Source organism: Rattus norvegicus, chromosome 16, assembly GCF_021556685.1.
Source record: "Rattus norvegicus strain SHRSP/BbbUtx chromosome 16, alternate assembly SHRSP_T2T, whole genome shotgun sequence".
Taxonomy (NCBI): domain Eukaryota; kingdom Metazoa; phylum Chordata; class Mammalia; order Rodentia; family Muridae; genus Rattus; species Rattus norvegicus.
In genome coordinates, this window is record NC_141549.1 from 6888872 (window position 1) to 7168934 (window position 280063).

At 42.9% G+C, this 280063-nt stretch overlaps 3 protein-coding genes, 1 long non-coding RNA gene and 1 pseudogene across 51 annotated transcripts; 1 reads left to right on the plus strand and 4 right to left on the minus strand.

Moving 5' to 3' along the window:
• Positions 1-18951: 18951 nt before the first annotated feature.
• Positions 18952-55238, minus strand: Hacl1 (2-hydroxyacyl-CoA lyase 1). Its single transcript, NM_053493.1, is given in 17 exon segments — positions 18952-19142; positions 20916-21102; positions 25464-25571; positions 26744-26902; positions 27727-27881; positions 30025-30126; positions 30888-30971; positions 32164-32269; positions 33918-34053; positions 37380-37492; positions 40613-40707; positions 41565-41642; positions 45232-45304; positions 48552-48632; positions 50139-50179; positions 54790-54894; positions 55051-55238. Coding segments are annotated over 17 exon segments (1746 nt in total). The 5' UTR covers positions 55141-55238; the 3' UTR covers positions 18952-19109.
• A 104-nt stretch (positions 55239-55342) lies between these two features.
• Positions 55343-86389, plus strand: Btd (biotinidase). 31 transcript variants are annotated; one of them, XM_087588176.1, is made up of 8 exons: positions 55343-55410; positions 56114-56191; positions 57740-57841; positions 76637-76678; positions 79298-79659; positions 79975-80233; positions 83903-84052; positions 84920-86389. In XM_087588176.1, exons 6-8 carry the CDS (start codon positions 79991-79993, stop codon positions 86090-86092), a joined length of 1566 nt encoding a protein of 521 aa, XP_087444302.1. In that variant the 5' UTR covers positions 55343-55410; positions 56114-56191; positions 57740-57841; positions 76637-76678; positions 79298-79659; positions 79975-79990; the 3' UTR covers positions 86093-86389.
• Positions 86390-105456: 19067 nt separating this feature from the next.
• On the minus strand, positions 105457-110299 carry LOC148000366 (uncharacterized). Its single transcript, XR_015640189.1, has 2 exons — positions 109972-110299; positions 105457-106036 (listed from the first exon to the last, which is right to left on the minus strand). It is a non-coding gene; the product is annotated as an uncharacterized LOC148000366 (long non-coding RNA).
• A 190-nt stretch (positions 110300-110489) lies between these two features.
• Ankrd28 (ankyrin repeat domain 28) lies at positions 110490-242633 on the minus strand. Of its 18 annotated transcripts, none has more exons than XR_015639400.1 (30): positions 242288-242444; positions 228734-228860; positions 190409-190492; positions 175949-176027; positions 166268-166338; positions 160974-161174; positions 159335-159422; positions 157718-157860; positions 155830-156042; positions 150232-150310; positions 148453-148567; positions 147171-147253; positions 145267-145330; positions 142400-142468; positions 140332-140472; positions 136863-136974; positions 135303-135329; positions 132970-133044; positions 128402-128603; positions 125519-125606; positions 125064-125181; positions 124764-124983; positions 123387-123474; positions 123207-123290; positions 122486-122631; positions 121666-121748; positions 121238-121320; positions 119516-119607; positions 113586-114036; positions 110490-111472 (listed from the first exon to the last, which is right to left on the minus strand). XR_015639400.1 is itself a non-coding variant. In XM_087588185.1 (29 exons), exons 2-29 carry the CDS (start codon positions 228734-228736, stop codon positions 113750-113752), a joined length of 3138 nt encoding a protein of 1045 aa, XP_087444311.1. In that variant the 5' UTR covers positions 228737-228860; positions 242288-242451; the 3' UTR covers positions 110490-113749.
• Mrpl37-ps1 (mitochondrial ribosomal protein L37, pseudogene 1) lies at positions 137564-138993 on the minus strand (annotated as a pseudogene).
• Positions 242634-280063: the final 37430 nt, after the last annotated feature.

Here is a 280063-nt window from a genome sequence, read left to right on the forward strand (position 1 = left end):
TACAGGGCAAGGTTTCTCCTCAGTGACAATATATATCCACTTCCACAATTTGGAGCAAGAGAGGCAGATGCCCTTTTTAAAACTCTGGAATGATGAAGAAATCTATTTAATTACACAGATTGTGTAATAACATGTTTCCTCGCATATAGAATTATTCAATGTAACAGATATTTTTAAAGCACCACTTTGTGGGGTTCTATTTCCAGAACCCACAGTGGGGAGGTGGGGTGGTGGCTCACAACTGTTTCTAACGCCAGCTCTGGGGGTTCTGATGTCACCCACTCCCCCCCCCCCCCCCCCCCCCGCAGGCACCTATCTGCACACCAAGGCAAAGCAAAACAAAGACAAGCCCTCCCCCCACGTATCCTCAGGGAATATTCTAAGTTAGAGGCGGGAACAAGCATAAGGATGACCCAGGAAAGTGAGAGAGAGGTCACAGGCTTCCTTCTGTAACCCGTTCTTTAGTAATGCATTTGACAGTGCTCTCTAAAGGGCTAGGTCTAGAAGCTGGGACTCGGCACGCCCAGAGCATGCAGAAATCCTTGTCCTTGCAGCTCGAAGGATAAGAGGGTCTCAGAGCAGAAACAGGCCAGCAACATTCAGAGTAATGCAGAAGAGTGGAGAGAGGCATCAGGGTGGGCCGCCGATGCGGAAGCATCACAGAGACTGTGGAAATGTACCACGGATCTGGGGGGAAAGCCGTGGGCTTTCGAAAGCCATGTGCCACTGCTTCACCATAGTGATGGTGCCTTGTCCCCTGCTGCTCCAACCACCATGCCTGCCTTGTCCCCTGCCGCTCCGGCCAAGATGCCTGCCTGCTGCCAGGCTCTCCCTTTGCCACAGTGATGGTGACTTATCCCCTGGAACAGTAAACCACAGTGAAGCCTTCCTTCTGCACGCTGCCTTGATCATGGTGTTCAGTCACAGCTACAGAAAGTCACTGCCATGGCAGGCGTACGGCCATCTTTATGTTGCAGCAGAAGAAATGGAAGCCAACAGCACCGCCACCTTCCTAAGACTTCAGAGCTACAGAACAAAACTGGCCAGGCGCCTGAAACCTGTGCTCCTTACGCCACACTACTATGTCCCAAAGCCAGACACCATGGGTAAACGGGAGGCAGATAAGGGGTGCAGGCCCTGCTCCCGGGGCAGGCAGGGCTTCTAGCCAGCAGGAGTGCCTCTTAGCTAGAAATCCCAGAGGGGAACTGTGAACTAAGATCAGAAGGTGAATGGCAGGCAGATTTTGGTGGCTTACCATATTGGAAGGTCGCCTCTAAGTTTAAGGAGCTGGACGATGGGGACTCATTTTATTTGACTCTGAAAGTCAGTGCTCACTCCTGCCAGGAGCTGCCAGCAGGGACTTTAGTTTTCTACAGTCTGACCGCCAGTTCAGAGCCCCTGCTGGTCTGCCACATACAGAGCCTCGAACCTCACCATCCCCACTCCATCATGTTCAAATCCTCCTTGTTCCCAACCTAACCGCCCCTGACCCCAGCAGGGCCTTTGCCAAGAGGGGTGTGGTCTTGCTTGGTTCACCATGGTTTCAGCAGCTAGCACTTGGCTTGAATCCTGGCTCTGCCAGGAATAAGCAAGTGTGTCTGGGTTCAGAGAAGCTCATGTTCCTTTCCGAGGTTCTAATGATGTATCCAAGAACTGGCATGGAGCCCCTCGGATGGGAATCATTGGATCCCAGCACCCAGACATGCCTGCTGCAGCTCAGCTCTTTGTAGGCCCCTGGTTGAGCTGTGAGGACAGACTGTGGCTTATGATAGAAACCAGGCAGCTCTCCATGTGATGAGATGGGGGACACAGGCTGGACTGGAGCCTGGGGGATGCTCCGGGGATGAGCAGGCAGCTGTCAGAGCCGGGACCTGGGTGAGCAGCAGTTCTCCGTTTGAGTGGCAGTCTCTTGGTTGATTGGCAGTTTCCAAGGCGATGTCTGCCCATACGCAAAGTGGCTCTGATCCATCAAGAGGATGGATCTATTTATTTTTGCTGAAAGAATTGGTATGGATTTTGATGGGGCAGCCCAAGGTAGACATTTGAGGAGAAAGGTCTCTTCACCGGAGGCATGGATTTGGAATACTGTACTAAAATGCCTTAACCAATACTTGCCGTGTTGCACAAGCTGTTTAAAACATTCAGAAACAGAGATGTGTGTGCATACACACATGCATGTGCATGTGCATGTGTGTGTGTGAGGGGGGCTGCCAAGTTGTTTAATGGCTCTAGTTGATGCCTTCAAACTGGTAGTCTGTTAGTCTGTCTGGGTTGTAACAGCACAATAATACCACAGGCAGCTTGACAAGAACCAGTCTCTCTTGCAGGTCTGGAGGCCAGAAGCTGAAGACCAAGGCGAAGGCAGATTCAGTTCATTTCCTGGGTCTTGGTGCTGTGTTCCCAATGAGTAGAAAGAGCTAGGGGTCTCCTTGGGGCTCTTTTATAAACACGCTCACCCCATTTGTAATGGCTTAATCGTCACAGCCAATCGTCAGGCCGAGGTCCTATCTCTGCACACTGTCACCTCAGGTGCCAGTTTCGTATCTGAATTTATAGGGGACATAAATCTTCAGTCTGTAGCAGTAGGTAGATATGTGTTCTCTCCCTCTGAATAGACTGCTAACTTGTTGAGCAGAAAGCCCAACGGCAGGAAAAAGCACCAAGCTGTGCGTAGGAGGACTCTCACCAGACTTATAGCAAACACTTCAGAAGAACCCTTTCAAAACAGAATACAATGCCATCTCTAATGACTAAAACTAAAACAGAACAAATAAAGCAAAACAAAAACCCACTAGGAATACTCCCAGTGCAGGTGGGAGGAGCAGGCCGAAGGAGGACCTCTGAGGCCAGGAGGGGAGAGAGGGAGGAGTTGGCCTGCACAGCAGAAACAAGGGAGCTGCTGACTCCTGAGTATTGTCCCCTGGTCTCCACTTGCTCCTTACCCCACCACACGAAACTTTTAAAATGTTAATCATTAGAAATAAAAGTATAAGCCAGGTGGTGGTGGTGGTATATGCTTTTACTCCCCGCACTCAGGAGGCAAACAGATGTCTGTGAGTTCAAAGCCAGCCTGGTCTAGAGAGAAAAGTGGAGGGTGGTTCTAGGACAGCCAGGGCTACAAGGAGAAACCCTGACTAGAAAGAAGAAAGAAAGAAAGGAAGGAAGGAAGGAAGGAAGGAAGGAAGAAAGGAAGAAAGAGTAAAAGTATAGGCCATTGGTCAGCATAGGTCAGGCATGGTATCACATGACTTTAATCCCAGCACTCAAGAGGCAGAGGCAGGCAGATTTCTGAGTTTGAAGCCAGCCTGGTTTACAGAGTTCCAGGGCAACCAGAGCTACACAGAGAAACCCTGTCTCAAAAACCAAACAAAAAAGAAAATAAAAGTATAATAACTATCATAACGGATGCACACACACACACACACACACACACACACACACACACATGCACATGCACACACACATGCACACAAATATACACATACACATGCACAGGTACACACACAGACACACATGTGCATGCACACACATACATGCACACACATGCACAGGTACACACACAGACACGTGCATGCACACACATACATGCACACACATGCACAGGTACACACACAGACACACATGTGCATGTGCATGCACACACACACACACACACACACACACACACACACACACTCACACCTTACCAAATGAGTCAGTGCTCCAGAATAGAAAGTGAAGGGAATATGCAGGATAACTAAACCGTAAGGTAGAAGAAAGGAGTAACAACAAGGCACAACTGCACAAGGCTGGGTGTGATAGTGCACACTCTTAGAACCAGCACTTGAGAGACAGAGGCAAGCGAATCTCTGTGAGCTCAAGGGCAGTCTAACTTACACTGTGAGTTCCAAGCGAGCTAGGACTGCATACTGAGACCCTAACTAAAAAAACAAACAAACAAAAGTTTTAAGAATTAAAGTAAAGGAAACACTGAAATGGAAAGAAATGTGCCTGACGTCCTTCTGCTAAAACCGACAAACACACACGAAAGCAAACCATAGGTCCAGACACTTGATGAACATAGATGCAAAACTCCCCAATAAAACACCAGCAAGCTGAACGGAATAATAGCACATCAACGAGATCTGCATCGAGGCCAGCTAGGATTCATCCCTGGGTCACATGGATGCTCCAACAGAAACACACATGAATGTGATGTGTGAGGAGGGTGGAGGGGGAAAACACGCAACCGTTTCAATAAACACAGAAAAAGCATTTGATAGACTTCAGCATCCCTTCACGACATGAAGAACAATAACTTAGCAGATCAAGTTAGGAGGAAAATCACTCTCTCTCTCTCTCTCTCTCTCTCTCTCTCTCTCTCTCTCTCTCTCACACACACACACACACACACACACACACACACACACACACACACACACACACGGCCAATATCAGACTGAACACGGAGACTGAACAAGGGGTTTGGGGGGCACTGAAAACACTTCCTCTAAGATGTGGAGCATGGCAAGCCTATCCACTCTCACCACTCTTATTTAATAAAGTATTGGGAGTTTTAACAAGAGCAATTAATCAGGAGAAACACATGGCGGCCAATTGGAAAGGAAGAACTATAATTATCCACGTTCGCAGACGACATGATTCTATCCACAGAAGGAACAAGTACTCAATCAAAACTGTTGGGTTTATAGACATACTTAGATATTTAGCAAAGCTGGAGGGTATAAAGGCAGCATGTAAAAAAACAGTAAGGTTATGCACAAATAATCAGCCTCATAAGGAGAAATTAGGAACACGATTTCATTCACGATAGCCATATAAAAATTTTATGAACAAACTTACTGAGGAAATAAAAGATCTCTACAATAAAAGTTGTGAAATCCTGATGAAAGGAAGTGTAGTTCCAGAAGAAATGGAACAATGTGTTCTAGTTCATAAGCCGGAAAAATCAGTGCTATCAAAGTAACCATATTATAAGAAAAATCTACAGTTTCAATGCAATTGTATGAAATTCCAACAACTTCTTTTTCACAGAGATACAAAGCAATTCCTAGTTAATTTGGAACCTTAAAAAACAAACAAACAAACAAAAATCTGGAATGGCCCAAGCAATTCTGAACAGGGCCGAAATAAAGGGAAGGGGAAGGGGAGGGCAGAAAGGACTGGAGGCAGAGAGCACTAAGTGAGGTCCTAGTTTAATCCCCAGCCCTGTCAGAAAATCAAACGAACAAGCAAGAAAACATGGTCTTGGGAACCTGGAAGCATCACAATATCTAATTTCAAAACATAACACAAAGCTATAGTTAGTAAGACAGCATGGTACTAGCATAAGAACAGACCCACAGGACAAAGGGACAGACTAGAGAACCAGAAACTAATCCTCACTCACACAGCTGGCTTGTTTTGTTTTGTTTTGTTTTTTCCCAAAAGCACAAAAAACATCTATCTGAGAAAAGACAGTCACGGCACTAAATGGTGCTGGCAAAACTGGATCTGTATATGCAGACGTTAAAACTAGATCTCTTCCTCTAGTGACAGGACACAGAAATCAACCCCAAATGCATCACAGGCCTAAATCTTAAACCTGAGATTGAACTTACTATAAGAAAACATAAGGGGCACACTCATAGGTATGTCCACTCTGAGACCTGCGGTCTGCATGCCCCCTAAGGTCAATGCAGCCTGACAGAAAATCATACGTTCTTAAGACATTTCGAGATTTCTATGCATTTTGTTTTTGTAATTCGATTGGGCCAGTCTTCAATATGAACTCACTGGAGGACAATGTCATGTTACAATGTCAAAAGGTCACACAAGGCCGGCTGTAGGCAATGATAATTTAGGTGGGACCGGAGGTAATGGGATTATGTCGAACTATATTATATACAAGAAACTCCTGCACAGGAAAGGAGATAATCAACAGAGCCGAGAGACAACTTACAAAACCAGAGAGTATATTTGTAAATTATTCATCTTATAAGGGATGATGCCAGAATTCCTAAAGCACTCAAAAGATGACGAAGAACTGGGTTCTTCTCACAAGAGGGCGCATGCAAATGTCCAGCAGGTACATAAAGACGACGCCCAATTTCACTAACTGTCAGAGGTGCTCTATTCAGCCCTCTGAGCTGCCCCATCTTCATGAGATCAGCTGTGCCTATCCGCTATAGTCCACCGCAAATGGGCCTGGCGACTCCCTTAATACTCTGGTCACTTCTCCCGGCCATTGTGTCAGTTCTACACAAGGTCCTGGGACTTGGGGCGGGGCTAGGGTGTGTATATTGGGGGAGACTCGATAGAGGGGCTCTGTGAGGACATGGAGATGCTGGGTGAAGACTTTGCACTGCAGCTGTTTTGGGGTCCCCATGCCCCCATCAGTATCTCTTCATCCATGTGCTGTAAGTGAATCCAAGGAATTGGTTCTCTATTAAGAACGGTGGTGGGAATCTTACTTTGCATTTTTTTTTAGGATCTTAGGGAAAGGGGTAGACTTTGTTCACCTATCTAGGGAAGGAATTTTAGCCACAGATAACATCTCTCCCACCTAGAATGGCCATGACTGGGTCCTGGGGAGATAGCTTAGTTGAGAAGACGCTTGTAGCAGAAGCAGAATCCAAATTCAATCTCTAATACTCACATAAACAGCCAGGCACTCCCAGCAGTCATGGCACTGCAGAGAGGGACAGGATCCCCAGCTTACTGGTCTGGCTGATCAGCCTACACTCTAAACAACCAGCCCCAGGTCCCAGTGAGAGACCTTTCCCAAAAAACAGAGTGTTAGGCAGGGGAACGGCTCAGTAAGTCAAAGACCCTTTGCAATCATGAACACGTGAGTGGGATCCCCCCAAACCCACGTTAAAAAAACGGGCAGTGCAGCCCATAACAGCAGTGCTGGCCTGCAACTCCTCTGTGGGGGCGGTGGAGGATGGGCGATCTCTGGGAGTTTGCTTCACTCAGTCTAGTCAAAGGACAAACCCCAAGTTCAGGGAAGAGCCCCTGTGTCAAAAGCTATGATGGACGGCCACAGAGGAAAACACCCAAAGTCAACTTCTGATCCCCACATGTATGCATTCACACACACACATGCACACAAGTGTACATGCCACATATACACAGGACTGCTATCATAAAAACGATGGAAAACTAGCACAAGTAATAGTAAGGAATGAAAGATAAAAGTGCAGCCTTCTAGCCGGGCATGGTGGCACATGCCTTAAATCCTAGCTCTCGGAAGGCAGAGGCAAGAGGATCTCTGGGAGTTCAAGGCCTGGTCTACAAAGCAAGTTTCAGAATAGCCAGGGCTATGCAGAAAAACCCCATCTTGAAAAGCCAATATATATATATGTGTGTGTGTGTGTGTGTGTGTGTGTGTGTGTGTGTCTGTGTCTGTGTGTCTGTGTGTGTGTATGTATATATGAAATGCATATAAATACATATATGCATATCTATATGTGCAGAACATATTTGAGTGCTACAAAAAAATGATGCCCCCATTATGGCACCACAATGCTCAATTATGACATCACAATTCTATTATGCCATCACAAATGTGAATTGTGCTGAGTAGATGTTCCATTATGCCACCACCACATTAAATTATGACACCACAACTTGCCATGGTACTGCCACAATGTTGCAGTGTTATCAAAGGGCTCTACTTAACCATTACAAGGTAGCACTGTGATGTCACAATGTACCCTATGTGATCTTGCCCTGCTGTGTTGACACAATGGACATCACAATGCCCTCATTAGGACAAGCTTCACATTGTGATGGCCGCGTGGTGCATTGGGAAGTGATAATGGAACATTCTTGTCCATAGCCAATGGGGCACTGTGCTGTCACAACAGAGTACTCATTGAATATTACACATTACAACGTCTCAATGATGATGTCACGTCATGATGTCACAATGAAGCATTGGGTAGTCATGATACGACACTGTCCTATCAGAAGGCTGCATCACAGCATCATTGTGGGGCATTGTGCTCCGTGAAGACATCCGTCAGCTCTGGAGTGACACAAGGGAATGTTCTGACAGCAGAGAAGAGAGCATCGTGAGCACTGGGAGGTGTTACCACAACTCACCTTCTACGGTGAACTCTGACATCACACTTTAATATAGCAATGGCACAGTGGTGCACTGAATCATCACAATTTATATCTGTAATGCCACAGAATAGTGTGATGTCATAATCGAGCGTTTTAAAGTCACAGTGGGAGACTGTGGAGCATTCTAGTGTCACAGTGGGGCAGACAGAGTGGAGAATTCTGATGCTACATTCACACTGGGACAGAAAAATAGTGCAGCAGGATCCTGATGGCAGGGTGGTATAAACACTGCCTTATCCCCCACGAACTCATTCTCAGAGGAGGAGGAAACAGGGAGAGGAAAGAAGCAAGTCTCTTAAGTTTTTATTGCTGTGACAAAAATACTTGAGAAAAAGATTAAGAAGGAAAAGTCTGTTTGATTCATGATTTCAGGTTTCAACCCTTAGTTGGCAGGATCCTTGCCTTGTGTGGGAGAGGACAAAGAAGAAAGGAAAGGGGAGGGGACAGGGAGGAGAAAAGAGGTGGGGAGAGAAAGAACAGAGAGAGGGAGGGAGGAAGAGAGGGAGGGAGAGAGAGAAGGGAGAGAGGGAAGGAGGAAGAGAGGGAGGGAGGGAGGGAGGGAGAGAGAGAGAGAGAGAGAGAGAGAGAGAGAGAGAGAGAGAGCGCATTGGGAATTATGTGAGTCTTTTGAAACTGTCCTTAGTAATGCACTTCCTCCAGCAAAGCCGCACCTCCTAATCCTTCCCCAGTAGTTCCACTTGGGGCCAAGTACTCAAATACATGAGTCAGTGTGGGCCATTCCCATCCACATCACTACAGCACCCTTTTGGCCTCCCAAATAGCAGTCATACACATAGTACACACATGGTACGTGAAGGCCAAACTTCCACATACATAAAATAAATTGAAAAGAAATGGAAATCACCCATGCTTTCTTCAAGACCATTGTCCCCCGTGATTAGAAGAGGAAGTTTTGAAACTATCTTTCACCTGTTCTTAAACTGCCGGCACACTGGAAACTTAACAAGGGTGGGGACTTGAACCAATATGGCTGTGTGGGTCCCACCTGACAGGTTCCAATATGCTCGATCAAGATTATCTGAGGACCCTTGCTTGGTTTCAGTGCTAATGCGGGCTGCGGGCTCCATTCCTCACACATGAACAGACACAGCCCCACACCAGCAAAGGGCTTGCCAAACATCCATTCATTCATTGACTGCAGCCAATTTTCTCTGATGTGCCCTAATAGGAGGGAACGATCGAATGGAATAGCAACCAACAAATAATTTAAAACTAATTTCTACTTGGTTTGGGAATGTAGCACGTGACTTCCTGGCTGCCGACTGGCCTGGCTAATTCAGTTTGGTTCAGATGAATGGGCCTTAACTGAGCTAACAATGCAGCTCAGCCTTGTGCTGAGGTGTGGAAGGAAGACTGCCAAGTGCAATGTGCCCTCCCCAGACTGTCAGACACGGTCACTGTGCGATTGCAGGGACTGTGCTTACCAAAGGACTCCACAAGGAGACAAAGTGAAACTTCTGACCCGTTACTTTGTGGGTTGGGGCTCACCAAGTGAACAGAGGTGGGAGTGTGCTCTGTTTGCTGCTAACCATTTTTGTGAGCAGTAAGTACACCACACGACTCTAAATACGGCTTTTCTATTATCCTCCCCAGAGAGAAGAGAAAGTGAGGCTCCCAGAGGCTGAAACCTACTAAAGCAGAAGTAATATGCACGCAGGCTCATCATGCACAAAGCCTTTCCCCTGAGGAACTATCTGTCTAAAATGGCAGGCAGATCAGGTCAGACCCATTCTGTCCTGCAGAATGAACTCTGCCCCCAAACCCCAGGTTTTCATCTTGATCTAAAGGCAAGGAGACCTCAAGCATACGCTGGGGGCAGCCTAGAGACCCCTTCCAGGATGAACAACTGCAACGAGAGTCCCAGATGCTGCTCTGAAATCTGCCAGGTCTGTTTGTACTAAGACCGCATCTTCCAGGTATTGTGCTATTCCCCACAATGAATCCAGCAAGGACTGGAAGGTGGCCCTGTTCCTGAGAGACATGGGACCTCTCTGGGAGAAGCTTGGCTTCATTTTCCTTGGCTTCCTCAAGCATGGACTCCTCCTCTGAGCCTTCCCCCTGAGGTCCCATTTCCATCATCACCTGAAAGCTCAGCCAGCTTTTTCAAAAGTTCCCCAGGTGTTTCCCTAGAGGACCTGGCACTAGTCACTAGTTTCCCAAGAGGACCCTGGCAAAGTCAATGAATTATTGGCCTCTCAAGAGGACCCGGGCTAAGTCAATGCATTATCATTGGCCTCTCAAGAGGACCCTGGCAAAGTCAATGCATTATCATTGGCCTCTCAAGAGGACCCTGGCAAAGTCCATGCATTATCATTGGCCTCTCAAGAGGACCCTGGCTAAGTCAATGCATTATCATTGGCCTCTCAAGAGGACCCTGGCTAAGTCAATGCATTATCATTGGCCTCTCAAGAGGACCCTGGCTAAGTCAATGCATTATCATTGGCCTCTCAAGAGGACCCGGGCTAAGTCAATGCATTATCATTGGCCTCTCAAGAGGACCCTGGCTAAGTCAATGCATTATCATTGACCTCTCAAGAGGACCCTGGCTAAGTCAATGCATTATCATTGGCCTCTCAAGAGGACCCTGGCTAAGTCAATGCATTATCATTGGCCTCTCAAGAGGACCCTGGCTAAGTCAATGCATTATCATTGGCCTCTCAAGAGGACCCTGGCTAAGTCAATGCATTATCATTGGCCTCTCAAGAGGACCCTGGCTAAGTCAATGCATTATCATTGGCCTCTCAAGAGGACCCTGGCAAAGTCAATGCATTATCATTGGCCTCTCAAGAGGACCCTGGCTAAGTCAATGCATTATCATTGGCCTCTCAAGAGGACCCTGGCTAAGTCAATGCATTATCATTGACCTCTCAAGAGGACCCGGGCTAAGTCAATGCATTATCATTGGCCTCTCAAGAGGACCCTGGCTAAGTCAATGCATTATCATTGGCCTCTCAAGAGGACCCGGGCTAAGTCAATGCATTATCATTGGCCTCTCAAGAGGACCCGGGCTAAGTCAATGCATTATCATTGGCCTCTCAAGAGGACCCTGGCTAAGTCAATGCATTATCATTGACCTCTCAAGAGGACCCTGGCAAAGCCAATGCATTATCATTGGCCTCTCAAAAGGACCCGGGCTAAGTCAATGCATTATCATTGGTCTCTCAGGGGAACGTGCATTACTTTACTTGTGCCTCCTATGGAGGAAGGGGAAGTAAAACTGTCATCCTGGCAAACTCACCAAAGGAAGCTGGCCAAGATTTTTAAAGGCTCAAACCACAAAATGAAACACAAGCAAGCAAGCACCCAGAGCTGTTCCGTGTTTGCCTGTATCGCTGGCCTCAAGGCCTGGTAGGAAGGCAGTGTAGGTAACAAGCAACTGACTGGCAATGGTGGAATTCACTCCCAATGTCCTTCTGTACCTTTGGGGGAGACACTTGATAGCTAGCTTTCCCAATGCTGTAATAAAATTCCTGAGAAAAATCAACAAAAGTAACATTGTCTCAGCAGATGGTTCTGAGGGCTCAGTTTATCTCGGTAGGCCCCACTGTTTGGGGATCTGTGGCAAAGTAGGGCATTTGTTAGGGAGTACATAATAGGGCAAAGCTGATGGGGTTGGGGACTAGGAAGCAAAACTAGAGGAAGGGTCAGGGCTTAATACACCCTTCAAGAACAAACATTCCCACGGCATCACTTCCTCCAATTAGGCCCCACTCTTTAAAGGTTCCTCCACCTTATGGGCTCTCAGATCTATACTGTAACGGTATGAAAACTCTGCAGCCTCAGGAAGTGATCACTGGAGGCTTCTCGGTATCTCTCGCTCCTGAAGGAGGGACACAGGTAGGAGCTGTGCTGACTCTCTAGAAGCGTACACCGACTTCTCGAGTACAAGCCAGGGTGAGAAAGGAAACGTGTCCAGAGAATCCCCTCAGGGCTGAGGCTGTATGTCATGCATAAAGCCCTGGCTTCCATTCCCAGCAATAGGTAAATGGGGCGCAGTGGCGTGTGCTGTAACCCCAGCTCTTAGAAGGTGAAGGAGGTAGGATCAGAAGTTCACAGGCATCGGATGTGTGTCCAGGAACAAAGCTAACAAAAGTTCTGGAATTCTGTAATGTCAGCATCATAAAACCTTAAAAGTCTTGCTGAAGGACAAACAACGAGAAGCAAATAAAACAACGACTTCAGGAAATTGGAAGATTGCTCTCTAATAGAAGGCGGGGCAGTGGTGGTGCGTGCCTTTGATCTCGGCACTTGGAGACAGAGGCAGGTGGATCTCTGAGTTCAAAGACAGCCTGGTTTACACAGAGAAACCCTGTCTTAAGAAACCCAAAACAAAGACAAACAAAAACCAAGCAAAACCTAAACAACAACAAAACACAAAACAAACAAAAAAGCGAAGTAACAAATAAATAAGATGCCAAACTTCACACATGTCCGTTCCCTTACTTGACCACGCAGGGATATTGTACTCAAACTACATCCTTTCCCTCCTGTAATTTGGATGCACTGACCTCCAGGGCTTGCCCCTCCCGGGATGCTCTGCTCCCAGTAAAGGCAAACTTCATCTGCAGTGGCCGTCTGCTCACTTTTCCTGTGTAAACCAAGCCCAGGCAGAGGATTTCCCCAGGTTTCCTCTTTGTGGCCCTCGTTTATCTGTTCTCCATTCTGGATCCTCCTCGAACTTTGTCAGGACCACTTGGAGATAATCGGGGGCAGCCCCGCACTACCCAAGACCTGTCCCAGAACGGGTTTACCCAGCGTCACCTTTTCCTTCTGTCAAACACTAATTCAGTAATGCTCTCTGCTTGAGGTCTGAGCGTTGTCTCACGTATCTCTGTGGCATGTGGTACATCTCCTAGTCTCCCCTCGCCTCTTCTCTCACACATTACATCCTGACCACAGTTTCCCCTTCCTTCTCTTTTCCTAGCCCCCACTTCTCCCCCCTAACCACTCCCCTATTTTCTTTCAAGAAAAGGGCAGGCCTCCGAAGGTTATCACCCAGCCGTGACTATCAAGCTGCAGTAAGACTAGGCAACTGCCCTCATATTAAGGCTGGACAAGGCAACCCAGGAGGAGGAAAAGGGTTCCAAAAACAGGCAAAAGAAATCAGAGTCAGTCTCTGCTCTGTTAGCACCCCCACGAGAACACAGGCTACACAAGGACCGAGGTCAGACCCATAAAGGCTTCTTGACTGTCAGTTCATGAAAGAAAAAAAAAAAACTGAGTACAAAGAATCACAAAACAAAAATAAAAAAGCAAAAACCTGTGTGAAAGAGGAACAGAGGGTGGCAGGGTGAGGGAATGGGAGGGGCCAACGGAGAGTGTGGATACAGGAATGGTGTAACAGCTTTTTTTTTTTTTAAATGAATGTCGTAAGGATAAAATCCAGACTTTAGCCCTTAAGTGTGAAAGCAACATTTATTGTCACAATTGAACTTAAAATCTGAACTCTATTTTGCCAAGGTAGAAACCTAAACTTCAATTAATTTGGGGCCTCACCTGCCCCAGCCTCTGCCCCTAGCATTGTGGGGTTTATTCAATATCCAGGCATTAGGACAGGTTTTTGGTTCTTTGACGATAGGTGATCCATCACCTCTGTACTTATTAAAAAATCAGCTGTGGGGGTTGGGGATTTGGCTCAGTGGTAGAGCGCTTGCCTAGCAACCGCAAGGCCCTGGGTTCGGTCCCCAGCTCCGAAGGGGAAAAAAAAAATCAGCTGTGGCTTCAGGTGATGTAAGTCTCCTGAGTCTCTTCCTTCAGGGGACAGTGATACTCTGTTGCTGTTTGCCTGATGTAACCTTAGTCACCATGGGGCTGATCAAACGGATGGGGGAGGTGACCTGGGCCACACAGGTGCTCACAAACAGGGAGAGATGGGAGTTAACTTCCCGTGTGCGGCTCAGAGATGCTACAGTGTAGCCTGGGCACTAGAGAGCAGGCAGCTGTGCAGAAGTCCTGTGGGATAGGATGGGTGTTGGTACACAGCTCTCACAGCAAAAGTAGCAGGAGCTAAGCTGCAGCTGGGGTGAAACCACACTGAGCTTCCTGACTCTCCCTTGACCATGAGGGGGGAGGCCGCCATCAGGAACACTTGGGGGCCAAGAGAACAAGCCTCAGGAGAAAAACCCCACTCGGGTGGAGACTAACCACACCACAGAGCCGGCTCCAGCGACAGCAGGAAGAAATGATGGATCTTGGATCTGTGGCTATTTCCATGCTATGGGCCAAACGTGCAAGCTTCCCTTCACACTGGAGACAGTGCAATTTCTAGGTGTGCCTTTCCTTGCTCCTTAACTGGAGGGGTTAGTGCTGAATTTGCAGTGGATTTGTTGACTAGCGATCCCTTTTTTCTGGACAAAAGGTCACGAGGAGGAGGGAAGATGGAAGATTGTCCAGTGTAATCTTCAAGCAGGGGCAGTGGTGCCTGTCAGAGCTGGATCCATGTCAAGCAGGGGCAGTGGTGCCTGTCAGAGCTGGATCCATGGTGGTCTTCACTGTTCCTTCTACAGGTAGAGCGTGGCGGGCCATCAGTTGCTCGCTTCCACATGACTCAGTTTTAGCTTAGTGACAGCAATCACCAAACAGACAACCCCCAGTGGTTCACCCTTCCTCAGCATGCGCTCCACTCCCTACTTCGGGCAGGGAGGGCAGGTTTCCTTCCTGCCATATTTCCAACTAGAATGTTTTCAGGCGTCTTCATACACTCCCATGGTGCTCTAGTGCAGTCGAAGTTTGCATTTATCTCACGACTTCTTCATAGCGATGCAGTGCTGCCCCACTGCCTCTCTTAAAAACTACCGAGCACTTGGGGGGTGGAGGCAGGAGGATTATAAGTTTGAAGCCAGCCTGAAGTACATACTGAGTTCCAGGCTCAGCCAATGGCAGGGTCTTGCCAAAGGAGAGGTGGGTAGGGATGGCAGGCTAAGTTACTTTTACTTTGATTTCTTTTCCTTTGGCGTTCCGAGGGTTATCATTTTCTTGTACTGAACTTGAGACTTTTCCCTAAGGGGGGGGGCAAATCTATTGACCTCACACAATGTCCAAGATCTGGTTTTTACTATGAGTTGTCATACAACTCTTACTTAGTGAAACCCTGCAGACACGGTGACCCACTTTCCTGAAAATATCTACTGTACATGGAAGGAAGAACCACTTACTTCAAAAAGAAGCCACTACGCTTCATCCTGAATCACTGCTAGATTACAGCTGTGCTCCTTGCTGAGGGAACGCCTTTCCAAAGGACAGTGCATTCTCTGTGCCAGGCAAAACATTAGGGCTTTGGGTAGCTTTTGGGCTCCCCAAATAGCCCCATGAGCACAGCGGGAGAGGAACTGATCCACAAGACCACATCTGAGTCATCACCAGGACTGTGTAAGCAGACGCTACTGGGCCATCAGAGGAGAATGTCTGAGACTTTGTTTTTCGGACAGGGTCACTACATTAGCTCTGGTTGGCCTGTAATCCGAGGCTTTGAAACTCAGAGCTCTGCCTACCTCTGCTTCCCTGAGTGCTGAGACTGAAGAGGCGTGCTACCATGCTGAACGTTATTTATGATTGTTGATTATCAACAAACCGACTCATATTAAAGGAGCTTTGTTTTTGAGACAAAGGATCTTACTATATAGCTCAGGCCAACCTCGAATTTAAGATTCTAACGGTCTATCCTCCTGCGTCCTGGGATTACAGGTACATACAACTAGAGAGAATTTCTCAAAATTTTGCCCTTCTGAGAAGTAACTCGATGATAGAATAAAACAAAGTAACACAACTAAGTACAAGGTTGGTTTTTTTTGTTTGTTTGTTTGTTTTGTTTTTTTTCTTTTTCTTTTTTTCGGAGCTGGGGACCGAACCCAGGGCCTTGTGCTTGCTAGGCAAGCGGTGTACCACTGAGCTAAATCCCCAACCCCAAGGTTGTTTTACAAAATAAACCAGGAGTGGGTGAGCAGGTGTGTTCTTGGATTAGTGCAGACTGACCTCTGCTGGCCAGACTGTTAATTAGCCAACTTTTTTTCTTCTAAGGATAACACAGAAAAGGGGATATATTTACTCCTAATTATATCTAGCTGAGTTATACAGTTAAACGAAAACATACTAAGCACATACTAAGCCCTCCACATAACCTGTGTCAAGACTTTTTATCACATTTGGCTGTCAGGCAGGTGCCCACTGAGGTTACGTGGGCTACCCAAGCCAAACGCTCCTCTGTGATTCTGCCTATGCACTTTGGGCTCGCTACATCTAAAACTACATCAACCTGCTTGGATCAGGGCCCTGTCAGGGCCATACACTGCTTAGTGCAAAACTCTGGGTTCTCATCTAAACCTAGCTATTTCCCACACTGAGGTGGAATCTGGTACTAAGTTAGCCAATGCAGGCAAACCTAGTGTAATACATAGAACCTGAATTTTGATAGAAAGTCTTGTGCTCTGATTCATGAAAAACTCTGAAAATAACAGTATATCCACTTTTAATATTTTAGTTCTATTCATTATCACCACCACCACCATCATCATCATCATTTTGATTCAAGCCCTGCATTTATCTATGCGTACAGTGTGTACACCTGGTTCCCTGGAGGCCAGCAGAGGGCAGTGGGTCCCGTGAAACTGAGCATAGACAGTTGTGAGCTCGATGTGGGTGCGGGCACCGAACCTAGGAACTCTGTAAGAGTAGCTGACTCAGAGCCATCTCTCCAGCCTCCTATTCTAATATTTTAAAATATAGTTCTGATTTTTAAAAAATGTTTACTTTTAGCGAGAGAAATAGCTCTGTGGTAGACTCTTTGCTTAGCATGTATGAAGTCTTAGAGATTCAATTCCCAGCAACTGCAAAAACACTTTCAACATTTTCTTTTTGTTATTGGGCATTTATTGATTGATTGGTTGATAGATAGATTGATTTATCTATCTTTGTTTTTTGTTTGTTTGTTTTGTTTGTTTCTTTGTTTTTTTCCGAGACCGGGTTCTTCTGTGTAGCTCTGGATATCCTAGAACTTGCTCTGTAGACCAGGCTGACCTTGAACTCACAAAGATCTGGCTGTCTCTACATCCTGAGTGCTAGGATTAAAGTCATGTGTCACCACTGCCCAGCTCACTTTTTAACATTTTCTAGAAGACAAAAATGATATAAAAATACTTCCATCACTAGATTAAACCTGTGAAACCCATGTTAAAAGCCTTTAATTCCAAGCTCCATTGTCATTTCCCCATAGTTGTGTAAACCCAGTTTGCATGCACGGCCTAATGCCACGATTCTGTCTTTAAAAAGCTATTATCTGTGTGTGAGTGCATGCATGTATGTGGGTACGTGTGTGCTACAGCCAATGTGTAGAGGTCAGAGGTCAGCTTTGTAGACTCCCCTCTACATTTATGTAGGCTTTAGAGATCAAACTCTGCAAGGCAAGTGAGTTTATGCTCTGACCTATTTGCCTGATTTCTTTCTGCTCGATTATCATTTATTTATTTATCCTCGGTGGCACTGAGGATACTGAGCTCAGGCTTGGTGTGTTCGAGGCTAGCAAGCTACTTGAGCCAATCTCCAGCCTGGCGATTTGGAGGCTGTCTCTCCTTAAGCAGCTGAGGCTCATCTTGAGCTCTCAGGGTGACTCAGGCTGGTAAGAGAGATTTTTTAGCTCCCTTATAATCGTAAGGCAACACTATCATTGTGCAGTCTGTCAATGACCAAAACGTCCTTGCGTGGCACATGACAGTGTACCGTGGATAATTTTGTGGGCGTCTGTGTAGCACGCATGCACAAGGTAGCTAAGCTCCGGTCGTTGGTTTGGAGGTTGGGTGACTTGTCTGGATCAGAAAGTCCTTCCCAGGGAAAACATTCAACTCCTCAACTACAGGGCAAGCTCCACGACAACTGAGATTAGAACCAAGTCACCAGAGCTAAAATACAAAACAGCAGGAGCCCACACTGCAGCAGAGAGAGCTCAGGAGCTCCGAACGCTACACCATTTTCATAGCTTCCATGGCTTTCTCCAGAAAATGACTTTAAAGGATACAGCTTTAACTTGGGAAATTAACTTGGATTTACATAAAAGGAAACCGGTGTGTAACTTGGCAGTCAGACACTTACGATGCTGTCATTTGGTTATTTATGTGATGGGATACTGTTGGTCAGTCTCTATCTCTTGACAAAATACTAGAGAAAATCAACTGGAAAGGGAGAAATATTTATTTTGGTTCGCAGCTTTGTAGGCCTTAGGCTTTATTTTCCTTTAACTTGTGTGTATGTGAACTCCCATGTGGGTATATGGATGAGAGTGTAGGTGCCAAAGGAAGCTGACGGCATTGACTCCCCCTGGAGTCCCTGCACTTGCAATTAGAGGCAGTGGTGAACCAGTGCTGCTAAGACCAAACACATCTTCTGCTAGAGTAGTTTGTGCTCTAACCGAGGAGTCATCTTTTCAGCCCTTGCTCAGCTGTGAACGTTCCAGTCCATGGTCACCCTTTTGCTTTTGGGGCTGGGGTCCATCATAACAGGGAAGTCATGAGAGGGCTGGCTCACCTCATGGTATATGGCTTGAGGAGGGCATCATGCTTGGTCCTAGTGCCCAGTGACCCCACTCCCCCATCCATCAGTGCCAGGAGCTGTTGACCAAGCCTTTAGCATAGAAGCCTTTGCAACTATTTAAGATCCAAAAATCAGGGGCTGGAGAGATGGCTCAGTGTTTATGAGCACTGGCTGCTCTTTCAGAGGACCCAGGTTCAATTCCCACTGTCTGTAACTCCAGTTCCAGGGGACCTGACACCTTCGCACACCCATACAAGCAAGCAGAATATCAACGTACGTTTTTTAAAAAATCCAAAGTCATAACAAATAATGACAGCTTTAATCAATTTCTTTACTATAAAAGACAATTTAAAGTGTATTTTTAAATACAATGTTAGCATTGTGGTAATTTTGCTATGAAAAGGTAATTCTACCTTGTAGGAAAGAGAAAATGCCTCAAAAAACGCCAAGTAGTTTATTCATATGTTGGAACGGGTGAGCCAGTGAAAATCCTAGAGGGAAAAAGAGACAGCATTCAGAAATGGCTGTATTATACTATGTCCTCACTGTAATCCCTGTGAGACCTAGAAGAACTATACAACTGTGGTAAAGAAAGGTTTGTGCTTGGTTTAGTCAAAAAGAGCTGAAAATTAATTAGTGAGACCAGTTCACTAACGCTGCCCACCCCTCTGGGCCCAGACACAGGTTACTATAGAGACTTAGACATCCCTGCAGAAAGCGGGAAGCAGCCAGCCATTGTGAGTCGATGGCAAATGGTGAGAGATACTCAATAAAAAAAAATAACAACTTGAAAGTGAAATCATGTCAGAACCCCACCGGAGTGAAGATAAAAATGTTAAAGGATTGGATATAAGGATAACCATACAGAACTACAAATGGGGTGATAATTTATACTTTTCCGAAATATGCAAGTGATGCCCACAGGAACTGACTGTGCATCAGACGTTGAAGCAACCTTTAAAGGACTGTAAGGATCCCTGCCAATGCCACCGCCTGCTCCTCCTAACCCACTCCATGTCCATCTGCATGACCAGCAGGTCCTGTTCTCAGCGTCTTTCCCCAGCTCTAATGTAAGTTCTGAGGACTCCCATGTCTACGTTTACACAAACGGACTTTCAGAAGTCTATGTACCTGACGGTTTCCAAACTCGTTGCTTTATTATTTTATTGATGGTTCATAAGAACCGTGAGGGGGACTGGAAAGTGGCTTCATGGACAAAGTGCTTGCTGTATGGACTGGAGTTCAGACCCCTGGCACCACAGCAGTGCGTGTGGCTTCAGAGCTTGGGAGGGGAAGCTGAGACCCCTCTGGGGTAACTTAGTCGTAGCAGTGAGCTCTGGGTTTAGGAAAAGACCCTGGCCCCGGGAAATAAGAAAGCAAAACACAATCAAGGAAGACATCTGAGGTCAGCTTCTGGCTTACGTAGTCATCGCACATGTGTGCACACACATACGTGAACATGTGCACATAGACCACATACATACACACATGCTGGGGCAGGGAAAGGAGAGGGGAGAGGGAACGAATGATTGAGTAGATTTCTGCTCTGAAGAGAGGCTGATAGGCAGAGTGGACTCATGGGGGACAGGTATTCGAGACAGAGCAAGCAGGTGGAAGGTCCACTGTACACAGATTAAGAAAGGAAATCAGCTTACCCTGAGATGGAAGGGTGACATCACCGGCACACCTTGACGACTAGCTCACTATTGTAGCTACTGCATCGATACCCATTAGAGGTCACAGGGACTAAGTTGACTGCAATTGCACAGACCCACCGGCTGCACACACCACTGGCTGAAGACTCGTCCACACTGTGCTCACTGCATTTTTTGTTTCCCTTCAGCTCCTCCAACTAGCCAGCTGCCTCTTGATTCAGAGCCCCAGCCCTCTTTCCATCTCCTCTCTGCTAATCATCACTGCTCGCAGTTCAAGCACCAATGAGATTTCCTAGAACAGTGTATTTCTTCATTCACACTTGCTGAACATCAACCCCGTCCTCCTGGTCCTGTGCTCTGTCACATAGCATGGAGTTTGAGGTAGCCTACTGTCCACTACTGAATGGTAAGCTCTGTGGGATGAGGACAGCTTGGACTCGCTCACCTGTTACTCTAAACAACACACACAGAAACAGCTCAACAAATAAGCAAACAAAGCTGCCAAACTCAGAAACAAGCTCAGCCGGCCTGGCCTGTGTGAGCACGCCTTTCAGGAAGGAGCCCCAGAGAACATACATTTCCTCCCTTCTGCCTAGCAACTGGACCTACCTGGGCCTTCCGAGTACTTTGTGGTTCAATCATGATGTTGATAAGACACGGTTTACTTGTGTCTTTCAGAGCCTGCCTCAGCGAGTCTTGGAGCTCTTCTGGCGTTTGTACAAAATACCCTTTGCCTCCAAATGCAGTCATGACCTGCTCGTAGTGTGAGTTTGGAAGCAGACACATTGGAGGGATTCTGAAAAGCAAGTTGTAAGGCAGCAAAATTAAAATCTTGAAGCTTCTAGAAACAAAGAATTTCCCAAGATTGTCTGCAAAAACCTTAAGTGGACCCACAGGACATACTTTTCTTCCAGAACAGCAGTGTGTGTAACAGCAGTGTGTGTAACAGCAGTGTGTAACAGCAGTGTGTGACAGCAGTGTGTGACAGCAGTGTGTGACAGCAGTGTGTGACAGCAGTGTATGACAGCAGTGTGTGACAGCAGTGTGTGACAGTGTAACAGCAGTGTATGACAGCAGTGTGTAAGTGTATGACAGCAGTGTGTGACAGCAGTGTATACAGCAGTGTGTGACAGCAGTGTGTGTGACAGCAATGTGTAACAGTGTATGACAGTAGTGTATGACAGTAGTGTATGACAGCAGTGTGTGACGGCAGTGTGTGACAGTGTATGACAGCAGTGTGTGACAGCAGTGTGTGACAGCAGTGTGTGACGGCAGTGTGTAACAGTGTATGACAGTAGTGTATGACAGCAATGTGTGACAGCAGTGTGTAACAGCAGTGCGTGACAGCAGTGTGTGACAGCAGTGTATGACAGCAGTGCGTTACAGCAGTGTGTGACAGCAGTGTGTGACAGCAGTGTTTGACAGCAGTGTGTGACAGCAGTACGGAACACACATGTCCTTGTCCTTGTCCTTCCTCTGCTCCACCTCAGGATTTTCAGGCACCTTTGAGTTAGCTGAACTGCAGGCCTTTTATTACTAAAAGAAGCTGCAGCCCTGTCTGCCGGTGATGATATCTTTCACAGCTAATGCGCCATGAGCCGACAGTTCGCAGATGGCTAGTAAAGGCGGGCACCGCCATGCTGGCCTTTTTTTTTTCCTGATAGATTTTTAAAAATGTAGTTCTTCTTCCCTGTAGGGCAAAACCAACCAACCAAACCAATCGAACCAAACCCAACCAAACAGTAAGTTGGCCACTGGACTGTATGCAGCCTTAAAGACGATATCCCACAGCCCTAGGATAGCACTTTAAACAGCCGTCTGCACGGTAACGGAGTCTTGGCTTTGCACAGGCTTTGGGTCTTGCTGACACTCACTTTAGTGTCCACGAGATCCAGACAGATTCGGCGTTTCTCAAAGGGGTACTAAGTCTGCGGGCTGTGGTATGTGTGGTCACGTAAGTCGTCAGGGTGCTGACTGGCAATGTTACAGAGCAATCTGGCCCATCTTCCCTCCTTCCTTCCTTCCTTCCTTCTTTCTTTTTTAAAAAGATTTTTATGCATTATTATATGCATATGAGTACACTGTCACTGTCCTCAGACACACCAGAAGAGGGCACCAGGTCCCATTACAGATGGTTGTGAGCCACAATGTAGTTGCTGGGAATTGAACTCAGGACCTCTGGAAGAGCAGTCAGTGCTCTTAACCCCTGAGCCATCTCTCCAGCCCCTCACCCATGTTTCTTGTTCTCTGGTACAGCTGGCTCTTCACCTACAGACCCAGCTGAGGGCATCGTATGGAAATAACACCATCAGAGCTGAGGTGGTCGGTACACAAAACTGAACCCCGATTGTCCTTGCTTGCTTTGGGACAGGGCCTTGCTATGTAGCAGACTGAACTGGAACTTACTACATAGCTCAGGTTGGTAACCTCGACTCTGAATCTTCCCGTCTCAGCCTCCCAGGTTTCCCCCATATTTCTATTGAATCTGTGTGTGTGTGTGTATGTGTGTGTGTGTGTGTGTGTGTGTGTGTGTGTGTGTGTGATGGGGTCTTGATATATTTTGGACTCATCGGCTTGAGTGGTCCTCTTGTCTCAGCCTCCAGAAAGAGTAGGAGGACTACATGTGTTTGTCACTCCACTGCGGTTCCCTGTATATTTATGTTTATATAGCAACATCTCAGAGAACTTCCTATCATGACAGATGACTTACAGTATGCTGGCCACACATTACCTGTTACTAGGAGCACTTGAGATTTAACTAAACCAAGAAATTGGATTTTTAAAAAATGTTTTATTTATGTATTGATTGATTGATTAAGATGGGTTTTTTTTGGGTAGCCCTGACTGTCCCAGAACTCACTCTGTAGACCAGGCTGGCTGGTCTCAAACTCAGAGATCTCCCTGCCTCTGCCTCTGCCTCTGCCTCTTGAGTACTGGGATTAAAGGTGTGTGCCAACTTTTTTGGCAACAAAAGATTTATTTTTATTTTATGTGGTGTTATACTGGCAAGTCGTTTGGGTACCACACGTGTGCAGTGCCCAAGGAAGCCAGAAGAGGGCGTCAGCCACAGAGCCATCAACTATCAACAACCTCTCAGCTATTAAGATGAGAGAAACTGAATTTTTTTTTCTTTTAAAATAAGAAACAGGGTTTTATGTAATTCAAACTGGCCTACACTTGCTGTAGTGATTTGAATATGCTTGGCCAGGGAGTGGCACTACTAGGAAGTGTGTTCTTGTTGGAGTAGATGTGGCCTGCTTGGAGGAAGTGTGTCCACTGTAGGGGCGGGCTTTGAAAGCCTCCTCCTAGCTGCATGAGGATGCCAGTGTCTTCCTGGTTACCATTCAGATCAAGATGTTGAACTCTCGGCTCCTCCTGCACCATGCCTGCCTGGATGCTGCCATGCTCCTGCCTCGATGATAATGAACTGAACCTCTGAACCTGTAAGCCAGCCCCAATTAAATGTTGTTCCTTAGAAGAGTTGCCTTGGTCATGGTGTCTGTTCACAGCAGTGAAACCATAACTAAGACATGTGCTATGTAGCTAAGGATGACCTTGAACTTTTGATCTTCTTGCCTCTAATAAGAAGATTACACGTGTGCCACAGCATATCCAAGATAAGAAATACTGGGAGTCAAACTCAGGGTGTTGTGCACATCCTCAGTCTAGAAACTGAACTTTTCACTTTCAACTAAATGTAAGTAGTAACATGGGATTAGGAGCTACTCCACCTGTCAGCACAGTCTATATAATCAACTATAACGAAGGCAAAGAAAAGGCATGCTGTGGTGGTCTGAATGAAAATGGCCGCCAGAGGCTCCCATGTTTGAATGCTTGGTCCTCAGTAAGTGGAACTGTTTGGGAAGGATTAGGAGGTGTGGCCTTGCTGGAGGAGGTGTGGCCTTGTTGGAGGAGGTGGGGCCTCATTGGAGGAGGTGTGGCCTTGTTGGAGGAGGGCTATTACTGGGAGCAGGCTTTGAGGTTTCAAAAGATGCCATTCCCAGTGTGCTCTGTGTCTCCTCCCTGTGGTTCACAGTGTGAGCTCTCAGGGCTGCTCCATGCTTCGTTTTGTCCACCATCAGAAACTAAGCTGTAGCCTGATTAAACTTCTTTTTCCCTAAGTTGCCTTGGTTGTGGTATTTTATCACAGCAATGAAGTAACTAATATGAATGGCCATGTGAAAACAACTGTGGAACATAAATGAAAACACCAGTGCTCTTCTTCATCCTCGGCTGTCTCGGAAACTTTTATCTGTGTACCCATGGCCAGTTCTAACAGTCTTATGTTTGACTCTGCCATCAGATAATGAAGGTTTAGCTTTGTGGTGAAGAAAGGAAGATCTTTAAGTTATAAGTAACAGGCCAGCACTGTGATGGCTAAGCTTGGCTGTCACCTTGACTACATCTGAAATCAACTAACACCCAGGCATCTGGGCACACCTGTGAGAGACTTCTCTGATTGGATCATTTCTGGTGGGATCATCTCAGTCTGGGCACCCCTGTCGGACGTGGGAGAAGGGAGCTCTCTGTCTGCTTGTCCTCACTCTTGCTCGAAAGTCCATCAGCTTCTGCTGCTGAAGCAGTCCTTCAGTGGCATGAGAGGCTGCTTCATCAGGATTCCAACACAGACTAAAGACCTGCCGTGTGGACTGAACAACTAGTGGGTTCTTCTGCTGGGAGACAGCCATTATTGGACTAGCCAGACATGCTACCACCTTTAAAGCACACTGATAAACTCCCTTGTAACATATGCTGGTTCTTATATACACTCATGATTTCTGTTCCTTGAGAGAACCTTGACTAATAGAGCATCAACCGTCCTCCCTAGTGTGGTGTCAGTAACAGAACTACTGTTACCTAAGTGAAGGCATCACAGAGCTCGCTCTGAGTCTTTGCTGGTTCCCTGATTGTAAACGATCAACAGTCATGGGTAGTTGTATAAAAAGGAACCATGAAGAGATGGCTTCTGCCCTTTAAAGGCCTGAAGAACTAACCAAGTGTACGATACTGAGGTGCATTGCAACACAGCACACTGTTAAAAGACAAACTAAACACAGACATAATACAGTTATGGACATAATACAGTTATAGACATAATACAGTTATAGACATAATACAGTTATAGACATAATATAGTAACTATTTCGAGTTACTCACGTTGTAGCAGTTCCTTGAAAATTTAACATTTTCCCCCAGGTGTCAGCATCAAAACCTTGGTAAATTCCATTATTGTTCACTACCAAGATTATGATTGGCAAGTTGTACCTAAAGTGAAAATAAACTATGAAGATATCATTCTTTCTAAAGCAATTTCTTTTCTTAAAACTGAAATTTTTAGCGCAAGACCCTGGGTTCGGTCCCCAGCTCCGAAAAAAAGAACCAAAAAAAAAAAAAAAAAACTGAAATTTTTACTTAAAAGTGGACGTTCTCTGTAAGAAATTTTCAATATCAGAGAGGAAAAACAAGCATTTATTATCCAAATTAAAAAATACCAAACCACTGATAGAAACATCACCATAGCGGACTGTGTTCAAGACTTGGGGCTGGTGATCTACTTAGCTGTGAACCCTGGGTAAATCACTGAACTTTTCCAGCTGGTTACAAGAAAAAACGCCTCCCCCACTCCTCTGAGGCCTATTTCTAAGTGGTTCCTCAGAATGCTGAAAAGTCTCTGTCTATGACTGTGCCTCGATGACAGCCAGCCCATGCTGCATGCCGTGAGAGATGCCCAGACAACTACTTCCCAATCCGCATCTCTGATCAAAAGCAGCCCAGCATGATCAGAGCAGAGAAAGAGCATCCAACAATGTCTTCAACAGGACAGCAAAGATAAAAACCTAAAAAGCTCAAAAGAATGGGCTTTGTTGTCTAAACATATGTAACTTCTGAGGGCGTGGAGTCTTGATAAAACTAAGGAAACCAATGTGGTAACTGTGCTCTGTGCTTGGAGGGGTTGTCATTCTCTAGAAAGCTAAATTCTCTCCGTACGTCATCCTTTTGGCATATGTCAATTGGTTGTCAATACAGACCTCTGACAGGCTACACCTTATGGGGTCATGTAGTCCAGGCTGGCCTTGAACTTGCCATGCAGCTGAGGATAACCCTGAACTCCAGATCCTTCTGTCTCTACTGCTACCTGGGGACTACACAGTGCATTGCCAAACCTGGCTTTCTTGATCTTGACAATTTTATATATCAAAGCTCTGAAAGTCCCAGAATGTGATTCACAGAACCCTACTGAAACCTAAGCAGAATGGTTTTATTACAGCTCAAATACAGCTGGGTGAGGGGCTGACAGAGCCCTCAGCTGATATGGTGGGAGCTTCTCCACGAAACACTGGACGGTGCTGTGCAGGACCCCTGCTTGTGAAGCAAGCGAGTCTTGTAAGATTTGTAGTTATGAGCATGAAATGCTATGATTTACAGCCCTGCTTTACCTGCAGATGGTTTCCACTTCCATGCCGGAAAATCCAAAGGCACTGTCTCCTTCCACACAGATGACCCGCTGCCCAGGGCTTCTCTCCTTAGCCACCACAGCAGCTGCAATGGCAAATCCCAAACCAACTCCCATTGTTCCAAAGGAACCGGCATCCAGCCTGAGGTAAGAGCAGAGCTCAAGTTAAACCCTATACAAGCATGCAGTGCAGTGTTAGCACAGACCTTTCGCTCTACGCGTATGTAGCTTGTGGGGAAAGTGAATAGACAGTTTCCTTCTATATAAACTTTTAGGACATAAGGGACTAATTTGTCAAGGAGAAGCAGCATGAAAGGAAGCAGCCACTCACACTTGCTTGGATGACGGTAAATCTACTCTTAGAGCACTGAGTATACAAATTATCACACGATACCAAGGACTAACATGCACGAAACTATGAAACTATTAAATCTCACTTCAGAACATACTTATGAGCAGGGCAGTGGTGGCACACGCCTTTAGCCCCACACTCGGGAGGCAGGGGCAGGTGGATCTCTGTGTTTGAGGACAGCCTGGTCTACAGAACCAGTTCTAGGACAGCCAGGGCTACACAGAGAAACTTTGTCTGGAAAAACAACAACAAAAGAAACCCACGTATGTGGGGCTGGAGAGGGCTCCAAGGTGAGCAGCACTTGATGCTTTGACAAACGACCTGAGATTTATTCCCAGGACCTTCATGGAGGCTTACAACAGCCTGTAACTCCAGATCCAGAGGATCCAAGAGCCCCTTTCTTACCTCTAAGGGCACCAGGCAGACATGTTGTACACATACAAACACAGGCAAGCCACACACATAAAATGAAAAAGATCTGAAGAAAAATTTAAAGTACATTTTTGAAATGCGTTCCTATGCACTAGGCACGCCCAGCTTTCAAATATTTTTCATAATCAGCTTCACTGGGGTCTCAAATCAGACATGTTGTCCTCTCTTTCCTGGAGTCTCACCGGTGACGAGGAAGGTAGTTCTGAAGCACAGTCCGTCCAATGTCCATGGTGTTTGCTCCCTCGCTCACTATGAAACAGTTCCTGGGCAACTGTTCTTGAACATGGTAGAACACTGTGTAATAATTCATAGGGAGGGATTTTTTGGAAGCTAATTCCTAAAATAGCAGAGGTGAGTATTCAATAAATTATATTGGGACACCATGAAAATAACCAACGACAATAAACTATTATCATAGTTATTTTAGAACAGTTTAATACCACCAATAAGCTACGAGATTCCAAGATGGCCGCACAGCAGCTACTCTGAACGGTGAACAATCCAGACCCATGCTAACAACGATGTGCCCTACAGTCCCAGTTGGGACAAGCTGGGGAACCTCTCGTGTCCTGGAGAGTTGATGCACCTCACCCTATCAAACACCCGGAGAAGCCACACAGTAAAGATGGCTGAGTGACAGTGGGTTCAACAAAACAGAACAATCTTACAGGTCACTCTTCGCAAAACATTGTCTTAGGTAGTTTTTAGAATATTTCTATCTGAACTATGGCCCTACGTTTAAAACCAAGATGCTAGGATTGCAGAAGATGATCTGGGAGCCTGGCTCTTCTCTCACACGCTGTAAAGGAGTTCTGTTACATCTGCTTTTAGAAGTCCCAGAGTGAAAGACACATAGCAAGGTAGATGTCTGCAGACAGCCGCAGCCTGCCAGCACTGGGAGGAGCCACTGTGCTTTATTAGTACCAGTCCTGACTGGTCCCGGCAATCCAGCCTTGCCTGTGCTAAGCCCTCTGCTGGAGATTATATACCCAAGATGCACAGAGACTGCACACCCATACAGAGACAGAGGGGCAAACCCTGAGGGGATCCCGGGGCATTTATGATAACCGAGAAACAGAACTGAGCTTGCGTCCTGGCAGTAGAAATGGCCACAGTAGAGTTAGGCACATAAATTCTGCTGTGTTTGACTGAAAATACTAACTTATTCTATGATATATTAGGGAACAAAAATGCCTAACTCAAATATCAAATTTTCAAATGTATCACTCCATCAGGAGGAAATCCTAGGTCAGGCTGAAGAGGTGGGTCACTGGTCAGGGACGCTTGTTGCTCTTCCGGAGGACCCAGGTTGGGTTCTCTGTACACACACGGTGATTCACACCTACTCATAACTCTGCCCTCTGAGGGTACTAGGCACACATGGTGTACATACACACAAGTACTCACGCATCCCACCTGCCAAAATAAAATAAGTGACTTAAAAAGAAGAAACCCTAGGTGTAGACTGAAGACTTCACCCAGCTGAACCAAGACACATAGAAATACACAACACTAAAATTTAAGAAGGCAGCACCCCCTGACAAGGAAGGAGTCTCTGACCAGGAAACACCAAGCCCTGTGGAGGTGACTGACTCATGTGGTGCTAGCTAGTAGGGCTCAGGGTGACTTCAAAGCTCATCTCTAAACCCTTCACTAGGAGGCAAAGCTCTGAGGCCAGAGGGAAAGCCACAAGAGTTTCCAGCAGTGACATAAAAGTTAAATGGCAGCGTGTGTGTGTGTGTGTGTGTGTGTGTGTGTGTGTGTGTGTGTGTGTGCGCGCGCGCGCACGCGCGCGCGCACGCACGCCCATGTGTGGGGGGCAGAATTATACACTGATGAAATTTTCCATTTTGAAGAAGGAACTAGCTATCACACTCACATGCCTTGAAGGAAAGATATCTTAAGGGTAGATGGCCATCTCCTAACATGCTCTGGGATATAACTGATATCCTGCACCAAAATCATACTGACAACTTTCCAAGGTCAGACTGCTTTTCTTCTACCGGTTCCCATGGCACTCCCAAGTCGTGACTCTTCGGATGCTCAACCATGCAAGGAACTCGAGGCTTTCAAGGTAAAGTACACACTAACATGTACACGTACACAAGGGCATGTGCAGATTTTTTTTTCTTATTTACAGTTAAAAACTGACCTTTAGATTCAAAACAGGTTTTCTCTGTGTAGCCCTGGCTTTCCTAGAAACTCACTTTGTAGACCAGGCTAGCCTCAAACTCAGAGACCTGCCTGTCTCTGCCTCCAAATGCTGGGATTAAAGGTGTGCACCCTATGCCTGGCTTCATTACCATTTTTATCAGCTCTCACCACACTACTGGTTTGTGGACCTTGTGAGTACTGTGCCCCGGCTTTTTGATCCCCAAGCTTCCAGAGTAGTGCTTCCTACAACTGTCTACAACCTTAGGGAAGGACAAAGGAACCCATCAGCCTGGCAGGACCTTGAATTTCAGCGTGCCCCGAGTTACCTTGGATACGGCTTCATTGTTCTTCCTTTTCTCCCTCAGAGTCTCCCACCATTTGCTGTCTGTGGGGTACTGCCATGGATTTTTAACAAACTGTTCTAAAAGCTAAAAGAAAAAATAAAAAAAAAAACAACTTTTCTTTCCTTTTTGAAAATAAACTTGAGTCGCCGGAACACAGAACTCCTCCTAAAGAAGGCTCGCCACCCACTGCTCTACCCTTCCCATGCTCACACGCCTGCTTCTCTGCCTGCAGAGAGCGCCTGACCACAGGTCAGTGGGCAGTGAGCCCCATGACACAGACCAAGGGCTGCAAATCACCCAGTGGTTGCACACGTGACAGGAACAGTGCTTGCTTCTCAACGCTGAGCGCTCCACATGACAACTGTACAAAATCAAGTGACAAAGGTGACCCTGTCTGACCTCCTGCTGCAATGAAATGTATAAATTATACAAATAGGAAGTCTGCCAAGTCACTGATTACAGCCTGAAGGGTAAAAAAAGATCTCTTTATTACCTGAAAATATACTAAGATTTTTCCCACTGTGAAACAGTCAAATTTAATTCCTTTAAAAGCTATCGTGTAATTTTTTTTTTCAGAAAGCTAAATTCTACTTAACTGAATTCTGGTTTGAACGACCTTAAATTTTTATATGTTAAGTTAGCGTTCTAAAATGCTAATGTCCTCAAATATGAACGACATACAGCGAGCTGAATTTACCAAGTTCAAAGTGACACTTGGTTTTCCACTATAAATTTAGTTTAAAATTGATGCCACTAGACATCAAGAGAATCAAAAGGAGCATTATCAGAATTGACTGCTTTAGGGACCCATCCACAGAAACTAAAACCCAGGGAAAGGCTCTTACCTGTTTAGAAACAGCATTTACATCTCCTAGCAAAGTCACCGAAGGCCTTACATTATTCCCCAGTTCTTCTGCACAGATATCAATCTACAAAAGGAGGAAAACCCAAACAACAGCCATGTTCGGTCATTTTTGTTTTGAAGAAACGTTCAAAGGCAAACCTATTTTATTTTATGTGTATGTGTTTTGTCTGCATGTATGTCTGTGTATCCCTTGTGTGCCTGGTATCCAAAGAGGGCATCAAAGACTGGAGTTACAGATCATGGTGAGCTGCCATGTGAGGGCTGGGAATTGAACCTGGGTCCTCTGGAAGAGCAGCCAGCTCTCTGTGCTTGCTCTTAAAACCCTTTGAAAGGCTGATATGATGCCTCAGTGGGTAGAAGGACCTTCCATCAAACCTGATGACCAACCATAGGTTGTCCTCTGGCCTCAGCTTGTGCTAGGACATGCAAATACACATACACATATACATGTGCACATGCACACATACATGCACACATACACATATACATATACACATACATATACACATGTACATATACATGTACACATGCACACATATATATACACATGCACACATGCATGTACACATGCACACATACACACACTAAAGAAATGTAATAAGAAGAAATTAATAAAAATAATAAGCAACAGTATTACTAAGAGCTTTAGGAGGACTAGAGAGACTGCCTAGAAGTTAAGAGCCGCAGCTGCTCTTCGTGAGGACCTGGGTTTGACCCCCAGCTCCTTCTCAGAGGCTCACAGTCACTGCTAACTCTAGATCCAGGATCTGACGCCATCATCTGGCCTCAGGGCACAGGAGTACAGGCAGTCACAGGAGAGGAGAGAGTACTTTCCAGGGATTCAGTTTAATGGCAGGTGAAAGCAGTCATTTAGAGATTTCAAAAGGCTGACAGTTTTGGCCTCTGAAAGGCATAGTCACCCCTAACAAGCCTGAGGGTGTCTCTTCAACCGCCATCCCACTTAAGCCTCTCTTTCCCTATCTTTAAATACAATGGAACTGTGAAGAGGCAAATTATCCTTTTCAAACTACTCAAAACTTGACTTTGAAAGCTTTTCTGGTTAGAATTAGCACAAGATACCATGTAGGCTTGAAAGGGCAGCTTAACTCTGGTACCTGCAATTATGTTAGATAATTTGTAAAAATCTATTTTTGTCAGAAGAGAAAAGGTTCTTTACAAAAGCAGAGAAGAAAGCAGAGCTCACAGCGGCTGAGAGGGAGAACAAAGAGCCCATCTGAAGGCCCTGCTCTGAGTACCTGAATAAACTTCACGTCTGCCTGGTACCTTGGCGGCAGTCCAAAATGTAATATCCAGTTGAGTCTCGCACCAAATAACACAATCACATCAGCAAACTGCAAAGCCCTATTTAAAAAGAAAGGAACCTGGTTTAACAAGAGCGTACTAGTGACACTTTTTACTTGAGTTGTTCTAAACTTCTTAAAATATTTAAAAGTCTAAATAACTTGGAGCTTCTAGAGTAAATCTGATCTTTCAGACTAAAGTAAGTTTTGGGAAACTGGGAAGATGGCTCAGTGGACAAAATGCTTGCTGTGCAGGCATGAGAAGCCGAGTTCAGATCTGTGGCATGCACACAGGAGCTGACCACTGTGCTACACATCTGTGTTGAGCACCGGGGGTAGGACAGGTGAATCCTGGGAACAGGTGTCTCGTCAAACAGGCAACTGCAGGTCCAGTAAGAGAGACGCTGCCTCAAAACTAAGGAGCACATGAAGGAGAAAGAAAGCGAAGATCAGCTTTGACATCCACATGTGCACGTGTGTGCATCACCCCAACACACACCCCATCTCACCTATGCATACACACAGGCACATGATGTGCTGCCAGTTTGTGTTGTTTTGAAGATAGGGTATTGCTTATTTAACTAACCCTGGCCTCTAACATGATCCTCCTCCCTGTCCCCCCAAATGCTGGGGTGACAGGTGTGTACCACTATGCCTGGATATGTTTTCTAGGAGCAGGTATTTATAAACATCACTCATATTCCAGAATTATCCATCCACCCAAGACATGGTCTCACATAGCCCAGACTGGCTTCCGATTCTTGATGTAGGAGGATGACTTTGAACTTATGGTTTTCTTATTCCTATGACCTCATGATAGGATTAGAGACAAGTACGTCCATGCCTGATTCAGGAGTGCAAGACTTCACACCTGCTAGGTAAGCGCTCTCCTAAGAGAGCTACACCCTCACCCTAGAATTGCTTTCTAAAACCCACCACGGATTTCCTAATGCACACATAATGGAGACCGGGCTGTGTGGTCACAAATTCTCAGTAACTTGCTCATCTAAATTCTGCTCCGTTGCTTTGTGAAAATTCCAAGGAGTCTGCAGGTGGCACTGTATGTACAGATACACACTAGGTGCCAGAAGGCAGGAACTGTGCTAGTGTGATTCCAAGTGGAGAAGTTTCACAAATATAGAAAAAGACAGAAATTGAGTAAGAGTCCAAACTCCCAAGTGAAGCCTGGAGGCACACCCATCAAGTCTCCCAGTACTGTGCCCGGAGCCCTTCCATTTCTTCTGGTGAAGCCAAACTCATATTCATTCTGGGCTCTGTTCCCCACATCCTGTTCACCCCTTAGCCCCTCCCTCCCTTTCCTCTCATATTCCTTCTCACGAAGTTACTCGAAGCCCTCCAGAGATCTTCCTTCCCAACTTATTCCTTCTCCCCTCCCTAGGGTTTCACTGTGCTGGCCACTAATCCTCCACATTTAGCTAAGAGAACTCTTGAAAGTAGCCAGAGGTAATGAGAGACTATGTTCAGGAGAAACGTGATACAAATAACTAAAGGGTTTCTTCTAAAACCACAGGGGCCAGGAGAAAATAAATAGTGTCTTTAAAAAATGGAAATGTCCAGAAAACAGGTCTGTTTAAAATGACATGAGCTTTTTAGAACTCTCTCAATTTATCAAGGTCGCAAAAAAAAAAAAATTAATCCAGTGTAAAATCTGCCAAGCCATCATACCTAAAACCCGAAACGCCACGCACCTGGATCTGGCCGCACCCACACAGTTTGGGTGGTTGTCAGGGACGACACCCTTCCCCATGGGAGTAGGTAAAAATGGCAGATTGCACAGCTCCACCAGCTTCCGGATGCTGTCCTCTGCATGGGAATAAGCAGCGCCTAGAATACATGCAGATTATGGGATGTCACGCTCTGCGCTCAGAACCTCAAACGTGTCACAGGATGTGCTTTCAGATCCCAAAGCCCCCTTCTGCGCAGAGCACCAGCTTGAAAGCGAAGTGGACCGTGGCAGAACCAAGAACTATATCTACGTCCTGCTGCTGTCGCCTCCCTGCTCCCCGCTCTGGGCCTACTAAGTTACTACCCACAATTCCTGGGACAGAGGTGGGTAGGGAAGACCTCTGCCCTGAAAAGCAAAGACTGGAAACATTGCTCTACAAGTAAACCTCTTCTGCAGTCTGCTGTGCAGGGTGTGTGTGTGTGTGTGTGTGTGTGTGTGTGTGTGTGTATGTGGTGTGTGTGTGTGTGTGTGTGGTGTGTGGTATGTGTGTGTGTGTGTGGTGTGTGGTATGTGTGTGTGTGGTGTGTGGTGTGTGGTGTGTGTAGTGTGTGTGTATGGTGTGTGCGTGCGTGTGTGTGTGTGTGGTGTGTGCGTGTGTGCGTGTGTGTGCATGTGTGTGGTGTGTGTGTGTGTGGTGTGTGGTGTGTGTGTAGTGTGTGTGTATGGTGTGTGTGTGTGTGTGTGTGTGTGTGTGTGTGTGTGTGCATGTACTGTGTAGGATGTGGCTATAACAGGCTAGCCTAAGCAGTCTCATACCTGCTTTTACAACTATACGTTGCAGAATAAACCAAGCCCTCAATGACCCTGAAAACAACGACTGTTTAGACATAGAGAATAATTTCATTTCTGAAGTCATCGTGACCACTACTGTCTTTAGTTACTTAATTTTTTATTCTTTAGAGCTAATAGCACATGATGACCCGTTTCTCTATGGAATCCTAGTAAGAAGTACAGCGTACGTCCAGTTTCACTTCACACTCTGCACTAAGAGGCCATCTTAAGATTCTTTATTATGGATATGTGATGAAAAATTGTCTTTATTTCAGCCAGTAAATCTTCCTCTTTCTTTTGTTTTGTTTTGTTTTTGTTTTTGTTTTTTTTTTTTGGTTATTTTGTTTGTTTGTTTCTCTGTGCAGCCCTGGCTGTCCTAGAACTCGCTCTGTAGACCAGGCTGGCCTTGAACAGAGATCCGCCTGCCTCTGCCTCCCGAGTGCTAGGAAAGGTGGGCAGCACCACTGCCCGGCTGCAGACAATGTCCTTGCTCCCTCTCTTGTTTTCGTGTCTTTATTTATTCAGCCCTTTCCTCCTTCACGGCCTTTGCTGCCCTTGTCATTTGGAAAACTACTAATTTTCCATCGTCCAGCTATGGCGTCCTATCTCCTCTTGCACATCACCTACAGAACCTCCCTTCCTGAACTGTCTTGCTTCCCTGTACGCAGCGCACTCTAACAGGAGCTGTGAGGACGAGGAGACGGCTCAGTTAGTAAGGTGCCCATGGTGCCTGCTTGAGGCTGAGTGTAAATGCAGGGCACACTTCTGTAACACTAGCACCGAGGGGAGGGGACAGGTGGATCCCAGGAGATCTCACCGGCCATGTTGTCTAGCCAAAAGGGGGAGTTCCGGATTCAGTAAAAAATATCAGAGGAAAACACCTGAAGTCAGCTTTCGGTATCCACATACGTACATACATAAAAATGTTCACACGCATACACCATACGCAAGAAATACAAAGAATTTAAAAGTGTACTCCTTTAATCCTAGCAGTCAGGAGCAGAGGCAGACAGAGCTCTGTGAGTTCAAAGCCCACCTGGTCTACACAGTGAGTTCCAGGACAGCCAGGACTGTCTCCAGCAAAACAAAACAAAATAATAAAACAAAACAGTAATAATAAAAACAATTAAGAGTTTACTAGCCCAGCATGGTGGTGCACACCTTTAATCCCAATACTCAAGAGGCAGAGGCAGGTGGATCTCTGTGATTTTGATGCCAGTGTGGTCTATATGGTCAGCTCTAGGTCAGTGAAGACCATATTGAGACCGACCCTGCCTCACACAACCAACAACCAGAGTACTGGCCTCCTATACCTGTTATGAGGTGCAGTTCCCTTTGGATGGAAATTACGATTTCACTGTATCCTTCATGAACTCTGCCACATTGTAACCACTCGTCAGTGAATGCTCATCCAAGGAGGAATGAAGACTCAGCCCACCGAGTGCTTTCCACCCTCATTACTATTAATCACATCCTAGTTAGGTGGGCGCCATCCTTCACACGTCAGGTGATGAGGCTCCAAAGTGATTATTTGCCAGTCAAAAAATCAATGCATCACACAAAGCAGTGAGCGCAGCACTGAGGTTCCCTTCGTTGCCTCCAGTGGGCTAGAACCCAGGATTTAAAACCAAACGTCCTAGCCCCAAGCTGGGTCCTGAGCACCACCCCGGGCTACAGCCTCAGCACCACCACCTTCCGTAAAACTCTCCTAAGCAGCTGAAACGGGTGAGCTTGCTCTCGGGCAATCCTAATGGTTCTAGGGGGGCAAGCAGGAACAGCAGCTATATTCCAGCCAGCCATGAGTCTGGGGTATATGTGAGCCTGAGGCAAACCTAGGCTACATAGGAGATCCCGTATCAGAAAAAGAACACAAAGGAAAGGAAAAACAACAATAATAAATATAAATATGTGTTGTATGACACCTAAGGGGTCAGCGATTGGAACACAGGACCAAAAGCCCTCCAGACATCCAAACCTTTTAATTTAATTTTCCTCTGGGACACCACCTTGAACCCTAACTATGGAAAAATCATCACATAAGATTGTTTATCACAGCCGGCAAACACACGTTTGACAGCAAGTGTCAATGTGTATGCTTCAATGTTAAAATTGGCTTTAGGAAATAATTTAAAGAAATATATTTCTTCCAGGGGCGGTGGTGGTGTTTATACAGATCTTTAATCTGGAAACAAAGGTAGATGAATCCCCGTGAGTTCGAGGCCAGCCTGGTCTACAGAGGGAGTTCCAGGAGAGCCAGGGCTACACAGAGAAAACCTGTCTCAAAAAACCAACCAAACAAACATACTGTAAACAGCTTATAAAAACACAAAGCTGCCTATATAGCATGATCGTAGTGTAAAATAAAGTACTAAGGCCAAGGCTGGGTCCCCAGATGGAGCGATCTCTTTTTTTCCTAAAAGTTTTATATATTTTCCAAAATCTTTTGTAATGGAAAAAATACATTTACTTCTAAGTCAAGAAGTGAAACTTTTCTTGTAGTGAGGTCTCTGGGCCACGGAGGCTAAGTTCTATGATTTGAAATCGGATGAAAAGACCACTTATCCCGATTACGAGCAGAGGGCACGTAACAGAGAGCAAGGAAGACAGTTTACAGTCAGCCTTCCCTCAGCCTGGGAGGTAGAGCTCTGACTACCTTTCCCGATGATGAGCAGGGGCTGCTTGGCGCTCCTAAGAACAGAGGCTGCCGCACGCACAGCAGAGGTTTCTGCCAGGCTAAGTGGAGGTGGCATGCAGCATTCCTTGTACCTGGAAAGAAAAATGGTGTCATAATCATTAAAAGAGGCTGTGGGGCTGGGAGATGGCTTAGCAAGCAAAGGCACTTGCCACCATGCCTGGTGGCCTGGGGACCTGAGTTCAACCACTGGGCTGGTGAAAGGAGAGCATGGAAAGCGAATGAACACACACACACACATGCACACGCACGCACACACACACATACACACATGCACGTATGCACATGCACACACACACGCACACACACGCACACACACACACACACAGGGACACACACATGCACATGCACGCACACACACACACAGACACACACACGGACAGGCACACACACACACAGGGACACACACATGCACACGCACACGTACATGCACATGCGCACACATAGGCACATGCACACATACACATGCGCACACATACACATGCGCACACACATGCACACACACATAAATGCTTTTGGCTGAGTTGTGGCTCACACCTCTAATCTCAGAACGCAGGAGGCAGAGGCAGTGGGTCTCAGTAAGTTTGAGGCCAGCCTGGTCTATATAGTGAGTTCTAAGACAATCAGAGCTTAAAAAAAATGTTTGGGGGGCTGGATAGGTGGCTCATAAACATCCATAATGGAATCTGATGCCCTTTTCTGGAGTGCGGTCATGCATGCAGAAATAGCACTCATACACATAAAATAAATACGTCTTTAAAAATAAAGAGGCTAGGGCTGGAGAGATGGCTCAGTGGTTAAGAGCACTGACTGCTCTTCCAGAGGTCCTGAGTTCAAATCCCAGCAACCACATGGTGGCTTGCAACCATCTGTAATGGGATCCGATGGCCTCTTCCGGTATGCATGAAGAGATCAACAGTGTATATGTGACATAAATAAATAATTTTAAAAAATTAAAAAAAAAGAAAGGCCAATTTTAAATTTTCTGACTGTGAAAATTTCAAATTTTTAAGGTAGAAAACAAATTAATACATTCTATGTACTGGGCCATGCACGGTGATGCACACCTTTAATTCCAGCACTCAGGAGGCACAGGAAGGCAAATCCTGTGAGTTTGAGGCCAACCTGGTCTATACAGACAGTCTGAGATACACAGACCCTACCTAAAAAAAAATGGCATAAACTCGGTAAAATTATGCAATGAGAGTATCATTTTACCACATCTGTATCACTCACACACACACATGCGCACAGAGCTCTCTCCCCCTTGAATCTTGAAATTCACAGCAGGAATCCGACCTTTTATTTTTAAAAGCTTGCAAATGCAACTCTAAACGATAAGGACCCACTTTTATACAACTATAAAGTCCTTATGACACATTAAGAGTTGTTCCTTAATATCAGGTAATAGCCAGCCAAATGGACAACTGGCAGAAAGTCTGGGCCAGGGCACCCCAGCAGGAATGTAGACGAGTGGTAGCTAGCATAGAAATGAGTTACTAGGTAAAGCTAGCTGCCATTTATTCTAGCAACTTTCAGAACACAAGGTGAGGTATTACTATTATCTCCTTCTCCGGGTTCCAGATGGCACATGGCAGAGACGGCCTGTACCAGTGCTCTGTCGCTGAGGTCCCTGCTGTCACCACTCACCATTCCTGACTCCACTCACAAGTAAAATAAATTTGCACCACTAAAATAAAGTTAGTCAGGCATCACAACAGGCCTTACCAAGGACATTGAAACTCCAGAGGATCTCTGTATTGAAGTATCTGTGAAGGACAGCTGCTCGCAGTGACATACCATTCATTGTCACACAGAAAAATGGGAGGTTACAGATTTCTAACTTCCCTAAGGCTCACGGCCCCTCATAATCAGGATTATTGTGATGGCCATATTCAGGTAAGTACTCAACACTCTTGTGTTCTCAAAGACGGAAATTACGCCAGGATACTGGATATCCTGACCACGGTCTGTAGCCATTAGAGAGCCATTTCCATAACAGCAAGGCCCACAAGAGTCGATTTAAGAAATACTTTTAGGGGTTGGGGATTTAGCTCAGTGGTAGAGCGCTTGCCTAGCAAACGTAAGGCCCTGGGTTCAGTCCCCAGCTCCGAAAAAAGGAAAAAAGGAAAAAAAAAAAAAGAAAAAGAAAAAAAAAAGAAATACTTTTAAAACAATGAGACACCACTGGGTGCAGTGGCCCACGCCTTTAATCCTAGCACTTGGGAGGCAGAGGCACAAGGATCTCTGAGTTTGAGGCTAGCCTGGTCTACATGGCAAGTTCCAGGACAGTCAAGACTGCAGTGAGACACCTTCTCAAACACACACACACACACACACACACACACACACACACACACACACACACACACACCTGCAGCAGTGCACGCCTGCAATCCCAGTACTTGGGAAGTGAAGAGAGGATTGAGTCTGAAACCAGCCCAGACTATATAATAGATCCAGTCTCAAACCTCTAAATACGAAGTTCACCATGCTGATTAAGAGCACTGTGGCTCTTCCAGGACCTGATTTGTCTTCCCAGCACCCACACGGCTTACAACTGCCTGTAATTTCAGCTCCAGGATCTGACGTTTTCTCTGACCTCCACAGGCACCCACACAAGCAGCATACAGCCACATGGACACACACACATGTACACATAAACAGAATAGAATGACCATTTTAAAAAAAGAATTATTTCTATACTTCTGGATCTTTCTAAAAATATTATGAGAAAAAGTGTATTTTATTCCTAAGACTAAAGAAATATCACTTAGGGGATTGATGGACCCCAGTAGCATCTTTATCAAAATGATTGATAGCGAGTGTGAGTTTTTTATACTTCTTTTACTCAGTGTCTAAGAAATACAAGGACAAGCCATAGAAACATGCCTCAGAACATCTTTTTTGGGATTAGCAGGCAGACACCTTTTCTGCTGAGCTTTTCAACAGAGGCTCCTGGGCAAATAACTCCAAGTGATGGACTCCAGGAATTAGATGTAGTAATGAATCCACAAACAGTTACCAGGTAAGACTATTTTAATGAAGCCTTTTGGCTGGGATTCAGTTTAGTTACAAAATCATCAAAAAATATTGAGACACTTGGAGATTAACTGATGAACTGCCAGCTAATTCTTTTTAAAGAGCTAAGTATCATAGCACAAACCTTAGGAGGAACTGTGACTGAGTCTTACTTTATAGAAGTCGCGCTCTCCTGGAGGGTCACAAGGTCTGCAGGAACATCAATGTAACACGCTCCCGGGCGACCGTAGATACTGCTCCTCACTGCCTGTGCTTGTCACAAACAAAAGACTTTGAATGGCTCAATTATCACATCTTCTTGAAATTAATTTAAATGGATAAAATGAACACTAATTTTTCTTGAGGTATTCATAGTTGGAGAAAAAAGTTATAATTAAAATGAAAACGTCCTTCATTGACTATATTTTGAAGGATATTTTCATCTTACAGATGATAAAGCATTCCTGTAGGGCTCTGAAATGCATATTCTATCACACTTGAAGAATACCCATGAGGCCCTGCTTGGTTTACGTGGGAACACGAACTTTACCCCACTTCTTAACCTTAATCACTTGGTGGAGATTTTAGACCATGACAGTATGTGTCAAATCAACTGGTTTTGAAATAGCTCAAACTTAATTTCACGCAAAGCCCTTGCTAGCTAACACTAATTCACAGCATGCTATTTAATTAACTAAAAGAGAAAGATGTGCTTACATGCGGTAATCCCAATATCTTTGCAAATGCTGACACAATCACTACCCAGGACCTTGTTGTTCGTCCATCTTTACTGTGCTTTAACTAAAACGATAATTTATGAAGCTAACATACAGGAGAAATGTTTTTCTAAAAATAACTTACTTTACCTCTGTTTCAATAATTAAATGTAATGGCAGTGAACATCAGAATGAAAATAGCTTTTTAACAATGTTATTTTCATATCTGGGTATGTTCTCGTCTTTCCACTAAGAGCAGCAACAGCAGTGCTGGAGGTGTGGCTCTGTAGAGCCGCACGTGCTCTGTGTAGCTGTAGCGTAGACGTGCTCAGCGTACACGTGCTCAGCATAGACGCGAGCCTGCGTCCGTCCCGTCCCGTGCGGGAAGAGCCTTTCAGTAAGACCGTACCTTTTCAATAACAAAAGGAATGTGCTGAATGCTGCTTGGCCGGGCAGAGAACTTGGAATATAATCTGCAAGCTTCAACCTATATAGGAAATGAAAATTATTTAAAGTTAGCTCACCATATTATTGTTCTCATAAAGGAAGACAAAATGTTTAAGTCATTATATATATTTAGAGGTGAGAGAAAACGAAATGTGGTTTTTGTTTTTATTTTTTTGAGATTACCTAAAAAAAAATAAAAACAAAAACAACAAAACAAAACCAGAACCATTCAAATCACAATCCAATGTCTTCCTCAGGATAATTCTGGAAACAATTCAAAACAACACACTGTATTCAACTCTCAGGCTGGCAAAAATGAAGATAGCACACCCCATGTATCACATCACAGGAGCACAGGCAGTCACTGACTGCTAAGGGAGCACACGGAAGGCTCGCCCACGAGGCCCCGCTGCAAACATGCAAATCTGTCTGTTGCCTTGCTGTGGGGAACACGGGAGTTGCAGGCTCTCCGACTCGGTGCCTCCGCGCGGCAATGGTCTCTGAAGCGCGTGGAGACACTTTCCCTCCATACTTTCAGTATGGAATCTACCGAAAGGGCGGCAGCCTCAGTCCCCCAGGCTTGAGAGAGCCAAGGTCATCCTTCGGGTGTCAGACACTATGATCATGTCTTTCAGCTTTAAGAACTTACAATAAGCCTAAGATATTTGAATTTTAAATCAAACTGTTTTAATTTTTAGTTTAATCCAGTAGACATTATTCCTTTTGGGAAGCTATACTTTAACAGCCGACATTAATTCTCTGTTCTTTGCTTCTTATCAACGTGATTTTTGTAGTAACTTACTCTCAGTTCCTCAGCTCCATGTCTGCCTGCATGGCACCGGCTTCCCACCACGATGATAAGGGACTGAACCTCTGAAACTGTAAGCCAGCCTCAATTAAAGCTTTCCTTCGTAAGAGTTGTCGTAGTCATGGTGTCTCCTCACAGCAATGACACCCTGACTAAGACTCAATGTATGTGGAGTGAGGAGGTAAGAGACAACACATGGGCTGAGTCTCCTTCCACCACGTGGGTTCTGGGCTCTGGGCTTGAGGGCACCTACCCTACCCATTATGCTATCCTCCCTGACCTACATTTTCTTTCTTTCTTTCTTTCTTCCTCTTTCTTTTTTCTTTCTCTCTTTCTTTCTCTTTCTTTCTTCCTTCCTTCCTTTTCTCTTTCTTCCTTCCTTTCTCTTTCTTTCTTTCTTCCTTTTTCTTCCTTCCTTTCTCTTTCTTCCTTCCTTTCTTTCTTTTCTTTCTTTCTTTCCTTCTTTCTCTCCCTTCCTTCCTTTCTTTTTTTTTTGTCATTTTGAGACAGGGTCTTGCCAACATAAGATAGTATCAAATGTATGATCTCCCTGCCTTGGCCTCCTAACTGTTGGGAATATTGCTGTGTGCCAACACACCCAAATCTATTTCCAATTATCAATTCTACTTTTCTGGATGTATGGGCATCACTTAAATACCGTTGCTGTTACTTGATAATAAAGCAATAAACCTTTGTTTCCCAACAGTATAAAGGCGTAATTTTCCATTAACTTATATAAAAAGTGTATTTCCTATCATATAGAACTCTGTATGAGACCTTGGGTGTGGGAGTGGGAAGGCACATGCACAGCTTCACTGCACTCTTATGTCCCTTTCCAATCTGCATTCTGTGACTATTTTTTTAGATTTATTGAATTCTGTGTGCATGAGTGCTTTGCTCGAATATAGATATGCGTATCACGTATGTGTCTAGTGCCTGTGGAGATCAGAAGAGAAGGTCAGATCCCCTGGAACTGGAGTCACAAATGGTTGTGTGTCAATGTGTGGGTCCTGGGAACCAGCCCAGGTCTTCTGCAAGCACGAGTGCTCTTAACTGCTGAGCCGTATCATTAGCCCCCCTGCGAATTATTTTTGGAGCTGCAACATTTTGTTGGTGAATTTATTTTTTAACTTTTGAAATGCTTTTCTTTTCTCCTAAAATAAGAATAAATGTATACCAGATGTGATAATTTTGAAAAGATTTTTCTTTTAACTATTTCTGTAAAGTCCGAGGGATGCACCATTTTTATTCGTATATCTTTCTATGTCAAGGAATGGATTTCAGTTTACAAACCAGGACGATTTTGGAGGCACTGGAGAGAGGCCCAGCAGGTGATGGCATGCACTGCTCTTCCAGGGGGCCTGAGTTTGGTTTCCAGCACCCACATCGGGTAGCACCCACATCTGTAACTGCAGCCTCAGAGGTCTGACACCTTTGGTCTCCGCATTTACGGTAACAGACCCACATGAAGATAAACACAGACGCATAATTAAAAATAATAAAAGAGGGGGTTGGGGATTTAGCTCAGCGGTAGAGCGCTTGCCTAGCAAGCACAAGGCCCTGGGTTCGGTCCCCAGCTCCGAAAAAAAAGAAAAAAGAAAAAAAAATAATAAAAGAGATCTCCTTTAAGGGCTGGAGAAATGGCTCAGTGGTTAAAAGCACTCGCTGCTCTTCCAGAGAAACTGAACTAGATTCCCACCGCCCATATGGCAGACCACAACCACCCATAACTCCAGTGCTAGGGGATCTGACGCCGTCTTCTGGACTTCACAAGCACCACACACGCAGGGCACAGATGTGCATGTGGCGAAGCACCCATATAAATAAAATTCAAACCATGTCAATTTTGGTATATTTCTTTAGACTTTTTTTTTAATTCAAATGTGTATTTGAGAGTGGTACCCACAGGAGCCAGAAGGGTGCATCAGATTCCCCGAGAGCTGGAGTTGCAGATGGATGAGAGGTGCCGGGAGCTGTGCTCTCATCTCTGCAAGAGCAGTGTGAGCTCTCACTCGCTGACCCACCTCTCCAGCCCCTAAGCTCTTTCTTTGCGCAACCTGATACGGTCTTATTCAGAAAACTACCTCACCCACTTGCAATTTTCCTTCTTTGTCTTTATTTTACAGATTAAAGTTTTTTTTATCATATTTGTTTAGCTCTGTAGTCTATGAGGTGTATGTGGTACGTGGAGGTCAGAGACCAGCTTGTGAGAGTCAGTCTCTCTCCTCCTACCGTGTGTGTTCTAGGGATAGAACACTGGTGTTCAGGCTTGGAGGAAGGAGCCTTCACCCACAGAACCATCTTGCCTGCAATACAGATTTGTACGTACGTATGTATGTATGTATGTATGTATGTATGTATGTATGTATGTACGCATGTATGCATGCATGCATGCATGTATTTTATAGATTTTTTTTAAGTTGAGTCTGTGCTGGCTGGTTTTTGTCAAGCTGACACAAGCTAGAGTCATTTGAGATGACTCCTCCATCAGACTGCCTCTAGGCAAGTCTCTAGGGTGTTTCCGTGATTAATAACGGTTATAGGTGGGCCAGCATACAGGAGGGCAATGCCACCCTGGGGTGGGCAGTCCTGAGCTGTAGAAGACAGGCTGGGGAGCACTGAGCAGCAAGTCAGCAAGCAGCGTTCCTCCCTGGCCTGTGCCTCAGGTCCTTCCTGACCTCTGGTCGATAAAAACAAACCCTTTCCTCCCCCAGCTGCTTTGGTCAGTGTGTTTCATCGCAGCGACAGAAACCCCAACTAAGATAGTGTTTTGCTTTAGTGGGACTTAAGGGTGGCTTGGACGTCAGCGGCAGGTGGATACCTGAGGAAACTCCTGGAAGGCTCCCATTGCTTCTTGATTCCTTTCAGAAGAACCACCAATCACAATCAAGGGCCTGAAACAGTAACGTTTTAGAAATGTTATTACACCTGAGAATATATGGGGGCTAGAGAGATGGCTCAGCAGTTGAGAGCACTGATTGTTCTTCCAGAAGACCCAAGTTCAAGTCCCAGCGCCCACATGGCAGCTCACAACTGTCCGTAACTCCAAGATCTGGCACCCTCACACAGACACAGGGGCAGAACACCAATGCACGTAGGAAATAAAATAAAGAGAATATATAAAGCATCCAGCAGTATCCAGTGCACAACAAAAAATAATTGCAAGTGACTAAGACAGAGAACAGACAGAAAACTTCCCTGAAAAGCTGGAGGCTAAAGCAATTCAAGAAGCAAACTGATATGAGAAAGACTGTCCTCAAATTCAGAAAAAATGGAAAACGAACGATAAGGCAGAGATTCTCAGCCTGTGTTTGCGACCACTTTGGCGAACCTCTATCTCCAAAAATATTTACATTACAATTCATATCAGTAGCAAAATTACAGTTATGAAGTAGCAACAAAATTAATTTCATGGCTGGGGATCACCATAGCACGAGGAACTGTATTGAGGGCCGCGGTATTAGAAGGTGGGAACCGCCGACATATTTGCTTTTTCTTACCTCGGCCTCTAGGCTTTCGGGCTGAGGGACAGGAAATGAATTTTATATCTTTACTACTCCTGAGATGGGGAAAAGACATTTTCTATTTCCCTAAGTGAGTCTATTTGAAAAGGGAAAGATGAGTGAGAGTTCTATTCTATGTCTTAATGCTTTTTTAAAAAAGCATAGCTAAAACTTAAAGTTATTTAAAAAAAAAAAACCCAAAACCCTAAGGTAGATTTAAAAAAAAAAAAAGGCAAGGAAAGAAGACAGAACAAGGAGCTGGAAGGAGCACAGGCCTCGTGGATGAGGACACTTGTTGCCAAGCCTGATGAAGTGCGTGTCAGCCTGGCGCCCAGAACCAACCTCTGTGGGTTATCCTCTGACCTCCACATGTCAGGTCCCGTCTGTGCACACATCACACAGAGAGACAGAGAGAGAGGGAGAGAAAGAGGGAGAGAGGGAGAGAAGCAGGGAGGGAGGGAGGAAGGGGAAACAAGAAAGAAACTGTGCAAAGAATGAAAACGACACCCTTCACATTACAAAGAGACGTTCTGAGTGGATTAGAACATTGTGGTGGCTTGGCCCATAGACTCAGGTCTTGGCCACAGGGAGCAGCACTATTAGGGGGTGTGCCTTGTTGAAGGAAGTGTGTCACTATGGTGAGGACTTTGAGGTCTCAGATGCTCAAGCTATACCCAGGATGATACATAGTCTCCTTCTGCCGCTTGCAGATCAAGATGTAGAACTAAGTCTCAGTTTCTTCATCCATGTCTAACTGGATGCTGCCATGCTCCCACCATGATGATAATGGACTGAACCTCTGAAACTGTAAAGCAGCCCCAGTTAAATGTTTTCCCTATAAGAATTGCCATGGTCATGGTGTCTCTTCACAGCAATAAAATCCTAACCATGACAAACATAATCCCCTTCATCCTGATATTACTGGTAAAGTAGCTGAGAAAAGGTCAAAGGTAAGGCTGGAGAATCAGCATTAAATAGCATATAAAGCAAATTTTAATATAAGAATATATAAATGTCTTACTAACCAGGCAGAACAAGTTAAAGAATAAACATGTCTATATACTGAGCTGGGGTGAAAAACAAGAAAAAACAACAAAAACCAAACAAACTAACAACAGCAACAGCTCTTGGTTAGATATGGTGGTACTGACTGAGGCAGGAGGATCACAAAGTCAAGGCCTGCTTGGGCTAAGGGATTTCAAGCCCACCTTGGCCAACTTAATGAGATTCTGTCTCATACACACAAAAGCTTAGATGAGCATAGTGTCACATGCCTTTAGTCCCAACACTCGGGACACAGGCAGGCAGATCTCTTTAAGAATTCCAGACTTGCTTGGCTTGGTAATGCCTTGAATCCCAGTACAAGGGAGGCAGAGGCGGGTGGATCTCAAGGCTAGCCTGTCTACAAAGCAAGTTCCAGGACAACAGCAAGGGATACACAGAGAAACCATGTCTAGAAAAAAGAGGAGGGAGAAGAGGAAGAGGAGGAAGAAAGGGGGAGGAGGAAGGAGAGGAAGAAGAGGAGGAAGAAGAGGAGGAGAAGAGGAAGAGGAGGAAGAGGAGGAGGAAGAAGAGGAAAAAGAAGGGGAAGAAGAAGGGGAGGAAGAAGAAGGGGGAAGAAGAAGGGGAGGAAGAAGAAGGGGGAAGAGGAAGGGGAGGAGGAAGGGGAAGAGAAAAAAGGAAGAGGAAGGGGGAAAAGAGGAGGAGGAGGAAGGGGAGGAAGAAGAAGAGGAAGAAGGGGAGGAGGAAGGGGAGGACTAAGAAGGGGAAGAGGAAGGGGAGGAGGAAAAAGAGGAAGAGGAAGGGGGAAAAGAGGAGGAGGAGGAAGGGGAGGAAGAGGAAGAGTAGAAGTAGAAGTTGTGGCAGTAATTCCAGGGTAGCCTGATCTATATAACATAATGAGGCTCATTATGAGGTTAATTATTGATTCAATAATTAACCAATTTAAAAAGTATTTCTTCATTCAGAACCACATGCACTCTGCATGCTCACATGCACAAATACACTGAGTGAGAAACTCTTTAATTATGTCTCTCTCAGTAAAGGAGTTAAGAGTGTTTCTTCTTCCTCACAATGCAAATATTTAAAGAGCACACTGTGTTCTGCTATCCATTAACACTCGTCATGTCAGTTACTTTCTTATGTGTCGTAGAAGCATCCATAATCCACTCTTTCACTCTTCCTAGCAAGTTTCTTTTTTTTTTTTAAGATTTATTTATTTTAGTTATCTGCGTACACTGTAGCTGACTTCAGACACACCAGAAGAGGGCACCAGATCCCATTACAGATGGTTGTGAGCCACCATGTGGTTGCTGGGATTTGAACTCAGGACCTCTGGAAGAGCAGTCAGTGCTCTTAACCGCTGAGCCATCTCTCCAGCCCGCAAGTTTCTACAGTTCAGGGTAAGTTTGTTAACTACTGTCCTCACGCAGCACACTGAACCGCATGCTTTGCACCCCTCCGTCCCTTCTTCCTGAAGGCCAGACCACTTCCCAGTTAAGTACTCTCCTCTCTATGTCTAAGCCCTGCAAGGATTGGTTTTTCTCTCCCCAACTCTTCCCACCCTAGATCAGTTCTACTTGGTTAAATTATGCAAAGACACATTAAAAAGTGTCTTCAGCAAGAATGACTTAATTACCAACAGTTCATGTTTGCATTCGCCATGCCGCCCAAGGCGTGGATGAGGCCGGGACCAGAAACAACGAGGCATACTCCTGGCCTGGAAGTAAAGCAGAGTTCATCAACAGCAGATCAAACTTAATGGCTGGAGGGAAAAAAAAAAAAAGAGGGTAGATGCCAGCAATCCCAGCTCGAACAGACCAGCTACCTATTCAAAGGATGTCAGGGTTTCCATGAAACCTCTTGGTGGTCAAAGGAAAGACATGCAATTCTTTACTATAATTGCTGAACTATTATTAGAATATCATAATTAAAAAAGAGGAGCATCGAGTGTAAGATAGAGTGCACACTATTACTTCCCCATTGTATTGTACTAACCTCTTCACAGTTTGCCCTAATTATATTTGGGTTAGCACAAGTTGACTGATTATAGAGGCGGATTTTGACAGCCACATATATTTTCTGTGATTTTTTTTCATTTCCTAACAAATACATATAATATACCAAATCTTTGTGAGAAAAGTGATCCTAAATACATGGTTTCCTCCAAATCTTTCTGAATGCTTTCTCTGGACATAACTTCCTGAGCTTAAAGCACTCGGTAATAAAGTGTCTCTAGGTCATTCAGTCTACCATTTTTCAGTTCCAATGTAATAATCTTTTAGTCTTGAATAACATTAACACAATTCTCAGCAGAGATCAAACACCCAGAACGGAACCACTCAATAGAAAGTGCACAGTAGCCGCCATAGTCCCTATGCTGTTTGCTATGACAGGGACTCCATGCAGTCACTGAACACTTACTGTGGCCAGTGCAGCGAGGAGCTCTGGTTACAATGTTCCTTATTTTGAATTAAAAGTGAAGAATCACCGGTTGCTAATGCTGCAATACTAGTCAGTTTAATTCTGAAGTTTTCAAGATAAAATTTTCAAAATTAACTTTTAGCTTGCTAAAATAATTATCGGTCCAGAATCACGTAAGGCATAGATGACTGTAATTTAAATGTTTTCCCAGGGCCAGCAAAAAAAATTAAAATATTGTTTACGAGTAAATAAAGCAACAGAAGTAATCCAGAGACTGTTTTAGAGGACCGAGTTCTCCTCGGGCTCAAGTTCAGAAGGTTCCCATTAAAAAGGAAGGTCTGGGAAATCTTGTTTGATTATATAGTACTTAATTACTATCTTCAGTTTTAGAAATAAAAATGCTTAAATCAGTGGCAAGAAAGGGTAATACAAATGTTATCAGAGGCCCGAATTCCACCCAAAAACTATGTGAATGTAGAAAAAAAGTAGAATATATGAAAAAAATCTTAACAGTTGTGGAAGTATAGAATTTTAGTTTTTCTTCCTTATATATTTTCTAAAATGGTTATTTTTAAAAAGAATTAATTTTTAATAGAAAATGAGGGGTAATTGGTTAACACGAGTAGACTGGACTGTGCTCTGGCAACCTCGCTTTGGAACCAAGCCTTCTGTATACAGTTCTCACTTCTTAGTAACACTATCTTCTATAATCTTCCCAAGACGACTAAGCTATCAGTTGAAATATATATCTCACTATATACCCCACTTGCTCAATGATGCGAACGAAGCAGCCTTTATTTACCTGCCCGTTAGGTATCCAACCGCAGAGGCAGCGTAACAAGCCTACAAAAAAGGACAGCAGGACTTAATGACACATACGGGACTCGTGGCATAAATATGAGGAATCTATTACTAAGAGACAAGTGGCGCTGGCATGGTGTCACACACCTTTGGTCCCAGCATTCACTCGGGAGGCAGAGGCAGGCGGATCTCTGAGTCTGAGGCCAGCCTGGTCTACAGAGTGAGTTCTAGGACAGCCAGAGCTACACAGAGAAACCCTGCTTTGGGAGGGGAGGTGGGGGGATGGGAAGGAAGAATTAAAACACTGCTCATATTTATGAGATGTGATAGTCATAAACTTCTAGGACCGGCTTAAGTGTCTAGGGGATCTAAATTTTAGTTTTTCAAGGAATTGTCATTACTACTATTCATACTTTCATTACTATTAATAATATCAACTTACAACTGCTTAAGTACCTTGGGGATCGATAGGAATTGATTTCTTATTGATCATGTCTGTCTTCTCACTCTTCTTTGAAGGGTTAATTTCTTTGTTTTAGAGCCTGGTCTCATTACTTAGGCTGGCCTTGAATTAGCCATGTAGCCCACGGTGATTCACATGTCTGAGCCTTCCAGGTCCTGTCATCTTTAGTTTTTTTGTTTTTCTTTTCTTTTTTTTTTTTCTTTTCTTTTTCTCGGAGCTGGGGACCGAACCCAGGCCTTGCGCTTGCTAGGCAAGCACTCTACCACTGAGCTAAATCCCCAACCCCCATCTTTAGTTTTTATGCTTTTCTGTATTGTTTCCTAGCGTCCGCTCATATATTCGTTATGAGTTTGATTTGCTTTTCTCTTCCTGGTGCCTTGGAAAAAGAGCTGACGGCATTGGCTTTAAATCTTTACTAACGGAGTCACTTCAGCTATTTCGCCTAAAAGCTATTTTACCTTATGAATTATATTTGATGTGCATTTCACTATCATGGATTAGAAATATTCTCCATTTTCCACTGTGATTCTCCCAGCCCACTAGGGAGAATTTTGCACATTAGGGTCTATAACGATGTCCCATTCTCATTCTTCACACTGGTAATCTGTTTCCTCTCTCATCCCTCATCACTTTGGCTTGAAGTCTGCACATACCTATATGGGCTGGTGAGTGCTGCTCCGTTTTATGTGTGGTTTTTCTGCTATCCCTGGTTCTGAGTTTGCTTCCACATGGTCAGGTTACGCATCATTTACTGTATGTCTTCAAATTCTTAGCAAGCAAGCTGGTGACGTTCTCTTTACGGCTGACATGGCTATTTTTGTTTGTTCTGTTTTGAGACAAGCTCTCACTCCATAGCCCAGGCTGCCCTTGACTGCATCAGAAGCCTCTTAAGCTTCGTGAGCTCTGGGATACATCTGGCAGTCACCATGCCTGGCCATTTTTCCCTGAACTGTGTCCCTCCAGTTAACTTAGTGTTAACTTAACACTAAGTTAAACGAAATACAAGCTGCCCAGGAAAAACATTGAGTGCGTTTTTAAATTATTCTTTGTCTAGAACATTATAGTGTTTACTTGTGTTATCTTAAAATAAGAGTAAATTGCATAAAATGTTTGCTAAAATTAATATACTTGTTTATACGTTGGGAATGAGTGTCCACTTATAGCACAGTAAAATACAAAACATATACAGAAAAAACACTTCTCTGGCATATGCCAAACGTTGAGAAAGAACAGATGGCTGTTGTTAGTTTGGTTTTGTCGTTGTTTGTGACAGGGTCTCTCTGTGTAGCCCTGGCTGTCCTAAAACTTGTTTAGTTGGTAGACCAGGATGGCCTTCAACTCAGAGATCCACCTGCCTCTGCCTCCTGTGTGCTGGGATTACCACTACCGAGGGCAGCAAACTTTATTACCATTAAAAGAAAACAAAACTTTCCTACCAAACTACACCCCTTCACAGTACACACAGTTCTCAAGATATGTCTGGAGTCAAAGTGTTCTGATTCACAGCCTAGCTCTCCTACGTTCTACTGTGCAATTTTGACAAATTACTCTGCACACTGGCTTCCTCAGCTATCAAATGAATAAAATTCAGAGCTCTCCACGGAGAACAAGGTCAGGATGGTCAGACATGTAAAATGCTTAGAATATAGCTAACTTCCTGGCAATCTCCTATCTTCTTGACTACTCTAAGGACCTGATAATAATCAATATCCAAGCACACCTTTCTCTTTAGCGCAAACCTGCTATTCTGAGCACTTTCAAATATTCCCTTGAAAACCCCACCATCACACCTGCCATCTTCCCTTCTAAACAGTCCTCCTCTCTCTATTCTAAACCTCAGTCAGTAGCCTTACCGTCTTGTCAGAAAAGCCCCTAACCTAGGGATCACCTCTAGCAGAGCTAGTCTTGTCCTTCGTAATAGGTAGTACCTATTTCAAGACAGCTCTTAGGTCGTCCTCTGTGGGATGCTTTCTCAGAAGGCTACGCTTGTTTGTGTGTTTATTCAAGTCTGCTGTTGTTGTACTAGGGAAACCCAGAGCACTTGGACGTGTTAGCAAAGTACCCTCCCACTGAAATCTTCTGTTTCGGCTAAGCAGCTATGGGACTGCAGTTGTGAACTGTGGATTTCCGATAACTGTCCTGAGGCCTCACTACTCACCATCACAGCCTGCCGTGCCTTTAACTTATACCAATGCAGCATGGACAGGCCATCACCTCTATGAGCGATCTTCGCTGTCTCAGTGAGGACAGCCAGTCACTCTCTGTGAGACCACTATCCCCTTTATGTATCCCTCTTGTGTAAATTGTTCTACACTGTCTTTTTGTGTCTTACCCTCATTTTCCCAACTTGGAGTTGGAAAATAAACCTTATTTCTTCCACTGCTTATATATCAAGCATAGACACTTAGTGCACGTCTAATGCATGAAGAAGAAACACAGTCTAGAAAAATAGCAAACTACAGATCAGCATCTCTACTTTCTCATGCAGGGAAAAGAATAGAAGGTTGGCTCCAAATAAGGAAACTGCACGTGTACAGCTCAGTGGCCGAGTGCTTGCTTAGTGCACACACGGTCCAGGGTTCAGCGCTGGGGGGGGGGGGGAATAAAAGTGTAAACAACACTAATTAATACCTACCAGTCTTCTGATTAAAAACACAGGCTGGAGAGATGGCTCAGCGGTTAAGAGCACCCGACTGCTCTTCCAGAGGTCATGAGTTCAATTCCCAGCAACCACATGGTGGCTCACAACCATCTGTAAAGAGATCTGATGCCCTCTTCTGGTGTATCTGAAGATAGCTACAGTGTACTTATATATAATAAATGATTAAATCTTTAAAAAAAAAAAACACTCCCTGTAAATTTCAGACCTTGTTGATACATGCCTTCTGATGTAGTGAACACCTATATTACATAAAGACCTCAGTCAGTGCTGCGGGGTTTGAAAACAGATGAACCGTACCCACTGGAACTCACATCTGACGGCAGAGAAAAGGCGGCAAGGGGGGCCAAGAGCATAGATCAAGACAGCAGTGACGGCAGTGGAAGGGACGGCAGTGTGTGTGTGTGTGTGTATGTATGTATATATGAATGTGTGTATGTATATGTGAATCATGTGTGTGCCCATGGAGGCCAAAAGAAACCATTAGATACTTTGGAACCAGAGTTATGGGAGGTTGTGAGCCACCATGTGGATGCCAGAAATAAAATCTTGGTCTCTGAAAATGCAACAAATACGGTTAACTGCTGCGCTATTTCTTCAGCCTCAATTCTTGATCTCTTAAATTATTTGTGTGTGTGTGTGTGTGTGTGTGTGTGTGTGTGTGTGTGTGTGTGAGAGAGAGAGAGAGAGAGAGAGAGAGAGAGAGAAGAGGGAGGAAGGAGGAGGAGGGGGAGGGGAGGGGAAGGGGGAGGGAGGAAAGTGAGGACAATTTAAGTCAGCCTGAGTGTATGTGTGTAGGTCCAAGACAACATGAACCAGTAATCTCCTTCATTTTTCCATTTAGGTCCTGGAGATGATATTCAGGCTGTCAGTGCTTTGAAGCACTTCATCTGCCTTCGTCTGCAGCAGATACTTGATATTTCTGCCAGTGTTGCTGAGAGAGGCTGAGCTGCCAGAGAAAATCACTGCAAGTGGGATTCATAAAATGCCTCCTTTGCTTTTCCCTCTTCCAGGTACGCCCCCAAAAGCGGGGATAGGGGTGGGGTGGGGGCAGAACGCTGAGGGAAAGCACCTGACCAGGTTAGAGAGCCCTGGGTTCCAATGACGGCACTGTCATCTGTAATATCTTCCACTTTATGTAGCATGAGCCCTGGCTTTCGATCATTAATGCCACATCTCTCTGACATCTATCATGTATGGGAACCACACCAGATACTGGCAGTACACCTACCTAATGATGAAGCAACATGGTTTCTCTGCTCGAACTCGAGGTCTATAGTGAAGTGAGGCCACCCCGTTCGATTCTGATATTTGGACGTGGCTGAGTACACTACAGTAGAACATTATAAGCACAGCTCCAAACTCAGGAATGCCTGAGTTCAAATGACACTACCAGACGACTCACGTTGGTCAAGTTTGACTTAGTCGCTCTGCTTAGTCGAGAAGGATTAACAGTGGTACATGCAATGCTTCAGAAGCGATGGGACGCTGTGTGCACCGAATAGCATCGGTACCTGTGTCAACACTCACCGCTTGCTCATTCCTCATCCCAATGTACTTGATGCCCAGTTCCTGGGCAGCAAGGGCGATTTCGGTCACGGGGATGCCTACGACACCGAACATGTACTCCACATCCTGGGGATAGGATGGAAAAGGGCCGGTTGTCAGGTGGTCCTTGGGAGGTCCCAAGAAAAGACCAACAGGACCCCCGCCTCCTTGCCCTCCGTCTCTATGACACTAGGTCCCGGCCTGCTTCAGCAGAGCATTTCACACCCGAGGGATCCATCGTACTTGCGTTTTTAGGGCCTGGGCGATGACTTTAGCACCAGACACCTGCTCCTCGCTTCTGTCGCTACCCTCTGCCGAGTTACTTTCTGACATCTTCCACCTAAAGCTACTTCAAAGCACTCTTCGCGGCTTAGAGATTCACTAGCCGAAGAGTTGGTCGCACGTTTGCTGTTGGTGACACCCGCTTCTGACGGACAGGAGGGCAGCCCAACGGATTTAAGCAAGCAGGAGAAGGGGCGGGACGAGAAGTCCGTCCTTGGTGAGGCGATCATGCGAGCACGCCCATTCTCCAGTCAGTCTTTTCCGGACTCGGCCATCAGCGGGAGGCGGGACGAGCCGGAGACCGCGTCCTCTACCGAGCAGGTAAGAAACCCAACCTCTGAGGCTGTCCTCCACTAGGGTAGCTACACAGCTCAGTCCCGCGGAGAAGGCACTTGCGCGCCTGGAGGATGAAAGCAAACAGAGACCAAGCGAGGAGGGGGCGTGGTCCCAGCGCGCGTTCCCGCCCCCGCCGGAGCTTCCAGCTGATTGGGAGCAAGCTGCGCAAAGGCTGCTGGGACGCGGGTTATCTTGGAGCGTGTAAAGTTGGGGAAAACTGGCATTTGAGTACTGTTGTCATACTCTTGTCTTCTGGTTTCACAACTTTGTGGTTTTGCACCGCACACCATGAGCACCTTATTGAAATCTGTGAGCCGAGGTGTGTCCTTAATCACAGATGACACCGAAATTGCTTGTCAAGAGATAATCTTATTAACACTGCAGCTGCTCCTGTCCTCTGCCTGGTTTATACTTATTTGTTCCAGTTCGGTATCACTAAGATCGTTAGAGCCATTAGTTAATAATTAATGCATGATTGCTTAAATTTTATCGAAGTAATAGTGTTGGTTGTTTTTCTACTTACTGGTTCAAAGCTAAGCCTGCTTGACCCTGGTATCGCACACTGTGTAGACAATAGTCAATTCATGGTACCTTACATGGATTCTTTTCTCAGAAGAATTACTGGCAGAACACTGTATGAAGTACAGAATGAATTCTGATGGGAATAAATCATTTGTTTTCTTTTAAGGATCAGTCTTCAACTGGCCAATTTTGCCATTTGGCAAAGAGAAAAATCACTGGGCAAGTTACTGCCTTGCAGTTCAAGGTACGGCATGCCATGCTTCTCCTGCCTGTTACAGATTCAGCAGAAATGTTGTGACTCCTTCTTCCAAGGCCAAAAGTCACTGCTGTTCCAATATAAGGATCCCAGCCAGCAGCTGTAATTTATACAACGTACCCTGTGTGGACTTTGAGCATGTTAATTATACATACTCTCTTATTTTTGTTGGCAGTATGCTTGGAAGTTTCTCTGTTGGATATTTTGGTGAAATTTGGCATCATAGAGCCAGATGTGGTGGCTCGCACATTTAATCCCAGCACTTGGAAGGCTGAGGCATATGGGTTTCTGTGGGTATGAGGCCAGCCTGGTCTACCTAGTGAGTTGAGTTGTTTCAGGATAGTCAGGGCTATGTAGAGAGACCCTGCCTCAAAAAGAAAGAAAGAGAGAAGGAAGGAAGGAAAGAAAGAAAGGAAGAAAGAAAGAGAGAAAGGAAGGAAAGAAAAGAAAGAAAGAAAGAATTTTATTATTCAAAGAAAGACTAAATCTTAGAAAAAATACTAGTGATTGAACCTAGGACTTTGTACTTATTAGTCAAGTACTCTACCCTGAACTACATCTCAGGCCCTAAATTTTAACTTTCTTAAAAAATAAAACACAGAGGTTAGAGAGATGACTCAGTGTTTAAGAGCAGCGGCTGCTCTTCCAGAGAACCTGAGTTCAATTTCCAGCGACCACATGGTGGCTCACGACCACCTGTAATTGCAGTTGTTCCAACAGAGCCGATGCCCTCTTCTGGCCTGTGAGGGCACCGGGCACACACATATTATGCAGACATACATGCAGGCAAAATAGCCACACACATGTAATAAAGTAATACTAATAATAAAGGTAGCATTAGTGACCTGTTCTCCACCCAGCAAACCCAGGCTTCAGAGTTTAGATAGTGATTGCTTTAGGAATCCAGCTTTGGGATGATGAGGAGTGGCTTGACAGCTTTCTTCCTTCCGAGGGGTGAAGATAATCTCTAGGGAGCCAGGTGATTTAGAAAGAGTTGTAGGCAGGGTGTGGTGAGGCAGGCCTATGGTACCTGTACTCAGGAGGCCAAGACGGGATCTCACGTTTAAAGCCAGCCTGGGCAACAGAGTGAGACCCTGTCTCAAAAATAAATGAGTTTTTTAAGAGTTATATATAATATGTATAGAGAAGATTCAAAAGAAGGCAGCTTCTATAGGCAGTGACTCCATGGGTCCCCAAATTTTGATTTTTATCTCAGTCAGTTCACAAAAACACTAGGAATCCTTGTGCTCGTGTTTAAACATAACCTGGCTGGACCTGTGAAGAGCAATCCGTTCTTTACCAAAATGAAGCGCTTGGTCATCAAAGGAAGGATTAGGGTCATTTGTTCTCCTGACTTCATTTTGTTGTCATGGCAAATGCTATGAGTAAACGCATGTCCGGGGAGGGCAAAATTTATTTTTTTCTTACACTGCCATGACACAGACCATCTTTGAGAGACAGTTGTCAGGGTAGGAACTCAAGGCAGGAACCACAGAGGAACCTACTTGCTGACTCCCTCTCTCTGGCTTCTCCCAGACCCATGCTTAACTAGATTTCTCATGCAGCCCAGGCCCTCCAGCACTGGTTAATAGTCATCTTCATTCGTCCCTCGAAGACGTGCCCACAGACCAGCCCAACGTGAGTTACTTGATGGGGACTCATTTCTCAGGTGATTTTAGGCTGTGTCAAGTAGAATGGCTAAAAGTGAAATTGGCTGACAATTAATAGAAAATGGAAGCTGAATACTTCTGTTATGTTGGTTGAGCCAGCATCTTGTGCAAGCCAGTGTTACTCTACCACAGGGTTACTCTAGTATTATAGTGTACTCTACCACTATAGTATTATAGGATTACGAAGTCTGCTTTACTAACCCTGGCCAATGCTAATTTTCTTTCTTATCTATACCACTATAGCAGTCGCCTAGTAGCTTAGTGTAGTAGCCTGCTTTTCTGTGTTAAGATGAGGTTTCACAAAGCTGTCCTCCGGGTGGGCCTTTCCATGTTCTCCGAGTAACTGAGATTACAGCACTGTGCCACCTGCAATCAAAAAGCCAGGAGTAAAAAATAAAAACAAAACTTATATAAAGCACTGTTTTTCAAAACAGCGCTTAAGGGGTTGGGGATTTAGCTCAGTGGTAGAGCGCTTGCCTAGCAAGCGCAAGGCCCTGGGTTCGGTCCCCAGCTCTGAAAAAAAGAACCAAAAAAAAAAAAAAAACCAGCGCTTAACACCATATTGCCAGAAATGTGCTAAAGGAAACATGTCGACAGAAATAATGTAAGAAAATGGCTGGTTGGGTAAAACTGGTTAAGTTGACTTTGTTTACTTCTCCTGAATTTTATGAACTGTTCAGTAGCAAAGCTTAGAGATAGGCTTGAAGCAAAAAAAAAAAAAAAAAAAGAGTAAACAATAAAAAACAAGTTTACGCTATGAAGTTCTCAGGGACAGGTTAGTAATAACTCAGTGGTGAAGGTTGAAAGGCTCTGAGCCTCTTTTCCTAGTGCCCTCTGACCTAGAGAACACTGGATTCCTGCCCGAAGCCTGAACTTTGCTTAGCAGTGTAACGCACCCATGACCTGGCACTGAGGCCATAAGCAATGTGGGAAGAAAATAGGGAGAATCCGCTTTTCCTGCTTTATCTATTTTTTTCTTTTTAAGGTAAAATTGAGAGAGTTTGAACACTAGCAGTAACCACCACAGTGATTTTCTTTCTCATATATAAAACGGTGACAATTCTAAGTGTGGTTCGAAGGGGTGGGATGGCTCGGCAACACAGTGTTTCTCCTTGGAATAAACCTGCAAAGCTCCCAGGGTGTGGGGTTGGACTGGGGACAGTTCGTAATGAAAGACTTAAGTCCAAAAACTTGTTTCTTCACAGTAGTCTTTGAGCTCCTCCTTGGGGCTTATCCACAACTTGCTGATTTCTTAGAGTTAATATTTATGATATCTTTCAGATGCATGGAAGGATCAGGAGTTACTCCATACCCATAAACCAGCCACTAGTCCATAAATACACAAATGCCCCCTCCCTGACTGCATCTCCATTCCAATCCCATAGAGGAAGCCATTCCTTTGAATTTAATGTTTCTCATACCTGCATTATCCACTTTGTATAGGGTCTTAATCTATTTCTGTTGTTGTAAGAGAGTGCATGAGAATAGGAATTAATTTTTCGCTCTGTAGTGCTGGGAAGGCAGTTGCTCTACTTCTAAATTAGATCCCTCTCCTTTCCCCTCCTTTTTATTTTGAGACAGGGTCTGTGAGTTTCCCAGGCAGGCCTTGAACTGATGATCTTTTGGCTTTACCTTCCCAAGCAGTGGGGATTATGAAGTCTGCTTTACCAGCCATGGCCAATGCAAAGTAATTTACAAAGATGCTTCTTTTTGCCCACTTGTCTAGCAGCTCAGAAGTCTAAGAGTCCATTGCTAGCATCCGTTTTTGGTGAGGACCTCATTGCCCACTTGTCTAGCAGCTCAGAAGTCTAAGAGCCCATTGCTAGCATCTGTTTTTGGTGAGGACCTCAGAGCAGAGAGGCCAGCAGATATATGAAGAAGAGAAACAGCAGGCCAAACTAGAGATGGCTAATTCCTCCCTACAGCAAAAGTATTCATGAAGATGGGTGGTTCAGACGTCTCCCAGGAGACCCACCTTCCAGCATGGCTGTGTTGAGGGTTCCAACACATGATCTAAGGGAACATGTTCAAACAGGAGCAGACGGTTAGGTTACTTACTTTTCGGGGTATGAATAATATGCTCTGAACGTATGTTTGTCACCTATGTGAGAGTTCCTGTGTATAATACGGGAATGGAGCAGTTTTATCAGAGGTTGTCAAATTGTTCTCCAAAGCCATAAGAACGTCATGTCATCATTATGTGAGAACTTCCATTTTCTCTATTGGTTGGAAATGTAGTGTTTTCGTTTGTTTTTGTTTTTGTCACTATCCTAGTTGGGCTCATTCATGGGTCTCTGGTCATTTGCTTGTCACCTAGATTACTCTTACACTGGCAGTTGACAAACAAGTTTGCCATCCTGGGCATTTGGCATACCTGCCACTGAAACAGGTATCTCTCACTATCTAGACACCTCGTTTCTTCATGTGTAAACTGGACCAAGACCCATTGTGTAAGCCTTTGTTCGTTTGGTCGTGTCCCATGAGTTACATGGCTGGACTTAGACCAGACTCTGGGTTCATTACGTTATGAGCAAATAGGGAACTAAGCGATTGCTTGTATAATAGTCCTTTTGTGATGATAGTTGTTCAAGCACCGTTTGCAACAGCTCCTTTATCTTAGTCCTTTAGATACATTTTATCCCTTTAGATCATGCCAAGTTTCATATGTGTATTACTTTTCTGTTGCTATAAGATACTGTAACAAAAAGTGACTTCAAAAAAGAAGAGCATTTACAGTGCCAGAGGAATAGAGGCCAACGTGGCAGGGTAGCAGGACCAGGAAGCTGGCTGATGGCTGATCACATTTCGAACAGCATGGGAAGGGGGATGAGGGGAGAAAAAGAGAGGGTGGGTTACCATATGCAGGAAATGGAGTGAGGCCATTAGCCCTTAAAGCCACCCCCAGTGACATATTCCTTTTGGAAAGACTCCACCTCCTAAAGGTACCATAACCTCCTCAAATAGTACCATCAACAGGGGTCAAGTGTACAAATACATGAGCCTGTGAGGTACATTTCTAATTAAAATCATATATATATACACACATATATATAGTCTATTTCCACATATATATTCTATGTATAATATATATATTACACCAAATAAAACTTTCTATTATTTTCCTCATCTAATACTTATATCATATAGTTGTATTTGTCTGTTTTGACAATGTGTTCATAGTTTTGTTTTGTTAAGACAAGATTTCTCTATGTAGCTGAGGTGGGCCTGGACCTTACAATCCTCCTGGCTTAGCTTCCCAGGTGCTGGGATTGCAGATCTGAGCGTCCATGCCTGGCTTCTGCTGTGTGTGTGTGTGTGTGTGTGTGTGTGTGTGTGTGTGTGTGTGTGCGCGCGCGCGCGCGCGCATGCGTGTTATGCACATATTTGTGTGGACTATGCAGTTGTGTGTTGAGGTAGATGTTGAATGTCTTTCTCCATTGCTCTTCACCTTGTTTTTTGACATGTGGACTCTCCTGAACCCGCAGCTCATCGATTCAGCTAGTTTGGGTGCAGCCTCCCTTTCCCGCAGTGTTAGATTACCCCCCTCCCCCCCTTCACCGCTTCAGCCCACAGCCACTGGAGATCTGAGCTCGGGTCCTCGTGAGTGCATGGCAGGCACTTGACAGACCGTCTTCTCTATTAGTTTTAAGAAAATAGAGAGGAAGAAGAACCTATAGACGAGGCACGTAAAACATCTCATATTTTTTCAAAACATTAAATTTCAAACACCAAAATTAATGTATAGTGGGTAACAGCTGTTTTTAAAAATGCAGAAGCGGTTCTTTTAAAAGTCAGGGTTGGGGCTGGAGAGATGGCTCAGCGGTTAAGAGCACTGACTGCTCTTCCTGAGATCCTGAGTTCCATTCCCAGCAACCACATGGTGGCTCACAACCATCTGTAATGGGGTCTGATGCCCTTGTCTGGTGAGCAGCAGTGTACTCAAGTACATAAATAAATCTTAAAAAAAAGAAAAAGAAAAAAGAAAAAAGCCAGGCTTACAATTGTGTGAGCATTTATGGGGAAGGTTTGTCAGATTTAACAAAGGAAGGTTTGTCAGATTTAACAAAGGAAAATCAAAGCCTGAAGTTCCGCTTTTGATTAGCAGTGGGTTCGTTCAGTATAAAGGTGCTCTTAACATCTGTTATGTGAGACTCGGTTCTAACTGGGCTTCCTGTATCTGGCAAAACAATGATTTTACTCAAAGATGGCCCAGCAGTTTACCTTGGCCAGCCTTCCGTGTAACTGTAGAGGTTGCCAGGCAGGGAGCTGGGAGTACCATCCTGCGTCTGTACCACGTGGTACCTAGAGTTCCCACCACAAGGTAATCCTGCACACGTGTCAAGGGCAGCAATGTGGAGAGAGAAGGATCTTGGTGGAATCCCTCATGAGAAGAAAGCCCTAGTGTATCCTGGGATGCCCCCGGTAGCATCCGTTTGCTCAATTGCTTCATAGAATCCCTCTTGGAACCTTCTGGTCCTATTCTGAGATTGGAAGATGAGGCTTTGGTTGTAGGACAGGGGATGATGGGACCGTGACAGGCTGCGGGTAGTGCTTGTTTCCTAACTGTCGTTTCTTTGGTCCTTGCCTCATCTTAGTTTTTTTCTGAATTTTACGTGCCGCGTGTGTGTGTGTGTGTGTGTGTGTGTGTGTGTGTGTGTGTGTGTGTGTGTGCGCGCGCGCGCGAGGGGGGCTTGTTTTGGATGTGAGAAGGACCTTACTGTGTGGGTATAGCCCAGGCTCTGGAACTCAGTACCTAGCAGCCCATGCTGACCTGGAACTCCCCGCAATTGTACTGCCTCAGCCTTCCAATTGCTGGAGATTTTCTAGGAGATTCCTCATTTTAGCTAAAATTCTTCATTATTTTCCCTTTTCTGTATGTATTATTTCCTCTTTATTATTGCTTATTTTTAAATTTCTCCATTTTCTCCATAATCAGGCTAGCTGATAATGTTCAGTTTCCTTTCCCTCACTCTCGGGACCTCTGGCTGGTTTCCTCAGGCCTGCATTGCCAAGTTTTCAACATTCGCATGCTGCTCTATAAACAGAGTCCTTGTGTTTAATTTATACCTGACGCTCCTGCTGTAGTTTTTGCATCCACTTCCTGCTCTGCAGAACTTAAGCTGCAGTACACTTTTTTTTTAAAGAAGAAAGTCTGATCAAACCGATGAGACTAATACTCCCAAGTTCTTACATCTCCAAACCCATTACCAGCCAAATCTTAGCATCCTATAACAGTTCTAAGTCCTATTTTCTGTTTTAGAAATGATTCTGTGGACTTTTGCTAACATTGATGTTACTGTGATAAAGTGTGAGAACAGTCTGACTTTTTGCCCTTAAAAATGCCTTTTGCAGGGCTGGAGAGATGGCTCCATGGTTACGAGCACTCGCTGCTCTTCCAGAGGACCTGGGTTTTCTTCTTAGCACCCACATGGTGGCTTATGACCATCCGTAACTCCAGTCCCAGGGGGATCTGACGCCATCTTCTGGTCTCCTAGGACACTGCACACATGTGGTGCATTTGTGCAAACAAAATACCCATACCTATGCAATTAAATCAATCTTTGTAAGAAATTGTCTCTAGCTAAGTCTAGTGTTGCAAGCCTACAATCCTAGCCCGGAGGTGTATGAGTTTGAGGCTAGCCTTGGCTACATAGAGACGCCATGTCTCACAAACCAAAGCAAACAAAAATGCCTTTGATCTTTTAATTTAGCCCCCAAATGTTCTTTATCTTTGGTAGAAAGACCTTTCCTAGGCATCGTCTTCCTTTCTTGAGTTTTGCCATCTTGTTTTGGTCACTTGAATCTGCTTGTGTTCCTGGAGAACGTTCTTCAGTTATATCCTTAAATATTTTTCTCTGATCTGTTATGCAGTATTTATGGTATTAAAAATTGTCTTTGCACTCACTATACAGATTAAAATAAGACCCATTTATCCTCTGAATGTTTATGTGGGTTGGAGTGTGAGCAGGGCTTTGGACCTGTTTCGTCTCTTGCTTTCCAGGCTGTGGATGAGGTGTCAGCCCGAGTTCCAAACTCTACCATTGGAAAAACAACTTTCCTTACAGCCTTAGGATTCACGGTGACTTGCTTACTTAAGGACATCTGGAATGTGTCACTTTAAAAGCATCTGCCTTCTCTTAAAGGCCTTTCCACTTGGTGCATCTGGGACGGTCTCTTTGGATGAGCAGAATTGACTGGCATGGGACTTCAATTGAATGGTGAAGTCCCTTAAAGTTTCATTCATTGTTGGCTAGAAGCAAAACGTCACGTCTGTGTGCACCCAAAGGAAAAGAGGCTTGCTTATACAGTGCGGTCCCTGGTATGGTATCCACCACACATGATTATACAGGGAGGCCCCGATGGCGTGCCCACCACACAGCCCCTTTGTTTTCCTGGATCTCCTGCCACACTTTCATTGGAGCTTACCCAGTTGTCGTCCTTACAGATCATTTTTCCTTCTTAGGTCTTTATTCCCTTTCATGGTGCTCATGTTTCTAATTCTTGAACATTTCTATTGTTTACTTTATTTACAATATCATCTAGTTCCTTTGACTTTTCTATATTTGTCTTAATGGGTGGGGTTGGGGGAGACAACACAGTTCATTTTCGAAGGCCAGAGGTAGACATTAGGGGTATCAGGTATCTACCTCTATTACTACCCATAATCTCTTGCTGAGCCCGGAACTTGCAGATTCAGCTAGACTGGCTGGCCAGGAAGCACCTGGAATCGGCCCCTCTCCACCCATCAGTACTGGGGTACTCGTCTCCACCCGTCAGTACTGGGGTATGATGCACAGCAACATACGCTTAGGTGGGTGCTGGGATCTGAACTTGGGTCCTCACGCTTGCCACAGCCACTTTACCTACCATGCTGTTTCTCTGGCCTTATTTTTTCCCTACTTTTAAAATTAGGCTACATTTCTGTTCTGTTCTCCTTTCTCTCTGTTTCCCCTCCCTTCCCTTTTCTTCTTCAGTCTCTTTTTTCCCTTCCTCTTCCTCTTCCCTTTAATGTTTTAGTCTCTTGTCTATTTTGTGCTGTTGTTTTTTAAAATATAAAACAAGAAATTGTTACTTTATATTCATTCATTGTTACTTTGTCTTCATTCATTGTTACTTTGTCTTCATTCATTGTTACTTTGTCTTCATTCATTGTTACTTTGTCTTCATTCATGGCAACATTAGTTACACTTCTTACTGTGCTTAGGGAATTTTCTGATGAGTAATCTTATATTTCTTTTCTTACTGTGTTTTTCAAAGCATCTTTGGACTTTTGTTTACTCCTTTCAGAGTGAGTTCCTGCTGTGCTGCTTGGGTTTGTTGGCAGAGTTTTCGTGGGAGATAAACAAGGCTCTGTTGATAATTACCTTCTCTGAGCACTTTGAAGATAATCTCACTTCTTTCTCTGATATTGAGAAGTTCACTATGGTTCCGATCACTGTAAAAAAAAAATCACTGTATCATTTTTTTCAAATTAAAAGATGCTGTGGGGTGGGGACAGCCCATGCCAGGCACATGTGTGGATATTCTGAGACCAGCCCCTGAGATTGGTCCTCTCCTTCCGCCTTTAATTGGGTTTTGTGAAGTGAACTTTGGGTTGCCACAGCTTCCCACCCCCACCCCCGTTGAGCCATGAGGATGACCCCAAGTAACAAAAGATCATTGTATTCCCATGAGAGCCTCTGTGTTTCCTTCTTAAAATCCTCAGAGATCCACAGTCTCACAATACTGCGGTAGCCCTAGTGTTCTTCTTCCTTATGCTGACTTTATTATTTTGCATTTCATTATCGAACTTGAGGCTATTATGCCCGTGTTTATCACTTTCTGTATTTACTGCTTCTCAGGAATAGTGTGGGATGCCGAATAGACTGACCCTGTCTCCTACCCTCATTCTTTGTTCCTGTCATTTCTGGGATATATATATATATAATATATATATATATAAATCTATATTAAATATATATTATAATATATATTAAAATATATATTTTTAATTGAAAGATTTACTTTTTAAATATTATTTTATGTGTTTTGCCTGAATATGTGTACCTCATGCATGCAGTACCCAAGGAGGTCAGAAGAGGGCATCAGATCCCCTGGAACTGGAGTTACAGAGTTAGCAGCCGTGTGGGTGCAAGTGGTCTTGACCCCTGCGTGCCTCTGCAGCCCCTTGTGCTGTCTTAAGCATTATTTGTTGGCTGCTCTAATTCTCGTGTTTTAGGGACCTCTCCATCTGACTTTACTTGCCAGAATCTTAGTCCTTGGTGCACTCTAGAGCCCACTGGGTGCTGCTTTGGTTGAAATTAATGAACTAGACCATCTTCACTTCCATTACGGTCATCTGAATTCACTGGTCCCATTTTGCTGGATGTTTTTCTTAGCTCATGAGTAATAATTTCTTTGAGTGTTTTATAATTTTGTGTTGACTCTAGTCGCATGGCTGTCCTGAATTGCCTGGGTCAAGAGTTCCTATAGAGGGAATGTGGACTGGCTTTTCCCTGCCTCTCAGGACCATGGACATCTTCAGCACTTGGTACTCCTTTATCCTGTTACCTGGGTCGTGTATACTGTAAAAATTTGAATTCCAAACTCAGTGTAAACAATAGCCTTGGTCGTAATGTCTCTCGAGTGTGGTGCCCATAGCCAAACTTTGCATGGCACATGGGCAGGCTGCTGAGAGACCCAGAGACCAAAGACAATACTCAGACACAAGGTTCATTGAAACTTATTAACACGGAGAGTCCAGTGATGATTGGCTGGAGGGTAAAGGCCCAGTGCTGGCAGACTGGAAGTCACGAGTGCACACATGCTCTCTATAGTGCTTCCTCACACTGTTTATGCTGCAAAAGGGGCTGAGGGTTTGCCGACTAAGCATTGGTCTGTCTTGTTAGATGTCCTTGTTTCCTGTGTGGTCAGAATCCCAAGGCCGAGCTGCCTTTAGAGGGTGTCTAGGGAAAGGGGTCTCCCTGGTTCTCACAGGTGACAGCCATGGTCTGTGGTTCCCAGCATACCTGTCCGTGTTCTTACCAAAAGCATTCTGGCCCTGGTCCCCCCTCGTTATCCATGTTCAGGTTAGAAATGGATTCCTTCTGAGGGACCAGCTTGGAAGATGCTCTCCCTTTCTTTTGGGGTGGTGGGGTGGGACGCTGATGGTGTTTATTTTTCTTTTTTTTTTAAAGATTTATTTATTATATATGAGTACACTGTAGCTGTCTTCAGATACACCAGAGGAGGGCATCGGATCTCTTTACAGATGAGAGCCACCATGTGGTTGCTGGGAATTGAACTCAGGACCTCTGGAAGAGTAGTCGGGTGCTCTTAACCACTGACCCATCTCTCCAACCTGTGTTTATTTTTCTAATCAGAGTCCAACATGAGGTAAAAAAGAGTTTGCAGGTCCAGGCAGATACTTTTCCAGACAGGCAGGTGTTTGTGTTTTCCTTCTTTGCAGGGAAGGAATAATTCCTCACGTCTTCTTAGCCAGGTGCCCAGATCTCACTGCAACCCTAAGATTCTTTTCTGAGACTGTCTCTGACTATCAGACTTCTTAGATACCAAGACTGGGGAATGTCGGTCTTATGTCACCATTCTGGTTTCTAATTTCTAACTTACTTTATATTTCAAAGGCTTTATTTAAGAGAAATTTCTAGGGGCTGGGGATTTAGCTCAGTGGTAGAGCGCTTACCTAGGAAGCGCAAGGCCCTGGGTTCGGTCCCCAGCTCCGAAAAAAAAGAACCAAAAAAAAAAAAAGAGAGAAATTTCTAGGCTCATAGCAAAATGGAACAGAAAAACAGTCGTCCTGCGTCCACTGTCCTGATTCGTCATTAGGGGCCAGCATCCGGGGCCAAAGTGTGTGCACTGGGTTCAGCTGATGAGCCCGCATAGGCCTGCCATCCTCCGGAGCCTGCAGTTTACAGTAGGATGTACTCGATCTGTTGTATCCGCAGACCGTCTTTGGTAATGGATGCTGTGGTTGTGGGCATTCCTGACAGGAAGGAAAGGCTATGGAAGTCCAGTGGTCTAGCAGACCTGAGCCCAGAGCTCAGTTCACTTGGCCTCAGGTACACACAGCAGTAAGAAAGGCTGCTCCCGAGACCAGACAGTTGTCCAGTGTGAGATCTTGGCTGCCAATCTCTGCTGTAATCCAGAGGTAACAGGGCTGACTCGTTACCACAAGGTGGGGCCACCGACTGCTACATGGGCTCCCTGCTGTCCAAAGGCAACTGTCGGGCATTCAACTCTCCTTGTCCGGCTGTGTCGTACTTACTTTTCTATTGCTGTGATTAAACATACATACACACACACACACACACACACACACACACACACACACACACACACAATACCAAAGCAACTTATAGAAAAGTTATTTTGGCTCTCAGTTTTAAAGAGTCCATAGGGAGTCAGACATCTGGAGCAGGAAGCTGAGCCGTCCAATCTTCAACCACAAAGACAAAGCGGGGGAGGCAAACAGGAAGCAGTAGGCGATGATGAACTCTCCAAGGTCCACTCCTTAAATGACAGATTTCCTTCATCAAGGTCGCACCCCCTCTCTGAACAGCGACAGGAAGGGAATGTGCAAATACACAATCTGAGTTCTTGGCGGTGGCTTTGAGCACCACTCAGTTCCTCTCCAGATCGTTCGTTTGTTTGTTTGTTTGTTTGTTTGTTTTGAGACAGTCTTGCTGTAAGCCTGTGTTTGCCTTACCCTGGCAATCCTCCCTTTCTTGGCTTCTTAAGACCTTTTATTTGAAGTTGCTTTAGCCAGATAAGGGTGAAAGACGCTCTCAGCCACGTCTGCCCTACTGAGCATGGATCAAAGGGAGTCTTCATTTCTGTTAAAGTAGGGGTTTTGTTTGTTTCCATCTCATCACTTTTTAAATATGTTCTTAGAATTTCCCTCATTTGCTTATATATCCGTCTCTTGTCCTCAGTGTCTATTTTCCCTCAGTAGAGCCCTAAACCTGGTTGTCACAGTTATTATAACGCCATTCTGGTCTTCGCTGTCTCTTTGAGCTTCGGTTTGACTTTTTAGTGTCCCTGTAATTTGTTGTCGCTGTTGCTGCTGAGAGATGACAGTGTGTTCTGGTAAAGCAAGCAGGTGCTGTAACCAGGCAGTTAGTAAAGAGGTGGCATTACGGGGAGCCCTCCAGGGATATCGCTCAGACGCTCTGTCGACAGCCGGCTGGGACTACACTCAGGTGTTTGGGACCCAACTGCAGGGGCAAGTGTTTGGAACACTGGGTTTTTAAAGGCAGAGATATCTGATATCTCTGTCAGCAGTTGCAGGGGGAGGTTTTGTCCCAGCAAACAGTTTATCAGAAGATAGGCTGTATGAGTAGCTGCCGAGGACGTCTCCACAGGCAGTTTAAAGGAAGCTAGCATATATCTGGAACATCTTGACCAAGGGTTCCTAGAATAGGGTTGGGTAATTTCCCACAGGGCTTACCATCAAGAAGATCAAATTCTAGCCCAGTCTAAACTGCCCACAGCAAGAACACAAGGCAGAAGAGTTTCTGCACTGTCTTGCCCTGTCACAGTACCAAGAGAGGTGCCCTAGAGTTGACAGTTACACCACGCGTTGTCTGTATCCTTGTGCCTTTGACCTTGAACTGGGGGCTTCATCCATGCATAGGGCTCTCCCACCAGATGAGGTGGGATGGCCAGAAGGAGCTAATGTGAAGAAGCATGAGGAAGCTGGAGAGGGCTGAAGTTAGCATGTCTCTTCCCCCAAATCAGTTAGGCTCAGATAAAACCTCCGAGGTTAAGCTCTGATAAGGCGATTTCTTACCAGGGTGGGCCTGCTGAAGAGCAGAACCTCTGGCTACTTTCCCCCCTGACCCTGGCGGGAGAGGCAGGGGGTTCTCTAATCTTTGTGAAAATCAGTAGAACTCCTAGAGGCAAACTCACACTGGCCCCTGGTCTGATGTCTCAACCTCACCATTCTGAGCCTCCTGCAGGCCTCAATTACAGGTTAGGCTCCCTGCCAGGTTCTGGGGGCCAAGGAGGTTTCTGCTCCTCAGTATCTTCAGGCAGTGGTCGGCTCCAGGGGTTCAGTTCTCTGCCGTAGCTGAAGAAACCCTGAGCCCCAGTTTGTCCGGCTCATGTTAGGCCAAAGTCACAGTATCTGTGCTTTCTGTGGCCCAAACTAGAACCTTGAACTCTATGCTATTTTTTTTAAATAGTTTTGATTTATTAGAAAAATAGTGTAACGTTGAAGAGAACATTTATTATTTATTATTATTATTATTATTATTATTATTATTATTATTATTATTATTATTTGGTTCTTTTTTTCGGAGCTGGGGACCGAACCCAGGGCCTTGCGCTTCCTAGGCAAGCGCTCTACCACTGAGCTAAATCCCCAACCCCACATTTTTTATTATTTATTTATTTATTTATTGGTTCTTTTTTTCGGAGCTGGGGACCGAACCCAGGGCCTTGCGCTTCCTAGGCAAGCGCTCTACCACTGAGCTAAATCCCCAACCCCACATTTTTTATTTTTATTTTTATTTATTTATTTATTTATTTATTTATTAGTTCTTTTTTTCGGAGCTGGGGACCGAACCCAGGGCCTTGCGCTTCCTAGGTAAGCGCTCTACCACTGAGCTAAATCCCCAGCCCCCACATTTTTTATTTTTAAAGATAGGTTCTCTCTATGTAGACCAGGCTGGCTTCAAAATCATGGTGCCCACCTGCCTCTGCCTCCCCAGTGCTGGGATTAAAAGTATGAACCGGGGTTGGGGATTTAGCTCAGTGGTAAAGCGCTTGCTTAGGAAGCGCAAGGCCCTGGGTTCGGTCCCCAGCTCCGAAAAAAAGAACCAAAAAAAAAAAAAAAAAAAGTATGAACCAATGTGCTCAGCTAAGGAAGTGTTTTAAGTAATCCTGGCACAGGAAGCAGAGGCAGGAGGATCACTGTAAGTTCAAAACCAGCCTCCTCAGTATATCTAGAGGCTGTTTCAAGACAAAACGAAACATTGTAAATCACCATAAAATAACCCGCGTGCTCCCACCCTTCCCAGTCTTTGTCAACAGCGTACACAGCTATCCCCGTTAGTGTATACACTAAGCACATTTCATTGTCAAGGTCTTCTTAGTTCCGCTTGAAACGTCTGCATCCTGTTCTGTACGGCTGACGTGGGTTTTTCCATGACTTTATTCCTACTGTGTTTCGTTCTGCTCGTCACGTTCCTCTGTTAGACACGATCTCCATCCAGTGCTACGAAATATAAAGCGGCGAGGGTACCCGGTGGGCCCATGCCGAGGTGTGCCCTGAGTAACGGCACCGTGCAACTGATGTGCTTTAAAGGGGGGTTATTGGTGGAAGGGGAACGGAGTAAAGACCTGGGAAAGGGTAGAGGCAGACAAATGGACATGTAGACGACAGACAGACAGACAGACAGACAGACAGACAGACAGACAGACAGAGGCAGAGCCATTGGGGGCAGAGAAGGACAGAAACGGGGAAAGAGAGACCCGCCAGGCACACCGGGGAACAGACACACAGAGAGAGCACTGGAGTGGCAGTGCTGCGTAATGGCGTAATGGCGTAATGGCGTAATGACGTAAGTCCTTTCGGAGCCTAGGGGAGTCACCTGTAGGCCGACATCCAGATCAGCCATGTCAGTGCATTGAATACTGAGCACTCCATCAGAGCTTGGCCTTCACCTCACAGGTGAAGGAACGAACGCTTAGTTGTAGGGCCTTATCGTATTACAAGGATCCGGGCTGGTTTTAAACTCCCGTCTATCGAAACTTGAAAGCGCGTTTTATTCATGCCCACAGATGTTTTCGCTCCAGCACCTCAGACTTCATTTGAATGACTTCCTAAGATCAAGTCCCAGAGCAAACTGTGACTCACAATACGAATTCTCAGACTTGTTCATGCCCCTAAGATAGCACCATTAGCTCTTGACTTGCTTGCCTTAGTTTTTTTTCTAGACTTAAAATTTGAGAAGGTGCCCGTTTGAATTTCTGTTGTATAGGTGAGTTCAAAGGCTTTTGAAGCGTTTATGATTCACTTTCTTGTTAAGATCTGTCTTCCATCATTGTCTGTTTAAATGTTGCCTTTTTAAAAATGCTTTTGGTTTTTCAAGACAGGGTCTCTCTACATAGCCCTAGCTGTCTTTGAACTCACTCTGTAGACCAGGCTAGCCCTGGAACTGGAAGAGATCCAGCCGCCTCCGCCTTGCTGTCGAGGTTAAAGGTGTGAGCTTTAAGTGCTGGCTGGATGTCTATATTTTGCATATAGATTGTTTTCATCATTTTAACTGCTTCAACTCTTAGACGTTTGTTCCAAATTTCTGATGCCGAATTCTAATTTATGATCTACTAATTCCGAGTTAGGAGTGGTTTGTTTGTACGGGTCACCAGGTGTTTGAGCTCATTTCCAAATCGTTCTTTAGTCATCCCTGGTTTGCTTATTTAGTCGACCTTTCCTCCCCTTTTTTGAGCACAGCATAAAAAGGCTGCGTGGGCGTTTTCAAAGGCAGATGTGGGTGAAACCCTGCCGGTGGCTTAAGTCCCTTTCTAGCTAAAGGGTAATCGCTCTCCAACCCAGGAAGGAACTACAATGCCTTCCTCAGCTTTGAAGTTGATGCTAAGATGTGTGGAGCCTATAGCTTTCCTGGGAGAGACCAAAACCCCCCTTCCCAGTGTATCCCCAGCGCCCACGGCATGCCCCAGGTCTGCAGGACCTGGTCCTTCAAACTTGGTAAAGCAGCAGGATTTAGGAGGTTCAGCCACATGCCTGTCCTGCCAAGACTCTGGGATGCACAAGACAGTGGAAGCTACCCACATAATTCCCCACTTGACCACATCAGCCAGACAGAAAGCCTGGTGCCTCTCAGGCTGGGGTGCAGGTACCACACGTTCTCACGGCTCTTTACTGCTGATCAGATACATAGGCCTGGGCAGGGGGCTGCCATTTTCATCACGCTCTGCCCTCTGACTGAACACCACCAGCTTCTCTCATGGTGGAGTGCCTATGTCCCACACAGTGCTGTGTCACAGGCCTCCTCCTACTCCTGATCTAGGAACTGACCGCATCAAGACCGTGAGTTTGTCTGGCCTCTCTTCCTGAACCTAGTGACCTTTTCCAATATGTCCCCCCTCAGCTTTTCAATGGAGAAGGGTTTGCATGTGGCCCATAGGCCTCTCGCTTTGGCCTTCTTGTTTCAGTCTCTTCCACACTCCCTGCCATCGCTCTGGTAGTGTTTCTTAGACTGTCCTATGACGGACATCATGTGGATGTGAGAGTTGGGATTCTCTGGTATTATTATCACCTACTGCCTGCTTCTGGTCTTCACTCCTCACTCTTGAGATCACAGGCAGGAGCCCGGGAGCACTGGCGAAGGCGTTTGGTTCTACCTGACAGATCCATTGTTCACCTAGAGATTGGTGCCCACCGTGCATTTAACAGGAAAGGTCGGCTTTCCTGTTGTCTGTCTTCTGAGTTCATCTTCCCAGACAAGGCTGACCGGTGGATCTAAGCCTGTTGTGTTGCAGCCTTCTGGTCTTTTAGAGGGTGGTTCTTATGACTTTAATTTTAATGAGTTCAACAGGGTAATGGAGGGGAAATTTCCACACACACTCCCAAAACGATTCCCTATTGACGCCTATTAAGGCTCACTTCAAATAATTTTTTTCTTTGGAGCTGGGGACCGAACCCAGGACCTTGTGCTTGCTAGGCAAGCGCTCTACCACTGAGCTAAATCCCCAACCCCCAAATAATTTTATTTAAAATGAATTCGCGCAACATGTTGCCCAGATTGGTCTTGAATGAGGTTCTCCTCTTGCCCCAGCCTCCTGAATGGCTGGGATTATATAACACTATTCCTGGCGTTTGGTGGATTCAGTGATGGGTCTTGGGAGCTTCGAGCATTACAGAAGAGTAGCTATCTGGGGGTGCCGCACTGTGGACTCTCCTGACCGCTTGGCCACAGTCAGCTTTGGACTTCCTTCCTCGTGCTTTCTGTGAACTCCAATGTACTCGAGAAAAACATTATGCTGGGTAGAATAAGGCTGGGTGACTTCTCGGGGAATTCGATGTGCTCTGCTGGCCTACTTTGTGTGTTTTTAATCAGGGACTCTGGAGTGAACACGGTAGCGTTGTTTATCTGAGGGTGTTCCGGGCCTGGCTAAGGTGAGCACCATGTCTGTTAACCGACTGGCTTTGTTCTGTGTCTGTGCCTGCTAAGACACCCTGACCCAAAGTGACTTCTGGCAGGAATGAGTGTATCGGGCTTACAGTTCCAGGCCACAGTTCAGTATAGCCGACAGGTAAGGCAGGAGTATCACACCCACAATCTAGAGCTGAGAGGGAAGTGCTCGGATCCTCACTAGCTTGAATGCTACTGGCTTTCTCCTGTCTTAGACTATCAATGACCTAGAACTGCCTAGAACAGAGCGCACAACGGGCTGGAGCTTCCCCCATTCATTAGCAGCACACATCCTCTTAGGCCAGCCTTCCCGGGAGATGCTAGGTGTGTCCCAGCACACCGGCCAAATGTTGCCAAATGTTGCGAGATATTAGAAGTGGAAAGGGAAGGGAAGGAATAAAAAACAAAAGCCATTGCTATTGCCTCAAACGCCCATTGGTGTTATTCTCAGTTTGTCCACCAGGTGGCAGTCACACCTGCAAAATCAGCCAGCTGGGTTTTTTGTTTGTTTGTTGTTTGTTGTTTTCCCATACAATGGTACAAAGACCGTCCTCACCTTAAATCCTGTGACACAGCAGGAAGATACTTACAGTAGTGAACCTGGACCTAGAGTCCTGCACATGGTGCCCAATCCTGTACCATGAAGCTGCACCCTTAGTCCAGGAGGTTTTATTCTACTTAAATTGTGAAGGTATTCCCCATTTGAGAGAGAGAAAGACAACATTTAGGTTAACGTATCACGACTGTTGGATTTCTCTTTTGGCTTAAGACAAGTTTTTCTAGTTGGTAAAGCAGAACTTAGCCCCTGCCCAAGCACAGTGCAGAGATGTTTCTGCCTATCATCGGAAAAGTGAAGCCACAGTTTACCGGCGTACCTCGGAGGACTGGACAATGTTACTTATTGTTCCTTGTGGGTTCAGCCGAAAATTCCCATCAACACTGATTGTCCTGCTGTGTTTTCCTACACATGACCTTTTCAGCTTCCAGGCTGTCATCCAGATAACGCAACAATGGCTGCCTCACAATAGAAAGGCAAGAATCCGGTCATTGTCCAGCCCACGGGGCTGGCTATCTCTGCCATCCCAGTCTGAGGCTGGGGTCCTAGAGGATCCCTGGACTGTGGTGGTTTTCAGTGTACACTGTCCTGAAGAATTTGGATTTAACGCCATCAGCAACAGGACAAGTGAACCCGCCACTTAGAGTGGGGGCCAGTGGGGGAAAGGCAGTTTCCTTCCTCCATGTCTATAATGTCTATGTACGTGGGCTGTCACCAGGAGGTGGGGCCCAGATAGAGGGTAGATCTTCCAGCTTCAAATAATCTGACTAAGAGAATCCCTCGAAGGAAGGAGTGTCTAGCAGCTTGGATTTTAGTTGATTCCAGATGTAGTCAAGTTGACAACCAAGATTAGTCATAACTAGTCCACCACTTGTCAACTTGACACACAGTGACATCTCTTTATGTCGTGATTCATTTCCAAATGAAAACAGTAACCAGGTCATAATTCTGCCTAACCCTTCTGATGGGGTGTGGGTGGAGGACTTCAGGCCATTGACTAGACTCTGCTTGTCTTCCTGTAATCCCACCAGCCACCATTTCCCACCTGCCTCCTGTGCTCCAGCCACCACTGCTCCCCTGGCCATTTCTGGAATGGAGAGGCATGCTCCTGCCTCAGTCCCTCTGCATGGATGCTCCTCCTCCTGACTTCCTGTGCCATCACACACCCACCTCTGCACACCCACGTCTCTGTCAGCATCACCTTCCTCACACTGATGAAAATGGTACCCATTTCCTCACACTGAAAATGGTTCCCACTCTCAGGGCTGGCTTCTCCTTTGCTCCTGCTGCTGTCTGCCATGCTGCTTGCTCTGCACCCAGCCTCCCGTACACTGGGATGAGCTCCAAGAGACCCTGTTTGCTCGCTGCAGCCTTTCTGACATGTGCCTGGGCCTGGCTCAGTCGGCTAGAATATGGATGTCTGACTTGAGTATCTTCCTAGAAGTGCAGTGCCTCGGAGCCAGGCCCTGTCTCAGAGCAGAGCACACCCACAGAAGGCAGATACCTTGTTTCTACAGCTGGTATTGGCCCAGGTCTCTCTTCAGTCTCTCGTGTTCCTTCAGTAAAAGGACTGTTACCACCATGTTGGGCTTAGGGTCAAGGTCCTGACCTTTTTGGGTTTCCAAGAACTCCTTGACCCCAGAGCCCCTTGTTCCAGGGACCCTTGTGTCCCTGTACACATGGTTATGAGCCAGCGCCTAGAAACTCTCACCTACACATATCTGAACATGCTGATCCCTCCTGTCCTCCCTCCCTCCTTCTCTCCCTCCCTTACCTCCTCACTCCCTCACCCCCTCACTCCCTTACCCGCTCCCTCCCTTCCTCCCTTCCTCCCTTCTTCCCTCCCTCACACATGCTGGGCTCCAGCCTCTGTGTAGGATGACCTTAAATTTCCTTTGTTTTTGTTGTTATTGTTGTTTTGTGTGTGTGTGTGTGTGTGGTGTATATAGATGCATGTGCCCATATGTGTGTCTTGGTGGCCAGAGGTTAGCATCTGGAGTCTTCTTCTACCATTCTACTCTCTTCTTTTTTTTTTTTTTTTTGGAAACAGACTCTTACTGGACCTTGGGTCAGTGGTGAGACTGATTGACTGGTAAGTCCTCAAGATCCACCTGTCTCTACCCCACAAAGTCCTGGCTTTTCTGTGGATGCCAGGGGTCAGAATTTAGATCTAGCTTACTTACCAAGCCATCTCCCCAGCCCCATGACCTTGAGCTAATGATTCTCCTGCTTCTATTCCTCGGGTGTTGGGATTATAGCCATGTACTACCAGGCCTGGTGTGTGTGTGTGTGTGTGTGTGTGTGTGTGTGTGTGTATGTGTGTGTATGTGTATGTGTTTGTGTGTGTATGTGTATGTATGTGTGTATGTGTATGTGTGTGTGAGTATGTGTGTGTGTATGTGTGTGTATGTGTGTGTATGTGTTTGTGTGTGTATGTGTATGTATGTGTGTGTATGTGTGTGTTTGTGTGTGTATGTGTATGTGTGTGTGTGAGTGTGTGTGTATGTGTGTGTATGTGTATGTGTATGTGTGTGTATGTGTTTGTGTGTGTATGTGTGTGTGTGAGTGTGTGTGTGTGAGTATGTGTGTGTATGTATATGCATGTGTATGTGTGTGTGAGTGTGTGTATGTGTATGCGTATGCGAGTGTATGTGTTTGTGTGTATGTGTGTGTGAGTGTGTGTGTATGTGTGTGTGTATGTGTGTGAGTGTGTGTGTGTGTGTGTGTGTGTGTGTGTGTGTGTGGTTTTGGGGGGGGGTGCTGGTTAAAGCCAGGGCTCTGTGTCAGGCTAACACTCTTGTCAGCTGAGCTACATTCCTAGTCCCCAGGCCTGTCGCTTTAAGATGGAGACCCTCTGCTGCTGCTGAGCCCTTCAGTGTCCTTGTTAGGTTGGTCCCAGACTGTCTGTGAGACGCCAAGTGCGGAGGGAAAGCCGGCCTCACAGCCTTAGTGAAAATGTCTCCTGCTTCACCGCTGTTTGGGAAGGGCGAATTCCTGAAGCTATTTTTGTTACAGTTACTCATTCTCTCCTTCCCCATTAAGCCCGAATCTTTCAAGCATGGATATGTGGTTAAATGTGCATAGTGTCTAATTATTGATGTGCACATGCGTGCGTGCACACACACACACACACACACACTCACGTACACGAATGATTGCCACTTAGATCTTTCTTACTGGATTCTTCCCACAAATCATACAGACTTTATTTTCTGAAAATAGAAAGGAATGCGGCCTCTTGCTGGCTCTGCTGTGCCTTGTTTTGCTGGATTGCATGTTCTTAGAGCTAGGTGATTTGTATCCTAGGGCAGGGCTCAGCCTCAGTGGTAGAGCCCTAGGCTGGCCTATGTGAGACCCTGAGTCTTGTCCCACCCCTGGTGCACATGCAGAGACCCATGAATGGTCTTCCTAGCCCAGGAGTCCTGCCTTGCTCCTACCAACGCCTGCCCCACGTGTCTCTACCTCAGCTCCTCAAGAGGCCACCAACCTTGGACTTTAAAAGTGTTGTCACTAGGACTGTGACGTTACCCAGACTACCTCCCATTAGCATCCTTTCAAAGTGGGATGCAAAGTCGTTTGTTTTGTTTTGTTGGGGGTTTTTTTGTTGTTTTTTTTTTTTTTTTTGGTTTTTTTTTTTTTTTTTTGAGTCGCTTAAAATTATTCCTTGGTGTCTTTAGAGACAAAGTTCCAATAAGAAAGCTTATCAATTATACTTTTGTTAACATTCCAAAACTCATGACTGCTTGCTCAAAGGCCCCTTGTTCTTACCACGGAACATTGCTTACAGGGTCCAGATGAGTGGCAGCAAGCCCTGGTCTTTGTATGGGTACATTTATCCCCGAGGGAGACAAGAAGCAGTGTGCGATGAGGGGTGGGAGGGAGAAGGCTCCTCCCGAGGAGCGTTTGCTGTTGAAGGGTTCTGAATGAGGATCTCTAGGTCTATTCTGTTGCTGAAATAATTACGGGTTGATTCTGGAACTTTTTTAGCTAAATACACAGAACTCCCAGTAGCCTGTGGAGTTTGTTTGGGAATTGCAAACATAGGCGTCTTGGGTTGAAGTTTGGACAGATGTTATTTTGGGCCAGGGCGGCGCTATTTTCTCCTTAAAGAACAGCAATGGGGGGCTGGAGAGATGGCTCAGCGGTTAAGAGCACTGACTGCTCTTCCAGAGGTCCTGAGTTCAAATCCCAGCAACCACATGGTGGCTCACAACCATCTGTAATGAGATCTGATGGCCTCTTCTGGTGTGTCTGAGGACAGCTACAGTGTACCTATATACATAAAATAAATAAATTAAAAAAAAAAAAAAAGAACAGCAATGGGATTCCTTGGTTTATCAGTTACCTTGGTATTGAACCGAGATTCCTGGGCGCTTGTCAGCCCGTCTGTCTCCACGGGGCAGCTGCCTGGCTGCGGTCCACTGCCTGATCAATTTCTGTGCCAGGGGAGGGGCTTTAGTCAGGAGGCCCGGGTGGCTTTCAGATCCTAGCCCTGCAGGCATGGTGGTGCATAGATGTGACCTCAGTCAGTAACACACACAGTTGTTTGTCGTAAATGTTTCTATTTCTCGGGTGGAAGGAGAGGGGATACAGAAATATAACTTACTTGTGTCTGGGGATGGAGGGGGATACAGAAATGTAACTTACTTGTGTCTACTTTCTCATGCTAAGTAGAGTCTACTCACTACGAAAATTCCGATTTATTTTCTAGAAAATCCCATGTTACCACTATGAGAAGGATTTTCTTTCCAAAGCGGTACGTCCTTAAGCAAGTGATTCGGAGTAGCAGACAAAGCAGAAAACAGTGAAAGCCGTGTGCGGGACTCTGACAGGGAGACTTCTTTATGGCTGCCCTGTGGGTGACACAGCAGATGCTAGAATTCCAAACCGCCCCAAATAAAAACTGAAGAATATCGGCTAGGAAGCTGCCCTGCGTTCGGGAGCCTCAGGACCATCGCGGCTGTCCTAGAGGGCTGACCTGCAATGCTATGTATGTAAGAAGACTCGAGCAAAGCATCATCAAATATATCGCAGAATTGTGTCCAAATTTCAGCCCAGTTCCTGCGGCGCAGGGTAGGTGCCTGACTAGCAAGGCAGTGACGCACTGCAGGCTTCCTGCATGCCGCGTTAGAACACTGAGGCAAACACCGAGTCTGTTTTGGAAATGTTCTGAAGCCAGTCTATTAACACAGCGAGCCGTTTGAAACGCAGCGCTACGTGTTTGGAGAGAAACACACGGGCTTTTATTAGGGACATGAAACAAACTCTTTGAGCCCCAGCATCGCTGCGGGCGAGTGTAATTGCCAGGATTAATAAATCACAGCTGCGAAAGGCTGTCCTTGGCAACCTTCCTTATTCAGCTCTTCTCTCTTTGCCGGTTCATTTCAGATTTACGGTCTGCATTATGTCTGGAGCCCGCACTGCGCATGCGCTCGTCTTCCTCCTCGGCTGTTCTGCGCTTGCGTTGGGCGTCTGCTCAGCCTCCCTGGAGCACGGCGAGGCTGAGTACTACGTGGCTGCCGTGTACGAACACCGATCGGTCCTGAGCCCAAACCCCCTGGAGCTCAGCAGCCGCCAGCAGGCCCTGGAGCTCATGAAGCAGAACCTCGACGTCTATGAACAGCAAGTGATGGCTGCAGCCCAGAAGGCAAGAGCAGCTTTCTGGTCCTGAGCCGGGCTCAGGGCTCGCAGAGCCAGCAGCTCTGAGTGAGGAAAAAAACCCCAGGCTCCCAAGATCCTCCTGAGAAATCGGGTCAGCTTGCAGATGGCTGGCTGACATCTTGCTACTCAAAAGTTAGTCGGTGGACCAGCCATACGTGGCAGCTGGTTAAATCAGGCCCCGCCCCTGGCCCCCAGAGCCGGAACTGGCATGTGAAGCAAGGTGTCCCCGCGGAGTGTTTGGTCCATGTTGGAGAAGCAGTCAGTGCCTAGTTCACTGATTCATGTGCCTTTTCCTGGGTATCAACAGCAAATTATAAACAAGAGCTGGGGTGCGGGGCTGGGGCTGTAGCCAACTGATCCAGAATGGATGCAGTGGGTATTTTCAAAGCCCATCCCTGGGGGGGTTGTGTGTGGGGGGTTCCGATATTCAGAAAGACAAACAAACAACCTTGAAAGCCCTTGAGCACAGGGAACTCCATGTACTGAAAAGGCATTCAAAGCTTATGGGAACTTGAGAGAGCCCACAAAACAAAGGCTGTCTGTCTGCACATGTCTGTCTGCACTTCATCCAGATGGGGAGCCCTTAGTCCAGACAGAATAGGACCCCAGGCCCACACCTTCCTAAGAGCTTCCTGCTCGACTGTCTTTCCTCTTCTGCCAGCCAGGAAGGGTGGGGTGGAGTATAGGCTCCCCTGGGACAGGGCAGGAAGTGCTGCTCTCATAAGAAGCTGTGGGGTTGGGAAGCCTGGGACCAAGGGAGTCTGGGCTTCCTCCCTGTGGGCGGGGCCCCACTAAGCCTGCTGCTTGCAGAAGGCCTACTGGGCTGAATGGCCAGCGAGCCAAACTTCTCAGCTGCTGGCATAGACCTGGCCATGCCAGTCGGTCCCATTACCCCCACCCCCTCAACGCATGACCTGAAACCACACAGCTACCTCGTCTTGGTGCGTTTTTAAAATCCTGAGTTAGTCATTGTGTATGGTCCAGCACTCCTGATGGATGGCGCTCCTCTCTTGGAACACCTTCAGTTTTCCCAGGTCCACGTGTTTCATTGTGTAACTGTGGGAAGGTTTCTTCTCTTTTCTTTTCTTTTCTTTTCTTTTCTTTTCATAGTTCTGACCTTGAGCTCAGAAAAGTAGCTGAGTTCCCTCTTTTGGGCACCGGGTGAAAGCGTCGTTGCCCCCCTCTCCCCCCCCCCCCCAAAAAAGCCTCAGCTTCCAGGCCTCTTCAGGCTCTCCAGGCTTCCTGCTTAGAACTGTGGTCCACAATTCCGATGCTGTGTGACCAGGGTGGGGGGCAAGCTTCTCTCAGCTTCTCTTATTTCAGATGTCCTTCCCAGGACACTTCTGACAGTGACATCACACCACATTTCCAAGGCACTTATGACTCCTGTTCCTTTACACACAGAGCCACGTGCTGTCCTTCTGCACTTGGGCAGTCAGTCAGCAGACAACCTGCGCAAGCCTTCTCACCTGAGCCTGATGGGCTATTCAGGGATCTTCGCTGGCAGCATTCATACATTTGATACTTGTCCCATTTATGTCCCTGCTGAAGTCTGCGTAAAATAAATCCCAGCTGCACCTTCGGGTCCCCTACCAGCACTGACCCAGACAAGGGCAGGTCCTGTGGTGCCGGTGTCAGTGGCACAGTGCCACCTCAGAACCCTCAGCGTCACCTCTTCTGGCTTCTCCATCTGTCCACCGTGACTCACCGAGTCCCCTGCTTAGAGCTTGCATAGACGCTTCCGTGAGTCATGCCAGCTGCTCACAGGGGTGCTTCTGTGCTGTCAGGTGCCTCAGCACCTCGGCTGTGTCTGTGGGCACAGGGTCTCATATCAGACTCACCTAGGGCAGGAGCTCTTCACACACCAAATGAGGTACTGTTCCCATGGCACTGAGGGGAGATGAATCAGACGGCCCCTTCCCAGGGTTGGTGGCCTTCGTTCTTCAGGAGTTTCTGATCTCCTGCCAGGCCACGGCTGAGGTAATAGAGTGCAGTGTGTGGATGTAAGTGAAGAGGCTCCATCAGATGCCCTTCAAGGCTTTTACCTTCCCGAATAGAGGGAAAGCTCTCTCCAAATATAATTTTCAAGAAGTCAAAGGTGTGACTCAGGCAAATACAGAATGAACATTTTTATTTAACGCGTTAGACAGTGGTGGGAATTCGAGGGATTGAACCGTTGCCTGTCGGCCCAGCATTGGCTTTGGGGGAATTCGATGCTAGGCACAGATGTAGCTTTCAGTGTGAAGACCTTTGTTTTGGATTTGGTTTTGAAACACAATGTCATCTGTTAGCTAGCCGGGCTTTGAGCTCAGGGCCCTCCGCCTCCGCCTCCCACAGTGCTCTTCTAAGTAACAATCCAACAGAGGCCCATTCTGTACACAGTCAGGTCGCCCAACTGAAGGGAGCCTGCTAATCAGGAAGGGCTAACCTGCTGCATCTTTTTTTATCACAGAGGTTGGATTCACTTGATCAGTAGAGGAGGAACGGTGGTGTCTTACATACGGGGTGGCCATGACAGATGGTATCTCTGATCGTTCTCTATAGGAAAGACACACGCCACACAACACATCATCTCGCGTGTACCCAGATACACAGAGGGAAAAGAACAAGCAAAATGCTAACAAAAGCACCTTTGTATTAGGCGGTGTGAGCGCGCGCATGCGTGCACGCAAAGGGGGCAGGGTGGAGAGTTTGGAGCTTGATAACCAGAAGGGGGAAACCCTAAATAATGTCGCGTTGCACTGAGGGAGTAGGCGTTATTGCCCGATGCCTGCGCCCTCTGCATTGGGTCAATGTTCTAGGCTTGGCATTTTAATTCCCAGAACTGGAGAGCCCCAGCAGAGTGGGGTGCAAAGGGAGAGCTGAGGGCAGTCCTGTTTGCCTCTCTCTCCCTAGGTTGCTGTAGATGGCGCAGGGAGCCCAGTGTGGGGAGAAACCTATAGCACAGCCAGAGCCCCTAAAGGGACGACTCCCTTAGTTCAGCACACTTGGTACTCATCCATGGCCCCCAGAGTCACTACTGGGACTGCTCAGCGGAATCCTCTCTAAACAAAAAGTGCAGCCAGGACTCACCCACATTCCAGTCAGCCGTTTTATGGATGGGGCCCACATCGGTGTTTCCCCCTGAAGTTTCCCAACTGACTTAGATGTGGGGGAGCGGATGAAATCCGCTGGACTGAAGACGTCCCATCTGTGAATAGGCCCAGTGTTTTACGTGCTTCACAATTGGCTCAGCTTCCACTGTAAACCAGAGAGAGAGAGAGAGAGAGAGAGAGAGAGAGAGAGAGAGAGAGAGGGAGGGAGGGAGGGAGGGAGGGAGGGAGGGAGGGAGAGAGAGAGAGAGAGAGAGAGAGAGAGAGAGAGAGAGAGAGAGAGAGAGAGAACTGTTCACTCAGTGAGCCCTGTGGGCGGGCCTTCAGCAATGCAGCCCATTCCTCCATTCAAGCACGCGTGCTCATGGGTCTTCCTAGAGGACACGGAAACGTGGGGCCATTGTCCTGCACTTGGGCAGTCAGCTGATGACCTGAGAACAAGCCTTTCTATCTGAGCTGAGTCAAGCCACCATCTTTAAAGCCCTGGTCAGTCAGCTTGCTGATGTTTGGCCGTGAAGGACACGTGCTCCCCTCACCTCATGCCACCCTCTTTTTGCTTCCAGGGTGCGCACATTATAGTGTTCCCAGAAGACGGTATCCACGGATTCAACTTCACAAGAACATCCGTTTACCCATTCTTGGACTTGATGCCATCTCCCAGGCTGGTCAGTTGGAACCCGTGTCTGGAGCCCTTTCGCTTCAATGACACGGAGGTAGGTGAGGAGTCCAGCAGACTGAGCGGAAACCAGGTCCGTGGCCCAGAGCCACCGCGCGTGCTGCCTGAGGTTTGAAGGAGGCTCTGGGAGCCAAACCACCAAACCCAAACTCCCCAGGCCCCGTGCTGATAAGGGACATTACGCAGATCTTTCATTGATGAGTTACACAGGAGCCACACTAATCGAAATATAGTAAACAAGTCGTTAAAAAAAAAAAAAGTTCACACTGCCTGGCTTCATCCCACGCCAGAGCCTTCCAGCAATGCTGTGCTGTGTCTTTTCTTTCCTTTTCTTTTTCTTTTCTTTCCTTTCCTTTTCTTCTTCTTCTTTTTTTAACCTAACCCTTGCCAGCATCCTGTCTTATAGGAGATATGCTACCTTCTTTTTAACTCTCACTATTTCAAGTTTTCCCGTAAAACCCTTGGCAACGGAATTTTCCAAATTACACACAGTATATTTTTAAATGCTAAATTTAGAGATTAAAGGTGTTCATCGTGCATTCTATATCTCCAGCACTAGTTTATGAGCCTGTTTTTCTACCCTTGGGTCAACACAAGGTGGACCCCTCCCTGGAGCCTCGGCGGTTCTGACAGAGGTGACAAACATCTCACTCTGATTTCCGTCCAGTCGTCACTCTTGAGTCTAAGCAGGGGTCCCGGTGCTTCTTATATTTGTCCTGTGAGCCACCTGTGCAGATAGATCCTTTGTATGTTCTCGAAGCTTTTCCTCACTGACTTGTGACAGCTGCTTATATATTATAGACACAGTGCGGGGCTTTTTTTTTTTATCGAAAATTTTTATCAAAAATGCTCCCCACAAAAGGCAGGATTTAAACTCATCTCTTGTATGCATTGCCCACCCCAGGTCCTCCAGCGCCTGAGTTGCATGGCCATCAAGGGAAAGATGTTCTTGGTGGCCAATCTTGGGACAAAACAGCCTTGCCTCGGCAGCGACCCTGGGTGCCCGCAGGACGGGAGATACCAGTTTAACACAAACGTCGCGTTCAGTGACAACGGAACCCTCGTCGGCCGCTACCGTAAGCACAACCTGTACTTTGAGGAAGCCTTCGATAGCCCTGCTGACGTGGACCTCACCACCTTTGATACGCCGTTCGCGGGCAAGTTCGGTATGTTCACTTGCTTTGATATCCTGTTCTTTGACCCCGCGGTCCGGCTCCTCAGAGACTTTGAGGTAAAGCACATTGCGTACCCCACAGCCTGGATGAACCAGCTGCCGCTCTTGGCAGCCATTGAAATCCAGAAAGCATTCGCCACCGCCTTCGGCGTCACCGTTCTGGCAGCTAACATCCACCACCCGACTCTGGGGATGACGGGCAGTGGCATACACACCCCTCTGAAGTCCTTTTGGTACCATAACATGGACGACCCCGAAGGTCACCTTATAATTGCCCGGGTAGCCACAAACCCACAGGGCCTCGTTGGGACAGAGAATACAACTAGTGAAATGGATCCGTCCCATAGGAAGTTCTTAAAAGTCTTGTCTGGGGATCCGTACTGTGAGAAGGATGCCCAGGAAGTGCGCTGCGACGAGGCTGCCAAGTGGAACCTGAACGCACCACCTACCTTCCACTCGGAGATGATGTATGACAATTTCACCCTGGTCCCCGTCTGGGGAAAGGAAGGCCACCTCCAGGTGTGCTCCAACAGTCTCTGTTGCCACTTACTTTTCGAGAGGCCCGCCCTGTCCAAAGAGCTATATGCCCTGGGTGTCTTTGACGGACTCCACACAGTGCACGGTACCTACTACGTTCAAGCCTGTGCCCTGGTCAAGTGCGGGGGCCCTGGCTTTGAAACCTGCGGGCAGGAGATCTCGGAGGCCGAGGGCTTGTTTGACTTTCATCTGTGGGGGAACTTCAGCACCTTGTATGTCTTCCCTTTATTTCTCACCTCGGGGATGACCCTAGACACCCCTGACCAGCTCGGGTGGGAGAGCGACCACTATTTCTTGAGGAAGAGGGGACTGTCCTCCGGCCTGGTGACGGCAGCTCTCTATGGGCGGTTGTATGAGAGGAATTAGGAAAACTGTGGTCAGCAGGTTGGGCTCTGCAGGCTGGCCTTGCCTTCCCACGGCCCACAGATCCCAAACACTGGGAAAACCGCCCCGCCCCTGTGGCACTGGATCCCACCCTGGGGAACTGTAAGAAGATGGGAGAGGCAGTTCCTCCTTCCTTTCTACATAATGACTGAGATATTTTCTGGTATTTTCTATTCACATTATTCTTTTTCAAGCCACACCCTCTTACCACTACTACACAATTGGTTTTAAAGACTAAGCCAAAAAAAAAAAAATAAACATCAGCTGCCATTCTACAAACCCACGGGATACTAGATGGTTTTCCTTTGTCTTGTTTTGCATATTTCATTGCTAAGCTAGAGACGCCTTGTGGATGTTCCCCCAAGCCCTAACACATTCCGTGCTAAGAAATGCATTCTCAAAGCAAAGCCGCATAAAGGCTGCTGAGGTGATTGTCCCTATTCTGGCCAGCAGGAACTCTATCCAGAGGAGGTGGCAATGCCAGAGCCACTAGCAGTGTCAGAAATGTAGTCCTAGGAACAGCTTTTCAAAATAGAAGAGAGGCCTTTCTCACAGCTGCCTTGCTGTCAGTAGATGGGCGTGTGGGCGGGCCCGGGAATAGCTGGAAGAGTGCCTCGGTGGGGAAGGCAGGAGGGACTGGAAAACTTGAGTAAAAGAATGTTTCTGTCTGAGGCGGCTCATCTAGGGATTCCAGACTCTTTAATACATTGGCTGAGCTTTGCTCAACTGTGTGGGATACAGTGACACTGGTTTAGTTAAATGTGTAACAAATTGGTCTCCTCTGCCCAGAGTGGCCAGGTTCCCTATAAGCTAAGGGAGCTGCCTGGTCAGCCTGCCGAGGTCACACACTTTACTTAGCCCAGCAGCAGCCTTCTCCAAGGCCCCACCGGTGCACACAGCAGGGGCTGCCACAGTCACAGTTCCCCACTAGAAACTGACAGACAAGGTCAGAACAGTGAAGGCATTTATAGGCCACTGATGTCTAATTTGTGTCCAACGTTCAGAGCCATTTTAGAAAGGTATTACTTCTGGGTAGAGTAATTGTTTCCCTAATATTTTTATATTTTTTTTATAAAGCGTAGAAATGGATAGCCCTCTGATATTTGCCTTGTAATGTTGTTGCTGTTTAATGCTTCAAAAAATGTGTGTGTGTGCATGCGTGCGTGTGCGTGTGTGTGTGTGCGTGTGTGTGTGTGTGCGCGTGCGTGCGTGCATGCCTGTGTGTGTGTGTGTGTGTGTGTGTGTGTGTGTGTGTGTGTGTGTGTACTTGTACCATGGAGTGTATTAGTGAGAATGAGGTAGAGGCAGGCAGATGTCTATTCAGGACAGCCAGGGATACATAGTGAGTTCCAGTTCTAAAACAACAACAACAAAATTACCAAACTGAGATGAAAACTGAACTCTTCCCAACTCTGGCAGGGAAGGCCCTGTTCTGGTCCTTGGCAGGGCAACTAAGCGTGTACCCTGGATTCCAGTGGACTGCTCTTATGAATACGGCCTAGGCAATGGGTTTACACCTTCAGATGCTGTCTCACCCCTGGGGCAAGCACAGGCATCATGCCAAAGCACAAGACTTTGGTGGCGCCGGCCCGGGTTGACTCACTGCTTGCAGAGGTTTGGGATGAGTCAAGTCTTGAGGAAATGAACAGCTCAATCCCTTAGGAAGTCCTGGGAGTCCTTCGCCCTAGGAAGTCCCCCGGGAATGGTGCAGGACCTCTCCCACCAGATGACAGTCCCCGCCTGCCCTCCCAGTGCAGACTTTGCCAGCAGGCGGGAGCTGGCAGGCTAGATGTGGCTCCAGATGTGGCTGTCCCCAGTCCATGCTGCTTCCCTGCCCCCAAACCTGGAGAGAGAGAGAGAGAGAGAGAGAGAGAGAGAGAGAGAGAGAGAGAGACTCTTAAAAATGCATATCACGGGGTTGGGGATTTAGCTCAGTGGTAGAGCCACTGGGTTCGGTCCCCAGCTCTGAAAAAAAGAAAAAAAAATGCATATCACTACTTCATGCCAAGATGACACAAACCTGCATGAAAAGCAGGTATAGGAAGCAGCGTCCTGAGTGCAGAATGGCTACATCCAGTCCTCCCAGTAAGTGACATCTCATACCTGTCGGATCTTCATTTGTCCCTGCTGACTAGCGCCCAGACCACTAAGGACAATGCAGAAGGAATCACTCATGTAGACAGAAGGGCCACAGCTATGATGGGGGGTGAACAAGAGGACTCTTACGGTGAAGGGAAGTTGCCAGATGGCAGAACAAAGGGTGGGAGAATGCAGGAAACCAAGCACTTCAGGGGAAATACACCGATGACTAATGGCTGCACTATGCCTTTGTTAACTATGGTCCTGGAGTTCAGGAAGTAAATGGCAATTCTGACCACAGCACGGGGGCAGGAAGCCAAGTGTATTTTTGGTGGAAACAGACTTGGGGGAAGTGGCTTAGTGTGTGAGGGTTCTTCTGTAGGTACAGCCGTGCCCAGCTGTGGTTTTCCTCACAAAGGAAGTTGGGGCACAATAAGATATCTTCACACGGAGTTTTACAGCTGTGCCCCCAAAGAAGGCAAGAAACAAAAACAAACAAACCAACAAAGAACCAACAACAGTCTTCTTGAAGACTACACCCACGCCACAGGGACAGACATGTTGGCTGCTGCCAGCAAAGAACACCCACCTGGTGACCCCTTCCTTCATGGGTGAAAGGGCATGAACAGTGTTGGCTAACTCTGTCTATCGTAACAAGTCACAAAGTCAATAGCTTTCCAATAAACGCCAAATGGACTTTATGGTCACCGTAAGAAGTCTTAACTCAGCTGCCAAAGTATTAGTAAGGGCAGGAGTTTGCTGGAGGCACTGGGGAGCCACCCCTTGGCTGCGGCACACGGGCCAGGGCAGGAACAAGACCTAAGACTAGTCAGCCAGATGGCCAGCTGTCATGAGAGGTGACCTGGTGCAAAAATTCCACGTATTGGGACAGCAGAGAGCCACCCCTCTAGTTCCCACTGAGGTTTAGAATGAATGGCCTTAGGACAAACACGGGTTTTCAACATCCAACATTCACGGTCTATATATGGCAAAATAAAGTCACAGCAGTTAAAAATGTACAAAGGGGCTGGGTTTATACCATGCACCTGAGATCCTAGCCCTTAGGACGCTGAGGCAGGAGAATTGAAAGACTATGGCCTTCCTTCCTGGGTCAAGTGAGCTCTTGCCTCAAAGGAAAAAAAAATATATATATGTATGTATGTATATATACGTATATATATACGTATACACACACACACACACACACACACACACACACACACACACACACACATACACCAAAACCCATAAACCAGTGAAAAAGCGTGTTTGAACTCAGTGCTAGGAGCACAGTGTAACACACCAAGGACTGCTTCTGGGCTCCGCCTTCAGCCTTCTCTTCCAGGCCAAAATCTGCTGCCTAGACTTGACAAACCACCCAAGCAGGTTACAGGTCATTATCTGTCACAAGGATGCCTATCTGCTGTCCTGGGGTCCTGATGTGTCACCTCAATTTTCACTAAGCTACAAGCAAGAACATGGCTTCCCTCATATGTAAGATAGCATGAGTGTCCACACGGGTACACTGCCTCTAAGGCTCACACTCTGTAGGGATGATGAGAAGCCCAGGCCTTTACAGTATCCTGATAGTCACTGAAAGATGACGCCTATAAACATTGTCGTTTGAAGATCAGCTGCAATGGGGGAGCCTCTAATTCTTTAAAAATTGTTGCCTGCAGTAAAAGATATTTTGCAACTCAAAACACACAGTGAGAATGAGGAGTCCGTCCATGTGAGAGGCTGTGTTAGACTGTGGTGTGAGCCTCGTGGGAAAGACCATTTCCTCAGAGACTGCTTATTGCCTCAGTTCACATAAATATTGGGTTTAAATTCGCGTGCACGCTCACACACACGCACACACACACGTGCACATGCACACACACGTGCACATGCACACACACGTGCACACGCATACACACACACACACACACACACACACACACACACACACACACACACGCACAGACATGCATTCCCCAAAACAAACTGCTGACCGGTCAGGGCATGGTGCTGCAAGCCTTTAATCTTCACACTTAAGAGGCAAAGTAGATCTCTGAATTCCAGGCCAGCCTGGTATACACACATAGTGAGATCATGACTCAAACAAAACAAAAACCAGACCAACCAAAAAAACAAACAAAACAAAACAAAACAAAAACAAACAACCCCCCCAAACAAATCAAAACAACCCTTGGTGACGGTTAGTGCATTCCCACAAATGTCTAAGCCACCATTTCTGATCGTCACGTCTATTATTCCAGAACTTTGCCGGTCCTGATCAAGGAAGTCTGTGCTCCTTGCTTTAGCTCCGGAAAGGACGCTGTGGCTGCTTCAAAACCAGGTTATGCACAACACCACCACCTTCTGTCTCTGGAGGCTTCCTCCTGAGAACCCAAACATTTCTGTGAGAGAGAAAATGTAGGTCACGTGTGCGGGGCCACAGGGTGAGAGAATGGGGTCCCCAGACTCAGTCCTGGTTGTCTTACAGCCCCAGCAAAGACTCTGCTGCCCCCTGAGAAACAGACTCCATAACCCTAGAGGAATTATGGCAGATAAAGGCTAGAGGCAAGCCATCTCCACGCTCAAGCCCGGGCTGCAGACTTGGCAGCAAAACTAAGTGGCGGTTGTTGTTTGGAACCACTACGCTTTAGAACGGCCTGCTGTGCAGCCATCAGTCATAGCTGGCATCGGGGAGCCACGTGGTTTGGGCTACTTGACAGTCTTAAAAAAAAAATAAAGTATGAAAGCTCAGCAAGGAGACATTAGCCGCTACTGTCTGTGTGCCCTGTGGGCTGCGAAGGATTGTGGATCTCTGCACAACGGTGACGGTGTTGAGCTGGGGGTGGCGTGGCCGTTTGAAATGGCTCCCTTGGCTGCTCCTGAGTTTCAGAAGCCCTGTCTCCTAAGTCGCCCATACCTCAGGAGCAGCTAGTGGGCTCACGGGGGGGGGGGGGCAGAGTGGGATAAAAAGGGGGGAGGGGGAGGAGAAGGGGAGGGGAATGGAGGGGAGGGGGAGGGAGAGGGAGAAGGAGAAGGAGAGGGTCTTTTTGAGTTACTCTTTCTAACTTTAGTAGCCTCTATTTGTAGTCCTGTGCCAGGCTGGCTTTGAACTCCGGAGTGGGTAATCGAGGAACGCACCAGGGAGATTTGCGTAGAGGTTAATTGGCTACTGTAGCAGGTTGGGATAGGGTTCTGGATAGGGAGGTGGGGATCAGAACAGGAGAGATCAGGTTTGGGGAGGATGAAGGGAGAGAATGCTTTGAACTTCCGGCTTCCACCCGCTGGGACATGGGATCACCTGCTTCACTGTTAGATCACAGCCTGCCTTGCTGCCCTTGCTCCACCCCTTTCCCGGTTTGCAGCTCCATGGTTAGTCTTTGGTCCCATCAAGCGCCTGCCTCTGTCCTCTCAGATGTCTGGCAGCCTAGGTAGGATGCCATGGAATGAAAATGCCCAGCCTCCTGAAGAGCTAAAGTTCTGGGGATTTGGAGGGAAGGCTCTTTCCTCTATGTTCCTTCAGGGCCCCATTGTGCTGTCCATGGTATGATGGCATGATATGTCTCTCCTACTGCTCTGCCACTCCAAGCCCCTATGACCTCAAAGGTCTCTCCACGAAACTGCAGTTTTCCTCTGACGCTGTTAACAGCCACCACATTTATCCTACAATTAGTTAACAACAACAACAACAACAAGCCGGCATTTATTTGGGTGGGGATATGGGCAGGACACACGTACCATTGCGAACTGTGGAGGTCAGAGGACTACCTGCAGGAGTTGATTCTCCCTTTCTACCGTGCAAGTTCTGGGGATTGAACTCAGGTTGTCAGACTTGGAGGCAAACCCCCTCTGAGTCATCTCAGTAGTCCAAGGGTTTTTTTGTTTGTTTACTTGTTTTATGTACAGACCTCAGTTTCGCCTCCCTCCTCTCCTCCCAGTTCCTCTCCACAACCCCATCTACTCCTCCTCTGTTTCTCTTCAACTCCCGCAAGAACACCAAGCTACGTGACTGTTACATCTGGTGCAGGGCCTACACCCGTCCCATGCAGGCTCCCTGCTTGACAGTTCAGCCCTTGTGAGTGCCTATGGGCTCAGTCTAGTTGATTCTGCAGGTTTTCCTATGTCCATCACCCCTATGGCTCCTACAATCCTTCTACCTTTTCTTCTGAAGGGTTCTCCAAGCTCTGCCTAACGTCTGGCTGTGGGTGTCTGCATCGGTTTCCACCAGCTGCTGCCAGCCTCTGATGACAGTCGATCTAGATGCCAACTGGGAGTACAGCAAAATGTCACTGGGAATCATTTCGTTGACTTTTTTTTTTTTTTTTTTTTTTTGCCAGCTGTGTTTGGGTTTTTCTTAGGTCCTTGGGCTGTCCGGCTGCTGATTGCTGACCCTCTAGGCAATGTTAGGGATGGGCTCCTACTCGTGGCGTGGGTCTTAAGCTGGACCAGTCGCTGATTGGCCACTCCTACAGTTTCTGTCCCACCTTCACCCCAGCACATCTTGTGGGCAGGACAAAGTCTATATTGAAGGTTCTGTGGCTGGGTGGGGAACACATACATTTCTACGCACAGGCACGTGTTGAAGCGTGTACTTAGACATCAGCATCTTTTAAACAACTAGACACTGGCCTTCAGAGCAAACTGTTTAGACAGCCTGAGTTCACAGCCGTGCCGGTTCCAATTATAGGGTACGCTGCTGTAACCTTGTAGGCAGGGGGAATTGTGGGTCTAAGGTTTTGTGGCTGGGTTGGTGTACCAGTCCTTCTACTGGAACTCTTGCCAGGAGATGGCTGGTTCAGGCTCTGTATCCCTTGTTGCTAGGAGTCCCTTATAGATTGCTGATAGTTCCCATTGCACAACAGATGGCCCCCCTGCCCCCACACACTCCAGTCAACTCTCCCAGCTGTCTCTCCCTCTGTCCTCCCCAAACTTGATCCCTCCTATTCTGATCCCCACTTCCCTATCTAGAACCCAACCCCCAACCTGTGGCAGTGGCCAATTAACCTCTATGCAAATCAGCTGAAGCAGCAGCCGTGGTGCGTTCCTTGCTACCCACCCCCGTGTTCTGGGTTCCCGAATGAAAAGACACACTCGCGCGCGCGCGCGCGCACACACACACACACACACAAACACGCACGCACACACAGCACAGCACAACAGCACACAGCCCTATATTTTAGAATGCCTTAAACAACTCAATGGCTGGACCACTCACAAGCCTACATGTGGCTAACACTCCCCTCTGATATTCCTGACTTATTAGTTACTAAAATCTATCTTCCATTTTCACTGCCCTAGACCCAGTTAGGAGCCCCCTGGGGCCGCTCTTCCCCAGATCTTACTTGGTTGCTGTGCTCTCTCTGCTGCACCTCTCAGGCCTGGACTTCACTCCTTTCCGGGCATGGGGAGTCTAAAACCTTTCTCAGTCCCCTTGCCTGTCAATCCTAAAGTCCCACCTCTGTTTCCCTGCCTAGCTATTGGCTGAGAGCAACTTTATTTACCAATCAAAGCCAACTGGGGACAGGGACCCTCAGTGTCTTACATGTGGATTCTTGTGCAGTTTTGGGACCCCAATTAACATAATACAAGCATTAGATCAAATCTACGACACCAACCACCCTTGAAATCTATTCTAGTTTTTCTTTACAGTGAGATTCATGCATCCCCCTTGAACCCTCCTTCTTCCTTAGCTTCTTTGGGTCTGTGAATTGTAGCATGTCTCTCCTTTATGGCTCATATCATAGTATATACTTGTAAGTATATACTATGTCTGTCTTTTGGGTCTGGGTTGCCTCACTCAAGATGATTTTTTTTTCTAGTTCCACCCATTTGTCTGCGAATTTCATGATGTTGTAAGACTCCATTGAGTAAACGTAACATATTTTCTTTATCCATTCTTTGACTGAGGGACAGTTAGTTAGTTTCCAGTTCTTGGCTATTACAAAGAAGTTGGGATGAACATAGTTGAGCAAGGGTCTTTGAGGATGGCTATCCTGCAGGTCCAGATGAGTCCTGCTAGAGATCAATTCTTACGTTTTTAAGAAACTGCCAAATTGATTTCCAAAGTGGTTATACGAGTTTGCACTCCCACCAGCGATGCAGGAGGGCTCTGCTGGCTTAACGTCCTCACCAGCACGAACGTCACCTGAGGTTTCTTACCTTAGCCATTCTGAAAGGCGTAAGGTGGAATCTCAGTTGTTTGGATTTGCATTTCTCCGATGGGTAAGGATGTTGAACATTTCTTCAAGTGCTTCGTGGCCGTTAGATGTTCCTCTGTTGAGAATTCTCTGTTTGGATCTGTATCCCATTTTTAAATTGGGTTATTTGGTTTGTTGATGTCTAATTCCTTGAGTTCTTTATATATTCTGTATATGAGCCCTCTGTCAGATGTGGGGTTGGTTAAGATCTTTTTCCACTCTGTAGGTTGCTGTTCTGTCCTCTGGACAGCAGCCTTTGACTTACAGAAGCTTTTCAGTTTCATGAGGTCCCACTGATTAGTTATTGATGTCAGTGCCTTTGATGTTAGTTTTGTTCAGGAAGTCGTCACCTGTGCCAATACCGCAAGGCTATTCCCATTTTCTCTCCTATCGGGTTCAGCGGATCCATTTGTTATGTTGAGGTCTTTGATTTACTTGGACTTGAGTTTTGTGCAGTGAGGTGACATGGATCTATTTGCATTCTTCTAAATGCCGACATCCGGCTAGACCAGCACTGTTTGTTGAAGATGCTTTCTTTTTTTTCCATTGTACAATTTTTCTTTGTCAAAAATTAAGTGTCCATAGGTGTGTGGATTGACTTCTGGATCTTCGATTTGATCACATTGCCTGTTTTATGCCAATACCATGCAGCTTCTATTACTCTTGCTCTGTAGCACAGTTTGAAATCAGGGTGATACCTCCAGAAGTTCTTTGATCGTACAGGATCGTTTTAGCTACCCTAGGATTTTGGTTTTTCTACATGAAGTTGAATATTGTTCTTCCAAGGTCTGTAAAGAATCTGCATTGGAATTTTAATGGGAGATTGCTTTTGGTAAAATGACTGTTTTTACTATGTTAATCCTACTGATCCAGGAGCATAGGAGATCTTTCCATCTTCTGAGATCTTCTCCAATTTCTTTCTCCAAATCATGAAGTTCTTGTCATACATGCCTTTGGCTTGCGTGATTAGTTACACCAAGATATTTTATCTGTGGCTGTTGTGAGTGTGTCTTTTCCCTGACTTCTTTCTCAGCCCGTTTATCATTTGTATGAAAGAGGGCTACTGACTTTTAAAAGTTAATTTTGTATTCAGTCACTTTACTAAAGGTGTTTATTAGCTGTAGGAGTTTCCTGGTAGAACTTTTGGGGTCGCTTATGTGTACTATCATATCTGCAAATGGCAATATTTGACTTTCCAACTTGTATCCCTTGATCTCCTTAGTCATCTTATTGCTCCACCTAAAATTTCAAGTACTGTATTGAATAGTTCTGGAGAGAGTGGACAACCTTGTCTTGTCCCTGATTTTAGCAGAATTGCTTTTTTTTTTTTTTTTTGGTTCTTTTTTCCGGAGCTGGGGACCGAACCCAGGGCCTTAGCAGAATTGCTTTAAGGGTCTCTCTACTTTTTTTTTTTTTTTGGTTCTTTTTTTCGGAGCTGGGGACCGAACCCAGGGCCTTGCGCTTCCTAGGCAAGCGCTCTACCACTGAGCTAAATCCCCAAGCCCAGGGTATCTCTACTTTGATGTTGGTTACCAGCTTACTGTAGATTGCCATGATTATGTTTAGGTATGTCCCTTGTGTCCCTGATCTCTCCAAGACTTTTATTATCAAGGATGTTGGATTTTGTCAAAGACTTTTTCAGCATCTAAGCAGATGAAAACGTGGGTTTCTTTCTTTCAGTTTGTTTATATGATGGATTACATTGACTGGTTTTCCTATGTTGAACCATACCTGCATCAGATGAACCTTACTTGATCATGATGGATGATCTTTTTAATGTGTTGTTGGAGTTGACTCATGAGTATTTTATTGAATATTTCTGCATTAAGGTTCATGAGGGAAAATGGTCTGCATTTCTTTTTCTTTGTTGAGTCTTTGTGTGGTTGAGGTATCATGGTGACAGTGACCTCATAAAATGAATTTGGCAATGTTCCTTCTGTTTCTATTTTGTGGAATAATTTGAGGAGTATTGTATTAACTCTTCATTAAAAGTCTGGTAGAATTCTGAATAAAACCAATTGGCACTGAGCTTTTTGGTGGTGGGGGACTTTAATGATTAATTCTCTTTTTTTCTTAGAGGTTACAGGTCTTGTTTATCTGATCTTGATATAACTTTAGTAAGTGGTACCTATTGAGAAAATTGTCCATTTCTTTTAGATTTTCCAGTTTTGTGAAATACAGGTCTTTGAAGTGAGTCCTCATTGTTGTTATGTCTCCCTTCTCATTTCTGATTTTGTTAATTTGGATATCCTCTCTTTGCCTTTTAGACTGACTAAGGGTTTGTCTATTTTGTTGATTTTTTTTTCAAAGAACCAACTCTTTGGTTGCTACTTTGTATTGTTTTTTGTTTCAATCTTAATTTCAGCCCTGAGTTTGTTCATTTCTTGTTGTCTACGCATTGTGGGTGTGTTTGCTTCTTTTTGTTTTAGAGCTTTCAGGTGTGCCGTTGAGTTGTAGTATGAGATCTTTTTAATTTCTTTACGAAGGTTTTAGAGCTATGAACTTTCCTCTTAGCACTGCTTTCATTGTACACATAGTTTTGGGTATGTTGTACCTTCATTTTCGCTGATGTCTAGAAAGTCTTTAATTTCTTCATTTGACCAAGTGATCGTTTAGTAGAGAGTTGTTCAGTTTACAGAAGACTTTCTGTTGTTGAAGTTCAGATTTACTTCATGGCGGTCTGATAAGATACATGGGATTATTTCAATTTCTTGTATCCACTGAGACTTGCTCTGTGACCGACTATATGGTCGATTTTGGAGAAAGTTCCATGAGATGCTGAGGATGAAATGTTCTGTAGATAATCTGGTAGGTCTATTTGAGTCATAACTTTTTTTTTTTTGGTTCTTTTTTTTTCGGAGCTGGGGATTGAACCCAGGGCCTTGCGCTTCTAGGCAAGCACTCTACCACTGAGCTAAATCCCCAACCCCGAGTCATAACTTCTGTTCCATTATTTCTTTGTTTAGTTTCTGTCTCGATGATTTGTCCATTGGTTGAAGTCTCCCACTATTAATGTGTGGGGTTCGACATGTAATTTTTTTTTTTTTGGTTCTTTTTTTCGGAGCTGGGGACCGAACCCAGGGCCTTGCGCTTCCTAGGTAAGCGCTCTACCACTGAGCTAAATCCCCAGCCCCTCGACATGTAATTTAAGCTTTAGTAATGTTTCTTTTACAAATGTGGATTCTCTTGCATTTGGGGCATAGATGTTCAGAATTAAGACATCATCTTGGTGGATTTTTTTTTCCTTTGATGAGTACGAAGTGTCCTTCCTCATTTCTTTTGTTTAATTTTGGTTAAAAGTATATTTTGTTAGATATTAGAATGGTCCACTTTTTTGGGAAATCCTTTTCCTTTACTCTGACATAATGTCTACCTTTGATGTTGAGATGTGTTTATTGCATGCAGTAAAAGGATGGATCTTATTTTTTCATTCTGTTAGTCTATGTCTTTTTATTGGAGAATTGAATCCATTGATATGAGAGTTATTAATGCCCCATGATAGTTAATTCCTGTCATTTTGTTGTTGTTGGTTTTGTGTGAGTTTCCTCTTTTTTTGCTTTTTCTGGTATGACATTAGTTATTTCTTGTGTTATCTTGGGTATAGTTAAACTTCTTGAGTTGGAGTTTTCCTTCTAATATTTTCCATAAGGCTGGATTTGTGGATAGATAGTTTAAATTTGGTTTTGTCATGGAATATATTGTTTTCCTTCATCTATGATGATTGAGTTTTGCTGGGTATAGTAGTCTGGGCTTGCATCTGTGGTTTCTTAGAGTCTGCAAGACATTTGTTAAGAAGTTGGGTGTAAGTCAATAGGTCTGCCTTTATATATTACTTGGCCTTTCCTCCTTGTAGCTTTTAATATTCTTTCTTTGTTTTGTATATTTAGTGCTTTGATTATTATGTGGAGGGGGAGGGGTGACTTTTTTTCTGATCCAATTTATTTGGAGTTCTGTAGACTTCTTGTACATTTATAGGCATCTCTTTCTTTAGATTAGGAAAATTTTCTTCTATGATTTTGTTGAAAATATTTTCTGGGCCTTTGACCTAGGAATTGTCATCATCATCATCGTCGTCGTCTCCTCCTCCTCCTCCTCCTCCTCCTCCTCCTCCTCCTCCTCCTCCTCCTCCTCCTCCTCCTCCTCCTCCATCTCCTTCTGTTCATATATTTCTTAGGTTTGGTCGTTTCATAGGGTCCCAGATTTTCTAGATGTTTCGTGTTAGGAACTTTTTAGATCTTTTTTTTTTGATTGAAGTATCAGTTTCTTCTCCTGTATCTTCTATGCCTGAGATTTTCTTTCCCATCTCTTGTGTTCTGTTGGTGAGGATTGTGTCTGTAGTTCCTGTTCCCTTCCCTAGATTTTCCATCTCCAGGATTCCCTCAATTTATGTTTTCTTTCTTGCTTCTATTTCCATTTTCAGATTTTGAACAGTTTTATTCATTTCCTTCATTTTTTAATTGTATTTTTCTGTATTTCTTAAAGGAATTTATTAATTTTCTCTTTAAGGGCCTCTACCATCTTCATAAGATTGGATTTAAGGTCATTCTCTTGTGCTTAGCTGTGTTGGAATACCCAGGACTTGCTGTATTAAGGATAGCTGAATTTTGGAGTTACCACATTGCCCTGAATATTGTTAATTGTGTTCTTTTGCTGGCCTCTAGTCATCTGGGTTTGGGGTTATTATAGGTTTAGGTTCTGATTTCTGAGTTTATCCTTGTTAAATGGATGTTTTCCCCCTTGGTTTCTGTTTCCTCTCTGGTTTTCTGGCTTGAGTGGTCTGGGGTTCTGGTGACCAGTGAATTTTCAGATCTAGTAGGGTATCTCTGATGGAGTTTTTGTATTCTGTGTGACCTCTTGGTTTTGGGTGCCAATGTTGCCTCTGGAGTTCCAAGTATTTGTGTGGCTTCTGGAATTCTGGGTACTTGCTTTGTCCCTGGAGTTCCTGGTATGACATGGCCTTCAGTAAAGCAGAAGTGTTCTGCCAGAGTTGAGAGTCTAAATATGGGGGGTCAGGGCAAAGGGTGCTCTTGGGGAATGTTGGATTGGACTTTAAGTAATATTAGCAGGCAATGGGCTGTATCTTACCTGGGGTTCCCTAGTACAGTGTGCCCTCTGATAAAGCAGAAATCTGCCTGAGTTGTGGACTGGAATATGGAGCCCAGGGGAGAGGGTGAATTTTGAGGCTGTTGGGTAAGCTTTAAGGAGTGTTAGGGGGTGATGAAGCCCAAGTTTTAAAAAGCACCATTGGATACATGAAAACAAAGCAATAAAACCACATCCATAGATAATAGAAAAGCATATGTTTTCAGTACAAAATCAATGCATCTTTAAAGAACAGTTGCAACCCAGAATTTCCCACAACCATTAAAAGAACAAAGAGGGTTGTGTCCTCTGAACCCTGATGTGCCTTTCACGGGAACTGGAGCAAACAAGGCTGAACCAGGCCAAGGGTTTGACGTATACATGAGGCAAATGGCTGAACTGTAAACAAAGACACACTTGTATGAGAACCAATACTTTGGCATCATAAATGAGCTCAAAAATGTAAGAACAAATAGTTGCAGTTAACATACAATGTGACTACTACATTCTACAAGCACCGAACATTCTATCTCAGATCTTTCCAAGGAAGGGGCAATGTATGTGGAACATGTAAAATGGACATATGTAAATACAGACTCATCCCTGAAAGGTTAATTCTATGAAAAACTAAGAAATTAAATGACACACCAGATTTAAGAGAACTGTTTGGGGAGTTAAGAGGAAGTCTGGTTTCTTAAAAATTTGCTATATGACCTTGGGTACACACACGTCTGTACCTCTCTGGGCCTACAGCTCCTTTCTGTGGGGTGGGGGAGACTAAGCCAGTGCCCTCAGACCCTCCCATTCTTTGGTACAGTAAATAGGAGGAAACAGCATCTGTAGGACTGGCTCTGATTATAGAAAACCCTGTCGACAAGGACCTAATCTGGCACCTGGACCCTGTGCCCCAGGCTGAAGGCTGCCTACTCTTTCAGCTCATCTGTTTAGGAAGCTTAGATTTTTACAGCTGGTAGTACCACTTACTGATAATTGAAGGAGCTATTTGGAGCCATCGATGCTCAAAACAACTATTGCCTTTTGTGCCTTAAGTTGGGCTGTTTAGCTATACAGGATCCTCTTAAGCTAAGGGTAGAAGCTGCTTCAAAGGCAGGTCCTCCACAGTTGCATGCCTGGTAGAGGGGTTGGGAAACAAAGATCCAAGGGGCTCTCCCCTCTTTGCTGCTCTGTGTACCATACTGTGCCAAATGGATCTTAGGAAAGCTGGGACTTCTAACTGATCTTCATGGGTAACAGAGTCAGGGAGAAGGAGCCTCCTTCAGTTTCTTTTTTAACAAAAAGGACTTTGTGTGAGTGTGTGTGTGTGTGTGTGTGCGCGCGCGCGCAAATACAGTGCACATATGGAGGCCAGAGGACAACTGATGGGAGCTGCTTCTCTTTTAGACTCCCAGGCTGTCAAACTGGGTGGAAAGCATTTTATTGGAGGAGCCAAGTCATTGCCTGTGTATCCATGCCTTTTGTTTTGTCTTTTTATTTCAGTACTAGGAGTGGGAGCCAAGGCCTTGTATATGCTGGCATTTATTTTCATATTATTCGTGTGGATGAGTAAGCCAAATGTGTGCCCCAGCAAACACATGGCAGTCAGAGGACAAGTTTGGGGGAGCAAGTTCTCTCCTTCCACCGTGGGACCTGGAGATCAAACTCAGGCTGCCTATCACACGAGCGCCTTTACTGGTGGAGTCACCTTGCTGACCCTGTTGTTTTGTTTTGAGGGGAGAGACAGGGTTTCATATAGCCTGAGCTGGCCTCAAATTCCCTATTCGAATTCTTTAAGGTTGGGCCAGAAATAGACACAGCTGCCTCGGGTGGGCAGTTGTTACTCCAGTGCCCCCTCCCCCCCAGAGGGAATAGAGCACATGTGCCAGTCGGCAGCTGCTAAAGGCATCTGTGGCCACCTTAAGCCTGTCTCAATGGTGGCTTCTACACCATTGGCAGGTTTATTTACAGTTTACTAGTATGCCAGTTGTAGTAGCTAATTTAATGCTTTCACTCTAGATGATGTTTTAATTTAGGTGTGTGTGTGTGTGTGTGTGTGTGTGTGTGTGTACATGTCCACTCAGGTGCCCAGAGGCCAGAAAAGGTCATAAACTTGGAGCTGCATAAAAAGGCCAGCTCCTGGAGTGGAGTTATAAACAGTTTTTACCCACTTAATATGAGTGTTGGAAGCCAGACTCAGGTTCTCTGAGAAAGCAAGTACTCTTACCACTGAGCCCTCTCTCCAGCCCAAGACGGATACTTTTGCTGACTTATTTCACAGAAGAGAAAAATCAGGTAAGAGGCTAACAACGCCCCTGAGGACCCCTTCCCCCAAGGTTGTATATGAGCGAGATTTTGAAATTGGGTGATCTATGCATGAGAAATTAACGAATTGGCTAAGAAATGTCTTCTCGTAAATCACACGGTTTAAGGATAGCAAAGACAAGGCCTGTCTGAGCACTCTGCAGGAGAGAGGAGTCTCTCCCCGTGTCAGGCAATGTCCTGACCCATAGGTGTCCTACATAGATGGGATGGTCTCAGAGGCTGGTCCTGCCTGGGGGTGAGTGAAGGGCTTCTTGAAGGCATCCCCAGAGCAGTCTGGCAGTTTCTCTGGGCAGGAAGCTTACGGACAAGGTGGAAGTCCCCAAGCAGCCAAAGCACACCAGGAATCGAGGACATAACCTGTGTGGCAACGCAGACGAAGGGAGCAATCCTCAGTGGACAGAAGGGTCACTGTGCTCAAGACAACAACAGTGCGTCGGCCCAGGATGTGTGCCAGCCCAGGATGTGTGCCAGCCCTTTCAAGAGCTTTTCTCTGGTTAATGAAGGAGTTGTTTTGCCTATACCTCTTACCTGAATGATGCCACACTGCCCCACACAGAGAAACAGTATTGCTTGGGAATGAAAGTGCCTGGCATCAAAAAAAAAAAAAAAAAAAAAAAAAGTTGCCAGGCCATGAGGCCCAGCTTCTCAGTACAGCACCTAGTGTTTTCTTGCCATGCTTTGGTGAGCCCCCCCACTCATTTTCTAGATATCTGGATCACATCTTTGGGGTCACAGCTACTCTAGATGAGCTGTACCTGCCTTAGAAGGCGGTACTGCAGGCAAGACAGGGCTTAGAAACCTCGGCTGTTGCAGCTCTCCTCAGTAACTTGACAAGGTGCTAGTGATTAGGGCAATGCAGGATTTGGGACTGGCCTGTACGTGGGGGCCTGTGATGTGACCCATCTCCAGTCAGCCTTGAGGAGCCCTCCTGGGCGGCTCTGTAGTGCTCCGTTAGGCTAGGTCTTCACCAGCAGCTGCCGAGAACCCAGAGGATACTAAAGCAGAGCCATTCTGGGAAGGAGGGCACTCTGGGCCCCAGGGCTCCTGGGTAATTTTTCAGACATCTGTCACCCACAAGGAATGGATAACTGATGTCTCTGAGAGTAGACTTGAAGCTACCCCTGGCTCCACGGTCCCTAATGTCCTTCTGCAAAGGCGTCTCCTTTGTTCAGACTCTTGCATAGCAAATGTGCATTTTGTTCCATAGCGGACCCAGACTGAGTCGGTAGATTTTAGATGACTTTCAAGTGACCCTATTCCTGGAAAAACACAGTCTTCTTTAGGAGACAGAATGTCATAGCAGCAGAGTTTTTGGCAAGTAGCCTTTCAGGAGTGCTCCCCGACACCAGACCATGTCGCATGTCCTCTGCATGTGTCCCTCCTACTGACCTTCCCCAATCCCTTCTCAACAAAAACAAGAAGCCCCAAGCAACAGCAGTCGGGGAGACAAACGAATAGGAAAGACGTTTTCATTTTACAAACAAAACCGAAAACACGTGAAGTTCAGAGAAGTTGAATGACTAGTCTTAAAGTCACATAGCCACCAAGTCGCTGAGTTCAGATTCTAGGCTGACCATTATCTCATTTAATCCTTCCCATAAAACCCCAGGGTGGAGAAGATGGCTAACCTTTACTCAGTGCGTGCCACACACCAGCCCTTTTCTATGAGCTATCACTCAATTCCTGCCACATCTGCAGCTGGGACAGCAGCACTGCTTCACAACGCTGTACCTCATGACTCTGCACACCACTGTCATTGCTTCGCAGCCAAGAAACAGAGGCAAGAAGTGGAGAGATGGCCCAGTCTGGAGGCGACACTGTCACAGCCATGGGGAAAGCCAATCTGCTTCAGCCCCCTCCACAGATGTCTGCTTTAAGCTCTGCCACTCACGGCGGGATTCTGGTTCAGGAATCCCACCTTCCTCTTGCCTGAACCCCAGGCCATACTTTTCATGACTTGAGACACACGTAAAACACAATTGCCCATGTATCTAGTATTTCAGTAGAACACTGACACTCCATCAAGCACCATATATATTTCTGTATAATGTGCTTTGTCAAAGAGTGCCTAAATGTCTCTATTATCCATGTTGACATGGAAATATGTGATAAATGTTTAAAGGATTTGCATTGGAAAATACAGAATCAATTTAGTGCTTCGTGATCTTATAGCAGTAAGATTGGGCATTTCTCTTCATAGTATCAGAGTGACTTTGCTGCCCCAAGCTTCCTGTGCTGTTTCTCCAACCCAGCTCCTGCAATCCTTGCTCCTGCTCTCTCTAGAGATGCCTCTTCCCACAAAAGTGCCAGACAGAGTATGCAGCCTGTCTGGCACTCCACTTGGTAACCTGCATTTGTGTGCTGTATGTGTATGTATGTAAGTGTGTGTGTGTGCACATATACATGTGTTATGTGTGTGAAGGCACCTGCCATTGACATTAGGAGCATTCAATTTCTCCCCACTTAATTGTTTTGTGACAGTCTCCAGTGAGCTCACCCTTGGGCTAGACTGGACATCCAGTAAGTTCCAAGAGTCCTCCTGTATCTGCTTTCCCAGCTTTGAAATCTGGGAAATGTGCCTGGCCTTGTACATGGGTCCTTGGGATCAGTACTCAGGTCCTTATGTTGTGTGGCACTTTACTGTAGCATGTGGGTTCTGCTACACCACTTTGAGCTCCAGGGGAGTCGCAGGCATGCACCTGTCCAGGAGCTACCTCAGACCCTCAGATAGAAAACACACACACACACACACACACGCACACACGCACACACACACACACACACACACACACGCACGCACACGCTCCAGTTAATCTTGAAATGCCAACTGGGCACTCTAAGTCTCCCCCTGCTATCCCAGGCCCAGTTGGGGAAGAGGCCAGAGGCCACTTACCTGAGAATTACCTGACTGGTTGGGTTCATCTCCTCCACTTCTTCTTCCCTTTCTTCTCTCTCAGTCTTCCGATTTGCCTCCTCTCCCTAGACTGTGGGAACCTGCAAGTCCCATCTCTTTCTTTCCCACAAAGCATTGGCTGCTGGCATCTTTATTGATAGATAAAAGACCAATTGGGGGCAAGGACCTTCAGTGTCAGTGAACACTGATGAAAGCATCAGAACCAGCTCCTTGTAACAGAGCAATCACCCCAATTCCATGACAGGCCATTCCTTTCAGCTCTGAATAACACTGGATGTACTAGTATACTTGGCCTTCCTGCTGAAGGCCATTTTGGCAGCTTTGAAGTTTGGGCAAGTATGTATGCTATAAACATTCATGGGTAGGCCTTTGTGTGGTCATACATTTTTTAGCCCCGTTGGGTAGATAGCAAAGAGCACAGTTGCTGAATCGTGTAATATATGAGTATGCCTTAGTTTTTTGAGACAGGGTCTCTCTATGTAGCCTTGAAGCTTGCTTGCTATGTAGTTCAGGGCTGCTCTTGAACTCAGATATACACTTACCTCTGCTTCCCTATATGCTGGGGGGTTAAAGGTATGTGCCACCATGCCCAATAATGTTATAGTTTTGTAAGAAACAGCCAAAGTGCTTTTCAAATAGGCTAAGACAGACATTTTGAGCTCCCACTAGAAATGGATCCCCCCCTCCCCCAGCATCGTTCTGTGGTGTCAGTGCACAATGACTCTTAGGGCAGCATCCAGGCTGAGAATATCAAACAATGGCTTCAATTTAGCTGTAATTATTTTAAGAAAGGACAAATCCAATTAATATTTTAAAGAAAAAATTGAAATTTAGATTTTTTTAAGTAATAAAACCCCATGATGAATCACACTTTTGTCAAGCCTGACAGCACAGCAGCGGGGAATCCAGATGGCTTTCCTTGTTTTTCAGGAGCCTTGGGAGGAGGATTAATGGCAGGTATTGCAGTTGAGGACATTCAGGTTTACAGTATCTTGTTGCCTCCATCTTCAAGTCGGATTCCTTCTCCAAGGTCAAGATCTCCTCCTCTGACTCATTACTATCTTTTCCTGAACTGTCTTTTTTACTCTGTCCAGAAATAAACATTGTTCTTAGATCCCGAACGAGGTGTCAATAAAGGAGTCCGTTCATGAGGGGAGCAGAGGGCTCCTGAGTGGACCAGCAGCAAGCACGCTGTATCACCTGCCGATGTCTGCTTATGCATACGCCAAAAGACGAGTGTAGAGAGAGGCGTGTCCTTCCCTCCACTTCTTCTGTCGCCTGTGTTTCATGTCTACAGTTCCTTGGTCTAGAAAACCAAGGGCTGGCTTACTGTACCTGCTGGGGAGAAACAATCAGTTGACTAGTTCAAACCTTAACTTCCTTTTTCTTAACTATATGTTTAATGACACCAAAGGAAAACCTTTTGTCCACAGATTGACCCCGTCCTATGCTGGTGGGGTTGCTGCTTAACAAGGGGAAGCCTGCTGATGGGAATGTCCACCTACAGCAGCAGGTGACTCACAGGATCAGCTGTTGGCTGGTGGGGGCTTAGGTGAACTCAACTCCAGCTATGCTCTTTATCCCAGTCTATTCAAAAAATAGGGAGCTTACCTCTTCCAGGTATCTGTCTGGGAGCCAGAATGCCAGTAACCAGTTTTAGCATCCACGTGGTGGGTGATCCAAGGCAGGTAGCTGATTGGGGAGGGGGTCAGTGTTTAAACCTGTTGATGGGGTGGGGTGAGTCCAGATACCTACAGGGGCTGCTGCCAATGGCAGCCATTGAAGAGAGAAGTTTCCTCTCAATTTACTGGGGCTGGCACTCCCTGTGGCCAGAGGAAAAACTACGAACTCTTAACTCCCTGGGGCTGATGAGAAAGGGAAAGCAAGAACACACACACAGACACAGACACTCCCCCCCACAGAGACACACACACAGAGACACAGACACACACACAGACAGACACCACCCCACACACACTCCCCCCCACAGACACACACACACACAGAGACACACACACAGACACACACACACAGACACACACCACCCCCCATACACTCCCCCCCAGACACACACACAGACACACACACACACAGACACACACACACACACTTGGTGGGTGGAGCAAGCTCCAACACACACCCATACAAGCTTTCTATACACATAAACAGTTGGTGGATGGATGGGACAATATTCCAACCTCCATTCACACAAACCTTACACATATGAACACATACACATAGTTGATGGTCGGAAGGAACACGCCAACCCCCATACTTTATTTTTTTTCCACAGCTTATATATCTCAGCAAAATCTTTTAAACAGTATAAAATTACAATGTGATTATCTTTTAGTTTTCTTCTGGTGAATGATTATGAAAAACAATGTATTCTCCAGTAGCTTTACAAGTAATAACATTACGTAGTACAGGTAAAGAAAAATTCCCCAAAACCCATGTATATTCGTAACTAAGAAACCTGTTATAGTCGAACAACGTATGACAGCGAGTAAGGTAGTTTTTCTTCCTCAGCCAGTTCCTCTTACCGGCAGGCAGCCATACGCAGTTACAAAGAAAGGAGTAATTATTTTATTACTTATCTTTAAAAGTAATCTTCTAAGAATTTTAAAATCATAAATCTAAGCTTTTATAATCAGTCCTATCTCCCTTAAATCCTCAGAATGCACATCTACTTGTCAGCAAGTCTAATAAATCAGGAAGCGGAGGGCAGACATGGGTGTAAGGAATCACTCAGTCATCACTCAGCCCAGCCTCAGAGTCACACCGGCCAGCGCTGCCGCTCTTCTTGTCCCCTGACCATAAAGGTCCTAGCTTAACTAATAAGGGGCTGGGGATTTAGCTAAGGGGCTGGGGATTTAGCTAAGGGGCTGGGGATTTAGCTCAGTGGTAGAGCGCTTACCTAGGAAGCGCAAAGCCCTGGGTTCGGTCCCCAGCTCAAAAAAAAAAAAAAAAACAAAAAACAAAAAAACAAAAAACTAATGAGAGTGTGCCTTGACTTCAGTCTGCTTTCTAAGATTTTTTACATCAGAGCCAGTAGTAATAAGAACATCTCTACATAGCCTCACTAACAATCTTATTTTTCTGAATGTTTTCTGAGGTGGCGGTCAGTCCTGATCTAAGCTCTTTCCTAGAGTAGTGACTGAGCAACGCCTGCAGGAGATCAGAATTATTAGTGTGAGTGCTGGAGACACTGCCCAGGGAGGGGCTGGAAGCCCCCTTCAAGTTTCATATGCTTCTTAGTCTAAGAGGGATGTGAGGGCAGCAACAGAGCAAAACGCACTAGCATGAAGTCCTCAAGATACACAGTCCTCTGAATCGGGCCACACCCATGCCCACCGATGTGGCTGTGGTAACCCGAAGGCTGCATCCCATGAGTTCTAAAGCCGTTTGTCATTCTTCCTGCTAGGCCCTCGGCATGGGCTGGGTGTGGGGGTGCTCCCCTTTCTCAAAGAAGGGGGAGGGGGGCTATGATCCAGATGTAAAGTGAATAAATAAGTTAATGGAAAAAACCTGAAACTCATTTTAAGTTTAAAATAGAAATATTTTAAGCTTAAATCACTATGCAAATTTTGTTTCAAGATCTAATAAGGACAGCAGACAGGAGCAGAATTAGGAACCCTCTGGGGAAGTAAAACTTTTTGCCTTGGTAAAAACAAAACCAAAATAAAAACAGCTGACAGAAATACAGCCCATCCTCTACAATTAATATGTTAGAAGGCATTTTCTTTCTTAGAACAGAACAATAAAACAACCAAAGCAACCAGGATCCAGAATGCGACAGTGCAGTAACCAGAAGCCAATGACGGTCAACCCAAAGAACAAGGACAGTGGACGGCTGCCGTCAGACAACACTTTACGCCTTCCTCTGGAAGAGCAGTCAGTGCTCTTAACCACTGAGCCATCTCTCCAGCCCTCTTTTCTGATTTTTTAAAGCCAACGACTATCCAAACGTTCTCACCTCCCTTTAATCTAACATCTCTTTGGAGGGGCCAAGCAGAGATACGAGAGACTAGTTCTTTGGGAGGCTGTGGTGGGCAGAGGTAAATGATTCCTCCGCACTTCTCCAAGCCTCTCCGACCTGCAGATCCTACCCACATTAGAAGGGAGTCGAGAACTGGACATGAAGGTGGCACACACTTGTGCAGCACCCACAAGGTGGAGGCAGGGGATTACATGTTTGATGTCCTGTCTCAAAGGAAACAAGAGGGTACAGGGATGAAATGAAGGCTTCCGGGTACAACCAACTGGCTGGCACACCATCGCAGAACTAGGTAAACTGGAAATGGCTCCTAAACCACTCTCCCCTACCCTAGAGGCTGGGTTTGCCAGCCACTTGCTAAGCCCGAAGGAGCAGATGTGATGCTTAGGGGACAAATCCTGTCGTGTGCTCAGAATTCCTTGCAGGCTTATGAAAACTTTCCATGTAACTTACTGCATTTCAACCTGGGCTCAAGGGCAAACAAGATAAACAGGTGAAGACCGGCTCCCAAGAGGTGGCAAAGCCCTGTGAAGGCCCAGGCTTGAAGCAGCCTTTCCAACAAGCCTCTGTGAGCCTTCCTACAAAGGCACGAGGGCTATTTTAAGCAAGTGAGATGCAGGGTGCTTAAGATGGCAACAGTGAGCAGATGGCAGGCTCTCTGGCTCTACTCTGTCACAGGGTGAGTGACCCCCTCCCCCCTTTTGCTTCTCTACACCCAGAACTCGGCTCCATTGCAAGCAGCAGGTGCTCGGTGCCAGTTGTGACCAGATTCCTGTTTATTCTAAAGATAGTGAGCTGTGAGAATCAAACTGAAGGGAGTTCAACAGTTTTGAAGTCAAGATAAACCCAGAAGGTCAGCACACGTTGGAGATCATTATGGAGGAGGAGGGCTGCCTGCAGCTGAAGGCAGGTTTTGAGCATCAAGACTGTGGGCAGTAGTTACTTTGTCTTCTTCCACATGTTAAGTGCTACTAGTAGTTCCTAATAGGATAGCCATGGGGAGTAAGAGAGAACATATTTCAAGCATTTACATCTTATTGTTACATGCAGAGATGATTTCAATGATTACTAAAACCCCATTATCTGTTGCCCCAACCAGCTATTCCTATTTCTGTTTCAATGCCGTCGCCTAAGCTCTGTAGAGCTTGCCACACTCATTTCACACTTGGGACTGCCCTGTGCTGAAGCGCACCATGTGCCCACACTGCCCTCTTCCACGCACTTCCAGACCACTAGCTCAGCTCTTGAACCTAGGAAATCACTTAGCCCTCCTTACCTGCTTCAGTCAGACTTGTCCCTCAGTGTCCAGATTCTGTGCAGCCTCCTCCATGCAGCTCGCTGTCTCCTCTCTCCCAGGGGTCCTGTTCCTGCCTCCCTCAGCAGTTTATCTCAGTCACACTTTATCATTTTCTGCTTATAGCATCTCAGGATCGACCAAACTGTCAGCTGCTACAGGATACCACCACCATTCTGCCCGCTCATACCCCAAGCACATAGCAGGCAAGGAATACATTCTTGGTGAGTTAATACATTTGAAAGATCCATTTTGGTAAGTTCAAAAGTCTGATGTAACGTCACTAAGAAGTCAATGAGTTCTCAAGGACAAAAACCGCAGCTGGGCATGGGGCCCAGACCTGTAATCGCAGCGCCTGACGCAGAGAAGCATCAATCGGCATTCCTCCTAGGCTGTAGAGACTCACAAACAACCTGCAAAAAACTTGTCTGAAAATCTGCCGTAACTTAACACATTTTAAAGGGAAAACTCCTTTAGATGTAGAAAAAGAAAGACACTTGTTTTTTTTTTTTTTGCATTAAAAATTTTTATTTCATTTAAAAGATCCAATATAGGAAGCCAAATTTACCCCAAATTTACAGCTACATTTAGAGATCTCTGACTAAATGGCACTGTTCGAGGTCACCTGTCACCGTTAGCTTCCCCAAAGTTATTTCTGAGCAAAAGCTGGTATTACTGTAATACACCTCTCAGATGTCACTTTTCACGCAGAAGTTAAAGGCTGACAGGCTTTCCCCTGGTGGGCAAGGATGAAACACAACAGAACCGGGTCCAGTGCTCTGTGCACACTAGGTGTGTGTAACTATAAAGTAACAGGTGACGCTGTGCTTGGCTCCTGTATTTATTCCAAACACTGGTGTTGGTCAACCCTTTCCGGGATAGCACTTCAGAATTCCCCTCTTCCAGTGCACACCACTGTCTCAAGCCAGAGACAAACTACCACAAGGCAAAGGAACAGCTTTTCTAGTTGGCTGGTAACAGCACAAACCACCTCCTGAAGGCTTTCAGTTTTGGCATCATTTATTTAAAGTGATGCAGGATCTTGGTCTCTACATACGAGGATAAATTAAAAGACGAGTCTGTTACTTTATAGCTACATCTTTGATTTCAATAGATGTGGAGACAATGTGTCTAATGTCCATCTGGAAATCACTTCAGCAAAGAAGTCAACAGCCTGTGAAAGAGAAGACATGGCAGAGGGTGGAAGAGTCACCCTTCCAACATTCTCTTGGAGGACAGAGCTGGGCCCAAGGACAGAAGTTACCGGGAGGGAGGCTTCAACTCCATTAAGGAGACCTTCCTAACAGAGCTGCTCAACAATGAATGGACTGCTCGTGAGGTAGTCACTGAAGTGTTCAAGGTGGAAAGACAACCTTGGAGAAGGGACTCCTGCATTTGTTAAGAGGTTAGACTGGATGAACCTCAGGTCTCTTTCAATTCTGAGATTCTAGAAAATTCCCTCAGGGAATTCAGAAGAGAATTCCTAAAAGGAAAGAGAAAGCACACATAGGGTACACTTTTAGAATCCTCTTGAGTTTTCTTTTTTAAAAGGTACAATAGAAAATGTAGTCTATGGTCTTTTAAAATGCATATTTACACCCTTCTCCCACTATTAATTAGGAAGGGTTCATTATGACTTCTTTATATTATAAAGAAAAGATGGAGATTATATTTATAATTTTGTAAATATTTTAGAAAAATGCTTAAAATCTAGTAGTCAATGCCCTAGAAACTTTATAGATTTTTAAGTAATATGCACAGATACAAATACATTATTCATTAAATACAACTCACGTCTGTGTTTTATTATACTCTAAAATATACAGGAATCTTGATGTACTGAAAGAGTGCAAGTAAATACAGTATTCAAGCAGTCACTATTTCTATGTACATGCTCAGTAATTCTTCAAAAACCCACAAAATTATCAAATAGATCAAAATACTGTTCTGTGTTTTCACACTTTATATTCAGAAAAACCAGCTGATAATTTACAATGTCGTAAAGTTCCAGTTCACAATACAAAAAGGATAAGATGAAATCGGGTGTCATTCTGTTGCAATGTACGGAACTTCACCAGCTCTATCAAGACCCCTCCCCCAGTGTGAAGTCATTGTTCCTGGGAAAGTGACAGGTACAGTAAAAGAACCCAGAAAAGTCATTTAAAGTCAGCCTAATGTCAGCTTCTTCTCTATTACCTGAAAGGCAGTCTTCAATTTGGCAGGCAAGCTCTCTGACAGAAAGAAGCTGCAATCTTGCTATCTAGATCTGAGTAGAACGTAAAGCCTGTTGTTGTATTTTAAATATTGCCCAATAGAGAAATGCCTTCCAAATGACCTGATTCTGCTTATGTTACGAATCATCATCAAAAGCAAACGCCAGTGCTTCTGAAAATGAAACCGAATGGTTTGATGTTGATTTTTATAAAGAAAACATCTGAAGCTGGGCATTGGTGGCGCACGCCTTTAATCCCAGCACTTGGGAGGCAGAGGCAGGTGAATCTCTGTGAGATCAAGGGTAGCCTGGTCTACAGAGTGAGTTCCAGGACAGCCAGGGCTACACAGAGACACCCTGTCTTAAAACAATAAACAACAAACAACAACAAAAGAAAGGATGTATTTGAGAACCTTCCAGTACTATATTAGATCATGAGAGGAAGCAGACATATTTTTACAGTATTTTCTTTTACATAAAACATTTAAAATCCCAGTTTGTATAGAATTCAAAACCAGCTTTCAAAAATGTTTCATAACAAGAGTTTTAAAATTTTTTTTAATTTTGATTCTTGCTTTGCAAAGTTGAAAGATTAAAATAAACGACAACAGCTCCAGCCAAAAGGTGGAGGCCCCAAGTAACTGACGTGATACAGATGTGCCATGCACAGAGAGGCTCAGACAGTTCTCTCCCAAGGACTGCTGGGTTACAAGAGGTGAAACAGCCTGCTTTTAATTTCATTAAAAAATTTCCTCCATGGAATTCCTTAAACAAAAATAATTCAATTTAAAACTAAACCACTCAAATGTGGGCACAGACCTGAACTCCTCTGCATCTGTCTCCAGTACTCTCAACCACGCTGCATCCAGTCAGCTGGTTTTGAAGTCTATAAAAACTGAAATTTAAAAACTTTCATATAAAAAAAATGTAAAAATACACCCACTTCCTTTCATGGTTCAATACAGTATTGGGAGACTTTGAGATGTTTTCTTTATAAAAATCAACATCAAACCAAGTCTGGCTTCACTTTCAGAAGCACTGAAGTTTGCTTTCTCATTTCATCTATTTCTGATTCCACAAAATGGAGTTCTAATAAAAAAATCTGTACGTTATTTGGTCCTTGGCAATTTGGTGAATACATAATGCCTAGTACACCAAACTTTTATTGCATTTAAATTTCGCTGTAATTTTATGGGTAAAATTTAATCTAGTGTTTTATCTTTCTTTACAGCAGTGTTGCCCGTGTAAGCAGGTCAGGGAGCAGTGTCCCAATTTCTGGCACTGCAAAGCCAATTAAAGGATCCCACAAAGCAATCGCCATCACTGTGTTTTCCACTGGTCAAGTCATTATTAAGATTCTAGAAGTTCCTTTTGCAAAACTTGCCTTTAAGACTCTTCTTGCTAATGTCATCATGTTTCTTCTATTCGTTCACTGCGTGATCTTTCTTCAGGTTGGATTCGTGTATGATAAGAAAAGTGCTTTTTTCCTGAAAAAGCCCGGTTTGGAGTTTCAGTGTCAGAACTTCCCTAGAGCTGCAGCTTGGCCATTCAGTAGGTCTCAGAGTCAGAGTCGTTGAGCTCGTCCACATCGGTGTACAAGTACTCCTGTTCCCCACCAATGTTGTTGAAACTGCAGTAGGAGCTGGGTTCATTCCTCATGATAGGCAAGGCTTCAAAGCTAACTGTTTTTGAGGTGTTGGTATAACGGTTAATGGCATTGAATGTCAGGGATGTCAATGGGCTATTTGATGAGACAGGCATCATGGTGGCCAAAATGAGAGCCAGGCAGTCAGCCACATCCTTATTGGGAGCACAGGCCAAAGCTGGGGTGTAGCCTAGAATTGAATTTAAAATTTAAAAGTTAACATCCTAAGATCTGCAATCTTCACACACAGATTTATGGCTTACATCAGATTGTGTAGATAAAGTCACAACTGTCAGTAAACAGAGAGAGAGATACAATCCTAAGAATGTGAGGCAGGAGGAGAGCTTTCACACTGAAGTAACAGAAGAGGGAGGTAAAGCCTCACAGTGGGTGCTTCCTCCAACTGACCCATCTCCAGCCCAACTCAGGAGACACAGCGCACTTAGAGCGAGAGTGAAGGGAAGAGCTCAGGAGACACAGAGCACTTAGAGTGAGAGTGAAGGGAAGAAAAGAACAACAAACAACAACCAATAACCCCCATCAGCCAACTTTCAGTGAGTCAAGGCTTTCTGTAATTCCTATCTGTATAAATTATCTGTATAAATTCTGTAATTCCTATCTGTATAAATTATCTGTATAAATTCTGTAATTCCTATCTGTATAAATTATCTGTATAAATTCTGTAATTCCTATCTGTATAAATTATCTGTATAAATTCTGTAATTCCTATCTGTATAAATTATCTGTATAAATTCTGTAATTCCTATCTGTATAAATCAACTCTTACGTGTAAACATGGAAGGATACGAATTAAACCTTAAGGAGATGATCACTACCTACCAACTGAATTCCAGAAGTCAAATTGTAGTGTGCTTGTCAGTCACCCTCGGATGAAGACGATGGCAGGAGCGGGTGGGTGTGGGTGTGGGGATGGCTCAGTGGGTAAAATACCTTGTAAACCTGAGAACAAGTGCAGTCCTGGATCCAAGTAAGTAAGCCAGGCACAGTGGTATGCACTCAAAATCCCTAGGACCCCCTGGGAGATACATCTACACAAGAGAACGGTGAACTAAACAGAACGTTAAAAAGCACCAGCACCCCAGACAAGCATTTCTTTTTACCTTAGCAGAAAAATCTCCTCAAATATAAAGAGCCCCGACCCCAGCATCAACGGGAAAGCCATGGAGACAGCATGTAGTAGCTGGGTTGGCACAGAGCTAACCTTGTAGCTGGGATGGGATGGTGAACACTTGCTTTCCTCTGGACTTTCCTTGTTTTAAGCCAGGTGGAGCCAAAAGGTGTTGGTGTCACAGATGCCTTGACTTTTAGACTAGCTTCGCTTAGTGTTGCCCTGCGCTCTACTACTGTGCTCAGGCTGCAGCGGTCGCAAACATACGTACTTCAAAGGACATAGTTTGTTTTAAAACAGGATGATTTATCGCAAACCAAATACTGATAGAGCCACCAGCCAGACCGACACAGAAGGAGAATATTACCAGTCTACCACAAACACTACACGTCTTTTTCTGTGCCACAGTGTGGTTAAGCACTATCCTGACCTTTTCTTTCTGTGTTAACAATTTCATTGTTGCCTAGTTTTTTGAACCAATAAATGGAAGCATATAGTAGACATATTTTAAAATTTGACTTTTTTTGATTAATTAGGCAAGGCCTAATAGTGTCATGGGTAACTACAGTCGGATAATTTCCACTGCTGTATAGTATTTCAATATATGATCATATCACAGTACATACATGTAATTACTGGGCTTTTGGTTTTTACCTCTTCCGCATTTTCATCGTCATGATGGATGCATTACTACCTTTGTGGTTTATTAAAGGAACACCTAGCTAAGTGTCTGGACGGACCAGCGACAGAGACTCACGGCCGAGCGTGACACCTGAGTCACCTTGTCAGAATGCCTGAGCGAGGGCTCCACTCTCACTCTCCCAAAGGCTCTGCTGAAGATGTGAAGGCAGCAGCGGCTGCTGCTCTCACTCTAGCAAGCGGAAGCCAAGTCCTTAGAGGGGCAGACCACCCTCTCCATTGGCAATGCACCTCTCAGCAGGGCTTCACTGTGAGCAGGAGCCTCTTCTACCTGAGCCGCGTGGTTACAGAAGTTCCTGAGGACACTCCACGGGTACGTGACATGCTCTTCCTTCTTTAGAAAACACATCTCAATACCACGAGCCCCATTTCTGGGAGTGGACAAAGGGACTGCATCTTGTCCTTTTTGTTTGTTTTCCAAGACAGGACTTCTCTGTGTGGCCCTGGTTGTCCTGGAACTAGCTCTGTAGTTCCAGGCTGGCCTTAAACTTAAGAGATCCTCCTGCCTCTGCCTCTCAAGTGCGGGGATTAAAGGAGTGAGCCGGCACCATGTGGCTTATGTTGTCTTTATTTACTCTTCAGAACATAACTAATCATCAAACCATTATTATTAGAGTAACTTGTAATTATCACTATATACAATCATAAAGTGAAATGGGCATTCATTTGACGTGTGAACTACATAATACCTCAAAGGGTAACAGAGGCTAACTGGGTTACCACTGGAGACCTTTAGTAACAGGTTTGGTACCCTTTCCATTTCTTCTCTCTCTCTCTCTCTCTCTCTCTCTCTCTCTCTCTCTCTCTCTCTCTGTGTTGTGTGTGTGTGTGTGTGTGTGTGTGTGTGTGTCCTGGAACTTTCTAGGTGCACCAGGCGGTCCTCGAATCCAGAGATTCCCCTGCCTCTGCCTCCTGAGTTCGGAGATGAAAGGGTGGGCCATCACACCTGGCCTCTTTAATTTCTTAAAAAGACAATATAAACTCTTAGAAATAGTCAACAATGACCCACATATCAGTAGCTATCATAATGTGCAAAATGTGGTCAAATATTAATGTTTGTATTTCTGCATTTAAATCTATGCAAGTAGTTACATTTCTAGAAATATCTAGATTTTGCTTTGGGCTTCAAAGCCTTACATTTAATTGCTTAGTTTCATTCGGCTTTGCTATGTCCCCAAATGAGTTTCACTCTTTCCAATGGCTCAATGACACTGTAAAGTGTCGTCCATAAAAGGCTCCAAAGCTTCAGTGGATATGACTTCACCTTCAAATACTCGTCTCTCCTTCCCCAAGTCCCAAAGAGCCTATGATTACAGCCTCTAGAAAACACATCCACGGTTCTCATTCCAATATCTCTCTACTTTCGTGCTGGCGGCCACCTGCCCCTCCGAGTATCACTTCCCATCTGGTCTGGTTGCCCCCCTTTCTGAGGAACTGCCACCTTCCTAATGCCAAGACAGACTGCTCTCATGTCTGCACTCATCCCAAGTTCTGCCTTTCTCAATAGGCTTCCTCAACAGGAAAGAGCCAACAGGGTTCTCTGCAAACAAATACAGAAACCTGCAACTGGACAATGTGTAGAGAGGCTTTGGGGCACTTAATACCAAGTGGAATGGCTTCATCAGACCTCTCCCCATACGGCTCTCTATGGGAGAGGAGGGAAAGCGCTCCTCTCTTAAACAGAGAGACGAGGTGGATGACCCCAAGGCCCCCATCCCTTAGCAAAGAAGCTATCTGTAACTTATAGCCACCGGAGTGTCAGAGTACATCCACCACACACCAGGGCAGGCTCCACGTCCACGAGTAGTTGGTCAACCACTATTATTTTTGTATTTAAAAAAAATTTTTTTTATATTTTGTAGGACTTTATGTCCCATTTTGCTTTAGACATTTTTTATCTTATTGGTTATTTTGTGTGTTTGTGTTTTCTATTGAGAGAGAGAGAGAGAGAGAGAGAGAGAACATAAAATTGGGTGGGTAGGAAGGTAAGACCTGGGAAGAACTGGGAGCAATGGTCAAAATATATTATGTGGAAAAAATTGTCAATTAAAAAAAAGGTTTCCTCTCTATTTGCTGTTTTGAAATGTCTCATCTGATCTTTAGGGAAGGGTCAAGACTCATTAATGTGCCTGTATACGGAGTAGCCTATGTCATACTTATTCTGCACAGGCACCTCAGAACTTAACACGTCCTGGCATAATTACACAGACACTGGACCCTGAACTCTTCTAACAGACACAATCAGTGAACACAGATAACAAAGATGATCCTTTGCTCTTACGGAGTGTATACTCATTCTCATGGAGGAGACACACTTCAACATGGAAAAAAGCACATTATATTTACTAAGTTACATAGTTTTACTCAAAACAAGAGAACGCTGATCAGGTTGACTGGGACTAAGAAATCTGTGACACAAATAGGTTAGTGGTTAAGCTTTCGAGAGGATGGAATTTGAGTTATGATTTGAAACAGGTGAAGGATTTAATCAAAGAACACCTGCAGATCAGAGTGCTCCAGGCAGAAGACAGAGCTGAAACAAGGATTATGATGTCTGTACTGATTCCATGGCAGAGGAGCTGGAAGGGAAAAGCAGGACAGAAAGGACAGGGATAGGAAACAGGCTTGGGAAGGAGTGGGATACTCTGCAGTTTACTGTGAGAACTATAAATACACAGATGGGAGAAACATTTCTCATGTGTTTTAAGAACTACCTGTGAGGGCAGGAAGCCTAGAAGAGGACAGACAGTGGACTTACTTTAAAGGGAGAATCAGAAGCATAGCTGGTGGGCTGCACACTGGGCATGAGACACTGAGGACAATCCCTTAAGCTATGAAGAAGGGGACTGTTGACAACTGAAAACAGGAGGGCTGTTGGAAGGGTAAGTCTGCAGGGGGGAAGGAAAAAGGGCTGACAGTTCTATTAGACATCTATATGGTATTATAATTAAGCAGCTAGACAGACATGAATGCAGACACTGGGGAAGATCATTCCTAAATAAAAGGTTGGCAAGTCTCAGCAAGGAGTTTTCACAATCAAGGGTAGACAGACAAGAAAAGCAGCAAGGACTAGAGACTTTAGGACTCTCCAACATTTGTGTGGAGTCCCTAAAAGCCAAGTGAAGAAAGTTTAGCAAGAGGAAAGGAGCACTCACATGCTCAAACTGGCCTGCCAAGTGAAACACGATCTGACCTGACACCGTAGAGAACCGTCAGGAACCCTGACGAGAAGTTTCACAGTGTGGTGGGGACAGAGGCCTGCCTGCCTACAGAAAGCCAGTTCCTGAGTAGTCCTGCTGCAGTGGAAGACAGAGCAGCAGCTGGTAGAGGTTGTGAGATCAGTGATTTTTAAGGTGGCAGATCTTTATGTTGAGGGGAGGGAGGCTTGGGGGTGCAGTTCAGTGGAAGAGTGCTCACAGTACTTGATTCCAACATCACAAACACACAAAGTGACATTAATAGGGAGTGATGGCTAAAGTGATAATCTCTAACAGGAAAACAGTGACAGAATTGAATTTAACAGTAGAAGGACTGGCTTTGTCTACAAATAAGACACATTAGCAGGCTTTGGTAAATATCTGTTAAAAGAACAAACGCTTGAAGAATAGTGGTGAGCAAATAGGAAATATCAAGCTTGATCTAAAATAAGATATGCGAATTCAGAGCTCACCTATCAAACATACGTTTTTTGTTTCTCTTGCTCTTATTTCTCTACTGCATAGAACTCCTCAATATTAATTTCAACACTCGTCTTTGCACAATAATAAAACCCACTAAACGTCATTTTACTTCAAAGATGCACCAAGAAGCTGGCCAAGGGCCGGCCATGGAGCCTGCTTACCGTTCTCATCGACGGCAAGCACACTTGCCCCTTTCCCCAGGAGCTCCTGGACCACCATTGTTAGCCCATTTCGGGCAGCAACATGCAGAGGTCTGTGGGGAAAATTGTACATTGATGTGTAGTGAACGCATAGACACACACCTGGCCGTCAACAAACACTTGGCCAAGTCGTGAAGACCTAGAGATACAAACCTGAGCTTCCCCCAGCTCTCAGTCAGTGAAGACAGGAGGGAGAACAGCACCTCCACAGAAAGCACAGCCTTGGTCATCAGTAGTAGTTTCCTGACCTCATCAAATCCATTGTACCTTCTAAGACTCCATATTCAAAGAGTTAACCAAATCAACTACATTCTTTTTTTAAATTATATACATAAAATTTCTTGTGTTTTTGAGGTTACATCATTTCCCCTTCCCTTTCCTTCCTCTAGACCCCTCCTATATATTCTTCTTTACTTTCTTCCAAATTTGCAGTCTCTCTCTTTTTTTTCATTTATTGCTCTGCCATGTCTACATGTGTATACAAGTAAACTCCTATGTACTACCTGCTGGGCTGGTATGTTACTTGCATCTATTGTATGGTCTTAAGGGCTGACTGATGTACTCTTCCCTAGAGAAGAGCATTCATACTCTGGGTATTCCTTAGGCACTAGTGGTGGTTTTTTGGAAGGGGTTGAGCCTCCTGGCTTTCCCTGGTCCACTTTGGCACAGCTGTCTTTGTCCTTGTTGAGGTCACGTTGAGGCAGTCATTGTGGCAAGATTTTATAGGTGCAACTTCTGACCTTACTACACGGCACACTCTTACAAAATATTCCCTGGCTCTGTGGCTCTCACCATCTGTCCGCCCCCTTTTCCACAATGCTCCCGAATCCCAGGTGCAGGAGTATTTTATACATGTGTCCATCGGACTGGATGAGCAACAGTCTCAATTTACTGTTTTAAGAAATGAAGCTAATGAATACACTATAAGACTATAAACTTTTATTCTGCAGTATCGCAAATTCAAATAGTCTTTAAAAGACGTTTACTGGCCCAGGGACTAACATTTGAACCTTTGAGGGATTTGACTAAACCTAGAATGTTAACTATTCCAATCTTCTTTTTAAAACCAATGGGAGACATGGGTTTAAAATCTCAGTCCAACTCGAGTCTTACTGCTTATACTCAAAAGGCTGATTCTTTCTGAAACCTTTTTAAGCTTATAACACACACACACATACACACACACACACACAATCTCACACAAACACACACACACACTCTCACAGAGACAGAGTTTCTTATCCTCATACAGCTAGTATGAAACAGCACTTTTCAGCTGATTTTGATAATACACAGAATAGCACCACCTTCCCTTAGAGAATTATATGAGCAGACTGAGAAAAAAATCAATATTAAATGTTGTAATTTTAAATTGTAACAATGTTGCAAAGCTAAAAAATATTTTAAATATTAGAGCTTTTAGCTATATGATTTCAGAAATGAGTTCTGACAATTATAAAAATTATTCTTGGGGTTGGGGATTTAGCTCAGTGGTAAAGCGCTTGCCTAGGAAGCGCAAGGCCCTGGGTTCGGTCCCCAGCTCTGAAAAAAAGAACCAAAAAAAAAAAAAAAAATTATTCTTTAAATGGTTTATAACTGATCTATTTGTCAGTTTTAAAAGTGAATTTACCTTTTTCTAAAATTGTAGAGATCACTAGATTTAGTCAGACACCCAGTACTCACGTTTGCAAGGCTGCGTTGGTGGCATTGATGAGGTTTCTATCTGTTATCTTTTCCAGAATTAACAAGGCACTAGTTTCATGACCCTAAAATTGTGGAAAATAGCTCTTAAAAAAAAATCACACAATTAAAAATAAACATATAAACCCAACCATCTCTAATATTTATACAATATTACACATATACACAATTTTTCTAGGCTAATGTCAAGTATTTACTCACAGGTATTAGAAATGGAAATAAGAAGACAAGTCAATATGAAGTGCTAAGCTTGAATTTGAAAACCTAGTGAGCCAACACTCCCCTCCCTGTAAGGTCACCCCTACCTAAGTAATCATTAGGTTTGCTTCCTGCTTGTGTTTGTTTTGGTGAACTGGAAAAAGGCCAACCAACAGTAACCATGAGAGCCCACCCTTAATTGATGCGCGTACCTTGCCACAAGCCAGGTGGAGGGCGGTGTTTTTGCTCTTGTCCTGCAATGTCAGATCTGCACTGGCACTGCTAACCAGCATCTCTGGAGGAGAGAGCGCATCAGTTCAGAGGCTTACCAACGTTCCCTAGACTACCAGAGACTCACTGTAGGACCATGGAGACACGGAGCAGAACACATCCCTCCCACAGATACTTAACTGCATATAAACCCTATAATGCATATCACTGTATAACTATAGGGAACTTGTATACAATAATCAACACTTTGGAGTATTAATACACTTCATTGTTTTATATGCTCTAGATTTATAGGAACTTATTCAACCCTCACATGATTTTTTTCAAGGAGATGCTGTCATTTTTCTTTTTTTGCAAGTCAAAGAACTGAGGCAGGAGGCTACCTAATTAGATCTAGGACTCCTACTCATGCAATCTGATTCCACAGCCAATGTTATTAAATCTTGAGGTTAAAGCTAAAGAAAGCTTTTCAGGCAGCAAAGGCAGTGCTCCAACGTGAACGTGTGGGATGGTGAGAAGCACCGGAAATCTAAGTCACACACAGCGGACAGAGTACACAGAATTCTTACGCCGCAGCCCCCTCTCCCTTCTTTAATTCTTGGGCTGTGCTTTACTACTTAGTCGGCCGTGGCCTTCTACTTCTAATCTTCTCACAGGTACTTGGGCAGCTGAGTTTATAGCAGCAAACTAAGCTTGGCTCGAAACAATGTTTCCTTTCTTATAGAGACACAATGTAACCAAGGCTGACGCTCAAACCAGAGGCAGTTTACTGCCTTGGCCGTCTCTAACCAGTTTCTTTACCAACTGTATTGGTTTGTCCGTTTTCTGCAGCCATCATGAGAGGGGTTTTTCCCGTAGAGTCTGCAGAATTGACCTGAGCGTTCTGGCTGAGCAGCAGCTGTAAACACTCCACATGGTCTGTGAAGGCGGCAGCATGGAGAGGAGTCCTGGGACACAGTAAAATAGAGGACAGAAGCTAAATGGCACACATACTGGAAACAAATATTCCTTAATTTACAACAAACAGTTTTCATTACAAAGGCATTGCTAAGAAACAAGCTCGATGGAACTGATTTCTATTTCATATATGTACTCTACAGAATCTAAAAATCTTCAACTATCAATTGTCTAAAATAAGGATGACCTGCATAAGATTGCTAATACCGTATCACTGAAGAAAACCTAAAAGAAATGCTTACCCCCCAAACTATTACTTATTACCATTGTTGCACTGACTTTTCAGTCTGTAATCCAATTTAGAAAACTGTTAACTTTTAAGCAATTTTCTCTGGTTTAAAATCATAAATTTCTTCAAACAGGAGAGTAACCTTTATATTTTGAAATAAAGTGATAAAAATTAAAATTCTCTAATAATGTAAAAATTTTAAGATGATAACTTACATCTGTAAAATCATGTTTTCAATTAGTTGTGCGTTCTCTACAAGCTCTCAAAAGAACGTTGACAGCTACTGTATTTCCTCTTATTGCAAGTAATACTGGATGATACTAATTGGAATCCTACCTTCCCTTTGAGTCTGGGGCATTCACAATGCTAGCTCCTAGAGTATCAATAAGCATTTCAGCAGCTCCTTCATTGTCATTGATCCTGGACAAGAGAACAAGGTCATCAGTCTCACTGTAACGATGTTTCTTAAAATGAACAATGTTTCTTGAAAATGTGATTCACTATGGCTTTACTTACACGGCACAATGCAGTGGACTAAAAGCATTTCCATCTATTTTCTGGAAAACATCTTGTTCTAGAAGTAGTTCCACACATGTCTCATGACCTAATAGGTACATAAGAACTAGATATTAAAATACAATACATATTTGCAACAATCTCAAATACATAAAAGTACCTAGAAGGAAAAAGTTTAAGTCCCTGCTTGAACCTATCTCCATTCCTTAGCCCATAACTAATATAACTAATGATCTCAAAAGCTCGAGAAAATTTCTAGGCATATACACCTGGCCGTACACTTATTTTTCTTTTTATTTTTTACAGCTCAAATAGTTTATTTTTGCAACTTTCCTTTTCAATTAATAAATGGTATGTACCTTTAGGACAATTTCCTAAAACACTAGGTATTATTAAAAAAAGGGCAAATATACTGACTTCTGAGAGAAGTATGCAGAGAGTCTTTAAAAAAAAAGCAACCTTAAAAACATAAAACAAAAACCCAACAAAATAATGAATCCCAAGCAAAACTTGAGATTCTCTTAGCCTGGGAGCTGGTTCTCTCCTTTCCTACGGATTCCCAGGAAGCAAATCTAGGTTGGCAGGCTTGGTGGCAAGCACCTTTACTAGGTGAGCCATTTTGTGGGTCCCTCCAAACGCTATTCTTGTGACGATTTCTAAACTTCTCAGTTCCTGTTAACAGTGTACACATTACCAATAGCTGTAGCTCACAAACCCTGACTGAGACAAGGGGCGCCACCGTCATCTGAGTTGGCAAGGACTACTCTACTACTCTCTCCAGGAATCAGCACCGGGCGGAACCAAGCCGACAATCTCACTACTTCTCTTATACTTCAGAGAGTTCTTTCTGAGGGTGCTTAAGAGTCAAAAAGCTGGATAATTTTTGAAAGGAATAAATGAAAATCAAAATACTCAAAATTATATAAGCATATGACTATATAAACTGAAATTCTAAACTTTAAGCTTAGTAAGTATATAGTTAATTCTTTGAGGCCAGCCTTGTCTACAAAGAGAAACCCTGCCTTAAAAAATCAAACCAAACAAACAAACAAACAAACAAAAAAAAGATTTTCATAAAATCACATCAGTGGATACTTTCTCAGTATATTAGACTCATAAAATGTTAATTCACACTATAAAAACAAACTGAACTTTAGTGGCAATGTATGGCAATTCCTTTGACACAGAGACAATCTGGCTACTGTACTATAATTATTAGCTATCCACCCAATGAGTTGAAAGAAAAAAACTGTAAAGGCTTATCTCAAACACTTCTGAAAATGAATGACTTCTCTTTAGCAAGGTAAAGGACCTTTTTTCCTTTACTTAGTACCTAGCAGGCAGTTACTCAATACAGGTGTTTATCTGATACTTAACCATTGTAGCAAGCCCAGTGAAGTGCTGTATACCCATGATTGTCTACTATGGCTGGATTCGCATCCACGGATGTTGCTGACTGCAAAAGGGCTCCTAGAACTCCAATGTGTCCACAGGCTGCCGACAAGTGTATGGGTGTCCGACCCCTGCTGTCCCGGAGTAAGCACTTAGCACCATGTTGAAGTAACGCGTCTACACACTCTTCATGGCCTGTCACTGCCTGCAAAAATAATTTGGCTGTATTAACTACACTGTGTGGGGGGAGGGCACATAATGTATTTACGTTTAATTTTGGCTCACCCCTCTGTGCAATGCAGTCCTTCCCCACTTATCTTTGGCATCTACATTTGCTCCTTTATTCAGTAGTGAGTATACACAGTCCGTGTGCCCGTTGAGAACCGACAGCATAAGAGGTGTCCTGAACAATTACAGAATTAGGCTTAGTGTTATCACTTATAAAACAGCAGTGGTGTGATGGCTTTATTTTTCATATATGTACTTTTGTGACATAACTTTGTGTATTTAAATGAAAACCTGTTTGACATTTTCAGTTACAAACTTTGATATATTTACTAAAATAGGGCCCAAAGTATTAGAATATTTGTTATTTTAACATCAATTTAAGAGCAAATATAGTGGCACATGACTGTAATCTCAGCATCAAAGAGGGTGAGGCAATGAGATTATGGAATGGAGGCCTGGATTATATATTCAAACGCTGTCTCAAAAAAAATTTACAAACTATTGAAACTTACTGTCCATTCCCATCTTGAATATCTACTGCATTCTGTGGTTCTGCGTTTCCTATTAATAACCGTAAGCATTCTGAATGACCATTTGTTGCTGTAAAGTTAAAAAAATAATTTTAATAAATACAATATAACAAAGGTAGAGCAAGCATATCTTTCAGAATATAATTTTAGGACAGTTTCACTGAATCCATTAAGCACCAGGACAGCACTTGTGCAAAGTAGTTTTATACTATATTTGCTCTTAAGGGAGCTGTTTCTGTTCACAGCAAGTAAAACACATACTCCACACCTATCCCTTCATCATCCTCTCTGCTGACAGATTCCTCATTTTATTTACAAGAGTGACCTGTCTCCAGCCAAGGGGTGCAATCAAGCCAACTACATCAGACCAGTCACAGACAAGCCAGTCCTATCAGATTTCCTTTCTAGTGATTAGCTGCAAGGTGAGTACAAGGTCTGGAGCCAACCACTAAGATACTGAGAAGGCAGATAATTTTAATTCTGATAATGAAAGCCCTCTTTCTAAAATCCTAGTAGTGGCCCTGTAAAGCAGCAGCAGCAGCGATCCTGTGACACAAAAGCAAACAGTCGTAAGGCCTCTGACGGCACGCAGAGGGAAGGCAGTGTGGAGCGCCCATGGTGGGACTGTGCCACTCTCTGGGGTGGGATCGACTCCAGCAGGACACACTTCGTTAGGTGATTTTTAGCTGAAAAGAATTCCAAATGGCACATACATACTAGATGACATATTTTATAAAGAATGCTTTCGGACACCTTAAAGGTTAACTGGCAGGCAGAACCACCCCTCCACGTCGAAGGAAGCATTGACGGTATGTTATATTTCCTGCAAAAATCACGTCCTGCCACACACAACAAACTTAAGTAGGGAAATATGCAAGTGACAACATGATTCAGAAAGGAAGGCTGTCTTTATGATTCCTAAGCCCCTCCCACAAAAAAGTAATGAGAAAACTAGGTGCCCAATTGTCTAGAGTACTTTTTTTTTTTTTTTTTTTTTGAGACAGAGACTCATGGAGCTTGGCAAACCTCAAACTCACTGTTTATCGAAGAGCGACGGGTGAACTTCTCATCTTTCTGCCTCTACCTCCTAAGTGCTGAAATCATAACTGAATACAACCACACCTTCTTTATGTGGTACTGGAGACAGAACTGCTGACCTTTCTGCCTGTCACTATAAGCATATACTACCACTCCCTCTTTTATGTGTACCAGGGCTTCATACATGCTAGGTAAGCACTCTACCAGCTGGGCTGAAGCCTGAGCCTTACTGCTGTACCTTCTCATAGTCACGAAACTCAAGTCCGCTATAGAAACTTATCCCTCAAAACCACCCTCACCCAGTCTGTATGCTGCACCCTGGCAACAGCTCTTAGCTTAGTAATAAACTTGGGGACAGATCAAAGAGTTTTATAAACACACACACACACACACACACACACACACACACACACACACACACACACACACAAAGGGTGGGGGCAACAAATTCTGTTTAAAGCTTTATTAATTAGTTCTGTAAATATCTCTGGTTACAATATAATTTTGTAGATGAAGATTTATATGGCTCAGCTCTTATTCAGAATAGAAAATGATTTATTTATACCACTTGGTAGTTTTAAGAAACATACTTATTATGAGAGTTTAAATTACATTAAAACATTTGTTTCTAACCTTTGTCTATCCAATAATTTTTAAAGCTTCTCTAGGAGCAGCAGTATGTTCTATATTTCTATAGTCTTCTAAAATGTATACATTCCAAACAGTAGGAGTAGAACTTAATACATTTGAGTGATTTCTTAAAAGATCGCTCCGTAAACACAAAGTGAACTGAATCAGATTACATAAAGATAGGAACTAAGAAAAATACCATACTACTATTTTTCTTTTATTCTCTCTTTTCCTTTTTTCTTTCCTTTCTTTCTGTTTTTTCAAGACAGAAAGCACTGTTTAGTCCTGGCTGTCCTGGAACTTGTTCTGTAGACCAGGCTAGCCTCTAACTCAAGAGGTCCTGCCTCTGCTTCCTGAGTGCTGAGATTAAAGGCATGAGGCACTACCACTTGGCTTGACTACTATCTTTCAATTGTACCAGTCTTTGACTTGTAGTAATCCTGTAAAGAGTTGGGAAATATGTGTCTTCTATTTCTTTTTTTTTTTTTTTTGGTTCTTTTTTTCGGAGCTGGGGACCGAACCCAGGGCCTGCCTTGCGCTTCCTAGGTAAGCGCTCTACCACTGAGCTAAATCCCCAGCCCCTGTCTTCTATTTCTATACTGCTGGTACTAGTCATTTCTGATTGTTTCCCTCCCCCTTGACAGTCTTTTCTCACACACTAGTAACTTGGTTACAGATTCCTGCATTTTTCATACATTGCCACCATTATAAAATGACAACTGGGGTAGTTCTTGCAGAAGTTAACATTCTGTAAACTTTTAAGCATTTACTGCCGTGTACTAGACTAGTGAAACAAGCAAAAACCTCTATTAGGGCTTAGTGGCCAAGAGTATGTGGTACTCTTGCAGAGGACCTGGGTTTGGTCCCTAACACCGACATAATGGCTCACCCATAACTCCAGCTCTGGGGGATCGGACACCTTCGAGTTTTTGTCAACACAAGGCACATATGTGGCACACATATATATTCATACAGGTAAAACATTCATACAAATGAAACTCAAATAAGTTAAAAATAAAAAGATTTATTTTTAAAACATTAATGGTTGCTATTTAGAGTACAAGTTAATCTAAAATTCCTTCAGAATACAATCATTTGACTACTTTACTTAACATAAGTAGGAAACATAATTACCAGGAGCAGGACAAAAGTATATTAAGATCATAAGTAGCAAATCAAGTATAATATTTGGCATACCTGCTGCATGGATAGGTGTTCTCTTCAAAACGTAATCTTTTACGAGGATTGAAGCTCCCTGATTAATGAGTACATCCACACATTCAACATGGCCCTTAAATGCTGCAAGATCTAAGGGTGTTCTGCCACTACTATTCCTTACATCGAGATCTAACAAAGACTGTACCAACACTTCCAGGGCTTGATGGTGACCATGATAAGCCTAGAAATAAAAGTATGGAAGTTAGACCAACTCCCTCAGTAGATCCCTCTCCCCTCATCTGCCCCCAGTTCTGGGAATGGGAACTAAGGACTTGTGTGTGCTAGGTAAGGAAGGAAGGAAGAAAGGAAGGAAGGGAGAGAGGGAGGGAGGGAAGGAGGGAGGGAGGGAGGGAGGAAGGAAAGAAGGAAAGAAGGAAGGAAGGAAGGAAGGAAGCAAGTTTTACCAGAGTTACATGCCCAATACCCCAGTGCACTGGGAAATGTAAAGTAAGCAAACTTACTTTTATATTCTTACGCCTGACATAATATAAAGTTCTACAGTTCAAAGCCAGAAAATTTAAACTATAGATTTTTATTTTGTAATAGTCATCAGTACTCTCCCATGTTAAGGAATACACACTCTATAAAAAAAAACAAAACACAAACAACAGGTGGTAACAATGCCTGAATGGTGGCAGACATCCTAACATGGGCATGACATGGAGTCACTGCAGCTCTGGCTGTTAAGGTAGGACTAGAGCTCATGCTTTTCCTCAGCATAGTCACGGGGACACTGCGTCCTTGAAAGAACTTAGTAGACTTAAATCACAGGACAGAAGAGTAATTTGAGATAAGCCAGAGCTCAAGTCTTGACTTCTCATATCCTCCTAAAGCAACTCCTTCTATTCCATAATGTGCCAGAGCTCAAACATAAGCATATCTTCCAGCACAGAAGTATTACATTGAGATGAGACCTGGTAGAATATTTGTCAGGTACTGTGTTAACTGTGAAAAACAGTGAGACTTAAAGAAAAAAAAATGGAGCTCCCTTCATTACACAGCCTAAAGAAACTTTGCAGACGATTCATTTTAAAAGTCAAGATGTTAATGACGCATACATTATTTATGGTGGACAGGATACTGTATAGGGAACAAAGTGATAAGCCTCAAATGATAAAAAAGCAGTATTTCTTGTGCAAAATATCCAAAAGGTAGGCTGGCAAAATGGTTCTGTGAGTAATGGCACTTGGTGAACAAGCCTAGTGACCTAAGTTCAATTTCCAGAACTCATGCAAAGGTAGGACAGAATCAAATCATTTATGAGATGGATGAAATGGGGTACAGAGGGTTCAGGATCTCTACCCTGAAGAAGGAACGAAAAAGTTAGAGAGTATAAACACAGAAAACCCAGTCCTACTGAGGTCTATGTAGACGTTTAATGATCCAAAAGGTTAACCATTTCAACGATTAAAGTGAGTGTAGACAACAGAATGCATTCTAGACTCACACACGATTTTGCTTGGCAATATAAAGTGAGAGAACTGATGCTACTCTAAGAATGAGCTCTGAGGAATCACTGGATGAAGAAGACCAATTTAAGTGAAAAGGAGAGAAAATGCTAATGCTTTGTGATAGGGCTCTTCTCATCAGCAGCTCCTCTACAGGACCAAAGGAAAAGCCTGCATGTCTAGTACCAACAAATTTAGGAAGAAATAACACTTTCCTAAAACCCATTCCAGTGTTCCACTTTATCAGATTGAAAAGGTGAGTTGAAAAGAATAATAAAAGAAAGTAAACTATTCCAACTAATTTCTGAAAGTTTCTTAGGATGAGATACTGTGGTGGTTTGAACTGGTATGGCCTTCTTGGAGGAAGTGCGTCACGGAGGAGGCGGGCTTTGAGGTCTCCTGTGCTCAGGTTCTAACCAGTGTGGAACAGTGTCCTTCTGCTGCCTACAGATCTAGATGCAGAGCTCTCAGCTCCTTCTCCACCACTGTGTCTGCCTGACACTGCCATGCTTCCTGCCATGATGATAATGGACTACCCCTCTGAACCTGTAAGCCAGCCCCAGTGAAATGTTTCCCTTTATAAGAGTTGCCTTGGTCATGGTGTTTCTTCACAGCAGTGGAAATCCTAAGTAAGACAGATATAAAATGCAAAATTTGCAATATAATCACATTTCATTTAACTTAATCACTAAATTGCAAAACTGTGCCCATTTCAATATAGAAAGCCTAAAGCCAAGAGATGGAGCATTCTAAGTGTCCACTGATAAGCTGACTGAATCCAAAAGGCAGTAACTGTGTAGTCAGTCAAATTTATGGTAGCCGCCAGAAGGAGGGGAAATACACAGCTATTGTCTTAATAAATTTAGAGTTTCAATTTTTAAGACATAAAAGTTCTAGAGTTGTAACACAACTGAACAGTACTCTAAGAGATGCTTAAGAAGTTCATTTAATGGGGAACACAGGGCTGTAATGGCAGATTATGGGAGTTTCAGATAAGGCTCACTTGTGAGTAATGAAGAGAGGGAGGAAGAACTTGTCAAACTGGAGAACACAAAAGTAACATCAGTAAGTTAGGAAGATAGTCAGTCCTGTGACAGACTGCAAGACTGACAGAAACCACTGACGCCACTTGTTGACTCTCTACCAAAGAGTAAACCTAGCCCCTAGCCAAGTGCCAAGAAATGACTGACAGTGACGATGCAAGAGATGCCAAGTTGTCTACTGGGAAAGCTCCCTTCTTCTCAGCAGTAGGAAGAGCTACTTCTCCATACTGACTCACGTTTTCAGACCTGGTAGAGGGGACAGGGAAGAAGAAAGCTTTAGAACACTGCATGGCTAGGGCTTCTGTCACGGTGACTCGAGCTAGAGTTATCGAGGGCTGAGCTTCAACTGAGAAAGTGCCAGAGTAAGATCTTGCCATAGGCAAGTCTGCAGGGCATTTTCTTAGTGATGTGTGAGGGCCAGCCCACTGTGAGTGGGTCCACCCCTGGGCTGATGGTCCTGGGTTCTAAGAAAGCAGGTCAAACAAGTCAAAGGTGAAAGCTGGTAAGAAGCACTCCTCTGTGGCCTGTGCATTAGCTCCTGCCTCCAGATATTTGCTGTTTGAATTTCTGCCCTGATGGCCCTCAATAATAAACCATAATCTGGAAGTATAGGGAAATAACACTTTCCTCTCTGCAGTGGTTTAAATGATAATGTCCTCCACAGACACATATTTAAATGTGTGGTCCTCAGTTGGTGAACTATTTAGGAAGGATTAGGAGGCGTGGCCTTGTGGGAGGACTAAGGTTATTGGGGATGAGCTTTGAAGTTTCAAAAGCTCACACCAGGCCCAGTCCTGCTTTCTCTGCTTTCATATTAGCACATGAGCTCTTAGTTACTACTTCAGTGCCACGTCTGCCTGCTTGTCACCATGCTCCCTGCCACGGGGTCATGGACTTACCCTCTGAAACTATAAACAACTGTAAACAAGTCCCCAGTTAAATACTCTCTTCTATTAAAGTGCCTTGGTTATGGTGTCTCTTCTCAGCAATAGTAACAACAGTTAAGACATTCTCCTAGTAGCTTCTGGTCACGTTGCCTTACCATTGCTACACAAACTTTTTTTTTCTTTTTTTTCCCGGAGCTGGGGACCGAACCCAGGGCCTACAGAGCTAAATCCCCAACCCACTACAGAAACCTACAGAGACCTTACTGGTAATTTAGATAACTAAGGTGGGGGAGGGGAGCAAGAGGCAGAAAGATTCAGTATGTCAGTGTTCGATTGTATGCAAGAAGAAAATTAAGATAAAAAGTTATAGAACATGTGAAAAAGAAACAAATGGATTACCGAACTTGTGGTGATCCTGTTAAATGAAGTTCTGTACTTAGTACCAGGGTCATATAAATATCTGGTCATGTATCCTGCTCTTCTGATATTAAAGTCCTCCAACCAAATTTGTTTTAAAAATAAATTTTTAGTATAGAGGAGCTAAAATGGGTTTTACTTAGTTTTTCCTAATCTCTGTGTCTCGGTGACTGGCACTCAGGAGGAATCTGAAGATGGATGGGAAATTAGAGTATGCACTCAAATCCCACCACAGTGAGAGTGAAGTAGCATTGACTCCACAATTAGCCAGCACTCATGGCCACATGCAAGCCAACAACTGCTGAAATGTACAGAAACTGGGTGGTGGTTATTATTTGCTTAACAAATTACTGTCCTCCTAGGGGGCCAGCGCATTTTAAATTCATGTCAAAATCACATTTTCTCACTTAAAAGCAGGGCTTGAGGGAGCCAAGAAGCACTGCTCCCTCAAGGAGCAGTGTGCAAGGGAAGCATGAAGCAGATAACCAAGAGTGCACTCAACACGCTCTGAAAAGCTCTGATTCTGTAGTAATTACTATACCAACCAGATGTCTAGAGCATGAGTGAGTCAACACAACAGGTCCTGGAGATCTGTAATGAGCTACCCTACCATCGAGCTGGTTAAGAAGGCAGTACTTGGGGTTGGGGATTTAGCTCAGTGGTAGAGCGCTTGCCTAGGAAGCGCAAGGCCCTGGGTTCGGTCCCCAGCTCCGGAAAAAAAAAAAAAAAAAAAAAAAGAAGGCAGTACTTACAGCTAAATGTAAAGGGCTTATTGTCGCTCTGTTATCTGAATCACTCAACATGTCTGTTCCCGAGGTTTCCATTAACTGAAAAAAGAAGAGACACAAAAAGTTAGAAAGAGAGACATTTAAACATGTTAGGAATGATAATTTTAAATATTTCATAGTGGCTACTTCCCCCATTCCTCACTCCAATCCACTGTAGAGTACCACATTAAGTAAGCCCACAGACAGGAGAACTAGTACAGTAAGATGTGGTTTGTAAATGCGTGGCCCAGGGAGTGGGCATGACTAGGAGGTATGGCCTTGCTGGAATAGGTGTGTCACTATGGGCGTGGGCTTTAAGACCCTCATCCTAGCTGGCTGAAAGTCAGACTTCTGCTAACAGCCTTCAGATAAAAACGTAGAACTCTAAGCTCTGCCTGCATGGACACTGCTATGCTCCCACATTGATGTTAATGGACTGAACCTCTGAACCTGTAAGCCAGCCTCAACTAAATGTTATCCTTTATAAAACTTGCCTAGGTCATGGTGTCTGTTCACAGCCATAAAACCCTCAGTAAGACAGAAGTTGGTACCAGGGACTGGGATATTGCTGTGATAGGCCTGATGATGATGTTCTTTGGAAGAATGTGGATTTTGAGACTTCGGATTTGGAAAGCAGTAGAATGCATTAAGTGGGGCTTAGTGGGCTATCCTAGTAGGAATATGGAATATGTTGCTGAGGGTTATTTGAATTGTGGAAGCCTGGCTCTAGAGGTTCCAGAGAATTTCAATATATGGCCAACAGACTGGTTTTGTGATTTTTGGTGAAGAATGTGGCTGCTTTTTGCCCTTGTCTAAAGAGTCTACTTAAGGCTAAGGTAGAGATTTATATTAATTGCACTGACAGGAAGTCTCAGAAAGGCCCAGCATAGACTTTGTTCTCTGGTTAAGTCTCATGAAGAGCATTTTGAACACGTGTAGCAAGCTGAGAAAGGAAGAATATAAAGGGGCACCAGGAAGTGAACTGGAGCTGAATCCTGTGTTCATAGATATTAAATTGAATTAAGAGAGTGGTGACCTTGAAGCAAAATCCCACCTAGTTAAATTTAGGTCCAGGCGCAGAAGCACCCAAGGCTAAGGTAGATATTTATATTAATTGAGAGGCCATGGAAGGTCATTGGTAAAGATGCAGCCCCGGTTGCAGTTGACAGCCCAGGATTGAAGGATTGAAGGGGGGTCATGCAAAGGAGTTGAGTCTGGGCACCATGAAGAGAACCTATGAGAGGCTACTGGTGAAGCCTAGTTATAATGGGAGCCCCAGTACCATGGGATGATCACCAAGAACAGCAGCAGCAATGGAGTGGCTCAATCTGAACTTAGAGTGCTACAGAAGGCAGAGCTGGAGACGCCAACCCATCTGGAGGAATCCAGAAGATCATGTGTGGATCCCAGATACTGAAACAAGACGCTGTAACACTGAAGTTGCCTTGCAGACCCCAAGATGTTAAAGATGTTAAAGATGTCAGAGCCGTAGGCTATCTGCTGAGAAAAGTTGCTAACAGGGAGGGGAACCAGGAGAAAGAAGTGTGTTGTAGTCAATGAAGATGAGAAAGGAGTTGGAGATCTGAAGACTGCTTTGCCATCAGACATGGAGATAAAGAGTTTGCAGGTTGCCCAGCTGGTTTCCTGCCTTGCGTTGGGGATTACAGTTGAGTGACTGGATGGATCTCAGAAGAGACTTTGGACTGCTAACACTGTTGAGTTTGCAATAGACTATGGTGGCTTTGAGAGTTGGACTAAATGTATTTTTTATTATACTATGGATAGATAGGACCCCATAGACTCATATGTTTGAACAAGCCTAAGGGGTCCAGGGAGTGGAACTATTCGGAGGTGTGGTCTTGTTGGAGTAGGTGTGTCACTGTTGGTGTGGTCTTGAAGACCCTCATCCTAGTTGCCTGGAAGTCAGTCTTCTGCTAACAACCTTCAGATAAAGATATAGAACATTCAGTTCCTCCTGCACCATGTCTGCCTGGACGCTGCTATGCTCCCACCTTGATGATAATAGACTGAACCTCTGAACCTGTAAGCCAGCCCCAATTAAATGTTGTCCTTATAAGAGTTGCCTTGGTCATGGTGCCTGTTCACAGCAGTAAATCTCTAAGATAGAAGAGCTTTATTAACTAGGTGCCTGGGGAAATATTCTTCCATCAGGTAAACGCCTTCCCTTACTGAACACACATTCTTGTCATTGTCTTGGTTTCAGTGTCTAACTTCCATTCTATTGAGAACAAAGAAATACACTATTTTGAATGGCAATAGCCTATTTTGAATGTTGGGGTGAATCGATCGATACTTACAACATCTAAAGGGGTTTCACTTGCAATCTGAAATAAAAGTTAGAAATGACATTTTACAAAGTTATATATAAGTATATTTGACATGTTTATTGATACAATGCTTTATTTGTTTTAAACTCATGCTTGCTTTGCCTCCAGAAAAGATGTCTTTCACACAGGTATCAGACACTACAGTAGACAACACATCTACATACACAGCCTAAGATTCTATTCTAAAGAACCATAGTAACCAGTGAAACATGGGCTATTTTTATAATAGCACATTAAATGCTATATTAAATATGTTGACCAACTTACATACCTTCCTTGAATTTTATTTTCTATTGAAAGGCAGAGATGTCTATTATATGTCTGTAAAGGAATCTTTAACCTGAAAGATCTGTCCCCCAGTTTATTTTAACTCATTCCTTCCCTTCAGGTTGGCACAGTAGGGTGTGGGATGGTGTGTCGATTCCAGGACAAGACCACAGTTGAAATTCAAGCTTAGACGCAGACACAGACTATCCTTTATTAGGAAGAACTGGGAAATTGAAGGTCCTTGCAGAGTTCTCTAAAACATGGGAAAAATCTAACTCTTCTAGAGGCTTTTATTTTTATTTTTAAAGTAAGATAAAGTTATATCTTTAAAAGAAATATGGAAAACATGTATTTAAAAGGATAGAAGTTGGGCTGGAGAGATGGGTCAGTGGTTAAGAGTACTGACTGCTCTTCCAGAGGTCCTGAGTTCAATTCCCAGCACCCACATGGTGGCTCACAACCATCTGTAATGGGATCTGATCCCCTCTTCTGGTGTGTCTGAAGACAGCTACAGTGTACTTATAGATAATAAATAAAAATTAAAAAAAGTAAAAAAGGGATAGAAGTCAAGGCAGTAGACGTGGTTGTGGACTAGTCGGAGGCTCTGAAGCTGGTAGGTAGTCCATGGCGGTTGGTAGTGTGCCTGCATGAACGGAATCCCCAGCACCACATAAACTAGCTGTGATGGTGCATGCTTGAATCCAGGAAGTGGAGGAACAAAAGTTCAAGGTCATCCTCGGTTATATAGCTGGCTGGAGACCACCCTGGTTATGTGTGACTGTCTCAAGCAACAGCACAGCATTTTAGGGGCCTTCTTCACAGACTTATCTGCTTTGTTCTTGTTGTTCACGGTTTGCTTGTTTGAGGTGGTGTCACTATGCTGTCCTGGACTCAAGCCAGCGTCCTTCCTTAGCCTCACAATTAGGACTGCAAGAGTACACTGCTGTGCCTAACTTCCCCTCAAGAGGTTCAATTCTGCATCATTTAGACGGCGTTTCCCTGTAGCACAGGCCGGTCTACCACTTACAATACTCCTACTTTGGCTTCTCCAGGCTAAGGTCACAGGTGTGTGCCACCACACAGGGTTCAGTGACTTAATTTTTTTTTCTTAAAAAAGAGAAGAGTTTGAAGCAACCATGAATTTAAGAAGTAAATGGAGACTGATAATGTTAAAGAACAAAAACGAATCTTTTCTAGATTATGTAGTGTCCTTTTAGTTATTAAACAATCATACTAGTCCTGTCACGAGCATCAGGACCTTACCAGTTGAAGACACAGACGGTGACCATATGCAGCTGAGTAATGAACTGCATTGTAGCCTTGCTTGTCCCGGATCCCAGGATTTGCATCGTTTCTTAGTAAGTATTCCAGGCACCTACACACAACAACAGAAAAATGAAGAGTCTAGAATTTACATTTAAATATTTTATTATAAAAAACACTGCAGCAATAAAAAAAAATCATATACCCAAATTAACCAGATCCAAAGACTATAAAACTCAATAGACTTTTCTATACGCTCAGAATAAGCATTCGGAATGGAAGCCGTGGAGCTTTACACTAGACTTTATAGCTTTAGCATCAACGTACTTTTATATAGTTATCCACCTACGTTCACTTGGGACCCCGTGTGCGTATGTGTGTGTGTGTGTGTGCGTGTGTGTGCGTGCGTGCGTGTGTGTGTGTGTGCGTGTGCGTGCGTGTATTTGGGACGAGGTCTCTCCATACAGTCCTGGCTGTCCTGGACCTCTATGCAGACCAGGCCAGTTTGAACTTAAGAGGTCCTTCTGCCTTCGCCTCCCACCATGCCTAGCCTTTCCATCTACGTCTTAAGCCTACCTACATTTTAAATACTGGGAATTATTCTCTTGTTATTAATATTTTATACCCATGATTATATAACTATTATATTCAAGCTTTTTTTGCAATACTAAGACTTTATTTCCATAGAGACCACTAGGCCAAGAGAGTGGAAGGCTCGCCCAGGCTCCAGCACCACCGTCCCAGGACATGAGGCAAGCCTCCCACTCTGAGGCATCAGGCCCCAGAAGGTTCTTGGTTCATACAGCACCATGCAAGTACCGAGCTAAGAACTTCTTGAAGGTCTCTGGCTGGAAATCTACAGGCCCAACAGGTTCCATCAGCACCTTTATTTTGATGACTGGGCGACACCAGAAGTGCTGATAAGGGAGCTGGTCTGAGTCTGTCCACACCAAATTCTTGACGCCCTCACTAGATGCCAGGTCTGTGGTGTTCAACTCCAACACCAGACACGGAAGACACGGACATCGGTGCCCACGCTCTGCATGACTATGGGCTGCTCCAAGACTCTGGCTGTGTCCCCACAGAGGAGCCTGGCCTGAGCCAGGGCATTTGTGAAAGCAGACAGGCGCATCTTAGCCCTTAGCTGTTCTGGAAGAAAGCGCTGTGGCCATAAATTGGCCTTTTCCAGGATATACAAGGTGTGGGGATGGGGATAAGGATAGCCCTCCCAGAATCCTGCGTCATCCTTCACTTCCTAAACACGGCACTCTTGAAGATCGAGGGTCGGAGATGTGGGATGGAAGGTTTCCAGAACATGACTTCTGGTAGCTTCAACCTCCTCTCTGGAGGCAATGGGGGCAGGGGATCCTTGGCACTCAGCATGGTACTACTCGGACCTGGGACCTGAAGGAGAAGAGACTCGATTCCAGGTGGTGGCTAAGGAGCAGTTTTGGGCAGAGGTCTGCCTGGCTAGAGAAGGGTGCTTGACAATCTGGGACTTACACAGCTGTAGGAGGCTGTCCACAATGAGCGGGCAGTAAGACTCTCTCTTGGGGATGTCCTCAGTGGAGTGCCAGAGCCGGGCATGAGAAATGATATCCAGAACACGTTGTTCTTGGTTCTCGATGTGATTGGTTGGATTATCAACAAGACTAAGCACTTTCTTGGGGAGACCCTCTATTAACTTAGTCTTAGTAAGCCAGAGACTTAGAGGGTGCTTCATACGCGTCGGCAACGCTGGTGGAAGATGTAGCGGGGTTGCTCCTTGTACAGAGGCTGCTCGTGGGTGGGGCCGCACGGTGGAACCGTGGGTCATTCCAGCCTCGCTCCCACAGCGGGAAGATCGGCTTCGCCAGCCACGGGACGAAGTGCTTCTTGTCCTCGTAGGAAATGGGCTCCAGACCAGGGACCTCTTACACCCTGTCCAGGGGCCGAGGCTCGGGCTTCCACTCATACGCTTCGCGTTTCGGGGCCCCGTAGCCCTGGAGGCAGAGCTTCGCAGAGACATCGAGTGCCCGCAGAGTGGCCCAGAGGCCAAGGCCATATCGACTCAGGTCTCCACGATACCTCAAGCCTTAATAGCTTTGTTGTTGTTGTAGTTGTTGTTGTTGTTGTTGTAGTTGTTGTTGTAGTTGTAGTTGTTGTTTGTTTTGTTAATTTGTCAGGCTTTTAACAATGAAAGGGCCATTTATATAACTATTTAGGAAGAAGTCTAAATGATGACCACTAGTCTTATACAATAGGGATATTATATATGTCAGGTACACTCACATGTCAGGTAAGTCTGTTTATGATAATTACGACTGGGCTGGAGAGATGGCTCAGTGGTTAAAAGCACTGACTGCTCTTCCAGAGGTCCTGAGTTCAAATCCCAGCAACCACATGGTGGCTCACAACCATCTGTAATGGGATCTGATGTCCCCTTCTGGTGTGTCTGAAGACAGCTACAGTGTACTCATATACAAAATAAATAAGTAAATGATAATTACGACCATTTTCTTAACTTGGTCTAAATCTCTAAAGTCTTAATTTTGTTTCAAAGTACAGGCTAAATTAATGTATAAACATTCTATGTAATAATAATACTAATAATGCTTTTGTCTTTGATAAATCAAGGTACAAGGTTTCTAATAATAAAATTCATAAATGCTTTATCAACCTGATATTATCCAAACTACAACTGGTATACTGTCTTATAAGCCGCTAAGCCATACACAACAGACTTGTAAATTGCTGTTGTTTAACATTATACAGAAGCATGGTTTCTGATAATCTAACAGTACTGTATTGAGACTAAATTGGACTTGAGTGTGTGTGTGTGTGTGTGTGTACGCGCGCATGTGTATGTGGTGTTATTCACTTATTCAGATAGTAAGGCTCAATATATATGGGTTATAGTTTTTGTTTTTGAGACAGGGTCTCTGTGTAGCCCTGGCTGTCCTGGAACTCCCTCTGTAGACCAGGCTGGCCTCAAACGCAGAGACAGGCCTGGTTCTGTCTCTCAAGTACGAGGCTGAAAGGCAAGACCATTACTACCTAGCAGCATAGTTCCTGATACCTTAGTTCTGTAGTTAAAAACATTTTATTTTTAATTGTGTGTATCTGTGTATAGGCACACACATTGTGATGCTAATCCTATTTTTCCCCTCTCTCTACAGAGTGAGTTCCAGCACAGGTAGGGCTACATAGAGAAACCCTGAGATGAAAAACCACAAACCATAAACCAAATAAACAAATACTATTTTGCAGAAAGAATGAGAAAAGACTACCAGATTTTTCAAGTAAGGACCAAATACTTGGAAGGCACCAACAGCTAGAATTTAGTAATAACTATTTAATGCCTTCATTTTATAAACTGTGGGTTCAGGGATGATGATAAAAATACATAAAGGAAACACACACTTGCAGTCCCCATACAAAGATGCCAGTTTACAGGGACAGCAACGCTCTCCTGCCCACATGGACTTACTTGCCGTCTGTGTCTGACGTAGCTGCATAGTGCAAGGGTGTGCAGCCTCTTTCATCGAGGTCGTTCACACTCGCTCCTGACCCCACAAGAGCAAACAGGCACTGGTAATTGCAATTGGCAGCAGCATAGTGAAGTGGAGATCTTTTGTGACCAAATTAACACAAGAAAGATAAAAGTCAGGAAAACACATTTGTAAACAGATCACAGCTAACCCTTATGCCACTCACTCAGTTACTACACTACACTCCCAAATCAATTACAACTGCCATATTCTGCTTAGAAATGTAAGAACCTTTCATTTTAATAAAGCCTGTCTTATATGAGCAGAATTGCCCACAGTCCATGTCTTGAGTGGTAACAGCAGGAGCTGGAAGAGCTGTCATCACACAGGCCTCACAGTAATGCTAGTTTCTGGAGCAAGGACTTAGGCTGTCTTACAGACTGATTTCCTACTCAGAAGAACTAATGTACTGGTTTAATCTCTGAAAACTGAATAGTCACAGCTAATTTCTCTGTGATTACTAAAATTACATAGAATGTTATTAAACATGAGTAACTATTTTAGGGTAATAAAAAAAGGTGATTCTATGATCTCATTAAATGAAAAACAAAAATTATAGTAAGTTTAACTCAGAGCTCCTTACAATGTATTTTCCCCCTCTAATACATTGACTTAGGAACATGGTAGCAAAATATTATTTTGCCTTATTGGATAATGGAGTTTTTATTTGTCTGAGAGAGGGTCTCATGCACTATGCATTCCTGGCTGGCCTAGAACTTACACACATCTTCCTCCCGAATGCAGGAACGGCTATGCTGCCACAGCTGTTACAGAGATTTTTAAAAATGCAGCTAACCCTAGAAATAAAAAGCTTTTAAGCCCATAATAAGAATATCTAGGTTATTTGCTGCATGGAATGTACAAATAATTACAAATAAAAAGAAAATTAGCTGTGAAATTTCACTTTTGTAGGTCGTTCATTCCTTTTATTAGTACATTTGAACTCAGTCTATCCCTCAGTATAGCCACACATCTCCTGACTTTTGCCCTCCCCAGGACAGAGTCATGCATACACAGTTTTTACCAGCTGACACACAGTGCTTAGACTGTCATTTACATCTTTCTTTGCTGAATGGTTTTAATGTATTTTGTATGTCTATTCCCACTCTAAGTAGGTACAGCTAATAGAAGCTTCAACTGCTATTACTATAAATGCTACTAACAGTAAGGCCAGACAGTGAGATTTTTGTCCTTTTATAGCTGCCTCCTGCAGATTGTATTCAGTGGGGTACATGGATGTGAATAAGAAGAGAAGGAGGAAAATATCACATATATATTTGTAACCTATTTTTTCCCTTTAGTGGGAAGGATTTCTCATTCAAAACGAAAGACTTGGAATAGCTCTAGGTACTCTTGAATTTTTTGACGCTACATTGGTACAATGACATTTTAAATCTCCATGCCATAGTTGTGGGAAATGGACAATTATTATCATCAAGAAGATCAGGGATGGCGCTAGAGAGAAGGCTCAGCAGTTAGGAGCACTGGCTGCTCTTGCAGAGGACCAGGCTTGAAAGCTCAGCACCCGCATGATGAGCTCATAATGGTCTGGAACTCCAGGTCCAAGGAATATGGTATCCTCTTTTGGGCCCATGAGTACTGTGCACATGTGGTTCACAGGCATACAAGTAGGCAGAATACCTATACAGATAAAACAAATCCTTAAATTATAATGTAAGAGAACAGAGGGAGCCTAGGACTGTAAGGAGAACCCAACAAAAAGATGGGTTGAGACTGGTGTTAGAACCCACTGACTTCAGCTGTCTGGTGCACATGTATGTGCTCTTTTTCTGTTCCATTCAGCAGTGCTAGGGAGCAAACCCAACCTGTGCATTTGAGGAAGATAAGGCCATACCAGGCCCTCCTTCAGACTCTTAAGTAATCGTGATCACAACTCAAAAGATGCTGTGTAACACGCAGTTAAATTTCACAAGTCAGTTAAAGGTCAAGCAAGTCATTGAATGAGCAAATTCAACCTCGCTCTACAGGAGCTAAATCACAGATTACCTTCCAAATTTATCCTTTTTGTTGAAGTCTGCACCAGTATTCAGCAGAAGGTTTAGGCACTCCAAATTTCTAGTCAGAGGGAAAGAAAAAAAGAGTTTGAAAGTATAATTGTCAGTGATTTTTATGATAAAAATGGTAGGCTTAAAGAAGTATAAATGCATACTTTAAAATGAGGATCACCTCACATTATATTTAGCATTTAAAAAGTGATATGCTGGCACAAAAGAAATAAATGAATGAATGATGTTACCGTAGAAAAGGAAGATCACATTTTTAATCCTGCTTGTATTCTAATGCTAATTCCCTACCCCCCACCAAACTGGTTGCCCCAGAGAAAAAGAGAGTCCACACACAGATGTAGCTAAGTGACCTTGCACCGCCCAGTTAACTGTGATTGGTAACTAAAGATGTCAACTGCCAATAGCTGGGCAGAGAAGACATAAGTAAGTGGGGTTCAGGCTTGCAAGGCTTGCAGGAGGGAGGAGGATGAGGAAGAGGAAGATCGTTCAGGAGGGAGCAGGAAGAAGCTGCCACAGGTTAGGAGTAAAGACACTTTCATTACTCCATGTGGGTTGGCCAACTGGCGCTAAGAGCAGCCCAGCTGGAGTGCAGTAAAGAGTCAGTAACAACTCCGTGTTATTGACAAGAAGGCAGAGTCTAACAGCACGGAGGCAGGCAGCTGCCCAGCTACCGTGCTGTTCAGGGATTGCTGCTGTGTTTTTATCTGGGAATTCCTAACTGAAGGCAGGGTAGAAGCTCTGGACTCAGGATTTAAGTAATTTTCTACCAATATTTATACTTAAATGTCTTAAATTTAAGGGGTTTTAAAACAATAAATTAAAAACAAAACAAAACCAAGTAACAGAAAGTCCTATACCTTTAAAACACATAATAACAGCAAGTCAGTTTCCCCCACTGTCTCCTATACTATCATTATTTATTCAGACTGAACCTCAGTTAAAATTATAAGACATTCTTATATGCTTATTATAGATTTTTATAAACCAACATCAACTTTGTATATTATAATGAAAAGGATGCCTGTTGACGTCTCCTGTAGGCAAGTTACATTCAAATTAGGTTTTACTGAAATGTCCTCTGGTGACCTTAGAAGAATAAAGAAGGGATTCATACATGTTCAATTCATCACTGTAACTTTGACGTGGTGGCATTCTTAATTCAGCACAACTGTTCTTTGAAATCATAGGAAATATTAAGGAATTATTCCTAGAAATAACGTGCTCACAAAACGTCCCTTTTGATGATTCACAAATTAAATGGCTTAACACAAATCTGGACTATCAGAAGCATTAGGTAACAGACACCTCCAGACAGCAGACGTTTGGTCACTGAGTAGAACTGACTGACCAGCTTGCCCAGAGTTGTTCTTATAACTGAAGTGCAGACAAGGAGGATGCTACCTGTTTGTAATTCCAGCACTCCAGAGGCAGGGGTGGGAAGACCGAGTGTTACAGAAGTCTTAGCTACAAAGCAAGACTCTGCCTCGAAAATCTATGGTGATGGTTTTGGGGGAGTGAGGTAACCCAATCACAGAAAGACACACATGGTATGCACTCACTGATAAGTGGATATTAGCCTAAAAGCTCGAATTACCCAAGATATAATCCACAGACCACATGAAGCTCAAGAAGAAGGACGACTAAAGTGCAGATGCTTCAGTCCTCCTTAAAAGGGGGAATAAAATATTCATAGGAGGAGATATAGAGACAAAGTTTGGAGCAGAGCCTGAAGGAATGGCCATTCAGAGCCTGCCCCACCTGGGGATCCAGCCTATAGATATATATACAGTCACCAAACCCAGACAATATTGATGAAGTCAAGAAGTGCATGCTGACAGGAGCCTGATACAGCTGTTTCCTGAGAGGCTCAGCCAGAGAACGACAAATACAGAGTGGAATGCTAGCAGCAAACCATTGAACTGAGAATGGGGTCCCCGTTGGAGAAGTTAGAAAGAATGAAGGAGTTGAAAGGGTTTGCAACCCTATAAGAACAATACCAACCAACCAAAGCTCCCAGGGACTAAACCACTACCCAAGGACTGACCCATGGCTCCAGCTGCATATGTAACAGATGGCCTTGTTGGGCACCAATGTGAGAAGCCCTTGGTCCTGCCAAGGATGGACCCCCCCAGTGTAGGGGAATGTCAGGGTGGGGAGGCGGGAAGGGGGAGGGCTGGGGGAACACCCTCACAGAAGAAGGGGGAGGGGGGGATGGGATAGGGAGCTTATGGACAGGAAACCGGGAAAGGGAATAACATTTTAAATGTAAATAAAAAAAAAATCCAATTAAAAAAAAAAAGTAGAAACAAACAAAAAGAAACCTCCAAGATAAATCAGTGCATTAAATAATATCATATTTCATCTTGTCAAAAAATGTTCTAATCACAACATTTCTTCTTCTGAGCAAAGATATAACTGCATCATAAATATTTATTTTTCTCTCTGATGATATTATAGTATTATTCTGAATAGTCATATTTTTAATATTCTCATAATTGCATGAACATTTTTGTCTAGGAATTACTTTCTCATATAAAAAGTAACAATTCCTTTTGTAGGTTTGTTCTTTCCTGCTTAATACTTATGACTTAGTTGAAAGAAGACACAAAAAAACCAAAATGAAACAAACAAAAACAATTTTTGCTACCTTGGACTGTCTTTTGTTACTATCCAGCCATGGTTCAGTTAATAAGAAAGAAGAGAACCTCCACGACTGCACTCGCTCCTTTCTTTCCCCAGCCCCGGCTGAGCCCAGGCAATCTTGAGATATTAAATGCATACTCTAACAATGGCTTCCATAATTTCCCCCTGCACCTTTAAAAAGAAATGAAAATACTATTAACATACCCTCCAGCTGCCGCTGCATGTAGACAGGTTCTGCCAAAATCATCTGGGGTATCTATGTCAAATCCTGTAAAAATGAGTATATTTTTTTTCTCTTATATAATACTATAGATGTACTACTTTGCATTAAGATATCAAGAAATGTTAAATATCACATTACTCTTTTCAACCCTAAGCAAGTATCTATTCTTAACATACAAAATAAATAAAGAAAACATACTAGTAAACACCACAAAAAACAAACAAAAACTAAACAAACAAAACTCCTGTAGTGCCTGTTTGCAGGGCTATGGCAGGAGTGATGGCTCACAGCTCAAACCTACCCCTCACCCCTCACCCCTCACATCATCCCAGTCTCATCATCCCAGCTACACAGAAGGTTACGGTGGAGGATCCTTTGAGTCTTGGTATAAACCCTGGCATAGGCAGGCAGGCAAACAAAACAATTCTACTTTCTAAAAGGCCACAGGGTGCACTGGGAATAATAGCCAACAAGAAAAAGAAATGAAGTACTGATAACAGACATAAATACAACCCTTCAAGAACATACAGTGAGGGGTTGGGGATTTAGCTCAGCGGTAGAGCGCTTGCCTAGCGAGCGCAAGGCCCTGGGTTTGGTCCCCAGCTCCAAAAAAAAAAAAAAAAAAAAAAAAACCACCAAAAACAAACAAACAAACAAACAAACAAGAACATACAGTGAAAAAGACCAGCCATGAAAGATTTCATTAGGTGAGTCTATAAAAACTGTATTATCAGGTGGCTAATACACCACACTATGCTAATGGGTGTTTCTTGTATAGGGATTAAAGATACTCCACAGTGGATGTTATTTTGGTTATAATGCACATGAACATATTATAAATACTGAACTGTGCACATCAGATCAGTACACATATACGTGTATAGTATAAGATGTCTCAGTAGCACCTTAGCCGGGTCTGACAGTAAACACCTGCCATCTGCGCACCTGGAGGCAGAATCAGAGCTGCAAGTTCAAGGTCAGCTTTGGCTTGACAGACTCTCACTCATCCCCCCCTTTCTAAAAAGAGGCTGTTTACTTTGTTCAATGTGGCTATTATGAACACTTTTAGTATTCTCTTTCATGCAAGTGGGGACCAACAGCTTTAATGAATACCTGTTGATACTCAAATAAAACACAACAATCAATTTATACACGTAAAATATCTCACACACATGAACACAGCTTCCCCTAAACCTCAGAAGAGTGTCTCACTCTATTAAGATTTTTACTGAACCTCATTACTTTTTTTCAGTAAACATGAACGCTAATATTTAACTTTCCTATAAACTGAGAAATAGAAAATAATTTAAAATTAATTAAATCTTTTATAGTCAGTAATTCAATGCACTTAATAAGGATCATAGTTTGCAGTAACGCTAACAAAAATCCACACCAACTAGTTATAACATTTAAAACTAAGTAGTGGTAATGAATTAATAATTTGATGAGCCTGTAAGATAGTCATAATTCATAGTATGACTTTTTTCTTTTCTTTTCTTTTTTTTTCCCCCGGACCTGGGGACCGAACCCAGGGCCTTGCGCTTGAAGCGCTCTACCACTGAGCTAAATCCCCAGCCCTCATAGTATGACTTTTAATGCTCAAAATGAAGACCTAAAGGAATGAGACAGGTAGGCCAGGTGTCTGGCTTCTAGGACCAGCTGACTAGGACAAGGAGGGAAGACTGCATCACTGGGTAAAAGCTGCACCATCTATGAACACTCCATACCCCATGAACCAATCAACAAAGGGAATCAATAAAGCATTGCTCAGAGCTGATGAGGTAACTTTCAACGGAAGGGAGGGAGGGAGGGAGACTAGCAGGGGGAGGGCGGGCTGAGCACATCAAGCACGCACATAAAACTGGTCGGTTAAGGTTCCACTTACCTGAAGAAAGGAGTTTCCTGCAGCAATCTGAAAAACCACTTAAGGCTGCCAAATGGAGTGGGAACATTCCATGAATACCACGCCTTAAATGAATAGAAGAGACTTCATTACAACACATGCAAAACATAGTAATTTAAAGAGACAACATAGACATCACTTAAGTAAAAGAGAACTGGCAGTGCAGAAACTTAATACTTTAGAGAAAATCTGTCCGGTCACTGAAGAGCAGTAGTTCATCGGCCAGCGACACTTGCCGAGCCGTCTCTCTGCCCGCAGCGCCAGCATCACTGCAGGCTGCTGCATGCTGTGCATCTGTGCTGCAGCGCTGAGGGCCAGCAGCACCTTAGAGCACGGCATCGACATCGCTTTTCCAACCAAAATGTCTCTAGGTACGTGCTCAGGGAACAAAACTTCTGCCCCATCTCACCCCACCATTTAAAACTATTTCTGTAAGGTAATATGCTCAAGACCACTCATCTCAGTCATCCTGTAGTGTAACTTATCTGTAAATAAGGAGAACATTGTATGGATCCTTATATAGTAAAATTAAATCCCGTAACTAGAGCTATCTACGGAAATGTGAAAAATCTTAAGCCTCTATATACATTGCTGAATGAACAATAATATATACTTTGAACCACAAAGACCATGCATATAGCAGCATATCACTTATGAATATATAAAAAGCTTACAATTGCTCATGAATACATATAACGTGATATACAGGACTTGAAAACACCAATTTGAGAGTATGATCTTGACTTTTGCAGACTATATACAAAATAATTCATGCTTTAAAATTTGTAGGGCAACTTCAATATATAAGACAATTAAGAGTAAAGTTTCTTATTAATTAAAGAAGCTGGGTTCGGGGGGTGGGGTGGGGACCACTTTTAGCAGCAACTGGGAATTCCTGGGCTCTGCGCGTTAGTCTGAGCCCACTGTCTACAGCTGGGCCAAGAACAAAGCTTTTGGGTGTATACAATTTTTAGAATTTCTAGTTTGAAAACAAAGGGATAAAAGTTAAATTTCTTATCAAAATTTTGTGGGAGGAAAAAGAAACAGAAATGTAAAAACATGCCACACTGTCTAATCAAATAAAATTATACATAAAACATTTAAAGATCTATCAAGTGTCAAAAGCAAAAGGTAAACGAAAACCGACCGACCGACCGACCGACCGACTCTACAATGCTGAAGACGCCCTTCACACTTCCTCTCTGGCTCCCTGCTCTGCCTTCCCCAGAGCACAGCCACCAGCACGCCTGGGCGCACTACTTACTTTGCAGTGTCAGCACCACTTGTGATAAGAGTGTTGATCAGCAGTTCATGGCCATACCGGGCTGCTATGTGCAAAGGGGTGTTTCCATTCTTATCTTCACAGTCAATCACAGCTCCTGCAACAACGGACACAACCCAGTCAGACCTAGACTATACACACGGACTGGCCAAAACCGTTACACGCAATGGAATACAAAATGGTGCTTAAGCATGAAGAAAGGGACACATTCTGACTAACTTCATCCACAACATATTTACTGGAGTTACCAACTATATAGTTAAACATTTTGTTAACTGAGTATAGGATTTAAACGTATGTGAAATTAACAGAAGGGCTCTAGGGTGTAAGGCGTCATGCAGACAGCTGCTTACAGTTCTTTACACATCTTTGGATCGTGAGCTTTCCCCCCTGGCAGAATTCTAGCAATAGAAAGCTAACAAAGAGGTTCGTGAGGAGATGGCTCAGTTGGCATGCCTGCCAGGAAACATGAGGAACAGAGCTCATGTAAAGCTGGGTATGGTAGTGCCCATCTGAGAGTCAAATGCTCATAGGATGAGGTGGGACTGAGAATCCCTGGAAGCCCGTGGGCCTGACAATCTGGAGCTAACACCGTAAGTCTTTTTAGAACCAGGGAGAAGATATAAGGACTAACACCTGAAGTTGTCCTCTGATCCCCACATGCACCACAGACAGCACTTGTATACTTTTCTTTCTCTCTCTCATGCACACACAGCATACCTACATATAAAAGAATGCTTGTTAAATGCCAACAAGAGGCTGGAGCGCTGGCTCGTTGGTTAAGAGTACAGGATATTCTTTCAGAAGACCTGGGTTCAATTCCCAGCACCTACACTGCAGTTTACAACTCTGTGTAACTTGAGTCCCAGGGAATCTGACACTCTCTTCTGGTCATTTTTGGCACCATATGCACGTGGTGCACAGATGGACATTCAGGCAAATATTCACGTATATAAAATAAAAACCAAAAAAGAACAACAAAACATCCTAAGGACTATTAACAGTCCTTTGGAATGTGGTCTGAAAAACAGATTCACATTAGCAGCCATACAATGATTTAAAAGTGTAGTTTGGGGGCTGGGGATTTAGCTCAGTGGTAGAGCGCTTACCTAGGAAGCGCAAGGCCCTGGGTTCGGTCCCCAGCTCCGAAAAAAAGAACCAAAAAAAAAAAAAAAAAAAAAAAAGTGTAGTTTGTCTAGTACTAATTCAAACATGAGAGAATACGGTGCAGAAAAAAACTGAACACCTAAGAAGAGTTCAAAAAGCATTCACACGGGGGAAGTGAAGTGTAGCAGAGCTCATGCTAACATACACTGCATGTGGGAAGGAAGTTCCCAATTAGCAAGACTGAGGAAAGAAAAGGCTGACACTAAATATGCATAGAATTTGTAGTTGGGTACGGTGGTACATGTGGTAAGAGGCCTGTGAATTCAAGGCCAGGGAGCTTCCTTGTAAGCTATACAGGGAGATTCCTCCCTCCTATTCCCTCAAAAGAGAAAGAAATGAAATTAATAATTCAGAATGGAAATATCTGAATGGCATATATTCATAGTCTTTTATCCTGTGCTGATTTTCCAGAAATTTGAAACAAAATCTTAACTGTATACACACTGCTATGGCAATTCCACAGTGACATTCACTCTGTGGGTTAAAAAAAAAACAAAAAACAAAACCAATCAACTAAACAAACAAACAAATAACAACAAAAAACCCCCAAACTACAGTGAAGAAATAAAAGAAACAAACAGAAATACTTTTTACCACTCTGGATGATGGTTTGCGATCTGGAGAATCTGCCGTGGAGGGCAGTCATATGTAGGGGGGTCTTCCCATCTTTACTCTGAAATAACGCAACAAAGAAAAACTGTTCGATGACTATGCTAGACCCAGAATATGCATTCCTTAGTTGAACTTTAGGTATTTTCTTATATAAATTTATAAATATTACACAAGAAGCAAGTCTTATGAAGATAAACCAGCCATAGACTGGCTTCGTATTTTTTTAGTGTGTATATCAAATAAAAAACATGGAAAACTCCCCATGTTTACTACTTATGCAGTCCTGTGTGGAACTGTAAAGTAGAACTTTAAGATTTTTATCCTACAGGTGGGACAATAACAACGTAGGCTATTAAGTGGTTCACCCGAGGGCACTATAACCCCAGTGCTACAGTCACACAAGATGTGCTTCCCAAGTGTCACCTTCTACCTTGTATCTCCCACCTTAGGTCACTTTAAGTTATTTTAAATAATACATCTTAATTTGTTTGCAATTATTTGTATCAACATTGTTAGCTATTTTCTTGAATTATATAAGGTAATCAGTCTGGCTGGCTGTACTTTTCTATAATTCAGAAGCAATTTCAAATGCAAAATAATGCTAGAGTGATGTGATATTATTATTTTCCTTCTAGTTAAATGATGGTTGGTTTTTTTTTTTAATCTCTAAAATCTGGTGAGTCAACTACACAAGGAGAAACCGCTTTGCATCTCTAACCCTTCAGCACTCTGCACATGCACGGTGATAAACGTTCTAAGTCTGTACTAACCCTGTAAAGCTTTTCATGGTACAGAGACATGAATGGTTACCAAGGTATTTGATTCTATAATTGTCCTAGCTTGTTTTGGGACACAGTCACCTTAGACTCACTACTCTGAGCTTGTGATCCTCCCAGCTGGGCCTCCCGAGTGCTGACATCAAAGGCTGCACTGCCTTGCCCAGCTTACTTCTTTAGGGATTTCTAGGCTCTGAAGGCACTGGAGGAAAAGGAGAGTCATATATGCACGTGGACTCAGAAGCAGGGCATGGGTGTGGACGAGCTGCCTAACAATTTTGAGCCTTTACTTCTTCAAACTGAAAATGAGGATATTACAGGTCTGTTGCAGTCTAAATATTACCACCTTTGTAAACCACTTATATAACATACCTATACTTGTTATTTTATTTTGTATTCTACTTCTTTAACCAAGAGGAAAAAAAGCACAAAGATATTTAACAAAAGCATTCTAGTCTCACGTTTTCAAAAATGTTCAGTATGATTTTAATTCAGTGTTAATTTTATTAACAGGCATTTTTGTAGACAAAAAACAAAGCAAATAAAAATATAAACAGGATTCATAATATAGTGAAATTTGATAGATAAGACTTCAGTTAACATTTTTAGGTATAATAAACACATTTTATGTATAATTTCAAAATAGTTCATATATGACGGTCATTTAATACTCACAACCCTCAGGTAGATACTATTATTTTCAGGCCAGAGAGGTGGTCTAGTAGCTCATTGCTAAACCTGATGACTTATGTTTGGTCCCTGGGCAAACACTAGGAGGAGAACCTAATCCTCTGATACACACGCATGCACTGCACACTCTGAGTGGATAAATACAATAAAGCATATACACAATTAGACTATTCTATTTTATAAGCGAGGAAACACAGAGCCCGAGATTAAAGTCTGCTTTGTCTTCTAGCTAATGAGATGGACCTCTATAGGCTCACAGAGAAAATGAAGATATATTCATTTCCTGCATAATGATTACAGAAGGTGTACATACAAAGTAATATACGAAGGAAGAAGACTACCAGTTGAAAGATATGCCTTAACACTAGGGAAGTACATTTATTTCTCTTTAGAGAAAAATAATTGTCTTTAACTATCTAAAATCAAATAAGAGTCAAGATAGAAGTTACTTTTTACATCTATGTATGTATTATTTATTTCTTACACATACGCTAATGTCATGGTGCACAAGTGGAGGCCACAAGACAACCTGCACGAGTTACCTCTTCTTCTATTATGTGGGCTCCAGAGATAAAGTTAGGTCGTAAGGCGTGGTGGTACCTGATGTGCTGAGCCATCTTGCCAGCAAGTAAAAGGCAGGTCACCTACATTCTAATAATTGTTCTCAAACCAGCAACAGCGACACGACTCACATTTACAGCAGCTCTGTGCTTGAACCTCAGTGTGACAGACTTTGTCTGGTTAAAACATTCATTCTTTTATTTATTATCCATCCATCCATCCATCCATCCATCCATCCATCCATCCATCCATCCATCCATCCATCCACCCACCCACCCACCCACCCACCCACCAATCTTCCTTCTTGAGACAGGGTCTCAAAATCTAGTGTGGCTGTCCTGGAACTCACTCTTGGTCTCAAAACTCTCAGAGATCCACCTGCCTCTGCCTTCCAAGTGCTACCACAGCATAAAAAATTCCTTCTGTTGTCTGAGACAGGGTAGGGTTTCTTTGTGGAGCCCTGGTGGTCCTGGAGCTTATTCTGTAGACCAAGCTGGCCCCAAAAGATGCAGAGATCTGACTGCTTCTTCTGCCTCCTGAGTGCTGGAATTAAAGGAGTGTAACACCTTTTTGGGGGGTTAGGGGGTTAGTTTTAAAAGAACTGCTGCACAGAAATGAAGGAACTGAGGTTAGAAGGTTCCAGAAAAGTAGCAAGAACTTTGTGTAGACAAAAGTTTTACCGAATGGGAGAGATTAAAAGATTTTCATAAACATTTTACAAAGTGGGAATTAAATGATCTGAATCTCTTTGCATAAAACTTTTGCAAGATCAGGGAGGTTATGGAATATTGGCCACTGGCCACTGGCCACTGGCATTGCGGCTAAGTAGACTAACAGACAGGTGTGGAAGAAAAATCTGCTCTTAAGAACAGAAGAGTTGGTCTTGTTCACCATCTCAGCACTCAGGAAGATGAACAGAAAGACCAATGAGTCTGAGGCCAGCTAGGGTATTCAGTAAGAAGCTGTCTCAAAATAAAGACAGTCAGGCACTGAGGCTATACTCACCTATAAATAATCCTAGCACGTAGGATGCAGAGGAAGGCCAACCTCAGCATATAGCAATTTAAAAAGCCGGTCTGGGCGACATGAGAGTCTGTCTCCAAAAACAGTGAGGGAAACACTCTCAGTCAGGACTACTATTACTGTGATGATGCACCAAGATGAAAACAACTTGGGGAGGAAAGGGTTTATTTGGCTTACACTTCCATATCGCTGTCCACCACTGAAGGACGTCAGGACAAGCTCTCCAATGGGCAGGGGCCTGGAGGCAGGAGCTGATTCGAGGCCATGGCGGGTGCTACTGACTGGCTCGTTCTCTACAGCCTGCTCAGCCTGCTCTCTTGGAGAACCAGGGGTCACCAGCCAGGGATGAAACTATCCATCAATAATAAATAAAATAAAAGCCTGCTGTATGTTTAAACCCAGCACCAGGGAGGTAGAGGCTGGTGGATCTGAGAGTCTGAGGCTAGCTCGGTCTATAAAATGACTTCCAGGGCAGTCAGAGCTACACAGAGAAACCCTGTCTTAAAAAACAAGAACAAAACAAAACAAAGCAAAAAGAAAAAGAAAGAAAGAAATCAAGAAAATAAATGACTTAACTTGCAGCTGGATCTTATGGAGGCATTTTCCCCAGTGAGGTTCCTTTCTTTCAGATAACTCTAGTGTGTAAGGTAAAAGACTGGCCAGCACAGAGAGAGGGAGTGGGCACTGAGCCTTCGTGTTGGTTGAAAACCTAGAGCTATCAATATTTTTTGTACAATTTCAGAGGTACATGGCATTTCAGAAATCATCAACTCAAGACACATGCTTCAATGGAATTTAGCTCCAATATAGCTCAGACCCCTGGACTGAAAGGGCTATCACAAACCGTGGCAAGTTTTATGGTCTCTAATGTAGGCTGCTGCCTTCAAATCTGCTCAGTCACTAAGACATTCCTTTTGCCAACTAATGAAATGTCCTCATGTGATGTACAAAAGCCAGTACTGAATTTTATAAACCATTAAGGACATTATGTCCACTATTTTGACCATTTTATAAGTTCAACCTCTTAGAGAATAAATTCTCAATTTAAATTTCCTAAGACAAACAGAAACAATCAGAGACACGGACATGAACCAAGTGACTTATTATTAAGTTGCATAAAATATCCATGCCTAAATGTTAGTGTATAAATTGTTATCTTTAAAATCTAATCTTTATCCTTTAAATACAGCAGCATATAGCTGAAAAGTAATGGAGTAAGCCTTCATTATTTCCATGAAACATAGGGAATAGGTTAATTATAGATATACATACATACATACATAATACATACATACATATATACACACAGTATGCTTTGCTTCTAATTGAGACATGGTATTGCAATATACTTTAGGGTAGCCTCAAAAATCCTCCTCCTCCTGCCTTAGCTTCCAAGTGTTAGGGTTACAAGTGTATGCAAAACTGCTTATCTATAAATGTCTATTTCTGTATGTGCTTGTGTGAATGTGAATGTGAATGTGCATACACCGTGGCCAGAGAACACTGGGTATTGTTCCTCAGAAACAAGCAAACAGTGAAAATACCTTTTAACAATGAAAAATGACTATGTACTATAAAATAATAATGCCTGAAATCTTGGTTACTTGTGTTTCTCACAGATTTACAGTGAAAATAAATTTATTTTGACTCCTGAATTTTAACGTATTTCTAAAATGCTTACGTTACTCCTGAAAGCAATTATGAAAAGCCAAGTGACTAATCTTTATGTGTAAAAGACACCGATGTTTCTATTCTAACACCACGAAAAAATCTTGTAACAGAAATTTCAGAAAAGAACAATTTCAAAAAGTCTCACAGCATGAATATCCACAGACATACCATCTGGATTCTGCACTAAAACTTTACTCCATGTTTTCTATCACATTATCAATATAATTATTTGATGCTTTAGAGGTAGTCACAAGTGTTATCACTGTGTGACAATCAGGATCTATCACTATTCAATATCTAGAGTCTCCTTCCTAAAACAGCGTTTACAGATAATGAAGGGCACTGATCTTAAAAGCACCCCTGGTGGGTTTTCACGAGTGAATATCTACAGTACACAAACCCTTGCCAAAGTACAAAGCAGCCCCGTTACCCTGTAAGGTCTCCTCATGCCCCTTGCCCAGGTGACCTTCCCTTCCTTCTCATGGGCAACAACTGATCTGTTATTTCCCCCAACTATAAATTCTGGAACTCCAAATAAACAGAATTCCATCTGTTCTAGAATCTTACATAGAGGGGAAATGTATAAAATTCTTTCTCTGATTCAACATAATATTTTAAAAATGTATCCATGGGAGGGATGTATACTGGGAGTTGACAGTACAGACAGGGTCTCACTGTGTAGCTCTGCCTGCCTCTGCCTCCAGTGTGCTGGGGTTAAAGGCGTGTAGCACCACAGCTGGCCTCATCTATGTTCCTAAGTTTACTAGTCGAGCCTTTATAATTCTGGAGGGTACGGTATGAATGCTGTTCTACATACGTTAACTACATATGTAAAGCATGCATTCTAACTGCTTCATACCTTCATATTGACGTCGGCCCCATTGCCAACCAGAAGTTCTAAACACAGCGCTCCATGCGTTGATGCAGCAGCAAAGTGCAGAGGAGTGAACCCTCTCTCATTCTTCTGATTCACATTAGCACCGCAGTCTATGAGCTCATTTACAACAACATCCTGTCCGTTGTAACAGGCCACGTGAAGAGGTGTGTTTCCATAGGCATTTGGTTCATTCATCTATGGGAAATATGAGTGTGAAGGAATTCACATTATTAGTTCCAGACAGAGGGATGGGCACAGGATGAGGCTTTATAATGCTAAGGTTGTGGTTGTTATTTTTACAGTAACAGACCCAACAACAAGCAGTCTGGTTTAAATGGGCTACACACATGTAGACAATGTGCTTCACACGTACAATGTTAAACTGCTCCACGAGAGCTATTTAAAGAAAATAAAAAACAATATATTTTCAAAAGTCTTTGAGCTAAGAGAGAATTCACTATACATAAGTGGAGGCAAGAATACCTTGTTCATCTACTTCAGAGATCCTTTAAGGCCATTATACTAATTGGTTGAAAGAGAACAATAAGAACTGCTAACAAAATGAATCTTGTAGCCTTCTTGTAGGACTTCTCTGGGTCCCACTCAACAATATGTTTGGGTGTTTTGCAACTTCTTCTAATGCCCACATTTTCAGTGTCCTCCTTGTTTTTGATAAAGTGTCTCTCACGGCCCTGTCATGTCTTGTCTAACTAGCGTCACATACTTTTAACAGCTTTTGCAATTAAGACTTAATTGTCTCTCCTTCTTTGTTCTCTCCTTTCTCCTTATCTACTCCTTTGAAAAACCAGTAAGTTTGATCCACATGTTCCTACAAGCAGGGACGGTGGCATACACTCATTACCCAAGCACTTGCAAATTGAAATAGCAGGATTTCAAATTTGAGGCCAACTTGGGCTATACAGTCCCCAAAACCAAAGGAGTAACTCTACGACAAGTGGGAGTAAAGGACATATTTTTTAAAGAATAATACATAAAACCTTGATGGATTTTTATTCAGGGATCAAATATATACCAAGAGATTACCATCCCTTCTTAGCCAAAAAGAATGTTAGTACTATATAGTGTTTATAGTACATACATATTTATTATAATACATTTTGTTGTCTTCCTCTCTTGCTTTTGCCAGTATCCCATAATGCTATAGTCGTTTAAAATAATGTTAGACTTACTGGCTCAGAAAACTGATAATGACACAGCTAACTTGTCAACACCCTGAGAATTGAAAGAAACAGAGCTCCAGGAACTGAAAAGAAAAACTTTAGGCAAATCACTCATCTTTGGAATGGGTTTTAACTCTTTACAGAGTGTGTCTAATTATCTATCATGCTGGCTAGTTTTATGTCACCTTGATGCAATCTAGAGTCATCTTCAAGGAGGCAACTTCAACTGAGAAACGGCCTCTATAACTGGGCTGTAGACAAACCTACAGTTCACTGTCTTAATCAGTGACTCACGTACAGGGCCCAGTCCATTGTGAGCGATGCCAACCCTGGGATCTAGAGAAAGTGAGATGGGCAAGCCATGAGGAGAAGCCAGTGAGCAGCACTCCTCCATGGCTTCTGCATCAGCTCCTGCCTCCAAGATCCTGTCCTGACCTCCCTCCTTTGATGATGAAGAGTGCTGTAGAAGCTTAAGCCAAATAAACTCTTTTCTCCCAAACTGCTTTGGTCATGGTGTTTCATCCCAGGAGAGTAGTCCTCACTGAGACACAGACACTGATCTCAGTGTGCCAGCTAGTGACGTGGAGATGAAGAGAGATCTCACTGTCACCTTCCAGACCTAGGTCCTGAAAACAGAGTAACAGAGACACACAACACACTAGTTTACACTGCTCAGCCTGTATACCTACATCAACTCCAAGATCTAGAAGGTACTTGACTACACTGATCATCCCACTAGAGGCTGCTGCATGAAGAGGTGTGTAAGACTTCTTATCCTTACACGTCACTTCAGCTCCATGAGATACAAGTAATTTCACTACTTCAATGTGACCTGAAAATACATAAAAAAACAAAGAAACCCATCAGCACACAGAAATAATTAAATATATCCTGAATACCTTTTAAGAAATATAAAATAGCACATTAATTTTCTAATGCATGATGACTAATAATTCATGCTGTAATTCAAGACAATTGAAAAACATCTAAGAATTCAGAATATCTTTGAAAAATATTGGTAGAGAAAATAACTAAAAACCATACAATTTACTTCTAGTTTTAACCTTGACTAGATTTTGTTCCTCTATCTTTCTTTCTCTTCTACCCTGTGATGATGTCTTCTGTCAGGTCAGGTCATGACACAGCCGGAGGGAAGGCACTGACCAGAGGATAATCTCCACTTGGACTTCCAAAGCTCCAAAATTTTAAAAATAAATTCTACTCAGGATAAATTACCTAACCTTGGATATTCTGTTATAGCAACAAAAGATAAACCAAGAATGTACTGCTATCTTCAAAACAAAGAATTCCTTTTTAATCATAACCAATTGTACCAAGGACAACCAGGCCACGGTGGAGTCCACACACTTGACTATTTCAGAAGCTCAACTTCAAACAATATTATTCTGGCCTTCATTTCATGAAAATAGTCTGTTAGGTCAAACCTAACTCCTTCAAAGTGAAAGGCCAACTATACTCCACTTTCTGTGCACACCTTTTTAACACAAAATGTGTTGTTTAAAATCACATACATAGTTTCTAAACTGTCCCAATGAATAACCTACAATAGCTACTCAGAAAAGTCTTCAAAGACTTAAGGATATAAAACTCCAAAGCGAGGGACTTTAGAATCAAACAGAACTCCTTCAGGCTAACTTCAGGTAAACTTCAATTAACAGAAAAATGTTCCTTATATAAGAAGAGGCACATATTTTTGGCACTAAACATCACATCAGGTTTTGGCCCTGAAAGTAGAGTATGTGACTAAAATGGTAGGTACCCTTAGGGATGGGAGTGTGCACTTATAATCCCAGTGCTGCGGAGCTGGAAACAAGCAGGTTTCTGGGGCTCTCTGGCTAGTCTGTCTAAGTATATACATGTGTATATGTGAGCACACGAATCCCCCCCACCCCCCGGTCTATCAGCTCATAGTATGATTTAGGCGTTTTTTTTGCAGTGACAGAGATTGAACTCAAGGCCTTGTCCATGCAAAGCAAACACAGTATCACTTCAGCTTTACAACACATCTTCACAACTTATACCTTAATAATCCAGTAAAAGGATGGATATGAGAATGAGCTTTGAGTAAATACCTGCCATAAGATAAACATCCCAGGCCACCAACTGTCACGTCTCTTCTAAGTTTTCTTAAGCTAAACCTAGATCTGCTGTGGCACATCTCTGCCTGTTCTGCTTGGGTAGCAATGTCAGACACTGTACAACTCAGTGATATTAAAAATGCAAAACCTCAAAGTGCATTATTTCCCCTAAATATACTGTCAAAAGTAAATTTTAAAAGTACGTACCCATATATGCTGCCCAATGGATCGCACGCCTATCTTTTTTGTCAAAAGCATTAATATTGGCACCTCTGGACAAGAGTAGCTTGACCATCTGGAATAAAAGTGAATAGTTTCACTGAGATTGAGAATTAGAACTATTCATAAACACGCCTTGTGATTATTTAACTTGATTTTTTCACACTGAATTGCTTTAGTTGAAGATAGTTATGATAACATATTATAATATATAGTATGGTAACATGGGAGGGTTGGTTCGCTGTGTTACTGAAATCAGGCTGCAGTCTTTTCTAAGATGCCACTTTGCAACTACTCAGTATTTTAAGAACATCTAAGCAGGTACAGATCTTGAAATTCTAAAGTTTGAATAATTAAATAGAAGTTGTATTGTTATTTACACCTAAAGTGTTATTAGAATGTAACTGTCTCATACCAGTAATGTCTGAAATTTAATTTAATCATCCATGGCAGATCTATCACATTTAAAACAAACTATTACAAAGTCTACTTAGCTCATAATGAATTAATACTAACATTGTATTTATAATTGTTTCTCTACTTTGTGTGCTACAGTTGATGCAAGGATTTAGAGCACTGCAGTGTGAAAACAATTAGGTCACTAGGCTTCCAGCTGCACAATCCTGAGACTGCCATTTGAAAACTGTGATTTTGTGTCTTCAAAATGAAGGACTAGGATCTGGGTACACTGTTGTTTCCACTGCTTAGAGCAGGCCAAGGTTTAAGAGTTTGGAACATAACAACGATACAAGAAGAAAAAAAAGAAAAGGCAGGCGGGGGTGGGGGGAGGGGCTGGATGAAGGTTCTTCTAAGTCTGGTTCAACTGGGCTTGCCAATGCCTGATGAAAGACAACTGCACGTTTTGTGTGTCATGAAAACTTGTGTGTGTGTGTGTGTGTGTGTGTGTGTGTGTGTGTGTGTGTGTGCGCGCGTGCACACGCACGTGCATGTGGGGGCCAGATATTGGTCCTTCCACCTTACTTTGAGATAGAGTCTCTCACCTGGAATGCACCACTTTGGCTAGGAAGGTTAATCAACAGCTTGGAGAGCTCTGGCTGTCTCAGCCCCCTATGCTGGGATTACAGGTGCACACCAGCACCTCTGGCTTTCTACATGGGTGCTGGAGATCTGAACTCAGGTCCTTGTGCTTGCACAGAAAGTACTTCAAGGGCTCAGTCATCTCCCCAGCATTGGGATGGCTAATTTTCTTAATCTGCTTTCTTTGATAGTTGTCACTAAGAAATTATCTTAAAAGAAAGCAGAGTTGCCAAACATTGCCTTTCTGTGCTATTATTCTTCCTTCTGAAAGAACAAGGAAACTGCTGTCACTCTGTGCTCTCTTGACAATGACAGACTATCTCTATGTTATCCTACAGCTAGCTGACAGTCTGCTCATTCTAGGTCATTATGGAATTCTAGTGTATGCGTGTGTAGTACATACAAAATAAATCTTTTAATTTGGGACCCCTTACATCACTGAAAAAGAAAAAAGCTAGGAAGCTTGCTAAGGGCAGTATCAGGAGCATTTTTTGCTTTTCCTGTGAAATGAATGAATTAAAGGAAGGCAAACTCATTACTAATTAGAGGCTAGAAGACAGACAATCAGTCTGTAATTGGAGGCACCTACCTCACCATGCCCACTGAAAGCGGCATGGTGTAATGCGGTTCTCCCTGCCCGGTCTGACACGTTCACATTGCTCAGAAGAGGGACCAAAGACTCGGCGCACTTCACAGCTTTATTGGCAGCGGCGATATGTAACGGGGTCTGCCAGTTCTTATCTCGAGCATTAACGTCAGCAGAATGCTTCAAAAGTATCTGAACTGCTTCCTAATACACAAACGAGAGGATTAAATACTCTGAGAAGTTTATAAAAATGTACACATATGGAGAAAATCAAAGTTATGAAAGAGCTCACTATAAATAATGAAAATTTAAGAAAATATTTTGAACTTAAAGATAGTACTTAGAGCCATAAAAAGATATTATCTTGATAAAACATTCTCTTTTCTTACTAAAAGCACAGCACTTTCTATAAAAATGTACAGACAAAAAAAAACATGTTTTATTAAGTGTTAATAGCTTATACTTCTTATTAGCAAAATATAATTATATACATTAAAGAGCTTTAAGATTTATTTTTTGATGTTAAATATGTGAAATTTTAAAAAGACATTTCTCATCTTTCAAAGAATTATGCACAATATTTTACCAAGTAGAAAAGACTCACTAGATCTGGTTAATTAAATTAGTATATATAAAAGTTCTTTTATGGTAATGCTATTTAACATGTTAGTGTTGAGGCAACTTAAGAATTACTGCTCCAAGAAATCCATCTCCTAGAAGTACATGAGAAAACCCACACTACACTTCCACAGTATAGGAGTTTGTTACGATTCCCCGGAATCTAGCATGCTGACAACATTAAGCAATATATTCATAATTAAACAGCAAATTTTCTCCTCACAGGGATAATCATGTTTGGTAAGTACGAAACCACGTATAAAAACAAAAAGCAACAGCACTAGAACAGAATCTCAATACGAAGACTTTAATTAAAAATGTACTGTGGAGAACTTGTGAATAAACACCATCACACAGAGAATCCACCAGACCCAAAGTCTACAGATCACAGTGCACGACCTTCTGCACCCTGAAGCTGTGGGACTTAACGCTGGGTCTTACCTTCAATATTTTTATGCATTTATCTGCCACCCCCTCCAAATCGGAGTTAAAACTAGAAAAACAATGAGTTTATTTGTTTCTATCTTGTGATCTATATCTGCATTCCACCCTTCCTTATCACCTAATATTTACCTTTTCTCGTTCTCTTTAGACATTCCTTATCTGCTTATATGCATTATTTATGAATATATAGAATACATAAATTATAGGCCAGAGTCCATGAGAAAAAACATGTAGTTTTTTTGAAACTATCTGGCCTCAATTAATATTATATATTCTAAGTCCATCAATTTTCTTGCAAATTTTAATTTCTCTTTCTTTAAAGCTCAATAATACTGTATTTGTACCATATCTTAATTGACCACTCATCTACTGATGAGCAACTAGACTGGCTTCATTTCCTTGCTATAGTATATAAGGCAGCAATAATCATGGGAGTGCAAATATCTCTGTGGATGATAAGAAATAATACAGATTAGGGAATGCATGAATGAAATAAATATTAAATAACAAAACAAAATCAACTAAAGAATTGGTTCCTTGAAAAAGTTAGTAAGAAAGACAAATCCTTAGCCAATGTAACAAAAAGAAAAAGGGAGAAGACACAGGTTAGCAAAATTCAAGATGCAAAGGGTGTCATTATAATAAATGCCAGCAAACTATAGATTTTAGGGAGTGTTATGGAAAAGTATAGTCCAAGAAGCTAGATAACCCAGAAGAAATAGGAAAATTTCAAAATGATTATTACCTAAAAAAGTTAAACTTAGAAAATATAACAATGTAAACAGAAGTTTACACAGTCAAAAGGAAAGAAAAGCCCAGGATCAGATGGATTAACTGCTGAATTCTATCAAACTTTCAAGAAAGATCTCATACCAATTTCTCTAGACTTGTTCCACAAATCAGAAAATGAAGGAGCACTACCAAAATTCATTCTATGAGTTCAGTATTATTCTGATTCTCAAACCAGGTAAAGACACAGAACAACAATAAGAAAGTTACTGACCAGTTTCTTTAATGAACAGATATAAAAATTCTCAGCAAAATCCTTGCAAATGGAATTCAGGAACACATGAAGAAGACTCTGTTATGAGCAAGTGTGCTTCATTGCAGAAAGGCACATGTATATAAACTAATAGATATAATACAGCATATAATGAACTTAAGGACAGGAACCACATAATCATTTTGATTTGACAGTAAAAGGCACTTGACAAAATACATCAGACTTCAAAATAAAGTTTTAGAGATATTGGTAGATGGAATATACACCAAAATAATAAAAGTATATACAACAAAACTATAAAATACATTATATTAATAGAGATAAACTGAGAACATTTCCTCTAAAGTCGGAAACAAGACGTGAGAACTCCTATTCTCCCCTCTTATTTGATACAGTACTCAAAGTTTTAGCTAAAAAGGGGATGGATAAAAATAAGGAGGAAGTCAAACTACGTTTAATTATAGATGCAATGATTCTTGACTTAAAAAACCTATAGTTTCCTAGAAAACTCTTGAAATCTAAATGTAATGTTTGCAAGAGATATTAAACAGCCAGCTATAAGGCTCTCTGATACGTTAATGAACCAACCCTAAGCTGTGAGTCCTGACAGTACAAAGCTAATGTCCAATCGAACCATACAGAAAATGGAACTTTGGAAGTGGCCTCCAGATCTTACTGCTCAGGGCATTTCAAGCCACTGTGCTGATTCCCATCTGCAAAGACACTTTGAGCCTACTGTGTGACTCTGGCTCTCTTAGAACAAACTACCTGCACACTTGCTGAGTTCATAGAGGCCTGCCTGTCTAAGCTAGAGGCTGGATGATGCTCTTAAGAGCTCCTGGAACTTCCTAGATCTAACACAGACGAAGGACATCCCTCCCAACAGATGCTTGTCAAGCACACAGCTCACTGGCTCTGCTTGTCACAGTCAACAAAGGTTAGGAGGATATGAAGGAAGGGGAACACGTTCACTATTGATGGGGATGAAAATTAATACTCCTATTATGGAAATTATTTTGGAGAGCTCTTAAAAAATTAAATGACTATATGACTCAGCTTTTACTTTTGGGCATATATAAAGAACTCAAACCCTATTACTTATAGGACATGCAATAACTCTTGGAAAACTGCCCTTGGGGGGTGCTCTTCTCTAGGAGGAAAAGGAAACTAACTGACCATCTGTCTTCTTTCTTTCTTTCTTTCTTTCTTTCTTTCTTTCTTTCTTTCTTTCTTTCTTTCTTTCTTTCTTTTTTTTTTCCGGAGCTGGGGACCGAACCCAGGGCCTTGCGCTTGCTAGGCAAGTGCTGTACCACTGAGCTAAATCCCCAACCCCAGCTGTCTTCTTTCAAGATTGCTATAAAATAACTAACACACACACAGATAACATTAAAGTGTGAATAGCTATTAAGTTACAAGATTTCAAGGATTACTAAATAAAAGACTAGGGCATAGGCACAATTTTTAGTCTTTGAAATAAAGAATGATTTAGAACTGTTTGAAATATAGGAAACAATGCGAGTATTTAATAGGGTTGGCAAAAAGACTGAAGATGTACTCAGGAATCTACTGACATTTGAGAAGACAGGGAGTAGACCAAAGACACACGGAGGCCTATGACCCTACAATTCCATTACAGTTAGAGAAAATACACAGACCTGTTCAAGAATGCTGTCTTAGTTAGGGTTTCTACTGCTGTGATAAAATACCATGACCAAAAGCAACTTAGTGAGGAAAGGTTTATTTCATTTTATAGCTTATCATGAAAGAAGTGGGAGCAGAACCTCAAGAGTGGAAGCTGGAGGCAAGAGTGGAAACTAAGGCCATGCAGGAGTGCTGCTTACTGCCGGCTTGCTCTGCCCACCCTGCTCAGCTAATCATCAATCGAGACACCCCCCGCCCCCCCACACACACACAGACTTGCCTACAAGCCAAAACCTTAACAGTGCCATTTTCTCAATGAAATCTCTCTCTTCTGGGGCTGGAGAGACAGCTGAGAAATTAAGAGTGCTGGCTGCTCTTGCAAAGGCCTGGGGACCAATTCACAAGCAGCTTACAAACATCTGTAACTCCAGAAATCTGGCACTCCTTGGTATCCATGGGCACACGGCATGTATGTAGTATACAGACATACAACAGGCAAAACATCAAGATGTGGTAAAAACATAAACAAACAAACAAACCAGACCTAGCTGGCTATGTGGTAATAGACCATCATCCTGACCCTTGGGAGGATGAGATGAGGCAGGAGGATCAGGAGTTTGTTGTTAGCCTACATTAAGGACTAAGAGCCTGTCTCAAAAGAACAAAACAAAACACTCTTCTTACATGACTAGCTTGTGCTAATTTGAACAAAGCCAACACAACCCAACCAGGACAAATACCAGGTATCTTAATATACAAGTCTAAATAGGAAACGTCTTTTATCCATGTGAGAAACCTCACATTCTTCAAGGTAATACTTTTAAGTCTACTGCAATGGACTGGAGAAATGGCAGTGTTTGATAAAGTCCAAGTGTGTAGACCTAGGTTTGGATCCTCAGAACCCTTGTAAAAAAAAAAAAAAGCCAAACCAGGTCGGTGTGTAGTAGCTGTCTGCAACCCCAGCACGCTGGAAGCAGAAACAGGGATGCCCAGGGCAGCTAGCCCAGCCTGAGTTGGTCAAGTTCAGCAAAAGACCCTGTTTCAAAGAATAAAGTGGATAGACTATGAACAAGAAAAACACCTGATGTCAACTTTGGGCCTTCACATGCATGTGCATACAAATGCAAGCACACCCATATCTGTGTGTCCAAACACATGTAAACATGTATGAGAATACACATACACCATTCATAAAAATGCACTTAAAAGTAATAATATTCCTAAAATTCAACTTCAATGTTGAAATTAATCATTGTATAATACTGATGACATTGTGCTAAGGAGACTTTTGGGATAGGGCATTATGAACCAGTAAAGAAAAGACCCAAAGAGGATTATGTGTTAGAAAAACACTTTCTTGTGAAGGAGGGGCAGAAATAAGGGTGTGTACTCATTTACTTCAGACTCTCTTAAGAATTTGACACACAAAAGGAGAAATGCAACAATTAGCTTAGTTTGTACAAATTCTGAAGTAAAATGACTGGTCTAGATTGTAATAGTTTTTTTCTTCTGTTAAAGGCAGGTTTAAGTTGGACCCAGGAAGACCAACTTAGTGCTTCTTCATATACATTTACTAAGAGAAATGCCATACCTCACTACAAGATGCAACTGCTCTGTGTAAAGGTGTCAACCATTTGCTGTCTTTGGCATTAACTCTAGCTCCTGCAACAAGAAGAAAAAATTAATTGAAATATTTTACACAAAGTATTCTTAAATAAACCTAAAGTTATGTAGTCCCAAGGGGAAAACAATTGGGAAGTTACTTGTTTATTTTCTTCCAATATATTACCCTTAAGTTATAAAACAAAATTATTCTTTTAAGTTGATATCACTCTCCAAAAAGAATCAGTTCTTTGTATAAGAAGAAAATGAACAGCATTTTATAGTCAGGCTAGAAAGGCCACCTTTATACAGAGCATATTCACAATAAAATCAAATCCCTCTTTAAAGTGTTAATCTCAAATACTTAAAAGAAACAAACATAGTATTATTCCAAGATGAACTGTGTACGGACATAAAATCTTCACTGCATTTTTTTTACTAATAAAATGTATAGTGTCTTAAAGTAATACAAAGGTAATTGTACAGGTATAACTAAAAACACATTGATACTATAGGTTACCATACAAAAATGAATCCAATGTTTACAGATGTAAGAAAATAAACCTACCTAAAAAATCAAATATATGTACTTAAAAAAATTAAGTCAATGAATAAAAATACCAACAAAATATAATTAGATCCAGTAAGATAAAAATATTACATTATAAGGTTAAAAAAAAACAAGTGAAGCAAACAGAAGAGGCTTGTAAAGTAGCATGCTGAGAGCAAAAGGAAACAGCTCTGTTCAACTGCCACCACGTCCTGTCCTATACATCACTCTAGATTTATGCCCCAAACCCAACTCCTAATTTCCTAGATGGTAACAAAAAAAGTATGTTGAATAATCCTTAATAAATTTCTGTAGTTTTATACTTATGTACACAAACCAGAGTCAAGTATTACTAAAATTCCTCCTTCCTAATGCTCACAGCGTTCTGTGTCTAGTGTGAAGGTTCAGGGATGGGTAGTCACGTGCAATGGCTATGTTAGCTCTAATACTGACAGGTACAGGGGCACCTTCTAAACAGTGCTGGGCCCCTCTGCACCCAATCCTCATCTAGAAAACAGACTTCATAACACTTTGGTACAAAAATTATCATGTAATAAATCCATTACATATAGCACAAACGTTGATGGTAGATTTAGAAGTGCTGAACACAAAAGACTATAAAAAAATGAAGAAAATGAATGTAGCAATTAAAAGTTTGAGAGCACCTGAATTCTCTGCAGGCATCAACACTGACAGAGATTGACAGAATCAAGAGCCAACGGGAGGGCTTTCAAGAGACAGAAGGAAATGAACAGCAAATAGAGAACTGGTCAAGGAGAGTAGGGTATTTATTAAAAAAAATTCTCCGCAGTGCTAGGGATCTAAGCCAGGACCTTGTCCATACCTCACACATGCTTACCAATAAGGCGCACCTCTGACAACAGTAAACTCGCGTACTAGTTAGGCAACTAGCTGTCAGGCCCTGGAGGCCAAGAAGACTAAGGCATACAACCTGGCCACAGTGAAGTCAGACCGGTCTTAGTCTAGGTCGAAACATTTGAAATGTTCACTTTTCTTTATAAAGGCTCATGTTGTTGAGTTAATGAAGGACAATGGGGTCTTCCAGTCTCTCATTTGCCTGCTGAGGAATCCCACAATTCTCTAGAATTGATACAGCTCTTTCTACATAAGTACTTATGCCCATATATATATATATATATATATATATATATATATATATATATATATATATATATACACACACACACATAGATATACAGGCGCAGACATAGATATGAAGGTGCAGACAGAGACAACTAGAAGGGATAGACAGTGCCTGGGCCAACAAAGGCAAAAACTGAGGTCTCATAAATATCTTTAAGAAGTCAGCTTTGAAATAATGACGAGAACAGAACTGTGACTGTCACCCAAAAAACAAAAACAAAAACAAAACAAAAGAAAGAAAAAACAAAAAAACAAAACAAAAAAAAAACCAAAATACAAGATGGCTCTCCATGTGCTGATATAGCTTTGAGAAATAAAAAGTAAAAAGCAGTTAACTATAAATAATGTTTTATCTTTCACTAGAAATAGGAAGAGGTAAGTCTATATATCCATACTTGATTAGTATGAGTACTGAAACCATAGAGGGATGACAAGACTTTAAAAGAGTAGAGACCTGAGTGGTTGGTTGGTTTCTGGGTATACTTAATACTGGGCAGGCACACAGAAGGCTGGTGTGTGTGTGTGTGTGTGTGTGTGTGTGTGTGTGTGTGTGTGTGTGTGTGTGTGTGTGTGTGTGTGTGTGTGCGCGCGCGTATGTTTGTGTCTTCATTGTTATTCTCTATTATTGAAGTTTCTACAATTTTCTATATATGATAGATACTACTCAAAAAATGAAACATACTAAAGAATAAAAAAGTTAAGAGATGGTCATGAAAATATTTCAGGAATTTGGCTCCAGGTACAAACAATAAAAATGAACCAGGAACTGGGTAATTTGTAAGTATTTTGTTTTTTTGGATATGGGTTATCAGATATCTAACTACCTGAAAACAATCTAATTTAATGGTACGCTAAGGAGATGAAAATGCAAAAGAAAACTCCTGATTCATCCTGTCTTGTTCTGACAGTCTTTTTTTCTTCTTCATGTTAAATAAGTAAAAATTAATTTATTGAAACAAGTGATTACAACAAAGAATCCATTAAAAGTTAACTGAGGGTCTAACACTGCTACTTGTAACAATGCCAAAAATAAAGGCCTTGTTCAACAATAGAATATTAAACTTCTGATCACTATCTTTTGTTTTAAAAGACAGTTATCTTTTGTAATATCCCATGATTCTTCTAAAAGCACTAATCAAATGTTTTAATTTCTGATGATGTAAAGGCCAATTTATGAAAAACATCTGCAGGCACCAATGAAAAAAGTCCCTTTCTTACACCTGTGCATTACATTGTATGTGATTTACATACTGACAAACATGATACAGGATGATTGAGTTTTCACTAACAGTAGTTAGTTGGCTGTGTTCCTATCAAAGGAAACAGACAACAGCAGTAACGACAGGAATGACAGAAGAGCCACAGGTACAGCAGCGCATGTGCACTGCTTCAGCTCCTGGAGCCTCTCTGGGCAAACTCACTGAAGGCAAGGTGTTTCTGGTCTCTGTTCTGTGAAGGACTCTGCTAAAATCAGCCATGCATTAATGTATGCTTTAGACATCAAAGCCATTCTAATAATGCAAGACACGGCCAGAGTAAAGTCAAGTGGTTCAACAGCTAGTCAGAAGTATAAAATACTAGCTCGAAAGGTTATCAAGAAAGATGGGGAGAAGGAAAGGAAAATAAAGGGGAGGGGGAGAGAAGTAGAACATTATATAACTTTAAAATAAATGCATGATAAAAGATAAAATCTGTGAGCTACAAAGATGCTAAGTCACTGAGAAAAGACTAATCTCTTTACTACATCCTGATCACTCAAGCTGATCCCGTCTAGTAGCGAGCATCTCCACGGTTTCTACTAGGTTATTGGTCGCTGTTTTGTCAGGAGAAATCACTGCGAGCGATCTGAAGGCAAAGAGAGCACTGATGAGTGTTTTACCCACCGGGCCATTCTCCACCTCTCAATACATAGTTCTCAAAGAACTAATAAAGATATTTTTAAAAGAACGAGAAATATAGACACTGATGTAGATGGAGTGAAGGCAGAGAGAGAAGACCTCTGTCTATAACATTCACAGATCAAGGGAAGGGACACAGAGAGCCTTTTCTTCTAAGAAGGAAGTAATCTGCGCATGCCTTCATTTCAGCTTTCTGACCAGAGCTGTGGGAAAAGAAATTGCTGCTGTTTAAGCTACCTGCTTAAGGGTATCTACCTACCCACCCACCTACCTACCCACCCACCTACCTACCCACCCACCTACCCACCCACCCACCTACCCACCCACCTACCCACCCACCTACCCACCCACCCACCTACCCACCCACCCACCTACCCACCTACCTACCCACCCACCTACCTACCCACCTACCTACCCACCTACCCACCTACCTACCCACCCACCTACTCACCCACCCACCTACCCACCCACCTACCCACCCACCTACCCACCCACCTACCCACCCACCTACCCACCCACCTACTCACCCACCCACCTACCCACCCACCTACCCACCCACCTACCCACCCACCTACCCACCCACCTACCCACCCACCTACCCACCCACCTACCTACCCACCTACCCACCTACTCACCCACCCACCTACTCACCCACCCACCTACCCACCCACCTACCCACCCACCTACCTACCCACCTACCCACCCACCTACCCACCCACCTACCCACCCACCTACCCACCCACCTACCTACCCACCTACCCACCTACCTACCTACCCACCCACCCACCCACCTACCCACCTACCCACCCACCTACCCACCCACCTACCCACCTACCCACCCACCTACCTACCCACCCACCTACCTACCCACCCACCTACCCACCCACCCACCCACCTACTCACCCACCTACCTACCTACCCACCCACCTACCTACCTACCCACCTACTCACCCACCCACCCACCTACTCACCCACCTACCCACCTACCCACCCACCTACCTACCCACCCACCTACCCACCCACCCACCCACCTACTCACCCACCCACCTACTCACCCACCCACCTACCCACCCACCTACCTACCCACCCACCTACCCACCTACCCACCCACCTACCCACCTACCTACTCACCCACCTACCTACCTACCCACCTACCCACCCACCTACCTACCCACCTACTCACCCACCTACCTACCCACCCACCTACCTACCCACCCACCTACCTACCCACCCACCTACCTACCCACCCACCTACCTACCCACCTACCTTGCACCCCTTCCTTAAATGACAGCCCTGGCTAATACACTTACGTTACAAGCTGTTGAGATGTGCACACTTTAGATCTAATTCCAAAGGAAGAAATATTAGACTTCTATTCTGTACTGAGAATTACTTTCTATAAGAGGTCAATGAAATGAAATTTTGAATAATGCTTTCCATGTGCTGAAAAGGCAATACCCAGCAGTCTGCTAACATATGATTTGAATGAAAGCATTAAATTAATAGCTTCCAAACAAAATTCCTATTCTTAATTGATGAGAAAATTTATTAGCCTTTAGGAGAAACATTCTAGAATAAAAAAATAACGTGTATGCAAATGTTACTCAATGCAGGGTAATAGTGGTAATGAAGGGTAGATACAAAGAAGAAGAGAGGTTCAGATTATGACAGAGTTAATGTGAAGTGAAAAGAACGTCGAGTCTGACTCAAGGCTCTAGCTTTTCAGTTACAATAGTACAAGCTTCAGTTATAAATAACGCTGCTGGCTGATAAGTGCTGTCTTAGTTTTCTTGATTTGTAATACTTTCATACAGCTGAGGGCAGAACAGGATAAAAGAGAAGGCTAATTTTAGTGTAGCATTAAAGAGATATATACACTAAGTACTTGCTATGTTACTCCTTCTAGAACAATTATTAATTCCAGTGGATCTCAGCATAACTATAAATTCTAAGAAAGCTTGGCTATATGTATCAGGTCAAAAACACTACAACATACTTAGAAATCCTGGGGCTGCATCAGACAGAACTATTTACGTCCCAATGAATTTAACTATAAATTTTAAAACATTTAATCACAATACAAGTCATCAAAAATAAAATGAGGAGGTAGTTATTACTACTAGCTGTGGTGGTTTGAATGAGAGGTTTCCTGTAAGCCTTGGGCATTTGAACACTTGGTCCCTAGTTGGAAGCCCTGTCAGCCTTGCTGGATGAAGCATGTTGAAGGGGGCAGGCTACATGCCATTTCTAGTTCATTCTGCTTCTTGATTGTGGTTTGAGATGTGAACTCTCAATGCTCAACTTCCAGCTGTCACATCTGCTACCTGCTGTCAGGTTGTCCCCATCACTGCGAACCCTAACCCTCTGGAACTGTAAGCCCAAAATACACCCTTCTTTGTGTAAGTCATCTTAGTCATGGTGTTTTATGACAGCAATAGAAAAATAACTACTATAGAAATTCATACCAGGGAATAGGATACTGCTGTGACAGACCTGACCATGCTGCTTTTTGGAGGAATGTGAACTTTGAACTAGAAAAGTGCTCGAACACTGAAGTGAAGCTTAGTGGTCACCATCCTTGTAGGAGCTGGGAAGACTGTGTGCTTGAGCTCTATGAAAAGTAGAGGCCCAGAGTTCAAGAGATTTCAAAGGGAACAATATTAGCAACTGGGCTAGCGACCATTCCTGATATTTTTAACAAAGAATGTGGCTGCCTTTTTGCTCTTGTCCTAAGAACTTGCCTTAGGTTAAATTTAAAAGTAACGGACTGATTTCTTTGGTGAAAATTTCAAGATGGCCTAATGTTGGCTCTGTTGTATAGTTAACATCAGTCATATATAAGTCTACAATGCAAAGAAGCAAATGCAGTAGGAAGAAATACAAAATGTCCAGTTTTAGAGAGAAAGGGGACACTAGCAACATGCCTTGTGCTGCAAGAGTGGCTGGAATGGTTAAGACTCACACCATTAACGAGAGGCCAAATCTGTGGTGGAGTACAGGGAAGGGTGCTCTTAGGGCAAGACCCCGCCCAACTAAGCTTTCAACTTCTGAAAAAAACTCTGCCCCTAAAAAGCAACAAAAACAAAAGATGCTGGTAATGTGGTTAAAGAGGGCAGAATTCATCCCATGTTTGCAGCTCTTGTTGGCAGTGCCATCCACATGGTGCTGGCTTCAGAGTCATGAAGGACATACAGAAGACACACACTTCCTCTCCAGCTTAAGAGTCACTGAGGCTGGTATTGTGGCAAAGCGGGGCCTGAAGAACTCACTGCCTGAAGCTGTAGAAAGTGAAATCTGAGTTGTGTTGGAGACCCCAAGATGTAAAGAGTCCTACACTCTGATGGTAGAACCAGGCTGCTGCTGCTGCTGCTGCTGGCGGCAGTGGTGTAATCTTCCAGGTAGAAAAGCTGGAACGGCAGTTCCATCTAAGCATTTGACATCAGACAAGAAGCTACAGAATTTTGGATTTTGTCCTGCTAGGTTCTGGTCTTATTTTGGCCTAATGTTTCTTCACTCTTCCTCTAGCCCTCCCTTTAGAAATATGTAGCTACGTGCTCGCTTCGGCAGCACATATACTAAAAATTGGAAATATGTAGCTTGTGTCATTTATGATGTAAGTATATAATTTGTTTTTTATTTTATAGGAGGTTACAGCTGACTTTTTTGAAACTCAGAAGAGACTTAATACTTTAAAAGAGTGTCAGTGTCTGTAAAAGTCGACAGCGTGTCCATAGTCTGCACAACACTATGGAGAGTTATTTGCATTATGAGATGATCAGGAGCGTATTTGGGCCAACAAGTAGAATGTGCTGGTTCAAATGAGACGACACCCACAAGTCTCCAACGTTTGAGTCCTTCCTTCCCTAGTCATTGAGAAAGGCTTAGGAGGTGTGTCCTTGCTGGAGGAGGTGTGTCAATAGGGTCTGACTTTGAGGTTTTAAAAGCCACGTGGGTGGGGGGAACCCCAACCCATGTGTGGTTTCCAGTGCTCTGTCTCTACTTCCTGTTTGTGGTTTTAGATGTGAGTACTCATAGTCCAGCCCTCAGTCTGACTCCTGCTCTCAGGCTCTTTCTGTAATTATGGACCCTACTGGAACCAGAAGCCCCCAATAAGTCCTTCCTTCTCTAAGGTAACAGGTTAGGGCATTTTATCACAGAAATAAAATAGAAACTAACACACTACTATAAACCCAAATATAAACAAAGTCTACCCATTACAGGAAACATGTACCCAATGAGCATAGACACTGACTCAAGGGAAGCTTCTTCAGATACAGGGAAGGCCACCGAGTTCTCCACTAGAACATTTTGTCCTACTGTCAGTGTGTCCCTTCTCTTGGCTGTCTGGATCATCTTTCCACAAAAGAGCACTGCTAAAGAAGAGACCCAGCAGGCACCCTGGTTAGTTCTGACACCAGTGGGGCTGACAGCCAACCACCAACAGACCACTGAAAGAAAGCCTTTGGACTTGAGGAAAGCTGCCGTCCCAAGTTCCGAGCAGACTCAGTGGAGGAGACTGGGCTGCCACAAAGGAAGCATCTGGTCTGCACGAACTCCCCGCACTGCGGTCAGTCATCACGCAGCTGGTACTTGGTAACTGAAGTCATTACTGGAAACACTCACTTTTAAAGAAAGAGACCGAGTCTGACTAAGCCCTAGCATCTCAAGTTTTTTCTAGCCATAAAAAATTTAATTAAATGGGGAAATGAACCTCTTTATACAAGATCATATATAGTATGTATATTAAAATAAAAAAATAGAACTCTTAAAACTCCATTGCACTAGTTATCAAAAGTCCTAGACATTAAAATAAACAAACTATACTGTTACGCAGCCATTTTTTTTTATCTTTTTGTGTTTACTATGTATACACCTATATGATGTGTGTATGTAGCCATGTGTGAGAGTACACTGTGCATCTGCACATGTGTGTGGCAGTCAGAAGACAACTTCAGGTGGTCCCTTCCTCCCACTATGTTTACAACAGGGTTCTTGCTGTCTGTCTGTCTTCCACATTACAGCTGAGAATTACCTGGGACTTCTGAGCCTGCTGCTGCTCGCTCTCGAGCTGGGATTATAATAGTCCATCACGTCCAGTTTATGCCGTGCTGGGGAGCTGGGTATTAAACCCAGGGCTTCCTCTATGTTACATACTCAGGCAATAAAGTGTAATTTCTTAAAAAGCATTTTAAAGACCTTCAAGATGCTATTTTCTTTCTGGTGTGTGTGTGTGTGTGTGTGTGTGTGTGTGTGCTCGTGTGTGTGTGTGTGTGTGTGTGTGTGTGTACACTCATGTGGAAGCCAGAAGCCAATGATGGCTGTCTTCCTTAGTCATTTTCCACCTAGTTTTCTGAGATGAGGTTTCTCAATGAACCTAGAGTCCAGTGCTTTTGCTAGGCAGACCGGCTGTGAGCAATGCAGATGTGCGCTATCTCTGCCTCCCTAGTCCTGGGGTGTCCTAGGAGCACAGGTCTGTACTGCTGGTGCAGGGATCCAAACTTAAGTCGCACGCTTGCACAAGAAGCTCTTTAACAACTGAATCATATCCTCTGCTCTTTAAAAAAAGCCATTTAAAGAAGTTCTGCCGGCACCATCTTAACTTTCTGTACGCAGTAAGACTTTTGATTATCTACTGACTGGGCCACTGTTAGCCGCTTTCCTTTGGAGAAGTCATTTTTGGAGAGATGTAATTGTCTCCTCAAAACTCTGTATTCAATGAGGCCCATTAAAATTACAATACAGAAGGCCTTTTATAACATTTATCTTTCTTCTTCCTCCTTATGTATGTTTTTCATTTTTCCATAGTAGCAATTATTATTTTTTAAACAAACTATAAAATGACTCACATTTACTGAATTAGAAGTCTGTAAGACACCAATCTTTGTTCTACTTCTTAAAGTACTTTAAGCACCCCAAACAGGTTATATGATCAAAATCTGTAAACTATTACACTGGTTTCGATATTAAGACACAGGCCATGCGTTCCAGAGGCATTCCAGCTTACAAACACGCAGTCAAACGGCACTCAGCGCCGTGACTCGTCTGGGAGTTGCCTACCAGATAAAATAAGCAGCTCGATGATTTCCGCATCACCAAGATAGGCAGCAGCATGCAAGGGAGTTCTCTTCTCATTGTCCTGTGAAAGACAAAGGAGCACTTTTAAAGTAAAAGATAATGTAGTGGGCATGAAATTCAACTATTAACTACCAGCTTATTTCCACAACTCTACTCTGCAAGTCTCGCCAACAAAATCTTGGCTGTTTCATAGCTAAGACAAGTAAAAGCCTTTACAAATGTACTTGGCTAGAAAACCATGGCTTGAGCTGAACTGTCCAGTTCGATTTTTAAAATATCTGAAATGAAACAAATTCCAAAAGGTTTCAAGAGGTGATATGTTACCATAAATAAAGAATTAACTTTAAAGAAATTTGTTTCACATGTAAAATTCATAAAGATGTTATGTACAACTATCCCCAGCTGATGTGTATAAGGCATATGAGGTAGTAAATCTCATATTGATTCTTGAATCTCATCCTCAAAACAATGTTAGATAGATGGATGATAGATGGATGGATGAATATCCCCCAAATATTTTTAAAAATCTGAAATCCCACACACTCTGGTTCCAAGAATTTTAGATAAGGGATATACAACCTGTATAAAGTCCATTGAAGAATAAATAAAAATTGAAATATAGACAAGTAAACAGTTTAAGACTATTGATTCATATACTGCAAATTCACACACACACACACACACACACACACACACACACACACACACACACACACACACACCTCTGCATGCTTAAGCGGGCATGCTTAAATACAAACTTCAAATAATCAGATAATTCACCAATCAAAATGTTTCCTTAGGAGTACTCACAGGGAGCATAGGAAACTAAGCCTTCGTGAATTTAAAATGACCCCTTAACACAATACTAAGGTTGGTCTTAATGTTTATTAGTTTTTACTTTCATACCCAGAATACATGCATGCCTGCTTTAAAGAAGACAAATACATCTTTTTCCTAATCTTCCTCCAGAAAGGGGAGCGCCGTTAATGTACAGTTTTGTAGTTATTTTTTCTCCTAATCAAGTGTACTCCAATTGAGGAAGCAAGGTACAAAGTAATGTCACATTAGGAGATTTTAAATTAATATACCACATATAATTTACAACCGACTATTACTGACGTGGCTGTATCTTAAAAAATATTTATTTAGGGATATTATTTTGAAATTTACACTTAATATCATTCGTGAAGGCTTTTGTAATAGATAACTTTTTTTTTGTTGTTTTGTTTCTTTTTTAAACTCCGTTCTTCTTGCTGTCTAGAGACAGCAAGTTGTAGCTCACCATTTACCCTCACGGTGAGAGGTGTGCCCTAGATTACCTCAAGTTATGTTACTTTACTTGGTGTGGACAGATAGAAGAAGAGTGAAGTCCAACCACAGACCTTTCAGAGCCCCTTCCTTTTAAAAGGTAACTGTCAAACTGCATGACTGTGCATGCACTGCAGCAGCATTTGGGGAGGCTGAGGCAGAGAGGTCATAGTTCAACTCTGCTCTGTTCTGGAGGCCAAACTCTACAGCAAGATCTCATCTTAAAAAAACGAAATGAAAACCAAACCAAACCTAGACTATAGCTGCAGTATGCTCCAAGCCTATAGGCTGAAAGGCAGATCTGACACGGAGCCAACTTTGACCATGTAGGTACAGGCCGCTATCCCAGCAGACTGAGAATGAGCTCAATGAGCCACCATCTTGGAACACTGACTCGTAGACTTCTCAGAAGAGAAAGCTTGCATTTAAGTAGCACATTACTCCAGTCTTCATGATTCGGGGGGGACTGGGAGATATGTGTGGATACATGGCTGTGCATGTGTGCCAGGAGGCCAGACCGACCTCAGGATCACTCGCTCATCAAGAACTGTTCCTAGCACCCAGGGCTTGCTGACCAGGGTAGGGCAGGCTAGCTGTGCCATGATCCCCAGGTGACTTTCTGCTTTCCTGGTGCTGGTATTCAAGCACTATCACATCCAGCTTTTATGTGGGGTCAGATATCAAATTCTGTTTCTCATGCTTGTCTAACAAGCACTTTACCCACTGAGCTATCTCCTCAGCTCAAGACTATAAAATTTTCTAGTTTAGGAATCTCTAAATTACTCTAAGAACAGCTGAGACTAGGGATTAGAGCTGGGAATCTTAGCAATACCATATAAAAATACTGCACAGGAAATTAGTTTACTGCTATTAATGTTGAATAAATTAGTGAGCTTGGAGGTTTTCCTTTCTATGGCCAGAGTTAGAATCTATTGCATCATACTTTTTAATTTTCACCCCAGGAAATGGAATACATTGAGAGAAATCATGCACCAAACAGCTGTTAAAAAGCTCACACAAGGGGCTGGGGATTTAGCTCAGTGGTAGAGCGCTTACCTAGGAAGCGCAAGGCCCTGGGTTCGGTCCCCAGCTCCGAAAAAAAAGAACCAAAAAAAAAAGCTCACACAGAATATCTAGCAAACACTGAAAGATAAAGATTTACTGAAAGCTGAAGACTAATTTAGAAGTGTGGTTTAAACTGAACTTGTTGTCTAGCCTTTTTGGTGCTACCCATTAAACAAACAAATGTTGCTAATGTTAAAATGTGATTAGACCTAGTCAAATGGAAAAACATCTCTAATGCAATGCATAAACATGACAGAAAGCACAATGACACAGAAAGTGAGTCACTGTGTCTGAGAGATGCCTGGAACTCTGTGACTCAATGCTTGCAATGCTACGAAGCTATTTTATGACTCATGTGAACATAATATTTCTCTATGCAAATCATAATGAAAGGGAATTGATAATGAAAGAAAAATACAGATCTTATTTCACTCTACTACAGCTCAACACTGAAAATGAGGCAACAAAATAGCTAAAATTCCCTTTAGTAAAATATGCTTTAAAACTTATTTTTTTAAAAAAAGAATTCCAACCTGTCTATTTATTGTAAGACTCAAATGCTGAAAACAGATTAGATGTCTCCAAAATGGGTACTTAAATAACAGAACACAAGAAACTCTTAATCAACCTTTTGTAAACTCACACAAGTAACCAATATTCTTGGATTCCTGAGTGTTAGGAATAATTAATTTTTACACAAGGTACTTTGACTCATACATAGTCTTCCGCTCTTAAATCCACACGCTTTTGATCACAGAGTGGGGTCTATGTTTGCCAAGGGTAAAGTGTGTTAGCAATTTGTGTATTTGTAGCTTATTTAAATAGCTAAATCAGGAATGAAGAACCAAATATATCCATGATCAACAGGATAAATATTACTTTTAAAATTCAATAAGGAGAAGTGCTGGAAAATTGGAAAGGAGAAACTGAAACACTAAAGCTGACTGCTTTTATAAAGAACCCAAGTTTTACTCTAAGTTAGTTTTCCCCTGGAGTTTCCCGATGTACCACAGGCTGACCTAGAGCTCTTAGGTAATACAGGCGGGCCCAAAACTCAAGAGTATCCTACCTGTGCTTTTATGGTGAGGAGATTATAGACACTTGCCACCAGGCCTGGCTTAACATGGTCAGTTAAGGGCTTAATTTCTCATACCACTTAAGGAAACTCAAAACGGAAGGTATAGATAATGTATTGTGGGTATAGTTGAAGAAAAATATTACTGAGTTATGCATTATTAATGAAAAACCTTGAGTTTAATTTAAAAAAAAGTCCTAGTGAATATCAATACATCATCAGACTTTCAACACAGCAGAAGACAAGATTACCACTGGACATCTACACAAGGAAATACGGTACTTATAACTTAAATTAAGAAGCAGGGACCATAATAAAGTAAAACCATGTGCCAACAAGCCTGATGACCTGAGTTCAATCCCTGGAATCCAAATGGCAGGAGGAAAAGAACAGACTCTAACAAGTTGTTTCCTGACCTACACATATGAACTATGGCATGCACAGTGTACATGCATGCATTCACACACACACACATGCAGGCACGTGCGCATGCACGCACGTGGGCAGGTGGGAGGGGGAGAGTTCTTAACACGGACTTATTTAAAAAAAAAAAAAAAAGAAGAAGAAGAGACCAGCAGAGGGACTGACTAGAGCTGTCTCTGCGCACTGCTGTCAGCCCCACCCCTCCCCCTTCTTCCCAAACAGACCATTCGCCTAGTAGGTAACAAACTGCTGCAATGGGGAGATTGCTGTGGAGCACAAAGTCCCCAAACATCCCCACAGAGAAGAGTGAAGCATGCTGTCCCTTCCCTGACATGTTTCTTCCACCATGACTGTCTGACAGCTAAGATGGATTTCTTAAGAAATGAAGAACAAGACATCAAGAGCCTCCATTGACTACACAGATGATTCTTGTGGCCCTCATAGGCTCTTTATAATTTAGAAAGTTGTGTGGAGTTTATGTAACTTTATTACCAGAGTAGAAGCCCTGATATATATTCACAACCACGATCTAATCCATTATAGCTTGAAGCCTCCCTGAAACTGAATGCACTGCCAGAGTACACCCTCCCTTGAGGGCTATGAGTACCTCCATTCTTGAGAGACAGTTGTCATTCCAGCATGTCTGTATATGATGCATGAATCTATGTCCAGCAGAAAAGCTGAAACCCTTGCTCCCAAACTCAGTGACCATGCCTAGGGATGCACGGTTTACACAGTGCGAGCCAAGAGCAGCAAGCCTGGCCTTTTCAAGTAGAGGGAAAGCTGTAGCACTACCATACTGACAGATGTGTGCAGCTTAGATCAATGACATAAGTACAGTACAGACGTCTCCTACAAGAACCACAGTTAAAGAAAACTGCAGAAGTCATACAGAGTTAATCCAGAATCAAAGTTTATACTCCATACCCAATGGAAAGGCCAGTATAAAAACTCACAGAAAAAAATCTTTCTCTCTACATAAGGAGGAAAGCCATAAAACAAGATAAGATTATTGTATGAGATGCACATAGCAATTTAGGGACAATAGAAATATGTAAAAATAAAAATGATATCTGTCAAGGAATACAATCATCTACCTGACCTCAAATAAAAGTACATTTACAAACTGCCGAGAAAGGAATTCTGAATAATGAGCTTAGTGAAGCATGATATGAGTCAAGAAAAAAACAAAACATACTCACAGATAATTTAATGAAATCAGAAAAGCATGCTTGTACAATTAATTGATTCATTTAATTATATATTAATTTTCAAAAATGTTAATAGGACTCTTCCATGTGTAACCCAGCAGTCAATGAAAAGCCGTTTTTCCTGTAAATTCTGGTTAGGAGACATGGTCTCAGCCTGTAGTCCAGATAAGGGTTTACTCACCTAAATTTGTCATAAATTTAAAGTTTTCCTTTTTTCCCCCCTTTTTTCTTAAAGACAGAATCTTGATTTGTAACCCAGGCTCACATGGAAATTCCTAAGTAGTCTAGTCTGGTCGCTAGGATTATAGGGCATGCGCCACCGAGCTCGGCAAAAGCCTGTATTCTTTATATTTCAGGATTTAGGATCATAAAGAAATATCTGTTACGGAACTCTTGCAACTAGAGCTATTATAGTTGAGCACTACCTTTCATTTCCTGGAACTGAAAGCGATTCCCCAAAAGATATAAATAGGACTCGGAACATATCTCAGTTGGTAAAGTGCTTACCTTGTAAGCACGAGTAAGTCTGACCTAGCATGGTACTGTGGGAAGAATCCCAGTGCTGTGGAGGTGGAGAGAGAAGGATCCCTGCAAACCATCAGCCAGCTTTACTGAGATGGCGTGTACGAACGCACTGAATATGCAGTGCAGCGCTGTGGGGTGCTCTCAGTTACACATGTGTCTTCACAGCCAATCTCAGAACCCCTTATCATGCCACCAAGCTACTTCCTCGTAAACCAGTGGTTCTCAACCTGTGGGCCATCTATCAGACATCCTGCAGATTAGGTGTTTACATTAGGATTCATAACAGTAGCAAAACTACAGTTATGAAGTATAAACAAAGTGACTTTAAGGTTGGGAGTCACACGTTACATGAGGAACTGTAAAAGGGCCCTAGCATTAGGAAGGTTAAGAACCAATGTCTTGAACCATCTTCCCCACTTTCATTTTCTGGGTCCTACTGAAATAAACAGATAAACACTGTCTCCTGCTTTGCTTACATATCCTCAGGGCTTGTTTATAGCATAGTGTTATTAGTATCTCATTTTATTGATGAATTACGTTCCACTGTAGGGATATACCACATCTTTTAGTCACTCATTAGTTGATAGAAATTTGAATTGCTTACATTGTTTTGTCTATTAACAGGAGCATGAATGTTGCCATGAACATTTATTTCTAAATAGAAAATCTTTATGTGGACTTGTTTTTTTCCTTTATGGGTACATCCTTTGGAATCAAAGTATGGGTAATATAGGAACTCTGTATTTAGACTTGGGGAACCACCATCCTGTCTTCTACAGTGACTTCTTAGCAGAGTGAATGAGGGCTCTCAGATCCACAAATTCTTGGCACCATTTGTTGCTGCCTATCCTTGTGAATTATCGCAATCACATTGTGGTACATGCCTTTAATCCCAACACTCGGGAGGAAAACAGATCTGTTCAAGTGTTCCTAGTCTACCACATCGATTTCTAGGCAAACCAGGGTGATGCAATGAGACCTTGCCTAAAATAGAAAAAAGCAAAAAGGACACCAGGGCAACCAGCCAACGGAACACCCACAGCTCCATCCCCATACACAACAAGTAGCATCTCAATTATGGTTTGATCAGCATTCCCTGGTGGCTAATCGCGGTCAGTAAGCCTTCATGTGCTTTCCTCTTTGGAGGTAAGTCTGCTCACCCTTACCTTAAAAAGGTTTATCTGTCTTTTTATTAAGGATAGGAATATACAAACATAGCTTGTCCTACGTCTGTGACCAAGGTGTCACATTTAGACTTCTCATTACCAGAAAACAAGCAGCCACTCCTGCTGTGAACTTGTCAGGATGACCACTAATTCAAATCCAGTCCTAATACCCTCTACCTGGGAGGTAGTATTAAATGACACAGAAAAGGGCTTACTTCCTTCAGACTGCCCTGAATTCAGACATTAGTTGCAAGTTCCACATTGTCTTTTCTGTGCTTCTGACTATATATTAAGGTTCTATGGCCTTCTCTGGTCTTCCTGTGTATAGGCCATTCCCCACATATGCACAGCTTTAGAAGCCTCTCAGAAGTAGTCCTTTTGGTTTTGTGTATGTTTATTATGTTAGGAGTTCATTAAATTACTGAACATTGGTAACCACACCAATCTTCAGTCTTTACTTGCTAGAAGCTAGAAGGTAATATGAAAGACCATTAACCCACTGTAGAAAAGGACTTGGTCTTTCCGGCAATCAACTCCTGTACTGAAGCTACTTCTTCTTAGCTTATCTTAGGGGACCTTAGATACTTAGCCTCTGACTAACATACAAAAGATACTAAAATACTTCGAGTTTTAAGGGTTTTAAGTGCTATGTGCTAAGAAATGGGAAGAAAGTTAAATACTTTATAATATCAAATCCTACTGAAAAACCAAGATCCATGTACGCCACCAATGAGAATTCTGATACAGCAGTCATGAGGATGTGGATCAATTCTATATATTAATAAAGTGCTATGTACACATGCAGTGCTGTAAGCCACATACATATTCTACAGAAACACAAACTCATGCACACCATGTATACCACAGACATGTTTAAAATAGTTTGTTTCTAACAAGAAAAAAATTAACCTACTGTAGAAAAGAACTCAGACCATGCAGTGGCAGTGCATACCTTTAATCCCAGCACTTGAGACTAGACAAACAGATCTCTGAGGTCTCTGAGGTCAACCAGGTCTATAGAGTGAGTTCTAGAATAGCCAGGACTACACAAAGAAACCCTGCTTTGGGGGTTGCGGGAGAACTCAGACCCAAGTAATATTACAGATTATATATATATATATATATATATATATATATATATATATATATATATATATATATATAATCTATATTATCTACTGGGTTAAAAATATGAAAAACCAAGATTTTTAAAATAAGACTTATTTTAATTATACATTTATGTGCATATCTGTGCACCTGTATAGGAGTCCAACATGGAGCTGGTGTTATAGTGTGAGTCACCTAGGAAACAAACTTGGTCTTCTGTAAGAGTAATACATACTTTTAACTGCTGAGTCATTTCACTAGTCCTGAAAGTGAAATGTAGATCAGATCGTTATGTAGGTACAAAGGGTGATTTTGAGGAGCTGATATTCAGAACAATAAAAGAGATAAAAATGGACAACAATAATCATTTTTAGAAACTACCAACTGAGGTCCATTTAAACTAAGAAGGGGATGTATCAGTACTGACACAATGTACAAGCTTTGAAGTGGGATATCACCAGCTAAAGCCAGACCTACATGATCACAGACACTCAGAAGGCTGAGGCAGGACTTAAAGTTCAAGGCTTGTCTAGGAAACCTAGTGAGCACATGTTTTAAAGTGTGTTTTCAAGACAGGTTTTCTCTGTGTAGCCCCGGCTGTCTTGGAACTCCCTCTGTAGACCATGCTGGCCAGGAATTCTCAGAGATCTGCCTATCATGTCTATGTGCAATCATTAGCACTAAAACCCACTTTCCAAAACACAAACATGCCTACTGGCATGCTTAATTCCTTTGGGAAAGAGTATCCTTTGAATTCAAACAGTTCCCAGAAAAATCGAAATTCTATATTCACTCTTTATATATCTAACTACCAACTTGACTCTATATGGACACTAAGACTAGAAGAATTACCAGAGGTTCATATACAGCAATTCTGGAGAGGCAGGATAATCTACATTCATCTCATAGTAGAGACCCTCAATTATATAGTGAGAGTAAAACATTTTCTTTGTGAATGCATCATTTGAGTGAGATGAGGCAGCTCCCCCTTTCAGTCCTGACTCAAAGTAAAAGTATTTGGATTTACAAAGTTTTGAACGCATCAGCTCCTTAGGCTAGGGTATACGTACCAGTAATCTGGCAGCATGACTTGAAATACAAGCCCCATGCTATCAAAAGCTACCTATGTGGCTCACTTGAGTGTTCGTACAGAATGGCAGTGCTCAGCATCCATCCCGGCTCTACTCCTTCTCCCGCCCCAGGTTTCCATAAGTTCCCAAGTTACTTTCATGATCCCATGTTTGATCATCTTGTAACCTTAAGTTTCCTCTCTGTAATCTAAAAAATGAAATCCAGCTTGTCAGAAAACCTCCAACAGTAAGAACTTTTAGTAAATGGCTCTTCTAGAAGTTGAGGTACCTGACATGAGCACCAAGGCCAAATGACTTGAATGTGACCTGTCTAAACTGTAGGTGCTGCCAATGGGACAGGGAATGGGAATGGGAAGGAGGTTTAAGAGACGTAAGCATCCTGTTATGATTGGGTGGTACAGTCTTCACGAGGGCTGAGGCACCTGCTCTCACGCCTGACCTAAGCTTGGATCCGGAGCTCGCAGACGCCATTCCATCACACAGACAGGCAGACGCCTGAAGCTCACTGGCCAGCAGTTTAGCTGGATCAGAAACTTCAGGATCAATGAGTGAGTCCTTGTATCAAAGAGCAAGGTGGGCAGTGACTGAGAAAGGTACTCAAGGCAGACCTTTGATCTCCATTTATATCTGTATACACAGCAGCACACAAACACATAAACATATGTGCATACATACACAAACATTCAAGTCTCACAGAGATTAACATTCATCTACAAAAGGACAGCAGCTTTTTCCTCATACTAACTGCCCCCTCAAAGTAACTGCTAACAGCAACTAAAACAGCCAGCATCTACCTGTAAATATTACTTTGAAAATGTCCAAAAACAAAAAAACAAACAAACAAACAAAAAAACCCTCTATAGTGTGCTTTCGGAATCCCACTGGACGACACAAGCTGAGGAACCATGTTAGAAAAAGATAAGCTTCATTTTGCTTACATTGCACCTCACTCAAAATAGAGTAAGGTGGACAGAATAAGCTGCACCACATAGAGGACTCTTCTGGGCTCCCTGTTCCTACTACAGTGGAAAAAGAAAGCTGAGGGTAGACCCTAAGTTCAGACTCCCTAGCCTCTGATACTTCTCTGCAGAAGGTATTACCCCATGGAAAACACCCAGGGTCGGAGGGGCAGACCACCTGCAATCCAAAGGTGGATGGTGAGGGTCCCAGAAGCCGAGCATGAGAATCTCGGTGGAGATATACTTCCAGAAAGGCGTTCACTTGAACACTGAAGATCGATCTAAAGTCATAGTGTTTGTCATTTATATACCTTGGTCTTTTGTTTGCCACAGACTACTAGAAAATGTAAGATTTTTCAGGGGTTGGGGATTTGGCTCAGTGGTAGAGCGCTTGCCTAGCAAGCACAAGGTCCTGGGTTCGGTCCCCAGCTCTGAAAAAAAAAAAAAAAAAAAGAAAAGAAAAGAAAAGAAAGATTTTTCAAACATACACATAAAATCCTTTTGGCTTAGCTGGAAGTGGTATCATCTTCTGTTGAAAATGGCTGTTACAGGAAAGACAGCTTGTCAAACAGGTTGAGTACCAAGGAAAAATTAAGTATTTCAAAATAAAGACTATTCACACTAGGAACAAAAAGTACAGAATATAGAAAAATGGGACAAAAACCACACTCAGTGGTAAGTATAAAACGTTAGCAAAGAAACTAAAATATTCATATATATATATATATATGCTTAAAAAAATCTAAATATTGTGCTGAACCTACTAACCTTAAAAGATTTTTAACTTTTGTGAATTTTATTTTGATACCAAATGATGAAGCAAATATTTTTATACTAACTTTAGAAGACTATACTTTGAGTAAAACTAAGTAACATTTAAAAAAAACCCATACGTATGTCTGCTTCTAAAGTCAATTTTTGTAAGTAACACTAATTTCTCCCAGTCTGGATAGAGAAACATAATTTGTTTGTAGAAAACCAATTTTTGTCTAAATATGAATCAGACTTTTTTTTCTGAAATAGGGTACCATCAATATTTCAGATTAAACTATTCAAGAACAACATATCAAATTCTTATAAATTCTAAGGAAAACATTTATTTTGGTCATATGCATCAAGACAAATTAAATCTTGGCAAAATCAGGAAGGCATTGGAAGTCACTGAGGACTTTTGGGAGAGTCTGGGTTGGAGAAAGACTCTGAGGCTTAGTAATGCAGTCCTACAGATTACAGAAGTGCATGTCAGAGATGGGGCCAGTGGTCCACAGCTGTCCACAGAGGACGGAGAGACTGTCATGGTACCAATGTTCTTTGTGTTCTAACTACCAACACAGCTTTAACTACTACTTCACTACCCTTCATGGTTATACTGTTCCTTTCATAAGTAACTTTCCATTTTTCTAAAAGTCTGCTATTCTGTTGTAAAATGACTAATTATCTACCTTTGTTAAATTACGGATGTAAGCAATTATTTTTCCTTCCTTCCTTCTTTCCTTTTTCTTGGAAAATTCTGATCCATTCCAGATAGCAATGAAAACAGGCTCCTATTCTTTCTCCCAAGAAGCAGACAACAAACCGCCAATATAAGCAAATAAATTAGATAGATAAGCTGGATGGATGGACGGATGGACGGACAGACAGACACTTTCTATTTTGACTGCTGATGGAACAGCAGACCTCAGGGGCAGGTCTGTTGGTGATCTAGAAAAGATATCTCTGATTTGAAAGGAAACCTAGAGAATAGTCTTTCTGCTTTATCTGATTTAAGCATGTGCAGTTGTTACTCATCTCATGCTGTCAGAACAAGGCTTAGACTCTAAATACTGCACTGTGATAAGATAAACATCTTGCTCTGGAGTGAACAAGCATGTTGAAGGTCTTGAGTCTGATTCCCAACACTGTGACCATCAGCAAATTATACATGCAGCAGCTTCCATTCACTCAGTTAACACCATCAGGTTGTTTGTTATATCCTCATGGCAAGTAATATGAATATATGCTCTTAAATTCTAGCTTTTATTTAAAATAAACTAGTTTAGAAAGAAAGATACTGTTTAGCTGTCCATAAGATTTAAAGTTTCAGGATCTGACAAGAGAAATTTATAGAAATATAAGTAGAAGCAAATCTGAACGTACACTCATCTTAAAAATCATAAAATGGGCTGGGGAGATGATGCAATTAGTAAAATGCCTTATCTGAGTTCGGATCCCCAGGAGCTATACAAAAACTAGGGGTGGAGGCGAGCATCTGCAACCCCGTCAGTTCTGGGAGAGACAGGCAAATATCTAGATTAAGTCAATGACTCTGCCTTAAGAAATGAGGTGAAGACCAGGCTGAGGAGACATCCAATGTCTGTATCCCGCCTCCACAAGCAAAGACACATGCACACAACACATACCACACAGACACTTCCTCAAAATAACCTTTAAAACATGAGATCTGAATTTCAAGGAGTATGTTCTTCAACACGTACCCTTGTTATTACTAAGAATTTGTTATAGTCTCCCTCAAAGGGCCACTCATGTTTCTTATGCTGCTAATGATGCCTAAAAATAAGACTAGACTCAACCATTTTTTCTGCTCAAGGTATCGTGATTAAATGAAGTAGAAAAGCAATGGCAGCTACAAGCTGCCATGAAGAAATTAGCCACGGCAATTAGACTATTCTATTTAAGTCAAACATCAAAAACAAAATAGTATATGTCTGTCTTCCTCTGGTTCACACATCTATACCCTACAGCTACTTAGTATGCTTGAAAAAGTAGACTTGCGGGGCTGGGGATTTGTCTCAGAGGTAGAACGCTTGCCTAGCAACCTCAAGGCCCTGGGTTCGGTCCCCAGCTCCGGAAAAAAAAAAAAAAAAAAAAAAAAGGAGGGCAGTTCCTTAAAAAAAAAAAAAGAAAAGAAAAAGTAGACTTGCTAAGACAGTCTAGTTAGGCAAAGGGAATCACGCACTTCATCTAAGATAAATACATCCTGAATTAGGTGCAGCCTCCCCAACTACATATAGACTGAAAAGCCATTTACTTAGGAAAGGTTCAGGGAAAGTTACAGTAGTGATCTCCAGGTCAGCACTCCAAGTCCTTAGAAATCAACCACTTCAGCCACACAGCAGTGCAAACCATTCAGATAATCACAATTTTTTAGAAAGGTAAACTTTTAAGTGTCTATCAACATTAAGTGGTCAAACTACTCAATCAAAGTAAAAAACAAATACCAGTGTTCAAGATGTGCTTATAATATATGCTTTCTTATAATTACAAAAAACTCTAGAACATCCAGGTGCTATTATTGCAGTTTAGGAGTCATGAAACTTTTCATCCATCCTCAGCTTAGAGAAACTTTCCATCCATCCTCAGTTTAGAGACATATCTGCTTCCAGAAAATACTTTAATGAAATTATTCTTATAAATTATATTCTTTAAGCAAGTTTAGTAAGTTAAAAAAATCAGCTTTGGCTATAAAACAAGACCCTATTTCAGGACAAACAATTCTATACAGAAAGGAGAGCAAGCGAGAATTATCTTAATACTATATATATATCTATTATATATAATCTTTCTACACTTTCTAACATGTTAGCCTTGAATATTACATATACTATATTCTTAAGTTCAAAAAGTTTTCAATTAGTCCCTTGTAATTGAGCCTAATCAGAAGTCAAGAGTCTGTGTGTCTATCTACTTACCTACCTACCTAGACAGAACCACACAAATATGACACACAAAAATGGAAAGACTATTTGAGAAGAGGAAGGGATGAGAAGAATAGGAAAGAGTAACGGAGATTCATGATTTACGTGAACAAAATGCCATTAATGAACCCCATCAGTATATACCAATATGAACTCTTTATAAAATTCTCAGCACAATTATTTACAGAAATCACATCTGTTCTCATAAACAAGTTAGGTACACTTTAGTGTTATAGAAATCTTTTCTGTCAACTTTTAAAAGAACCCTCATATCTAAAAAAAAAAAAAAAAAAAAAAGAAATGTCATATTTGCAATTTACTGTCAAAGTGTGGTTCAGCAAAAGAAAACCCGTGTATATGTGTATATGTGTGCTCACCCCCACCCCATGAAAGAGAGTAAATAACAAAAGGCTATCAATACTGAACCAAAATAAGGATATCATGGTCTTCAGAGTATTTTTTAACATGCCAGTGCTTGAAAATTTCAAGGCAAAAGTTCAGAGAACACAAACCTTTCAACCTGCTTCCAGGAGTTGTAGGTCTTCAGACAGTTTTGTGTGTGTGAATATACATTGGACACACACACACACACACACACACCCAGAGCGAGACTCTCCTGCCGCCTCTAAAAACAACTGTTGCAGAATTATGCTTTTCTTAGCTGAAACCAGCAACAAAAGCATATGTTTAAACAAAAAAATATGCTTTTAAACAAAAACATAAAAAGCTACCAAACAAAATCACAATACTAGGAAAGGTTTTTTGTTTTTCTTAAAGTACGTTAAAAAGGTTGGTATAAGGGAATCAATTGTTTTACCTGAAAGTTAACATCTTCTTTCTTAAATATTAGTGCTCGAACTTCATCTGGATCACCATTAAATATAGCTTGCACCAGTGATGGCTTTAAAAAAAAAAGAATAATTATAAATAAAATAAAAGTAACAAAACATTAGTCATATCATTAAGTATAGATTTAAAGATATTTCTGCATTACTTCCAAATCTAATGCTTTTTTTTCTTTCCTGCAGCCATAATCTTTTTAAAGAGGTAGGGAACACATAGCCTAATCATATTAAAGTGTAAGGTTCATCCTGGGTGGAGGTAATAAACAAGCTCTACCTAATAAACCTATTCAAGTGTAATTTGACAAAACTAAGTAATACACTCATTTTATTTCTTAAGTAAAAGCCTTTTGCTTATAAATGATGAAAAGACATAGAACTGTAAGCCTGATCATTCGAATCTACTTATGGAATAAAACCAGTCAAATAAGCAGTTCCTAGTCCACTGAGAGCTATGAAAGAGGGAGATTTTAAAAAGGTTTATTCAGGGCATGATAATCACACACATGTGGTTTTTATTCTACGTATATAATGATAGAAATCCCAGAGAGGAAACTTGGCAACTGATAAAAAAGAACTTCTATTCAAAGACCAAAACACAGTATACATCTGAATAACGAGAAGACAAGCGTATGTGTGCCCAACCATAATCTCCTCATCGACAGCACAGTCTCTGAAGGGGTCACGTTATACCACTCAAATATGGAGTTAGCTGGCAACAGTGTTAAAAATAAGGTTAAGGATATAGCCTGATTCTTTTTAATATAAAGTCTTACATGCAAATAAGTGAAATTCTCTACACAAAGGCTATGCCTTGATGCTGCTGGTAGTGGTCAACTTTTTGAAAACTATGCAGAGTTCCTGACTCTTGTCAGATTAGTTCTAAAACCAAATGAAAGCAAGAGCATATTTCATAACTACTTCACTACTTCTTAGTTTATTTTCAAGACCCCATAAGAAGATGAACAGATAATAAAATTTAAAGTGGAACCTCAGCATGTGAGAAAGAGAAACAGAAATGTGCTAACTACACAGTAACACTGCATCACAGAGACCCACACACTGCCTGGATAAGACCAGTGACAGCGATGAGCTCAGTAAGCACTACGGTGTGCACTCACGAAGGTACATTGCAGGACTAGCTCTATAAAGTATATGCAGAGAAACTCGCAGAGCTTACCAACACGTTTCCAGAAGGTGGAGATGGTAGACATGTGCTTTCCTGGGGCAACTTAGAAATGAACACAGGAGAATCATCCTCTACCTCCTCCAAAACAACAATACACACGCGACTCATTCGCTCTCAAACATTCAACTCCAGGCTATGGGGTACGAGCCACAGTGGGAGCGCGAGCAGTCGTCCTCCTCTTCTGCACACTACTTATGAACATTCTCTGAACGGTGCAGCTGCTTTTACAGTCAGTGATATTAGAGAAACTTAAGTTTAAAATTATGATACATAACTTCCTAAAAATAAAAACCTACTTCTTTCTGCCAGGTTACTGCAATCTATAAAAAGGTTCACATCAATGTGTCAATAATTAAAACTCAGTCTAGGACTAATCTTCTAAAAATATTTTTTTCCACTGAAATAGTTACATTGAGCTCTGAAATTTACTTGCACAAAACAACCAGTGCTGTGGGTGACACACCACCACACCATGAAGAATGAAATTAGACACAACTGCTGTGACAGAGGTGGCCGCAGATATCCCCACTCTTGTCTGCAAGGTCATACAGTTACCAGTCAGCTGGGCGGTCTGTAGCTGAAAATTAAAACCAGAATCTCACTATTCTGTTTCCACTTCTAATTGGTCTTCATTTCTTCAACTTCACTGACTTAGTACAGATACCATACAGGGAACAAACAAACAAAAATACATAAAATGTAGCCTAAATCCTGAAGATGAAGCTCAGGCGCTGACAGCTCTGTTTTCGAGGGAGCGAGAGAAGACAGGAGGAGAAGGAGCCAGCCACCCATCTGCACTAAGAGCAAAGCTGCAGCACATTTGCATGCAATGAGTCAGATCACAACAGACAATAGGACCACTGGTACGAGAATCCAAGTTGATGAATCCAGACTTCCCAGTAACAGGCGAAACAGAGCTAGCTTCATCCCATCAGTGACAGAGGCCAGGCAAGGCTTTCATTCTTTCTCCATCAGGCAGTTGTTTCTAGCAGTCCAGCAAAAAGGCACAGGCACCAGGCAGAAATGGTTGTCAGTGGAGAATCTTAATAGAACAAGCCGACAGTCAAAGAATCTGAAGACCTTTGAGCTCCAATTACTGCTTCAGGGTTTTCATTTTAAAAGGAGAAGGAAGAAAGTAGTTTATCGCTGTAGTATTTCCTTTGATCTCTACATGAATACAGCTTCCATTAAATAGTCTTCATTCAGAGGGGAAAAACAGCAGACTGTGCATCTTCTCGGAGCCAACTACTTTATTCAGTCATCTGCCTCTGTGCCAATATAGTTTCCTTCCCTGGTGAAAACCGCTACAGTTATCCTTCAGTTGATTTCAAATGCTTTCCTGTTCCTCGGATGATCTTGCAAAATGCCGCTGATAGCCTCAACCGAACAGCCCTTGAGAAAGAGCTACACAACCTCAGGATCGGTCCTGCAGAAGCATTTCACCCAAGCAACAGCCTGAGGAGCAAAGACTGCAGCCCGCAGGATGAAATGCCTAGTAATGCTCACATGTTACACTTACCAGAGAGCTCAGCGACTGCTCAGGATGTAACTTCCTCTAGCAGGAGAAAAAATAGTGCATTTGGACAGCCTTCACAATTAGAAGGTTCATGCCAGTTCTGTGACTAATCCAGATCAAACCGAAAAATTCTATAACTGAAAAATAAGTGCGCTTTTAACATTTTCCACTAAAAGCCACAAGGAAATCTGGTGTACTGCCTCTGCTGACTAACACTGGTTTTAGCAAGTAAACAATTCCAAACAGCTAGCTGCTTTTGTATGCGCCTGCCGAGCAAATGTTTAAACTCCATGGCAGCAGCTGCAGTAGGAGAGCCTGTAGTGAACTCATAAAAGAGACCTCAGGAGAACAGGAAATAGTTTCTAAGACTAAAACCACGACCCTAAGTTAAGGTGGGCCAAGACCTTTCTCTTCCTCTACCCTTTCCCCTCCTTAGGATGTGTGTTATTTTCTAGAATGAAAAGAGGCTTAAAGAAAACAAATGTAAGGCTTGCTATATTTTCTTCTAAGCTAAAGAAATCAATCACTTATTGACTCATACATTTTAAAGAAAAAAATTTAAACTTCATAGAGGAAGAAATCTTAATGTTAAATTTTTATGAATCATTTGAATTTTCACTGAAAAAATTAAATACCTTTATATCTGAATATATTCTAAAGCCTTAAAAAACACATTAAGCAGCTGCATAAAACAACTGTTTAAAGTTCTTGTCCTGAATTACCAACATGTCAAAAAAGTACAGAATCTTACAAAGAAAACAAACAAACAACTCCTCCTTCCTGATAAAATGAATTTCCAAAAGCCACAATTAAGTGTGAAAACCAACCATTTGCGGGCTGTAGCTGTAGCACTTGTCTGGTGTGCAGCAGGCCATGGGTTTAACCCTAACACTGCAAACAAAGCCACCCAGACCACCTTGGAGGTGGCTTTCACTACCTTTCTCACTTTGCCCAGACTAAGAATATTTGTCAGGGTACCGGGGACAACCAAGGGCCCCATCTGCTAAGAGGAGAATAAGAGAAGAATGAGAGAGGGAATGTGGGAAGGATTGTGGGAAAGGTCGACTAGGAGAGTCAAGTGTAAAGTGAATAAGTTAAAAAAATGTAAATAAAACAATATTTCCCAGTTACAAAGAAATGTTCTGCCTTGCCTGTCGTCTTGTATTTTAGAAGTGACTACACTATTCTGAGTACTTAAGATAGCCGAGCCTATACGTCCTCACTGTAAATCTCCTTCAGCCTCATTCTATACCAGAAAGATAATCTAGAAATTAGTATTTTGCCTAGTCATCCAAATGACTAAAACGCTTAATGCCAAAAACATATTTCTATCACCACTAAGATTTCTAACTTTAATTCTATGTTGTAAAACTGATCATTAAAGAAAATCTATAATGACCGTTGAAAGTTTAGGTAACAAGAGAGAATTATCTATCTGTGAATAATCTTGTTAGTTGATTTGTTTTTGGAGACAGGGTTTCTCCATGTCCTCCTGGTTGTCCTCGAACCTGATCTGTAGACTGGGCCGCCCTGGGGACTTGGAGGTTCACCTGCCGTCTGAGTGCTTGGGATCCAAGGCATGCATGCACCACCAGACCAGTGGGAATGAGTTACTTTTGAATGAGCATTGAAATGTTATTCTTTGTTTAAGCAAATTTACTTATTAAATCACAAAGAAAAAACACTATAGGTAAGGATGCCAGAAATTATAAACAAAAATTACTAAAAATTATAAAACATTCATCTAAGGAAGAAACAACACGGGCTCTTGCTCTTGTTGTTCAGGCTGACCTGCAGCTTCTGCAGTGAACAGGTCTGCCTGCTTCAACCTCCCTAGCAAATGGGACTGTGGCTATATGCCACCGTGCCTGCTTCTTCTGGTTACTTTAAAATATTTAAAATGTTTTTAAGACAAATATACAAATATTGTAACATATAAATATTACTCATCTCCATGCAGTTGTATCAAATATACCATCCTAATACTTGAAACATAAAAATGAAATTATAATAATATCCTATTTTCAGGATTTTTCTCCAAAATAGAACCTCTTTTTACAGGAGTAATTTTAACTTGTTCTAAAGTATCTAGGTGTAAATTCATCTACTTTGACTTAAGAAGTTACAACTTATGCTTTTTGTTTGAGCACAACTTCTATACTTACATTTTCCCAATCACTCTTTACATAAAATTTATTCTATAAAAATTTAAAGCTTAACTTAAAGCACCCATCTCAACATCTACAGCCATGATTGGAAAATGAAGTATTGGCACAGCAGTACTATGCAAATCTAGTGACTTTAGAAGAATTCATAAAGGACGGCAAGACCTGGACAATTCTACTCAAAGTCTAATACACTGTAGTGATCAAGAAAGGTATACAAAAGCAACCTGAGGAGGAATATTTATTTTAAAAACATGTACCAAAAATACCACAGCACTAACTGAACAAAGTGTCTTATTTTCTCTATGTGCAGCATATCAAATCTTAGAAAATACATGTGTGTGCAAAATCTTCATCTTGTAAGATGTTATATAAACAGGGTGCTATATCATAAATCAGAATAGGCAGTACAAGAAGACAAGACACTGAAAGGCAACTCATACCAGAGGCTTAAACATGAAATAAAGACCACACGTTCTTGAGAAAGTGAATAGCAGACAACAAATTTATTAACTGTAACTAGCATGTACGCTACCTTCCAATTTTCCAGCCTCTTAAAAAAAATGGGGGTGGGAGGGGTAATGCAAGCTTTATAAAGCTTTCCACAAACCTCACTTGTACTGCATGAGTAAGCTATCCAAATCTTAGGCCAATGTGATCCAACAGAAATATAAAGATACCTACATGAGTAACTTAAATGCTCTTATATGGTCAGCACATTTTAAAAGGTAAAATTAAAAATTTTTAAATGTCCAAAACAAGATACAGAGACCCACAGCCAGACAGTCTAAATGGAAGGTTTCTACCACATCCCTCTACTCAGAGCTCAGAGAATCCTTCGCAAGAGGAGGCAGAAAGATTGTAAGAGTGAGAGGAGGAGAAGGACGTCAGGAGAACATGGCCCCTGAACCAGCTAAGCAAAGCGCACATGAGCTCAGAGACTGAAGAGAAGCAGCAAGCACGGGGCCTCCCAGGGCCTGCACCAGGGCCTCTGCATAAACTTCAGCTTGGCTTACATTTCTGTGGGACTCCGGACTGTGAGGGCTCTGGCCCTTGTGCCCACCCTGGGGACTCTTCTTCCTGATGGGTTGTCATGTCCAACTCTGCTGGGGTAGTTTTTGCTTCATCATATTTTATTCTATTTTGCCATGTTTGGTTGTTACCTCTTAGAAGATGACTCTTCTCTAATGAGTGGATCCAGAGGGGAGGGAGGTACACTCTTCTAATCCAGGACTTGGGGAATCAGCCTGGAGTACAGAGTACAGAGCTAGAACTTACCTAAAACCAATAAACCAAACCCTGCAAACACAGCAAGCGTGAGGCGTATGAGGACACGTCACCCTTACATACTGCTGATGGTAATGTAAACTAGTCCAGCCACTATGAAATCAACAGAAAGCTTCCCCAGAAAATTAAAACACAACTGTAGGATCCACGTGTCTGTCACTTGTCAGTATATGCCCGAGTGAGAGCTGGATTATAACGGAGACCACATATCGATCACTATCACAGCACTAGCAACAGCCAAGCTGCAGAAGGAGCACAGGAGTCTCACTCAACAGTATGACCACGAGGACGCAGAAAGAGGACGGTTTTCATAGGATACGTTAATACGAAACACCTGAAAATAAAATTTTCATTGTACTTGGCAAAAATTAAGAAGTAATTTTTTCTATTTCATATCCACAAATATGTTTTCTTATACTTGACATTTTTTGTCAGTGGCATTTATACAATGCTTTCTTTCAGTCTGTTTTTCTCCTGCTTTAAAAACAAAAAACAAAAAACAAACTCTAGAACCCTCATAATGTTTTCCATTATTGGTGTGTTGTGAATAATTTAAATTGGTGGGAAAATTAATCCTGGAAGAAAATGACAAGGTTTAACTCGTCTATGTAATATGTAGCTTGCTACATGCTGCCTACTTAGGCAACCATCACTGCCCCTCCCTTCCTACAGACTCCCTTCAGCTGTGTCTGGGTGCCACTGCCTTATTCCACACGACTTGGAGAAATCTTCAACAGTGTAAGGTGATGATGGTAATTCGATTCTACCTAGTACATGACTCATTTGGGAAATGACATGCTCTGAGCCAGCTTGCTCTGTCACATGCCAAGGAAAGTCAGCTGCAGTGCTTCTAGGAAAGTCTCCCCTTTTTTAACCTAAAAAGGGAGAGATAGAGGGAAATGTTCCCTCCTACTGGACAACAGTAAGTTTGATAATAACCTTGGGAAGTACACTGAGTATTGTATGACTGGAGTTATCCCAGAGTCCACACTAAGTCTGACTGAGAGAAAAGAAAAATGAGCAACTTCCTATGGTCACAATGTCGTGTAACTAAAGCACCCGACACAGTATTTAGTATTAAAGCACAGTATTTCCATGACTGCTACTGTGGTAAGACGTTTACCATTTAATCCAGCTTCTGTTTCACATATAAAATATTTTCAGTTTAAAACAGCCCAAGGGCCTGGGGATTTGGCTCAGTGGTAAAGCGCTTACCTAGGAAGCGCAAGGCCCTGGGTTCGGTCCCCAGCTCCGAAAAAAAGAACCCCCCCCCAAAAAAAAACAGTCCTAATATTAAAGAACAAATGATATCTATTATAAATGAAAGGGCCATAAAAATATAACAATTAACCTTATATTGTCTCAAAGTAGCATGCCTGGATGCTGGGTATTATGAATATGTGGACAAAACAATTAACGTTGCAGAATGACTGTTTCTAAGAATGGAGTAGTCAGAGATCCCAATAAGCTCTCTCCTTGACGTGTAAGAGGTCTGGAACAAGCTCTAACTAATGGACTTAACAGGTATAACCACGGCTCTTTATAAGCTTATTAAAATCATAAAAGGTATTTAAAAAACCCTTTACACCACAAACACTCCGGAAAAATACTCTCCTTTTAACCATAAATTTGTAGAAATACAGCATTATTTGATAAAGGGAACTAAAGAATAAGAAAAATGTTCTAAACTATCTGAGTCATTACTTGAATTTTAAAATAGTATGTGCAGTATGTCTCCACCCTGTTACAGCTCAAAAAGACATGAATCATTTTCTTGTATTTTCCAAATAATACTTTAGAACGGAAGTGAAACATACAGTTTCAATTTGTGTGTGGAATAACTAGCATACACATAAGCTACAGATCTTTCTGTACTAAAGGAAATTCTTTGGGTATTTTGTATAATTATTGCTTTAAAAAGTAAACACTGGGTAACCATAGCAACTTGTTTTTAAATTGCAAACTGTTCTCAACTTTTGCAGTACAGCAACATAATACTACATTTACCCAGGAATTTCCAAATTATAGAAACTTGCATGAATTGTAAATAATCCTCTCTAGCTTTTTAAAAGAATTTAATGTGTATGAGTCCTGCATGTATGTGTGTACCACGTGAATGCCTGTTGCTCATGGAAGCTAGAAAAAGGACATTGGGGTCGCCTGGAAATAGAGTGATAGGCAGCTGTGAGCTGCCATGTGGGTGGTAGGAACTTAACCCACATCTTCTGTAAGAGTGCCACGTCTCTTAACCAACGAGACGTCTCTTCAGTGTTAAGTCTTTTTTAACGGGCAAAATTTAACCTGTTTAGAATAACCTCACATTCAGTTGGGTATTGTGGTACATGTCTATGATCTCACTCAAGAGGCTGAAACAGGAAGAAAATAAACTCAAGGCCAGCCTGGGCTACACAGCAAGACAGCCAGCCTGGGCTACACAGCAAGACAGCAAAACAAAACAACGAAGCAAAAAACCAGTACCAAGCAGGAGGTCTGAGAGTCACAATACATTAAGGAAATAAAAGATCCTCTAATCAAACTCTCAGGGCTGGAGAGATGGCTCAGCAGTTAAGAGCACTGACTGCTCTTCCAGAGGTCCTGAGTTCAATTCCCAACAACCACATGATGGCTCACAACTATCTGTAATGGGATCCGATACCCTCTTCTGGTGTGTCTGAAGACAGCTACAGTGTACTTATATATAATAAAGGGATAAATCTTAAAAAAAAAAAAATCAAACTGGCTTCAAGTAGCTTGGCTTACTTTCAACCTACTTCTTGACCTCTTGAGACATTTAGAAATAAACTTACTTTTCAACATACAGTAGTAGTATATCTGTATTAGAACAGTTTTCCCTTCCATCTCCCTTACTCTTGGCATACTAGGTATATTCTAAAAGACCCTATGTACTTGCTGTCTAGCCTTATTAAAATTGTTTTTGTTGGGGTTGGGGATTTAGCTCAGTGGTAGAGCGCTTGCCTAGCAAGCACAAGGCCCTGGGTTCGGTCCCCAGCTCTGAAAAAAAAAAAGAAAAAAAATTGTTTTTGTTTATACTCTAATGAAAGGAAACAAAGGCAGATTTTTCAAAGTGTTCATTTAGATTCCAAATAAGACCCTAAGTTCTTATGCATAAACTCTTCAATCTATACTACCTTAAAAAGGGCACTTTACCTTCTGTTGTTAAAACAGAAAACTCACTGTTTTCCTAAGCTCATCATTTTCTAGAGGTCTTCTCCATTGCTGGCTGTTGCTTTGCTTCCATTCAGTGTCATCTCCAGAATGCCTGTGCTTGTGTGCTGAGAGGACAGACAGGCGACACAGCTTCTTTTAGTCCTCCCCTTTGGCCAATATGCTTGCCTGTACGCAGGTCATCTTATTAGGTGACTATTTCTGCTGTTGTATCTGTCAGTTCAAGTAGACATTTGTCTCAGGGCAGTCAGATGGCTCACTGGGCTAAGACACTTGATAGCAAGCCTGAGAAGCTAAGCTGACCCCGAGCCCATGTGACGGGAGGAGAGGACCAACGCCCACATATTTCCTTTGACCTCTATGAGGTGTGACACACACACACACACAATGAGGTGTAAACACGCATACACAATGAGGTGTAACACACACAATGAGGTGTAACACACACATACACAATGAGGTGTAACACACACACAATGAGGTATGACACACACAATGAGGTGTGACACACACACACAATGTGGTGTGACACACACAATTAGGTGTAACACATACATACACAATGAGGTGTGACACACACACAATTAGGTGTAACACACACATACACAATGAGGTGTGACACACACACACAATGAGGTGTAACACACACACTTACACACACACACACACACACAATGAGGTGTAGCACACACAATCAAAACAACTTCCATTACTGCCCTGCCTTAAGTGTCACACATGCCAATCTGTTGCACTGAAAATACACCATGACACTCTATACAGCTCTGCCTTTCTCTTCCAGGCTGTTCCCTCTTCCTGGCTACCTCTCCATCCATAGAATATCCAGTAGGACTATATAAAATAAGGTAGAAAATTAGATAGCAGCTAAGACATGAAGGGCCATGAGTCCACATTATAACAAAAACATTTTAATCTGAAAAACGATGAAATATACATTTAAAACCAAATTGAAAAGTGAAAATCAAGTTTATACATAAAAAAAAAAATCTCACTATGGACATAAAAGGTAACCCAGAACGAGCCGCTACTATGGCAGCACTAACCAGCAGTACGCTACTGCAGAATTCTAGGCAGAAACCACAGACAGTGAAAGATGGGGAACTCAATTTCTCTAGAGGAAAACAAACGAAAACCTGCCAACAACCATCAACAGCAGCGATCTGCCTTTCAGACTTCTGGGCTAGCATTTCCATTGCTGACATGCTGACATAAGTAAACAATACGAAGCTTAGACAGCACGCATAGAAGATCTTATGACCATCACTTAGGATCTGAAAACCACTGTAACGCAGGATAAAAGAACGATTAAAATACAGCACATGCCACAAAATGCACATATCCCCTGTGTATGTGACCTGCAGGCAGGAGCCTTACAAAGGCCGAGCGAGCAAGCACTCTATCCACTGAGCTATGGGTCTGTTCCTCAGTAGGAATTCTAGAAACAACGCAGGACCTAGAAACCTTACCTGGATAAAACAGAGACAGACAGACAGACAGAGGCAGAGGGAGAATTGTAAGATAGTCTTAGTTACTAAGTTTCAGTGTTGGGAATTGAACTCAGGTCTTCTACATGTTAGGTAGAAGCCCAGAAGGTATGGTGTGTGTGTGTGTGTGTGTGTGTGTGTGTGTGTGTGTGTGTGTGTGTGTGGTGTTGATGTTGTTGCTGTTGCTGTTGCTGTTGTTCTTATTTTGGCTCTTAATGTTTTCAAAAAGCAACAACAGACCAATTAAGCCACAGCAGGATTATGGGTTATTTATTCTCCCCTTCACAGCTCATGTATTTACTTCTGAGTAACAGTACTCCTTAGAGCCAGGACTCTCATTTTGCTGAACTGAAATATCATCCTATAACTAAGAAAAGTAAAGCCCAGAAAGGTTCAGTGACAATGGTCCCCATTACCAAAGCTTACAGACTCCATACACGAAGACTCACTGCTGAGAGCACAGGGAGACCCATGGCTCCAGCCGCATATGGAGCAGAGGACGGCCTTGCTGGGCACCAATGGGAGGGAAAGCCCTTGGTTCTGCCAAGGCTCAATGCCCCAGTGTAGGAATGTCAGGGTAGGGAGGCAGGAAGGGGTGGGTGGGTAGGGGAGCACCCTCACAGAAGCAGGGGGAGGGAGGACGGGGGTGAACAGGAAACTGGAAAAGGGTATAACATTTGAAATGTAAATAAAAAAATAAAAAAAAAAAGAAGTCTGCTAAAAAGTAAACCTACAAGTCAGAGCCCTTCATCTATGCTACTGTGATACTCTGAACAAGTGGTTCTCAACCTGTTGGTAGTGACCTCTTTGAGCAGGTCTGCATGTCAGATATCCTGCATATCAGATATTTATGTTATAATTCATAGCAAAATGGTAGTTATGAAGTGACAATGAAATAATTTTATGGTTGGGGTCATCACAACATGAAGAACTGTATTAAAGGATGATAGCATTAGGAAGGTTGGGAAAAGGTCTTCTAAATTTACTGGGTTATAAAACCCTCTAAATTTATTCCCCCAAAGCTGTAAAATAACAGCTAGAAGACTGGCCCAGAAGCAAACTGCTCTTGCAGAAGACCCACGCTCTGCTCCTAACACGGGTGGCTCACGTCCGTCTGCTCCAGCAGATCTGAGAACACCTGCACTCACATGTGAACACTGACACACACTCAGACAGTCTGAGCAGACGCCAAGATGGGTAGTCTTTTATGTTTGCTTTCTCCTCTGCACTAGAACCTTGTTATAATCCCAATAACGCCAAACTACTCAACTCACTCAAATAAGGAATGTCAATAAACCATCATAATATTGATCAAAAGCATTTATTAAAAAGATGTGAATGGCTATGGGACAGGAGAAAAGAAAAAAATGATCATCAAAGACAGTTTCTAAAACCTGAGCTTCCTATATTTTAACTATTATAACCTAAGAAATTGTGATTTTTTTTTCTTGGATGTCATTTAAACTACAATATCAACTGTGTGCTTCGGGGTAGACAGCTTGCCTAGGATGTATAAGGTCTTTGGCTTGATAAAGCTATTGCCTGTAGTATCAGAGTATCTTTTCTTTCTTTGGTTTTATTGAGACATGGTCATGCCCTAGATGTCCTGGAACTCACTCTGTGAACCAGATTGGCCTTAAATTCCCAAGGATCCTCTTGCTTCTGCCTCTCGAATTCTACAATTAAAAGCATATGCCACCACTCTCATCTTCAAAACATCTAGAATGTTTTAAAGGTGATAACTGAAACATTATATTAGGAAATACAGTAAGGCACAGGTCTTGAACATTCCACTCACATACAAGGATTTATCCTTGAGGGTAAAAATATAAATTAAGTATGTTGCACATGTCTGCAATCCTAAATTTCGGGAGGCAGGGGAAGGTGTTTTGCCAAGAGCTCACGACCAGCCTAGAATTACACAATGACACACTGTCAAAACATACACACAAAACACGCACACACGCATGCACACATTCACTCACTTCAACTGTATAGTATACCACAAGATTTTTTAATTTGTTTAAACTCACTTAAACTATATGACAAACTATCCCACCACCCTCATTTTACCATGGATTTTCAAAAATGGTTCCCTTATAAAAATTTAGAAAGGCTAATAACAATGCAAACGCACCACCCAGTGGCAAAAGGTAAGAACTACAACTTTTGCAAGGATAATAGCAAAAGCAGGTTGGAAATTCAGTAGTCTTGAATTATTAACAGAGAAAAAGGGTGTGTGTGTGTGTTTTAATAGTAATCTACTATTTGGTGCAATTTTTACAAGTAAAATTATTTATCAGATAAAGTCTCATAGGTTTATTTTTGTGTTTTACATAGGAATTTTTGTTTGCTTTTCTGTTTTGCCCATCCATTTCTCAAAGGCTGGGCTAAGAAATGAATTAGAATAAAGTACATTTTATGATATGTCCAAAGTCTTTATAAGTCAAGAGTTATAAACTTGTTTACAAATAACAGAAAGTAGAAAAGACATAGATTTTCTAGTGAAAACCTAGTTATCAACAACCATCCCAGGTAACAACGAATTAGCCATTCAACATGCTTCTAAAAGTATAGTTAAGTGTGGTGGCTCACGGGAGCAGAGGCAGGCAGATCTCAGTGATGCCCTGTCTCACGGGGGTGGTATTGGTGAGGGATGAGGAGAGTGATGAGACATGAAGGAAAGGACTGGGAAATGGAAGGGGGGAAGCCCTGAGGACCCCTCCCCAGTGGGTGTCTATCAGTGCCGCAGAAACAAAACAAAACAGGTCATTTGGAAGGTACTCTAGATTTCTTAAGAGGAAGCCAAGATACACCATCAATTATGTATCACAGACATGAATCCTGAATATGACCATATTCACTCTAGCTTAATATACCAAATAATTTTCTCCTAGTAGAAAACCTAACTTATCAGTTTTCTTCTTTAAAAAAAAAAAAAGCTAAATAAAACTAACAGCATATTAAATTTAAAAACTCCAATGAGCTGTTTTCCTGTTTTGAAGCAATTTTGTATTGCGTCCACTTCGCACCATGCAGCATTACTGCTTAGCGGGCACAGGACACCTCACAAAGGACAGCAAGCAAAGTGCTGCCCGGCCTATGAAGCAACACCACGGAGCCAAGCTGCTTCCTGTGATGCCTGCAGAGTATTCACAATGTTTCCATTCCACACGTGAAGGCCAGCAGACAGCAGCACAATCATCAAACCTCTGCCTTACCAGAGCCCCGCTCTAACGCTCCTCCTCTGGGGTCTGAGAAAGACTCTAAGATACTTTCACTGAACCCACGGGAGACACTCACACAGCGGAAGTCTCCTTGTGTTTCCTATGGCTGCTAATGATTAAAGTACGCACTACATTTACTATGTAAGGAAATGAGGAAAGGAATGGAGAGCAGGGCAGTGGGATGCAAGTATTTGTTGGTTTCACGGGACAAAATAAAACAAATTCTGCAGTACTGCTCATTGTCCCCAGCTACTTAATACTTTCTTGTCTGGGCTTCTCTGAGAACATGAAGTAAGATTTATAGGCCCCTTCCCGCTGAAAATCTACCAGAATTATTAAGTTGCTATATACTGAAGCCTTCAACCAACACAGGGCTCACTCTACATGAACTGTCTCCAAAGGGGCTGATATTATTACTTCACAAGTAGTTACACACATGGATAAGTAATGAGAAGGTATAAGTAGCAACAAAGTAGCCAGTCACAAAGGTTGGCAGGGTCACTACACAAGACTACTATATACCCCCTAACAGGGAGCCCCACACTACTTCCCACACTCCTATGAAGGCAGTAGTTGTACTATTTGAGTTCTACAAGCCTATGACAGAAAGCAGAAATCAAAAGCAAAAACTGGCCAACCTTCAAAATGAATGAGCTATATACTTTAAGAAAACACTGAGTTATTAAAATGATACAAAGTTTACTTTGATTTTTTTTACTGATTCAGAATTTAGTTTTTAACCCTATCAAGAAAACTAATTTGTGTAGGATATATATTTTTATTCCTGTTATTTTTTTTAAAAGAAAGTTTTTTTATGTAGTCCAGGTTGACCTCAAATCCTCAATCCTCCTGCCTCCAATTTCCAACTACGGGGATTACAGATGTATACATGCAATATTTACACATACACACACACACACACTCACACACACACAATATAAAAACACACACATATATACACATATATTTTTAGAGCCTGCCTTATATAAAAACTGAGTCTTGCTGGATTCTTGAAGAAACTCAAACTATGGGGTGTTCATATTTCAGAACAGGTCACAACCAATTTCCTTAAATCTTAAGAACACACACAAGCAAAAGTCCGTCTATATTTTCTGATAACATGTCCAACCACTTTACCAATTTGTTTATACATGGTTTGTCTTAAGAGGCTGTCAGTGATGTATAAAATGTTGTTTATATATTAATATGTGAAACATTAATCTCAAATTTAAGACTTTACTATAGTATCATTTAAAACAAATTCTCCTAGGTATTTTCTCTGTATATGTTTCTTAAAACCTTCAATTATGTATTTTGTTAATTTGTTTCTTCCCCTCAAAACAAAATGGGGGTTTATTAAGAATGGGTTTTAATAGGGCTTCAAGCTGAGTGTTAAGGACAGCCGCATGCTCAGAAAAGTAAGTGCGCTTCTGGAGAGAGGGACTCTCAGAACTCAAGGAGGTGGGGGCGTCTAGATGAAATGTCCTCAGTGGGGAGAGGGAACTTGTAGAGCCCACCTCCAGCAGAAAGACAGGGCATCAAGTGAGGGATAGGGTTGCTAACCCACGGTCAGAACTCTGACCCATAATTCTTCCTGTCTGAAAGAAAAGCAGGGATGAAGATGGAGAAGAGCCCAAGGAAAAGAAGGTTCAACAACAGGTCCAAAGTGCTATCCAGCTCAAGGAGAGGCCCTAAGACCTGACGTCATTACTGAGGCTATGGGGCGCTCACAAAAAGGGACCTATCATGACATGACTGCCCTCCAAAAGACCCAACAAGCAGCTGAAAGAGTCAGATGCAGATATGTACACTCAACCAATGAACAAAAGCTGCTGAGGGTGGCAACCCTGTAGGAGGACAAGCAGTCTCAATTAACCTAGACCCCTGAGAACTCTCAGACACTGGATCACCAACCAGGCAGCATATACCAGCTGAGATGAGGCCCCCAACACATACATAGTAGAGGACTCCCGGGTCTGGGTTCAGTCAGAGAAGATGCACTTAACCCTCAAAAGACTGGAAGTCCCAGGAGTTTAGAGGTCTGGTGGGGTAGGTAGGGTGAAGATATCCTTTGAAGGGGAAAGGGTATGGTTGGAGGGTAGACCAGGAGAATAAAATCTGGAGTGCAAAAATAAATAAACAAACAAAGAAACTAATTTTTTAAAAGGTTAAAAAAAAAACAAAAAACAAACCCAAGTACACTGTCTAGACAGGTAACAAATTTGGTAATGTCACTAATTTGCCACTTGGTGGCAGCAAATACAAAAGAAAAAATCTTCAGTACTTAATATTTTATCAATATGAAAATATTTTTCCAAGCTTGTATTTTAAACAGAAGTTTCCAGTGAATGAGGAGCTTCATAGTTCATCTTAAAAAAAAAAAGAAAGAAAGACAAAAACAGAGTATGATTATGTTGTTCGAGCTGATCTCACACTCATGCTCTCTCCTGCCTTGGCTTCTAGAGTGGTGGGCATGCACAACAGCACTTAGGACAACTTGAGAGGTTTAGGGTAGATTGTTATATGTATAGACAAGACTGGACCCGCCTTGAACTCATCCTTCTCCCTCATCCCTTTATTAAGAGTACGGGGATGTGCCTGCCAACATACTCAACACTTCAATAGTAATCATTTTAATATTTTCAGTCAAGCTCAATCTGATTTAAAATAGCCTTCTATTACAGCACTGACAGACACAATGCAGTCACCTCAAAAAGTATGTGACTCTTTTGATGCTTATTAAGTAACATATCAAAATAAAAACACATGAATCATTCTTTCTATCCTCACAAATACTTATTCAACTGATTGCTTGTTCATAATTACTTATATGCTAAAGTTATATCAATGAACAAGGTTTTTTTGGTTTTATGAATTTTATACAGTCTCTCATGTATTTCTTTTATCTAGGTTTTCTTATACAGAACAGTATAGTGAAACACAGACAGTAAAAGACTGTAGAGCCAAAAATCAGAAACAAAAAACCAAAGACCATAGCTTTCTTCCACCTGTAACTTAATTTACAATGAAAAAAATATTACAAAAAAAGTGAATCAGGATTACCACAGCCCTCCTGTTCTGCCTGCTTTATTGTTGGCCCCCTTTTGTTGAAATATTGATTTTGAAAGGAAAGTGCTTGCTACTCTTTATTAACTATTTTGCTTAATTTCACAACATGACCTAAATATTTAAGTTACCAACACCTAAAAAAAGTTACTTCAGGGGCTGTAGAGATGGCTCGGCAGTTAAAAGCTTTAACTGCTCTTCCAGAGGACCTGGTTTGACTCCTAGGACCCACAGGGTGGATCTGATTTTCTGTAACTGCAGTTCCAGGAGGGCTGATACCATCTTCTGGCCTCGTAGGTAGTAGGCATGCATCACGTGATGCGTATACACGCATGCAGGCAAAATACCCACATACAGATAAATAAGACAGGACAACTCCCTGCACAAAACTGTCACGTAGCAAAGCATGTTTCATTTCTCAGTAGTATGTTCTCAAAATTACTGCCAAAATGCTTTACAGAAGGCACTGGATTCAACTCGAGATCAAATATTGATAGATAAACCATGGAATTAAACACAAGAGACTGTAGAGGCCCAGTCTTCAGAGCATCTTCTTCAAGGGCAGGGATTATATCTCATTCACATCGGTGCATCGGCTCTGTGCTCTGCCTAACACAAACCAGTGACGGACTTTTTCTTACGATGAACATTTCATACTACATACTATAATAAGAACTTGTCATAAGAACTATCAAAACCTCCCCTATTTTGGGGGGGGGGCTATATGCTACTTTCAAGGTGGCTACTTAGGAAAAGTAAGGGTAGAGCTCTATTTTTATATGGAATGATTTTATTCTTTTAGGAAAAAAAAAAAAAAAGGCAGACACCAAATCTGTTTATCCCAGGCAGTAAGAGCTTAAATTTCTACTGAGTATTTTACTTTAAATCTTCAACTTGAAAAAACCATCTCCAAGTACATTCTGACTGGTCTGCCTACAAAAAAAGATAGGTTGGGAAAGACTACTGCCACAGTGAATCTTAAGTGGGCTTGTCTATGAAGGGTCCTCTAGACTAAGTTAACTGAGGTTCTGAAGCCCTCCTAATCTCTGAGTGGCAAGCATCGACATAGGCTGGGGTCTTGCACTGGGTGCAAAGGAGAAAGCAAGAGAAGCATCAGCATTTTTTCCTCTCTCCCTCTCCCTCTCTCCTTGTTTATAAATACAATGTGACCAGCACATCCTGTTCGTGTCGCCTCACCTTCCTTGACAGGACAGTGTTTCTTGACCTGTGGGTCTCAACCCTTCTGATGGAGTAGGGATGGGGGTGAAGTGAGGGGGTTGTGTCAACTGATCAGATATTTACATTGTGACTTATAAAGTAGCAACACAAATAGAGGCACTGTATTAAAGGTTGCAGCATTAGGAAGGTTGAGAGCCACTATGGTAGACTGTATTCCCTGGAACTCTAAGCTAAAATAAGCTATTTTTTAAAATGTTTTTGCCACATACTTTGTTGCAAAGCAGGGCATGTAGCTTAGTCTATGAGTACAAAGATCAGAAATCCAAGTAAGAAGGGGCAACAGTTTGAAAGGCTCTAAGAGTGGGAAGGAGATCAATTATTACATAGAATATAAATTAGGACTAGAAATATCTTCGTTAGTTATGTAAGCAATGCACACCTATGGATCATTTCCTTTTTAAAAACTCTCCTATAATAACATGGCAAAGACAGGAGGACTGTTTCAGATAAATGATTTCTAAGTTAGTTTGGGTGAGAGGCTGTTTCAAAAAAAGGAAACCAATAAAGTCAGCAAAAAGAAACGAGTCTACAAACCTCCATGAAATGAAGCCATTCAAATGACAATCAGTTACATGTAAAGATGCTCAAAGTAACTCACCATTAAGAACCAGTAAACTGGGGCTGGAGAAATGGCTCAGCAGTTAAGAGCACTGACTGCTCTTTCAGAGGACCTGGGTTCAATTCCCAGCAACCACATGGCAGCAGCTCATAGCTGGCTGTTACTCCAAGATCTGATCCCCTCACACAGACATCCATGCAGGCCAAGCACCACTGCACATATAAATTGTTCTTAAAGGGGCTGGGGATTTAGCTCAGTGGTAGAGCACTTACCTAGGAAGCACAAGGCCCTGGGTTCGGTCCCCAGCTCCGAAAAAAAAGAACCAAAAAAAAAAAAAATTGTTCTTAAAAATCAGGCAAATTAAATCACTAATTATTATACCTATCACTGGTGCATGTAAAATAACCACTACTACTAAGGAGAAAAAAAAATAAGTGTTGGTGAGAGTGTATAGAAAAGAGAACCTCTGCACACTGTTTATGGGAATGTATACTAGTAGAACTATTATTAAAACGAAACAAAACAGTATCAAACTCACCCAAAACAATGAAAAATACCAGAACTTACCCGCTAGGCAACCTTGAGGGTCTGACTTCAGAATCCTAGCAACCATGCAAAAAGCCAGACCGAATGGTTCATGCCCTGTTACTAATCCTAGCACTGGGAAGAGAGATAGGAGGATTCCTGATGTTTGCTGGCCACCAAGTCTACCAAACTGATAAGACTAATACAGCTCAGTACCAGTTTCAGTGAGAGACCCTGTCTCAAAAATAACATGGGAGTATAGCAGAGGAAACACCCAACACTGACCCCTCTCTCACACATGCAATAAAATTTCAAAGATTAGAAAGATATTTGCAATTAAAATGGAGCTGTAACAACCCAGCAGCTGTATATCATAGGGTACATATACAACATAGTGTGATGAGAAGGTGCCATGGTTTGAATAGGCTCCGCCCAGGGTGTGGAGGAGGCCCTGTTGGAGTGGGTGCGCCACTATGGGCGTGGGATTAACACCCTCACCCTAGGGGCTGGGGATTTAGCTCAGTGGTAGAGCGCTTGCCTAGCAAGCGCAAGGCCCTGGGTTCAGTCCCCAGCTCCGAAGAAAAAAAAAAAAAAAGACCCTCACCCTAGTTGCCTGGAAGCCAGTCTTCCACTAGCAGCCTTCAGATGAGGATGTAGAACTCTCAGCTCCTCCTGCACCATGCCTGCCTGGACGCTGCCATGCCCCCCACACTCCTTGATGATGCTGGACTGAACCTCTGAACCTGTAAGCCAGCCCCAGTTAAATGTTGTCCTTTATAAGAATTGCCTTGGTCACGGTGTCTGTTCACAGCAGTAAACCCTAACCAAGGCAGTAGGTATGAGAATATAGTATGTCCACATCTGCACTATGTTTAACACCATTCACAAAGCAAGATGTGGAGTCAACCTCAGCAAGTATAAACACACAGATGAGGACAATGGGGTACGGACTGAATGTTCCCTATTCAAAATGCTAGGACTAGACGTACTTGGAGATTTGAAATTTTCAGGTTTTGTAATATTTATATAACAACAGGCAATCCCGAGGATAATCCATAGTCTGAACATGAAATCCATGTTTCATATATACCTTTCCACACAACCTGAAGATAATTTTATATTCTAATACTTTTAGGACATAAAAAGACCAAAAAAAGCCTTAAAAATTACTTGAAAGTCAGGACTCACAGATAGATGGTGTATGAGAGCCTGCTTTCACGTGACCCAGTTAAAGGTAATAAAGGTTATAAAGAGAAGTAAGGGAGTGAGAGAAAATGAGTCAGAAACTCAGAAACAAAAGGAATAATAGGATAACTGGGAAAAAAGAGAGAAACAGAAGAGTGACTAGGAGAAAGCTGCCCAGCTTCACCTGGATAAGCTCCCCAGAAGGCAGAGGGGAAGCAGCACAAGATCATCTGAAAACACTGACTGGGCACCAGCGTAAACTGTAGGAAAAACACAAGTCTACAATCAACTGACTTCCCCATCCCCGTCCCAGCATCTACCTGCCAGAGTCCAATCTGACCGGACCCAGAGACAGCGACCCCAGCATTCATCTTTGCTTTCACTGTGTCTGTTTTTAACTCACTACAGTCTATAGTATTTTGGATTCATTGAGCACTTTCTTAATTATAAAATATGCTGCTCTTTCCATTTATCCTTCATAACATTTTCAGGTTTTATTTTTTACCCATTTTATTATTTAACCTCCCTTCTATCTTCTGTATTTCTCCCTTTCCCTATCTCTTCCCTTTGTCTCATTCATGAAAATTTTCTACATTTTTTTGGAATAGGGTCTCTCTGTGTAGGCCTGGCTGTCCTGGAACTAGCTCTGTACACCAGGCTGGCCTCAAACTTAAGAGATCCTCCTGCCTCTGCCTCTCAAGTGCTGGGATTAAAGGCATGCAAAACACCACCAAGCCTGACTATATTTTTCTATTCTATGGTCACTGACTACTGATTTATTACTGGGCTTAAAAAGATATGTATTTTTTTTAAGTTTGGCACGTGTGTGTGTGTGTGTGTGTGTGTGTGTGTGTGCGCGCGCGCGTGTGTGCGCACGCACATGTGTGAGTGCACCCCTGTACACTCAAGCATGAGTGTTGGTACCTTGAAAGGACCCCCCTACAGCTGGTCACTATAAGCAGCCTCATGTGGGTCCAGTGGAAGAGCATCAGTTCAGGCTTTAATCATGGAGCCGCCCCTCTAGTTTCCCTTTAACCAGTTTTAAATCTGCTTCTACACTGACTCAGCTTGATGCTGCTGTTCAGCAGTTTCTTTTCTCTTCTCAGTGAAACTAGAAATCCAACCCTGAAAAACTCCCAAATAATATCAAAGGATTCTATTCAAAACTAGCCAGAAGAGATAAAGAAGGCCACCATAATTCATTAAGAAAATAGGTTTTGGGGGTTTGGCTCAGTGGTAGAGCCAAATAGGTTTTGGGGGTTTGGCTCAGTGGTAGAGCGCTTGCCTAGCAAGCGCAAGGCCCTGGGTTCAGTCCCCAGCTCTGGGCGCGGGGGATAGACCATTGTTATGGGGCTGGAGAGCCAGCTAGGTGGTTAAGAGCACTCACTGGCTGTTCTTGCGGAGAACACAGGTTGAATTCCCAACACTCACATGGCTGCTCATAACCTGTAACTCCAGTTCTGGGGGATCTGTCTCTCTCCTCTGGCTTCTGTGGACACCAGGCATGCAAGTGATACACACACACAAAATTGAAAAATTGAAAAGATAGAAGATTTTAAAATGCATAGAACACTAAATGTTAGGGTTCACAATTTCTTAATGCAAGAAATTCTCTACTACATAGAAGAGATACACTAATAGTCTGTGACTTCAACACCTCTTCTCCTACCAATAGACAGTTGCCTCAGGTTAAAAAAGTTTTTTTTTAATCAATAAAAGAAATTTAAAGTTAACCACACCATAGGTTAAATGCACTTAAATAGACATTTACAGAAGAACCCAATCAAGACCTGGGAATATCTTCTCAGCAGTCCATGGACTTTTCTGACTCTCTAAATACCTGAAATTAAGGGAAAAACTCTTATAAACTCCTAGATTTAAAGCACAAATCATCAGAAACTTTGAGGTACAGAAAAGGCATTTCCAAACAGGAAGTAAATACCCATACTTATATTTAAAGAGCAGAGAAATGTCAATAAACAGCTAAATGGTGTACTTGAAGGTTTTAGAAAAACAAACCAAATTCATTCTTAGCAGATAGAAGTAAATTAGGGTAGAAACTTTTAAAATGGAGATTAAAATATAAAAATCAATAAAAGTTGGCTCTTTGTTAAAACAAACAAGACTGACAAACTTAAACAAGCCGAAGCAAAGGGAAACACTCATCTATGAACAGCTGAGAAAAGGACATTGCAGCAAATACCAAAGACCTCCAAAGGAATGCTTTGAAGACTTCTATTATCCCAGACTAGAAAGTCTACATGAGATGTATAAATTCCTACACATAAGACCCACCAAAATGATAGAAAGATGACAGAGAGCTTAGACCCAGACAAGCATGCAACTGAGGCATTAGTACAGTCTTAACAACGGCCTTGCTGCAACACTCACTGTCAAACTCCCAAGGCTTTAGAGAAGCCAGCACCAACCAGTGCTCCCAACTAGGTCCTGAGAGGCAGGAAGGGCTCTGTGAGACTGAGGCCAGCCTGATCTACAGAGTGAGCTCCAGGACAGACAGGTCAACATAGACCTTTTCTCAAAAAGGGGGAAAGGAAAAAAAAAAGGGAAAGAGAAGGAAAGGAAGAGGGAGGAAGGAAGGAAGGAAGGAAGGAAGGAAGGAAGGAAGGAAGGAAGGAAGGAAAAATCTATATATTATGTGTAAGTTCATATCATTCAAGGGAGGCAAGAATTGTTAAGTGTTACATTATGCATAGAGACTTAAGGACAGAAACTAGATGACCATCTCAATCGATGAGGAAAAGGCCTTTGACAAAATTCAACATCCCTTCAAGATACAAGCACTGAAGAACCTAAAAGCAGAGCATAACACAATGAAGTCGCATGTGAACTATTCATAATACAGCAAATGGGGAAGACAAAAGCATGTCTTCTCAAATCAGGAGCTTGTACGGCTGTCCACTTTCTCCACATATAACTACCACTGTGCTCAAGCAGTAAGTGAGAGAAAGAAGAGAGACAATAAATAGAATGCAAGTCAAATCGCAGCTGGGTGTGGTGGCACCTGCCTATGATGCCAGCACTCAGGAGGCAGAGGCAGGCAGATCTCTGAATTTGAGGCCAGCCTGGTCTACAAAGTGAGTTCCAGGACAGCCAGGGATACACAAAGTGACCCTGTCTCCAAAACAAACAAACACCACAACCAACTAATCAACCAGTCAAATTACCTACCTGCAGAATAACACTTCATTTAAAAGGCTGTAGGACTATCAGAGCCTTAGCTCTAAACACACTTTCAGCAAAGGTAGCTGAGTGCAAAAATAAAAAATAAAAAATAAATCAATGAAAACAAATCTGTGGTTTTCTTGCATAGCAATAATACATCTGAGAAAGACATCAGAAAACAGTCCCTCAAAATGCAATACCTAGGAACAAACATGAGCAGATCAGCAGAAAACTTCTACAGTGACAACTTTAAAACACTAAGAAACTAAGAGGTAAGGGTGTCTCCCTCGCTCAGGTTCCACACTACATCCTGAACTGATACTGTGAAAATGGCTACACTACGGAAGGTGAGCTGCAGATTCGATGTGATCAGCATCATTCTTTACAGAACTAAAAACCAAACAATCAAACAAACAAAACCAACCTCAAAAGAAACAAAAATGCAGTAATCCAAAACAGAACGAGTAATGCTGGAGTATGCTAGGGCTGCCAGACGATAAGAAGACCCATTATCAGCTTTCTCTGCAACTCAGCGAAAGAATCGATTCCAATAAGAGAATTAACAAGCTGAAATTGTGTTCGCAGCCATCACTGCCGCTCTCCAATGCCAGCAGTCTCTCACTTGCTGAACTCCAGGCCAAAGGAGAAGCGGGGTAAGTAAGGAGGAGCCCACACCATGGCTCCTACAAAGCAGACTGCCCACAAATCCACAGGTGGTAAAGCACCTGGAAACAACTGGCTACAAAAGCCACTCGAAAAAGTGCGCCCTCTACTGGATGGGTGAAGAAACCTCATCGTTACAGGCCTGGTACTGTAGCACTCTGAAATCAGATGCTATCAGAAGTCCACTGAACTGATTCTCAAGCTTCCTTTCCAGTGTCTGGTGCCAGAAATGGCTCAGGACTTCAAAAACATGTCTGTGCTTCCAGAGCGCAGCTACTGGTGCTTTGCAGGAGGCAAGTGAGGCCTGTCTGGTTGGCCTTTTTGAATCCATGCTAAGAGAGTAACAGTTATGCCAAAAGACCTCCTGCTAGCATGCCGTGTAGTGCTTAAGTCCACTATGAGAGGAAACAGTTCATTCTCAAACAAACACACGAACAAACCAAAAACTCAAAAACAAAAACACCCACAAACAAAAAACAATGTTCTTCCTCTTATTCCTCTTCCTCTTATCAGTAGTTCTGAATGTTAGATTTCAAATATAAGAATATGATTGCCAATAGAAACATAGGGAACAGTCCATTTCTCCATTTTCATTTGCATGTGACTTTTTAATATAAATCTATATAAAGCATTAGTACAAGCAAAATGTTTCAGTGAACACATTTCAATAGTTCAACCTTATAAGACTTATAAATAAACCTATTAAGACTTTCTAGACAATAAACAGCATTTTGGATTTTTAAAAATAAGTAAGTTTCTTATTGATGGAAAAAAAAAAAAAGGGCAAGCTGAAGAAAAAAAGGGTTAGGCCAAAGTGGGGTTTGGTTACAAAGCAGGAGACAAGCCAGGGGCAGAGGCATCAGTTAAAAGGAGGCACCCTCCCAGTACACTCGGTGGCCACGTGATAATGCTGAGCTGGGGAGACTGTCCAGTCTGTGGGGTGTAAGCAGAGCCTGGGTCTAGCGGGAGGGAAAGACTGCTGCTGAAGCAGAGCAGGTTCTGAAGACAGAGGCAGAAATGTGGTATGGGAGCTGAGAGATTCTCCAGAGGCCGTGGAGATAAAGGCTGGAGAAGCTGCCAAAACCCTCCTCACGGCCTGGAGGAGTGAATTACAGAAAAATGAATTTGGCGTGGTGATGGACAGGGCTGGGACAATTCCCACTGACAAAAGCAGTGCAGGCAGACACCTGGCAAGAGAATTCTAAAGACACCAGGGACAAAACTGTAATTGGTAGCAGGGTGACCTTAGAAATTCTAGAAGTGGTCTTCCCACAGGAAAAGTCCCCACAGTCAAAGGAGAGGCAGAAACCACATCATCAAAACTAGGAAGACTATTTTACTTTAAAAATGTAAAACTTTGTATTTCTGTACTTTAATTGTTCAGTTAGTGTTTTAACTTGCATCTTGCTCAAATAGGCTTTTATGGGTGTCCCTGCTAGTCCTTTTCCATGTGTGAATACATGTGTGTGTGTGTGGGGGGGGGGGGATGATAAATGTGCACATGAAGAAAGCAGAAAAAGATGCCAGGCCTCCTGCTCCATCAGGCTTTACCTTTGACCTAGGCTCTCACTGAAGCTCAAATTTCGCCTAGGTTGGTAGGCCAGTAAGCCTCAAGGATCTGCCTGACTCCTTCCTCCAAAGCCAAGGTTAGGAGTGCGTGTCCTGCCTGACTTACAGGAATGCTAGGGATTCAAACTCAGGCTCTCATTTTGGCACAGTGAGTGCTCTTCCCCTCAGACCAAATGTCCTTTCCTGTCCCTGCACATAATATAAAGTATTTTCTCAGACCTCTAAGCCATATACATACCTTCTTCTCGTTCACATACTACTTCTCTCCCTTCACTACTTAAAAGTACACTTCCCCCAATCAGTATTCTAGCACTGTTACCTCTGAATCTTGTAGGCAACATAAGTGAAGTACACAACTGTTTCCCACTGCAAGTTCACACTGGAGATGCCATCAAGTTACTCTGTTATGCAGCTGGCTTCCATTAAACAACAGCAGTGATCACAAATCTAAGTGAAGACAACACACCGAGAAGACTCACATAAAATAAGAGAAAAGGGGGAAAAAATGAAAGCTACACAGCCATCCTAAGAGAAGTACAAAACGCAATAAAGAAACACAAAAGTGAAATGACCCACTGTACAAATGGACACTTAAGATGAGATCTTTCAAACAGCAGACAAAGACTTTGAATTTCTATTTTCAAAAGGGATCAATGACCACTCCTAGGTCTCAAGCAGTTGAATGAAAAGGAAGAAGTCACTTTAGAACCTCGATAAGAGAGTTAGCAAACAGATGAATTAGTCAATAATTGGCGGAGAAAAACATGAAGGAAATTTTCAGAAAAGAAAGATCGAAAAAGAACTACAGAAACACTGGAAATGGGAAGTATTAATTAAAATAAAAAGCAGTGTAAAGTATCAACAGATAGTGTAAGGTCACACCGAGCAAAGCTAAAGGATGAGGGCAAGATTAGTATTTTCAGTCCCACATTAGGGAAAAAAGTATGACTGCAACTTTCAAGAGCCATCTTAAGAATCTGTGAAGTAGAAGAGTCTACTGTAATCTAAAGACACAATAACACAGTCAATAAGGTTGTAGCAAAAGTAATTGAAAATACAGAGAAAAATATGGACACCTAAAGACAAGTGATATTTAGAATATGACTATGAAAGAACTTCTAAACAACACAGCAGACACAATGTCAAATATACAAAGAAAATAGTATTAGAAAGTTGTAAGGAAAATGCCAACTCACAAAGGGAAATATACCAGGATAGTATTAAATCTCTCATCAGCAACCCTGAAAGTCAAGAAAGCATGAAATGGTATATTTCAATACCTCAAATCAAAGCAAACAGTGCAGACCAAGATGGTTATGCCTAAAAGCTATCTCTCAGAATTGATGAGAAATAGGATATTTTAAGGACAACCACAAACTAAAGCAAGTCACGGCAAACAACCTGCCTTGCAGCAAATACAGGAACAGCACACAGAGAAAAGAGGAGGAAGCTTATGAAAGCACAGGAAAGACTCTGTCTCATGAGAGAAGACGATGAGGAGAGAAGAGCTGTATGATGCTCACACAGTAAACCAGATCAGCTGGGGTCTTCTTGGTTGGGTCGCATGAGGTAGGAAGATTTACCCTGATCTGGGCCACACCTTCTGGTGGCAACACAGTTAAAAGAACACGAAGCAGCCTTCTGTTTTTTGCTTGCTTGCCTCACTCTGCTGCTGCCGTTGAAACCTCCTTCACAGCACCGGAACCTACTTCCTTGGGACTCTAACAGACCTGCATCCAGCTGAGACGTGCAGCTTCCTGGACTGAGAAATAAAACCACCAGATTCTTGGCCTTCCTACTGGGAGGAGTACAGCCTGTAGGCACTTTAACAAAGCCTCTCCTAATGTTTCGATAGGTTCGTTCTATCAGTTCTATTCCTCTAAAGAACCCTGACTAATACAGAATTCTTCACAGCTTTATAGGTTATACCTTTCCAAGTCTCTTACTTAAAACCAAACCAAACTTACCCTTTTCTCTTCAAAGGAATAACAGCAGTATTCTAAATCAAGGCAATCCTGATGGATTGTATGAAGGTAAGAAAAATGTAAGAAGCCAGGAGAGGTGCACATCTTTAAGGTAGAAGCAGTGAATCTCTTGAGTTTGAGGCCAGTCTGGTCCACAGAGAAAGTTCCAGGATGACCAGGAATACAAGGAGAAATCCTGCCTCAAAAACAAAAAACAAACAAACACCCAAAACCAACAACAATAATAGTAACGCATTCAAACCCCGGAGAGTCACCCCAACCCCCCCCTTGCTGGTGGTGGTGCTCTTAGATCAGTCAAGGGCAGAGCAGTGCATGCTTCCTGTACTTTGTGGGAATCTATGTGGTGGTATAAACATCGTGTTGCTTACCGTGTGTCTTGTTAGGTACCAAAGATGATGTGTCTTAGTTACTGTTCTACTGCTGTGAGGACATTATAACCAAGGTAACTTTCATAAGGGAAAGCATTTAATTGGGGACTTGCTTACAGTTTTAGAGCATTAGTCTATAACCATCACGGTGGGAAACAGACAGGCTAAGCACTAGAGCCGAGAACTTTATATCCTGATCCACAGGCAGCAGGCAGGGAGAGATAGCTGGGCCTAAAGTGGGTCTTTGAAATCTCAAAGTCAACACCCTCCAGCAACACACCTCTTCCTGCAAGGTTATACTTCCTAATCCTTCCCAAACAGTTCCACTGCCTCTTGTCTAAGCATTCAAATATATGAGTCTATGGAGGCCATTCTCATTCAAAGGACCACATGGTAGCACATGCCCACGTGGTGATTACATTTAACTCTGGAGTATATGGGAAGTGAAATGGTTAAGTACTTCAGGAGAAGTGCCTTGTGAGTTGCTTACTTAACTAGACTTTTAAAAAAGAATATATTTTTACTTGAAAGAATAACTAATAAATATTTATTCAGACTCAGAAATTCCACTGAAAAGGAAAAAAGTAAATTTATTATTTTAATAAATGTACCTTATCAATATTTTTTACTATCAAAAGATTAGAACTTTAATCAGAATTTATAATTGGAGAGATCAGTAGTGGCCACCTATGCCTCACTTTGCAGTATTTATAGACTTCCTGGCTATTGACATTAGCAAATATATTGGGGCTTTGGGGGGGGGGTTATTGCATTAAAGGAAGAGTATCAGTAATTAGAAGATTTGTATAATTCAATAAACTCCAGAGTGAAATGAACTAGAGGTCCATGGAGCATGCTTTCAAAACCATTGCTTTTAATGGACGAACAAATCCCTTAAGCAATAGATGAGTGGGTACAAAGTAATCTTAAATGCATTAATGAATCTTAAACTAGCCTCTGAGAATTACTCAAGTAGCTATAATAATAACTACTATGTTACTATAATAGTAACATATTTTTATATGTTACTTATTTTATATATTATATAATTATGTTATATAGCAATATGATGTTATATTATTATAATGTATATTATTGTATATAAATAACAAAAATATTATTATTATAGCCAATAATCTTACTAATAACTCTTACTAATCTTGAAAGTAAGATCTAAGCCCTTGGAATGACCTGCTTGCTAAAACAAAAAAAAAACAAAACTGAAAAAAAAACCAAAAAACTAGAGGCTTTTGTCTAGGCCTGAGTCTAAATAATGAGATTTATGTTCAAAACTTTAGGCCACACAGCATCTGATTTACCTATGAAGAAGATGAAGATTAACATCAGCCACTTAGATGGCTGACCCTACCTATGACTGATTACCCAATAAAATCATTGCACACTAAAGTTCAGGTGGTTATCACTGGTTAGTAAACTTCAGCAAGTTTTGTCTTACACCACTGTTGGGAGAAGTAACTGTCCACTGACTACATAACTATATAGGAAGAGGACAGCTGATACCTTATTTACCTTGTACCTGAAAAAGTATCTGGGCACCTGTGCACCTTTACCTACTGATGGGTTAGACCTATAGTCCTCTAATGTAATAAACTACATTATTAATTCTATCCAGGACCAAAAACTAGCATATCTGTATGTATCCGTGAATGCACACATTCATATATGTATATAGTCACATAATCAAGATGAGGAATGTGTTGATAAGCAGATTAGTTTTAGAGAAAGGTTTCTCAACTCAGAAATAATGACTTTCAAATCAGATGGTTCTTCCCACCTCCACTCGTGTGTCTGTGTGTGTGTGCACGTGTGTGTATACACACGCACTATGGAAGCCACAAAAAAATATCAGATCCCCTGGAAAACTCTAGTTCTCCCTCAAGACACTCTGAACCACGTGTTTGTCAGTGTCACCAACTAAGTTATCACTACTGTTTCATGTATACTAACAAATGCAATCTTCCTTTCTGGAGCTCGTTGTGATCATTTCAACAAACACATCCATCCAAGTTGTCTTGCATTCATACCAGGTGAATCCCAACAATAAGCACAAAAGGTTTCCTATTTGGGGTGTTTGAAGCCTTCTCCCTGGTTGTTGAAACCAACCAGATTATTTAGGTAACTGCTATTAGTACCTCTATAATGAAAGTCCATCTTATTGTCTGACATAAACATTTCTCATTAAGTCTTAGGCGATGTTTTCCACCCTTAATTCTGCCCATCCTTTCCTATATTTAACCTGTTCTTCACCTTTAGATAGTAGCCCATAATGTAAACTTGTGGGACCACTGCAGTTGTTCTAATGTGAAATCTTAGCTGTCATTTTTTTATTATTTATGTGAATATGTGTACATGTATGTACTATGTGTGTAAGGGTGCCCGTGAAGGCCAGATAAATAGTGTTGGATTCCTTGTAGCTGGAGTTATGAGTGACCACCCTGATGTGGGTGCTAGGAACTGAATTCTAGTCCTCTGGAAGAGCAGAAAGTGTTCTTAACCACTGAGCTAATACTCCAGACACTTCAACCTTACTTTTTGAGAAAAGGTTATAATTAACCCTAACTAATCAAAATAGACTGGTTGGCCAGCAAGCCATGAAAACTGTTGTTCCTGACCCTCAGCGCTGGTTAGAGACACTTATCTCCACAGCTGGCTTTGATGCTGTGCTGGGGAGCTAAACTCGTGCTTACGTAGCAAGCACTTTACAGGAGCCGTTCCCATCCCCAGATAGTTCTTCATTAAATGGAACTGTCCCATCCACTGCAAAATTTGAGTCACATTTCTGGCCTCTCCTCCATAGATGCCAGTAGCATGTTTTCCTCTCCTGTTTTTTTTTTTTTTTTTAAACAAAGAATGCTCCGAAATATTGCCAAAAATGAGCAAGAGGAAAAAAAAATGAAAAACTGGGAAGTGTTCTTAATGTAAACTGTCGGTAAAATTTGACTTCACCTTTTTAACAAGAAAGCCAACTGGGGCTGAGTAGCTTGAGCTCTTGCCACTCCAGCAGAGGAGCCTGGCACAGTTCGCATCACGTATCCCATCACGTACGCGCTGTCTCACAGCTGTCTGTAACTGCAGTTCTAGAGGACCTAACACCCTTTTCTGACCTCTGCAGGCACCAGGCATACGTGTCGTACTCTTACATACCCTCAGGCAAAACATCCACACGCGCGCGCGCGCGCACACACACACACACACACACACACACACACATTTTAAGTCCATCTGTCCACCTCTCCTAAATTTAATTATCAGATGACGGAGAACAATTATGTTTGGGTTCCTACATATAAGCAGTATTTCAGGAACAGTGATTAACTCTTCCTTCTAGGAAATCCAGTCAGGCCACCAATTCCAAGGGAGTCAACATCTAACAGTGATCTTTCAGTAAAGACAAGTATTTATCATGTTTCCTAGGCACATTACTGTAAGTCACAGAGGGCAGACGAGCTCACCTAACCTGAGACTGACTGACTAACAAAGTCACCCAAGGCACTTTTAAAACTACAGGTGCTAGGCCATAGCACTCATCCACCACCTTTATCTGAATGTCACCGTATGTAAAGCACTGTTATAATGATAATGGACAATGGTGTGTGGAAGCCCTAGCCCTCAAAGTGTGTGTGTGTATATATATGTGTATGTATATATATATGTATGTATATATATGTATGTATATATATATATATCAAAGAGATATTATCATTTCAGACAAGGCTACTGGGAAATGAAACAATAGGCTCTATTTCTCTATGTTAATAATTCCATAGACATGTCTTTAAAGCACTGAACTCGATAGGTGAAAATGTTACTTGATTTAAATGTAGGAAGACTATGACATAATTATGTATTTAAATACAAACTTCTTTGTTATGTATTTGATGATGGGCAAAATTATGACCTACCTCCAGGTCTGATACAATAAAATTTAAGCTCAGGACTGAATTAGCGAATCCCCCACAGCTTCAAGTCTAACTTTGATTAGCCACAAAACAAAACCACAAAAACAAAAAAGCAGTATGCTAAAGTCCAAAGCCAGGAAAGCTTACAGATTTGATGAATAAAGGATAAGTCACAAAGTCAACTGTGGGCCATTAGGGCAGTCCAGGAATAAGGTCTTCTGCAGAAGTCACTCAAGATAGGTGGTGGTGCAAATAAATACCTTTGACACGTATTGGTAACAGAATATGGCAGACTAGAAGGGATATTTCTCCCTTTCACCTTAGACACAGAACTAGTAGAACAAGCTAGGAATTAATAAATGTGGATTAGTTTTTCCTTAGAAGCAAAGCAATGCCCCTTGAATATTTGCATGGATAAAATCTAGTGAACATAATGAGCATCGAATACTTGTGACACTTCTTTGTCAATGACAGACTGACAACAGGTCACTACTAAGTATGTTCAGCCGCTCCTTAAGAGCAAGATTAGACATCAAAGATGCTTTGTTCCTTCAGTAACTACAACCCCATTCCATGTCTACAAACAGAGAACCGTCACTCTCTAACAGTGGTTCCCCAACCGCTGTTGCACATGGTGAGCTTCCACAATTCCTTTTCTAGAAACCTCACTGAACTTTGCTAAAGATTGTAATTATTTTTAATAAAGAATGCATACATGTGCTTACGTTCATGCTGATGCACATGCACCCATGTGTGGAAGTGCACATGTGTGTACATGGTGGCCAGGAGACAAACCTTAGTTGTCATCCTCAAGAATGCTATCTCCTTTGAGACAGAGTCTCTTACTGGCTTGGAATTCATTAACGAGGCTAAACTTGCTGCCCAGCAAGCCCTCACGGTCTCCTGCCTCTGCCATGCCTGGCATTTGTACACATGTTCTAGAGATAGAACTTAGATCTTCATGTTTGGAAGGCAAACACTGCACCTCCTGAACCAGTCCCCACAGCTCTCAAATCTGTAACTATTGATACTTTCGAGTAACTACTTGGATAAAATTAGCCGAAATACTAAGGAAATCCAGAGAAAGGGAGAGATTATCTTTCGACAGCTTCTCTAAACAGGCCATCTCTGAATAAATGCTCTTCAAAGCCATCTCCTCAACGCTCAAATCTAAAGGGATAATATGCCTTGAGTCTCAAGAAACCTTTGACTTTTTGAAGGGTTGAGACTGTTAAAGACTATGGAAAGTTCAGAGGTTGAACTAAGTGCATTCTGAGATGGCCATGAGCCTATGGGGGCCAGGAGTGAAACGTGGTGATCAGAATACTACAGGAAATTCTTCAGGATGGAACCAGGTATAGCTGGAACTCATTATGAAGAAAATGCAAAACTGCCAAAGACCACTGCAGACAAAGAAAAAGTGTAAATCTTCTCTCTCTAATGTAAATGTTTATTGAAAGAAATATAACTGTATTGTTAGGCTTCTATATAAAGTTTTATACACACACACACACACACACACACACACAGAAACAACACAAAAAATGGGAGTTATATAATAAAACTGTATTTGTGAAAAAAGAATGAATGTAGGTAGTTAACTTGAATCTAAGAGTAAAGAAAATTATAAGTTATAAGATTATAGGTTAATAAAATAACCTTGCTTATAGGTTATTATAGGTTAATAATAATCTTGCTTTATTCTTTAAATTGGTATGTGCTGTAGAAAGAAGTAATGAAGCCACTGCCATGAGGCTGTTACTAATGAACGTGAGCTGAGACACAGCTCACTGCTCGACACGTCCATTGCTCCTGCAGAGGTACCAAGTTTGGTTCTCAGCACCCATACCTGGTGGCTCACAGCCACCCATAATGTGGCAGCCTCTGCTGTATTCCTTGGACATACCACCACTCACAAACACATACCATACAGAGACACACACATATATACATGTACTTGGACATACCACCACTCACAAACACATACTACACAGAGACATACACATATATACATGTACTTAAAAAAATGAGACAATTTTTTTAAATAAATGGATTAAATGCTCCTTTAGAAGGGGTTTAATGACAGGAGGGCCAGTATGATGCAGCACTTGTGGTAAAAAACCTGATTGCCAAGTTCCAACTCCAGATCTCATAACAAATGTAAAGTATAGATCCCAAAACTGTGCTCTGACCTCCACATGGAAACATATGACAAGCATATCCAAACTGAAAGATACATCATAGATGTGCACACAATATTTTTTTAAAAGACATTGTTTGACTGTATTCTAGAAAGAAATACCCAACACACTCAGGACTCAAAGTACTGAGGAAGCTGAAAACAGGAAGACCTCTAGGTTCCAGACCAATATGAGCTCTTAATAATGAGGCCCTGTCTCAAAAAGGACCACCCACAAAGCAATACCAAGTCACTGATTCTATTCTACCTAGAAGAGACACTTCAGATTCAACCACATCATCAAAAGCAAGGCTAAGAAACAATCAATGAAAATAAGAGGTAAAGTTTTTATAAGGAGACAAAGAGATATTCTAATGTTAATACTATCAATTAAGGAAGAAGGTACAAATATAAATACATACATTTAATAAAAAGTCCCCAAATAGGGAACATTTTTTTAAGAAAGACAGAATAATAGATGAAATTGCCAAGTTAAAGGTTATAGGCAGTTATCAATCTTATCTGCAATAATAAAAATGTAGACAGGAAATTAGAAAAGACTATAAAGATTTGAACTTCACTGCCAACTAGTTTGACCCAAAAGGCACCTGAAAGAATCCAATAGCGAAAAAAAAGCTCGTTAAGCCCCTAGACCATTTTCCAAACCACATCAGTTACACAAAGAACATCCCTAACCATAATGTAAGTAGAAATCAAAAACAAACGAACAAACAAACAAACAGACAAACAAACCCTCAGGTCAAAAATGGCATTACAGAGACACTCAGAACATATTCAGGTTGAATAAAAATAAGACGGCACAAGCTTAAGATATAATTAACAATGTTAATAGAAGGCAATTTATAACTAAACATGAAAAACTTCTACCTTAAGAATTAAGAGAAACGGGCTGGAGAGATGGCTCAGTGGTTAAGAGCACTGACTGCTCTTCCAGAGGTCCTGAGTTCAATTCCCAGCAACCACACGGTGGCTCACAACCATCTGTAATGGGATCCAATGCCCTCTTCTAGTGTGTCAGAAGACAGTGACAGTGTCCTCCTACATTAAATAAATAAATAAATAAATAAATAAATAAATAAATAAATAAATAAATAAATAAATAAATCTTTAAAAAAATAGAAAAAGAAAACCAAGCTAAACCCAAAGCAAGGAGAAAAAATGGAATTAGCTGGTTCTGTAGATCCAAAGCTGCAGGATCTCCATGACACAGGGCAACAACAGGACATCCAGAGTCCTGGTGAGGATCCAGTGTAGCAGAAGCCAGAGGCCTTGAAGCAACTCAATGACTCACTGCAATGAACCTTCTCAAGTGAAGATGTGTGGCTAAAAGAGTACACTGTGTAGCTTCCACAAGATGTTTTGTTTTGTTTATTTTTAATTTTCTTTTGGGGGGAAGTTGCAAGGGTTGGGGGGAATACAAAAGGAAGGGGAAATGATTGGGATTGGGGTACATGATGTGAAATTCACAAAGAATCAATAAAAATGTTTTATAAAAAAGATCTTTTCCCAAATGCAGATACTCAAATCTGAGACATGACAATGAAACTGTTCTCACTCATTACTGAAGTAAGTAGCATTTAAAGTTGTGCTAGAGTACACAGCACATGTAAGCAATAATTGAATTCTGGCTAAGAAGCACGACACTAAATGCCTACAATCCCTGCACTTGGAGCAGCTGAGGCAGAAGGATCTTAAGTTTAAGGTCAGCCTATGCTACATACAAAACAGAACAGAATAAACAAAACTGATCTGAGTACTATAATGGGCATTTTTACCCGGTTTTTGTCCTGCCTGAGTATTATAGTCTTGCTAACAGGTACAGTACATATAGACACTAATATAGAAGCAATATATAAGAGGACGGGAATTAAAAACAAATAGATTAATTATCTAAATTTCAGTTAATATAAGATTAAGAATATATTCTGGGAGTGGGGGTAGGGGAAGAATGCTAATTTCCTTGAGCCAAAATAAAGAAAAGAGGGTTGAACTTATGATAGCGCCCAAGAGCCTGGGTCCAATCCCTCCAACAAGGCGTAAGGGCAAAAGAATAGCAAACTGTGAAGGTAATACCAGTAAGTAAAATTCTATTAGAGTAAATGTCAAGAAATCAGTTCAACTTCACCCTTGGGTGCAACTGGCCATTTCTCTAATGTTTCTAACTCATGGCTAAAATAACTGTCCATATCTAATTTCATCTCATCCCATCCTGGAAAGTGGATGCCTTGCTTTACAGATGTATCTGCAGTGTCAAGGACCAGCAGACAGGAGACATGACTTTCTTTTACCAGGGTGCTTATTATATCTATTTCCATTAATGGTATTACACAGAAAACAATATACAAGAGCTGGAAGTCAACTGTCGTCTGTCGTGTGAGTGAGGTACAAACAGCACAACAGGTAACCCTAGCAAGTGTTCTAGGGACTCATATCGATGGATGTAGACGCTACAACAGTTAGACTCCCAACTGTAGGGTTAGCACATTTACTCTAGGGATGTGTATCGATGGATGTAGACGCTACAACAGATAGACTCCCAACTGTAGGGTTAGCACATTTACTTTTATTTCACACTTACTTAAATCCAAAATTCCAAGTTAATGATGATCGATCACCTAGGAGACTAAGGAAGCTGGAATCTACTCAAGCTGACAAAAGTTCAGGATCTGAACCTATCATTTCTAAAGCTGTTCTGGCCACAAATGGGAAATAGGATTATTCAAGGGACGAAGTAAAGTAACACTCAACACTTGAACTAAATTTCCCACCACTACCACCACAGGCACACATGAAGAGGCAGTAAACATTAGTTAGCTGTGGAAGTGATCCTTGGTCTGTGAGTCTAACTAGGCTCTCCCAATGCACATTCTAAAAATTTGTATTTAAGCTTGCCAAGTGATTCTGATATAAACACAAACACTGGCTTAAGTAGTAAAGAGCTTTGGGCAAATAAGAAGAGCATTTCCAGAGAAAAGTCTACAACAATGTATTGGATTGTGACCGAGACTCAACAGTAATTCCTGTCTCAGGTTCTCTAACTGTATAAACTCAAAGTCATAGAAGGAAAATCTGCTTTCAACCTGGGCCACGTTAGATGGGGCTTTCCTAGTCCCCAGACCTCAAACCATTACTTCTCTAACTGGAACAATTTAAGCCTAAGTTAAACAAAGCCCAAGTGAATGTAGGTGCCACTTGGCAAAGCCTTTCCCTTTGACCTGTGACAAGCAATCTCTAGCAGCTTTTGCCTACCTCCTGCGGCTTCTCAGAATTCCCTCTCCTTCATTCCCCCATTCTATGGTCTCCATTATAGTCTCTTTGATCATGAGCCCTTCTCATTCTCAAATAAATTCATTTACTTTGATTAGTACCTAAAACACTCTTCTATGAAATCGGTCTCATTTAACAGCTTACTCAAGGACATTTCAATGTTTACAAGTTCCAACTTTAATATTTCCAAAATAAAATTCATCTTACTGGCTAAGGCAAACCTTATTTCAAATGAATTTAACATCCTACTAATTCCTGTACTTTATCAATTCTCTAGAATCCATTCAAAATACAAATCATGTACAGCCTGCTTTGGATTCCTCGGTGATAATGCAGAACACAGACTCTCTGTGACCTGACCCTCTCTCCACCACAGTCACTTCCTCACACTCCATGTGTCCTATGCTCCAACCATATATGCTACCCTTCTGACGGGGGGCTGGGGAGATGTCACTGAGACCAGGCCTTGCCATGTCGTCCTGGTTGGGCTGGTACTCACCATGGCTCAGATTGTCCTTGAATTTGCAGCAATTCTCTTGTCTCAACCTCCCCAAACGCTTGGCCAGATTTCCTGCCAACAAGTCTCCAAGTACATTCTTGTATGCTTTACAGTCTGGTTATAGAATCTGATGCAAAATAAAACCAGTCAGTCAAAGGAATAATAAATTGTGTTGCATCTGGAGTGAAATGTAACTGACTGAAATATCAAATAGGAAAATGTTGGAGTGATCTGAGCTTAAATAAAAACTCAAATCCATAATCACAAATTTGGGAATCATATTTATATGATTTATACGTTTTAAGGATGGGAAAGCTGTATCAATAACACAATCTTGGTTGACTCCAAGATTTTTTTTTCTATTTTCATTTTACTCAAATAGTTTCAGTGTCTAGAAGGAAACAAGTGATAACCATGCTTGAGAAGTCACCATTGTACACTGAGACTGATGGGATAACTAAGTTCTCTCCAGAGTGGATCTCAGTACTGTGTCCCTCACTCTCACATGCACTTGGAGAGATCCCTCAGTTTGGATATTTATCACCCACAGGCACATCAACTTGGGAGCCGCCCCATGGGTCTCAAAGCTCGTTTAAGCCAGCACAGAAGGGAACATCTAACTAAGATCCAGTCGTTAGCAATGAACCACAGGGGCTGATCTGGAGGACCTGCACACAGCACCAACCAGTACGGTGAGAAAGAGGAGAACGACCACTAACTGCTCCCTCCAGACCTGGCAGATTGCAGTCTCTATAGAAGCTAGAAAGAATCCTTTTCTAGTTTTCTTTTACCTTCTCTCTTTATACTACTTTCAGTACTTTTTAAATTTTAAAACAAATCCCTCTGTTTTATTATGTATTATTGCTGTTTTAACAGTACTGGAGATTAAACCCCAGAGAGTGCTAGGCTGATCCATCACTCTGTGTTACCTCTCCAGCATCTTCTTCCTCCCATCTAATATGTTTACCTTGGGTTTTGGTTTTTTTTTTTTTAAACTTTGTAATCAAATTTTTATCTCTTGCTCTTTTTGCCTTTTTTTCTTTACTTCCTCTCTTTCATTCTTTTATTAACTCTGACTTCATGGTTTTAATTTCATAGCTTATTCCACATTGCCCTTTTTCTATGGTTAACAGTGATATAGCAGTCTTTAATTATGTTTTATTATATTTCTATATTCGGTTTGCTTGGGTATTGCTGCTTTCTCCTCTGAAAAGTACTGGGAATTGAGTCTTCGAGAAAAGGTTCCTCACTAAGACAGTCACATAGAAACCTAGAGATATACATCCCAGTAACTGCACAACCACAGCAGCAAAACAACATGAAAAAGGAAGGACATCAGAGTCCCTCCAAAATGGGATACGTCTTCAATAACCAAATTCAAAACTATGGACATGGCTAGATGTTGGGGGCACGTACCAACACTACACAAGCTTGCGTGTGCTTTTTAAAATCTAATTTTTAAAAATCTAATTTTTAAAATGATCAATGACCTCAACATGATTCAAATAAACAAATAATATAAAAAAGTCAATTTGGGACTTGGACAAGAAATTCAGCAACCCGAATAATTCAGCAAAGACATATGGAGTTGGGGTGTGGGAGCCCCTCGTAATGAAAAGCTCAGTAAATCAAAGAGCATACTCAATGAAATACATTGGGAATACATTCAGACAGCAACAGGTAGGGAGTGTATCATCACCACAACTTCTAAGATCTCCAAGATCTTAGAATATATCAAGAATATAAGTCGTTGGTATAGAGGGAAGCTATAAAGCTGAGGTGATGGTACATGCCTACATTCCCAGCACTTGGGAGTCTGAGGCACGAGGATCACCACAGTGAGTTCTACACCAGCCTGGGCTACATAGCTAGATTTTATCCCCAAAGAAAGGAAAGGGAGAGAGGAGAAATTATAGCAAAAAACTCTCAAAGTCGAAAGAAAGAGAAACATCCAACTATATGACACATTTAGAATCCCTAACAGAAGTGACCAGAAATCTTCCCATATCATTTTACAGTTAATGCCCAGAGTTCAAAAGAAAGGATCCTGAAAGCTTCGAGGCAGAAGTTCCGTTCTTTATTACCTATCAAAATTAACAAAATGCTCAATAGAAATCCTAAAGGCTAGGAAATGCACTAATGTATTTCACATCCTGAAAGTAATTGCCACAATTTCTGTATCTAGCAAAATTACCTTTGAAAACTGGAGGAGGAATTTAAAAAAAAAAAAAAAAAGCCTACAATGAGCATAAAGCAAAGCAACTGATGGCTGCCAAGTCGCAGTGTACACTTCTGGCAATACGACACAAAGAGGAAGCCAATCACTAATGCTCACGAGAAAAGAAAACTTCACTAGGAGAACAAATAAACAAATGAGAACAAGTAAAGACTCAAACTCAATATACCAGCAAACCTCTAAGGTGATTAAGAGAAAAGTCTGTATATGCCTTTAATAGCCCTAGAGGCAAGGTTTTATCTTTCAATTAAAACATATAAACAGGGTTGGCCTAACACATATATGTTTGGTTTAAAACACAAAAGCCAACTGTGTGCAAGAAAATCACCTTACCAGTACATGAATCTCAAGCAAACAGAGAACCCAAGAGTAAGCAGGAATAGGTTATACTTGTATATTAAGAAGCAGACTATCAACCAAAATTAAAAGCAAGATAATCACTGAGTGTTAGCCAACTCCTTGTCAAGCTATGACTGTAAATATGTAAAATTTTGCACTCAATTTCATCACACAAACACTACTTGTCTACATATTACAAGATGTGACTTTAATACTCCTCTCTCATGGCAGATTATCTAGACAAAAATAAAAAGCAACAAAGAAAGCTATGAGTTAAACTATACCATGTTCTAAGGACCTCACGGCATCTCTCGAACACCCCACCCAAGAGTCACAGAATACATGCTGCTCTTGGCAGTCCAGGACACTTTCTCCAAAACAGATTACATTTTAGGATGTATAAAACAAGTTTTAGCAAATACAAAAATACTGAAGTACTTTCAATACCTAGTAGAACTAAGAAAATATACAAACACATAGAAAATGAACCTGGAAATTTTAAAGAAATTGAGAGGCGTTAAAAATGTCCTACAACCAATAAAAATGAAAATGCATTAAGGCAGTTGAGATGTGGCAAAGTGATGTCAAGGGGAGATTTATAGCTATGGGTACATATATCAAAAACCCAAACACCTCGAAAGAATAACCTAATGATTTATTATAGTCTGGGAGAAACAAAACCACAATCAGAAAGAAAATCACGGAGAAGAGAAATAAAATGGAGACTAAAGTAACAATAAAAAGGACCAATAAAAACAAAAGGCTCGGGGCTGGGGATTTAGCTCAGTGGTAGAGCGCTTACCTAGGAAGCGCAAGGCCCTGGGTTCGGTCCCCAGCTCCGAAAAAAAAAACAAAACAAAACAAAAAAACAAAACAAAACAAAACAAAAAAAAACAAAAGGCTCACTCTTTGAAAAGTTAAACAAGATTAGCAAACCCTTATATAAGCAAAAATAGATAACCCGAATTAATAAAAGGAAGACCCCCCCAAAAAAAGCTTTTGAAAAGAATACCAGTGAGATATAGAGAACCATTAGTAGGAATATTTTGATATCTTGTGTTCCAGTAATTTGAAATTTTTAGAATAAATTGCCAGAATTGACTCAAGAAGGTATTAAAAACAACAAAATCCTCAAAGATCAACAGCAAGCAGTATTACAAAAGTAGTAAAAGAAAATCTCAACAAGGAAAAATCATATGACCAGATGGAATCATGGCTGTACTCTACCAGATCCTTAAAGAACATCAGTGCTCCTTAATCTGCTCCATAAAACAGACAGGGAAGGAGCACACAAGCTTATCTACTATTCCAGCAGAGATGAGAGAACAGTAAGAACCACCAACTACAAACCAACTTCCTTGATCAAACAAACAAACAAACAAACAAGTCACATTAAAATATTTGCAGACTAAACAAAAACACACTAAGAGACTATGATCAAATCTGTTTTCAGGAATGTAAGAATAGTTCAACATACACAAATCAATAAATGTAACATTAACAAACACATAGTTGGGTGGGTGGGGGAAATCAGTGATCTTAGAAGAAACCTAAAAGGCCTTTGAAAAATTCATGTCTGTTCATAAAAGACTGTTAGAAACTAGTAATACAAAGATCACTATTAATTAATCACTATTAATTAATCATCATTAATATAAAGTACCTCAAAATATTAAGGTTATTTACAAAAATTCTACAGCCAACTTGCTATTGATAGGGAAAAGTAAAAGCATCACGAATGAGCCAGGACTCTCCTCTCCCTGCACTCTGAAAGCAGAGACAGGTGGGTCTCTTCAAATCTAAGATTGGTCTAGGTAGGGAGTTCCAGGCCAGCCAGGAGTACATAACAAGACTCAAAATCAAAAAAACAAAGCACCCCAAAAGGAATAAAAATGATATAAACGTTAAAAGGTAAATCAAATCATCCACATTTGCAGGTGACATGTTTCTATACTTAAAAGATGCCAAATTCTTCACCAGAAAACTCAAGATCTGAGAGAACTTTTAGCAAAATAGCAGAATATAAAATCAATACACTAAAACTGGTAGTCACCTGGGAAATGTACTTCATATCCATCAATAATGAATATGTTGAGAGAAAACTCAGGGAAAAACCTCTTTCATAATAGCCTGAAATCAAAGCACCACCACTAACAAAATAATACTTCACTGGATCTCTACGATGAAAAGTATAAACAATGAAGAGAATGAGTCAACAGAAGATGAAAAGACTCACCATGACCCCATGATCACCAAGACATCTACAGATTTAATGCAATCCCCATCAAAATTCTAACAAAATCCTTCAGGATTTTTTTTTTAATCAAAAAACTCATATGGAAATACAAATAACCAAAGTAATGACAACAAATTACACTGCAAAGTGACCATCAAAAGACAGCAGGCTTCACAGAAGCACACAGAAGCCAACTGACAAGAAGAAAAGACACAGATATAAACCTATATAACTTAACACCATGAGATTCTCAACACTGGGGCCAAAACATACATTAGCAAAAAGGAAGACTCTTGATAAATGATACTAAGAAACAGTATCAATATATGTAAAGCTGCAACTAGACCCCATCTGTTACTTTGTGTATACTGTACCAAAGACCTTAGTTTAAGATCTGAAACTACTAGAAGAAAACAATTTCAAGAAAGAAGCATTGGAAACAACTTTCTAGCTCAAGAAGTAATAGCAAGAATTGGTAAATGGGATTACATGAAATTAAAAAGCTTGTGCACAGCAAAAGAAATGAGTATAACAGACAGTGACACAGATCTTTAGTCCCAGCTCTTAGGAGGCAGAGGAGGTTCAAAGCCACCTGGTTTACTAAGCTCCACAACAGCAAGGCTTACCTGTCACATCGCTTCTCAACCTCTCTACTCCTTTAACTCAGTTCCTCATGCTGTGATGACCCCCAACCATAACATTATTTTAATTGTTACTTCAGAACTGTAATTTTGCTACTGTTATAAATATTAACCTAAGTGTTTTCCAATGATCTTTTTTTTTAAAGATTTTATTTATTTACTTCATGTATGTGAGTACACTGTAGCTGTCTTCAGACACGCCAGAAAAGGGGATCAGATCCCCATTACAGATGGTTGTGAGCCACCATGTGGTTGCTGGGAATTGAACTCAGGACCTCTGGAAGAACAGTCAGTGCTCTTAACCACTGAGCCATCTCTCCAGCCCCTGTTTTCCAATGATCTTAAGTGACCCCTGTGAAAAGGTCACTCAACTCTCAAAATGGGTCACAACCTACAAGTTGAGAACCCCTGACCTAAATTAAAGAAACCCTCTCTAAAGGGGAAATGTTGGAAAGATAGCTCAGTGGTTAACAGCATTTGCTGCTTTTGCAGAGGACCCAGGTTCGATTCCCAGCACCCACATAAAGGCTCGTTACCATCTCTAATTCCAGTCCCAGAGGATCCAATTCTGGTTTCTGAAATATCACCAGGAATACTGGTGACAAATATTTTTTTAAATGAAAGCATTACCAGAATAAAGAGACAGTCTATACAAGAGGAAAAATCTCGCCCAAGCAATTTACCTAATAGGTGGTTAATATCCAGAAACACGCGCGTGTGTCTGTGCACGCGCGCACAGACACGCGTGCGCGCGCACACACACACACACACACACACACACAGTTGATAAATGTGCAAATGAACAAAACAGTTTCCAAAGAAGCACAAATGGCCAATATGTAAGTGGAAAAAAAATGGTCAACATCTCTGTGTTGAGTTTTTGTCTGTTCCCAAAGTCTAGTTGCCTAAGAGTGAATTCTAACATTTACCAGCTTTTGTTGTACAAACCTTGCTCCTTAATTTAAAACTATTGACTAAATAAAAATGGCTATAGCCAACTACTGGAGGGATTAGAGGTTGGTGGGTTTTGAGTCACCTGTCTAGGGTTTGCAGAGGACAAAGGGTGGAGGATGAAGCAGAGAGAGGAGGAAGCCACCATGGGAGGAGGTGACCATGAGCACATGGCCAGGAGAAACAGCAAGTATTGGGAGGGAGGTAACCAGGCCAGCAGTTGGAAAATTAGATTAAACGTTAGTCCCTGGTAACTGTCCAAAATCAAATAAAATAATCATAGTTCGAGTCTCATTCATTCATAAGCTAGATGGGGTTTAAGTTTAAATTGATTCAACTACATCTTTGTCACCTGGGAAGAGAAGTCAAATCTATAGTAAAATTTCATCTTATGCAGTCAGAATGGCTATCATAAAGAAAAACAACAACAAAGAAAACAATAAAAACCTGGCCAATATGTGGGAGAAGGACACTACTGTAAACCACTGATATGAAAGTAAATTAATCCAGCAAATCAATATGGAGGTTACTCAAAAATAGTTAACATATAATTTACTTTCCAACATATTCTTTCCAAGTATACATTCAAAGGAATTAGAGTCAGCACACAGGAGAGATATTCATGTTTATCACAGCACTATCCACAATAGCTACATTTTAGAAGGAAATGGAGAACATCATGCTATGTAAAATAAGTCAAACTCAGAAAAATTAATACCATGTTTTTTCTTATATGTAGAATCTAGATGGGGGAAAAGAAATCCAAGAAAGATATTTAAGTACATGAGTAAAGCAAGGGGATCAGCAGGGTATCCAGCTGGGATACGATGGACAGCGATGGAGAAGTTGAAATCGTGAAAGTGCTCTTTATATGCATGTATGAAAAATGTCACAACAAGATGTATTAATCTGTACAACACATGCTAATGAGAATATCAAAATGAAAAAATGTTCTCACTCCCATTCTATTTCTGCTTTCATATTTAAAATTCTGTTTGTGAAAAATATTTTATGTACATTCTCGAAATTATAGCACCAACTACTTAACTGGTCTTGGATGTCTACACCTCTTCCTTTTGTAATATGCCCTTCTAAAACTTGCTTCCACTGTCCAAGTGCTGGTATTACAGGCACCATGCCCATTCCTATTAAAACTTAAAACGTAGTGATTAAATGCTAGGTGTCCCAAACCATTCCAAGACCTAGTAAAGTCCAAAATCTATGCGCATACACACATGTACACTCTTGCTGAAATTTGATTTTATTTGAGGCTCAGCTATGCTATCCATATCGAAATTCTCAGCCAAATACTTACCATAACACGGTCACTGTTACCTTGGCCATCCTTTACAACTACACTTAGCAAGACTGTCTCCTCGTTATCCTAGCATCTTCTTTCCTGGCCTACCACCTCATTTTTCTCTTGACATTTTCAAGCACAACTATTTGTTTCTGACACTGACATATACTTTTGGTGAACCTAAAATAGTTCACTTTCCCCAAGAGTTTCTGACTATAATCTGATGCTTTCTGAATTCTGAAACATGTTACCATCTTTTACGGAACATGATAGGTATTACATGAATGACATGTTATTCAAAAGCCACTGATAAAAATGAGCTTTTAATTTTCAATTGTCCATTACATTTCACTTAATATAATCTGTTTTCCTTCAACTTTATACATTTTGCTCTTGAAGTAACTCACATAAAGGGTACTTATGTAGCCTTTCCCCTCTTTTAGCTAATATTACCCTTAAGGGCAGAGATTGTGTCTCTTTCTTCTGTCCTGTTAACAAAACAAAGAGAACTCTAATACAGAGTACCTGAACATACGAGCATCAGTGTTCTTCAGCATTTCATGCATTTTGTAAACATAATTATAAGGTATCTCAAAGTTTTAGTCACTGTTCTATTGCTGAAAAAGAGATACCATGACCAAGGCAACTCCTATATAAAAGAAAGCATTTAACTGGATGCGTGCTTACGATCTCAGAGGCTTACCTCTGAAATCATGATCATCATGGTGGGAGCGTGCCACTGGAGTAGCAGTTCAGAGCTACAACTTGATCCACAGGCAGAAAGATTGATTGGAACTGGCATGGGCTTTTCAAAGTCAAAGCCTACCCTCAGTGACACAGATCCTCCAAGGCCACACCTATTCCAACAAGACCACACCTCCAAATCCCTGTAACTTTCAAACAGTTCCACTCCCCGGTAACTAAGTATTCAAATCTATTGAGCTCGAGGGGTTCTTCTTAGTCAAACTACTGCACAAATATTATCTCTTCTTTTTCCCCTACTCAAGAAAACCCTAATCATGCTCAGTTCTTAGTAGATCCTTGAGCAAGCAAGAACTTGTACCATACAAAATAAGTTTGCTATAAATTTTTATGTAGATTTTTAAATCCATTCTTTAAAAATTCATCCATTGTAACCACACACAGTTCACACACAGTTCAGGGCCACCCTGGTCTACAAACCAGGTTCTAGGATAGCCAGGGATACAGAGAAACCCTGTCACAAACTGCCCCCACCCAACATTGAAGTATATAGTAATGCGCATCTTTCATTCCTTTACTCAGGGGATGTCTGTAAAGGAAGATCTCTGTGAGTTTGAGGCCAACACAGCAAGTTCTAGGATAGCCAGGGCTGAAACCAACCACTGACCTAACCATTATGTATTGTATAATATTTTTAATTATATCTCATAATCAGGTACCTAATAGGGGTCCAATTTTTACATGGGGGACAAACAGTATTTTAAGAAACCTACATACCAGGCTGGAGAGATGGCTCAGTGGTTAAGAGCACTGACTGCTCTTCTAGAGGTCCTGAGTTCAATTCCCAGCAACCACATGGTGGCTCACAACCATCTGTAATGGGATCTGATGCCCTCTCCTGATGTGTCTGAAGTCAGCAACAGTACTCATAAATATAAGAATAAATCTTTTTTAAAAAGAAAGAAACCTACATACCAAATACAAGTAGAAAAAAATTTAAAATCTAATATTAAAACCCACTACCCTTTAGTATTACTGCAAACAAAATTTAACTCCAGTTATAAACAAATTCTGAAAAAAAACAGAAAAACACTATTCAACACTAATGTTAAGTAAACTTCAGGTACAAATAAAATGGTATAAGTATTTTTAAACTTTTTTTTTTTGCAAACTCTTAAGCATGTTACAAAAGTTTATGACGAGGGTTAGTAATGTAGCTCAGTGATCAAGTGTCTACTTAGCATAATGGACACTTGGTTCCTGGATTTGAACCCTATACATACAAAGACATACAAAGTTATGACCAACAGATTAATACAACATGAATAAACCTTTACAAGTAAATAGACATTTACAAAGTATTTGCAAAATGAATCAAATGAAAAACATAAAGAGCCATATGCTAGATGATTCCATTTAAATTAAATATCCAGAACAAGTAAATTTATAAAAAGTAGAATATTGATTACCAGGCATAGAAAGCAAGAGAAAGCTGAAAATGACTGCTAATGGTCATGTGGTTTTTTGGAGTGGTAAATGTTCTAGAGTTAGTGGTGATTACAGTTTTGTGAAACACACACACACACACACACACACACACACACACACACACACACAAACCCACAAACAAAAAAAACAACCCCACTTATTTTAAGAGTGTAAATCTTATGGTATACAAATTCTAAATTTTTAAAAAGGTTTATGACCAGGTTGGTGGTGTGCCTGCCTATCATGGAAGAAGTCCTAGATCCAATCCCTGGCTACACAACACACATGCACACACGCACACATGCACACGTGCACACATGCACACGTGCACACATGCACACGTGCACACATGCACACACACACAAAACACTGGGGAGGAGGGGGTTGGGGGTTTATGACCACTGTGGTCCTTTGTTGTCAAAGAACACTCGGTTTAATATGAGAACCATTTTTGGAGTTTTTCTCCAACTCATCTGAATTAGCGTTACACACTAGTTTCATACTAGTCCTCTTTTATACCCTGAGTATTTACTGTTGTCACTGGTAGTTACATACTAACATCTATAAATAGATTTTTCCCTAACAATCTGGACTTCTGATATCCTAAAGGAAAACAGAATTTCAGAAATACTAGACACACCTGCACAACAAAGGCTCAGGGCTGAGCAGTGACTAGCATGCCTGACACTAAGGTCATGATCTCCACCACTCCCCATCAGTTTCTACATACAAGTGCCAGTTGCTATTTAGCTTCTGAAATAGGAAACCTAAACAAAGACCAGCAACCTTCCTTAATAAAACATAATGCTTATGATTTAAAATGTAACCATATATGAATAATTTTCATCACCTAAGGAGAAAAATAGCCAGTGATAACCTCAGGAGAGAAAAATCCTAACACTGTTACGGATGAATGTTATATAAGCCAAATTAAAGTAATTCAGGAAAAAAGTTCCCATCTACTGTTATCAACAGAAAACAAAGTTTCATTTTACTAACAATTTAAAAAATATTTTCATCTACTCATGGGCAGAAAGTAATACAATAATTCTTTCTTATCCCCTTAATTACATGCTGCCACAAAATAAATGCTGTCATATTCTGACTACAGAATGAGGACAATTTCCTTTATTTGCTTAATGATTTTATATCTGTCTTCACTGTGTATCTTTCATGTATGTGTCTGTGTTCCTGTGGGTGCCCATGTGCAAGTGGAGGCCAGAAATCAATCTCCAGTGTCATTCTTCACAAGTAAAAGTAAGTAGACTAGGCTGGCTGGTTAAGACGCCCAGGGATTTACCTGTCTCTACCTCCCCAGCGCTGAGATTACAAGCATGTGCCACTGTGCCCAGGTTTTTTTTTTTTTTTTTTCTTTTCTTTTTTTTTTTCGGAGCTGGGGACCGAACCCAGGGCCTTGTGCTTGCTAGGCAAGTGCTCTACCACTGAGCTAAATCCCCAAACCCATGCCCAGGTTTTTTATGGAGTTTTTGGGAACCAAACTCAGATTCTCATGCTTTTGTAGATGTGAGCTCTTTACTGATAGTATCATCTCTCACCTCTGATTTTATATCTTTACGTAGAACTATTCTCAGACTTCAATGTTGAAGAAAATCCTTACTCATTCATGTCTAGCTTCTTTTTATTATTCTTTGCAAGGTTAAAAGTGATATCAACTACCTTCCATGTTTAAAATCCTGTGTACATATCCAGATCTTCTCACCCTTCCTCCAAAAACGACTTTGTCCGGCTAATGTGCTTTTCATACAAATGGAAAACATTAAACTGTTGCATCCCACTCCCTTTCTATCATCATTTCCAATGTCTTTTGACATATCAATACATAAACTGATTCTAAAGAAAAGGTGCAATTCCCTTTATATTAGACAAAACAGACTCTTCAGCTTTTGTCTTTCAAAAGAACCAGATGAGCCAATTTTTCAGTAGTACAGTAAGTCTTCCCCAGCGAGGCCATCTCATTAACTTAGTCAAGCATTCTCAAGTTTACAGGCGACATTTTAAAGATCAATATCACCACTGGGTATTAACAAATATTATATAAAACTGAGTCAGTGTTATGACTGCTTCAAAACTCTAGTTACTCTAATGCAAAGATGCAAATGGATTTTTATTTTTTATTCATGGTTTTTATAAATAGCCTACCAAATCCCTAATACACACAATGACCAAATCACAAAATACATTTCCAAAACTGAAGGAAGGATTAGAACAAATATGCAGGTACAAAGTGTTACTACAGTAATAAAGATTAGTTGAAAATCTAGATCTTGAGTTTTATGGTATTAGCTATGTAAGAATTAGATGATTTGGGCTTGAACGCTGCTTGTTATTAACAGGTTTTTTTTCCCTGACAGAACTTTGTGCAATGAGAGGCTTTACTGTATTTAATACAGTAACCGAGCGACCTGTAGCTAGTTAGCACTTTTGAAAAGCAACTAGCACAATTATGAAACTATATTTTAATTGTAATCAGCTTAAAGACACTGTGCGTAACTGATGTAACATGCTGAACAGTAAAGTTATTCACATAATTTGAAATACAAATTTATCAACCAGTTTTTCAAAGTATCATAAACTATTGTTAATATCAGCTAAAATGATACGATAAAGCCAGCATTCAGCTTAAATAGAATATTCGCTTTTGAAATGAGAAATTAACATTAGCTAGATGCAGAACTTACGTTTTAATTGGTAGAAAAGTATATAAAACATATTAAGTTTTCCCCTATCTTTTTGTTAAGCCTGTGTCCTCTTTCTGAATGGTTTCTCAATCCATGCAAGTAACTTTCCCTTCAAATCTGTTCCGTATCTCCTATTCAGAAAAACAATGGCAAAATAGGTACTTAGCATTAATAGGTTCCCACGACTCTGTGAATTCCACTGGTTAATTTCCCTTTTCCTTAGGAGAGACGTTTAACACTGGGGAGCGTCTGCATCTCCTGAAAGTCTTATGATTCACCTTCCCACCTTTTTAAGGGTAACAAGCGTTCATTCAGACATAGTTGCGATTTCATTGGTAGATACAGTGTTATTTTTCCCAGCCCACAAGTGTCAGTCTTTTGAGCACTTCAGGTGTTCTTTGACAAGCTCTTCCTAAGTCAAGAAAACTAAACCAAGATGGTGCAGAATATGCCAAGAGAAAGAGTCTGGGGATATGCACGGTAACAACTAGACTCCAGCAGAATCAATCCGGACTGGTGGGTTTGCTTTCTTCCGCCACCACCTCTCCGCAGAGACAGTGCGGTGGACCGTGAACCACCCCACGCGGCGAACCCGAGAGCAAGGTCGTGACCCCGGGACACGGCCGCCGCCAGCACCGCTCCTACTCAGCACCGCAAAGCCACCTGTTAGGCCCGAGCCTCACCTGGCAGGAAAGAGGAGGCGCCTACCCGGCAGCGCGCCGGACGCGAGGGCGGCGAGCGCCGAACCCGCCCCTGTGGCCGGGGCCGCGATCCCCCGGCGGCACGTGGGTTTCTCGGAGCTGGGGCTGCACTGACAGGCGGACGGCCCGCACCGCTCCCGGCCCGGGACACTCTTCCCTCGCTGCCACCGAGCCGAGCGGGCACCCGGGCGGCCCACGCCGCGGGTACACCCTCCTCCGGTTCCTCGGTGGCGCGATCCCGCCCTGCCGCCCCTCACCTACCTGGTCGCGGAGTTTGAGGAACGCCATGGCGGTCGCCTCCGTTCCGCCACTACCCGCGCCCGGCGGGTAGGTGGCCGGCTACGTTGAAGAGAGCGCGGGCAGGGGGCGGCGCCGCCTCCCCGGCCGCCCGCCGCCGCCGCGAAGAGCCCCGCCGGTCCCGCCTCCTCCACCGAGGACTCCCGCCCTCTTTCTTCCGTCCTTTCTCTCCCTCTCCCTCTCAGCCACCTCCCACACGCAGCCGCCGCCTTCGCCGCCGCCTCACACCCCCTTCCCGAAATACCCTGGCAGCCCCCGCCGCCGCGCCGCTCCAGCCCGCGGCCGCGGCGGCATCCAAACTCCACTCCACAATATTACCACCACCGCCCGCCGCGATTGGCGGCCGCGCGGGGGAGAGGCCAGAGTAAGCCCGGCGCCCATTGGCCACGCCGCCGCGCTCGCTCGCGCCCAGGCCCCGCCTCCCCGCCGGGAGAGGGGCGGGGCACAGGAAGCGGCGGCGCGCGGAGCGGGCGGGCCAGGTGGCCGGGTTTCTGAGCGCGCGCCCCGGGCGCGGTGGGAGGAGCCGGGGCTGGAGGTGGGGAGGGACGGAAACTGGGTACCGGGTAACGGCCGGGGATGGCACGTGGAGGTGGCGTGCACAAGCTCAGCTCAGTCAGGTGCGGAGAAGGCAGCCGGAACCGGTGCGAGCGAGGGAGACCTCGGAGCTGATGCTTCTTCCATCAGAATAGCGAGGGCAACGGGGAACCGGACTCGCACGTGGAGCGAGAGTGAGAATGCCTCCGCGGCTCTGGGAGAGACGTGTACGTGGGGTTTGGGGAGGGACTGCTGGCACGCGGGATTGAAGGGCGTGGCCTTCACAGCCTGAACAGGTTGGGACCACCGAGCTTTTCTCTCCAAAGCGCCCCTTTCAATCTTGCATGTGTTTTCCCCCTTTCTTCTTTATCATCCAAAGGGTTTTGCCTCCCACTCGAGAGAAATCAATTTTTTCAAAAAGATGTGCAGGATTTCCAATAAATAGCATCCTTGGATGAAGAAGAGGAATGACTCTCTCGCCCTGGCACACACACCCACTCCAACCCACAGCTCAGAAAAGGCTTTTCTTTCTTAGGCAGCCGCACACTGTTACCATTCTAGGCTTGTGTGGGAGAGGATTGTTGTTCTGTGTCTGTCAGCCTGGGCGGCTCCAGCCCCTGATTAATAAAAGGTACAGATGGTTAGAACACAAACGTGAGATATCGGGCTTGGTTTAAAAAAAACAAAAAACAAAAACAAATCTCATCTTTTCCCTGCATTGGCGTGTCTCTTGGGACAGACTTAATTTAGAGAATTGATTTGAGCTGATTTGAGCCTAATGGCAGTCTAGAAAAATGGGGATCTGTGCCAGGACTGTCACTTTATTATAATGCTGCTATTAAAAACAACTCTTTAGCCCCACAAGAAAAGAAAATATCAAAGTGCAAGATCAAATGCAGTAAGAACCTTCCAATATTTCTTAACATAACTATGCCATAATTCTGCTGAAACATCCCTTTTCTAAAATTACATTTTTACCATGGATGGTATTTGCTACTTTAAAATGGAGGAATACTCATAACTGATGGAAGAGGCTTAGTCAGGGAAAAAAAAAGATTCTTGCTTTGCATTTTCTTCAAAGAAATTTATTCCTTTCTGCATCAACTCTGGCCAAGGATGAGGTTTCTGTCACTCCCATGTCTCTACCAGTGCATTGAAGGTGAATGAGTTAGCAGTATGAAAGCTTTTGACTTCTTCAAAACAAAGGTGCTGTGACGACATTACTACAATATTTTGTGATTATAATTGTCCATGTGCTACAGCAAATAGAGTTTTACCTTCCTCGAGGATGAAAGATTTACTCTCTTCTGTGTTTTTGCCTGTTTAACACTGAATGTTGACTCAGCAATTAATACAACTGAACAAACGCCCATCCTCAGTAAGCTCTCCTCTGGGTTAAAGTTCTACAATTTAAAAGCACAACAGGTACTTGATTAGGAACACAGCACAGACTGACTTGGGGAACATACAAGTGGTTTTGAGGGTATGGGTTGAGATAGCGGACCAAATGTGTATTAGGATTGAAGTGATGAAAATTTCTAATGAAGAGTAACTGGTGAAAGTATTTTACAGCATTCAATCTCTGCACTACAGAGTGTGTGATCGTGCTGCAAAGGTGCTCCAGTCCTTGGTGGGTTCACCTTTCTCCGTCTTGAATACTTTAATATCTTGTATGTCTTACTCGCTGTTTTTTTTTTTTTTGTTTGTTTGTTTTTTTCTTTTTTTCGGAGCTGGGGACCGAACCCAGGGCCTTGCGCTTCCTAGGCAAGCGCTCTACCCCTGAGCTAAATGCCCAACCCCTCGCTGTTTATTTTTTAAAAAAGAAAGGTTAAGCTTAATATTACCAAGCCTACTCATATCACACAATCAAGCAAGATAATAATATGAAAAACTGGGAATTCTTAAGGACCACTCAAATTCAATATCAGTATTATAACAACTATTATTTTCATAGCTGTTGAGATAGTAGCAACTATTGCTTCTGGAAAAAAATAGAAATAAAACTTCTATATAATTAAGCAATAAATTGAAAAATATTTGTGTTCAGGTTTCATTAACATTAAAAGATATTCTTAATCTTGCATCTGTTAAAATTTTAAAGAGCTCAGCCAGGTGTGGCAGCATATGCCTTTTGTTCTAGCACTTGGGAATAATAGGCAGGTAGATCTCCGTGAGGATGAAGCCATCCTGATCAACATAGCAAGTTCCAAACTGTCCAGGAGTCTACATGGTGATAACCTGTCATAAATAGATAGGCTGGCCAGGAGGCTACATAATGAGACCCTTTTATAGATGATAGATAGCTAAATCTGTGTTCCTGAAATGTACTACATACATCACAGTAACCAATAAGGAAGCTAACCAGGAAGCTACATAGGGAGACCGTGTTATAAATTAATAAATAAGATAACTATATTTCTGAAAAGTTCTGCCTACATCATACACATAACCAATGGGACTAAATACTAAAATGATATCAATAAAATCTCTCTTTCTCTCTTCCTCTTCCTCCTCCTTGTCCTCCTCCCTCTGTGTGAGTTTGTGAATGTGTGCTTGTGTGTATCCTTGCAACCTTGTAGAGGCTCGACAGAATGTCTTCCTCAATCACTTTCTGCCTTATTGTTTTTCAAACAATGTCTGTCACTAAACATGGAACTCCCTGTTTTGGCTAAACTGTCTGGACAGTAAGATTTGGAATCCAAACTTGGGTCCTCATGCTGTGCCATCTCCCAAGTCTTACATGTATCTCTTTTTCTGTATACCATTGATACTTCCCAACTGCCCTGTTCACTCAATAAGTACTTTTCATAAAAAGAGTCAGAAGTCCTAAGAAGACTCAAATAAAGACTGACTGTGGTTAAACCCATTTGCCCATGCCTTAGCCATTCACTACTGCCAAGTCTGAGAACTGATGTAGTCGCCATCAAAACTTGTGTCCAAAATAAATAGCACAGATAAGATCACCAAAGAAGTTACTGAAAGCTAAGCACCACACAAGGTTTTATTTCCTAATCTACTACATGTTAGGCACTTAAGTCTTCTTATATCCCTGACCTAGTGTAATTTTCATTGGCCTTTCCATATTGCTACCTAAAGGGGCTAACTGTGCTCAGGTTCACCCACCTTACCCTGGCAGGACCTAATGGCATAATGCACTTAAAAACCAGAAAAGCAGCCTTTGTGGCAGGAAATAGACAGCTGTGAGGGGTTCTTTTGAGCCAGATAATCCCTACTGCATAAAATGATTTTTCTAAAGAATTAGAACTATCAATAAGATGCAAATAATAGACTGTCAAAGCAGCAGAGGGGAGTTCAGAGCCACAGGAGACATGACAAGAGCCAGGTGTTTATCTAAAGGGGTTCAGAAAGTAGAGACTGAATGGACAGTCATGCACATAAAGATAATGCCAGAGTTTTTCAGACTCGAAGAACACCATGAATTAAAGAAGAAATGGAGTCTCAATAGGAATAAACTTAAAAATGAAGCCTGTAGGTAGTAGGCAATGTCTAGAAAACCAAGCAGAATACAAAGATGTAAAACTTCACACTGAAGGAAGTCAGACATACCTAAAAGGAATGGCAGTCCACTTGTCAGCAGACATATCAGCAATACTGCAGATGAGGAAAAAGGTCTCTGAAACACCATACTGTGACTCCATAACTGAAAAACTAGTTTATCTGTCTAAAAAAACCAGTTTACCCAGAGCTCAACTTAGCTTCATTTTCCTTTGCTTTCAACATCAGTGATAATTGTCTGCCAGAAACCTAACCTTTTGATGGATCAAAATGGTTGCTGTGCGCAAAGCTTGTGCACACTCATTTTTCACATTTCCACTAGTCTGTCTGGTTTCCAAGACCTGTACCATAGGCCTAATGCTAGCTGCAAGAGAAGCAGAAAATGAGAATTCTGAATGCTGAATCCAAGGAGGCAGGATTTTTAACCAGGAAGTTATCCTACAATAGAAGGAATATTTAAAATGTATGTCAGTCTTGAATATAATAAATTGTTATTGACATGAATGTATAACATTTGGAGATACCGAAATTAAGGAAATAAAATACGTAACTTCCAAACCCATAAAGGACAAACATGATCTAAAAACTTAAGTAATAAAACAAGGTGATGGAGAAAAAGAGACAGAGAACCCTGGAATAGGGCAGGGTGGGGGCAAATTAACATCATGACAAATATTTAGTTTGGTTATGGAAAAAAGTCCAAGTATATAATTAGTCTAACCCTAACCATAAATATTAGTGAGTTATGCCTATCTATAAAACATGACATTGTATACATTCACATTCCAACTCAACTTAAAAAAAAATAGTAGCTATGGGTATGCCTAGTCCAGCTGGGCCATGGCAGAGAAGTTGTAGCATGGTTCCTACCCCTAGAACAGAGCCAGCGGGGTGTGGACCTCCATAAATGTCAATGGTTGCTGTGGGCTTAAGTAATAGTTTTTGTATAAAAAATAGTATTCATGTTACTTCCTTTAGGAAATGTTCTCCCTGCCAAGGTTAATGACTCCACCATAATTAGATACAGCATGAGTCCAGGAGTTGAGAATGTGTCTATGTCTCAGCAAAATTATAAACAAAATTGTAAGACCTTCAGAACAGCCCTTAAGGCTGTGGGGGAAAACTCTGAAAACATGAGTTCAAAAATATATGATTTCTCAACTATGCAAAGTAGAAAAATGCAATATGAATTAAAGGAGCTTCACAGATCTAAAGGAACAGAGGCAGCTGCACTATAAGCCAGCTTGTCAGAAGATAATAAGGAAGGAGATAAAGAGATCGCAGGGCAAGATCTGCTACAGATCTTGCAAAGTTGCCCAGGTTGGAGTTAAGTGGCTATTCACAGGTGCACAGGAGTTTGACCTGTTGTTTCAGACCTAGGCCAGTTCACACCTGTGGGATGATGTCACAGGTGAGACAGGTATAAGATAGAATGAGGCCTGTCATTGGACGAGAAGGAAGGATGAGCGGGAGAAAAGTTTGAGGGAAGGGGAGGAGACTGGAACGGAAAGGAGGAAGAGGCAGAGAAGCCACTGCTGAGAGAGAACATGGAGGCTGATGTTAAGAGTCCACGCTGTACCTTTACAGGTTGTTATGAATGTTCTTATGGTGTGTACAGGGCTTTGTATGTTTAGGTGGGCAATGATATCTTATGAATTGGATCAGAAGTTATTGTGTTGTGTGTTCTTTCATGTAGCGATTTAAGTGTAAGAAAGTGTGCTGAGGCTAGAGACACTGGGCCACCACGGAATTGGGATGTGTGCAAGATATCTACCAGATATCTTGGGGGCACTGCGGTGCCGGACCTAGAGCGGGTAAAAGACAGCATTTTTATTTTTATATTTTTACAACAACACACACCTCCTTAAACAAGCTGGTGGTCGACCCCACCACACCCCCCAACTCGCTACTCCCCCATCCTCTTCACCTCTCTGTTCCCAGGAGGTTACAATATTGATGCAGAACTTAGTTCGGACACCAGATCGTCCTAGCACACTACAACCCAGAACTCCTAAACTCAAGTGATCCTATTGTCTCAGCCTCTGGAGTAGCTAGGAGTACAGACATGTGCCATCATGCCTGACTCCCTTTTTCTGTAGTGTCCTTCACTTGATCCGCAACTCTCAGAGCCCCACAATAGGTGCCACCCACGCAAGGAGCCTGCCAGCACAAGTTGAACAGTCTCTGAGGGCAGAATGACGATGACTATAGGAAAGGTAGGAAAAAAGATAAAAAGACAAGATAGATTTGGGAGGACTGCCAGTGAGTACTGCAGCAGCCCTGAATTTATTTTTCATAGACTTTTTATACCCCACAGTACTGTGAGAAGCCACAAGCTAACAGAAACAATTGTTGAAATACACACATGATGTCTGTTCTTACCCAGAGGCTTCCCTGTTCCTTCCACCAAGGTGAACAGAACTTTCAGCCCCTCACCTTGAGCCTCAATTGTATCTCCTCTAACCCCTCCATGCTTCAGCAGGCCACCTGACCCACCTTGACTCTGGCAGGCAGACCTTCAGAGAAGCAGGCAAAATGGCTCCTGACAAGGCATGCCTAGAACCTCAACTTCCAGGAGGTAGACAGAGGAGACAGGAGGATGGTGGGGCTTGCTGCCTTCTAGCCTAGCCAGAAAACAAAAAAGCCACAGGTTCAGGGAGACAATTACAGAAACAAACAAACAAAAAACAGGTACAGGGTACAGAGTAGGGGAAGATGACACTGGATGCCTTGTACTGATCTCTCTCTCTCTCTCTCTCTCTCTCTCTCTCTCTCACACACACACACACACACACACACACACACACACACACACACAAATGAGTAGTGAGAGGGATTTCATAATAAGACAATCTCACTTATGATAGGGTCAGTGTATCCAGGGAGGCTGGAAAGATGGCTCCAATGTTAAGCTCACTTCCTCCTCTTTCAGAGGACCCAAGTTCATTTCCCAGCACCCATATCAGGCAGGTTGGCTAATAACTTTCCGTAACTCCAACTGGCACTTGTACATACCTACATGCAGAGACATACACACCTACACATAATTAAACATAAATTAATCCTATAGAATAAATTTGACCAAGGGAATAAAAGAGTTGTACACTACAAACTATTAAATGTTGAATTAAGACACAATAACTAAAGGCACAAATAAATGGAAAGCTTGTGTTCATAGTTCACATAAATTAATATTGTCAAAAACTTCCATGGTACCCCAAGCAATAGACAGATTCAGTGCAATCCTTATCAAAATTCCAGGACACATCAGAGATTGTCTTTGAAACCATAAATTTTTATGGTACCAAAAGAATCTTAAATAGTCAGTGTGGTTCTGAAGAAGAGAATTATCATTTAAAGTTATATTATAAAGCTATCGTAACCAAAGCTGTATGGCATTAGCATAAAGACAGCTTCAGGCCTGTGGAACACAGTAAAGAACTCAGAAGTAAATCTAAAGATACATGACCAGCTTATTCTTGATACATTTGACTCTTGATACTCTTAGGACACTAGGAACAGATGACCTCAGTAAGTAATAGGAAAGTGTGTTTCCATATCCAAATTAATGTAATTGGCCCCCTGTCTTATACTAAATATAAAATCAACTCAAAATGGAGAAGACTCAAAGACATAAACCGTTAGGTGAAAGCAAGAGGAACACCTTGGTCCTGGCAGTAATGTGGACTCCCCACCCAAAAGTTCATTCTACAAAATGAAATAAATGCAAAAGCAGAAATAAATGGAACTGCACCCAACTGAAAAGTTTCTTCATGCTAAAGAAAACAACCAACAAAACATGACCAGTGGACTGGGAAAATAGGCAAACTCTGTATCTGGTGAATAGCTAATGTCTAAATTTAAAAAGAATTCAGATAAGCCACAATGTAACTGTTTTTGTTGTCTTTGTTTTAATCAGTAAGATGGCTGGAAAGATGACTGTTAGTGACTTACTTTCTGGGGAAGAGGATGACGAGTTCAGGCTCCTAAGCATTTGCAGTGGCTTGAATGTTTTGGCCCAGGGAGTGGCACTATTTGGAGGTGTAGCCTTGTTGGAGTAGGTGTGTCACTGTGGGCATGGGCTTTAAGACCCTCACCCTAGCTGCCCGGAAGCTGGTCTTTTCCTGTTTGCCTTTGGATGAAGATGCAGAACTCTGAGCTCCTGCACCATGCCTGCCTGGATGCTGCCATGCCGCCATGTTGATGATGAACCTCTGAACCTGTAAGCCAGCCCCAATTAAATGTTGTTTTTATAGGAGTTGCCTTGGTCATGGTGTCTGTTAACAACAGAAAAATCCAAAGAAAGGCAGCATTCAAGTTTAAAAAGTAAAAAAACCTTGACACAATGGGGCACACCTATGATCCCAGAAGGATCCCAGACTAGCCAGATCAGTGAGTGCTGGGTTCAGTGAGAGACCCTATCTCAAGAAATAAGGTCCAGAGTGATCAAAGAAGAGTTTTAATTTCCCTGACCTCCACATGCATGTACACACACACACACACACACACCGTCGTGTCATCATCACCACCACCACCACCACCACCACCACCACCATCATCAGTTTAAGAAGGAGATTCTACTCTTTGCAATAGATGAACTTGAAAGAAAGAAGCCAGGCATAGAAAAGTATTTGATGATTTCACTTTCACAGGAGTCTAGAATCAAACATACAAACAACAAAACCCAATCAAACATACAGACATCGATGATAAAGCATTGCCCACCTGAGCCAGGGAGGAGAAAATGGGAGAAGTTAGTCAGCACATGCAAAAGATCAAATGCATAAGATGAGTGTGTCTGCAAATGCACCATAGTTAATAAGGATGCACTGTGTTCAGACCTTTTCGTAAAGAAGTGTTATGCTGTTCTTGCCACAAAAAGGTGATGTGAGATGATGATGTGTTAGTTTTCTTCATTATATTTTATTATATAGGTGTATCCCCAATATAATATAATGTATCATTTTATCATATAGTATTTTAGATTTTAAATGTACAAAAATCAAATTGTATTAAAAGGTGTGATTTCAGCACTCCATTCTCAATTGATCAGACAGTTAAGGACTCTGGGACTGACAGCACCATCAATCCAGCTGGTATTTATAGAACACTTCACCAAAGATTCACACATCATCTCAAAAGCACATAGAAAATCCTCCAGGATAGACCATATGTTAGATCCCAAAATAAATCTCAATAAACTAAAGAGGAGCACATTACATAAAGAACATCCTCTGAATACAATGGAATTAAGTGAGAGCATGTGAGAGAAGGAACTCTGGGAAAACACCAAGTATTTGGGAATTTGAAAACACAGCTAAGTAACCTCGATGTTAGAAGTCACAAGGAGGAATTATTAGGCCGAATACAAACTCAACACGTGGGCAGTGAGCTGAAGCACTGCCTGGGGGGCATGTGACCTGGATTCCTATGTCAGAGGAGAAGAGAGGTGGTAAGTCAAGAACCCACATCTCTCCTGTAAGGAAACAGAGTGCTGGTGCAGGAACCCAAGAAGCAAAGAGAACAAACAAAGCGATACATTCTGTAGCAGAAAGCAGATACATAAAATTAAACTCCAAATGTGTGTGTGCAATGCAGCTCACTAGACCAAAAACAAAACAAAAACAAAAAACCCTACAACAACAACAACAACAAAACAGCAAAGAGAAATGGCACCAATCATTAAAATCAAGAATGAACAGGGGAATATTGCTATCAACTCTACATACCTTAAAAGTATTACAGAGTGATATTATGAACAGATTAATGGTAACAAATTGACCAATTTGAATGAAACAGACAAATTTATAGAATTGTGTAAATTGCTACATATGCACAAGAAGAATCCAAATATTTGAGTAAGTTTATAAGGAGAAAAGACAACAATTAATGATTCAAAATCTTCTTATGAAGAAAAGCCAACACCAGATGGCTTTACTGGTAAAAATCTGTAAAATATTTTAAAAAGAAATAATGACGATTCTCCATAAACTATTTCAGAAAATGGGACATTTCCCAACGTATTTTATGAGACTAGGATTGCCTCGCTATCCAAGCCAGAGAATGTAACAAGATAATTTATTATGCACCAATACTTGTCGAGAGTAAAGATGTGGAAAGCATCTTCCGAATATTATCAGACTGAAATCAGCAACCCAAAGCAACCATGTGCTGTGACCAAGTAGGGTTCATTGAGGGAATGCAAGGTGAATTTAATATCTCAAAAGTCAACTTACATAACAGAAAATATTATTGAGATAAAGAAGGTGGGTGGAATATGTTCTCAATACAGAGAAAAGCCAGCAAGGGAATATGTGGAATAGGGGAGACGGAGGACTTAAAAGGGTGTATTTCAAGAAAGAAGGAACAACCTAGAAATGGTAGTGCAGGCCTTCAATCTCAGCACCTTAAGGCTGATCCAGAAAGATATGGGCTGTAGCAAGAGAGGCCCTGCCTCAAGAAACAGGGGATGTGTGGAAATAAAAATAAAGGGGAGGAAAGAAAAGAATGATCACTAGAAGAGTACTGCTAAGGCTCTCAACAAAAAAGAAAAGTGAGCTGAGAATGCAACTCGTGGTGGAGTGCACGCTGAGCAAGCAGAAGGCCCTGGGTTCAATCCCCAGTACCCCAGAAAGGAAGCAAGACTCAGCCACTGACTCGAGCCACAGAGATTGATGGCAACTGTTTAGTATTGGGGAAAATATTACAAGTGAGAGACGGAGCAAGCTAGAAGAGAATGAGGAACAAGTGGACAGAGGGAAAACAGAGAACTAACCCAGGAACTCTTACTTCAAAGGACCGCAGGGAAATAGTGCAGTGCTGAGGAGAGCAGAGAGGGTGCTGGATACCCATGGAGCTGGAATGGCAGGCAGCTGTCTGTCTGACAGGAGTGCATGGACCAAATTCAGGTCTTACCACTGAGGCATACCTCCTGCCCCAGGATCAATGATTTTGCTGGCACACATGGTAGAGGAAGATGCTGGTAAGGGCTTTGAGGGTGGACAGAAGGGAGTGATGGCTGTAGGCTGGATGGAGGAGGAAGTGGAGAAAGGAGGTCTGGGAAAATTGATGCAAAGATCCAGGTCCCAGTGGGACCACAGGATGGTTGGGGAGGGGATCATAAGAATAAATAAATATACTCATTATACTCATTCTAATGAAGTGCTTTAGGGGAGGATTTCTGGTTGTGCCATAAGAAAGAGCATGGGAGTGGATAGCCAGGGAGGATTGGAGAAAAAGGAACAGCAGAGGTGAGAACGTCAGGAATCGGAGTGGGCAAAATGTCTATGGGCTCCCTTAGCACTTGCTGAAGTCATGACAAATGACAGAGAAGAGAAAGACAACAAGACCAGATCCGAGGTGTTCAAGGAAGGAGTAGAAGTAACTGCACAGATAGGACATGAGTCCAGCAAAGATGGGTGCCAGGTGCCACCATAGACCAATCCTTCCAGGAATAAACATTTGTGTTTGGACAGCACTTTGAGAAACAAGTTGTCACAGCCTCAGGACTCTATGAGCTAACTAGAAGATAATGTATACACCCATTTAAAGTAAAGGACAGGCTGGGGAGATGACCCAGTAGGTAAGCATTGATTGTGCAAGTGTGACTATCTGTGTTCCCATCTCCAACACTCATGTAAAGCCAGATGTGGCAATTTGTGTCTGTAATCCCAGCATTCCCACTGGGAGATGTGTGCTGGACAGAGGAGAAGCTCTGGACCCTCTCAAACCTGCTACCTCACAGACCTGAGGTAACAAATAAAAGACCTTGTTCCAAATAGGCACAAAGACAAGGACTGGCTGACACTCGAGGTTGTCTCTGACCGATTGAGTATGACCCATTTCCTATTTCTCATCAACCACACACACAAAGATATAAATTTTAATAAAAATGTTCAGTAAATGTTGGGGTAGCCTTTTTTACACTGCCCCACTGTGTGTTTTCAATTGTTATTTCTGTGTGGCACAGAACTAAGTACTGGTAGGATATTGGGATTATCATTTCTGTGGTCCATCACTGGCCTTACGTTTGTGAATAATTGTCCTTCCACACCTGCTCTGTTAACTTGAAAGTGAGACAGCCCTCTATGCCTAGAGGCAATCTGGAATTGGATCAGAGATTGTCTCACTGCTGATTGGTTGTAATGAAGATCTGACGGCCAATAGCTGGGCAGGAAGTAGGGGGTGGGAACTTGAGGGGAAGGAGGGAGGGAGGGGGAGACACTCTGGGAGAAGAAAGCAGAATTGAGATCCTACACGGAGGGAACAGACAGACTTCAGAGTAGAGCGGTATAGATCTGGCCACACACGCGGTGGGTTGTGGGCCAGATAATCAGGTTAAGTTAGATGAGCTGGCTGCCCTAGCAAAGGGCCTAAGCTCTAAGTATAATAAAAGTCTCGTGTCATTGTTCATACCTCTGGTGGGTTGAGAAAGTCCCATTAGAAGAATTGGGAATGTTACAGTATGATGAAACCAGTCTAAGGGGGGGAAACTGAGATTCAGTCCTACCAGCAATAAGATGTAGGCAGCAATAATCGCTTAACCTTAACAGACTTCAGTTTCTACATTGGATACAGATCAGAAAGTTCCTAAGATACCTACAGACCTAACATCACATAATTCCATGACATGAAACAATGATTATTTCTACGAACATTAGAAAAGATATTTAATTGTCCAGACTGTACAGGAAGAAGGAAGTGAAGAGCAGAGGGCTCCATAATTCGTCGTCTTAGAATGTTCTGCAGTGCTCATTGCTGCCTGTGTTTGCATGCACAGGGGTTGGCATGAGCTGTAACCTCTGCTTCTATGCATCCATCTTCATAAACTGTGTTTGCCTTTAACTGTCTCTGGCTATACCGTAACTGCTTGTGTCAAAGAAATAGGATAGCAGTGGAGCGTCCTATAGGAGCGTCGGTGTGTAACACGTGTTCCCGTGTAATACATGCTCCAAATGATGTATTCTTTTTAAAGATTCTATTATGTTTAATTAAATGCATGCATGCATGTGTGTGGTGTGTGTTTATAGACACATGAGTTCAGGGATGTGGGAGGTCAGAGGTGTATGCTCCCCTAGAGCTGGAGTTACAGACAGTTGTGAGCCGTCTGATTCGGGTTCTCAGAATGGAACTTGGGTCCTCTGGAAGAGCAGCAATGTGCTACTAACCATGTGAGCCTTCTCTCAAACCCCAAGTAATACATCTGTCCCAGGAAGCAAAGAGGGGTGTTGCAATTCAGGAACCATATGCTACTCTGTGTCAAGACTGCTCTTAAGTCATAATCTCCACAAATACAGTACCATTTAAAACCAAAGCTTCTGTAATTTGTAGCAGAAAGCAGAAATAAAGGAATACATGTTAGCTCTTGATTCTGTGGTTGGTGTGTGTGTGTGTGTGTGTGTGTGTGTGTGTGTGTGTGTGTGTGTGTGTGTGTGTTGGTACACAGGTGTGTTTGGAGGCCAGAGATCAGTGCTGTCCCTTCCTTGATCACTATCTTGTGTTTTGGAGACAGGCTCTCTCACCGAACCTGGATTTAGTCAATTCTGCTAAGCTGACTGGCCAATGAGCTCTAGGGGAGGTTGCCTCTTTCTGCTTCTCCATGTGGCACGGGTTATAGACAAACTGCTGTGTTAGGCTCTCACCTGGGTGCTATGGATTTGAACTTATGTCCTCAGGCTTGGTTAGCAAGCATTTTACAACTGACCATTGGTTTTGTTTCGAGACAGTCTCCTAATGTAGCCCAGCCTGCATAAATATATAGTCAAACTCAGGATCTTCCTGCTCCAGCCTCCTGAGTGCTAGGGTTGCACCAAGCTTGACTCAACCTAGCTTTTTATTCTACATAAAATAAAATGTAAAGGAAATGAAAAGGAAACCTAATGATTTTAAAGGCCTTACAGAGCACATCAGCAAGCTGGAACTTAGGATCCTACTCGCATTCTAATTCAAACAAATGTGCTAAAGCGACTGTGGGGTAATGAGAAAATGTAAACAATTGTCATATATTTGACATATATGGTAGAAATATGCACAGCATGTGTATGGATAAAAGACTGTTCCAAAGCTCTGGGTGATGGTGGTCTGAACCTTTAATCTAGATGGGTTGGTAGAATGAGTGGTGTAGCATGACTTTTCGCACTACTTTATTAGGTTCTATTATCTGCCATCCTTTTCCACCATTGTTCCCCCCCAGTGCCTTCCAACCCTCCAGCAATCGGTAGGAGAGAAAGGTTAAAGGAGAAAGGGGGCATAGACCTCTTTAGACGACTTCCTGCTGGTTAGGGGTGACAGTTCCTAGGGGCCCATCCAATAGTCAGTGTCAGAATATTTCCAACCAGCAAACCAGCGGGAACCGGAGCAGCAGGGGAAATGGCAGTTGCCACAGACCTCTGGGGTCCTCACATTTATACTCTCTCAAGAGTCCCCAGAATTCCAAATGCAAACTATCTGCAGCTGGCAAAAATCACACCCCTCCTGCAGCACGAGACAAATCATAGTCAGCTGCTGTGGACAACCTGAAGCAGCCCCACACCCCACACATGGGATTAACACAAAAGCATAACCACCTAACAGAACTGGGATTTAGATGAAACCAAAATTCTCACTACAGAGTTAAGTTATACACAAACAAAATTGCCCAGAAATTGATAATCAATGAATTTGACTAGTTGATTATTGAATTATTTACTCGTACTGTCTTCTTTACATTTTTACATATTTAAATTATCCCAAGATAAAAAATTAACATAGAAAGGAAGACCTCTGGGGGTTAGCATTACAAAAACACTGGATACGTTTTCTTTATTCTGTCATACTTTTAATAATGTCTAAATTGATCGGAAGGTACATATGTAATGTTTAGGCCTGCATGTTATAAAATTACAAGTTCTCAGAGAACCAATTGTTTTTGTTGTTTTGCTTAATTTTTAATAATTTCCAGTGTAATTGTTGTCTCCTAGTAAAACTTTTAACTAACCTGTTCAAGGTCCCTTGTCTTTTTTTTAAGATTTATTTATTTATTATCTATAAGTACACTGTAGCTGTCTTCAAACACACTAGAAGAGGGCATCAGATCCCATTACAGATGGTTGTGAGCCACCATGTGGTTGCTGGGATTTGAACTCGGGACCTCTGGATGAGCAGTCAGTGCTCTTAACCACTGAGCCATCTCTCCAGCCCCAGGTCCCTTGTCTTTCAAACATCTATCATTCGTTCAGTCTGTTGACACTTTCGTTTTAGTTATGGTCTTGCTGTCGGTCCAGGCCAGCCTCAAACTCAGAATTCTTTTACTTCAGCCTCCCAAAGGACTGGGTTTATAGGTATGTACTACCATACCCAGAATCACTCCGTGTGTGTGTGTGTGTGTGTGTGTGTGTGTGTGTGTGTAGTGACTCTTTGAGAGCAGCTGCTGGGAGAGTGAAACTGTGGTTGTATACTCTGCACCAGACAACTAACAACACCCATTTCTGGGTGTTTACAATACTATAGCTATATTTTAGATGCCATGAGAGCGTGTCCCCCAAAGTTCACATGATAGAAGGAAGTTCATTACTGCACAAATCTTGCTCTTTTACCCCTTCTCTTCTATGTTGTGACACAGCCCTGGGGACCCTTGCCAGGACTCCAGTACTCCACTCTTGAACTTCTCGATCTATGAGCTAAATAAAACTATCTTTTTAAAAGTCATTTATTTAATTGTATTTTCTGTATATTGCTGTTTTGTCTGTGTGGTGGTCTAAATAAGAATGGTCCCCTTAGGCTCATATATTTGAATACTCAGTCATTATGGAATGGCACTATTTGAGAAGAATTTGGAGGTGTGGCCCTGTTGGAGGAAGTATGTCACTAGAGGTGGGATTTGAGTTTCCACACCAGGCTCAGTTCTCACTCTCTGTCTGCTGCCTGTGATCAGAATGAGCTCTCAGTTCTTCCCCAGCAATGAGCATGCATCCTTCCATGTTCCCCACCATGATGAGAATAGACTCACCTCTGAAACTGTAGGCAAATCCCAGCTAAATGTCACCATGATTGAGTGCATGAGTGCTTGTGTGTGTGTGTGCGCGCGCGTATCTGGTGGTGCTTGAGGCAGCCAGAGACCCTGAAGAAGTTTTTTTTTTTTTCCGGAGCTTGGGACCGAACCCAGGACCTTGCACTTGCTAGGCAAGCGCTCTACCACTGAGCTAAATCCCCAACCCCTGCTGCAGAAGGTTATAAGCCACCCTGTGAGTGTTAGGAATCAAACCTGGGTCCTATGGAAGAGCAGCCATCTCTTAACCTCTGAGCCATCTCTCCAGCCCCATATTTTTTTTTCTGAACAAGTACTTATCCCCCCCCCCAATATTTCATTATTACAGAAGAAAAGTGGGCTACTATAACCATGAAATAACAAAGAAGCAATCGAGTCTTTTAAGGATCCAGGAAGGACCATTGCAGGAGATAGAAAGAGGGGATCCTGGAGCGCACTAAGATGCTGTCTCTGGAGAAAACGCAACAGAGGAAAAGACGTGACCCGGTGCCTTTCAGCTGACAGCATCCCTCCCTTTTCTAGCCTCTTTTCCTCCTTTCTCCATCAGGTGAATTCTATGTTCCAGTGACCCTTGGGTCAGCAGCATGAAGATGGCTCGTGAAGGGTTAATGCAAACGCTTGCGCTGCACTCTGACCTACTGAGTCTGAGAGTCTGAGGGTGGCCCAGTGGCCTGTGTGTTAATAAGCCCTCAGGTGCTGCTGATGCACGCTCAAATTTAAGAGCCACTGGTTTAGAGAAAATTAGCGAGGGGGGTCTGTGAAGGCGGCACAAAGACATCCCCAAAAGAAGTCCAGTCTTTTACCCACGCTTAAATTTTTTTGGCGATTGCAGGGGAACATTTTAAGGGAATCGAAGGCAGGGCAGTACCTGTGGAGAAGTCTGCGCTCCCACAAACAGAATCACAGATATCAGGCTGAGCAGCTACTCTCTGCCACCCAGGAGTCAGGGCAGACTAGAAAGATCTAAGGCGTATGAGCACCGAGCCCCCAGCATCCTTCCCGAGACAGCAGTCCTTAGCCAGAGAGACCAAAAGCCATGGGCTAAGTATGAGAGCTACTGTCTGAGAATGAGAACAGGACAATCCTGTTATCCACGTGGATACTAGAAAATTCTAGGGGTTTGGGGATTTAGCTCAGTGGTAGAGCGCTTGCCTAGGAAGCGCAAGGCCCTGGGTTCGGTCCCCAGCTCAAAAAAAAAAAAAAAAAAAAAAAATTCTAACCTATGTAGTTCACAGTCGTGACTTGTGTTTTATTCCTATTAATACTGGCCAATAAGGCATTTTAAATGGAAGATAAACAGGAGAAAATTGTATTCCAGGTGTTTGTTTTGTTTTGTTCTTTGAGACAGGGTCTCTTTGTGTGGCCCTGGCTGCCCTGGAGTTCACTCCATAGACCAGGCTGGCCTGGAACTCACAGAGATTCGCCTGCCTCTGCCTCCTGTGTGCAGGATTAAAGGCACGAGGCACCTGTGCCTGTGTCTCTTCCAGTCCTTAACAAGGCTACGGGCATCCAGAAACACAAACCACCACTTCTTCCAATGTCGTTTGGTTTGTACTGTGAAGGGAGCTCAATAATAAAAGCCATTAAAAAACACCCAGATGGCAGACTTTTTAGATCTGTGTCCCCCCAAACAGTTTTCCAATTCTAGTGAAATAGACGTTTCTGTCGGGAGGGAACATACTGGTGGGTAAAATCTAGAATGTATGACAATCTGCACCAATGAGAGCATCTCCCACTACCGGCCTTCATGATTTCACAGTTATTTGATCAGGACACTTTTTTTTCCCTTCACTGATCACAGGCAAAGCAAACGTCCTTATCAGCTGTGCTCCAAGAAGCTAAGTGGCTACAAGGCCTGGAGGCAGCAAGAGAGATGCCCAACTCCAAAAACTACTTCTTTTTTGTGCCACAGGGGATGCCCTGTCACTGCAAGTGCACAGTTGTGTTGGATCATAACTTAGATTACTGTACCGGCTTTCTGATTAATATTTTTACTTTGTGTGCATGTGTGTGTGCATGTGCGTGTTGGCGGGTGTGCCTGTGTGAAAATGCACACAGAAGCCAGGGAACAACTTCACATTGTTCTTCAGACATTGTATACATTTATTTTTTCAAGGCAGTGTCTCTCATGGCCTGGAACTCGCCAAGTAGGTCAGCATAACTAGCAGTAAACACCAGCATCTATCTGTCTCTGTCTTCGCCTCTCAAGTGCTCCACCTGACTTTATTGTTTACACACACACACACACACACACACACACACACACACGCCTGTGCAAGTCCCCAGGGAGGCTAACGAGGGCACTGAATTCCCTTGGAGCTGGAGTTACAGTTAGTTACGAACTTTGGGATGTGGGTGTTGGGAACCAAACCCAGGACTTCTGTGAGAGGGACGAGTGCTCTAACAGCTGAGCCATCTCTGCAGTCCCCTCATTTGGCTTTTTCATCTGGGCTCTGGGGATCAAACTGAGTTCCTCAGGCTTTTGTGGCAAGTACTTTACAAACAGAATCATTCCCCCTCCCCAAACCTGGCTTTCCGGTTTGTTTATTTATTTTTAAGGTTTTAATTTTCTATTTGTGCACTGTGCGTTTACGTGAGTGTATGCCATGAGTGGGCAGGTAGGTGCTCACTGAGGCCAGAAAATGGCATCAGATCCCCTGGAGCTGGAGCCAGAGCTGGCCAAGAGCCACCCACCATGAACTCAATCTCGATTCCTTTGGAAGAACAGCAAGTGCTCTTAACTGCTGAACCATCTCTCCAGCCCAAGGTTTATAAATCATCGCCTTCTGAATTTTGTTAGCACAAATCCGGCCCTAAGAGAATGGATACCTTTAATAAACTGTCAAGCTTGATGTCCGACCTAACCATGGAAAGCCAGACTAGTCCAGGAGTGGCCTGTGCACAGATGTTTGCTCTCCACCCCTTTAACTTCATCGGGCATCACCCTCAATTCTGGTGCATTTCTTCGTGAATCTAGATATAGCCCGAAGTCCTTGCCAACAGGATACTCTAGGAAGCTACTGTCACGTGACCTGTGAAACAGTACAGTTTTGCTGGCCCATACAATAGTGACCTAACAAAACCAACGCTTTTAATGTGTGGCCTCAGGAAAACCATGGCATCACTCCCCTCTTTAATTTTTCTCAGAAGGGAAAAATAGGATTGACTGCCAATCCAGAAGACTTGGGGTACACAATGGGGACCTCGGGAAGGGGGCGGGAGCAGGCATCTTAGAAAGTTAAGACTCATTAGGATGAAAGAATTCACAGGACATATTTTCAAACTTTCCCAGAAACAAGATCAAAGTTTCTCTAATGGCTTCTTGTATGACAGTATGTGACTTAGAGGTCACTGGGATGTTTTCATATGTGACAGTAATGATGGCTCTTATACCTTGATTATTTCCATCATAAGTAACAGGCATGGCCCATAGATGGTGGCTGGAATGAGGTTTTCTTTTTCTTTTTGTAAAAAGGACCCCAAGATCTGGGGGGGTGGGGTGTCACTCATTAGGTAAAGCTCTTTACCCTGCAAGCCTGGTGACCTGGAGTCCATCCTGAAATCCACATAAGAAGCCGGGTACAGTGGTGTGCATCTGTGGTCTCAGTACCCGAACAGAGAGCTGGGAGACAGGAAAATCACCCGACCAGTTGGACAGAAATACTCAGCAAGGCACAAACACAGTCTCCCCTTCCTCACAAAGGCTGAAGGAGAGAACTGACTCCCAAAAGTTGTTCTCTAGGTCTCCATGTGTGTGTGTGCCATAGTAGTAATGTGCTCACCCACACTCATATCAGATACACATGCACACACTCACATCAGATACACATGCACACACTCACATAGATACACATGCACACACATTAGATACACATGCACACACATCAGATACACATGCACACACATCAGATACACATGCACACACATCAGATGCACACGCACACACTCACATAGATACACATGCACACACTCACATAGATACACATGCACACACTCACACAGATACACATGCACACACTCACATAGGTACACATGCACACAAAACGGGAAATAATAATACTAAACATTTTAAAAACCTGGAGTTCATGGTGATTCCAAGGCTGTTAAAAATATACGTCTCTTCTGTTTGGCCATTTTACCGTGAAGTTAGGTTGCTTTATGGACTAGGGTGACTACAGAAACACAATCCTGCCAGGGAGGAAGAAGGAAGGACACACAGATGTGTTCAGTTCTCTGTCTTCTGTTTAAGCAGTTAGAGCAAGCAGAATACTGGCTTCCCCAAAGAAGTCCACTCTCCTCTCACTGTTGTCTATCCTGCATGTCACCTTGCAAGGCATAAAGGACATCCCAACACTGACTTATGCTAGAGACGGAAAGTGCTCTGAAGGTAGGCACCGGTCAAGCTACTCCTGGTGAGATTTTTTTTTTTTTTTTTTTGGTTCTTTTTTTCGGAGCTGGGGACCGAACCCAGGGCCTTGCGCTTCCTAGGTAAGCGCTCTACCACTGAGCTAAATCCCCAGCCCCGATTTTTTTTTTTAAACAAGGAAATAAGATATTTTTATCAATGCATCTAGTGTTCTCAGTCTAAAACTATTATATATCAGCCTTGCTTTAAAAAGTATCCCTAGGGGTTGGGGATTTAGCTCAATGGTAGAGCACTTGCCTAGCAAGCGCAAGATCCTGGGTTCGGTCCCCAGCTCCGGGGGAAAAAAAAAAGTATCCCTGTCCAACTCATGATGCAGAGAAGAATTTTTGATATTTTACTATTCTTTTTGAGCCAGATTCACGATACATAGCCCAGGTTAGTCTCACATTTCTAATCTTCCTGTTTTAGCCATCTGGGGCACTGGGATTACGGGCATGGAGCTACTGCTAATTATTAAGATTGCTTTGCACGGCTCAGTTCGCACTGCCATCCTGGTGGTTATGCAAAAGGAAACCTGCCTGGCTACTGGCAAGACAAGAAGAAATTCAAAATAGCAGGGCTATCCCAGTGCTTAAGCAATAGGAGTAAAAGTTACAGCATTATAGACACATCTGCACTACTGAACAATAACTCACATAGCTATGTCGAGGATGTGAGATTTTCCGGGTACTCATTTGCCTGGAGAATAGCACAGGTGTGAGTTGCTGTGTGATGTCTCTCTGGGAACTATGGCAGCCAACAGCACACCGTCTCAAATCTTCCCCTCCTTGAGACATGTCTGTGTCAATTAGAAAGCTGGGTACAGACACCTCAGGACTCTACCTCCTCCTGCTGGGCCTTTCTCTTGGCTCTGCCTTCCATTTGCATACTGGCTGTCTTTCAGGCTGGCAGAAAATCATGACAGCTGTCTCAGACATCAAATGCAGACAAGAGCTGCTTTTCTAGAGCCTTCTCAAGACTAAGAAGAAGCCCTCCAGCACACCACCCCTCACCTCTTATTGGCCAGAACTGTATCCCCCCCCCAAACACCATAGATAGCGTCCAGGGATCAGAATAGAACATTCTCAAGTCACCCTGTGAATTCTGGGTATAAAGAATTTAACATACACTCAGCCTTCGCTGCTGGGAGAGCAGGGGTGTGGAAGAACAGAGCCGAGAAACTCTACCTCAGCAGACCCCAGGCTGAAATGCTTAGGTGTACACATCCTTAAATCTGTTCCAGGAAGTTGCTAGAAACCCTGCCTCTGCCCATAGAGCTACAACCATTCCCCAGGGAAGTGTTTTTCCACTTCTGTATCTCCAGTTGCTCTCAAGATCACTGACCTGGAAAAGGACAGGGATGGTGACTCTAGGAAGCATGGTTCCTAGACTTAAGAAGGAAGGCCATGCTACCACGCTGGCAGCAGGCATTCTAGAACATCCACTCGACACAGCCCTAGCCAGGGAATAGCCCACAGGGACTGCCTTAGGCTTATTCAGACTTAACCTAGAACCGAGGTATGTGTGTATGGGGGTGAGGACTGACACCCATCCACTGTCCTCCCAAATTAGGGCATAACTAAGCAAGGAGCTTAAAAAACAGAACCAAGAAGAGCAAAGCAAAATAATAAACAATACTTCCTACCTGCTGTGTCAAACCGTAATTATAATTTTCATGGCAAGTAAACATATTTGTTACCAAAGTAGCTAGCTATGTACTTTTAAAAATATGCTGACTGTCTCTCATCTGTTATATACACGCCTGTCGTTACCCCACACCAAGTACAGTCTCCTGAGAGCAGAAGCAGAAAAAGGTTCCAGGTTAAACTAAGATCACCATCAGCCACGCTACTTGGTAAAAAGTGAATGCTCCTCTAGAAAGTGCCTCCATTAGCGTCTCTCCAAATAGCAGGCCAGATTTATCCCTCTGCTGTAGCTGCATAGGTTGTACCAGCATCTATGCACATCCTAGAATTAATGAACTTATTTGCATGACTGGTGTTTGCAGGTCCAGCCATCCCCTCTCTGCTGCTGCTGGCTGTTCTATCCTAGTTTCTCAGAGACCACAGGGCCAGCGTCCCTTTGGGAAAAAGAAACCTGGCTCTGAACCCATCTGGAAGCCAGAAGAAAGACTGGGGTGTTAGGATGCCAGATTTCTGATATACTCCAGAGAGTAAATCCTTTCTCCAGAGACTTGGAGCTAGGTTGGGGGGAAAATATCAGGAAGGCTCTGGGCGTGCGGTGCTTAGCTTCTGTTCCAGAGAGGCCTCGCAGCTCAGTGTTCCTCCCACTTGCCTCCTCAAATACTCGAGTGCCATATGTATTTATAACCCTGCGGCAAAAAAGTGAGCTTCATTAGCAGAGATAACTGTCACAATTCAATCAGTTGTACTCAGGCTCGCCTAGGAACTCCAGGCATTGGGATTATGTATGTTAGGTCAAATCATATACAAGAAGGGCTGGGAGGATCGCTCAGTCGTAAAGCACCTGTCTCGTCAGGCATGAGGACCTTAAGTGTGAACGCCATGTGGAGCAGTGCGTTCCAGTAAACAGTACAGACACAGGACAACTTCCGGACAGCGATACACCTCACTCAAGGAGAGTGACTGAGGAAGACACTCGATGTGGATGGCTGCTCTCCGTTCCCACAGGTACACAAGCTCATGAGCACCCACAATGCACATGTACATACACACGTACACAAACTCACACGGTCACATGGGAATGGAGGGGAGACGAGACACTGATTAGGGACAGTCAATGGAGAAGGGAGGGCTAGAGTCGTCTGTGCACAAAGGGGAGTTGGGGATATGGAGGCCGTGCTGGGGGGAGGCTTGTGGGATTCTTCTAGGGGATGGTTAGGTCTAAAGGCAAGATTTCCGTTGTGCGTCTCTATATGCACCCATCCTAGTAGCTGCCCTCAATAAATGTTAGAGTCAAGGAGTAAATGAAATATTGATCTTGGCAATACACAATAGCGCTTGGAAATGCCTTTATGCCTAAACGTTACCCTACATCAGTGGTGCCTCAGTGCCCACTAGAAGAGCCCCACGTGAAATCACTTTAACCTGTGAGGCCCCAAGTCAGTGCTTCTCAACGGGGGTTGCACAAAAGAATTGCTTAGGGGGATGGTGGAAAATCTCAAGGCTCAAGCTTCGCTGCCTCAGACTAGTTAAAACCAGAATCTCTGAAGCAAAGGCCGGGGCATCGGAATGCCGGGGTTGCGATCCATTACTCTAAGCGAGCATGGAAACTCTGCCTGGGGCAGATGGGAGGCCAAAAAGAAATCTTTCAGCACAAACAAGTGCCAGGGCCGCGGCGTCACTGAGGTTCAAGGTACAGAGAAGTGCGAAAGAATTCAGATGAGACTGAAGAATGTGTTTTTGTGAGCATCTGGAATTTGAGGACCTGTGGGTGTGTCTTGGGAACACAGAACACTCTAGCTCGTAATATGCTGCCACCCAGTGAAAAGAGAGGAAGAGCAATTGAATAGCCCAGGCTTGCCCTGGCTAGTGACCCCTTCGGAGCCTTCTGGTCCCCGGACACCTGAGCTCCAGGGCCCTCTTGTACTCCTGCAACCTCACTCCACGGCCGAGTTGTCTCTGGTGACCTTAGACCATTCTGGGGGCGCGTGCAGGGCTAGGGGTGGGGATGGGGATGGGGAGTCAGAGGTAGGGAGGTGTTGTTTTGAGTTTTAGCTGCTTTTGGTGTTGGAGGGGGTAGGAGACGCTGAGCTGGAGCAGGGAAGCAGAGATGTGACTCAGGGGGAAATTCTAAGACGCTACAAGCTGCAGCAAGTGTGTGTCCGTGGGAGGCAGGCGAGAAAGGCAAACAGAGAGCGGAAAGCTGAGCCAGGAACCTGCCCAGCGGATAATCAAAACCTGACTATAAATAACAAAAAGCAGGGCACAGGCAGAACGAGTGTTTCCCTGGAACAAATCCTCAAGCCCTCCCAAAAGTCAGGAACACCTGCTTGGCAGAGGCACATTACAGAAGTACCTTTCCCAGATAACCGAAAGCTGTCCTTGTAGATGCCCCACACGCCCGGCATTTCAGTTGGCCCCTGGGAATCGTCCTGAAACGAGTGATATTCTTTCTGGAGAGCGCATTGCCAGCCATTGGCTTTTAGTGGCTCGGGTTTCAGTAGTAGAACCTGGGTTACCTTCTTTCTGTTTTCCTGCTCACACATTCTCAGCCGAGTCTCCTACCCAAGGCAGGACAGCCTGCTAGTCCTCAAAGTGTCTTGTTTCGCTTGGCTTCAAAATGGTGGGCCCCAGACTCTGCACCGGTTTGTGTCCCCTGTTGAGTCCTTTTACAATCTCAAATTGTTGAGGACAGACATAATTACTGCAAGGGCAGGAACTACTACTGTGTGTGTGTGTGTGTGTGTGTGTGTGTGTGTGTGTGTGTGTGTGTGTGTGTGTTCTTAAACTGCACTTTGATTTTTGAATATTTTCAAAAGGATCCTAAAATCATTTATAGTCTGTGACTCCCGAGTATACTCAGAGAAACAGCTCGGGAAGCTGATCTAAAATAATCTGTACCTACTTGAATCTCATTTCTTAAAATATTTTGTAGACAACCCTCTCTAAATTTGGCCCCCTACACATTACTATATTGACCCGCCCAGAATGGCACAGTGAAATCTAAACATGGAGGCAAACCATTGATGGAGCAGTTGGCTTTCTGAGGTGTTCACCATTCATCATGAACATAGAAATAAAACCCAAACATAGGGGCAAATTCTGCACAAAACTGTACCTAGCTTAGTATCGAATGCCCACCTCTCCCCAAGGCCTAATGGCTCACAAGTGGGGTAAAATCAAGCCCAGTGACAGGTCACATGTCTACCCTTGGTTCATAACTGAGCTAGTGAAGAGAGCAGGGCTTCTGTCAAAAGCTGTGATGGGGGCAGAGGATGCTGCCAGAGTGCCCTCGGCTGCAGAGACTTAATTGTGAAGAAGGCCCTGGAAGCCTCACTAGGTAGTGTATAGAGAGGGTTGTTGTTATAACCCAGAGGGACAAGTGAGGCTCCCACTGTGACCTTGTGTCATTAAGGGAAAGCCTCGGGCTTCTCCAATCACCTTATGGCGCCCTGCAAGAGAGTCTGTATGCAATTCATGTGAGAAGAGCCTATTTACCTCAAAGAAAGGTTAGATAAAGACATTTCCTTAAGAAAACAACTCTCTCTCTCTCTCTCTCTCTCTCTCTCTCTCTCTGTGTGTGTGTGTGTGTGTGTGTGTGTGTGTGTGTGTAACATGACAGCTGACGCCAACTATGACAATGAGCCTCAGAGACCCTGTTTTTGCCCCGCCCCCCGTGTTGGGATTACAGAGGCATGCTGGGAATCGAAATCAGGTCCTCGTGTTTGCTTAGCAGAGACTTGATCTTTAACCTGTGAGACATCTCTCCAGCCTTAGATATGGTGGGCATTGTCAGTGGCAAACTGGAGTTAGGTGTACTCATGTGTGCCTAGGCTGAGGCAGGAGGATGACAAATTTCAAGCCACCATAAGCTACATACTGAGTTCCAGACTACCCTTGATGACATAATGAGGCTTTGTCTCAAAAGCAAAATGAACAAACAAACAAACAAAAAAACTAAATAAAAACAGCAATAGCACACATAAAAAAGCTATATAGACAAATTAACTAAAAATCAAATGGAAAATTAGAACTATGTGAGAAGATCAGTCCCGTGGATTTCTTCAGTTCCACTTAATAAGATGAAAAGTTTTAACGGAAAGAGAAGAAGACTTTTAGTTACTCTGGAATTGAGCAGCCACGTCTTTATTCTAGGAGTTGAGTTTTCTTCTCTTTACTCTGGAAAGGCCTAGGTTTATACCATCTGATATGGCTGCCATTTAGTACAAACAACTACTTAAATTTAAGTTAATTTTATTTTATTTTTTTTCTTTATTAACTTGAGTATTTCTTATTTACATTTTGAGTGTTATTCCCTTTCCTGGTTTCCGGGCCAACATCCCCCTAACCCCTCCCCCTCCCCTTCTATATGGGTGTTCCCCTCCCCATCCTCCCCCCATTGCTGCCCTCCCCCCAACAATCTAGTTCACTGGGGGTTCAGTCTTAGCAGGACCCAGGGCTTCCCCTTCCACTGGTGCTCTTACTAGGATATTCATTGCTACCTATGGGGTCAGAGTCCAGGGTCAGTCCATGTATAGTCTTTAGGTAGTGGCTGAGTCCCTGGAAGCTCTGGTTGCTTGGCATTGTTGTACATATGGGGTCTCGAGCCCCTTCAAGCTCTTCCAGTTCTTTCTCTGATTCCTTCAACGGGGGTCCTATTCTCAGCTCAGTGGTTTGCTGCTGGCATTCGCCTCTGTATTTGCTGTATTCTGGCTGTGTCTCTCAGGAGAGATCTATATCCGGTTTCTGTCGGCCTTCACTTCTTTGCTTCATCCATCTTATCTAATTGGGTGGCTGTATATGTATGGGCCACATGTGGGGCAGGCTCTGAATGGGTGTTCCTTCTGCCTCTGTTTTAATCTTTGCCTCCCTATTCCCTGCCAAGGGTATTCTTGTTCCCCTTTTAAAGAAGGAGTGAAGCATTCCCATTTTGGTCATCCGTCTTGAGTTTCATGTGTTCTGTGCGTCTAGGGTAATTCAAGCATTTGGGCTAATAGCCATTAGGTAAATTTTAAATACGGGTTGGAAATTCCTCAACTGTCTCTCAAATAGTCCAAAGCTCATATGTGCTAAGCGGTTGCTGAGCATACACACACATCATCAAAGGAAGGTTTGATCTCCACTGAAGATGCTGGAGAGAAAGTGTGTCCTGTTTCTAATGCTCTTGCCTATGGATGACTTATAATACCATGGAGCACCTTGGATGTCAGTTCTCCCGGGGAGGCAGCCTACCTTTTCCAAGAATTGTTCTCTATTGCACAGAGTAAGCACAGGCAACCGTATCTGGTGTTGGACACTGCCCTATGGATTTGAGCTGTCTGGGTAAGGGGTGCTCACCTGACCCACGCACAGCCAGCCAGAGACTCACCTTTGGGAATTTGGTACCGAGACTGAGATGTAAACTCCTTGCATGGGCCCTCCGACAGCAAGGATGCTCGTATGGTGAAGATGAAGGAAGGCATTGCTAAGGGTGGCTCCCTGCTAGTAAGCATGCTGGAGCTGCTGAGGGAGCAAACCACGGAGGCAAGCAAAGGAAGCAGGCCGACACATGCAGAGCAGAGTCCCGGTGGCAGGCTTGTGGCTCTGACTTCCTAAAGCCTGACGACATTCCTCTACTTTATACTTTTGGGTCACTCTTTTACATTTGGATAAAACCCCTGCTTCCTCAAGTAGAATCAGTTTGGTCTCTGTTACTTAATCGAAAAGAGTTATGTCTAAATTAGTAATAATTGCTTAGAGTTGATTAAAAAAAAAAAACAAAACCCTGAAGCTCTACTCAGATGCAGCAAGGGAATGCAGTGATTGATTGATGATGTCTGTCACGGGTGCAGGATTGGAAGCAGAAGGGTTAGTGTTGACTATTTCCTGCTCCTGATAAGTCAGTCTCTGAAATGACCTCACTCACAAACGCCCTTTGTTTCTCCGATGGCTTATTAGTTGTTTGGCTTTTCTTCTTCCGATAATTCGTTATTCATTCCCTAAGGTTTCCTGTTAACTCTTTCTACTGGCGAAATATAGTGACACCCGAAAACCTTAGGAGAGAGAGAGATAATAAATTGGAGCTATTAAGAACCAACCTTTTAAATTTCATGTAAAATGTAAGCACCACATAAAATCCCAATGCTTTCAGCAAAATGTGGCTTTTAGTAATGTCAGCCGAGTTACCCAGATACACTACAAGTCTTTTAAAAGTTATCACAGTGCTAAAAATAAATTTATATAATATCAAATTTATTAAGATGGTTGGGTATAATTAATCTAAATAACCTTTATTTTTTTTCCTCTTTTTGTTTTGTTCTTATTTTTTGAGACAGGATTTCTCTATGTTGTCCTGGCTGGCCTCAAACTCAGAGATCCACCTGCCTCTGCCTCAAAAGTGCAAAGATTAATGTGTGTGCTGCCATACAGCTCATTAGGAGGGCGATTGCCTACCATTCACAGGGCCCTGGGGTCCATTCCATCACTCATGAAAGAAAAATGAGAGAGAGAGAGAGAGAGAGAGAGAGAGAGAGAGAGAGAGAGAGAACAGAAAGAAAGGAATGTAAAGATTTTCTTTTAAAATAAATATAATGTTCTATGTTCAGTGAACTTTAACCTTTTCTCATATGATAGTTATGACTAATTATAGAAAAATTGAGGCCAGGGCATTAATTTGATAACAGTTGTGAGTGTGGGCCCAGAGCAACATCTATAATCATGTTGAGCTAAGACAACTAGGGAGAGGCATGATAGAACCAGGGGTCAGGTCAAGAAGTGTTGTCAAAATGTACACAGACATGACAGGTCAACAAACAAAGGCCAGGATGGGGCTGGGCAGGAAGATTGCCATGAGTTTCGATCTAGCCTGAGTTATATACTGAGTTCTAGGCCAGCCTAAACTACAACACCCACCCCAACCAGGATAGACATAAGAAAGAACTTTCCTACTGAAGATCAGCTTGCTGGTAAATGATAGACCGTGGCAAGCGTGAAGGCCTGGGCTTCTGAGCTCTCTACAGTGAGATGAAAAATATACTATGATAATCATCTCAGTTGTCGGTAGATGGTTACACCACAACAGAAGACTCCTATGCTCTTGTGGATGATAGTCTATCAAAACAGATAGTCTTCCCGTAGCCATGGAAAACTGTATCTCAGCAAAGGCATACATAGATACCCAAGGTATAAAACAAATGAAACCAGCATTCCTCTGCTTACAACTGAGTAAAGGGACTGGATTCCCTATCAGCTGAGTTTCTGGTAGTCCAATAGAGAGCTCTTAAAGCCATCAGAAAAACTGAGCAAAGGTCATAAGCATCTTGACCTACACTCGCCCTGGAGGCTGCAGGACAAACCCAGGACTGCACTCTTATTGGTGGAGTATTGAGGACACTGGGGACATATTGTCTGTCACTGTTTCTGGTGGCTCTCTCTCTCCTTGGGGGCTCCTAGAACTGCCCTACCTGCTTTGAAAGGTTGCAAGTGCCTAGGGTTTTGTCTCTTGAAAAGGCCTTCAGTCGAGGATCAATTGTGGGGAAGTATAAAAACCAGTAGCCACCACTTTGAGTTGAGACTGCCTTCAGTGTATAAATCACACTGTGGACTTCCTTAGCTGGATCAGGCTCCAGTTCTCCTCCATAGAATGGCCTGACATAGCGCTGGACTTGTTTCCCCTGTCTTGTCCCGATTCCTTCAGTTCCCACAGCTTCTCTCCTAAACAGTGCTTTAACAATGCTTTGCACAGTAATTCTTACTCTTAGCATTTGCTTCAGGGAATCCAACTTGAGACACAAGGGCAGCTGAGACTTCCCAATAGCTCTGAGGCCTTTCTGTGTTTCCGAGTCTCTTCTTGGTCATTATTTCATCCTGGGTTCATGTGGCCTTCATGGCCCCTGTGATCCTCACATTCATCCTTTGCAAAGCAGACTATAATTGGCCTTATATCCCTGTACTCCATGGAAGAGCTCTGACAGGCAGGTCTTTACCCCAGGCTACCCCAGACACAGTAGAGAGTTACTGTGGGATGCACTTCCACTAAATTACAATGTAGGTCAGCTACTGGTCCTTGTTCCTAGATCTAGACACTGGGACGGGGTCCTTTACATTGATGACAGGAGAAATAAAGAAAAAAGTATGATAGTTAAGGCAGTTAATTACTGGCTATCTGGAATTTTTTCTAGGATACACAACTTTTGTGAGTCTAAAGAAATGTGGTAATAGTGACTCACTGCAGGAGCAGAAGTATTGTCAGGGTTTGAACACAGTGTGAGAGGTCTCAGCCTTGGTCTCACAAGGAAAGTGAATAGAATTATTAAAGACACAGAATTAGTATCGACTCTTTTCTGACTGTAACTGACTGCTTTACACGCTGTCTTTTTTTTTTTTTCTTTTTTTCGGAGCTGGGGACCGAACCCAGGGCTTTGTGGTTGCTAGGCAAGCGCTCCACCACTGAGCTAAATCCCCAACCCCTACACGCTGTCTTATTACTTAGGCTTTCTATTGCTGGGACGAAATACCATCACCAAAATGCAAATTGTGGAGGAAGGTTCTACTTGGCTTAAATTCTCACATCACTGTTCATCATCAAAGGGAGTCAAGACAGGAACTCAAACAAGGCAGAAACCTGGAGGCAGGAGCCAATGCAAAGTCATGGAGGGGTGCTGCTTACTTGCTTGCTCTAGACGGCTTGCTTAACCAGCTTTCTCGTAGAATTCAGGACCTAGAATGGTGGCCTGGGCCCTCCTGCATCAGTTGCTAATTTAAGAAAATGTCTTACAGTTGGATCTTATGGAGGCATTTCCTCAATAATTGGAAGAAATGGATTCGAACCTCAATCTGAGAGGTTCCCTCCTTTCAGATAACTCTAGCTTGTGTCAAGGTGGCATAAGGCTAGCCAGCATACATAGCTGACATAAACTCAAGGCTTGAACTACTAAGCACATTAGTTTTTAAGTAGTATGCAAACATATGTGTTGTCAAAATGTACAAAGATACGATAGATCAAAAAAACCAAGGCTATTGATCAAAACCAGGGTACAGCTGGGCAGGAGGCTTGACGTGAGTTTGAGTCCTAGCTGGGCTACTTGGAGCAGCTAAGAGAGGGTGTACTAGCTAGTGAAGCGATTTGGGCAGGACACCAATAGCCTATAATAACCTAAGAATGACAGACCAGGACCCTGGGGGTTTCAAGGACTCTCTTACATGGGAGCTTAAGGTCTAGATTCTAAACCAGCCAGGTATTTCTCTTCCTAGGTAGGTTACATCTCAGCCTTCTGTGACATACCCTTTGGGTTCATCCAAGAAAAAAGCTAGCGTAAGAAAAAGCAGAGGGGAATCTCCAGAGGGAGCCACCTGTGCCAAGGCAGAGGCTCGACGCGAAGCAGCTCCTTGTTCATCATTCTCTCTCCTAAGGAATATTTAGTTGAGTGCCAGCACTGGGCTAGCTACCGTCTGAGGCCAGAAAGGCAAATCCCAAGGTCATTTTGTGCAGAGGCAGCATGGCTAAAATAAGCGATACCGTAGGCTCTGTCCCCAGGAAGGGGCAGGCCAAGAGAGGTGGAGTTTGGGAAGGGTGAGGAAGAACCAGCAAGAGGCCACAGACAGCTTGCCAGAGAGAGATCTGAGGTCAGAGCTCCAGGCTCCTCTGGCCAAGAGGCAGAGTTCAATAAAGCAAGTTAAGGTCACCGTTGAGGAGCCCAGGCCAGGGAGAAGGGCACAGGCAGAGATGTGGGCACTGCCAGGTTCTGGGGAAGAAGGCAGATAGCACCCTCAGTACTCAGTTTGCCAGGCCGTTGAATACGTTAACCCCTAGAGCAGCCTAACAAGATGGTCCGGAAAAGCAAGCTCGGGCTTTCTGAAGTGTACACAGCCCAAGGGTCTACAATCCCATTCAAGTTCTAATGCAATGAGTCTGCGGGTACATCCAAGATGGTACAGTTATTATTACTACAGTTACAAATTATTTAGGCCATAATGCTGATTACTGCTGGGCCACAGACCTCGGTGGGAACAACAGGAGGTTAAAATCCCGAGAGTGGGCAGAGGTGGCACACACCTTTTATCCCAGCACTCGGGTGACAGAGGTAGGCGGATTGGTGTGATTCTGGGCCAGCCTGGTCTACAGAGAACTCCAGGACAGCCAGAGCTAGACAGAGAAACCTTTGTCTCAAAAAACAAAACAAACAAACCCTGACCATGGGCCTGGGGAGATTGCTCAGTGGTTAAAGCACTTGCTGACCAGACCTGAGTACCAGAGTCTGGATCCCCAGAATGCACTGATTGGTGGTGTGGATGTATGGTGTGTGTGTAATTCCAGCTTTGAAAGGTGAAGATAGGGATCTCCAACAAGATGGTTAGCAAGAATTAGCTATAGATGGGGCTCTGGGTTTGATTGAAAGACCCTGTGTCAATGAATAAGGTTGGATTTTCTCTAAGGTCAACATCAGGCCTCCAAGTATATGTATGCACATACATGTGAACTTGTACTCACACATATGCATACCTACACACACACACACACACACACACGCACGCACGCACGCACGCACGCACGCACGAAAATAAAAGCAGGGAGGGGGGGAGCGCAGGGAAACCTGACCACAAAAGTCAATCATTTTATTAAGAAGTAAAAGGTAGAGAGAGAACAGGGAGAACAGGAGTGCTGTTCTGAGGTTGGTGTGACCCCTCTTGGTGCCAAAGGTCACACCAGTGACCTCTCTTCTTGTACGTACTATGTTAACGTTTTTTGTTGTGATAAAACTCTCCAGCACCACTACCTAAAGAGCAAAACGTTTCTCCTGTGGTAAGAAGGGACCTCACCATAGAGAGCCAAGAGCACAGCTGTGTCCCTCACAGCAGACAGGGAGTGGCAAGAGAGGAAAAGACTCAAGGCAAGATAGTTCCCAAGAGACATAATCTAGTGATCTACTTCCTTCAATGGGCCTTGCCTCTGAAAGTTTCTACCACTTCCCAATAATGTCATTAAATTATAGCCCATTGACGGATTCATCTATCAGGAGAGGCCTGATCCAGTCGCCTCCCGAAGCCCTGCCTCTGGATGTGCTGTATCACATGGGACATTTGGAGGGGTGCTTCATACCCGAATGACATTAAGTGGGAACTTTCTCGGGGGTGTCTACATTCAGCCAAGTGCATCTGCTCCAATGTATTTGACGTTGCTCTTCATGGTTTAATGATCAATTAATTTGGGTAGTGTATGTTGTGATGAAATGAACTTTATAGCAGTTCGTTTTAATGAAGCCAACTCTATTTCTTTTTTTTTTTCTTTTTCTTTCTTTCTTTCTTTTCTTTTCTTTCTCCCCCCCCCCACCCCCGGAGCTGGGGACCGAACCCAGGGCCTTGCGCTTGCTAGGCAAGCGCTCTACCACTGAGCTAAAACCCCAACCCCCAACTCTATTTCTTAATGAACCTGTTAGCCTCCCCCTTCTCCTCCGTTTTCCTCTTAAATGGGCTGTTCTTTAAGAACATCTCATGGCGTTGGATCGATGTGGTGCTCCTGCGTTTTCTACCGGGAGGGCCTAAGCCACACCAGGCGAGGGACGGACATTCATGGCGAATGGCGACCGCTCTTATTCTGCCCGCAGACCCCTCATCTCTCCTCCCCATTTGTGTGGAAAGCAGGGGTGCGGCTATACAGCCCGACTGGTGCTTGGTCCCTGTGGACGCGTCAGGCGCTCTGCTGTCCTTACGCCGTCTGCTGCGTTCGTGCGTTTCACTTGACCCTCTTTCCCCAGCCGTGGAAGGGTGGTCCATTTGATGAATGTCCCTCCCCTCTGCCGGGTGCACACACCCTGCTTTTGAAAAACAAAACAAAACAAAACAAAACAAAACAAAAAAACATGGCCTTTTTATTAAATTTCTTCCTCTATGTCATTATGGGTTTGGTGCTAAAATGTACTGAATTCTTGTTATGCTTTTTGACAAAGACCATGCATTCGTAAGCTGTGTTTGCTCCTAGAATGCTTTCGTTGGCACCTCCTTCGTTTTTTTTTTTTTTTTTTTTTTTTTTTTTGCTTCCACGTAATCACACCCATTTAAGTCAGAGTCATCGACTCATTTAATAGAGGTGGGTACAGAGACACGAGTTGAGTGTGTTGCTCAAGGCTATGTGGCTTTGTAAGTGGTAACCTGCCGCATGCTATTCGGAGCTCTCTATGTATTAGGTCATTACGTCCCTGTCCCAACTCTATTATTATTCCATTCCACAGATGAAAAGGCAGAGGCCTGAAGGAATTACCTACTTACTCGAAGCCACAGTGTCGATACGGAGGTAGAGCCAGGGTCCTGCAGAGGCACCCTGCTTCTGACACTAGAGCGGCGTCTGCGCTAGAAGGGGCTTGTTGCAGCCCCACAGCCCAAATTAAAGTGCTGGTGAGGATTTGCCAGCTTGTCCTTGCCAGCTACAAGAAGGACCTTAAGAAACTTGGGACGGTCATTTTCACGGGGGAGGAGGCTACCAATACTGGCGGATGATAAATACAGCAGGTTAAAAACCGCCTCTTGGGCTCAGGAGACGCCACGGCTGCAGAGTACGCGACACACTTGGTGGCCCAACTCTCAAACAAACCTGCCCCATTCTGTACCGCGCTAGGTCTTCCATCGATTCTCACCTCCCCGCGTCCACCTTGGCGCCTGAATTACAGTCCAACCCGGAAGCGATCGTCTCAGTGAAACCCGCTGAAGACAACTGGACCTGCCAGGAAGGGATTGAGCCTGGGACTTGATACTGTAGCCCAGGCTAGCCTCAAAGCCCTGAGCTTCCTGCCTCCGACTACAGAGTCCTAGGATTACAGGTTTGCCCCACCAGTGCTGGCTTCAGATGAAGAGACTCTAATGAAGAGACTGACTGCCGAGGTTTGAGTGAAGCCAAGGAGACCGATAGCAGGGAGGGGCACTCGGAGATTGAAAGCAGTAGGAAGCTGATACAACTGAAAAACGGGAAAGACAAAGAAGAATTACCAGAGTGTGTGCCAGTGGATGCCATCGTGGAGATGTACTTGGGGGCGGGGGGCAGACAATGGCCGGATGTATACAAAGACGAAAGGGAGGAGATGCCCTGCCTTCTCTCTCTTCCTCCCTAGTTATCCCGGTGTTCTTTTCTGTAGTCCAATCTGATGTTAGCTGGTCACGAGGCCTGGCTGGTGGCATTCAGCAGGGTCAGAATTCTCAGCACAGAACAGGACAAGCCACTGTGACTAGTGCAAGAACACTCTGGCTCTGTCCTCCCACACCAGCAAAACGAGGCAGGTCCAGCGAAGCACGTGAAAGACTGACGAATGCAGTTGTCGCCAGAGGAAGATAAAAATCAGAGCCCGGGCAGGCTGAGTGTCTGATCAGATAAGGATTTTTTTTTAACTAGGAAAAAAAGAGCACGGTTAAAACAAACAAACAAGCAAGCAAACAAACAAACAAACCATTAAAGCAGAAGCTCATGTTGGCCATTAGGAACACAGATAACAGGAACTGTACTGAATCAAATTGGGTGTTTCCAGGTTCTCCCCGCCCCCAGTCCCCCGCCTTGCCCCCAGTTTCGCCTTGGATCCGTCTGCTGTGGTAAAACTCATTAACTTGGCGAGCGTGTATCGGCAATCTGCTGTACCTCTGCCAAGGAGACGCCGTCCTGATCTAATGTCTCACCAAATGCACAGTATTGTTTCCTTCTGGCTTTTTAAAAGTTGTGTTTCATTTTTAATTATATTTCCGAGTGTTTTTCTGTGTCTGAGTATGTACATGTGAGTGAGGGTGTCTGTGGAGGCCAGAGGCATTAGAACCCTTGGTTCTTCTGCAAGAGCAGTGTGTATCTTTAACTGCTGGGCCATCTCTCCAGCCTCAGATTCACGGCTTTTTAGAAAGCAGAATCAAACAATTTAGTATTTGGATAAATGTGTAAGATGTTTCTATATTTTTTTTAGCACACATTTGTTTTTGTACGTGCCTGAACGTTTTACCTGTATGCATGCACCCACCAGCATGCAGCATTTATGACTGGAAAAGGGTGTTGGACCCTCGGGATTGGAATTACAGATGCTGCCATCATGTGAGTGCCAGGAACTGAACCTGGGCCACCTGCGGGATCAGCCAGTGCTTCTAACCACTGACCCATCCCTCCAGCCCCAATAGTTAAGATGTCTTAAAAATTAGTTTAAGAAAATGTTCTTATTTGGCACGGGGACACATGCCTATAATCCCAATATTAAGGAAATTGAAACAGAAAGATCACAAAATCGAGGCTCGCTTGGGCTACATAGTGAGGTCTTGTTTCAAAAGAAGTAAATGAAAATGTAAAATTCTATTCCCTTCATTGGAAACTTCAAGAAACAGAATTCTTGCCTAACCATGAGGGAGCAAAATGAACAGAAAGTGTCACAAATATTTGTTATAGTCTTTATCACTATCTATGATTTCACTTGACAGGATTAAAAACACACTCAGTGTTTCTGACTGCTTTGAGGCACTGGATCCCAGTTTCAGACAATTTAGTTTTAAATGGCTTGTACGGATAAGAGTTATAAATATAAAGTATGCAACATTTTAATGAAACCATCAAGATATTGTCTTAACTTTATGAAGCCCCCAGATCCAACGACTAAGATTCAGAATCCACAGAGGGCACGGGACATGCGCAGCAGCGTCGTGTGGCTGTAGCGTGAAATCAGGAGGCTGCCCAAGTGGTCTGACCTCGGGTTCTTCCCAAAGTCATACTTCCATGCCCTCAGCTCCAGTGTGACTCTTTGGCAGCCGAGCCTCTAAGGCGCTAATTAAGGTTAACAGCATATTTCAGTTAGATTATAAATTTATTGGCAAGCTTTTTGATACAGGGTGAGTGTTTAATGCCTAATACTCTTCATTCTCCCAAGTGCTAGGATTTCAACTGTGTGCCAGCGCCCTCGACTATGGGGCAACACAGTGAGCCACTGGCTATCTGCCATTCACGCACGGAGGCCACCCCGGGTGCCAACTCCACTTGTCCCTTTATCTTGAACCTAAAGTGGAAAGAACAGAGAGAAGATGAACGTGTACTGTTTAGACTAAGCAGAATGTGTGTTTTGTCAGCAAAGCCTGGAATTTTTATTATTTCCTCTAGGTGTAGCAAAGCTACTGTCCTAGCTTGGAGAATTATTCATTATTGAAATTTTTACAGCTAAAATGATGCACGTCTGGGGTTAGCTTAGACCATGGTGTAGGGCAGTAGCAGGTGAGAGTGCGTGAGACGAGATTGGCCAGGAATGAACAGGTATTGAAGTTAGTGTTGGGCTTACGTGGCTTCCTTAATGCTACATCCCCCTTATGGTGTGTGTGTGTGTGTGTGTGTGTGTGTGTGTGTGTGTGTGTGTGTGTGTGTTTAATCATCCACAATAGAGTTAAAAACAATACTTTCTGAAAACTAGAAAAATTATTTGCTCTTGGTATCAGGGACGAGGAGAAACCCAGCTTATTTATAACGTGTTGACAGCAACAGGATTTTATGAACTAGGATCTTGACAGTGGTGCATGTCTAAAGCTTGCATGCACGCACATACAAACTGAGGACTTGGTATTAAAACAGTCAATTTGTCAGACTTAGTTAGGACCCACATACGCAAAGGGAGTCCTGCAGAATCAATGCACATTTTGTTGCT

Excerpts from the sequence above, each read along its gene's own strand:
- Btd (XM_087588172.1), top strand. The coding sequence starts at position 79,317 with ATGAGAAGGATTTTCTTTCCAAAGCG. Across the intron at positions 79,343-79,974 it reads AGGATTTTCTTTCCAAAGCG|ATTTACGGTCTGCATTATGT; the intron begins GTACGTCCTTAA and ends GGTTCATTTCAG. Across the intron at positions 80,234-83,902 it reads TGATGGCTGCAGCCCAGAAG|GGTGCGCACATTATAGTGTT; the intron begins GCAAGAGCAGCT and ends TTTTGCTTCCAG.
- Ankrd28 (XM_087588184.1), bottom strand. The coding sequence starts at position 191,730 with ATGAGTCGCGTGTGTATTGTTGTTTTGGAGGAGGTAGAGGATGATTCT. Across the intron at positions 161,175-166,267 it reads CAGTTGCATCTTGTAGTGAG|GAAGCAGTTCAGATACTTTT; the intron begins GTATGGCATTTC and ends TTTGTGTATTAG. Across the intron at positions 122,632-123,206 it reads GCCCCAGACTCAAAGGGAAG|GACTCCTCTCCATGCTGCCG; the intron begins GTAGGATTCCAA and ends ACTGTGTCCCAG.